Source organism: Oncorhynchus kisutch, linkage group LG17, assembly GCF_002021735.2.
Source record: "Oncorhynchus kisutch isolate 150728-3 linkage group LG17, Okis_V2, whole genome shotgun sequence".
NCBI classification, from domain to species: Eukaryota; Metazoa; Chordata; class Actinopteri; order Salmoniformes; family Salmonidae; genus Oncorhynchus; species Oncorhynchus kisutch.
Window position 1 is genome coordinate 78,543,997 of NC_034190.2, and position 288,358 is coordinate 78,832,354.

Here is a 288,358-nt window from a genome sequence, read left to right on the forward strand (position 1 = left end):
TGGTATCAGTTAATAGTTTGAACAGTCTAATTCTAGATCTCGGTTGGTTCTGGTATCAGTTAATAGTTTGAACAGTCTAATTCTAGATCTCGGTTGGTTCTGGTATCAGTTAATAGTTTGAACAGTCTAATTCTAGATCTCGGTTGGTTCTGGTATCAGTTAATAGTTTGAACAGTCTAATTCTAGATCTCGGTTGGTTCTGGTATCAGTTAATAGTTTGAACAGTCTAATTCTAGATCTCGGTTGGTTCTGGTATCAGTTAATAGTTTGAACAGTCTAATTCTAGATCTCGGTTGGTTCTGGTATCAGTTAATAGTTTGAACAGTCTAATTCTAGATCTCGGTTGGTTCTGGTATCAGTTAATAGTTTGAACAGTCTAATTCTAGATCTCGGTTGGTTCTGGTATCAGTTAATAGTTTGAACAGTCTAATTCTAGATCTCGGTTGGTTCTGGTATCAGTTAATAGTTTGAACAGTCTAATTCTAGATCTCGGTTGGTTCTGGTATCAGTTAATAGTTTGAACAGTCTAATTCTAGATCTCGGTTGGTTCTGGTATCAGTTAATAGTTTGAACAGTCTAATTCTAGATCTCGGTTGGTTCTGGTATCAGTTAATAGTTTGAACAGTCTAATTCTAGATCTCGGTTGGTTCTGGTATCAGTTAATAGTTTGAACAGTCTAATTCTAGATCTCGGTTGGTTGTGGTATCAGTTAATAGTTTGAACAGTCTAATTCTAGATCTCGGTTGGTTCTGGTATCAGTTAATAGTTTGAACAGTCTAATTCTAGATCTCGGTTGGTTCTGGTATCAGTTAATAGTTTGAACAGTCTAATTCTAGATCTCGGTTGGTTCTGGTATCAGTTAATAGTTTGAACAGTCTAATTCTAGATCTCGGTTGGTTCTGGTATCAGTTAATAGTTTGAACAGTCTAATTCTAGATCTCGGTTGGTTCTGGTATCAGTTAATAGTTTGAACAGTCTAATTCTAGATCTCGGTTGGTTCTGGTATCAGTTAATAGTTTGAACAGTCTAATTCTAGATCTCGGTTGGTTCTGGTATCAGTTAATAGTTTGAACAGTCTAATTCTAGATCTCGGTTGGTTCTGGTATCAGTTAATAGTTTGAACAGTCTTTTAAACTGAAGTTTCAAGGTTTTACTTTGTTTTTTGTTTCTTTTTCATTTCATTTTGTTTTAGTTGAAATGTTAGTCAACCTTTATGGTTCAAAGGTAGAGGGATAGATGGCAATGTTAAAGTTATAGCTCTTTTACACTGTAGTTAGTGTCAGGAATAGAGGGATAGATGACACTTAAAGTTAGAACAATGCTGTGGTAATCAGTAAATAGCTGTATACCCATCAAACCTTATCAAATTAACACATGTCACAACTTGTTATTCAGTACATAAGCTACAATACTCTCACAGAACTCTGAAATATACAGTACAGAGATGTGCAAACTTCCTACCTGACCTCTGACCACATCCTCATTATGACAAATGGTCAGTTCTGTCAGCTCCTCCTGAAGCACAGAGATCTCTTGGTCTTTCTTCACCTCTTCAAACTGACAGATGAGTGATTTCCTCACCTAACATCACTATGTTCTGCTCCTGTAAAGAGAGGGATTACAATACTACAACTACAGTCAACCTCCAATATGGTGCACACCCCACTGAGCCAAACATTGTGCTAACAACCGAGAACAATCAGAAGTGTCCATGTGCCAGAGCATCAGCAGATCATCCCAAAGTCATCCCTAAATCTGCCCCCTTCCTCCAGTGTAAGGTGACAGGCCTTCTCATGTCGCTAGCTTACTGAATGTATGATAATGAATGTAACCCTTCCAATTGCCATTAATAAAGCATATCCCCATAGGTAATAACATGTCAAAACAAAACATTGAAATAAACATTTGTTTAGTGCCGGAGAAGTAAAACAAACAATTTGGTTAAAAAATAAATAATATGTGAATAAAGTGAAAGGTATTGAATTTTTCTTGCATGTAACTGAAGCCTGCAGGTGAATGGCTACACAAAAGGAAATGGCAGGTTTAGCCAGGATCAGCTAGAGAGGGACATCAGAACAAGTCTAACTTCACCAGTACCACCATGGCTGAGGACACGGGGGAAGGTACCATGGTACATGACCCTACTACATGAGAAGGTTCATCATGTTATACAGATTGGTATGGGCCAGTCTGAAAACCTCCCTGTAGACACTTTAAATGGCCCCTAGTAGATCTAGAAGGATCTGCTCAACTAAAGGCAGGTGGATCTTCTCTCTCTGACCGTTGACTGGATTCCTTGTTATTTCGGACTGTAAAACAAAGCAATATTTATTATCAACTAAGAGTGATTAAATGTGAATAAAAAATGTAAGTCACAAATTAAAAACATGATTCAAAGTGGGGTTCCCACCAGACAAGAAAGGTTGAGTTTGACAGTCTGTGATGCTGCTACAGACCGTTTCAACATTCTAGAACATCTCTGGTAAGTCTGGGTACCTGGTTTTCCTGGGAGTGTGGAGGGGTCCAGCAAGTCCTTCACAGGAGCAGACTTACATAATATTACATAAACCACCAGAGGAAATGTTTACTAAGCGTATTTTTGGAATGTCAAGAAAGTACAGTAGCATAGTATTGTAGAAAGCAGTGATAGGCGACTTCTATCTTAACAATAATTTAGATATTAGAAGACCAGTACTGATGTTTACATTTTACCAAGATCAAATGAGAGAAAAAAAGTTCAGTTTTTTTATTTTCATAATATAGTTTACAATATCTCTGGTTATTATATAGAAGGTTTTAACATTCCATCTCAAAGAATATAGTTTTTCTATGAGACTGCCATCATAGAGATAAAACACGTTCTCTCTCTATGGCTGCTACATACAGTTGAAGTCGGAAGTTTACATACACTTAGGTTGGAGTCATTAAAACTCGTTTTTCAACCACTCCACAAATTTCTTGTTAACAAACTATAGTATTGGAAAGTCGGTCAGGACATCTACTTTGTGCATGACACAAGTAATTTTTCCAACAATTGTTTACAGACAGACTATTTAATTTATAATTTACTGTATCACAATTCCAGTGGGTCAGAAGTTTACATACTCTAAGTTGACTGTGCCTTTAAACAGCTTGGAAAATTCCAGAAAATGATGTCATGGCTTTAGAAACTTCTGATAGGTCAATTGACATAATTTGAGTCAATTGGAGGTGTACCTGTGGATGTATTTCAAGGACTACATTCAAACTCAGTGCATCTTTGCTTGACATCATGGGAAAATCAAAAGAAATCAGCCAAGACCTCAGAAAAAATGTAGACCTCCACAAGTCTGGTTCATCCTTGGGAGCAATTTCCAAACACTTGAAGGGACCATGTTCATCTGTACAAACAATAGTAAGCAAGTATAAACACCATGGGACCACGCAGCCGTCATACCGCTCAGGAAGGAGATGCATCCTGTCTCCTAGAGATGAACGTACTTTTGTGTGAAAAGTGCAACTCAATCCCAGAATAACAGCAAAGGACCTTGTGAAGATGCTGGAGGAAACAGGTACAAAAGTATATATATCCACAGTAAAACGAGTCCTATATCAACATAACCTGAAAGGCCGCTCAACAAGGAAGAAGCCACAGCTCCAAAACCGCCACAAAAAAAGCCAGACTACTGTTTGCAACTGCACATGGGGACAAAGATCGTACTTTTTGGAGAAATGTCCTCTGGTCTGATGAAACAAAAATAGAACTGTTTGGCCATAATGACTGAAGAACACCATCCCAACCGTGAAGCACGGGGGTGGCAGCATCATGTTGTGGGGGTGCTTTGCTGCAGGAGGGACTGGTGCACTTCACAAAATAGATGTCATCATGAGGATGGAAAATTATGTGGATATATTGAAGCAACATCTCAAAACATCATTCAGGAAGTTAAAGCTTGGTCGCAAATGGGTCTTCCACATGGACAATGACCCATAGTATACTTTCAAAGTTGTGTCAAAATGGCTTAAGGATGACAAAGTCAAGGTATTGGAGTGAACATCACAAAGCCCTGACCTCAATCCTATAGAAAATTTGTGGGCAGAACTGAAAAAACGTGTGTGAGCAAGGAGTAAAATACATTTCCCCCCATGATTTAACTTGTGGTCCGCCTGTAAAAATCTGGACATCGTGTATGAACGCATCATAGCTAGGCTATAGAATTGAAAGAAATGCATTTTTTTTGTCCATTAAAATAACATGAAATTGATTAGAAATACAATGTAGACATTGTTAATGTTGTAAATGACCATTTTTGTCACGCTGGTATAAAGGATTTGGAGACAGGCGCAGGGACACATAATAGTGGTTTTTAATACACCCAAAACAAACACGTATACAAAAACACTGGGCTGTACCCAAACAAGAGAGCGAGTGTAAACCTTGTTGAACCACACGGGACGATACCCGTAATACACAATATATAAAGCACGCAGCATAACAGCTGCACCAACACATAGGTACTCACACCACCAACGGTCATGGGAACAATAACCGACAAAGACAGAGGGGACAGAGGCTACATATATCAAATCAAATCAAATGTTATTTGTCACATGTGCCGAATACAACAAGTGTAGACTTTACCGTGAAATGCTTACTTACAAGCCCTTAACCAACAGTGCAGTTCAAGAAGAAGAAAATATTTACCAAGTAGACTAAAATAAAAAGTTATAATAAAAGTAACACAATAAGAATAACAATAATGAGGCAATATACAGGGGGCACCAGAACCGAGTCAGTGTGCAGGGGAACAAGCTAGTTGAGTTAATCTGTACATGTAGGTGGGGGCAAAGTGTTGGAGATTTTCCATCATCTGATGATTCTCAGTACCTATACAGTTCTCTTTGAAGTAGAAAGAAGAATCGATATAAGTTTAAATATTAGACATGTGTAAGCAGAGTGAAGGCTGAAGCCCATGTGAGTGTACAAAGCTGGACCAACATCATTGGACATTGAAAAAACAGAACGTAAGCAGAATATTTTTTATTTTATTTATTTTTTATTTATTTCACCTTTATTTAACCAGGTAGGCTAGTTGAGAACAAGTTCTCATTTGCAACTGCGACCTGGCCAAGATAAAGAATAGCAGTGTGAGCAGACAACACAGAGTTACACATGGAGTAAACAATTAACAAGTCAATAACACAGTAGAAAAAAAGACAGTCTATATACATTGTGTGCAAAAGGCATGAGGAGGTAGGCGAATAATACAATTTTTGCAGATTAACACTGGAGTGATAAATGATCAGATGGTCATGTACAGGTGGAGATATTGGTGTGCAAAAGAGCAGAAAAGTAAATAAATAAAAACAGTATGGGGATGAGGTAGGTAAAAATGGGTGGGCTATTTACCGATAGACTATGTACAGCTGCAGCGATCGGTTAGCTGCTCAAATAGGAGATGTTTGAAGTTGGTGAGGGAGATAAAAGTTTCCAACTTCAGCGATTTTTGCAATTCGTTCCAGTCGCAGGCAGCAGAGAGCTGGAACGAAAGGCGGCCAAATGAGGTGTTGGCTTTAGGGATGATCAGTGAGATACACCTGCTGGAGCGAGTGCTACGGGTGGGTGTTGCCATCATGACCAGTGAACTGAGCTTTACCTAGCATGGACTTGTAGATGACCTGGAGCCAGTGGGTCTGGCGACGAATATGTAGCGAGGGTCAGCCGACTAGAGCATACAGGTCGCAGTGGTGGGTGGTATAAGGTGCTTTAGTGACAAAACGGATGGCACTGTGATAAACTGTATCCAGTTTGCTGAGTAGAGTGTTGGAAGCAATTTTGTAGATGACATCGCCGAAGTCGAGGATCGGTAGGATAGTCAGTTTTACTAGGGTAAGTTTGGCGGGGTGAGTGAAGGAGGCTTTGTTGCGGAATAGAAAGCCGACTCTAGATTTGATTTTCGATTGGAGATGTTTGATATGAGTCTGGAAGGAGAGTTTACAGTCTAGCCAGGCACCTAGGTACTTATAGATGTCCACATATTCAAGGTCGGAACCATCCAGGGTGGTGATGCTGGTCAGGCGTGCGGGTGCAGGCAGCGAACGGTTGAAAAGCATGCATTTGGTTTTACTAGCGTTTAAGAGCAGTTGGAGGCCACGGAAGGAGTGTTGTATGGCATTGAAGCTCGTTTGGAGGTTAGATAGCACAGTGTCCAAGGACGGGCCGGAAGTATATAGAATGGTGTCGTCTGCGTAGAGGTGGATCAGGGAATCGCCCGCAGCAAGAGCAACATCATTGATATATACAGAGAAAAGAGTCGGCCCGAGGATTGAACCCTGTGGCACCCCCATAGAGACTGCCAGAGGACCGGACAGCATGCCCTCCGATTTCACACACTGAACTCTGTCTGCAAAGTAGTTGGTGAACCAGGCAAGGCAGTCATCAGAAAAACCGAGGCTACTGAGTCTGCCGATAAGAATACGGCGATTGACAGAGTCGAAAGCCTTGGCAAGGTCGATGAAGATGGCTGCACAGTACTGTCTTTTATCGATGGCGGTTATGATATCGTTTAGTACCTTGAGTGTGGCTGAGGTGCACCCGTGACCGGCTCGGAAACCAGATTGCACAGCGGAGAAGGTACGGTGGGATTCGAGATGGTCAGTGACCTGTTTGTTGACTTGGCTTTCGAAGACCTTAGATAGGCAGGGCAGGATGGATATAGGATTGTAACAGTTTGGGTCCAGGGTGTCTCCCCCTTTGAAGAAGGGGATGACTGCGGCAGCTTTCCAATCCTTGGGGATCTCAGACGATATGAAAGAGAGGTTGAACAGGCTGGTAATAGGGGTTGCGACAATGGATGCGGATAGATTCAGAAATAGAGGGTCCAGATTGTCAAGCCCAGCTGATTTGTACGGGTCCAGGTTTTGCAGCTCTTTCAGAACATCTGCTATCTGGATTTGGGTAAAGGAGAACCTGTAGAGGCTTGAGCGAGTAGCTGTGGGGGGGGCGGAGCTGTTGGCCGAGGTTGGAGTAGCCAGGCGGAAGGCATGGCCAGCCGTTGAGAAATGCTTGTGAAGTTTTCGATAATCATGGATTTATCGGCGGTGACCGTGTTACCTAGCCTCAGTGCAGTGGGCAGCTGGGAGGAGGTGCTCTTGTTCTCCATGGACTTCACAGTGTCCCAGAACTTTTTGGAGTTGGAGCTACAGGATGCAAATTTCTGCCTGAAGAAGCTGGCCTTAGCTTTCCTGACTGACTGCGTGTATTGGTTACTTTTAAAGAATGACCAGGCATCCTCAACTGACGGGATGAGGTCAATGTCCTTCCAGGATACCCGGGCCAGGTCGATTAGAAAGGCCTGCTCACAGAAGTGTTTTAGGGAGCGTTTGACAGTGATGAGGGGTGGTCGTTTGACTGCGGCTCCGTAGCGGATACAGGCAATGAGGCAGTGATCGCTGAGATCCTGGTTGAAGACAGCGGAGGTGTATTTGGAGGGCCAGTTGGTCAGGATGACGTCTATGAGGGTGCCCTTGTTAACAGATTTATGGTTGTACCTGGTGGGTTCCTTGATGATTTGTGTGAGATTGAGGAGATCTAGTTTAGATTGTAGGACTGCCGGGGTGTTAAGCATATCCCAGTTTAGGTCACCTAACAGAACAAACTCTGAAGCTAGATGGGGGGCGATCAATCCACAAATGGTGTCCAGGGCACAGCTGGGAGCTGAGGGGGTCGGTAGCAGGCGGCAACAGTGAGAGACTTATTTCTGGAGAGAGTCATTTAAAAAATTAGTAGTTCGAACTGTTTGGGTATGGACCTGGAAAGTATGACATTACTTTGCAGGCTATCTCTGCAGTAGATTGCAACTCCTCCCCCTTTGGCAGTTCTATCTTGACGGAAAATGTTATAGTTGGGTATGGAAATCTCAGAATTTTTGGTGGCCTTCCTGAGCCAGGATTCAGACACGGCAAGGACATCAGGGTTAGCAGAGTGTGCTAAAGCAGTGAGTAAAACAAACTTACGGAGGAGGCTTCTGATGTTGACATGAATGAAACCAAGGCTTTTTCGATCACAGAAGTCAACAAATGAGGGTGCCTGGGGACATGCAGGGCCTGGGTTTACCTCCACATCACCCGCGGAACAGAGGAGGAGTAGTATGAGGGTGCGGCTAAAGGCTATCAAAACTGGTCGCCTAGAGCGTTGGGGACAGAGAATAAAAGGAGCAGATTTCTGGGCATGGTAGAATATATTCAGGGCATAATGCGCAGACAGGGGTATGGCGGGTACAGCGGAGGTAAGCCCAGGCACTGGGTGATGATGAGAGAGGTTGTATCTCTGGACATGCTGGTTGTAATGGGTGAGGTCACCGCATGTGTGGGAGGTGGGACAAAGGAGGTATCAGGGGTATGAAGAGTGGAACTAGGGGCTCCATTGTAAACTAAAACAATGATAACTAACCTGAACAACAGTATACAAGGCATATTGACATTTGAGAGAGACATACAGCGAGGCATACAGTAATCACAGGTGTTGAATTGTGAGAGCTAGCTAAAACAGTAGGTGAGACAACAACAGCTAATCAGCTAGCACAACAACAGCAGGTAAAATGGCGTTGACTAGGCAGGGAGGGTCGGATTAACTACACACAGAGCCTGAGTGCGGCTGGGGCCGACAGATAAAACATAAACAAGCAGAATGGAGTACTGTGATTAATGGACAGTCCAGCATGCATCAGCCATTTAGCCAAGTGATCAGTGTCCAGGGGGCAGCGGTGGATGGGGCAGGGAAGCTAGACTGACGAGTATTATCCAGGTAAAAAAAAACTGGCTGGCTGTGCAGAAGGTAAAAGCCGCTAGCAGTGGCTAACAATGACTAAATAGCTTGTAGCTAGTTAGCTGGTTAGCTTCTGGAGGTTCTTGAATGAGTTCTAAAAAATTAAATATAATAGCGATTCCGTATCACATTGGGTGAGGCAGGTTACCGGAAGGTATAATCGAATTAAAATTCGAAAAGAGAATGAAAGTAAATAAGGGTCCAGTGAGTGTTTGGGACGTGGCGATTCAGACAGTTAGCAGGCCTGTGCTAACAAGCTAACAGTTAGTACTTCTAACCTGTGCTTCTACACCTGCATTGCTTGCTGTTTGGGGTTTTAGGCTTGGGTTCTGTACAGCACTTTGAGATATCAGCTGATGTACGAAGGCTATATAAATAAATTTGATTAGTAGGCCGGGGCTAAACAAGGTAGCAGTTAGCGGACCGGGGCTAAACAAGCTAGCTGTTAGCAGGCCGAATTAGCAAGCAAGCAGATAGCAAGGGCTAGAAAGTTAGCCTTTGGGGGACGTCGCGATGGAGTCTGTTTATGCCTCTTCATGCGGTGACATCGATAGACCGGTTTTGGGTCCGGATATTGTAGCCCAGGAGTATGCTTCGGTGGTAGCACAGGAGCTCTGGCCGGGCTAGCTTCAAGCTAAGTGGATGGAAACGCTAGCCAGGAGTAATCATCCGGGGTTGCGGTTAGCTAGTTAGCTAGTTGTGAAGATCCAGCTGAAAATGTTCCGTTTGCGGTGCGAATCCGGTGGGAATCCGGGGATAAAAAATAATAGGTCCATTATGCTCTGGTTAGAGTCGCGTTGTTCGAACTGGCGAGAGCTTTTCCAAGCTAAAGGTTAGCTGATGACCGGTTAGCCGCTAGCAATGGTTTGCTGACTGAATAGCTGGTAGTTAGCTGGCTAGCTTCAGTTGAGGGATTCCGGATCCGAAGTAAATATAAATACTTGAGAAAAAAAGCGCTACATTGGGTGAGGCGGGTTGCAGGAGAGTATTTAGAAGTTGAGGTTCAGCAAAATGTTTTAAAAGATATGCGAAGAACACGACACGACAAGACGTCTGACTGCTACGCCATCTTGGATCTGTGTAGATGAGGCAAGGTAGACGATCAAGATGTGTCTGGTGTTAATGATGGTGTTGGAGTCGTGTTTGGCCACGCAGTCGTAGGTGAACAGGGAATACAGGAGGGGTCTAAGTACACACCCCTGTGGGGCCCCAGTCTTAAGGATCAGCGTGGCAGACGTTTTGTTGCCTACTCTTACCACCTGGGGGTGACCCGCCAGGTACTCCAGGATCCAGTTGCAGAGGGAGGTGTTTAGTCCCAGAGTCCTTAGCTTAGTGATGAGCTTTGTGGGCACTATGGTGTTGAACGCTGAGCTGTAGTCAATGAACAGCATTCTCACATAGGGCGAGAGCTCAGAATAACCTAATATCCAACGTTTCGACAGACAAGCTGTCTTCATAAGGGTAACACTGCAAGTTGATTTTTCTTTTTACCTTTATTTGACTTGGCAAGTCAGTTAATTTAGAACAAATGCTTATTTTCATTGACTGCCTAGGAACAGTGAGTTAACTGTCTGTTCAGAGGCAGAACCTTGTAAGCGCGGGGATTTGAACTTGCAACCTTTCGGTTATTAGTCCAACGTTCTTAACACTAGGCTACCCTGCCACCCCAATGAATTTCTATAGAGTCAAAGGACACACACAGGTGTCTGTGATCATGGCCGGGTGAGGCCTGATATCATTAGTTAATTAAAATATCATACAAAAAACACATAAGGATAGCATACGATCATAGATACAATTTGGCTACATCGGCCTAAAAACATTTACAATAGCAAAATCACAAGAATCACAAGAATCAGAACAAAGTCTACCTTGAGACAGAAGGGAGCAAGGGTCATTAAATTAAATATCTCACGAATTAAACCACACAAAAAATGCACAAAACGCACAAAATCTGCTGAAAAACATTATGTACATATGGACGAATTTATTATGAGGTTGGGATGGAATTTAAGGCGTGTCACAGGTTGAGAATTTGGTGAAACTTTATTTTATAGTGTTTTAAGTCTATTCATAGGTACTGAAAATAATCATATCAAAATTAATGATTTGAGTAAACATTAGATTATTCAAATCGTATTACTTAAAATAAAATCAGGATTATCAGGGTGCGGCAGGTATCCCCCGAGCTGACAAGGTACATTTCTGTCGTTCTGCCCCTGAACAAGGCAGTCAACCCACTGTTCCTAGGCCATCATTGAAAATAACTATTTGTTCTTAACTGACTTGCCTAATTAAAAAAATAAAATTAAAAAAATGATGCTGAGACATTTAACTCAAAGTGAGCGCAGGGGTTGCCTTGTAATGTTCGTCATAACAGATATTGCACCATTAATCTTCCTCAGAATTATATTTCCCCTCTTGACTCAGAAAGCCGTAGGGGAGAATGGAGCGAATAAAGCAAATGTAAGGTGTGGCACAGGTTGAGAATTTAGTGAAACTTTATTTCATACTGTTATAAATCTCTTAATATGTCAAGTAAATAATACAACAAATGAACACATGATGATTTGATTATTGAAATCGTATTACTTAAAATAATCTGGATGATGCTGAGACATTTAACTCAAGAGGGAGCGTTTATCTTCCACAGAATCCTATTCCACCTTTTTAATCAGGATGCCGTGTGGGCGAATGGAGCGCTCCACTATCCTCTTCTCTTCCTCCTTCGAGGTTTTTTCTGGAACACGAACTAGCCAGTTATTCATTCCGGTTACATTTCTCTCTGTTCTTTGGATTGATCCTGTTCTGCATTACCACTCTGTAGCTTTTCTCATTCGTCTTTGATTTAAAAATAGTAGAACATTTACTGGCAATACTTAAAACTGGGGTTGAGTAGATTCCTCTCCCAAACAGCATCCTTTCTCCCGCTTCGTAGTGAAAGCTGATGATGCCTTTGGCTCCATCTTTACTGGTTCCATGGAAGGAGACAGGCCACTCACCCGGTGCAGACTCACTTCTCCATCCACTTGGGCCCAGCCAATTCTTATCCGGGTATTTATCCAGAACCTTCACAGCCATTCGATACCATCCCAATGGACATTGGTATGGCTCATCTCCCCTCATGCACCCGGGCGATGTAGTCATATTGGTGAAGTCGTAGTCAAACCGATGGTCAAAGAACTCTTCTACATCTATGAAGAACTCTTCTTCGACATCAGAATAATGATGTGCTAAGAAGAATCTGAGGTGAAAGTCGAGAAGAGACATATTTGGATTGATTCCATGCTTTATACACTTCCCTGAGAGTGCAGATAGAGCTTCACAAACTAACTCCTTGTCCAGCATAATTGCAGAGCAGGTGTCCGTAGCAAAGAAGTGAGTAGGAGCTTATAGAAATTCGATCAGTCTCTTGATTTAAAATGAGCAGTGATGCTAGGTCTAGCTATAATGTATAGCCCAATGACATCTGAAACCCCGCCCACAGGGAGTTGATCTTCAAACCACATTTGTTTCTGAGTGTACTTCCCATAGACTTGGAGCATCATTTGGAGCATCATTTTTCCAGGAATTGGGTAAACACTTTTTGTTTCTCTACGAGGTTATGGGGAAATACTTTCTGTTCCTATGTGAGGTTTTAGAACACCATTCAACTGTACTGTACACCCTGTATATTTGGTTTAGAGAACAAAGGCAGTGAATTCAAACAACAGGAGGGGATGTCGAGACATTCTGTCTACAACCTGGGGTGGGGGGCCCCGGGCTCTGCTTAGAGATATCAATGTTTAACCCCGGGCGGTCGGCAGATATCAGATATATTGGTTTCAAACGATTCTCTACAGATAGAATGGGGCTACATGCTTGGGCCCCTGTTGAACACACACCGTTTTGTTTTTGAAACGCACACACACTCCTGCTGCTCCGTCACACACACACTCACACACGCACCCTGATTTTCCTTGTCTTTTTTGTTGTTGTTGTTCGCGACAGACCGGGGTTATGGATGGAAAGGACATTTTCCTATCTTAAAGGGTGAGATATTGTATTCTATAATAATTTCAGGTCCATAAATATTTGAACTAATAGTGTATGTCATGGGTAACTCCCGTTATCATGGTTAATTGATAGGTGTTCCATTCTGTGGACTGATCTAGACTATGTTGAAATAATCTAAATGAATGCAGCGACCACTTCATTAAAAACTATATAGATGCATTTGACCGTAGACCATTTTGTTTTATAATGGTTACATGTTCAGTACACACCCCTGCATTCTATATTATAAAGTAGGCTGTTGGTCTTTGAGGTCCGTTATGTCAATTTGCCTTTATACATCTCATTGACCTACTGTTGTAAACATCTACAATAATCATTAGACGTACGTGTCAGAGTTATCATACCCCGTGTCGGGGTTTGTACAGAGTTGGGTAAATCCGCTCTTTGCTCCCCACTTACATGGGTAATAATCTCCAAGCTGCTCTAAACGTTGATGTTTTGGTGTCTCTAGGTTCATCTCTAGACTGTTGAATGAGGCCTGTTACAACTTTCTTACAAAACCTTTATAGGGGGTTTGTGAAACCATTCAGTCGTGGATGTATGTAAAACATATTTAACACGTATTGCAGGTTACAGAAGACTCCTGTTGTACTATGAATCCCCTCTCATCCCTGTTAGATCTTGATGTGTTGGTTCTCTATGTATGTACATGTTTATAATCCACATAGTGTGAATATTGTTTTCCATAAAGTTAATAACCCCCCTAAACCCCCTCTTCCCCTATCGTTAAATTGTGAGATACATTTTTAAAACCAGTGATTTAATTCTAAATATTTAGTACCTACATTTTAACACGTTATAATTCAACATGTGTACTATTTCTTACAGATAAAGGGGCCGGTTAGCCCTGACCATTATCCGTTTCCAATTCACCATCGCAAAGACGCTTGCCCGCTCCATCAAATCTCCGTAAGTTTTCCCTCCATGTGTAGATCAACCGTCCTGCATGTAAATCCTGGGTATGCCCACATCTTAATTAATAAGATGTGTAGAAAACTGTTTAGCCATAAGTAAAGGCCTTTCATAAAGAGGCTGTCATGATAAACCTGAATCTGAAATGACCTTTAGGATCTTTTCTTTGGGGTTCTAATCTCCCCAGGTGTACATGCACTGAAAATCCTTAGGCTGGAGCCATCTGGAAGCTCTGTGCCTGTACATATAAAGAGAACTAAATAGGAAACTAGGCTGAGAAACATTATTTAGATGGCTGTTTAATTGTTGTTGAAAGCTTGAAATGGACACAATGCCAAGGGACCTTGTTTCTAACACACACACACACACACATTCCTGCTTCATAGATAGCAACCATAAGGACAATAAAACTGGGGGTGGGGGGCCATACTCTTTCAAAAGTTCAAACACAGAAACCCCCCAGTTCAACCAGGTCCCTAGACATCTTCAAAGGATGCAATATAGATATAAAATAACACACTCTCTACCACGTGACCACAGGAACAGGATGGCCTGGCCGGAGGCCCATATTTGGACATGTACACGTCATCATGGACACAGGGTCATGAATAAAAATTTTGACCCGTGCCGTCTACTTTATTCTCTCTCTAGAGCGTTGGACTAGTAGCTGGAAGGTTGCAAGTTCAAACCCCCGAGCTGAGAAGGTACAAATCTGTCTTTATGCTCCTGAACAGGCAGTTATACACTGTTCCTTGGCCGTCATTGAAAATAAGAATTTGTTCTCAACTGACTTGTCTGGTTAAATAAAGGTAAAATAAAATAAATAACTAAATAGGATGTGGAAAGCATAGTGCAACCTAGGAGTTTGGTTTCTAGTTTTGAGTCGGTTGATCCACTTCCATCTCTGACACGTGGGAAAGGGAGGGGGTGCACTCCACACATATGCGGGTAGGCCGGAGGGGTCCGGGCGCGGCCGGCCAAAGTTGTGGGCCCCATGGTTGCCCACTTGTAGATTGACCCATTGGTTGGGTTAAAGAGTCGTCTGTCCGTAGGGTGGGGGTTAGGGTTAGGTCCAGTTGGAGTTAGGGTTAGGTATAGTTAGTAGAATGGTTAAGGTTAGGGTTAAGGTTAGGGTAAGGTATAGTCGCGTATATGGTTGTTGCAAAGGCTTGTGTGCCTACTGGTTAAAGTTGTGGCTTTTCGAACGAATTGAACCACACAAAAATGGACAAAAACGCACGAAATCTGCTGAAATACATTTTGTACATATATGCGCAAATTGGATGTGAGGCTGGGCTGGTTTATCATTTCAAATGTATGGAGGAATAATTGTTTTTTTTAATATCCTTTGTTCCAGTTTCAGTTTTCTGTGTCTTTTTCTGTGACTTCATTTATTTTCAAGTCATCTACAGAGATGCTGCCTTTGCTGTCTGGCGAAATCATTACTTTAGTAGTTAATCAACGTAAACAAGGAATTATTTTATGACTGCTGAATACAAACTATCAATCACTTAAATAATGTATTATTCACCCAACCTCCCATTCAATTTGGGAATATACACTACTGTTCAAAAGTTTGGGGTCACTTAGAAATGTCCTTTCTTGAAAGAAATTCTATTTTTTTGTCCATTAAAATAACATGAAATTGATGAGAAATACATTGTTAATGTTGTAACTGACCATTTTTGTCACGCTGGTATAAAGGATTTGGAGACAGGCGCAGGAATACATAATAGTGGTTTTTAATACACCCAAAACAAACACGTACACAAAAACACTGGGCTGTACCCAAACAAAAGAGCGAGTGTAAACCTTGTTGAACCACACGGGACGATACCCGTAATACACAATATATAAAGCAAGCAGCATAACAGCTGCACCAACACATAGGTACTCACACCACCAACGGTCATGGGAACAATAACCGACAAAGACAGAGGGGACAGAGGCTACATATATCAAATCAAATCAAATTTGATTTGTCACATGTGCCGAATACAACAAGTGTAGACTTTACCGTGAAATGCTTACTTACAAGCCCTTAACCAACAGTACAGTTCAAGAAGAAGAAAATATTTACCAAGTAGACTAAAAGAAAAAGTTTTTATTACGTTTGCAATTGCAACAAATAATCTGCTTAGACCCCAACCAAGGAACATCAAAAGTCGTGCTATAAATTCACAGACAACACAAAGATTCCTTGATGCCCTTCCAGACTCCCTCTGCCTACCCAAGGACGCCAGAGGACAAAAATCAGTTAACCACCTAACTGAGGATCTCAATCTAACCTTGCGCAATACCCTAGATGCAGTTGCACCCCTAAAAACTAAAAAAATGTCTCATAAGAAACTAGCTCCCTGGTACACAGAAAATACCCGAGCTCTGAAGCAAGCTTCCAGAAAATTGGAACGGAAATGGCGCCACACCAAACTGGAAGTCTTCCGACTAGCTTGGAAGGACGGTACCGTGCAGTACCGTAGAGCCCTTACTGCTGCTCGATCATCCTATTTTTCTAACTTAATTGAGGAAAATCCGAAATTCCTTTTTAATACTGTCGCAAAGCTAACTAAAAAGCAGCATTCCCCAAGAGAGGATGACTTTCACTTTAGCAGTGATAAATTCATGAACTTCTTTGAGGAAAAGATTATGATTATTAGAAAGCAAATTACGGACTCCTCTTTAAACCTGCGTATTCCTCCAAACCTCAGTTGTCCTGAGTCTGCACAACTCTGCCAGGACCTAGGATCAAGAGAGACGCTCAAGTGTTTTAGTACTATATCTCTTGACACAATGATGAAAATAATCATGGCCTCTAAACCTTCAAGCTGCATACTGGACCCTATTCCAACTAAACTACTGAAAGAGCTGCTTCCTGTGCTTGGCCCTCCTATGTTGAACATAATAAACGGCTCTCTATCCACTGGATGTGTACCAAACTCACTAAAAGTGGCAGTAATAAAGCCTCTCTTGAAAAAGCCAAACCTTGACCCAGAAAATATAAAAAACTATCGGCCTATATCGAATCTTCCATTCCTCTCAAAAATGTTAGAGAAGGCTGTTGCGCAGCAACTCACTGCCTTCCTGAAGACAAACAATGTATACGAAATGCTTCAGTCTGGTTTTAGACCCCATCATAGCACTGAGACGGCACTTGTGAAGGTGGTAAATGACATTTTAATGGCATCGGACCGAGGCTCTGCATCTGTCCTCGTGCTCCTAGACCTTAGTGCTGCTTTTGATACCATCGATCACCACATTCTTTTGGAGAGATTGGAAACCCAAATTGGTCTACACGGACATATTCTGGCCTGGTTTAGATCTTATCTGTCGGAAAGATATCAGTTTGTCTCTGTGAATGGTTTGTCCTCTGACAAATCAACTGTAAATTTCGGTGTTCCTCAAGGTTCTGTTTTAGGACCACTATTGTTTTCACTATATATTTTACCTCTTGGGGATGTTATTCGAAAACATAATGTAAACTTTCACTGCTATGCGGATGACACACAGCTGTACATTTCAATGAAACATGGTGAAGCCCCAAAATTGCCCTCGCTAGAAGCATGTGTTTCAGACATCAGGAAGTGGATGGCTGCAAACTTTCTACTATTAAACTCGGACAAAACAGAGATGCTTGTTCTAGGTCCCAAGAAACAAAGAGATCTTCTGTTGAATCTGACAATTAATCTTAATGGTTGTACAGTCGTCTCAAATAAAACTGTGAAGGACCTCGGCGTTACTCTGGACCCTGATCTCTCTTTTGAAGAACATATCAAGACCATTTCGAGGACAGCTTTTTTCCATCTACGTAACATTGCAAAAATCAGAAACTTTCTGTCCAAAAATGATGCAGAAAAATTAATCCATGCTTTTGTCACTTCTAGGTTAGACTACTGCAATGCTCTATTTTCTGGCTACCCGGATAAAGCACTAAATAAACTTCAGTTAGTGCTAAATACGGCTGCTAGAATCCTGACTAGAACCAAAAAATTTGATCATATTACTCCAGTGCTAGCCTCTCTACACTGGCTTCCTGTCAAAGCAAGGGCTGATTTCAAGGTTTTACTGCTAACCTACAAAGCATTACATGGGCTTGCTCCTACCTATCTCTCTGATTTGGTCCTGCCGTACATACCTACACGTATGCTACGGTCACAAGACGCAGGCCTCCTAATTGTCCCTAGAATTTCTAAGCAAACAGCTGGAGGCAGGGCTTTCTCCTATAGAGCTCCATTTTTATGGAACGGTCTGCCTACCCATGTCAGAGACGCAAACTCGGTCTCAACCTTTAAGTCTTTACTGAAGACTCATCTCTTCAGTGGGTCATATGATTGAGTGTAGTCTGGCCCAGGAGTGGGAAGGTGAACGGAAAGGCTCTGGAGCAACGAACTGCCCTTGCTGTCTCTGCCTGGCCGGTTCCCCTCTTTCCACTGGGATTCTCTGCCTCTAACCCTATTACAGGGGCTGAGTCACTGGCTTGCTGGGGCTCTCTCATGCCGTCCCTGGAGGGGGTGCGTCACCTGAGTGGGTTGATTCACTGTTGTGGTCATCCTGTCTGGGTTGGCGCCCCCCCCCTTGGGTTGTGCCGTGGCGGAGATCTTTGTGGGCTATACTCAGCCTTGTCTCAGGATGGTAAGTTGGTGGTTGAAGATATCCCTCTAGTGGTGTGGGGGCTGTGCTTTGGCAAAGTGGGTGGGGTTATATCCTTCCTGTTTGGCCCTGTCCGGGGGTGTCCTCGGATGGGGCCACAGTGTCTCCTGACCCCTCCTGTCTCAGCCTCCAGTATTTATGCTGCAGTAGTTTATGTGTCGGGGGGCTGGGGTCAGTTTGTTATATCTGGAGTACTTCTCCTGTCCTATTCGGTGTCCTGTGTGAATCTAAGTGTGCGTTCTCTAATTCTCTCCTTCTCTCTTTCTTTCTCTCTCTCGGAGGACCTGAGCCCTAGGACCATGCCCCAGGACTACCTGACATGATGACTCCTTGCTGTCCCCAGTCCACCTGGCCATGCTGCTGCTCCAGTTTCAACTTCCACCTGACTGTGCTGCTGCTCTAGTTTCAACTGTTCTGCCTTATTATTATTCGACCATGCTGGTCATTTATGAACATTTGAACATCTTGGCCATGTTCTGTTATAATCTCCACCCGGCACAGCCAGAAGAGGACTGGCCACCCCACATAGCCTGGTTCCTCTCTAGGTTTCTTCCTAGGTATTGGCCTTTCTAGGGAGTTTTTCCTAGCCACCGTGCTTCTACACCTGCATTGCTTGCTGTTTGGGGTTTTAGGCTGGGTTTCTGTACAGCACTTTGAGATATCAGCTGATGTACGAAGGGCTATATAAATACATTTGATTTGATTTGATTTGATAATAAAAGTAACACAATAAGAATAACAATAATGAGACTGTATACAGGGGACACCAGTACCGAGTCAGTGTGCAGGGGTACAGGCTAGTTGAGTTAATCTGTACATGTAGTTGGGGGCGAAGTGTTGGAGATTTTCCAGTCATCTGATGATTCTCAGTACCTATACTGTTCTCTTTGAAGTAGAAAGAAGAATCGATATAAGTTTAAATATTAGACATGTGTAAGCAGAGTGAAGGCTGAAGCCCATGTGAGTGTACAAAGCTGGACCAACATCGAATTGACCATTGGACATGTAAAAAACAGAACGTAAGCAGAATCTGTGTAGATGAGGCAAGGTAGACAATCAAGATGTGTCTGGGCTGGGCCATATATGGTCTGGTCTGGTCCATATCTGATCCTGATCTGATCTTGATGTGTAAACCAAGGAACATGAAACTCTCGATCGACTCCACTACAGACCTGTTGATGTTAATGGGGGCCTGTTTGGCCCGCCTTTTCCTGTAGTCCACGATCAGCTAAGGAGCTGATCTCACATTGAGGGAGAGCTTGTTGTCCTGGCACAACACTGCCAGTTCTCTGACCCCCTCCCTATAGACCGTCTCATCGTTGTCGGTGATCACGTCTACCACTGTTGTGTCAACAGCAAACTTAATGATGGTGTTGGGGTCGTTTTTGGCCACGCAGTTGTGGGTGAACAGGGAATACAGAAGGGGTCTAAGTACACACCACTGAGGGCCCCCAGTCTTAAGGATCAGCGTGGCAGACGTGTTGTTGCCTACTCTTACCACCTGGGGGTGGCCCATCAGGTACTCCAGGATCCAGTTGCAGAGGGAGGTGTTTAGTCCCAGAGTCCTTAGCTTAATGATGAGCATCGTGGGCACTATGGTGTTGAACGCTGAGCTGCAGTCAATGAACAGCATTCTCACATAGGGTGTTCCATTTGTCCAGGTGAGAAAGGGCAGTGTGGAGTGCGATTGAGATTGCGGCATTTGTGGGTCTGTTGGGGTGGTATGCGAATTGGTGTGGGTCTAGGGTGTCCGGGAGGATGCTGTTGATGTGAGCCATGACCAGCCTTTCAAAGCATTTCATGGCTACCGACGTGAGTGGCACGGGGCGATAGTCATTTTGGCAGGTTACCTTCGCTTCCTTGGACACAGGGACTATGGTGGTCTGCTTGAAATATATAGGTATTACAGACTCGGTCAGGGAGAGGTTGAAAATGTCAGTGAAGACACTTGACAGTTGGTCCGCGCATGCTTTGAGTACACGTCCTGGTAATCTGTCTGGCCAGGCGGCTTTGTGAATGTTGACCTGTTTAAAGGTTTTGTTCACATCGGTTACTGAAAGCATCATCACACGGTCATCCAGAACAGCTGGTGCTCTCGTGCATGCTTCAGTGTTGCTGGCCTCGAAGCGAGCATTAAGGCATTTAGCTCATCTGGTAGGCTCGCATCACTGGGCAGCTCGCGTCTGGGTTTCCCTTTGCAGTCCGTAATACTTTTCAAGCCCTGCCACATCCGACGAGCGTCAGAGCCGGTGTAGTAGGATTCAATCTTAATCCTGTGTTGACGCTTTGCTTGTTTGATGGTTCGTCTGATGACATAACGGGATTTCTTATTGGCGTCCGGATTAGTCTCCTGCTCCTTGAAAGCGGCAGCTCTAGCCTTCAGCTTGATGCGGATGTTGCCTGCAAAACATGGCTTCTGGTTGGGATATGTACGTACAGTCACTGTGGATGAATCCCGGAACATATTCCAGTCTGTGCTAGCAAAACAGTTCTGTAGTGTAGCATTCGCGTCATCTAGCCACTTCCGTATTGAGCGAGTCACTGGTACTTCCTGTTAGTTTTTGCTTGTAAGGAGGAATCAGGAGGATAGAATTATGATCGGATTTGCCAAATGGAGGGCGAGGGAGAGCTTTGTATGCATATCTGTGTGTGGAGTAAAAGTAGTCTAGGATTTTCTTTTCCCTGGTTGCACATGTGACATGCTGGTAAAAATGTGGTAAAAGTGATTTAAGTTTGCCTGCATTAAAGTCCCGGGCCACGAGGAGCAACTCTTCTGTGTGTGCATTTTCTTCTTTGCTTATATCTTTATAGTGTTGGTTGAGAGTGGTCTTGGTGCCAGCTTTGTTTTGTGGTGGTAAATAGACTGCTACGAATAATACAGATGAGAACTCTCTTGGTAGGTAGTGCGGTCAACATCTTATTACAAGGTACTCTACCTCAGGGAGCAATACCTTGAGACTTCTTTAATATTAGACATTGCGCACCAGCTCTTATTGAAAAAAAGACACACATCCCCACCCCTCGTCTTACTAGACGTAGCGTCTCTGTTCTGCGGTGCATGGAAAATTCCGCTGGCTCTATGTTGTCCGTATCTTCGTTCAGCCACATCTCGGTGAAACATAAGATGTTATTAATGTCCGTTTTTAATGGATAATCTTACCCATTTTATTGTCCAATGATTGCAAGTTAGCGAGAAGAATGGAAGGCAGTGCGAGTTTACTCGCTCGCCTCCGGATTTTCAGAAGGATAGACGATCTGCGACCCCTTTTCCGGCATCTTTTCTTCACGCAAAAGGCGTGGATCTAGGCCTGTTCTAGTGAAAGCAGAATATCCTTCTCCTCAGACTCGTTAAAGGAAAAAGTTTCTTCCAGTCCGAGGTGAGTAATAGCTTTCTGATGTCCAGAAGTTATTTTCGGTCATAGGAGACGGTAGCAGTAACATTATCTACACAATAAGTAAAAAACTAAGTTACACAAAACGCTTAAAAAAAATATATATAGCACAATTGGTTGGGAGAATGTAAAACGTCAGCCATGTTCTTCGGCGCAATCTTGGTTCTGTAACATACTAATCAGAGGAAATGGGAACCAGGTGTGTGTAATCAGACAAGACAGTCTGGGGTTGATGATAATGAATCCCGTTCAGTGAAGCCTAGAAAGCTGGTGACGTAGACCTCCGGAACTGGTGAACAGAATGAGCAGCAGTACCGGGGGGATCCGTGACAGTTGTAGCTGGAAACGGCTGATTTTTTTATTGAATATCTACATAGGTGTACAGAGAGCCATTATCAGCAGCAATCACCCCTGTGTTCCAATGGCACACTGTGTTAGCTAATCCAAGGTTATAATTTTAAAAGGTTAATTGATCATTAGAAAACCCTTTTGCAATTATGTTAACACTGATGAAAACTTTTGTGATGATTAAAGAAGCAATAAAATTGGCCTTCTTTAGACTAGTTGAGTATTGTCATGGAAATATTTGTTCAATAATATCATTCAGATACCGGAGCCTGTAAATTCAAATAGACTTTATTACAAAGTAACAAACCGAGCTAGTCCATGGATCAACTGCCGGACTCAGTCTCAGTCCACTCCTTTTATACAGTTTCATGCTTATTCAAGTTTCATAGTCCCTCCACTTTATGCTAATAACCATATCCCCTCGGCTTTACTCCACCATTGTTTCCAAATCTAAGTTCTTTCCTCTAGGCGTGATTTCCCTCCCCTCTAGTTCCTTGGATCAATTATATTGGTGGTGCGCCTGTACATTATGTCACACCCTGACCTTAGAGATCCTTTTTATGTCTCTATTTTGGTTTGGTCAGGGCGTGAGTTGGGGTGGGCATTCTAGATTTTGTGTTCTGTGTTTTCTATTTCTTTGTTTGGCTGGGTATGGTTCTCAATCTGGGGCAGCTGTCTATCGTTGTCTCTGATTGGGAACCATACTTAGGTACCCTTTTTTCCCCACCTGTGTTTGTGGGAAGTTTACTTTGTTTAGGGCACATAGCCTTTGAGCTTCACGGTTTGGTTTTGTAGTGTTTATTGTTTTGTTTGGCGGCATTTTGATTTATTCAAGAAAATGTACGCTCACCACACTGCACCTTGGTCCTCTCCTTCCAACAGCCGTGACACATTATTTCCAAAAAATAATGAATACAGATTACTATAGGCAATTATAAGATTGCTACATGCCATTATTGGTCTATAATATTACTGTGGGCCATTATAGGATTAAGCACAGATAACTATAGGCAATTATAAGATTATACCAATAAATACACTCAATCCCAGGATTACACATGGTGCCTTTGCTTACTCTCTTTTGTGCTTTTTCAGCCTTAAACAATAAACACATTCTCTTAACAGAAAACACCCATATATTCCCCTCTTTGGGACTTACTAAGTCCCAACCCTTAAATTTGATCCAGTACAAGTGAGAAGGAAAAGCACCTTCTGGATGTATCGCTATGGAGGCAATCTGCCTCCCTTTCTCCGTATCAACAATTGCTCCTCTTCCTCATCCATACTGGGGAATCAGGACCAAACATCTCCTTTCACATTTACTCCTGAGGTGCTGACCTGTTGCACCCTCGACAACCACTGTGATTATTATTATTTGACCCTGCTGGTCATCTATGAACATTTGAAAATCTTGGCCATGTTCTGTTATAATCTCCACCCGGCACAGCCAGAGGAGGACTGGCCACACCTAATAGCCTGGTTCCTCTCTAGGTTTCTTCCTAGGTCCTAGCCTTTCTAGGGAGTTTTTTCTAGCCATCGTCCTTCTACACCTGCATTGCTTGCTGTTTGGGGGTTTCTGTACAGCACTTTGTGGCATCAGTTGATGTAAGAAGGGCTTTATGAATAAATTTGATTGAAATAAATTTGACATATTGCTAGAAAGAAGTAAAAGATCCCTTCTCCAGCCAATTGTCCTTTAACAAACTGTGTATAAGCATGTGCATGCATTGCTTTACCTTGCCCGAGGTTTTCTCAGTTATGTAGAATACAATAAAAACAAACTCAACCTCTCAAATCCTTATAACATCCTTCTCAATATGACACCTAAACATGTGGCCCTCCCTCACGGACACCTCTCCAACAACCATTTTAGCATAAGAGTTAAACCTGTCAGAGGATTAAGGGCATGGTCCGTGGACTCTTGTAAGCGGAAAAACCTTATATTACATACATGTTTAGACAAAACAAATACTCAGCAGGCCTAACATCATTTATAATATCATTCAACAATTAATATACTGAATATATGTATATTCACTAAACACACTCTTCATCACAACACAATGGGCAATCATCCCTTGGACACATTGCACAATCCAATGGTTCAATATGATGATATAATGTCCATCTCTTTCTTTCCATCCCTTTGAGCACCACTTACAATATCCTCTTTTAGGGCACTGTTGGTGCCAATGTGCTCCTACATTCGGTGGAAACCTGTGATCAGGATCCTCATTATCCTTGACAGTCCGGAACTGGATATATGTCAGGAAGTTCACCATCTATTTCAGTCTCGAACAATTGTTGTTGTTCTTTATAGGTACGACAAGCCTCTGTTTTACTGTGGTTTGTTTCAGGAGAGATTTCAGTAAAGGTGAAACATGACAGAATACCACTTCCATCATCACTATTGCTACACCTATCATGATTGCCATTTTTGCAAACTCACCATACTCACTAAAAGTGGCAGTAATAAAGCCTCTCTTGAAAAAGCCAAACCTTGACCCAGAAAATATAAAAAACTATCGGCCTATATCAAATCTTCCATTCCTCTCAAAGATTTTAGAAAAGGCTGTTGCGCAGCAACTCACTGCCTTCCTGAAGACAAACAATGCATACGAAATGCTTCAGTCTGGTTTTAGACCCCATCATAGCACTGAGACTGCACTAGTGAAGGTGGTAAATTACCTTTTAATGGCATCAGACCGAGGCTCTGCATCTGTCCTCGTGCTCCTAGACCTTAATGCTGCTTTTGATACCATCGATCACCACATTATTTTGGAGAGATTGGAAACCCAAATTGGTCTACATGGACAAGTTCTGGCCTGGTTTAGATCTTATCTGTCGGAAAGATATCAGTTTGTCTCTGTGAATGGTTTGTCCTCTGACAAATCAACTGTACATTTCGGTGTTCCTCAAGGTTCCGTTTTAGGACCACTATTGTTTTCACTATATATTTTACCTCTTGGGGGATGTCATTCAAAAACATAATGTTAAGTTTCACTGCTATGCGGATGACACACAGCTGCACATTTCAATGAAACATGGTGAAGCCCCAAAATTGCCCTCGCTAGAAGCCTGTGTTTCAGACATAAGGAAGTGGATGGCTACAAACTTTCGACAAAACAGAGACGCTTGTTCTAGGTCCCAAGAAACAAAGAGATCTTCTGTTGAATCTGACAATTAATCTTAATGGTTGTACAGTCGTCTCAAATAAAACTGTGAAGGACCTCGGCATTACTCTGGACCCTGATCTCTCTTTTGACGAACATATCAAGACTGTTTCAAGGACAGCTTTTCTCCATCTACGTAACATTGCAAAAATCTGAAACTTTCTGTCCAAAAATGATGCAGGAAAATTAATCCATGCTTTTGTTACTTCTAGGTTAGACTATTGCAATGCTCTACTTTCCGGCTACCCGGATAAAGCACTAAATAAACTTCAGTTAGTGCTAAACACGGCTGCTAGAATCTTGACTAGATCTAAAAAATGTGATCATATTACTCCAGTGCTAGCCTCCCTACACTGGCTTCCTGTTAAGGCAAGGGTCGTTCGCGTTACCTTGCGGTTGGAGGGTGAGCAATTGCCTTACCAGGCAGTGATGCAGCCAGTCAGGATGCTCTTGATGGTGCAGCTGTAGAACCTTTTGAGGATCTGAGGACCCATGCCAAATCTGTTCAGTCTCCTGAGGGGGAATAGATTTTGTCGTGCCCTCTTCATGACTGTCTTGGTGTGCTTGGACCATTATAGTTTGTTGGTGATGGGGACACCAAGGAACTTGAAGCTCTCAACCTGCTCCACTACAGCCCTGTCGATGAGAATCGGGGCGTGCTCGGTCCTCTTTTTCCTGTAGTCCACAATCATCTCCTTTGACTTGATCATGTTGAGGGATATGTTGTTATCCTGGCACCACACGGCCAGGTCTCTGACCTCCTCCCTATAGGCTGTCTCGTCATTGTCGGTGATCAGGCCTACCACTGTTGTGTCATCAGCAAAATTAAATGATGGTGTTGGAGTCGTGCCTGGCTATGCAGTCGTGAGTGAACAGGGAGTACGGGAGTGGGCTGAGCACGTACCCCTGAGGGGCCCCTGTGTTGAGGATCAACGTGGCGGATCCTACACTCACAACCTCAGGGACGGCACGTCAGGAAGTCCAGGATCCAGTTGCAGAGGGAGCTATTTAGTCCCAGGGAGCTTAGCTTATTTATGAGCTTTGAGGGCACTATGGTGTTGAAAGCTGAGCTGTAGTCAATGAATAGCATTCTCACATAGGTGTTCCTTTTGTCCAGGTGTGAAAGGGCAATGTGGAGGGAAATAGAGATTACATCGTCTGTGAATCTGTTGGGGCGGTATGCAAATAGGAGTGGGTCTAGGGTTTCTGGGATGAAGCTGTTAATGTGAGCCATGACCAACCTTTCAAAGCACTTCATTGCTACAGACGTGAGTGCCATGGGTTGGGAGTCATTTAGGTAGGTTACCTTAGTGTTCTTGGGCACAGGCACAATGATGGTCTGCTTAAAACATGTTGGTATTACAGACTCGGACAGGGAGAGGTTGAAAATGTCAGTGAAGACACTTGCCAGTTGGTCAGCTCATGCTCGCAGTACACGTCCTGGTAATCCGTCTGGACCATGTGTCATTGAGAATGTTGACCTGTTTTATAGGTCTTACTCACATTGGCTGCGGAGAGCGTGATCACACAGTCGTCCAGAACAGCTGGTGGTCTCATGCATGTTTCAGTGTTATTTGCCCCGAAACCATCATATAACTGGTTTAGCTCATTTGGTAGGCTTGTGTCACTGGGCAGTTCTCGGCTTTGCTACCCTTTGTAGTCTGTAATGGTTTGCAAGCCCTGCCACATCCGACGAGCATCAGAGCTGGTGTAGTACAATTTGATCTTAGTCCTGTATTGACGCTTTGCCTTTTTATGTGGTTCGTTGGTTGGAGTAGAACGATTCCTTATGAGCTTCCGGGTTAGAGTCCCGCTCCTTGAAAGCGGCAGCTCTAGCCATTAGCTCAGTGTGGACGCTGCCTGTAATCAATGGCTTCTGGTTGGGGTATGTACGGTCACTGTGGGGACGACGTCATCGATGCATTTAACTGATGTGGTGTACTCCTCAATGTCAATTGAGGAATAACGGAAAACGTATTCCAGTCTGTACTAGCAAAACATTCCTGTAGCTTAGCATCTGCTTCATCTGACCACTTTTTTATTGATCTGGTCCCTGGTGCTGCCTGCTTTAATCTTTGCTTGTAAGCAGGAATCAGGAGGATAGAATTATGGTCAGATTTGCCAAATGGAGAGTGAGTGAGAGCTATGTGTGGAGTATAGGTGGTCCAGCGTTTTCTTTTCCTCTGGTTGCACATTTATCAGGCTAATAGAAATTAGGTAAAACGGATTTAAGTTTCCATGCATTAATGTTCCCGGCTACTAGGAGCACAGCCTCTGGATGAGAGTTTTCTTGTTTGCTTATGGCCTCCTGTAGGTCTCCCCAGCCTGGTGGGTTCTGTGGCAGTCCCACGCACCAGGCTGTCTCTCCGTCTCCTCTCGCCAGGTTCACCCGTCTGTCCGGAGCTGCCAGAGCCACCTGTCTGTCAGGAGCTGCCCGTCTGTCAAGAGCTGCCAGAGCCGCCCATCTGTCAGGAGCTGCCAGAGCCGCCCGTCTGTCAGGAGCTGCCAGAGCCACCCGTCAGACAGGAGCTGCCAGAGCCGCCCGTCAGACAGTCCCACGCACCAGGCTGTCTCTCCGTCTCCTCTCGCCAGGTTCGCCCGTCTGTCCGGAGCTGCCAGAGCCACCCGTCTGTCAGGAGCTGCCCGTCTGTCAAGAGCTGCCAGAGCCGCCCGTCTGTCAGGAGCTGCCAGAGCCGCCCGTCTGTCAGGAGCTGCCAGAGCCACCCGTCAGACAGGAGCTGCTAGAGACGCCCGTCAGACAGGAGCTGCCAGAGCCGCCCGTCAGACAGGAGCTGCCAGAGCCACCCGTCAGTCAGGAGCTGCCCGTCAGTCAGGAGCTGCCAGAGCCGCCCGTCAGTCAGGAGCTGCCAGAGCCGACCTTCACTCTGGCGCTGCCGGAGGCTCCCGCCTGTCCGGCGCTGCCGGAGTCTACTGTCTATTCGGGGCCCGCTGCAAGGGTCCCCAGTCCGAGGTCGGCGGCGAGGGTCACCGCTCCAAAGGCACCACTTAAGTGGGCCAAGACTATGGTGGAGTGGGGTCCACGTCCCGCGCCAGAGCCGCCAACGTGGACAGATGCTATGTATTTTTGCAAGATGCTCACCCAGACCCTCCCCTATGGGTTTAGGTTTTGCGGCCGGAGTCCGCACCTTTGGGGGCGGGTACTGTCACGTCCTGACCTTAGTTCCTTTTTTATGTCTCTGTTTTAGTTTGGTCAGGTTGTGGGTTGGGGTGGGCATTCTATCTTGTGTATTCTAGGTTTTATATTTCTATGTGTTTAGCCTGGTATGGTTCCCAATCAGAGGCAGCTGGCAATCGTTGTCTCTGATTGAGAACCATACTTAGGCAGCCTGTTTTCCCACTAGTTATTTTCTGGTTAGTGTTTGTTGCACCTGTTATAACTGTTCGTTTATCGTTTTGTTGTTTTTGTCCGTGTATTCATTCTGGATTAAAAGTATTATGGAAACGTATCACGCTGCACTTTGGTCCTCCTCTCCGTCTCCCGATAACGACATTCGTTACACTACCTGTATTTGACATTGTGTTGTTACTTCGCTGAACACGAGATGGTTTAATTTTATTTTTGGCAGTGAAACGAGGTTACACGGGCGAGAAAAAAACCTCTCCCAAATGCATATTAATGTACTGTTTGAAAATGTGAACTTAAAAAATGACAGCATTGCGCATACGTACCCCTGGGGGTATGCGTACCTCAGTTTGGGAATACCTGCTCTAGAAGGTATCCCATAGGCTATAGAAATATTGAGTTAGACTGGTACTTTATAAATCAACTGGTTTTACTCAAAAAGGGTTTAACAGTTTTTATTTTGTAAAAAAAATGACTTCAACATCACCAATAAATCTGTCTACAGAAAAAAGACAACGGAAATTTGAGACTATTGTAAATCTCTGTGTTACATAGTAAAGGAATGTAATGGGTGTACATCTTGTGAGTGAAGAACTGGATAAAACAAAGCACAGTTGCTGTGTTTATTATTTGAAATGCATGGAGGATGCCTGCTTCAAAAATATTCATTTTTTAGAAATATATCCTTACCTCTGCCTAAACAATATAATGTAGAGTACTTCGCTTTATAACAGGTGACAGTTTTAATACTCATCTATTTACAATGTCTTAGTGAACCTATAAAATGGGACATTGGTACTTTCTCGCTTGGACATTAAACTATTTATCTTAGTTGGAAGTGTACCTTACCTATCATACTTCATGAAGGTGAAAATATGAAGAGGAGGTGTAGAGTATAAACAAAGTTATTAGATGATGATGATCACGAGTTCCATTCTCCTCCTCCAGCATTCTCACCAATCCCTCACACCTTCACACCCTCACACCTGTACCTTCAGAGTACAGTATTGATTGGGAAAACATACAATAAGAGTTTCAGCTTTAATTGACAGGATTGTTCACTCCTATCCAAAACGTTCAGATCTCAGGGGGTGAGGGCTAAGGGTTGATTTGGGATTTGAGGCTCATCCTCCCACAGTTTAGGTTCTAAAGCTGCGTTTGATACTGTATCTCCATGCGTACACACCAGAAGATTCATGATGCTTCCTAGCACCATGCAAGATTAGATTAGTTTTAGGTCAAATTTCAGAAAATAACATTACATGCAGCCAATATATCGATTTAAAATGTTAACAAATTATTAACTCCTTTCTCTGACCAAGTTAACTAAGGGTTAACCTCATTCTGTATGGCTTGGTGTCTGTCTCAGATTGAGTTGCTATCTGTCCAACAGGGCTAGGAACCCTCCATGTTCAGGACCCCTCCCAGAGCTGGCATCTCAGCCTGTGGATATTCTCTTCTATCCTGGCTGTATGCTGGCTCTTCTCCTGCACCTCCTTCTCCACCTACCTCTGATTCCTGACCTCCTCTGATAGACACACTATCAACTCCACCTTTAATACCAAGAAACACACAGAAAAGTATGTGAGATGAAGGTTACTTCAGTGCCGCATTTTCACTATTTTTTATACACATTTCTCTTTTCATTAGTTTGATTTTAGTTTGACAGGTTTTATATTTAATTATAGATGTGTGTTATGCTCTGTTGGTTCTGGTATCAGTTTTAGTTTCAACAGTCTGATTCTAGATCTCTGTTGGTTCTGGTATCAGTTTTAGTTTCAACAGTCTGATTCTAGATCTCTGTTGGTTCTGGTATCAGTTTTAGTTTCAACAGTCTGATTCTAGATCTCTGTTGGTTCTGGTATCAGTTTTAGTTTCAACAGTCTGATTCTAGATCTCTGTTGGTTCTGGTATCAGTTTTAGTTTCAACAGTCTGATTCTAGATCTCTGTTGGTTCTGGTATCAGTTTTAGTTTCAACAGTCTGATTCTAGATCTCTGTTGGTTCTGGTATTAGTTTTAGTTTCAACAGTCTGATTCTAGATCTCTGTTGGTTCTGGTATCAGTTTTAGTTTCAACAGTCTGATTCTAGATCTCTGTTGGTTCTGGTATCAGTTTTAGTTTCAACAGTCTGATTCTAGATCTCTGTTGGTTCTGGTATCAGTTTTAGTTTCAACAGTCTGATTCTAGATCTCTGTTGGTTCTGGTATCAGTTTTAGTTTCAACAGTCTGATTCTAGATCTCTGTTGGTTCTGGTATCAGTTTTAGTTTCAACAGTCTGATTCTAGATCTCTGTTGGTTCTGGTATTAGTTTTAGTTTCAACAGTCTGATTCTAGATCTCTGTTGGTTCTGGTATCAGTTTTAGTTTCAACAGTCTGATTCTAGATCTCTGTTGGTTCTGGTATCAGTTTTAGTTTCAACAGTCTGATTCTAGATCTCTGTTGGTTCTGGTATCAGTTTTAGTTTCAACAGTCTGATTCTAGATCTCTGTTGGTTCTGGTATCAGTTTTAGTTTCAACAGTCTGATTCTAGATCTCTGTTGGTTCTGGTATCAATCTTGTAACCTGAAGTTTCAAGGTTTTACCTTCTTTTTTGTTTCTTTTTCATTTTAGTTGAAATGTTAGTCAACCTTTTATGGTTGAAAGGCAGAGGGATAGATGGCACTGTTATAGATCACTTTTATACTGTAGTTAGTGTCATGGATAAAAGGATAGATGACACTGTTAAAGTTATAGCACTGTTGTGGTAATCAGTATATGTCTTTATACCCATTAAACCAAAGGTTGCACGTTGTTGTTCACTACATAAGCTACGATACTCTCACAGAGCTCTGAAATATACAGTACAGAGAAGTCCCTACTTCCTACCTGACCTCTGACCACATCCTCATTATGAGAGATTGTCAGTTCTGTCAAATCAAATCAAATCAAATTTATTTATATAGCCCTTCGTACATCAGCTGATATCTCAAAGTGCTGTACAGAAACCCAGCCTAAAACCCCAAACAGCAAGCAATGCAGGTGTAGAAGCACGGTGGCTAGGAAAAACTCCCTAGAAAGGCCAATACCTAGGAAGAAACCTAGAGAGGAACCAGGCTATGTGGGGTGGCCAGTCCTCTTCTGGCTGTGCCGGGTGGAGATTATAACAGAACATGGCCAAGATGTTCAAATGTTCATAAATGACCAGCATGGTCGAATAATAATAAGGCAGAACAGTTGAAACTAGAGCAGCAGCACAGTCAGGTGGAAGTTGAAACTGGAGCAGCAGCATGGCCAGGTGGACTGGGGACAGCAAGGAGTCATCATGTCAGGTAGTCCTGGGGCATGGTCCTAGGGCTCAGGTCCTCCGAGAGAGAGAAAGAAAGAGAGAAGGAGAGAATTAGAGAACGCACACTTAGATTCACACAGGACACCGAATAGGACAGGAGAAGTACTCCAGATATAACAAACTGACCCCAGCCCCCCAACACATAAACTACTGCAGCATAAATACTGGAGGCTGAGACAGGAGGGGTCAGGAGACACTGTGGCCCCATCCGAGGACACCCCCGGACAGGGCCAAACAGGAAGGATATAACCCCACCCACTTTGCCAAAGCACAGCCCCCACACCACTAGAGGGATATCTTTTGTCAGCTCCTCTTGAAGCACAGTGATCTCTTGGTCTTTCTTCACCTCTTCAAACTGACAGATGAGTGATTTCCTCACCTAACATCATTATGTTCTGCTCCTTTAAAAAGAGGGGTTACAATACTGCAACTACAGTCAGCCTCCAATATGATGCACACCCCACTGAGCCAACCATAGTGATAACAACCATCAGATCCTTCTAGATCTACTAGGGGCCATTTAAAGTGTCTACAGGGAGGTTTTCAGACCGGGCAACACCAATCTGTATAACATGATGAACCTTCTCATGTAGTAGGGTCATGTACCATGGTACCTGTCCTCAGCCCTGGTGGGAGTGGTGAAGTTAGACTTGTTCTGATGACCCTCTCTAGCTGATCCTGGCTAAACCTGCCATTTCCTTTTGTGGAGCCATTCACCTGCAGGCTTCAGTTACATGCAAGAAACATTCAATAACCTTCCCTTTATTCACATATAGTTTTCTTTTGACTGAAGTTGTTTGACCTTCTCTCTCTGACCGTTGACTGGATTCCTGGTCATTTCGGCCTGTAAAACAAAGCATTATTTATGATCAACTAAGAGTGATTAAATGTGAATTAAAAATGTAAGTCACAGTTTATGAACTGAATTCAAAGTGGGGTTCCCACCAGACAAGAAAGGTTGAGTTTGACAGTCTGTAATGCTGCTACAGACCGTTTCAACATTCTAGAACATCTCTGGTAAGTCTGGGTACCTGGTTTTCCTGGGAGTGTGGAGGGGTCCAGCAAGTCCTTCACAGGAGCAGACTTACATAATATTACATAAACCACCAGAGGAAATGTTTACTAAGTGTATTTTTGGATGTTAAGAAAGTTAATGTCGCATATTATTGTAGAAAGCAGTGATATTTAAACATGTATATCTCCTTTATTTAACCAGGTAGGCAAGTTGAGAACAAGTTCTCATTTACAACTGCGACCTGGCCAAGACCTGGCCAAAAAAAGCAAAGCAGTTAGACACATACAACGACACAGAGTTACACATGGAATAAACAAACATACAGTCAATAATACAGCACAAAAATAAGTCTATATACAATGTGAGCAAATGAGGTGAGATAAGGGAGGTAAAGGCAATAAATAGGCCATGGTGGCGAAGTAAATACAATATAGCAATTAAAACACTGGAATGGTAGATTTGACAGTAGATGAGTGTGCAAAGTAGAAATACAGGGGTGCAAAGGAGCAAAATAAATATCTATAAATAAATAAATCCAGTAGGGGAAGAGGTAGTTGTTTGGGCTAAATTATAGATGGGCTATGTACAGGTGCAGTGATCTGTGAGCTGCTCTGACAGCTGGTGCTTAAAGCTAGTGAGGGAGATAAGTGTTTCCAGTTTCAGAGATGTTTGTAGTTCGTTCCAGTCATTGGCAGCAGAGAACTGGAAGGAGAGGCGGCCAAAGGAGGAATTGGCTTTAGGGGTGACAAGTGAGATATACCTGGTGGAACGCGTGCTACGGTAATATAACTCGCCTATGTTAATAATAATTTAGATGTTAGATGACCCGTACTTATGTTTACATTTTACCAAGATCAAATGAGAGAAAGTCTATAGTGCAGTTATTTTTTTAATCATATAGTTTACAATATCTCTATGGTTATTCCATAGAAGGTTTAAACATTCCATCTCAAAGAAACACGTTCTATGGATGCTGATGTCATAGAGTGGTTTGAGTGGGCAATCAGAGTGAATGAGAATAAACATGCATTTCATCATTCTAAGATCAGTCCTAAACGTGTATGCCTTACTGCGACATTGCAGCATTATTGTTTGTATTTCCTGTTTTATTTTATTACAGTTATGTAACGGATGTGAAATAGCTAGCTAGTTAGCGGTGGTGTGCGCTAAATAGCGTTTCAATCGGTGACGGCGAGACATTGAAGTCGTGGTTCCCCTTGCGCTGCGGCTTTTGTGGAGCGATGGGTAACGATGATTCGTGGGTGACTGTTGATGTGTGCAGAGGGTCCCTGGTTCGCGCCCGGGTATGGGCGAGGGGACGGTCTAAAGTTATACTGTTACATTGATGATGTTGACCCGGATCACTGGTTGCTGCGGAAAAGGAGGAGGTCAAAAGGGGGGTAACACGGCTAGCTTAGTTAGCGGTGTTCGCGCTAAATAGCGTTTCAATCGGTGAGGTCACTTGCTCTGAGACCTTGAAGTAGTGGTTCCCCTTGCTCTGCAATGGCCGCGGCTTTTGTGGAGCGATTGGTAACGACCCTTCGTGGGTGACTGTTGTTGATGTGTGCAGAGGGGCGAGGGGACGGTCTAAAGTTACACTGTTACAAGTACATGAAAACAGTGGGGATTACAGAAACAATTACCAAATAAATTGCAGGCTAAATGTTCTTTAAAAACAAGAAAACATACATTTAATATGGATCACAATGGGGCTAATATCCACTCAGAATAAACATGATCCCTTTTGATTACATTTATGGGTATTTAAATCCAATATTAGTTTATAGTGTGTTCGGTTATCCTACAGACACGACACATTGTGACATGGTACTTGAAGAAATGGAGGTTATTCATTTATTACACTGTTTAGATTGAGCACATCTAAGCGAAGTCTATACTGAGTCATGACAATATAAACGGATGGATGTGTGGCCATATTATATATTGGCTGATTTGTCGATCTGGAGTGTAGGTCATTGTTTTGAAAGCGTTATGAAATGTGATAGTGTGAAATCCTGTATCTCCAGTGACAATAATTCTATAGCCTAGTTATGATGCGTTCATACACGATGTCCAGATTTTCACAGGCGGACCATTTACAAGTTAAATCATGAGGAGAAATGTATTTTACAAACTGATAAAACATAGGCTTTCACCAAATTGATTTGTATTTCTGAGGTGGATTATCCATTTAAACTGTATAGTGGATTGTCAGTAGGTTGCCTCCCACTTTTCGCAAACGTCATTTGGAAAGTCAGAGTGAAAGTAAAATAGTTCAACTGCGAACCAAAACGGGGTAAAATACAGATTGTGTGTAAATGTAGAAATAGCCTACTTAACATGTACCGTGCAGTAACTGAAAAAGAATGACAGATTTTAATCGTGATGAATGACTGTATTTGTAATTTTACGACAAGGCTGGTCTCTTCCTTTTGTTTTCAATGTCTGTTCTGCCTCTGGTGACTCAACTGCTTTTTAATTTGAAAGTGTGTTGCTGAACTCAATCGAATTTTCCCTGTTTAAAAAAAAAGAAAAGTATTGGCCTTATCATTTTTAAAGAAAAATTAAAATTTTGCTTGTTTGCAACAAAAAAAAAACGGACAAAATAATATAGTTTACGTCAGAAGCCCTGAATTGGCCTGGATGTACTGTACACTCTAAAAAAAATGAAGGGTTGCTGGAGAATCTTGTAAAGGCAGATTTCCTCCTCTTCGTCTGAAGAGGTGTAGCAGGGATCGGACCAAAACGCAGCGTGATAAGTGTCCATATCGTTTATTATAAATCATAAACTGAACACTAAGAACTACAAAACAATAAATGTGACCATGAACGAAAACCAAACCGAAACAGTCCCGTGTGGTGATAAACACAGGCAAGGAAACAAACACCCACAAGCCAACATTGAAACCCAGGCTACCTAAATATGGTTCTCAATCAGGGACAACTATAAACTATAAAGTTTTACTTGCTATATTGTATTTACTTTGCCACCATGGCCTTTTTTGCCTTTACCTCCCTTCTCACCTCATTTGCTCACATTGTATATAGACTTGTTTATACTGTATTATTGACTGTATGTTTGTTTTACTCCATGTGTAACTCTGTGTCGTTGTATCTGTCGAACTGCTTTGCTTTATCTTGGCCAGGTCGCAATTGTAAATGAGAACTTGTTCTCAACTTGCCTACCTGGTTAAATAAAGGTAAAATAAAATAAATAAAATAAAAAACAGCTGCCTCTGATTGAGAACCATATCAGGCCAAACATAGAAATGGACAAACATAGAAAAACACACATAGACTGCCCACTCCAACTCACACCTTGACCATACTAAATAAAGACAAAACAAAGGAAATAAAGGTCAGAACGTGACAGATCCTTTAGGGGTTCTTCAAATCGAAACTGTGGAGAACCTCTATAAATTCTTCGAAGAACCCCTTTTAATCGATCCTCGAATAACCTTTTGGGGTACATTCTTTAACTCGCCCTCCAATATTATTAATAATAATAATAATAACGCATAACAATAACAACAAGAACACAATATTTCAGTTGTCAGTGTTTATTATGATTTTAGTGGCAAAGCAGAATTTTTAAAATCGAAAAATAAGGAAAATTCCCAGCCGAGCCCCAAGTCCAATGGATTTATCCTCTATCGTGTTGATGTTCTCCTTATCCATAACCAGAATGCTGGTGATCGAACAGGTTTCCTGTTACATTCATCAGAGGTGTAGGGAGGGTGAAGTGTGTAAATCCCAATTATACAGATGATTAAAAAAACATGCATGGCAGTCTTCATACCTTGGTTTTTGTGGTAAATGTGTGTTGACAAAAAAAAAAAAGTTCACTTTTGATTATGTTTTTTATACAAATCCCCTGTCCATAATGTGGTGGCCTCTGGGGTTTTCATTGACGAGGTAAGGGAGGCTGCTGTGATTGAGTCCTATAAGGTTTTAGAGAATCCAAAATTAAACTGTAGATGATACATGTGATCTGCATAACATACCAATTGTACATACCTTTGTGTACCTCCTGGTCAGTACACCTGCAGACTCACACACACACAAGTGAGAGGTATAGTCATCTGCACCCAATGCAGCTATAGCCTTCAACATATTCTTACCTCTTTGTTGATTTGATATACAGAATTTTAAAAAGGGAGAAAGTGTCAAACAACACCGCCATTTCTACAAATATGAAAATATAGAGGGTATGATCATCAAACAATATCAATTTAGATCATACAAGGGAGAAACCTTACCTTATTTTTCAGTTAAGTGCCTGCACCTGCTGTCATCTCAAATTTAAATCCAAATGTTTCAGTTGGGCAGTTCCTGCAAGAACCCCCACAAACTAAGGAGGTTTCTGAGGAGGTCCCACCTCCTTTGGGGTTCTTGGAAGAGCATTTTGGAGGCATTTTTCATAGCCAAGAACCCTGAGGAACTTTTAGGATCTTAGAAGAACGCTTGTTGGAATGAAAAATGTTGGAGTGTAGGCATTCATCGTTATTTTGGCCTGCTGCCAGGTGTAAGACATTGCTCCATGCATGGGCAAATTGGACATCTGGCAAATGGCAGAAAGACCAAATCATTTTTTATTGGGGTGGGTTGTTAAAAAATAAAAATAAATTAAATCATGTTTTATTTCTACAAAAAACATGGCCGGTGGGTCATGGGCCTGTTTTCGATTACTTTTGTACAATATCTCTGTTGTCAAAATAATCTATATTGAGCACTTGGCTGATCAGTAAGCAAGACCGCCCCACCCTCCCAAAATGGTCCGGCCCGGTTTTCTGATTGGCTGAGCTGAAGTGGCACACATTCAAAGTCAAACGGGTAACAAAAAGAGTGATACATACAGTATGTGTCAAAAGTACACACCTACTCATTCCAGGGTTTTTCTTTATTTGTACTATTTTCTACATTGTAAATAACAGTGAAGATATCAAAGCTATGAAATAACACATATGGAATATATTTTACATTTATTTAACTAGGCAAGTCAGTTAAGAACAAATTCTTATTTTCAATGACAGCCTAGGAACAGTGGCTTAACTGCCTTCTGGTTACTAGTCCAACACTCTAACCACTAGGCTACCCTGCCACCCATGGATTCATGAAGTTACCAAAAAAGTGTTAAACAAATCTAAATATATTTCATAATTGAGGTTCTTCAAAGTTGCAACACATTGTCTTGATGACAGCTTTGCACACTCTTGGAAAAACAAATGATACTCCCACTAAGCGCACACCAGATGGGATGGCATATCGTTGCAGAATGCTGTGGTAACCATGCTGGTTAAGCATGCCTTGAAATCTAAATAAATCACTCACCGACAGTGTCACCAGCAAAGCACCATCACACCTACTCCATGCTTCACGGTGGGAACCAAACATTTAGAGATTTTCCATTCACCTACTCTGCATCTCACAAAGAGACAGCGGTTGGAACCAAAAATCATACATTTGGACTCATCAGACCAAAAGACAGATTTCCAACAGTCTAATGTCAATTGCTTGTGTTTCTTGGCCCAAACAAGTCTCTTCTTCTTATTGGTGTCCTTTAGTAGTGGTTTCTTTGTAGCAGTTTGACCATGAAGGCCTGATTCACACAGTCTTCTCTGAACAGTTGATGTTGAGATGTGTCTGTTACTTGAACTCTGAAACATTTATTTGGGATGCAATTTCTGAGGGTGGTAACTCTAATGAACTTATCCTCTGCAACAAAGGTAACTCTGGGTATTCCTTTCCTGTGGCGGTCCTCATGAAAGCCAGTTTCATCATAGTGCTTGATGGTTTTTGCGACTGCACTTGAAGAAACGTTCAAAGTTCTTGTCTTAAAGTAATGATGGACTGTCATTTCTCTTTGCTTATTTGTCTTACCATAATATGGACTTGGTATTTTACCAAATAGGGCTATATTCTGTATAACACCCATAACTTGTCACAACACAAGATCAACTCAAACGCATTAAGGAAAGAAATCCCACAAATTCTTTTAACAAGGCAAACCTGTTAATTGAAATGCATTCCAGGTGACTACCTCATGAATCTGATTGAGAGAATGCCAAGAGTGTGCAAAGCTGTCAGCAAGGCAAAGGGTGGCTACTTTGAAGAATATAAAATATAAAATAAACTTAGATTTGTTTAAAACTTTTTTGGTACTACATGATTCCATATGTGTTATTTCATAGTTTTGATGTCTTCACTATTGTTCTACAATGTAGAAAATAGTTTAAAAAATAAAGAAAAACCCTGGAATGAGTAGGTGTGTCCAAACTTTTGACTGGTACTGTATGTTGACACCTGTTTTGTTTTGTTATCTTCTCCTCTCCTCCAGGCCATTCTAAACAGTTGTCTTTCACATGCTACCTGGCTTGGTATATCCCACTGATTTCATTTGGGTTCACCTTTAGAGGACAATCATGTATTGTCATTAGTGCACATTGTAGGATATATATATATTTTTAATTCAGAAGGAAATTGGGTTTATACCATATACTGCTACATACTGCACAATTTAAACACTTGCCCCCAATCACCTTTTCCCCAAAACATGTGTAAATATTGTACTATAAATTGTGCCGTCCTGTATCATTCTAAAGCTAAAAGGTTTATTATATTCTAATGAGCCATTTACTTTATGTTCATATTCTTATATTGTATTATTTCTTATTGTTGTTGCATTGTCGAGAAGGAACCTGCAAATAAGCATTTAAATGGACGGTGTTTTCCATATCCATATCCACATCCTACATACGACTAATACAACTTAATAACCTCCACAACTTAAAAGAACCCACCAGAATAAATGTAAATCAAAAACCTCATGACATCATAATGTTAAAATGAATGAATGAGTGAATGTTGAGAGGAGACCAACCTGTGTGGCTGATGTATTGACCAGGTTTACAGCTGCTGTGTATTGACCAGGTTTACAGCTGCTGTGTAAACCTGGTCAATACATCAGCCACACAGGTTGGTCTCCTCTCAACATTCACTCATTCATTCATTTTAACATTATGAATAAATGGGTCTTATTTGGGTCTAGACAGTAGAACCCCTCCAGTGTCCCACAGACAGTGTCTGATGAAGGTGTACATGGCTGCTTTACCTTCAAACCCAAACCTAGAGAGAAAACATGGCATCTATTATCTGATGCAGATTACAACTGACATATCCTCATAGCATAACAACAGAGACTAACATATCAGTGTTTGTGTCTGGGTTTCAGTACAGACACACAGGACCACTCTTACCTGGATCACAGTTGGTACACACTTTGCATTTCATGAGACCATTGGGATCATCAAGGAATGTATAATCAACACAGGGCACACAGCTGGTACTGGTGAATTCAGTACAATGCTTATGTACATGATTTCCTGGTGAAGAGAGAACCACAACGTCATGTTTTTCTGTTAGTGTTGATGATGTATTAACGTCGGGTGAATCATATGATGATATTCTGTACTCCGCTCTACCACATGCAATACAGGATCCAATGCTTACAAACACCAATATAATAGGTACCTGGAAATAGATTTTTTTTCTAAAATGTTCTCTAACAAATCCAAACTGATGGTGTGTATTCATAAAACTTACAGAAGTAGTTAACATAATTCGAACCCAAATATTCACATTTCAAATATAATTATTGTAAATATGTGTGACCATTTTAAACAGGTTTCTGTGAGTGTGTTGGCGCCCCCTGGTGTTTTATTTTGTCTTTAAAGGTGTGGCACCAAACCCAAGATTATCTAGGTTATTTGCAAATTCAATCAATAAATGTGAAAATGTACATCTCTCCACCAGGTTTTTTCTAAATGGGTTCAGTAAAATGAACAGAACTTGTAGGCTAATAATAACTCTGATTTATATTTCAGAGAGGAATCACATTATTTACATAAATCCTTTGTTTTTGAAAAAACTGTTCTTAAAGCTTAGAGGTAGTTAGCAAAATTCTAACCAGTATTCACATTTTAAATATCTAATTAAGTAGGACTGTTTCAAACAGGCTTTTGTGAGTGTGGTGGCGCCCCCTGGTGTGAATGAATTGAGAGTACTGTGTAGTGTCAGGAATTTATGTTGCATGAAACATGCCAAGCCACAAAATGTGCAAATCAGAAATGTTTCACTTACAGTCCATATCAAGCGTTCTCACTGTGCCATGGTTCCTCAATCCTCACCAACTCACAGGATTTGTTCTTAGGAGTTTGAAAGTATTGAGATGAACTGGCCTGTAGACTTGATGTATTTTAGTACATGTACTGTATAGTAAGAATAGCTCAATTATATTCTGCTTAAATATTGCTTACACTGCCCAGTTAATGAATATAATATAGTAATGTATGTTGGCTGTCCACCCTTGATATACAGTGGGGAGAACAAGTATTTGATACACTGCTGATTTTGCAGGTTTTCCTACTTACAAAGCATGTAGAGGTCTGTAATTTTTATCATAGGTACACTTCAACTGTGAGAGACAGAATCTAAAACAAAAATCCAGAAAATCACATTGTATGATTTTTAAGTAATTAATTTGCATTTTATTGCATGACATAAGTATTTGATCACCTACCAACCAGTAAGAATTCCGTCTCTCACAGACCTGTTAGTTTTTCTTTAAGAATCCCTCCTGTTCTCCACTCATTACCTGTATTAACTGCACCTGTTTGAACTCGTTACCTGTATAAAAGACACCTGTCCACACACTCAATCAAACAGACTCCAACCTCTCCACAATAGCCAAGACCAGAGAGCTGTGTAAGGACATCAGGGATAAAATTGTAGACCTGCACAAGGCTGGGATGGGCTACAGGACAATAGTAGGCAAGCAGCTTGGTGAGAAGGCAACAACCGTTGGCGCAATTATTAGAAAATGGAAGAAGTTCAAGATGACGGTCAATCACCCTAGGTCTGGGGCTCCATGCAAGATCTCACCTCGTGGGGCATCAATGATCATGAGGAAGGTGAGGGATCAGCCCAGAACTACACAGCAGGACCTGGTCAATGACCTGAAGAGAGCTGGGACCAAAGTCTCAAAGAAAACCATTAGTAACACACTACGCCGTCATGGATTAAAATCCTGCAGCGCACGCAAGGTCCCCCTGCTCAAGCCAGCGCATGTCCAGGCCCGTCTGAAGTTTACCAATGACCATCTGATGAGACAAAAATAGAGCTGTTTGGTCTAAACTCCACTCTCCGTGTTTGGAGGAAGATGAAGGATGAGCACAACCCCAAGAACACCATCCCAACCGTGAAGCATGGAGGTGGAAAAATAATTCTTTGGGGATGCTTTTCTGCAAAGGGAACAGGATGACTGCACCGTATTGAGGGGAGGATGGATGGGGCCATGTATTGCTAGATCTTGGCCAACAACCTCCTTCCCTCAGTAAGAGCATTGAAGATTGGTCGTGGCTGGGGCTTCCAGCATGACAAAGACCCAAAACACACAGCCAGGGCAACTAAGGAGTGGCTCCGTAAGAAGCATCTCAAGGTCCTGGAGTGGCCTAGCCAGTCTCCAGACCTGAACCCAATAGAAAATTTTTGGAGGGAGCTGAAAGTCTGTATTGCCCAGCGACAGCCCCGTAACCTGAAGGATCTGGAGAAGGTCTGTATGGAGGAGTGGGCCAAAATCCCTGCTGCAGTGTGTGCAAACCTGGTCAAGAACTACAGCAAACATATGATCTCTGTAATTGCAAACAAATATTAAGTTCTGCATTTCTGATGTATCAAATACTTATGTCATGCAATAAAATGCAAATTAATTAATTAAAAATCATACAATGTGATTTTCTGGATTTTTGTTTTAGATTCCGTCTCTCACAGTTGAAGTGTACCTATAATAAAAATTACAGACCTCTACATGCTTTGTAAGTAGGAAAACCTGCAAAATCGGCTGTGTATCAAATACTTGTTCTCCCCACTGCGTGTGTGTGTGTGTTTGTGTGTGTGTGTGTGTGTATATATATGTCATGAGTATACAAAAAACATTAAGAACACCTGCTCTTTCCATGGTATAGACTGACCAGATGAATCCAGGTGAAAGCTATAATCTCATATTGATGTCACTTGTTAAATCCACTTCAGTGCATTTGAATTGGAGGAGACAAGTTAAAGAAGGATTTTTAAGCCTTGAGACAATTGAGACATTGATTGTATGTGTGCCATTCAGAAGGTGATTGGGAAAGATAAAATATTTAAGTACCTTTGAACAGGATGTGGTAGTAGATGCCAGGCACACCTGTTTGTGTCAAGAACTGCAATGCCGTTGGGTTTTTCATGCTCAACAGTTTCCTGTGTGTATCACGAATGGTCCCCCACCCAAAGGACATCCAGCTAACTTGACACAACCGTGTGAAGCATTGGAGTCAACATGGGCCAGCATCCCTGTGGAACGCTTTCGACACCTTGTAAATTCCATGACAAGACAAATATAGGCTTTTTTGAGGGCAAAGTGTATATGTATATATGTGTGTGTGCCCTCACCACCTCCCCGTAGGCTGTCTCGTCGTTGTTGGTAATCAAGTCTACCACTGTAGTGTCGTCTGCAAACTTGATGATTGAGTTGGAGGCGGGCATGGCCATGCATACATGAGTGAACAGGGAGTACAGGAGAGGGCTGAGAATGCACCCTTGTGGGGCCCCAGTTTTGAGGATCAGTGGGGTGGAGATGTTGTTTCCTACCCTCACCACCTGGGGGTGGCCCGTCAGGAAGTCCAGGATCCAGTTGCACAGGGCGGGGTCGAGACCCAGGGTCTCGAGCTTAATGACGAGTTTGGAGGGTACTATGGTGTTAAGTCCTGAGCTGTAGTCGATGAACAGCATTCTTACATAGGTATTCCTCTTGTCCAGATGGGTTAGGGCAGGGTGATTGTGATTGTGTTGTCTGTGGACCTATTGGGGAGGTAAGCAAATTGGAGTGGATCTAGGGTGTCAGGTATGGTGGAGGTGATATGATCCTTGACTAGTCTCTCAAAGCACTTCATGATGACGGAAGTGAGTGCTGCGGGGCGATAGTTCTTTCTCTCAGTTACCTTAGCTTTCTTGGGAACAGGAACAATGGTGGCCCTCTTGAAGCATGTTGGAACAGCAGACTGGGATAGGGATTGATTGAATACGTCCATAAACACACCAGCCAGCTGGTCTGCGCATGATCTGAGGACGCGGCTGGGGATGCCGTCTGGGCGGCAGCCTTGCGAGGATTAACACGTTTAAATGTTTTACTCACGTTGGCTGCTGTGAAGGAAAGTCAGCCGGTTTTGGTAGCAGGCCATGTCGGTGGCCCTGTGTTGTCCTCAAAGCGAGCGAAGAAGTTGTTTAGTTTGTCTGGGAGAAAGACATCAGGGTCTGCGACAGGGCTGGTTTTCTTTTTGTAGTCCGTGATTGACTGTAGATCCTGCCACATACCTCTCGTGTCTGAGCCGTTGAATTGCACTTTGTCTCTATACTGACGCTTAGCTTGCTTGATTGCCTTGCGGAGGGAATAGCTACACTGTTAGTATTCGGTCATGTTTCCGGTCACCTTGCCCTGATTAAAAGCAGTGGTTTGCGCTTTCAGTTTTGCGAGAATGCTGCCATCAATCCACAGTTTCTGGTTGGAGAATATTTTAATAGTCGCTGTTGGTACAACATCACCGATACACTTGGTTATAAACTCGCTCACCGAATCAGCATATACATCAATGTTGTTGTTCGACGCTATCCAGAACATATCCCAGTCCACGTGATCGAAGCAATCTTGAAGCGTGGAATCAGATTGGTCGGACCAGCGTGGAACAGACCTGAGCACGGGCGCTTCCTGTTTTAGTTTCTGTCTATAGGCTGGGAGCAACAAAATGGAGTCGTGGTCAGATTTGCCGCAGTCGGTCCCTCTCCTTGTTCGGTGACATCGATCGCTGAGCACTGCCCGATCTTCTAGCCATCACTGATCCATTTTTCATTTTCCATTGGTTTTGTCTTGTCTTGTCTTACTTCACACCTGGTTCCAATCCCATCAATTACATGTTGTGTATTTAACCCTCTTTTTCCCATCATGTCCTTGTCAAAGACTTTGTTGTGTGTTCGTGTATTATGTATTGGTGTGCGACGGGTTCTTGTACCCACTTTTATTTATTATGCAACTTTGGTTTTGGAGTTTTGTGAAGTCTATTACACTACTGCATTTATACCAAGTTTGATTATCCTGCGCCTGACTTCCCTGCCACCTACACACACGACATTACAGCGAGGGATCCAGAATTTTCCGAATTTTTCACGCATTCGATATGCTGATAAAATTTAGGGAGCCTTGTTTTGAGTTTAGCCTTGTTAAAATCCCCAGCTACAATAAATGCAGCCTCAGGATATGTGGTTTCCAGATTACATGATGTTATTTCAGAGCCGTCGGTGTCTGCTTGGAGGTGGAGACATGATGCCTGAGGGGGAGGTTGGGGTGGAGACATGTTAGCTGGGTGGGGTTGGGGGAATGGGATGAGAGGTTGGGGGTGGAGACATGTTGGCTGGTTGGGGTTGGGGGAATGGGATGGGATGGGAGGTTGGGGGTGGAGACATGTTGGCTGGTTGGGGTTGGGGGAATGGGATGGGATGGGAGGTTGGGGGTGGAGACATGTTGGCTGAGGGGGAGGTTGGGGGTGAAGACATGTTAGCTGGTTGGGGTTGGGGGAATGGGATGGGAGGTTGGGGTGGAGACATGTTAGCTGGGTGGGGTTGGAGGAATGGGATGGGAGGTTGGGGTGGAGACATGTGGGGTTGGAGGAATGGATGGGAGGTTGGGGTGGAGACATGTTAGCTGGGTGGGGTTGGAGGAATGGATGGGAGGTTGGGATGGAGACATGTTAGCTGGGTGGGGTTGGAGGAATGGGATGGGAGGTTGGGGTGGAGACATGTTAGCTGGGTGGGTTTGGAGGAATGGGATGGGAGGTTGGGGTGGAGACATGTTAGCTGGGTGGGGTTGGAGGAATGGGATGGGAGGTTGGGATGGAGACATGTTAGCTGGGTGGGGTTGGAGGAATGGATGGGAGGTTGGGATGGAGACATGTTAGCTGGGTGGGGTTGGAGGAATGGATGGGAGGTTGGGATGGAGACATGTTAGCTGGGTGGGGTTGGAGGAATGGATGGGAGGTTGGGATGGAGACATGTGGGGTTGGAGGAATGGATGGGAGGTTGGGATGGAGACATGTTAGCTGGGTGGCGTTGGAGGAATGGATGGGAGGTTGGGGTGGAGACATGTTAGCTGGGTGGGGTTGGAGGAATGGATAGGAGGTTGGGATGGAGACATGTGGGGTTGGGGGAATGGGATGGGAAGTTGGGGTTCTTTACTCTTCTTTTAGTTAGTTTTCTTCTGAGTGGCAGACCGTGGGTAAAATGTATGTATATACATTATGGAATATAATTTTATATGAATTTAAATATTGTACCTGTAACCTCCCCCTCCCCCAATGAAGAAAATGTAAAATAAATATACGGTTGGTAAGAAGAAAACAGTTGTCATGATATTAGCTGGAGCTGTTTTCTAATTAATAATAGTTAGAAAAAGAAAACTAGGAATTGTATATTTTTCTATTGCATCGGTAAATTATTGTTTAGTGAGTAAATTTTTATTTTTGTGTATGTGTTTGTGAGTCAGAGAGAGGAGCGTCAGAGAGATGAGCGTCAGGTAACCTAGCGGGATAAGAGTGTTAGGCCAGTAACCGAAAGGTCGCTGGTTCGAATCCTTAAACAGACAAAGTGGAAGGAAAAAAACATTCTGCCGATGTGCCCTTCAACAAGGCCATTAATCCTAAGAATATATGCTAAATGTAAAATCAAATGAATTGCCAGGGTTAGAGGTTTCCAGCCTGTTATATATATATGGGTGTTAGCATACCACAGAGATCCTCTAAAAGTATGTACATCTAAATAATGGCGTTTGAGGGGGCCAATCAGAATGAATGAACATGCTCTGCATCATGCTAAGAACAGTCCTTATGCCTTACTGCTTCACTGCAGCATTATTGTTTGTATTTGGGGGGTTTTATACAATAAAAGTAGAGGTACAAGTACATGAAAACAGTGGGGATTACAGAAACGAATTCATCAAATTAAATTGCAGGCTTAATGTTCTTTTAAGAAAACATACATTTAATATGGATTCACAATGGGGCTAATATCCACTCAGAATAAACATCCCTTTTGATGACCGTTGGTATTTAAATCAAATTGTAGCTTGAAGTCTGTTTGGTTATCCTACTGACACAGCGCATTGTGACATGGTACTTGAAGGAGAAATGGAGGTTAATAAATTAGTACACTGATTAGATTATAGCAGATGTGCTCCCTTTGTCATTTATAAATATAAATATAAATGAATATAAATACATGACAAAGGGAGCACATCTAAATGAATGCTATAATCTAATCAGTGTACTAATTTAGTAATGACTTGGCTAGTTAAATAAAGGTTACACATATATATATATACATGGGTCGGGTATACAGAGATGACCCGTTTACAGAAGAGTATAGAGTGCAGTGATGTGTCCAATAAGGAGCATTGGTGGCAAATCTGATGGCCGAATGGTAAAGAACATCTAGCCACTCGGGAGCACCCTTACCTGCCGATCTATAAATTATGTCTCCGTAATCTAGCATGGGTAGGATGGTCATCTGAATCAGGGTTAGTTCGGCAGCTGTGTTGAAAGAGGAGCTGGAGGAAACCAAGTCTAGATTTAACCTTAACCTGCAGTTTTGATGTGCTGAGAGGACAGTGTACGTCTAGCCATACTCCCAAGTACTTGTATGAGGTGACTACATGACGATAAACGAAGTATGGCCATAGCATCCATCTATTGGCTGGTTTGGCAATTTGAAGTGTAGGACCTTGTTTTAAAAGCGTTATGAAATGTGTTAGAGGATTACACACCATCTCAAGTGACAATAATTATATACTGTGGCTATGATGCGTTCCTACACGATTTCAGGATTTTCCTAGGCAGACCGCTTTGAAGTTAATTAATGGGGGGAAATGTATTTTACCCACTGATAAAATATAGGCATTTACCAAATTGATTTTTATTTCTGGGGAGGATTATCCATTTAAACGGTATAGTGGATTATCAGTAGGTTGCCTCCCACTTTTCGCAAACTTTATTTGGAAAGTCAGAGTGAAAGTAAAATAGTTCAACTGCGAACCAAGACGGGGTAAGATATAGATGATGTGTGTATATGTAGAAATAGCCTACTTAACTGAAAAAATGATGACATCTTAATCTTGATGAATGACTGTATTTGTAATTTTACAAGGCTGTTCTCTCCATTTTATTCCATGTCTGTTCTGCCTCTGGTGACCCAACTGCATTCTGATTAGGAAATGCGCTGCTGAACTCCATCGATTTTGTTCTTGAAAAATGGAAAACTTTGGCCAAGTCATTTTTTAAACAAAAATACTTAAAAGCTTGCTTGTTTGTAACAAGAAAACAGACAAAATACTATTGTGAATGTGAGCAGCCCTGACTTGGCTGTAGGCCTGGCTGAAGGCTTTCGTAGTTATTTTTTGCCTGCTCCCAGTGTAGGACATTGTTTCATGCTTCATGCATGGGCATTTGATTTTTATAGGTGGACCGCCTATTGTTAATGGGTGTTATAATACAGACCATAGGCAGCTGTTGAGTTTAAAGTTTGGAGAAGCTTACAATTTATTTACCGTTTCTATCTATCGATGCCAGTTATGATTATTTATAAATGCCCATTTTCATGGAACAATTTCATTTCAATAATAACGTTTTTGTTTCTCAAAATTATTGTCACTTGTTTAATCATACACATCTGAATTAAAATTAAATTAATGCAAGAGTACCAGCCTTTGCAATAGTCCATATTGCAAAGGCTGCATTAGTTTAATTTTGATACACTGTGATCCAATGGTACGTAGCTATAGAAATGAGCGCATGGAATTCAGAGATGCCAATGCAGCAGTAGACATATAACTTCCATCATCAACTAAGTAAAATACAAAGGCCTAAGGCCAAAATATCTTGATGAAAATTCTGTTTCTTTCAATTACATGAATCTCTTCTCCGCTTGTCTGCCTCCCTTTCTATCGGTCTTAACTTGAGCTATCTCTCGTGAAGTGCAACATTGTATCAACTCAGGAGGTTGCTCAGGTGCACGCGCTCCGTCAACTTTATCTGGACAGAGAAACCACACATGCTCATTGCTAACATGGAGCACTCTAAACAAAAGACAACGAAAACACTGACAAAACTCCTAAATTATGATTATGAAATTAACCAAAACGTGTTTCTCGCAAGAGTAGGAGGTTGTGAACTCAACAAACAACGTTTCCACTCCGAGAATGGAAACCAAATGATGTTAATGAACGGTACATTTACTAGCCTACTGGTTACATATGTAATGAAGAATTGATCAAAATAAACAATTAAAGGACAAACAATTCACACAATGACACAATGAATTTTCAGGAATTGTCAGGAGACAGCAGGGCACCTTCTGGAGAGCTGAGTGCATGCGTTCTGGAGAAAGATGCCCATATCTTCTCCACAAACCCCTCTGCTTCTTATTGTCTCAACATTTAAAAATATACTCAAGACACATTATCTTCACACATTAGATGCTTTTCAATGACAAATCAATAACAACTAGGTTTATTACCACATGCGCTCACCAAATTTTCAACTTTCAGGAAAAAGGAGGGGAGTGGGTCCTACTGTCGAGAGAAGGAGGGGAAACGGGAAACCATATAAATAATGACATGCCCTCCTAAAACGGTATAGAAAACCATTTATGTTTGTGATATTAAGAGTAACAACAACAGTGTGTATTATGGACTTGGTTAGGAAAAGTCAAGGACGGAGTGGGGCATGATTTAAAAAATGGCAGAGTAATAAAAAAATGTGTATTAAAAAATGGTAGTGTTACATTTTTTTAAATTCAGGAGTAGTCCAAATGACTGCTTTAGCAGATCTCTTGTGGGTTTTATAGTAACGACATGTAATTGAACAGTAAAAATGTATTAGCCTACCTTTTAACAAGTTAAATGTATTAATGCAATGATTCAATTTGTGCATTAAAAATTATTCATTATCCTATTACACATTCTAAATTCTGCAATTCAAATACAATCTCTGTTGGAACTGACATAGCTCCATAGTTACCAAAGGAACTCTCTAGTGTAGAATATCTAAGCCTTCACAAATAGGCTAAACTTCTTAAACGTGTGTCCTCCATTACCCTTCTTCGAGAAATTACTGATTTGATAGGATGGATAAAGCAGGACTCCCCTTCATGTAAACCCACTCATACTTTACATGGATATTCACATGCTATGTGCCACTATCATAGAGAAGAGAGAAGTAGCAGGCAGTACTGTGTTCAAGGATTAGAATAGAGGACAGTGACACCTGCTTTGTTCAGTCTCAAATTCAACTTCATATCGTTAGTGAAAAAAAAATATTTCTATGGTTATGTTTTCAATCAAGAAAAACTCCAACACACTGGAAATCTTGATGCTTCCAACGACTGACTGGATCAATACATCAATAACATTGTGATCCATTCAATTGTTGGAAGCATCAAGATTGCGAGTGTGCTGGAGTTCATATTAATTTTAAACTTGGAGATTTTTATTTGAGTTCCCTTTTTTCCATGAACCTGGTAGCACATGGTGAGTATTCTAGTTGTCCAGCTGTCCAGGTAATTATTAAATAAGGGTCTTTTATAAATCTGCCAGACACCAGTTTTAACTTGCAAACAGAGTTTATGATGAGGCACAATCTATTATTCTTGTTAACCAGTTGTATATCCACCTCACATGTCTATTTTACTAGAACTTTTTGACTATTTCTGTTAAGCACTCATAGATCCACTAATATTCCAATTAGTTTTGATGAAGTCTTCAGGTCAGTTCATCATACTCCGTAACTCTTAAGAATTTAACAAATCCGTTGTGTGTGTTTTCCAGTGACTTGGTGAGGATTGAGGAACCATGGAACAGTTTGAAAGCTTCATATGGACTGTAAGTTAAACATTTCTGATTTGCACATTTTGTGGCTTGGCATGTTTCACACAGCACACCTGGCACTACACAGTATGTTCAATTCTTACACACCATGGGGGGGTGCCACCTCACTGACGGAAGCTCCACCTGGTCCTACATAATTATATTATATTTGAAATTAGATTATATAGGTTAGAATTGTGCTAACTAGTTCTGTACATTTTATAAATACACATCAGTTTTGATTTTGGGAATTTGTTGAAATTTTTTTCTACTTCCAGAGAACTATTATATTGGTGCTTGGAAGCATTGGATCCTGTATTGCATGTGGTAGAGACGAGTACAGAATAGGGGAGGAATGTTGTCCCATGTGTTCACCAGGTGAGGAACCTGTCTTTACATCATCACCAGAGGTTCATAAATGATCAACACCAATAGAAAAACATGACATTGTGATTCTCTCTTCCCCAGGAAATCATGTACATAAGCATTGTACAAAATTCACCACTACCTCCTGTGTGTCCTGTGTTGCTTTTACATTCCTTGATGAGCCCAATGGTCTCATGAAATGTGCACCATGTTCCAGCTGTGATTCAGGTGAGTTCTACATTTATAACAGCCAGACATTAATACTGATGTCATGTGCTACAGGCTGTCAGATGTGATTTATGATTGACATTTGACTGGCTTAATATGCTTGCTTAGGATAATGAATTAAATGTGTTCTCCATAGATTTGGGTTTGAGGGTGAAACAGCCATGCACATCACAATCAGATGATTTTTGTGAGCCACAGGAGGGGTCCTTTTGTTGGTTCTCAAACAAAAATGGTTGTAAAATAGCCCAGAAACACAGAAGCTGTAAACCTGGTCAATACATACATCACACAGGTTGGTCTCCTTTCAAGTATTCAACATGATTTTGTCATGATTTCTAGTGTGCCAAGTTATTCTACTGAATTAAAAGTAGCTGGTTGTTTGATTGAAATCATTAGACAATTAAAATCCAGAGTTAAGATTAGTACATGGGGAAAGTTTAAGTACGATGGTCACAAGTTTGTTTTGGGAAGACAATTTTTATATAAACTTATATTTTAAACCTCCATTTATGCAGGAACAACATCTACAGATACTGTGTGTTCTGACTGTACTGGTGATACCTATTCAGATGGATCATTAGCAGCCTGCCAGTCACACACTGGGTAAGTGTGGCTTACACAAATAGTTTTTACCCTAAATACAAATTTACCGAACACAAATCTAAAACTGAAAGATGTATCACCAAGTTATAAATTAATCATTCATGGCCAGTATTGATCTGTTTATAGATGTGAATCGTTGGGACTTCAGGAAATTAAACCAGGATCTCCTTGGTCGGATTCAGAGTGTGGATCACTACTATCCCATTCCACAGCTAGAAGCAGAATTGGTGCCCTGGCAGTTGCCATTATATTAGCTGGAGGGGCTTTCTTTTTAATAATGGTCAGAAGAAGATCCAGAAGGAACCTTAACAGCTTCTGCTGTTAAGACTGCTGAACAATTAATGAAATGGCCACCTGGACTATTTACACCCCCCCCCCCCCCCCCCTTTGTTTTTACACTGCTGCTACTCTCTGTTTATTATCTATGCATAGTCACTTTACTCCTACCTACATGTACAAATGACCTCGAATAACCTGTACCCCCACACATCGACTCGGTACTTGTACCCCCTGTATATATTGGGGCGGCAGCGTAGCCTAGTGGTTAGAGCATTGGACTAGTAACCAAACGGTTGAAAGTTCAAGTCCCCGAGCTGACAAAGTACAAATCTGTGGTTCTGCCCCTGAACAAGGCTGATAGAAATTTTTCTATTTTCTAGTTCAATAAAGAAAATAATTATTGTTATTTTATTGTTACTTTTTATTTAAAAAATTATTTTCTTAACTATTTCTTGAACTGCATTGTTGGTTAGGTTGTATTCGGCGCATGTGTCCAATACAAAAGTGTGCATTATTTTTTGCTGTTTGACAAATAAAAATGTGTTGCTCAATTTAAAAAAAGTCCTAGGGTAGCCTAGTGGTTAGAGCGTTGGACTAGTAACCGGAAGGTTGTGAGTTCAAACCCCCGAGCTGACAAGGTACAAATCTGTCGTTCTGCCCCTGAACAGGCAGTTAACCCACTGTTCCCAGGCCGTCATTGAAAATAAGAATGTGTTCTTAACTGACTTGCCTGGTTAAATAAAGGTTAAATAAATAAAATAAATAAATAGTGAATTCATTCCAGCAGTAGCCTAAATTAATTGACATGTCATTCCATGAGATGGCGTGCAAGTTTAACAGTTACAGCCACACTCAAGGACTTTACTCTGTTCTAGGTTAACCCTGGAGGTGAGATTAAATAGGCAGGTCAGTCTGTTTGGTTGTAGCATTCTGATTGCCGATTACAACAGTATGTCCAATTGCCGTAAGTGTTTATTATTTGAAATGCATGGAGGATGCCCACTTCAAAAATATCCCTTCCAGTTTCAGCTGTCAGGAGTTCCTCCACTTGTGTGTGACATTAGATCTTCTTCTGTGGTGTTGGAGCTTCTGCTTATACTCCCCCACAGGCTCATATTTAGCTCCATGTACATCACTGAGAGTAACAGGGGGGATTCTCTTTCCTTTCTGCGGCAGTTCTTGTAGAACTTTGAACGGTCATCAATGATTTTCTAAAACAAACAAACATTCAGTATTTTATGCAATGTTCTAAAGCTTCCAAATGTTCATGGGTATATTTCATAGGTAAACTAGCATTACTATGGGAATGGCTGATACAGGGGTATCTGTTCTGGTTATCCCATGTTATTATTTGGAATCTGTCAGAATATAGGGCAAGTTGGGAGGTTATTATGACTCACTTCGCTTGACTCAACCACTTTCAGGTTCTCTTATTGAAGTTTAGTAGTGGAGCAGGATGAGAGCTTCACGTTCCTTGGTGTCCACATCACCAACAAACTAACATGGTCCAAGCACACCAAGACAGTCGTGAAGAGGCCAGGACAAAACCTATTCCCCCTCAGGAGACTGAAAAGACTTGGCATGGGTCCTCAGATCCTCAAAAGGTTTTACAGCTGCACCACCAAGAGCATCCTGACGGGTTGTATCACTGCCTGGTATGGCAACTACTCAGCCTCCAACCACAAGGCACTACAGAGGGTAGTGCGTACATCACTGGGGCCAAGCTTCCTGCCATCCAGGACCTCTATACCAGGCGGTGTCAAAGGAAGGCCCTAAAAATTGTCAAAGACTCCTACCACACTAGTCATAGACTGTTCTCACGGAAAGCGGTACCCGGAGCACCAAGTCTAGGTCCAAGAGGCTCCTTAACAGCTTCTACCCCAAGCCATAAGACTCCTGAACAGCTAATCTAATGGTTACCAAACTATTTGCATTGCCCCATATGGCAGAATACAAACAGATGAGCCATTCTCTCTGAAAGGCAATCAAACAGACAAAGCGTCAGTATCGAGACAAAGGGGAGTTGCAATTCAACGCCTCAGACATGATTCATATGTGGCAGGGTCTACAGACAATCATGGACTACAAAAGGAAAACCAGCCGCGTCGCGGACACCGATGTCTTGCTTCCAGACAAATGAAACACCTTCTTTGTCTTCTATGAGGACAATAGAGTGCCACTGACACGGGCCGCTACCAAAGCCTGTGGGCTCTCCTGATCCGTGACCGACGTGAGTAAGACATTTAAAATGTGTTAACCCTCGCAAGGCTGCCAGCCCAGACGGCATCCCTAGCAGCGTCCTCAGAGCATGCACAGACCTGCTGGCTGGAGTGTTTACGGATATATTCAATTTCTCCCTGTCCCAGTCTGCTGTCCCCACATGCTTCAAGATGACCACCATTGTTCCTGTACCCAAGAATGCAAATTTAACTGAACTCAATGACTATCGCCCGTAGCACTCACTTCTGTTATCATGAAGTGCTTTGAGAGACTAGTCAAGGATCATATCACCTCCACCTTACCTGTCACCCTAGACCCACTTTAATTTGCTTACCGCCCCTATAAGTCCACAGACGATATAATCACCATCACACTGCACTATCCCATCTGGACAAGAGGAATACCTACATTATTTAAGAATGCTCTTCATTGAATATAGCTCAGCATTTAACACCATAGTACCCTCCAAGCTCATCAATAATTTTGAGGCCCTGGGTCTGAACATCGCCCTGTACAATTGAGTCCTGGACTTCCTGACGGGCCGCCCCCAGGTGGGGAAGGTTTGAAACAACATCTCCACTTTGCTGATCCTCAACACTGGGGCCCGGTGTTGACGGAAGCGTCCCACCTGGCCAACATCCAGTGAAATTGCAGAGCGCGAAATTCAAACTACCGTATTATAAATATTTAACTTTCATAAAATCACAAGTGTATACATCAAAATAAAGCTTAACTTCTTGTTAATCCAGCCGCTGTGTCAGATTTCAAAAAGGCTTTACGGTGAAAGCAAACCACGCGATTATCTGAAGACAGCGCCGGCATACAAACACATGAAAAACATATTTCAACCAGGCAGGTGCGACACGAAAGTCAGAAATAGCGATATAAAAAATGCATTACCTTTGATCTTCTTCTGTTGGCTCTCCAAAAGGTCCCAGTTACATCACAAATGGTCCTTTTGTTCGATAATGTCCTTCTTTATATCCATAAAAACTCAGTTTAGCTGGCGCGCTTCAGTCAATAATCCACCCAGTTTCCCTCCATCAAAATTAATACAAAAATAATCCCAAACTTTAAACTTTTCCAAACAAGTCAAACAACGTTTATAATCAAACCTTATAGGTACCCTAATACGTAAATAAATGATAAAAATCGCTGTCTTTACCAGAGAAAAATACCAAAGAATGCGCTCTCTTCCCCGCTCTTGGAAACACTACAGCCAAAATGGGAGCCACCAAGAAAAACTACAATTTCTGGACAATTTTTCCTGAACCTCTTTCTAAAGACTGTTGACATCTAGTGGAAGCCCTAGGAACTGCAATATGGGAGGAATTGGCCTTATAATAAAAGTGATAGCCATTGAAAATAGTGGTAGGCTGAATTTTTGGGAGGGAGGATGGTTTGTCCTTGGTTTCGCCTGCCATATCAGTTCTGTTATACTCACAGACATAATTTGAACAGTTTTCGAACCTTTAGAGTGTTTTCTATACAAATCTACATATCCTAGCTTCTGGGCCTGAGTAACAAGCAGTTTACTTTGGACACGCTTTTCATCCGGACGTGAAAATACCCCCCTACCCAAGAGAGCACACATCCCTGGGTTGCTCCTCTTTTCAGTTCGATGCAGGTAGCGACTGGAACGAGCTGCAACAAACACTCAAACTGAACAGTTTTATCTCAATCACTTAATTCAAAGACTCAATCATGGACACTCTTACTGACAGTTGAGGCTGCTTTGCATGATGTATTGTTGTCTCTACCTTCTTGCCCTTTGTGCTGTTGTCTGTGTCCAATAATGTTTTTACCATGTCTTGTGCTGCTACCATGTTGTGTTGCTACCATGCTGTTTTGTCATGTGTTGCTGCCTTGCTATGTTGTTGTCTTAGGTCTCTTTATGTTGTGTTGTGTTTCTTGTTGTGATGTGTTTTTTGTCCTATATTTATCATGTATTTTTTGTTTTTTTTCAATCCCAGGCTCCCGTCCCCGCAGGAGGCCTTTTGCCTTTTGGTAGGCTGTCATAGTTAAGAACAAACTTGCCTAGTTGAATTAAGGTTAAATATTTATTTTTAAATGTGACCTATAAAATTTGATTTGAAGTTATCTGATGAAGTAACAGCATTATCATTAGTTCCTCACACTGTCACATGTAGGAGAACTGAAAATAAAGCCATGTTACTGAGAAGTCACATTCACAGTATATTTTAAAAGACTTTAGCTGTACTTGATCGAGGAACAATGGAAACAACTAAGTAGTCATAAAGCAAGTCAAATTTGTCCAAAGCCCTACACTACTGGGGTCAAGGCTGGGGTAAGATGAATATGACGTGTTTACGTAGAAATAACCTACTTTACATGTTTCCGCGCTGTAGTCTAACTTTAAGAATGACATACGTATTTTCATATTGATGAATGATTGTGTAATTTCACTACAACAAATAGGCAGGCCAACTGTACGCTCCGCTGTTCTCTCCCTTTTGTTTTCCATGTCTGTTCTGCCTCATTTATGAACCATGTGAAAAATAGACCCCAACACGTTTATGCATTCCATTTGCAGTTATTTTAATTTTGGTGAATGTAATAGGTGGAGTAGAAGTCCAACAACACACCGTATTATTTAGAAACCCATGAAATTACACCATTTATACAACAGGTGGGTCTAATGCTGATTGGTTAAAACCGCATTCCAGCTGGTGTCTAATTCAAAGTTACTACAGGCTAAATTTATTATGTTAAAATGCCTATTTACTCTGTTCCATCTGTCTCATACAAATCATCTAGACATTATCTCACATTTCTTTTAGACTAACATTAAGTTTTCAACAGCCGAGATTTTTATAAATCTTTCTGTCTCTACGACATTTGCAACATTGTTTCAATCTCCAGCTGTCCCATAGTAATGAACGTGTCGGGTGTGAAAGAAATGTCAATTGAAAAAAGGTCAAACTAAACGAAGTGCAGATAGTTTGCAGTCTTTCCAGCTTCAGTTTGAAGTGATTGTGTTAGCTGTGCTGTTGGCTAGCTCCTCTGAACAACAGTGTCCTGATGAGAGGGCACATAGTGACATTTATTTGGCACATTTTCTATGCCAGGGGAAATCGCGCCTCATTAGCTCATTGTTATGGATGTGTTCAAATAAACTGCTAAAACAAATGCAAATGCTGCTACTTTGGTGTTATTCTGGCTACACTTTATGATGTGACACTAAGTTAGCTGTAGTTGGCTAGCTTGCAAGCAAGGGATAAGAACGTTGCCAGCCAGTATGGTATGAAACATTTAGAACGAATGACTGGAACCAACCTGTCCTTCACTACCTTCCTGGACATGTAGCTGGTCCAATTGGTTCTTCAGCCTCTGTGTCAATTCATCCTGCTGGTCTTAAGCAGTGAACAGCTCTCCTTCCTTTATGGACAGAGTTCTACACAAGGAACTCACTGTACAAATACAGTATTGATTGGGATTACATACAATAAGAGTCATCTGTTCAAAGTGTTTGTTTACAGCTATCCAATCCTGTCAGATCTACACCAGTCATAAGGGGGTAGGGGAAAGGGACTAGGGGCAGATTTGGTATTGGGGGCTCATCCTCCCAAAGTTTTGGTTCTACAGCTGTGTTTGATACTGTATCTCCATGAGAACACACCAGAATAGATCACATGATTCTTCCTGTCCTCCTCTAACTCATCAGTTGTTCATTGTTTCTCTCTACTTCTCATCTGTTCAGCAAGCTAGCTAAATTGCCGTAAATGTTTCATGCTTTTCGACCTGTCCCCAAATTAATATAATTGGTTGAGAGTTTGTTTTGATATTTCAACCTGCATGTTGTGATCGCATTTGGTGTGGGAGGACAAAATCAACATGCGGGCGATGGTGCACTCAGAAGCACGCGTGTGGTCTGGTAAGTTAGCTTCTAGTAACCTCTTTCCTTCAGGCTGCTTCTTCTTTGAACTTTATATGGCGGTTGACGGTGCATTACCACAACCGACTGGAGTGTGGGCCTCAGTTCATCTTCTAAATCACCCAGGTGGGTATATGCTCCTAAAAACCATGAGGAGATGGGAGAGGCAGGACTTGCAGCGTGTTGAGCATCACAAATAGAATCAACTTCTATTTTATTTAACTAGGCAAGTCAGTTAAGAACAAATAATTATTTACAATGACTGCCAAACCCTAACCCTGGGTCAATTGTGTGCCAACCTATGGGACTCCTAATCACGGCCGGTTGTGATACAGCCTGAAATCGAACCAGGGTCTGTAGTGATGCCCCTAGCACTGAGATGCAGCGTCTTAGACCACTGCGCCACTCAGGAGTTACACAGACGGTCGTGAGCAGTGTGGGTGCAATGATTGAATAACATGTATGTGTACATATATTTTGCAGTGCTCATGCACGTGACTTGTCCTGTCTGGTCAGCATGTTTAAAGCATTGCATTGCATCGCTGCCTCTAGCACAGCGATGCAATGCTTTAAACATGCTGACCAGACAGGACAAGTCACGTGCATGAGCACTGCAAAATATATGTACACATACATGTTATTCAATCATTGCACCCACACTGCTCACGACCGTGCCAATATATCCTCCAAACACCGGCTTCTCTGGCATTATCACTTAAATACACATTCTACAGACCCTGAGTATTCCCTACAATTTTACTTCGGCACCTAGAATAGTTTTTGCTTTAAAAGCCAATATGTATTTCAAATAGTGATTTGCACTGGGGGCATTTATTTGACCTTGGAACATGTTTTAAAACCCATATTTGTTGCAAATGTCCCTTAAATATGAAAAAAATTGCAATTATTTTTCATATCATGAATAAAAGGTTGACACTTTTCTATTATTAGGTTCCCGAAATTACTTTGTTACACTGATCTTAAAGTGAACGTAAAACTAGTCCAGGGCCCTACACTACTGCGATCAAATTGATTTATAAATCCCTTTTTACATCAGCCGACGTCAAAGTGTTGTACAGAAGCCCAGCCTAAAACTTCAAACAGAAAGCAATGCAGATGTCTAAGCACGATGGCTAGGAAAAACTCCCTAGAAAGGCCATAACCTAGGAAGAAACAGAGAGGAACAATGCTGAGGGGTGGCCAGTCCTCTTTTGGCAGTGCCGGGTGGAGATTATAACAGAACATGGCCAAGATGTTCATAGATGACCTGCAGGGTCAGATAATAATCACAGTGGTTGTAGAGGGTGCAACAGTCGGCACCTCAGGAGTAAATGTTAGTTGGCTTTTCATGGCCGATCATTCAGAGTTAGAGACAGCAGGAGGGGGAGACAGAGTCGAAAACAGCAGGTCCGGGACAAGGTAGCACGTCCGGTGAACAGGTCAGGGTTCCATCGCCGCAGGACCTGTCTGAAAATACCCCCGAACAGGGCGAAACAGGATATAACCCCACCCACTTTGCCAAAGCACAGCCCCCACACCAGTAGGGGGATATCTTCAACCACCAACCTACTACCCTGAGACAAGGCTGAGTATAGCCCATGAAGATCTCCCCTACGGCACGAACCCGAGGGGGCATCCAACCCGGACTGGAAGATCACATCAGTGACTCAACCCACGCACCCCTCCTAGGGACGGCATGAATTTATCACTGCTGAAGTGAAAAGTCATTGTCTCTTGGAGAATGCTGCCTTTTAGTTAGCTTTGCGACAGTATTAGAAATACATTTGTGTTCTTATTCTCCTCAATTAAGTTGGAAAATAGGATGATCGAGCAGCAGTGAGGGCTCAGTCAGAAGACTTCCAGTTTGGTGTGGCGCCATTTCCGTTTCAATTTTCTGGAAGCCTGCTTCAGAGCTTGGGTATTTTCTGTATACCAGGGAGCTAGTTTCTTATGACAAATGATTTTAGGGTTGCGACTGCATCTAGGGTATTGCTCAAGGTTAAATTGAGTTCCCCAGTTAGGTGGTTAACCGATTTTTGTACTCTGACATCCTTGGGTAGGTGGAGAGGGTCTGGAAGGGCAACTAGGAATCTTTGGGTTGTCTGAGAATTTATAGCACGGCTTTTGATGATCCTTGGTTGGGGTCCGACAAATCTGTCGTTCTGCTCCTGAACAGGCAGTTAACCCACTGTTCCCAGGCCGTCATTGAAAATAAGGATGTGTTCTTAACTGACTTGCCTGGTTAAATAAAGGTTAAAAAAAAATATTTAAAAAAAAAAATATATATATATATAGCTGACTTGAAACATTGTTAAAAGTATCAGGGCCATGGGACTTTCTCATGATGGAAAAATACAGAGAAGCATGAAGACAGGAACTGTTCAATGAGTTGGGAGGGGGGCACATTCAGAGCGGGGTGTTGCGAGAACAAGCGGTCTTTTGTTAGATAACAGGAGCCAGGTGCGAGATAACGGTATGGAGCATGAGAGCCTGGATGTTATTCACAAGCAAGTTACATCTATCAAAGAAGCGCCTGCAATAGGCTGAGCAAGTTTAAACCACGCCCAGTCTCTACTGTGATAGGCCAACAGACGGGTTGGAACTGTCTATTATTATTATTATTTTTTTTTAACCTTTATTTAACCAGGCAAGTCAGTTAAGAACAAATTCTTATTTTCAATGACGGCCTAGGAACAGTGGGTTAACTGCCTGTTCAGGGGCAGAACGACAGATTTGTACCTTGTCAGCTCAGGGATTTGAATTTGCAACCTTCCGGTTACTAGTCCAACGCTCTAACCACTAGGCTACCCTGCCGCTATCACAGTATAAAGAATACTGTTTTACATACGTCTTGTCAGTTCTGTTCTGCCCTGCGTGGTATTACAGTGAGCCCGTATATACGAAAGTTGCATTTGCCATTTATTACTTAGCTAATAAAAAATACATAGTATAAAATCGGTGACTCATTGTTATATTTATCCTGATACCAGATTCGAATTTACGCAACTCTAACAATCACTCCCCCTAACAGATGGGGCCAGAGACAATTACGCGATGCCGACATCTTTCTAGACGATTTACACGCTGAAGCTATGTTGTGCTTGGTGATCTCTGACTGTTTCATCCTAACATCGTTGGTGCCGACGTGGATAACAATATCCCTATCCTCGCCAGTTTTAGCTTTAGCCAGCACCATCTTCAGATTAGCCTGGACGTCGGTAGCCCTGCCCCCTTGTAAACAATGTATGATCGCTGGATGATTATTTTAAAGTGACTAGGGTTTTCAATTTGTCAGAGCTAATGGCGGGAGGCTTTGGCATCTCAGACCCCGTAACGAGTGGAGGAGAGACCAGAGAAGACACGGACTAGTTGCTTAATGGGGAGAACCGGTTTAAAGTTTGTCGGCTGAATGAGCGACACCGGTTGAGCATTTCCTCCCAGAAGCCATGAGAAAATTGTCAGGCTGCGGGGACCGTGCGAGGGGATTTTTACCACTATCTGTACTTATTGGTGGCAGACACGGTTTAATCCTTTCCTACACGTAAATTACTCTTGCCTAACGATTGCATCTGAAGCTGGACATGCAGCACGGCTATCCCCGCCATAAGGTGATCGTTATCCTGTATATTAAGAGTACAGCGACTGCAATTAGAAGGCATAATGTTACTACATAGCTTCGGCTGGTGGAGGTCGTGTAGAACACATGTCCGGGGTGAAAAAAGTCGAGCGAGGGGGAAATATAAAACAGTCATTAAAAAGTAAAAACCGTGAAGTTGGCAGGCAACAAACCACACCGCACGTAAAGAAGTCTACAACTTGTGACCGGAAATGACGCTGATGTAGCTTACTCGTTACGAAGCCTGAGGAATCAACTTAAAAAAAATAAAAAATCATAACAGATCAACAACTTACAACTTTGCTACATCATACAAAACGCAGGTATTAACAAAAAAATACTGAAACATACAACAAATCAATGACATAATAAAATATAAATAATTCTAGTGCAATTGTAATCACTGAACAAATCTCATAATGATTCATAAATGTTATTCTTGTTATTCACTAGGGTTAATGTTTTAATAAGTTACATTCAATCAAATGTGTAATTTTGGAATTTGTGTATAGTATTTGGCAACAAGAATAAATAAAAAAAACAATAATTTCAATGGTCTTGTTATCATTGCAATAGTAACATTATTATATCCTTTACGTCAAAAACATGGGTAGTGTTCATAATGGTAAAGTGTTCTGCAAGGTTTTCCCAAAATTCTGACACAAATTTACATTCAAAGAACAAGTGAGACAGATTCTCACCTTTTTCACAGAAAATGCAGATATCATCCATCAATAGCCACATTTGGATAACACAAAATATATCCATGTATTCTATGTCAAATGAAAGTGCACTTCCTTAAATTTGTTTGGTATACACTATTTGTAAGGCCTTAACCATGGTTTTTTTTCTCCCATCCCAGACAATGTCAGGAATAAACATGTTCCAGAAATATTCCTCTCTGTGTAACTTGGTTTTGTGAATGGAGAATTTGTCTTATATATTTATTACAACAAGATCTCAAGTAAACCCACGCCAATCTGAGTTCTGGATAAACTGTGTGAGCATTACCAAAGCTAAGATGAGTTTTCATTAGTGTAGTTAGACCACTGGTAACGGCTTTGATCACAGAAATAATCTCTGAAAGGTATTGGAAACTGTTTCAATGTTATAAATTGTTCATATGTAAGAATATTACCCGTTGTCAAACATCAAGAACAAAGTCAATATTCCTCTCATGCCAGCTGGGGTAGAACAATGATTTATTCCTTACAGTTATGTCTGAATTATTTCACAAAAGAGCTTTGTGGGGAAAAATTGTGCAGGAAACATTTCAGGCCATTAAAGCTTGTTGGTGAAACCTAGCCAATTTGGCGGGTGATCTTTTAGGAATATAATTACGTTTCAGTAAAAATGTAAGACCTCCCAACTTATTAAACACATTTGGAATGAAATACCATATTGAATCAGTATTGATCAAACATCTCTTCAACCAGTTAATCTTGATAGTATTATGTCAAAATCCAACACTTCCAGACTGCCTTCAGCTCTTTTATTAGAGGACTGACGGTTTTTAGTTTGACTTATTTTTCCAGATGAAGTCAAGAAAGGTCTTTTTGATCTCTTTACAAGTAGAAGGATTTACACATAAAGACAATGAGGGGTACACAAAACGAGACAGCCCTTCTGCCTTGGACAGAAGTACTCTCCCAAGTATAGAAAGATCTCTTTGTAGCCAATTATGAAATATATTCTTAATTTTAGGAGAAATTCAAATGTCTGACTACGTGGTGTTTTGACAGATGTATTCCTAAATATTTAACACAGTCCTTTACAGGAATATTTTCTATTTCTTTATCAGAGTCAAATAAATTTAAGATTTCACATTTTAGAAACATTCAGTTTTAATCCTGATGCAATAGAAAATTATATTTTAGCATTAAGGGCATGGGCGACCTGGTCTTTGTCTCTTTAAAAAAAAGAGTAGTATCATCAGCCAGTTGGGAAATTTGGATTTCTTTGTTAAATGGTTAAGCCGTACAGATTTGCATTATTCAGAATATCTAGAGATAGAAGTTCAACAACCAAAATTACTATAAATGGCGAAATTGGGCATCCCTGTCGTACACTTCTGTTGATACTGAATCTTTTGGACGTATTAAGGTTTAACACAGAACTATTTTATATCTTTGTAAAACATGCGAATGACTTCGACATAATTTTCACAGAATCCAAAAAGTTTAAGTGACCTAAAGAGATTCATCTTCAATTGTGTCAAAGGCTTTACAGAAGTCCAGAAATAAGACAAATGCATCTGAGTCCATTGCATCTTAATAATCTGGCCCTTCATAAATCCTGTTTGAGTCTCATTTATAATGGTATCTATTCCTTTTAATATTTTTAAATAAACCAGAGCAATCAATTAGTAATCAGTATTTAATAAAGTAATTGGTCTCCAATTGTCAATGAGAGAAGGGTCTTTATCGGGCTTCGGAATCAGTGAAATAAAGGCCCTGTTTCATAGTGGAGACCATTTCACCATTTCTAATGCAATCTTGAAACATGTTAAAAATAGGGTCTTCTAGTAACTCAAACTGTCTACAGAATTCAACTGACAGGTCATCCAGGCCAGGTGATTTCCCTTTTTTCATTGACACAGGTGAATCGCAAACTGAGTGGAAATCATCCTCAATTACAGGGACATTAATTCTGAATGTGGCAGATGTAGCTTTCCCAACCATCTTCCTGAAATTGTGAGTTGAAGGTTTCACAAAAATAATTTACAAATGTTATTGTAATGGGATCTTTGCATAAAACATTAATTTAGAGTGCAGTTATAGATTTTTTTGTAGTTTCTCTTTTCAAGTGCAAAAAAATGTCACTAGTGTTTCTTTCCCACTCTTCAATCCATTTTGCTCTTGACTTTACAAAGGCACCCTTTGCCAGGTCCGTGTAAAGTTGTTCTAATTCTAGTTGTAAAAACTTAAATACAGACTCTTCAACTTGAGTTTTCTAAAGAAAGGTAATCTGTCAAGCTTGCTCATCAACTCCTTTTCTCTAAGGTTCTTTAAGTGCATCAGCTCTTTGGCACGTTTAATGGCTACAACTCTGACTTTATATTTGAAAAATTGCCAAATACTTCCATGACCCAAGACTTTACTTGCAAAACAATTTGATGTTTCCAATGAGAGTAGGATCTTTAAGTGTGTTTAATAGCTTGCAAATGTTTTAGTAGCTTGCAAATTCAGGGAAATCAAGTGATCAGAAAAGGGAGCCAACTGATGATCTACATCTATAACAAAATGGGAGAAATTAGGAATAATCTATTCTAGATTTACGTGACATAGTTTTGTTGGTCCAGGTATAACCCTTTGTATCCGGATTGAAATAATGCCAGGCATCATCAACAGAGATCCTTGCATAATGTAGTGATGATATTGCAATTTTGAAGGCTTTGACTTGTTCTAGGAGGAAAACGATCAACAGATGCATCAGGTGTTTAATTAAAATCCCTTGAAATAATTAGAATAATTAGAAAATAATGCGTAAATCCTGTACTTTTCTGGTAAATTGGGTAAAAAGGGTCTTATTAGGAACATGTGAGTTATGTCCATATACATTACAGATGATGAAAATAACATTGTCAAGTTTAACAGTTACTATGACCCATCTCCCATCCTGTGAAGATGTGGATTCTAGAATGTCACCTTTAAACTTGTGAATGTGTCAGTGTCAAAACACCAGACTGATTTGATCCATGACTGAAATAGACCATATCTCCCCATTGTGATTTCCAAAATTTCAAATCACTTTCACCCGAAATGAGTTTCCTGCGTTTACAGTATAAAAATAAGGCTTTCCTTTTTGTAAGATCTCTCAAACCCCTAGCATTCAGACTAAGGATATTGAGTGAGTTGAAAACTACCTCCTGCATTTAAAAAAATAAATACAAAAATAACAAATTAGATAACAGAAGTGGTAATATGAACAATAAAACAGTGAACCTTGAGAGGGATTACTCCGACGGAAAATTACGCTCAACTGAGGTAGCGGTGGTTAACAGGAAAAATATGTTAATTTCCTTTTCTTTTTTTGGCAAGTGTTCATAGGTTAACTTAGTTCAAGCGGTACATTTACTCATGGCAGTACATTAACTGTACTCACAGTTCCAGTTCGGTTAATGTCAACAGAGTTACCCAGTAATCATTCTTTTTTCGATAAATGCGTGTGGGCCCTTGAACCCAGCCTTCTTTTCCTCTTGTCGTGCCTTGCCTTTTGTATAAGCGGCCACACTTTCTCCCTGGCAGCCTGATCCTGCGGTATCAGAGCCTCTTTGATGCGGAGCTTCTTCTCGTCCAGAAACGTGTTCCCCTTGGTCATTTTCCAGATTATGTCTCTGTAATGGCGCATAGTTAAGCGCAAAATGATATTGCGAGGGGGTCCATCATACCTTCGTTTCCCAAGTCGATCACGTCTCTTAGCTTGTCTTTGATGCACGGAGTCACCTTTCCCAGGATATTAATGACTGCTTCCCTAATATTCCTCTACCTCTTTTACACCTTGTATTTTCAGATTCCACCTGCGAGAGTACCTTTGAAGTTTAGCTACATTCTCACAGCTCATTATTTGGGGGTTGCAAGTTTCTAAAACTCATTCTCTTAGGAACGTTATATTTTCCTCGTTTTCGCTCACAATTTTGTGAAACTGACTGACAGTTACTGACAAATGATCGATCTTCTTTGATGTTTCTTCGGTGGCCCGCTCTGATGGACTCACTGGAGAACGTGGCGTCTTGTTTAGTGGACAGGGACTGGATTGCAGAGAAAAGTTCAGACATGGAACTGTCTTACTTTTTTCACCGGTGGATTTTTAACTGGAGTCTGAGGTGAAAAGGTCGCAGGAATTTCATCCTGGTCTGTTTTGTTCTTTCTCTTGCTTGAGCTCGCAGCATCTTGTGTATCCAAGATGCTGTGTGTCTTCTGTGAGGCTTGGATATTCCGTTTATTATTGTCTTTCTGTCGTGTTCTTCCAACTCAACTTGACAAAAACGAAATCTAAACTTATCCTATGCCGCTAAAACAAGTTGTAGTTAGTTTCTTTCAACAGTGATAACCAATGAAAGACTGTTAACCACCTAACCCTCAATGTTGCTTTGACAAGCGAGAGAACACGCCCTCAGAGCGACGCCATCTTGGACATCCTGAGGAATCTACTTCCAGACTGCGGTAATATAAATATTACGTATTTACGTAGAAATAACCTACTTTACATGTTCCGCGTTGTAGCATAACTTTAAGAATAATGTATTTTCATATTGATTAATGATTGTGTCATTTTACTACAACGAATAGACAGGCCTACGCTATGCTGTTTTCTCGCTTTCGTTTTCAACATACTGTTTGTTCTACCTCTGAATCTCCCGTAACTCCCTTCTGATTTTAAAAGTGCGCTGCTAAACTCACTCGGATTGTCACGGTTCTTGAAATATTAAACGCTATGGCCTTGTCATTATTCATTAATGCTTTCTTGTTTGTTTGCAACTGAATAAACGGACAAAATAATATAAGGAACACAACATCACATAATTGCCAGTCAGCAGCCCAGAAGGACTTTGCTCTGTTGTGGTGGTAGAATGCTTGCGAAACACACCAAACAGACCTGGGGCCTCATTTATAAACCGTGTGTATGTAAAAACAACTGACCCCAAAACATGCACACTTTTACTGCGGCACATAGAATAGTGTTTGCTCTAAAAGCCAGTATGTATTCCATATACAGTGAGTTTATTTGTGGTGAATAATGGGTGGAGTTAAAGGCCATCAAGGGAGTCATGCTGAGACCATGGTCTTTTTAAAAATGGAACCTTTATTTAACTATGCAAGTCAGTTAAGAACAAATTCTTATTTTCAATGACGGCCTAGGAACAGTGGGTTAACTGCCTGTTCAGGGGAAGAACGACAGATTTGTACCTTGTCAGCTCGGGGGTTTGAACTTGCAACCTTCCAGTTACTAGTCCAACATTCTAACCACTAGGCTACCCTGCTGTCTCTTTTGCAGATGAGCCCTGCATGAACATCAATCAACAACAATTACACTAAACATATCTTGTCAGCTTGGGGGTTTGAACTTGCAACCTTCCGGTTACTAGTCCAAAGCTCTAACCACTAACCACCACCCTGCCGTCTCTTTTGCAGATGAGCCCTGCATGAACATCAATCAACAACAATTACACTAAACATATCTATATACACCAATTACACAATACATGAAAAGCAAACACAAAAATCTACCTGATGATGATTTCAGCAACCATATTGATTAACTGTCAAGTATTGACCCATCAGTGCAGATGAGAATAGATCCTCAAAACAACATTTTATAAATAATTGACTAGGAAATAGATGCCCATGTAATTATTTTAAAATGCAAAGATTAACTAAATAGATTCTCTCTTCTAACTAATGGCAAATGATTGCATTTTGTTATTAACCTTATTGTTATGAATAAACCTGTCCATCATTTCCCCCCCATTTGCACACAATACTGGTCTACTTGCCTATTTTCAATGCTATACTTCACCAACTAGAAACTTTGCATAGGCATGGTCTAAAGTTTGTGGGAAGGTGAGCACATTTTCATGTCAAGTTCAGATTTTATAAATTACAATTTTTGTTTTAAAACTGTCACACGCAGGTTTTATGGTCCATTTTGTACATATTAACGGTTTATAAATAGCGGTTTTGAAAAATTCCGCATTAGTTGGACATTTTCTCAATCTAAAAGGCACAACCTAGATTGGAGCCAATGCCTTAAGTAGTTGAACATGTTATTACTTCAACCTCGTGAAAGTGACAAATTCACACGTTTTCATTTTCGTCAAAAACAATTCTATATCGGTTGAGGGCCTTTGAGTTGATATTTTGCACATGCGCAGTGCATGAGTCTGGCAAGCCAAAGTAGCCATGACATCGCCTACAATTGTGATCGAGGATTTCTATTGGTGAATCAGTTTGTCTGTCTTCATACTGTGCTGTCTTTGGTAGAATGGACTTTACTCAATGTACAAGGCTACTTCACCACAAGATGGCAGCATTCTCTAATAATTTGCCAATTTCTGTTTCACACTTCTCAGATGAGCTTATTACAAACTTTTTTCTGTGATTTAATTCGGCAAGATCATCATTTACAAAAATAAAGGTTATTTTTTATTATGATTCAGTAAACTTTTAGTCACCACCATCAATGTGAATAACTCAGGGGTAGCCAGCCAACGTACATTTCTATATTATATTTATTAACGGTGCAGTGTATGCAATATTTAAGCAGAATATAAGAGCTATTCTTACTATACAGTGCATGTACTAAAATACATTAAGTCAACAGGTCTGTTCATCTCAATACTTCAAAACTCCTAAACACGTCACAAATCTGGTACCTGGGTCTTTCCAGTGAGTTGGGGGAAGAATGAGGAACCATGGCACAGTTTGAAAGCCTGATATGGACTGTAAGAGAAACATTTCTGACTTGCACATTTTGTGGCTTTGAGTCTTTTTACTAGCCTTGTACGCCGTGAAACAGAATGTAAACTCATGAGATCAGGATGGTTTGTACGAGGCTCTTTTCACGCAACAGAAATTCCTGGCACCAAACAGTGTGCTCAATTCACAGTACGACACCACATTTACAAAAGCCAGTTTTAAAAATAGTTCTATATAATTACATATTTGAATAGTGAATATTTTAGTTAGGAAAATGAACTAGTTCTGTAAGTTTTATGAATACACATCAGTTTCAATTTGAGTGAAGTGTATTTCTTTCTCTACTTCCAGATAACTATTATATTGGTGCTTGAAAGCATCGGATCCTGTATTGCATGTGGTAGAGCTGAGTACAGAATAAGGGATGAATGTTGTCCCATGTGTTCACCAGGTAAGGACCCTCTCTTTACATCATATGATTCACCAGATGTCAATACATCATCAACACTAACAGAAAAACGTGACATTGATTCTCTCTTCCCCAGGAAATCGTGTACATAGGCATTGTACTGAATTCACCAGTACCAGCTGTGTGCCCTGTGTTGATTCTACTTTCCTTGATGAGCCCAATGATCTCATAAAATGCAAAGTGTGTACCAACTGTGATCCAGGTAAGAGTGGTCCTGTGTGTCTGTACTGAAACCCAGACACAAACACTGATATGTTACTCTATGCTGTTATGCTATGAGGATATGTCAGTTGTAATCTGCATCAGATAATAGATGCCATGTTTTCTCTCTAGGTTTGGGTTTGAAGGTAAAGCAGCCATGTAGACCTTCATCAGACACTGTCTGTGGGACACTGGAGGGGTTCTACTGTCTAGACCCAACTAAGGATGGTTGTAGAGCAGCCCAGAGACACAGCAGCTGTGAACCTGGTCAATACATCAGCCACACAGGTTGGTCTTCTGTCTCACTCATTATACTAATTGTGTTGTAATAATTCAATTGAGTCAAGTTGTTATCTTCAGTGCGAACAATCATTACAGTTTGTGGAATTAAAAATAAAGGGGGGAACAAATGGGATTTTCATTAATATTTCAAGATGTATTTCTGCAGGAACAACATCTACAGATACTGTGTGTGCTGACTGCCCTGGTAAAACTTATTCAGATGGATCATTAACATCTTGTCAACCACATACAGAGTAAGTGTGAACATGATTAGTTAGTTCAAAAGGTTATTCCCCTGAAGATAGAAATACATTAATATACTCAAATAGAAACTTTAAAAAACATACCTCTGTTTGTCTTTAACATAGATGTGAATTCTTGGAAATTGAACCAGGAACTCCTTGGTCGGATTCAGAATGTGGAGTATCCTCACTTCCCACAGCTGGAATCATAGCTGGTGTTCTGATAGGTGTTCTATTTTTCCTGACCATAGCTGGTGTTTGTTTATTTATGAGAAGAAGAAAAAACTTAGGTAAGATGACTGGAATTGTATTTGTACCATTCATTGTTTTTTAACCTTTATTTAACTAGGCAAGTCTGTTAAGAACTGGTGTGGTGTGGTGTGGGGGCTGTGCTTTGGCAAAGTGGGTGGGGTTATATCCTTCCTGTTTGGCCCTGTCCGGGGGTGTCCTCGGATGGGGCCACAGTGTCTCCTGACCCCTCCTGTCTCAGCCTCCAGTATTTATGCTGCAGTAGTTTATGTGTCGGGGGGCTGGGGTCAGTTTGTTATATCTGGAGTACTTCTCCTGTCCTATTCGGTGTCCTGTGTGAATCTAAGTGTGCGTTCTCTAATTCTCTCCTTCTCTCTTTCTTTCTCTCTCTCGGAGGACCTGAGCCCTAGGACCATGCCCCAGGACTACCTGACATGATGACTCCTTGCTGTCCCCAGTCCACCTGGCCATGCTGCTGTTCCAGTTTCAACTGACCTGAGCCCTAGGACCATGCCCCAGGACTACCTGACATGATGACTCCTTGCTGTCCCCAGTCTACCTGGCCATGCTGCTGCTCCAGTTTCAACTTCCACCTGACTGTGCTGCTGCTCTAGTTTCAACTGTTCTGCCTTATTATTATTCGACCATGCTGGTCATTTATGAACATTGAACATCTTGACCATGTTCTGTTATAATCTCCACCCGGCACAGCCAGAAGAGGACTGGCCACCCCACATAGCCTGGTTCCTCTCTAGGTTTCTTCCTAGGTATTGGCCTTTCTAGGGAGTTTTTCCTAGCCACCGTGCTTCTCCACCTGCATTGCTTGCTGTTTGGGGTTTTAGGCTGGGTTTCTGTACAGCACTTTGAGATATCAGCTGATGTACGAAGGGCTATATAAATAAATTTGATTTGATTTGAAGAACAAATTCTTATTTTCAATGACTGCCTAAGAACAGTGAGTTAACTGCCTGTTCAGGGGCAGAACGACAGATTTGTACCTGGTCAGCTCAGGGGTTTGAACTTGCAACCTTCCGGTTACTAGTCCAACTCTCTAACCACTAGGCTACCCTGCCGCTATCACAGTATAAAGAATACTGTTTTACATACGTCTTGTCAGTTCTGTTCTGCCCTGCGTGGTATTACAGTGAGCCCGTATATACGAAAGTTGCATTTGCCATTTATTACTTAGCTAATAAAAAATACATAGTATAAAATCGGTGACTCATTGTTATATTTATCCTGATACCAGATTCGAATTTACGCAACTCTAACAATCACTCCCCCTAACAGATGGGGCCAGAGACAATTACGCGATGCCGACATCTTTCTAGACGATTTACACGCTGAAGCTATGTTGTGCTTGGTGATCTCTGACTGTTTCATCCTAACATCGTTGGTGCCGACGTGGATAACAATATCCCTATCCTCGCCAGTTTTAGCTTTAGCCAGCACCATCTTCAGATTAGCCTGGACGTCGGTAGCCCTGCCCCCTTGTAAACAATGTATGATCGCTGGATGATTATTTTAAAGTGACTAGGGTTTTCAATTTGTCAGAGCTAATGGCGGGAGGCTTTGGCATCTCAGACCCCGTAACGAGTGGAGGAGAGACCAGAGAAGACACGGACTAGTTGCTTAATGGGGAGAACCGGTTTAAAGTTTGTCGGCTGAATGAGCGACACCGGTTGAGCATTTCCTCCCAGAAGCCATGAGAAAATTGTCAGGCTGCGGGGACCGTGCGAGGGGATTTTTACCACTATCTGTACTTATTGGTGGCAGACACGGTTTAATCCTTTCCTACACGTAAATTACTCTTGCCTAACGATTGCATCTGAAGCTGGACATGCAGCACGGCTATCCCCGCCATAAGGTGATCGTTATCCTGTATATTAAGAGTACAGCGACTGCAATTAGAAGGCATAATGTTACTACATAGCTTCGGCTGGTGGAGGTCGTGTAGAACACATGTCCGGGGTGAAAAAAGTCGAGCGAGGGGGAAATATAAAACAGTCATTAAAAAGTAAAAACCGTGAAGTTGGCAGGCAACAAACCACACCGCACGTAAAGAAGTCTACAAGTTGTGACCGGAAATGACGCTGATGTAGCTTACTCGTTACGAAGCCTGAGGAATCAACTTAAAAAAAATAAAAAATCATAACAGATCAACAACTTACATTGATTGCTACATCATACAAAACGCAGGTATTAACAAAAAAATACTGAAACATACAACAAATCAATGACATAATAAAATATAAATAATTCTAGTGCAATTGTAATCACTGAACAAATCTCATAATGATTCATAAATGTTATTCTTGTTATTCACTAGGGTTAATGTTTTAATAAGTTACATTCAATCAAATGTGTAATTTTGGAATTTGTGTATAGTATTTGGCAACAAGAATAAATAAAAAAAACAATAATTTCAATGGTCTTGTTATCATTGCAATAGTAACATTATTCTATCCTTTACGTCAAAAACATGGGTAGTGTTCATAATGGTAAAGTGTTCTGCAAGGTTTTCCCAAAATTCTGACACAAATTTACATTCAAAGAACAAGTGAGACAGATTCTCACCTTTTTCACAGAAAACGCAGATATCATCCATCAATAGCCACATTTGGATAACACAAAATATATCCATGTATTCTATGTAAAATGAAAGTGCACTTCCTTAAATTTGTTTGGTATACACTATTTGTAAGGCCTTAACCATGGTTTTTTTCCCCATCCCAGACAATGTCAGGAATAAACATGTTCCAGAAATATTCCTCTCTGTGTAACTTGGTTTTGTGAATGGAGAATTTGTCTTATATATTTATTACAACAAGATCTCAAGTAAACCCACGCCAATCTGAGTTCTGGATAAACTGTGTGAGCATTACCAAAGCTAAGATGAGTTTTCATTAGTGTAGTTAGACCACTGGTAACGGCTTTGATCACAGAAATAATCTCTGAAAGGTATTGGAAACTGTTTCAATGTTATAAATTGTTCATATGTAAGAATATTACCCGTTGTCAAACATCAAGAACAAAGTCAATATTCCTCTCATGCCAGCTGGGGTAGAACAATGATTTATTCCTTACAGTTATGTCTGAATTATTTCACAAAAGAGCTTTGTGGGGAAAAATTGTGCAGGAAACATTTCAGGCCATTAAAGCTTGTTGGTGAAACCTAGCCAATTTGGCGGGTGATCTTTTAGGAATATAATTACGTTTCAGTAAAAATGTAAGACCTCACAACTTATTAAACACATTTGGAATGAAATACCATATTGAATCAGTATTGATCAAACATCTCTTCAACCAGTTAATCTTGATAGTATTATGTCAAAATCCAACACTTCCAGACTGCCTTCAGCTCTTTTATTAGAGGACTGACGGTTTTTAGTTTGACTTATTTTTCCAGATGAAGTCAAGAAAGGTCTTTTTGATCTCTTTACAAGTAGAAGGATTTACACAAAGACAATGAGGGGTACACAAAACGAGACAGCCCTTCTGCCTTGGACAGAAGTACTCTCCCAAGTATAGAAAGTTCTCTTTGTAGCCAATTATGAAATATATTCTTAATTTTAGGAGAAATTCAAATGTCTGACTACGTGGTGTTTTGACAGATGTATTCCTAAATATTTAACACAGTCCTTTACAGGAATATTTTCTATTTCTTTATCAGAGTCAAATAAATTTAAGATTTCACATTTTAGAAACATTCAGTTTTAATCCTGATGCAATAGAAAATTATATTTTAGCATTAAGGGCATGGGCGACCTGGTCTTTGTCTCTTTAAAAAAAAGAGTAGTATCATCAGCCAGTTGGGAAATTTGGATTTCTTTGTTAAATGGTTAAGCCGTACAGATTTGCATTATTCAGAATATCTAGAGATAGAAGTTCAACAACCAAAATTACTATAAATGGCGAAATTGGGCATCCCTGTCGTACACTTCTGTTGATACTGAATCTTTTGGACGTATTAAGGTTTAACACAGAACTATTTTATATCTTTGTAAAACATGCGAATGACTTCGACATAATTTTCACAGAATCCAAAAAGTTTAAGTGACCTAAAGAGATTCATCTTCAATTGTGTCAAAGGCTTTACAGAAGTCCAGAAATAAGACAAATGCATCTGAGTCCATTGCATCTTAATAATCTGGCCCTTCATAAATCCTGTTTGAGTCTCATTTATAATGGTATCTATTCCTTTTAATATTTTTAAATAAACCAGAGCAATCAATTAGTAATCAGTATTTAATAAAGTAATTGGTCTCCAATTGTCAATGAGAGAAGGGTCTTTATCGGGCTTCGGAATCAGTGAAATAAAGGCCCTGTTTCATAGTGGAGACCATTTCACCATTTCTAATGCAATCTTGAAACATGTTAAAAATAGGGTCTTCTAGTAACTCAAACTGTCTACAGAATTCAACTGACAGGTCATCCAGGCCAGGTGATTTCCCTTTTTTCATTGACACAGGTGAATCGCAAACTGAGTGGAAATCATCCTCAATTACAGGGACATTAATTCTGAATGTGGCAGATGTAGCTTTCCCAACCATCTTCCTGAAATTGTGAGTTGAAGGTTTCACAAAAATAATTTACAAATGTTATTGTAATGGGATCTTTGCATAAAACATTAATTTAGAGTGCAGTTATAGATTTTTTTGTAGTTTCTCTTTTCAAGTGCAAAAAAATGTCACTAGTGTTTCTTTCCCACTCTTCAATCCATTTTGCTCTTGACTTTACAAAGGCACCCTTTGCCAGGTCCGTGTAAAGTTGTTCTAATTCTAGTTGTAAAAACTTAAATACAGACTCTTCAACTTGAGTTTTCTAAAGAAAGGTAATCTGTCAAGCTTGCTCATCAACTCCTTTTCTCTAAGGTTCTTTAAGTGCATCAGCTCTTTGGCACGTTTAATGGCTACAACTCTGACTTTATATTTGAAAAATTGCCAAATACTTCCATGACCCAAGACTTTACTTGAAAAAAAATTTGATGTTTCCAATGAGAGTAGGATCTTTAAGTGTGTTTAATAGCTTGCAAATGTTTTAGTAGCTTGCAAATTCAGGGAAATCAAGTGATCAGAAAAGGGAGCCAACTGATGATCTACATCTATAACAAAATGGGAGAAATTAGGAATAATCTATTCTAGATTTACGTGACATAGTTTTGTTGGTCCAGGTATAACCCTTTGTATCCGGATTGAAATAATGCCAGGCATCATCAACAGAGATCCTTGCATAATGTAGTGATGATATTGCAATTTTGAAGGCTTTGACTTGTTCTAGGAGGAAAACGATCAACAGATGCATCAGGTGTTTAATTAAAATCCCTTGAAATAATTAGAATAATTAGAAAATAATGCGTAAATCCTGTACTTTTCTGGTAAATTGGGTAAAAAGGGTCTTATTAGGAGCATGTGAGTTATGTCCATATACATTACAGATGATGAAAATAGCATTGTCAAGTTTAACAGTTACTATGACCCATCTCCCATCCTGTAAAGATGTGGATTCTAGAATGTCACCTTTAAACTTGTGAATGTGTCAGTGTCAAAACACCAGAATGATTTGATCCATGACTGAAATAGACCATATCTCCCCATTGTGATTTCCAAAATTTCAAATCACTTTCACCCGAAATGAGTTTCCTGCGTTTACAGTATAAAAATAAGGCTTTCCTTTTTGTAAGATCTCTCAAACCCCTAGCATTCAGACTAAGGATATTGAGTGAGTTGAAAACTACCTCCTGCATTTAAAAAAATAAATACAAAAATAACAAATTAGATAACAGAAGTGGTAATATGAACAATAAAACAGTGAACCTTGAGAGGGATTACTCCGACGGAAAATTACGCTCAACTGAGGTAGCGGTGGTTAACAGGAAAAATATGTTAATTTCCTTTTCTTTTTTTGGCAAGTGTTCATAGGTTAACTTAGTTCAAGCGGTACATTTACTCATGGCAGTACATTAACTGTACTCACAGTTCCAGTTCGGTTAATGTCAACAGAGTTACCCAGTAATCATTCTTTTTTCGATAAATGCGTGTGGGCCCTTGAACCCAGCCTTCTTTTCCTCTTGTCGTGCCTTGCCTTTTGTATAAGCGGCCACACTTTCTCCCTGGCAGCCTGATCCTGCGGTATCAGAGCCTCTTTGATGCGGAGCTTCTTCTCGTCCAGAAACGTGTTCCCCTTGGTCATTTTCCAGATTATGTCTCTGTAATGGCGCATAGTTAAGCGCAAAATGATATTGCGAGGGGGTCCATCATACCTTCGTTTCCCAAGTCGATCACGTCTCTTAGCTTGTCTTTGATGCACGGAGTCACCTTTCCCAGGATATTAATGACTGCTTCCCTAATATTCCTCTACCTCTTTTACACCTTGTATTTTCAGATTCCACCTGCGAGAGTACCTTTGAAGTTTAGCTACATTCTCACAGCTCATTATTTGGGGGTTGCAAGTTTCTAAAACTCATTCTCTTAGGAACGTTATATTTTCCTCGTTTTCGCTCACAATTTTGTGAAACTGACTGACAGTTACTGACAAATGATCGATCTTCTTTGATGTTTCTTCGGTGGCCCGCTCTGATGGACTCACTGGAGAACGTGGCGTCTTGTTTAGTGGACAGGGACTGGATTGCAGAGAAAAGTTCAGACATGGAACTGTCTTACTTTTTTCACCGGTGGATTTTTAACTGGAGTCTGAGGTGAAAAGGTCGCAGGAATTTCATCCTGGTCTGTTTTGTTCTTTCTCTTGCTTGAGCTCGCAGCATCTTGTGTATCCATGCTGCTTTGGTTCTCGTCGTGGCCAGCTAGCATGTTTGCCGTCTTCTGTGAGGCTTGGATATTCCGTTTATTATTGTCTTTCTGTCGTGTTCTTCCAACTCAACTTGACAAAAACGAAATCTAAACTTATCCTATGCCGCTAAAACAAGTTGTAGTTAGTTTCTTTCAACAGTGATAACCAATGAAAGACTGTTAACCACCTAACCCTCAATGTTGCTTTGACAAGCGAGAGAACACGCCCTCAGAGCGACGCCATCTTGGACATCCTGAGGAATCTACTTCCAGACTGCGGTAATATAAATATGAAGTATTTACGTAGAAATAACCTACTTTACATGTTCCGCGTTGTAGCATAACTTTAAGAATAATGTATTTTCATATTGATTAATGATTGTGTCATTTTACTACAACGAATAGACAGGCCTACGCTATGCTGTTTTCTCGCTTTCAACATACTGTTTGTTCTACCTCTGAATCTCCCGTAACTCCCTTCTGATTTTAAAAGTGCGCTGCTAAACTCACTCGGATTGTCACCGTTCTTGAAATATTAAACGCTATGGCCTTGTCATTATTCATTAATGCTTTCTTGTTTGTTTGCAACTGAATAAACGGACAAAATAATATAAGGAACACAACATCACATGATTGCCAGTCAGCAGCCCAGACAGACTTTGCTCTGCTGTGGTGGTAGAATGCTTGCGAAACACACCAAACAGACCTGGGGCCTCATTTATAAACCGTGTGTATGTAAAAACAACTGACCCCAAAACATGCACACTTTTACTGCGGCACATAGAATAGTGTTTGCCAGTATGTATTCCATATACAGTGAGTTTATTTGTGGTGAATAATGGGTCTTTTTTTAAATTGAACCTTTATTTAACTAGGCAAGTCAGTTAAGAACAAATTCTTATTTTCAATGACGGCCTAGGAACAATGGGTTAACTGCCTGTTCAGGGGAAGAACGACAGATTTGTACCTTGTCAGCTCGGGGTTTGAACTTGCAACCTTCCGGTTACTAGTCCAACGCTCTAACCACTAACCACCACCCTGCCGTCTCTTTTGCAGATGAGCCCTGCATGAACATCAATCAACAACAATTACACTAAACATATCTATATACACCAATTACACAATACATGAAAAGCAAACACAAAAATCTACCTGATGATGATTTCAGCAACCATATTGATTAACTGTCAAGTATTGACCCATCAGTGCAGATGAGAATAGATCCTCAAAACAACATTTTATAAATAATTGACTAGGAAATAGATGCCCATGTAATTATTTTAAAATGCAAAGATTAACTAAATAGATTCTCTCTTCTAACTAATGGCAAATGATTGCATTTTGTTATTAACCTTATTGTTATGAATAAACCTGTCCATCATTTCCCCCCCATTTGCACACAATACTGGTCTACTTGCCTATTTTCAATGCTATACTTCACCAACTAGAAACTTTGCATAGGCATGGTCTAAAGTTTGTGGGAAGGTGAGCACATTTTCATGTCAAGTTCAGATTTTATAAATTACAATTTTTATTTTAAAACTGTCACACGCAGGTTTTATGGTCCATTTTGTACATATTAACGGTTTATAAATAGCGGTTTTGAAAGATTCCGCATTAGTTGGACATTTTCTCAATCTAAAAGGCACAACCTAGATTGGAGCCAATGCCTTAAGTAGTTGAACATGTTATTACTTCAACCTCGTGACAGTGACATTCACACGTTTTCATTTTCGTCAAAAACAATTCTATATCGAAGGAGGGCCTTAGTTGATATTTTGCACATGCGCAGTGCATGAGTCTGGCAAGCCAAAGTAGCCATGACATCGCCTACAATTGTGATCGAGGATTTCTATTGGTGAATCAGTTTGTCTGTCTTCATACTGTGCTGTCTTTGGTAGAATGGACTTTACTCAATGTACAAGGCTACTTCACCACAAGATGGCAGCATTCTCTAATAATTTGCCAATTTCTGTTTCACACTTCTCAGATGAGCTTATTACAAACTTTTTTCTGTGATTTAATTCGGCAAGATCATCATTTACAAAAATAAAGGTTATTTTTTATTATGATTCAGTAAACTTTTAGTCACCACCATCAATGTGAATAACTCAGGGGTAGCCAGCCAACGTACATTTCTATATTATATTTATTAACGGTGCAGTGTATGCAATATTTAAGCAGAATATAAGAGCTATTCTTACTATACAGTGCATGTACTAAAATACATTAAGTCAACAGGTCTGTTCATCTCAATACTTCAAAACTCCTAAACACGTCACAAATCTGGTACCTGGGTCTTTCCAGTGAGTTGGGGGAAGAATGAGGAACCATGGCACAGTTTGAAAGCCTGATATGGACTGTAAGAGAAACATTTCTGACTTGCACATTTTGTGGCTTTGAGTCTTTTTACTAGCCTTGTACGCCGTGAAACAGAATGTAAACTCATGAGATCAGGATGGTTTGTACGAGGCTCTTTTCACGCAACAGAAATTCCTGGCACCAAACAGTGTGCTCAATTCACAGTACGACACCACATTTACAAAAGCCAGTTTTAAAAATAGTTCTATATAATTACATATTTGAATAGTGAATATTTTAGTTAGGAAAATGAACTAGTTCTGTAAGTTTTATGAATACACATCAGTTTCAATTTGAGTGAAGTGTATTTCTTTCTCTACTTCCAGATAACTATTATATTGGTGCTTGAAAGCATCGGATCCTGTATTGCATGTGGTAGAGCTGAGTACAGAATAAGGGATGAATGTTGTCCCATGTGTTCACCAGGTAAGGACCCTCTCTTTACATCATATGATTCACCAGACGTCAATACATCATCAACACTAACAGAAAAACGTGACATTGATTCTCTCTTCCCCAGGAAATCGTGTACATAGGCATTGTACTGAATTCACCAGTACCAGCTGTGTGCCCTGTGTTGATTCTACTTTCCTTGATGAGCCCAATGGTCTCATAAAATGCAAAGTGTGTACCAACTGTGATCCAGGTAAGAGTGGTCCTGTGTGTCTGTACTGAAACCCAGACACAAACACTGATATGTTACTCTATGCTGTTATGCTATGAGGATATGTCAGTTGTAATCTGCATCAGATAATAGATGCCATGTTTTCTCTCTAGGTTTGGGTTTGAAGGTAAAGCAGCCATGTAGACCTTCATCAGACACTGTCTGTGGGACACTGGAGGGGTTCTACTGTCTAGACCCAACTAAGGATGGTTGTAGAGCAGCCCAGAGACACAGCAGCTGTGAACCTGGTCAATACATCAGCCACACAGGTTGGTCTTCTGTCTCACTCATTATACTAATTGTGTTGTAATAATTCAATTGAGTCAAGTTGTTATCTTCAGTGCGAACAATCATTACAGTTTGTGGAATTAAAAATAAAGGGGGGAACAAATGGGATTTTCATTAATATTTCAAGATGTATTTCTGCAGGAACAACATCTACAGATACTGTGTGTGCTGACTGCCCTGGTAAAACTTATTCAGATGGATCATTAACATCTTGTCAACCACATACAGAGTAAGTGTGAACATGATTAGTTAGTTCAAAAGGTTATTCCCCTGAAGATAGAAATACATTAATATACTCAAATAGAAACTTTAAAAAACATACCTCTGTTTGTCTTTAACATAGATGTGAATTCTTGGAAATTGAACCAGGAACTCCTTGGTCGGATTCAGAATGTGGAGTATCCTCACTTCCCACAGCTGGAATCATAGCTGGTGTTCTGATAGGTGTTCTATTTTTCCTGACCATAGCTGGTGTTTGTTTATTTATGAGAAGAAGAAAAAACTTAGGTAAGATGACTGGAATTGTATTTGTACCATTCATTGTTTTAACCTTTATTTAACTAGGCAAGTCTGTTAAGAACAAATTCTTATTTTCAATGACGGCCTAAGAACAGTGGGTTAACTGCCTTTTCAGGGGCAGAATGACAGATTTGTACCTGGTCAGCTCAGGGGTTTGAACTTGCAACCTTCCGGTTACTAGTCCAACTCTCTAACCACTAGGCTACCCTGCTTTCATTGCCTGTGATATTCAGTTTACTCTGAATGCTACATGTTCTCATATAGTATATATTACTACTGTCTGTTATCGTCATGGTTACATGGTATGTTTATTACAATATTGAACATCTGTCTTTTTATAGGCCCTCAAATACCTACACAGGTATGTTTGGAAATCTATGAAAATCTTTCATCACATTGTACTACTTTGTGCTTTCTTCTGTGAAACTTGAATTTATTGGGCCAGTTTCCCAGTCAGAGATTACACCTAGTTTTGGAATAAAAAGCACTTTAAAATGGAAAATCTTCATTGAATGTGCTTCTTTGTCCAGGACTGAGAGTAATCTCTGACCGGGAAACTGTCCCAATGTGTTTTACTAATTACTGTTTCTATCTGATAGGCATCCCCAGATCAGGAAATACCAATGCTGTCTGGGGGAATTGGAAATGGAAACGGTAAGGCACACCTAAATATGTGTACAGAATAGTTTGAGTTAAAAGAATTTCAAACATATTCATAAGTAAATGTATATGGTATATAACTTCATCAATGCTAAGACCAATGATATGATACAAGAATATAGGACAAGCTATTGTACTACAAAACATTGTCCAGAATGTAAATTACAAATGACTTCTCTCCCCAGATTCAAGCCCCCATCACAGCCAGTGACTCTGCATTCTGTAATCTGTGTTCCACTGGCTGGCTGGTCCAGCCATCTATAGTGTATCTTAACACTACATGTTAAATGTGGTATTGTAGAATCTGGTTGATATAAAAAACAGGATTCTACAGCACATTCAATTGTAGTGTAAAGAAATGAAACACAACCTCCAGTAATTAGAATGACTTCTAGATACTTGTTGGTATAAGGACCACTGTGTCTTTGTATCATATGGGGATGTTTGAAACTTAGTCATCCGCCTGAACTGTCCCCACTTGGGTCACCGAATAGCTAGCTTTTCATGTGGGCACCACTGGTAAGATGCTTCGGAAGGGTGGTCACATATCAGCTTCTGCCTACAGCCTGTTCTAAAATGGAAAGGAGCGTGTGATGAGTATTAATTAGCTTCACCTTGCTAGGTAACAGCTTCAGTAGCTGAGAACCCTCTGCTCTTCCCAGGGGAAAGTCAAATGTGTGTATATCTTCAGGACCACAACATCTATGTCAGCCCAGACTATGGAACTCCAAATGGGACTTGATAATATCTTGAGACAGATTACTGGATACTGGTGCAGGATGCAGCTTTCACTTGGGGAAGGTTCCCCAGAAATTAAAGAACATTTTCAAACATGGTTAAATGGATAACTTTACACTACAAGAAAATCAAGATCAGGCTCATAGAAGCAGACGAGGACATCAACAAACAGATACAACTTCACTATAGACTGTATGGATCACAGAAGGGTGAAAAGACAATATTTCAGGAACTATCCTGAATGGCTTCCACTCCATCTCACATTAAAATTCAGAATAAGTATTGTAGAAGAGTGCAGGTCCACTCAGTCACCTGTGGTGTCCCCCACCCTGTTCATCCTCTGCCTACTTCCACTTGGTCATATAGTCAGATGACTTGGTCCTCTTCCACAGTTTTGCGGATGACATGCATGTCTACATTAAAATGGCCCCAAATCCCTCAAAGTACATGCTTGGTTAATTAAAGCTCAACATTCAAAAACATGTAAACAAGCTGTCCCTCAGGGGGCAGTCTGGGGGTGTTTGGCTCCAGGAAAAGAGGACACAGCCTGGATGATCTTCAATCTCAGCCTCTTATGCTGGAAGACATGACATAAACTCTATGAATCCTTCATTAAGTATGCCTTACTATTAATGCCTTGCATGATTGTTATAGAAATGTTTGTGGTCACACGCACATCTTTTAAAACTTACAGTACCAGTCAAAAGTTGACACCTACTCATTCATGTTTTTTTCGTTATTTTTACTATTTTCTACATTGTAGAATAATAGTGAAGACATCGAAACTATGAAATGACACATATGGAATCATGTGTTAACCAAATTTAATTGTATTTTAGATTCTTCAAAGTAGCGACCCTTTGCCAGCTTTGTAAACTCTTGGCATTCTCTCAACCAGCTTCACCTGGAATGTGTTTCCAACAGTCTGATGCAGCACTTCATCACTCTCCTTGGTCGAATAGCCCTTACACAGCTTGGAGGTGTGTTGGATTATTGTCCTGTAGAAAAACAAATGATAGTCCCACTAAGCGTATTGCTGTGGTAGCCATACTGGTTAAGCGTACCTTGAATTCTAAATAAACCACACATGTGGGAACCACACATGCAGAGATCATCCGCTCACCTACTCCGTGTCTCACAAAGACACGGAGGTTGGAACAAAACATTTCAGATTTGGTCTCATCCGACCAAAGGACTGATTTCCACCGGTCTAATGTCCGTTGCTCATGTTTCTTGGCCCAAAGAAGTCTCTTCTTCTTATTGGTGTCCTTTAGTAGTGTTTTTTTTTTTTTTGCAGTAATTTGACCATGAAGGCCTCATTCACGTAGTCTCCTCTGAACAGTTGATATGAAGATGTGTCTGTTTAACTATGTGAAGCATTTATTTGGGCTGCAATTTCTGAGGCTGGTAACTCTAATGCACTTATCCTCTGCAGCAGAGGTAACTCTGGGTCTTCCTTTCCTGTGTCGGTCCTCATGAGAGCTAGTTTCATCATAGCGCTGAAAGTTTCTTCTAGTGCAGTCGAGAAAACCATTCTAAATGTTCCGTATGGACTTGTTTCTCTTTGCTTATTTGAGCTGTTTTTACCTTGCCATTCTTTACCAAATAGGGCTATCTTCTGTATACCACCCATACCTTGTCACATCACAACTGATTGGCTCAAACGCATTAAGAAGGAAATAAATTCCACAAATGACCTTTTAACAAGGCACACTCCAGGTGACTGGTTGAGCTGGTTGAGATAATGCCAAGAGTGTGCAAAGCTGTCATCAAGGCAAAGGGTGCCTACTTTGAAGAATCTCAAATATAAACTATATTTGGATTTGTTTAACACTTTTTTTTGGTTACTACGTGATTCCATATGTGTTATTTCATAGTGAAGACATCCAATGTAGAAAATAGTAAATATAAAGAAAAACCCATGAATGAGTAGGTGTGTCCAAACTTTGGAGTGGTACTGTAGGTGCTGGCCTAATAAAGTCTAGATAAAAAAGGGTTGAACTGTTGTTATTAAAGGTGGTATTAATTAAGGAGCATATACAGTGTCCAGTCCTTTCTGTTCTTTTTATAACTACTTCATTGGTGACCACATCATTGGTTACTACATCATTGCTTACGGTGACGGCATGATAAGGATGACTATGAATAAGGAGTGAGGTCAGTCATACCCTGGTCTGTACTCCAGATTACTATGAATGAGGAGAGAGGTCAGTCATGTCCTGGTCTGTAATTACTCCAGGACCACTAGGCTGTTGTTGCTCTGCAGGTTCAGAGAGTCAATGGTCTCCTGGCAGACATGGGCCTCTCTCCTCTGGGCTTCTCTCTCCACTTTCAGTGCCCAGGTGAGCTGCTTTGTTTGACCTTTAACCTCAGCTGCTTCCTGTTTGCTCTGGGACACTTCCTCCAGCAGCTGGGGCCTGTTGCACAAAAGTAGAATTAAGACATCCGGGATAAATGACTCAGCTGAGCTCAATGAAGCCAAAACATGTGCGTCCAGGCTTAATTGGTTGCACAAAGACCAAGCCAGGATGAGCAGACACGGATTCATTAAGCCAGGTGAAACCAATCCTGGATAGGTGCGCGCTCACGGCTCACTCAAATAGACCCCGCCACAGATCACAGATTAACTGATTTACCATGGCAACTAGAGCCGCGTACTTTTCCCCGTCGGAAGCACAAATCCTCATGGAGGCATACGAGGAGGTAAAAGATATAATTAAGAAGAAAGGCAACACCGCCACAGTGATAAAGCAAAGAGAAAAAGCGTGGCAAAGTATTGCAGACCGCCTGAATGCGTAAGTAGTGCACAATTACACACTCACCGCTCCGCTGAAACATCACAATTACAATTCAAATATTTAATTCACATCTCCAAAAATGCAGTTGTACTGTAATTATGAAACGGTAAATTTTTTTATTGAAATGCACTGCAGATATGAGTGAAATTGTGTAAAGTAACTCCATCACACTGTATAAAGTTATGATATTTTTACTGAAAACAAGACAAAAATACCAAGTAATTTTTTGCAGTGTGACTCCATTAAGTGTGTGTGTGTGTGTGTGTGTGTGTGTGTGTGTGTATAGATTAAACATGAACGGGCCAAAACGGACATGGCAGCAGGTCAAAATCAAATACAAGAACATTCTACAGAATGGTATGGTCCCTGACTAATATTTAACAAAGCACAAGCATATATTGTACCCAGAAGGTGCCTGCTCACACATTGTCTGTACTGTTTTAGCAGTGAAAAAGAATACCCACAGACAAGGCACGGGTGGTGGGTCACCAAAGGCTGACCTTACCCCAGCAGAGGACATGGCCTTGGAGCTAAATAAAGGCAGGCCCGTCTTAGAGGGGATCCCTGGGGGGAAAGAGACGAGCATAGGTTCCTCCCAAGATGCCACCCGCTTCATTCAAGGTATGTCCTTCCATCTCTACATGGGATACAACCACATTCATATTGAATCAATTTGGACTGTCTGACTTTGGTTTACCTATTGTCTTGCAGTGTCTGGCAGCACTGTGTTCCTGTTAGAGCCACCAGCACAAGCACCAGACGATGCTGATCCAGTGAGTACTCCATCAAAGGCATACTGTAGGCCTGGCATGTCTTGTCTACTAGCTTCAATATGAATCCGATTAAATGTGATAGGGTGAAGGCCCCAGTGCAGCAGCAACAGCACATGATTGAGACGATGATGAGGAGGAGACCATCTCTCTGGATTCCAGAAGGCATGAGGTATCATGTTAAGACTGTGAAAGTACTATTTACTCTACAATGGTGAGGAGTCCTCATCAAAATCAAAAAATCGAATTTCTTTTACAGGACCCAGATGCTATACAGTGGGAAAACCAGCCTGGCAACATAGTGCGTATTAATAAAAGGACACCACATCCTGCCAAATTCCAGCTGCGCTAATTGTATTGTGTTCACAGAGCTCACAAGCTATCAGAAAGTTGTATGGCAACCACCTCCGGCGCCAAATAGAACTGGCAGACATTGACATTCAGTACAAGAAGAAAAAGATGGAAAATCTTGCACTGGAGTTCGAAATAAAAAAGAGGACAATTAGGAAACTGGACCTTGAAATAAAAGAAACTTGAGAGGGAGGTGAGATATGCCTTCAATGTACACTGTATGCTAACTGTAACACAAATGTATTAATCATTATTTTTCTTTCCTCCCCCAGCTCCAAGAAGATGACACAGCTCAAAATAAAAATTAGGTATATTCTCGTAAAGTCAAGAGAGCCATGACATATGAGCTCTTATTGTGAGCACACAGGACGGTGGCATCTTTCTAAGGTTTTTTTTATTTTCCCAGCAATCAGTACAACCAAGTCATCGTTATAAGGCATCGCCCTCTTTTGCCCACCCCCCCAGCACCAGGTGTGGCCACTAGCCTATATGAAGGCCCAAAATTGTGTGTTCCTTTCTGCTCTGACAATGGCATGCCCATTTGTGTGAGATGTGCTGGATGAAGAAGCACTTGTGCTGAGGAGAGCCTTCAGGCGAGAAAGGGTCTTCAGGGACCGGTTGGACCCACTGGCCTTCCCTGATGACCATCTATATGAAAGATACAGGTTTTCTGCAGATGGCATCAGGTATCTATGCAGACTACTGGGTCCCAGGATTAAGCACCGCACTGCACGGAGCCATGCACTGAGTGTGGAGCAAATGGTTTGTGTGGCCTTGTGCTTTTTTGCTAGTGGAGCCTTCCTGTACTCAGTGGGGGATGCAGAACAGCTGAACAAGGCCACAATTTGCCGCACAATAAGGAGTGTGTGTCTGGCTATCAAAGCATTAGCAGATGTCTTCATCTCCTTCCCTGGCCACAGAAGACTCTGTGACATCAAAGAGGAGTTCTATAGGATTGCAGGTAAGAGGATCTACAAATTACAGGACAACTGTTAACACATAGTAGGATACTCATTACTTTGTGTGACAGGTTTCCCCAATGTCATTGGTGCAGTGGACTGCACACACATAAGGATAAAAGCCCCCTCAGGTGCCCATGAGGCCGATTTTGTGAATAGGAAATCCTTTCACAGCATTAATGTTCAGGTGAACATAACTTTTTGATATTGTCCATTGACGAACACTCTGCATTGCCAGTGATGTGCATTGATTGGTGTAATATTCCTCATCTTATGATTTCAGATGGTCTGCAATGCTGACTGTGTGATCAGCAATGTTGTGGCAAAATGGCCTGGCTCAGTCCATGACTCCAGAATCTTTCGGGCCTCTGAAATCTATCAGTGCCTATCACAAGGTAAGCCACACAACCCCTATTTATAACCATCATGGCTGTGTCAAGAATATCACTGTGTTTATGAGGTAGTAATGATGAGATTTTGTGTTGACAGGTGAATTCTCTGGTGTGTTGCTGGGAGGTATGGCTGCCAGCCTTTTCTCCTGACACCTTTCACAGACCCCCAGGAAGCACAGCAGGCCTACAACCATGCCCATGCCAGGACCAGGGCCAGAGTTGAAATGACCTTTGGCCTCCTGAAGGCACGCTTTCACTGCCTTCACAAATTAAGGGTCAGCCCTGTTAGGGCATGTGATATTACTGTGGCTTGTGCTGTCCTCCACAATGTGGCCTGCCTGAGGAAGGAGAGGGCCCCCAGAGTGCCACCAGCCATGGACTGGGACAATCCGGCAATCTTCCCTGATGACGACAGTGGTCGGCTGCTGAGGGACCAATATGTGTTGAATTATTTTAGTTAGTATGTGTGCTTTCAATTTTGGTTAAATATGTCCTGCGGTGGCAGAGGAATTTGGTTTTTTTTGGGTTCGTTTTTTGACGAATTTGGCCTCTTATGATGTTTGTGCGGTATACTGTGTGTAATACAAGGCTGCAGGGAGGCTACTGCATCCATTCATTTGTCTGTTCAGTTGATGTGTATGGATTTGTCCTGCATTTATTTTAGTGTGCAGACATGCAGGGTGTGTTATATACAGACCTTTGAATGTGTATGTATCATTTTGTATAATATGCTTGGATTCTGTGCTTTCCATCTTGTAGAGTCACTGTGACTTCAGTTTCGAAAGGAGCTGATGGTTTACCTGCTTTGTTTTGTCCTTATTCAATAAAGGAACATAATGTTACACATTGTGTTTTTATATTCATATGGAATGTGTATTTGTTTATATGACAGAGTACTAGGGCCACACTGAAGAAAAAGGATAAAGTCATAAATTTATGAGGCTGGTTCTTTCTGCAGAAAAGCTACATATTGTTTTTACAGTTTTGATACTTATGACAATGTGATACTTAATATTCTGGCACATCAGCATGTCTTTGTTTATGAAACCATACTGAAGTACAATTTCACAAAATGCCCCACATCTGTCATTTTAACAACTGTCCTCCTTTAAAACAACTGGTTACAATATTATGACTTGTGTTTTTTTTCACCTCTGTGGCCCTAATATTTTATATATAGTCTATGGGAAACTGTAAATTATCTAATGATAGCAACATCATCTAAAAATCATTTTTTATCCAAAATCATTGAAATTAATGATCACAAACGTTTAAATAATAACAGTGGGTCTCGTTATATGTGATAACAATGTATAGTGAGCAGTGAAATAACTATTGGTTTCCATTTGTGGTGACTGCTGACTGACATTAGGGATGAGATTAAATAGATCCTGGAATTTAGCCTGGTCTGGAGCAGGCTAGCTCCACAGAAATCTCCATGGTAATTTATACCATAACATATCCTCCTGCCCCCTATCCATCTTTAGTGCAACCGGATTACGGATCAATTGAGCCAGGATCACCAAGATATCCTGGCTTAATCCCTTATCCTAGTTTTGTGCAACAGGCCCCTGGACTACAACCTGGAGGATCACAGAATCAGTGGATCAATGACAAATACCTTGTATTGACATTAGATTTAGTTCATGTCTGTTAATGCTACTGCCACTAGAGGGCAGTACAACCTATCCTGTGACCAGATGTACGCCCTGTGTTGCTGGAGATACATTATCTAAACCCTTTCTTTTACATTGAACTCAGCTGCTTCCTGTTTAGTCTTAGTTAATACATGTTAATGCTACTGACACTAGAGGGCAGTACAACCTATCCTGTGACCGGATGTAAGCCCTGTGTTGCTGGAGATACATTATCTAATCCCTTTCTTTTACATTACCTGCCAGTCTTTGAGGTTTCTCATTGAAGCATTGCTTGACATAATCAATGCACTTGCCCTAGTCTATTTTCTTAGACATCTATGAGCAAAAATTACATCACACTATAATGTATTTTGGTATCATTAAGTGTTTTGCAAGGCTTTTCACAAAGAACCACAAAGAACCAGACTTAAGCAGAAAGAGGTGTAGCCATGTTTCCGACTGGAGAGGCAGGGGTTGGAACACTTCTGTTCTGTGGTTAGAAAGAGGATGTTTTGACTCTTATTGTAAAAGTCACAAACACAGCAAGTTTCCAACAGCACACATGGTAGTTATGCTGTATTCTATTCTAGTGTGCATTACACAGACACACAAGTATTCAGGTTTTCTACCATTGTCTATTTAAGAGGAAGTGTAGAGTATAAACAAAGTTATCTGATGAAGTAACTGGAAAGGTGTGACGCAACCTGCATCAGGGTGTCATTCTCCTCCTCCATTACCATGAGTTAGTTCCTCATACCGTCATTTAAAACAGGTGAACTGAAAATAAAGTGTTGTGCTATATTTAGACACAATGGAAACAACTGAATAGTCCCAAAATTGCCAACTACCTGCCAGTTAAAACCTGTTGACGGGTTAGGGTTCCCTTTTGGGAACGACACCTCCCATGTTCAGTAGTCGGCCCTATCTTTAACAGGATAAGATAAATCATGAGCAGCTGTAGTATTTTAAGATAAAGGACCTAGGTCTGATCCACACATATAGCCTCATCTACAAATCTACCCCCTCAATGCATGATCCTACTGTTCATACTGTACCTTCCTGGATATGGTCTGTAGCTGGACCAACCTGTTCTTCACTATCTTCCTGGACATGGCCTGTAGCTGAACCAACCTGTCCTTTACTATCTTCCTGGACATGGTCTGTACCTTGACAAACCTGTCTTTAGCTGTTGTCTCAACTCATCCTGCTGGCCTTTAGCAGTGATCAGCTCTCCTTCCTTTATGGACAGAGTTCTACACAAGGAACTCACTGTACCTGCAGAGTACAGTATTGATTGGGAAAACATACAATAAGTGTAATCTTTTATTGACAGGATTGTTCATACCTTTCAGATCTCAGGGGGTGAGAGCTAAGGGTTGATTTAGGATTGGGGGCTCATCCTCCCCCAGTTTAAACTCTAAAGCTGTGTTTGATACTGTATCTCCATGCGTACACAAATCACATGATTTTTCCTGGCCTCCTCTAACTCCCTCATCAGTGGTTGGTTGGTTCTCTCCACTTCTCTCATCTGTTCAGTAAGTGACACTCGTCCTCATAACTGTTCACAGCATTCTCTGTAACTCTGAAGAGCTGTGTTCGTGGCCATGTTCCAAGACTCAGACAAGGACCCCATGCAAGATTAGATCAGTTTTAGGTCTTATACCAGACGATAACATTACATGCAGCCTATATAATTCAAATGTTAACAAATAATGAATTCCTAACTCTGACGAGTTTACTAAGGGCTAACCTCATTCTGTATGGCTTGGTGTCTGTGTCAAGAGAATTTTCAATCCCAATGATAATTACTAATTACTAACAATCAATAGCTTTGACTAATCCCCGAGGTTTGTAAGACCATGGGTATAATAATAATTAGTCAAAGACTCAGCTTATGCAAAAGGCTAGTACATTTTATTCAGAGGACGTTCTAAAGTCAAGAATACAAAAACATAAATTTTATAGCTGCGCACATACTTCCACACACAAACAGTATGTATCCTAGGCACATACTGTATCACTACCCAGCCGACAAAGATTAGGGAGACCTTGAGACCTTGAGAAGTACTCCCTGTCCTCTCCCAAATCTCTAGTCAGGTCGGCACCGAATTTTGCTCTGACAGTCTGTGTTTAAGATACTATAAAGACATATTGTACAGTTATTAAATGTTTTCAGGGTGGAATATTCTAATCATTAATTTAAACATATAAATTCCATATTCAATCTGTCTCAGATTGAGTTGCTTCTCTGTCCAACAGGGCTGGGAACCCTCCATGTTCAGGACCCCTCCCAGGGCTGGCATCTCTCAGCCTGTGGAGCTCCACTTCTATCCAATCTATCTCCTGGCTCTTCTCCTGCACCTCCTTCTCCACCTCCCTCTGATTCCTGACCTCCTCTGATAGACACACTATCAACTCCACCTTTAATACCAAGAAACACACAGAAAAGTTGTGAGGTGACCAAGGTTACTTCAGCTCCTCATTTGAACAATTTGATTTCTATACCAATGTGGATTTTCATTGGTTTTATTTTAGTGTGACAGGTTTTATATTTAATAATAGATATGTGTTGTGCTCTGTATGATCTGATGTCAGTTTTAGTTTGAAGAGTCTTGTAACCTGAAGCATCAAGGTTTTACTTTCATTTTTGTTTCTTTTTAATTTTGTTTAAGTTTAAATGTTGGTCCACCTTTATGGTTCAAAGGCAGAGGGATAGATGACACTATTATAGTTAGATCACTTTTATACTGTAGTTAGTGTCAGGGATAGAGGGATAGATGACACTATTATAGTTAGATCACTTTTATACTGTAGTTAGTGTCAGGGATAGAGGGATAGATTACACTATTATAGTTAGATCACTTTTATACTGTAGTTAGTGTCAGGGATAGAGGGATATACACTATTATAGTTAGATCACTTTTATACTGTAGTTAGTGTCAGGGATAGAGGGATATACACTATTATAGTTAGATCACTTTTATTCTGTAGTTAGTGTCAGGGATAGAGGGATAGATGACACTATTATATTTAGATCACTTTTATACTGTAGTTAGTGTCAGGGATAGAGGGATAGATGACACTGTTATAGTTAGATCACTTTTATACTGTAGTTAGTGTCAGGGATAGAGGGATATACACTATTATAGTTAGATCACTTTTATACGGTAGTTAGTGTCAGGGATAGAGGGATATACACTATTATAGTTAGATCACTTTTATACGGTAGTTAGGGTCAGATATAGAGGGATAGATGACACTGTTATAGTTACAGTACTTTTATACTGTAGTTAGTGTCAGGGATAGAGGGATAGATGACACTATTATAGTTAGATCACTTTTATACTGTAGTTAGTGTCAGGGATAGAGGGATATACACTATTATAGTTAGATCACTTTTATACTGTAGTTAGTGTCAGGGATAGAGGGATATACACTATTATAGTTAGATCACTTTTATACTGTAGTTAGTGTCAGGGATAGAGGGATAGATGACACTGTTATAGTTAGATCACTTTTATACTGTAGTTAGTGTCAGGGATAGAGGGATAGATGACACTATTATAGTTAGATCACTTTTATACGGTAGTTAGTGTCAGGGATAGAGGGATATACACTATTATAGTTAGATCACTTTTATACGGTAGTTAGGGTCAGATATAGAGGGATAGATGACACTGTTATAGTTACAGTACTTTTATACTGTAGTTAGTGTCAGGGATAGAGGGATAGATGACACTGTTATAGTTACAGTACTTTTATACTGTAGTTAGTGTCAGGGATATAGGGATAGATGACACTGTTATAGTTACAGTACTTTTATACTGTAGTTAGGGTCAGATATAGAGGGATAGATGACACTGTTATAGTTACAGTACTTTTATACTGTAGTTAGTGTCAGGGATAGAGGGATAGATGACACTGTTATAGTTACAGTACTTTTATATGGTAGTTAGGGTAAGATATAGAGGGATAGATGACACTATTAAAGTTATAGCACTGCTGTGGTAAAAGCAATGGCTTTCCTCTGGCCACTCTTCAGTAAAGCCCAGCTCTGTGGAGTGTACGGCTTAAAGTGGTACTATGGATAGATACTCCAATCTCCGCTGTGGAGCTTTGCAGCTCCTTCAAGGTTATCTTTGGTCTCTTTGTTTCCTCTTTGATTAATGCCCTCCTTGCCTGGTTGGTGCGTTTTGGTGGCGGCCCTTTCTTGGCAGGTTTGTTGTGGTACCAAATTCTTTCCATTTTTTAATAATGGATTTAATGGTGCTCCGTGAGATATTCAAAGTTTTGGATATTTTTTTATAACCCTACCCTGATCTGTACTTTCTTCAGAACTTTGTCCCTGACCTGTTTGGAGAGCTCCTTGGTCTTCATGGTGCCGCTTGCTTAGTGGTGTTGCAGACTCTGGGGCCTTTCAGAACAGGTGCATATGTACTGAAATCATGTGACACTTAGATTGCACACAGGTGGACTTTATTTAACAAATTATGTGGTAATTGGTTGCACCAGATCTTATTTAGGGGCTTCATAGCAAAGGGGGTGAATACATATACACGCACCACTTTTCACTTTTTGATTTTGATTTTATTTTTTGAAGCAAGTTATTTCTTTCATTTCACTTCACCAATTTGGAATATTTTGTGTATGTCTATTCCATTTAAATTACAGGTTGTAATGCAACAACATTGGAAAAACACCAAGGGAGTTGAATACTTTTGCAAGGCACTGTATGTACATATAAATATATGGATGAGCGATGGCTGAACAGCATAGGCAAGATCAGTAGATGGTATAGAATACAGTATATACATATGAGATGAGTAATGTAGGATATGTAAACATTATTAAAGTGGTGTTATTTAAAGTGACTAGTGATACCTGTATTAAATCCATTTATTAAAGTGGGCAGAGATTTGAGTCTGTATGTTGGCAGCAACCTCACTATGTCAGTGGTGGCTGTTTAACAGGATGATGGCGGTGAGATAGAAGCTGTTTTTTCAGTTTCTCGGTCCCAGCTTCAATGCACCTGTACTGACCTTGCCTTCTGGATGATAGCGGGGTGAACAGGCAGTGGCTCAGGTGGTTGTTGTCCTTGATGATCTTTTTGGCCTTCCTGTGACATCGGGTGGTGTAGCTGTCCTGGAATTTGCCTCCAGCGATGCGTTGTGCGGTGCAGTTGCGGTACCAGGCGGTGATACAGCCCGACAGGATGCTCTTGATTATACATCTGTAAAAGTTTGTGAGTGTTTTAGGTGACAAGCCAAATTTCTTCAGCCTCCTGAGGTTGAAGAGGCGATGTTGCGCCTTCTTCACCACGCTGTCTGTGGGTGGACCATTTCAGTTTGTCCGTGATGTGTACGCCGAGGAACTTAAAACTTCCCACATTCTCCACTTCTGTTCTGTCGATGTGGATGGGGGGGTGCTCCCTCTGCTGTTTCCTGACCCTGGCCCTCACCTCCTCCCTGTAGGCTGTCTCATTGTTGTTGGTAATCAAGCCTACCACTGTAGCGTCGTCTGCAAACTTGATGGTTGAGTTGGAGTTGTGCATGGCCACGCAGTCGTGTGAACAGGGAGTACAGGAGAGGGCTGAGATCGCACCTTTGCAGGGCCCCAGTGTTGAGGATCAGCAGGGTGGAGATGTTGTTTCCTACCTTCACCATCTGGGGGCGGCCCGTCAGAAAGTCCAGGATCCAGTTGCACAGAGTGGGGTCGAGACCCAGGGTCTCAAGCTTAATGACGAGTTTTGAGGGTACTATGATGTTAAATGCTGAGCTGTAGTCAATGAACAGTATTCTTGTATAGGTATTCCTCTTGTCCAGATGGGACAGGGCAGTGTGCAGTGTGCCGTGTGATGGCGATTGCATCGTCTGTGGACCTATTGGGGCGGTAAGCAAATTGTTGTGGGTCTAGGGTATCAGATAGGGAGGTGGTGATATGATCCTTGACTAGTCTCTCAAAGCACTTCATGATGACAGAAGTGAGTGCAATGGGGCGAAAGTCATTTAGTTCAGTTACCTTAGCTTTCTTGGGAACAGGAACAATGGTGGTCATCTTGAAGCATGTGGGGACAGCAGGCTGGGACAGGGATAGATTGAATTTGTCCGTAAACACACCAGCCAGCTGGTCTGCGCATGCTCTGAGGACGCGGCTAGGGATGCCGTCTGGGCCAGCAGCTTTGCGAGGGTTAACGCGTTTAAATGTTTTACTCACGTTGGCCATGGAGAAGCAGAGCCCACAGGCTTTGGTAGAGGGCCGTGTCAGTGGCACTGTATTGTCCTCAAAGGAAGCAAGACGTCGATGTCCGCGACAGGGTTGTATTGTAATCCGTGATTGTCTGTAGACCCTGCTACATACGTCTCGTGTTTGAGCCGTTGAATTGCGACTCTACTTTGTCTCTAAACTGACGCTTTGCTTGTTTGATTGCCTTGCAGAGGGAATAACTACACTGTTTGTGTTCGGTTTCGTCGCCTTTCCATGATTAAAAGCGGTGGTTCGCCCTTTGCTGTCATCAATCCACGATTTCTGGTTAGGGAAGGTTTTAATAGCCACAGTGGGTACAACGGCTCCAATGCACTTGCAAATAAACTCGCTGACCGAGTCAGCGTATACGCCAATGTTATTGTCTGAGGCTGCCCCGGAACATATCCCAGTCCACGTGATCAAAGCAATCTTGAGGCATGGAATCCGATTGGTCAGACCAGCATTGGATAATCCTGAGCATGAGCGCTTCCTGTTTTAGTTCCTGCCTATAGGATGGGAGCAACAAAATGGAGTCATGGTCAGATTTGCCGAAGGGGGGCGGGGGAGGGCTTTGTATGCATCGCAGAATTAAGAGTAGCAATTGTCCAGAATGCTACCAGCTTGTGTAGCGGCATTCGATATGCTGATAGAAATTAGGAAGCCTTGATCTCTGATTAGCTTTGTTAAAATCCCCAGCTACAATAAATTCAGCCTCAGGATATATGGTTTCCAGTTTACATAGAGTCCAGTGAAGTTCTTTCAGGGCCGTCGAGGTATCTGCTTGGGGGGGATATACACGGCTGGGACTATAATCAAAGACAATTCTCTTGGGAGATAATGTGGTCGGCATTTGATTGTAAGGAATTCTAGGTCAGTTGAACAAAATGACTTGAGTTCCTGTATGTTGTTATGAGTCGTTAATCATAAGGCATACACCCCCGCCCTTCTTCTTACCAGAGAGATGTTAAAATCTCTGATGTCTCTCTGGAAGGCAACTCGTACCCTAATTTCGTCCATCTTGTTGTCTAGAGATTGGACATTGGCGAGTAATATGCTCAGAAGTGGTGGATGGTGTGCTCGCCTTCTAAGTCTGACCTGTAGGCCGCTCTGTCTGCCTCTCCTGCGGCGACCATGTTGTTTTGGGTCGGCCTCTGTGATTAGATCCTATGACCAGGGTGGAGGTACGAACAAAGGATCCACTTCGGGAAAGTCGTATTCCTGGTCGTAATGTTGGTAAATTGACATCATAGAGATGCCATCATAGAGATGACACACGTTCTCCATGGCTGCTAATGTCATAGAGTGGTTGTTACATAGAATAGAATGAATTGCCAGGGTTAGAGGTTCCAAGCCCATTATTTTCATTCTATGTATATGGTTGTTAGCCTAACACAGAGATCCTACATAACCACAGAGATTAGGTTCCCCCCCCCCACAAAACCTTTTCTCTCTGTTAAAGTGGAACTCTTATGGAGAGATATTTGGAGTGCTGTGACTAGTCAGTACTACAACTTGCTGCATAGTTTGGAGGAAGAAGGCAACCTTGACCTGTAGAATTCTATCCTCCTCTTCTGTGTTGGATATGTGTTCCTACCTCGTCTACGGACAGATCTGAAGAATTTCAGAGATTTGGAATAATCACCCTTTAAGTACTGAGGCGAACCTGACACCTCATCAGCTGTGGCATATTGGAAGGCTCCAAACACCTGTGTCTGAGCCGGACTATGCGGAGGTATGAGTCTGTGATGTGAATAGCTTGAAAGATCTTCCTTTACACTTATCGTCACTAATACAGATTCGTTTATTTTGAGCATTTCAGATTCAGGTGGAGGACCTGCTTCATCAGGATAATCTGGAAACACTGACAATGGGGTCATTGTTCCAGACATCCCATGCCCCCTGTCTACTGAGAATCTTGCTGTGCTGCAACATCAAGTGAACCCTACCACTGACTCATCTTTTGGTCAGGACATATACATGCATGCTCTTCGATTAGTTATGAGTCTCCAGCCTTTTTAGGTACAGTCCTCCCACACTATGTAGGATATTGTTTTAGCCCCAGTGCCACTCTTGATAACGGAAAAAATGTGTATGTTTTTGCTAGAAAAGAAAACAGCACCTCTTAACTGGTATGATGTAAACAAACTGTTTCATTCGTTGAAAAGAGCTTTTATGAAAAGTAATTTATTTCCTTTCTTTTCTTCTTTATCTTCATCATTTCTGAGCTCCAGAGGTGAAGTTGGAGACCACTGAATAAGCAGTGACTCGTTTGGTTACAGGATACAGTACTACAAATGAACAACAAAGTCAGACCAAGCACCTTTGCTTGTGAATAATGCTAGCTTTAAGCCCGGAGATAAATTGGTCTATTACATTGCGTTTGGATAAAGTTTATATACTTGTATTCTATACCACTTGGTGAACACTATACTAAAATGGAGTCTTTGGCCCCCATCGGTCTACTGTATACAGAACAGCTTCAAGGCTCTTGGTAAACAAAATAAAGAATAGAAACAGAAAGAATCACATATTAAAGGGGAGAGAACCGATGATACCCTAAAGTAGTTACAGTACATCTGGAACACTATGTTGGCCAGAAAACTAGTAAATTGTATGTCATTTCATTTACATAATTCCCATGGACTACGATGATGCAAAAACACATGTTGTTGATACAGTGTAACACTCTTTACTAGCAATGGAGCCACCTAAGGATTTGGTGTTTGAAGGTATAGTCTAAGACCAGTGTATAAAACATAATGCAAAAACTTTACAAAAGCCAAAATACTACATCAGTCCCTCTGACTATTTCCAATAGTCCATTCATCCAGCCATCCAACGTTTAGACCTCTGAGCTATCGCTGCAGTCTACCATCCTTCTATGAATGCTGAGAAGTAAGAGGTTAATAAAAAACATGTTCTAAATCACAGTTGTCATGGGCGTACATTTAAGCATTAACCCCAAAATAAAGCAAGAAAGATTTGACTGCTTCTTTACACAGGAACATAATGTACTGTATGTGGTTTATCAGTCAGTTAAATTGAGTAGTCTTTCAGCTAAACTCTATCAAACCTTGCACTGTATTTGATTGCTGTTTCAATGTTTGAATTAAATGCATCGTAATCTCTCAGATGGGCTGTGGGAAATGTTATCGTTTTGGTGTATGCACTAACAGGGTAACAAAGTGTAGTTAGGCATGCGTTGTAGACATGAGTGGTCAAAAATGACGACCATCTTTAACTTTTCTCTCTCTGAGACAAGCAGGTGTGTGTGGCTGCCCTGTCAGCCACTGCATAACACTGGGAACAGAAAGTGGTTCTCCACTGTCTTCTTCCCCTCCACTGTCTTCTTCCTCTCCACTGTCTTCTTCCTCTCCACTGTCTTCTTCCTCTCCACTGTCTTCTTCCTCTCCACTGTCTTCTTCCTCTCCACTGTCTTCTTCCTCTCCACTGTCTTCTTCCTCTCCACTGTCTTCTTCCTCTCCACTGTCTTCTTCCTCTCCACTGTCTTCTTCCTCTCCACTGTCTTCTTCCTCTCCACTGTCTTCTTCCCCTCCACTGTCTTCTTCCTCTCCACTGTCTTCTTCCTCTCCACTGTCTTCAGCCACAGGCAGGCTCACTTTCCCATCTGGTTTAGCATATTTATATGTTGTGTGGGGGGGACGACAAATGTATAGGGGGTCAGTGCAATATAAACTGAAAACAACATAACAGATTGAAGTGTTACATTGACATCATTACTATGGTGCAGCTCATTTGAGTTTCAAGAGAAAAACATGACATAATACAGTAACAAAATCAGAGAGTAAGGATGAGTACAAACATGCAAAAAATACATACCATCAAGTTCTTGGAGGAAATCTTGAGAGAAATCCAAGATTTCCATCTCCTTTTGTTTTAGAGAACCACTTTCACTCATCTCTGGGGCCAGGTTTGAGATTATGTAGTGTGCATCAACCTAGACATTGAATTCCAAGACGTTCATTACTTTCACTATATTTCTGATACACAGGTCACCTGACCAAAACCAGGACCCCATAAATAACAATCAGAATATTAAAAAGCCCAATTTGTTAATTACCATGTCATCACAAAGAGATTGAGACATTCCTTCGGGTTCTTCTGCAGGACCTCAATTAGGATGTAGAATTCAAGGCCTTCATGCAGCTGCTGAAGCATCGCGGTACGTTTTGTTGTTACGTGTAGCAAAATGTCTCTTTAGGAAAGGAAACAGATAGGATGGACATTCATTGAGATTTGCATATCTTACTGCAGAAACCTTGGTGCTCTTGTATGAATGGTCATGATAATGTAGTCTAAAAACTAATTTGTTTGAAACATATTAAATTAAATCAGTTGACACAAATTGTGGGTTGTTGAAATGTAAGAATGGAATTTAAAACGTAATTTCAACTCAGATCAAATGTATCAACCCATGAAGGCTAATGGGTGCTTTGGTAAATAAGAAAACATTTCACGTACCTTATTATGCTCCTTGTGATCCAAGTTGATGGGTCCTGTGTAGCCACAGTTGAGGATTCCTTCAGTGTAGGGTGCCAGGTCAAAGGCATCTTTGATCTGAAAGCATATTTTATTTTTCAAACACAACTAATTGCTGAAAGATTAATGAGAAGAATATGCTTTCAATTTCATCAACACACCGTTTTGATTCATGGGGACAAATCTGTGTCATGTACACTACCCTTTGTTAGGTTCTTCAGGGTCCCGGTCAACAGATAGTGGTAACATCACTCCTGCATGAATCATGGAGACGGTCCACCTTGTGCAAGGCTCACTGCAAATATTTCACCTCCCACTCTGGATATAAGAGAAGGTGAAATAAGAAAATGTTCCTTCACAGTATTTTTCTTTTTACATTTAGAAACGGATGTGTTTCACAGAATTGTACATACAGTACTGTACAAAAGTGTATGTACATACAGGTGACTATATATCCACTATGAAACTAATAGGACATGGCCTGCTTATGAGTTGGCATGAAAGAAAGTTTGATGAATTCAACTGAAAATGGCGAAAACAGGCGTTCCTAGCTAAATGCTTTTGGTTAGCTTGATAATAATAATTACATGATTTATCATTCTGCGGTATGTATGTAATATAGTATAATGTTATGAACCGACACTGAATCGTAGGAACTAACTACCAGGGATGCAAACTGCTGAGGGCCCAAAATGTGAACACTATTTGTTTCACTGAAACATTCAGGGGGGAATGGAGGTTTTAACTAATTAAACAACAAAGAATATGATCTATATGATCAGTGTGTGTAAATTAAAAAGTGGTTCATGTGAATCTAACTCACAGCTAAACATTTTTAAAGAAAGCAATCCAATGTTATTTGTTGCCTAGACTTTACTGCAAATGACCCTCAAGTCTTGAAAAAAAAACACAATACAATAATATTGCACTTGGGGAAAAAAACATAAAAAGTAGAAATATAACAAAACAAACAGGCATTCTATTTTTGCTCTATTATAGTGGCCACTATAGACATCGATCAAGTGCACAAGGCTACATGTGTGCAAAAATAATTTCACTGAGTAAATAAAGGAAAATCCCCCCCATCTCTCTCTCTCACACACACACACACACACACACACACACACGTTACTGTTAAATTCAACACAACAAAAACAATATCTTTGGGCTACACTGCACATTATTACATTGTACACTTTCTGCCTGTGGACATCTGTTCTACAGTGTTTCTCACAAAGTGAGAAAGAGGGAAAGTGTGTGGTGTTCCTTTCACCTCTATAGTGGCATCCAGTTTAAGCCAGGCCCAGCTCCTGCTACACTTGTTTAACAAGCAACAACTCATTTTCACCTAATTCTCTCATTCTGAAAATTAACCACATACTGTAGAGGGAAAACATTAGCTAACAGATAGTGGTTAGTTTGTTAGCTAGTTAACATTTCACACAGATTGCCAGGGTCCAGTAAGCAACTAACGCTTTATAAATTGAGGAATGGCATGGAGTCGTATAACAGTTAATACTATAGCTTATTGGTTAGGTTATTAATGTTAGCTCATCTGATGTTGTAAAGTTAGATAGCTAAAATTAGCTGTCTGACTTTATTAGCAAGCTCATTTTCACACCATAAACTCAATTATTTGATCAGATAAATTGTCTAATGTTGCTCAACATTTCTCTGGCTAGCTAACAGAGAATTCGACCCAGCTAGCAAGATACTTAACAATGCTAATATTTGTTCCACCACACTTTCTCCCTCAACTCAAACTTCCCAAATGCCAGTAGTTTTTTCGGTTACAGCTCATGAAGTACACTTCATCACCTTCTCACCCTCGTCTCCGTGACCGACGTAAAGACAGATAATGACACTTATTAATATCCAACTTGAAACTGTCGGTGTCTCCGGTGTCAGGCTTCTCTCCTAACGTTTCCTCTTCGTTATCGTTCAGGGGACGCGCTGCTGTAACTAGTAAATTGGTTCTCTTCCGTTGTCATGTGAACGACTGTCTGACCCCTGGACACAGCAGCCAGTATTGCTCCAAACGCGCATCACTCGTACGCTTACAGCCAGTTAGTTTGCATCACTGAACTACTAGCTATGTAGAGGTTGGACGGAAGACCGCCCAGTGCTGCTTACCTGAGACGCCATCACCACACAGTCCTTATTGATACTGTAGGTGTCTATGACTTCCTTTGTATCGGAAAGAAAGGCTGAACACTATTGGTTGTAGCCAAACTGACACTCAAAAAATGACTGGCCAATGAAGAAGCATCCTCCACACCTCCCACTAAAGCCCGCCCACAGCTGTGGGGTCAAAAGTGCAAACGAAGAACTGGTATTTCAATTAACAACAAAAACAAAGAACTGGAAGCAAAGGGTGCAGAGAGGCGTGGACTCGACTATAACACCAATGATTCGTGATTTAACTTGGATTTTAGCCTTTTGACTCGACGTGACTTGATCCCAAGCCCAGATACTAAAAATGACGCTATTAAAGAAGTGTGCAGCGCATCAACTCTTCATTTAAAAGATTCCAGTTTGAATCGGACTGCAGCCAATCAAATTGTGCCAGCTGAGACAAAGTTGTGCGTGGCAGTGACGAGCAAAGTCTGCGGGTGGATTCAGTTGGAGCCCTTGGAAAGATGATACCCCAAATTATTATTTTCGGATATACAGACTATGATTTATCAACAAAAAAAACGATTGCTACTTGCAAAACACGTGGGAAGGAAATTACAGACGGAGGCGCAACATCTTCCAACTTTGTTCGACATTTGAAGCTGCACTAAGAACGGTAAATTGTGGCTAATCTAGCCAACAGCTATATAATTTAATATCTTTGCTAGTATAGCATGTAGGCTAACGTAACGTTAAATCAATGAGCCTCCACACAGACAGTCAGTGCGGGTACGTGAACTTTGCACCCAAGATTGCGCTACAACTGGCTAGGCAGTTGGGCTTTGAAGCCTAAATCCTGCCGGAAGTTACTGCTGTTCCTAAAACCATTGACATATGTTAGCCTACTAACGAGAGAGAGGGAGTTGGTCGATTGATTTGTGCCCCATAGCGACTATTTCCATGGAAATATAACGTTTATTTGGAAAGTAAAACATGTATTTTTAAAAGCATTCATGATTTGTGTAAATGTAATATTCTAACTATTACTCTTGTTAAAAAATATGAAATGGTATTACATTTGGTGAAGAGCACATTATGACTTGTTTAGGATTCAAAACTCTAAGTTTAGGACTTGAGATTTGTCGGTCTTGACTTGAGTGCTAAGACTTGTAAAGCAATGACTTGGTCCCACCTCTGGTACTAACCATGGAAAGTCCCTGAAAAACAAAAATGAAAGCTTTGGAGTTGAGGTTAGGGAAGTCCCAAGGATTCCAGATTCCATGGTTATTGCTAAATCCCCCATAAACAAAAGTTAGTCTGAGTTCATACTGCAATTGGATTATATTATACCTGGGTTTATCTCTGTGAGAAGTGATGGGATAGATTGTTCGGGTGGTAGGTGTGCTACATTTATCAAAGAAGGTGTAGCACATAGAGTGATTAATGGTTCCAAAGAACATGAATGCGTGGCAGTGGGGATTTGTAGAAAAGGGGGTGAAATCACGTTGTTTAATTACTATAATCCTTGTCAACCCGATTCTGTTTCTGAAGTAGACATAGTTGTGAAATCCAGTTCAGGTTATAAAGAGAGAGTGTGGAGATTTCAATGCACATAACAGCTTGTGGGGCAGCAATAGCACAGGTTTAGTGGTTGAAGATTTTTTTGGAGCGGAGGGCACTAGTTTGTATAAATGATGATCGGGGGACAAAGGTAAATGTAACTAGAGGTACATTGTCATGTTCATATCTTATATTGGTGTCCTCCATTGCTGGTATATGTGAGTGGGATGTGATGAAATAATCCACAATAGACAGTGATCACTTCCCAGTCATGTGCAACATAAGTCTTAACATATGTTTTCAGAAAAGGGAACTGGTTTCAAATTGGTGCTTTGACAAAGCAAACTTGGACCTTTTTTACACTGTGTGAAAAGGAGTCATAAAATGTCATTTGAAGGTTCGGTAGAAGACTGTGCTGCATCTGTGAATTCAGTCATATTGGATGCTGGGGATGGGATGGTAGCTGTAAAATAGTTCCTTGGTGGACTGAAGCATGTACTAAGGCCATCAATAATCGTGATAATGCTTTTAAAACATGGAAGAATTACTTGACATATGATAGCATGTTAGTCTTTCAGAGAGAGAGCGATTTGGCTTGGAAAGTCATTAAGAATGGCAAAGAAAGGTGTATGGCGGGAATTCTGTTCTTCAATAGCTTTGATACTCAACTGGTGGTCCAGATCCAGAACAGGGTAAATACGGACCACAGGTTACTACTCCAATAAATTACATTACATCCAGCCGAACCTTTGCCTCCAAGGAAATGTTTGTGACCGGACCTTCTCAAATTGTACTTGAGTACCCCTGTTCTATAGTAAGGGAAACAACTGGGGGATGTGTGGAAAAGGTTCAAGTGGATGATGGGGAAAGGAAAGACAGAACAGATATCTGTGTTATGAGGAAGATGTTATGGCTGTTTCAATCAGAAAAAGCAGACAGTCTGGGAAGAGCTTTTTCAGCAGTGCATGAAGTGATGAATGTAAAAGATTTACGGAAGAATAGCTAAGAATGCATGAAGATGTATACCATAAGAAGTAGAGGTCAACCGATTAATCGGAATGGCCGATTTAATTAGGGCCGTTTTCATAACAATCGGAAATCGGTATTTTTGGGTGACGATTTTGCCGATATTTTATTTAAAATAAAATTATACCTTTTATTTAACTAGGAAATTCAGTTAACACATTCTTATTTTCAATGACGGCCTAGGAACGGTGGGTTAACTGCCTTGTTCAGGGGCAGAAAGACAGATTTTCACCTTGTCATCCAAGGTGAGGAACCAATCTTGCAACCTTATAGTTAACTAGTCCAACGCTCGTAACCACCTGATTTACATTGCACTCCACGAGGAGCCTATTATTTTGTGAGATGTATGATGTAGAAAGGGAGAGGTTGTGTGACAGGGTCAGAGGAGTTGGACAGGAATGGGGAGTGGGTGGTATTTTGGTGGGGGTGATGGGAGTAGTGCGGTTTGTAGAGAATTTAGTTTTATAAAAAATTCAGAGTAACTTAAGAGAATAGATTTGATTGATTTACGTTTGATTGAACATATTTCTAAAGCCTTTTACATCAGCTGATTTCACAAAGTGATGTACAGAAACCCAGCCTAAAACCCCAAACAGCAAGCAATGCAGATGTAGAAGCGCGGTGGCTCTGGAAAAACTCCCTAGAAAGGCAGGAACCTAGGAAGAAACCTAGAGGAACCAGGCTCTGAGGGGTCCGGTCCTCTTCTGGCTGTGCCAAGTGGAGATAGTACATGGCCAGATTGCTTCGCTTCCTTTAGTCCATACGCTGTCCAGCCGTTTGTGTAGCCAAGACAAATAGCGGTATAGATAGGTCTTGACTGGCCTCACACTGTAGGTGCTGGTGCATGCACCTGTTAGTTGCTTGTGATTTGCCAATTTCAATAACGAGAAGTCTGAGTTCTACAAGTAAGACTGCTCTGTTACGTGTGTTGGAAAATATTATTCAATATTGATTAAATATGTATAATATCGTATTTTGAAATATGATTTTCGTATTCGAAATGAACTGTTAGCTAAAGTGTTATTTTACGTTAGTTAGTGCTAGCCCTAAAGGACACGACGCTGTCCAGCCAAGACAATAAAAGACAAACGCCAAGAGGCTGGTCAGCGTTGTTTTAGCTAGACACAGGTTTTTTAAGTATACGCATCAAAACTCCCCAAGCGAAGTGACACGTCACTTTTAAATTGTTCGAGTTATTACTTAAAACCGATCAGAATTCCGAAGGTGCCATTTCGAAATTGGGTAGTGCGTCTTCAGTTTCTCTCTTGCATAACAATTTGTAACTTGTCAAATGTCCAGATCAACTAGCCATGTCAGCAAACATTTTAGCTAGGTTTTGTAGCCCATAGATTTTGTGGTAATGTTTGAGACACTCAAAGATGACATGAATACACATTAGATGTGGCTAAATGTATAGAATTGCAAGACAATGACCTTTTTAAAACAGCTAAATGTTCTCTGCACTCCTTGACAACATGTGTAGAATTGCAGGAAATGTTTTAAACCTGCTAAATTCTCTACAACAACGAGGGGTGTGAACAGTTTGTGTCATGAACAGTGCTTGTGCCCATAGAAATAGACATGGGCGCGGGATGTTCCCCAATGCTGGAAGGGGGACCTGAGTGAAACAGTTTGGGAACCCCTGGTGTAGAGAGTCATTGTACCATCTATACCACTGTGACATGCTCAACATGAAAAAGAATGTGTACAACTGCTCGTTGAACAACTTATTCCAAAATCATGGGCATTAATATGGAGTTGGTCCCCCCTTTGCTGCTATAACAGCATCCACTTGTCTGGGAAGGCTTTCCACTACATGTTGGAACATTGCTGAGGGGACTTGCTTCCCTTCAGCCACGAGGATTGGTGAGGTTTAGCGATTAGGCTTGGCTCGCAGTCAGTGTGTCCAATTCATCCCAAAGGTGTTTCGATGGGGTTGAGGTCAGGGCTCTGCAGGCCAGTCAAAATCTTCCACACAGAACTCGACAAAACACATCTGTACGGACCTCGCTTGGGGGCATTGTCATGCTGAAACAGGAATTGGCCTTCCCCAAACTGTTGCTACAAAGTTGGAAGCACAGAATCGTCTAGAATTTCATTGTATCCATATTAATACCCATGATTTTGGAATGAGATGTTCAACGAGCAGGTGTCCACATACTTTTGGTAATGTAGTATATGTAATAAGCCCAAAATATAACTGTTTGTACTTACAGGTAACCAGATTGTGACTCCAACTAACTCTTTGACCACACTGTGTCCTTATATTGGACAAGTGGGTAGAGCGTTGGACTAGTAACCGGAAGGTTGCAAGATCGAATCCCTGAGCTGACAAGGTAAAAATCTGTCATTCTACCCCTGAACAAGGCAGTTAACCCACGAGGCCGTCATTGAAAATACATTGAAAATGTACAACGGTGGTGTCATGCTGGACGATAAATGTATGCCCTTCTGTTAAAAAATAAGAATTTGTTCTTAACTGACTTGCCTAGTTAAATAAAATATTGGTGAGTGAAAAAAATCAACCCTTTTAACAGAAAGGCATACATTTATCGTCCAGTATGACACCACCGTTGTACTACAAATCACTGTGTAATACAAGGCATTTGGTTGCTTGGCAATGGGAGACAGCATTTTTAGGTTTTATTATGTTGGTTCACATAACACAGAAAAATGTAATTGCCATATACGATAAGACTCCATTGAACCAAAAATAATCCGTTCTAATTTAACGTTTGTTAAATAGTGTACGGAAAATATTTTAATATTGTATGATATTAAACTTTTCCAATTTTATTTGTGTGTGACTCAAGGTCTACATGAGGATTAACGACAACCAGGATGTTCTTAGTTCAAATCTAAGATTCCAGGGTGGTGGACCTTCTTCCACTGAGATGTTGAGGATTGGAGAACCATGGCTCAGTTTCAAAGCTTGATACGGATAGTAAGTTAAACGTTTGGGTTTTGTAAGCTTAGTAGCTTGGCATCATTTCACGCTACAGCAGTAAATGGAACCAGATATTATGCTCAGAGTACACCAATGATGTACAGTGCATTCAGAAAGTTTTCAGACCCCTTCAGTGCCATTTTTTTCCCCCCGTTACAGCCTTATTCTAAAATGGATTAAATCAATATTTTTTTCTCATCAATCTACACATAATACCCCATATTGACAAAGTGAAAAATATACCTTATTTACATAAGTATTCAGATCCTTTGCTATGAGACTAGAAATTGAGCTCAGGTGCATCCTGTTTCCATTGATCATCCTTGAAATGTTTTTATAACTTGATTGGAGTCCACCTGTGGTGAATTCAATTGATTGGACATGATTTGGAAAGGAACACACACCTGTGTATATAAGGTCCCACAGTTGACAGTGCATATCAGAGCAGAAACCAAGCTATGAGGTTGAGGGAATTGTCCATAGAGCTCTAAGACAGGATTGTGTCGGCACAGATCTGGGGAAGGGTACCAAAAAATGTCTGCAGCATTGAAGGTCCCCAAGAACACAGTGGCCTCCATCCTTCTTAAATGGAAGAAGTTTGGAACCACCAAGTCTCTTCCTAGAGCTGGCCGCCCGGCCAAAAGGAGCAATCGGGGGAGAAGGGCCTTGGTCAGGGAGGTGACCAAGAATCCGATGGTCACTCTGACAGAGCTCCAGAGTTCCTCTGTGGAGATGGGAAAACCTTCCAGAAGGAAAACCACCTCTGCAGCACTCCACCAATCAGGCCTTTATGGTAGAGTGGCCAGACGGAAGCCACTCTTCAGTAAAAGGCCCATGACAGCCCGCCTCGACTTTGCCAAAAGGCACCTAAAGGACTTTCGGACCATGAGAAACAAGATTCTCTGGTCTGATGAAACCAAGATTGAACTCTTTGGCCTGAATGCCAAGCGTCACGTCTGGAGGAAACCTGGCACCATCCCTAGGGTGAAGCACGGTGGTGGCAGCATCATGCTGTGGGGATGTTTTTCAGTGGCAGGGACTGGGAGACTAGTCAGGATCGATGGAAAGATGAACGGGGGAAATACAGAGATCCTTGATGAAAACCTGCTCAGGACCTCAAACTGGGGTGATGGTTCACCTTCCAACAGAACAACGACCTTTAGCTCACAGCCAAGACAATGCAGGAGTGACTTTGGGACAGGTCTCTAAATATCCTTATGTGGCCCAGCCAAGATCCCGATCAAACATCTCTGGAAAGACCTGAAAATAGCTGTGCAGCGGCACTCCCCATCCAACCTGACAGAGCTTAAGGGGATCTGCAGAGAAGAATGTGAGAAACTCCCCAAATGCAGGTGTGCCAAGCTTGTAACGTCATACCCAAGAAGATTTAAGGTCGCAATCACTACCAAATGTGCTTCAGCAAAGTACTAAGTAAAGGGTCTGAATACTTATGTGAATGTGATCAGTTTGTTATTTTTTTAAATTAAACTTAAACTTGAAAAACAATAATCCTGTGTTTGCTTTCTCGTTATGGGGTGTTGTGTGTAGATTGAGGGGAGGGGGGGGACAGGACAATTTAATACATTTTAGAATAAGGCTGTAACATAGCAAAATGTGGAAAAAGTCATGGGGTCTGAATACTCTCTGAATGCACTGTATATTGGAAGCAGTTCTCCATAGGAATGAAAATGTTCCATTCAAAATGTTTCAAGGATGAAATTACTTGTATTTGAGTATTTATTTGTTGAAGTGGGGACAGTAACATTACTACCAAAAAAAATAGTTTAATTAAAAACTTAACATAAAATAATGAATAAGTATGCATTTAGGCGTCTGTAATAGAATATAGGCTACTTATCAAAAATGAATGTAGACATTAATACATGCATTTCTAAATCTTTACCAAGATGGCTGCATGGAGCTCAATTCAGCGCCCTGTCAGTCATCCTGGGTTTATTCACATTTTCTGTGTCAAATTCTAGTTTTGAAAATTGTTTGCTCTTTGAACATTGGCTTTGCAAAAACAAATTATTATATTTACTCTTTGAAAAAAAAATCCATCTGAGTAAGTACATTTCACTGACATTTATTAATCAAAACATGGAAATGTTAACTATGCTTTCTCTCTATTTGGAACTGTCAATCTGAACTCTCCTCCTGTCACATCTCTTCCCTAACCACAAACTCTCTTCAACCCTGCGTTTGTCAATGTGACCCCCTCACACCCTATTTTTCAACCGTGGTAATGTGTTCATTTTCTCTATTTACAGATGAACCTAGCTATCATTTTGACACTTCTAAACATTCAGCGCTCTATTGCATGTGGTAGAGCAGAGTACAGAACAGGTATTGAATGCTGTCCTATGTGTTCACCAGGTAAGGACCAGCTCTGTATACTATATGGATTATTATGAAGAAAATACATTCCAATACCAATCAATCCATGACACTGACCTTCTATCCCACAGGAAACCGGGTACATAAACACTGTACAGAATTTACAAGTACTTCCTGTGTCCCCTGTACCGACTCCACTTTCCTTGATGAACCCAATGGTCTTACGGCATGCATACTGTGTACAAACTGTGACCCAGGCTTTGGTTTGAAGGTAAAGCAGCCATGTACACCTTCATCAGACACTGTCTGTGGGACACTGGAGGGGTTCTACTGTCTAGACCCAACTAAGGATGGTTGTAGAGCAGCCCAGAGACACAGCAGCTGTAAACCTGGTCAATACATCAACCACACAGGTATGTCTTCATGCAAATCTTCCATTGACATCAGTACATGATTTATGCAATCATGAGTTAAGCATATCTCAAGTCAGGATCCTTAATGAGTTTCACCCTGTGTTGGTGCAGGAACAATATCTACAGATACTTTGTGTTCTGACTGTACTGGTGACACCTATTCAGATGGATCATTTACATCCTGCCAGCCACACACACAGTAAGTGTGGCTCACGTATAATTATATTTTCCTTCAAATTATAAACTATGTACTGCAATATGCAAACAGTTTTCATCATGTAAAACTGAGAGTTGGATGACTAAATTGTTGATTTACCAGTGGTCTATTTATCTTATTATAGATGTGATACCTTGAAGCTTCAGCAAATTAAACCTGGAACTCATTGGTCCGACTCTGAATGTGGACCACAGGCCTCCCTTTCCATTGCTGAAATAATATCTGCTGCTGCTGCTGTGGTGGTGGTGGTGGTGGTACTAGCTGTGATGGCAGCAGTAGCTATTAGAAGAAAAATGAAAGGTCCTTTATCTGGTGAGATTATTTGGGGGAATTGTACAGTTTCATGTATTGTTTTAATTGCCCAGATGAACAAGTGAGAAACATCCAACACTGAATCAAATCACATTTTATTTGTCAAATACAACGGGTGTAGACTTTACCGCTTGCTTACGAGCCCTTCCAAACGATGCAGTTAAAAAATAAATACAAAATAGTAACGCGATGATTCAAATAAAATACACAAGAATGGAGCTACATACAGGACGTACCAGTGCAAGATTAATAAAATGAAATGCACAATAATGTTCTGAATATCATGACAACACCCCTGTCAAACAGTATGTTATCGAGTTCCAAATTAGTTTCTGTCTCAATGTTGATTCTTGTACTTTTCCAGAGAGGACTTTTCCAGAAACACAAAGCCCTACAGAGGTATGTTAATGAATAATCCCCCAATACCCACTTAATACAGCAGTATTCTCTATCATACTCAATGTGGTAAGGAGATGGCTGACAGGAATGTCTATTACCTCAAGGGTTGCACTTTTTAATGTTTTATTGAGTTGAGGTTTCATTTTACTAGGTATCAGACAGAGAGGGAACATCAATGCTGTTTGTGGGAACAAGAACAGGTAAGGTAGCCTATAACATCAGAATGGTACAGTATACTTGTTCATGAATTTCAGCCAGATTTGAGCTAAAATGTGTCTTATGAATATTATACAGATTCAAGCCTCCTGGACATTCAGCAGAACAATCCAGTCTAATGTGTGCTTCATTGGCTTGAAAACTAGACTAGGCAGTAGGGCACAATTTCTGTCCACTACATGGTGAATGTGATCTAGACTCTGTTTTTAAATACAAGTTGGAGGCTGGCACATTTGTTTTGTGGTGTAAAGATTAAAAAGGCCATGACCTTGATAGACAGCCTGTCTTCCAATACTGGGGATGAAGATGGACACCTTAGTAGGAGCCAGGTCTGTTCTGTTCTGGGAAAGGTCAGGTGTGTCCATGATTTCAAATGGTCAATCCAAGTCAGTTGACGGTAATTGGAATAAAACACAAATGCCATTTTGTAAGACACTCCACCTGGTCTTTGGATGCTGGTGCCAGATACATTGAGCAAATGCCCTTGAACTGAGGAAGTCTACAGATCACAACATCTCCATGGTCCTTATGGAACTTGTGATGTACTGTAGATTCTGTTGATACAAACTGTGTAAAGGACATGAGATGAGATTTCCTGGACACTGGTATGGGGGAAAAATGGACTCCACTTGTTGAGTTACCATGGATTTGTATAATCCCACAGACTAAACATCAAGAGGCAATGGTGCAGTGTAGGCTATGTTCAGTGTGACCCATTTATTTTGTTGAAGAAATTCTTATTTACAATGACAGCCTACACCGGACGACACTGGGCCAATTGTGCACCGCCCTATGGGACTCCCAATCACGGCCGGATGTGATACAGCCTGGATTAGAACCAGGGACTGTAGTGACTCCTTGCACTGAGATGCATTGCCTTAGACCTGCGCCACTGGGGAGCTCTGTAGCAAAGCAATGGGACAAATGTTTTGTTTACAGTTCTGTTCTTACGATCCTCCTAAAATATATATTTTATTGTCACACTGGGATACGTGCTGTGAAATGTGTTGTTTTACAGGGGCAGCCATAGTAGTACTCTGCCCCTGGAGCAAATTAGGGTTAAGTGCCTTGCTCAAGAACACATTGACAGATTTTCCACCTTGATTGTATAGTTATTTGTGCTGTACAGTTCCTTTGTATTTTGTAGGTATTGTTTTATATGATGCACATTCAATGCCATTATTAATTGTTTTGATGTTTTTGATTCCATGGGTTTAGTCTCTTCTATTGAATCAATATGTTTCTCTGTAAATCATGGGTTATGCTTATTTCACCAGCCGTCAGTGCTCAGTCTATTGTTGCTGTAAGTGTATTTCTGTTGACTGATCCAATGTCCCCTCTTGGGATTAAGAAATAGAGGATTTGCAATACAAGTGTCCCAATGACATTAACTACATTGTAAAAATGCTATTGAATAAAGCAAAATGTGAAAACTGCAAGGGTGTTAGTAGGTCTGTTTTAGTTCATCTGTATAATGAACCTCCTGATATTTCACATGTGTATTATTGACTAAATTCCAAAACGATTCTTAATATCTTTAGAGATTCCAAACGAGAAGGATTATATTGACCTTCCTTTAAAAAGTGCATCCTTCCTTGAAGACTCACTGATTGGACAGGTGAATTGGCTCCACATGAGTTTCACCTGTGGAAGGACCTCAAGGAAGGATGGAAGGCAGTGGCGGTCAGTGCCATTTAAGATTAGGGAGGATGGTTTATTTGAATGAGTATAGCCTTATTTATATTACAGCATATTGATGACTGTCATTCATATTCCATTCACCCAGCTCAATGTAACGGGCTAGGTTTAGGCTACTACATAACTCTCATTTCCCCTATACCCATCATGAGATTGCTACAACCTAGCCTACGAATGAAAGTTACAAAGTAGGTGCACAAGTTGAGAGAAATCAAGGTGACAGTGACTCATTCAATACCACCTTGCACACTCTGCCTGCATCTAGCTGATCTAGGGAGTAATCAATAGTCCAAACAACTGCAAACAAGTTTCTATTGGACAAATTCAAGAATGTTTATCCTCGTTTTGTTCCGTTAGCTGCTGTTTAAGAAATATTTTTCAACCGAATGACCAGGTTTAAGTGCCTTTGAACGGGGTATGGTAGTAGGTGTCAGGAGCACCGTTTTGTGTCAAGAACTGCAATGCTGCTGGGTTTTTTACACAATAGTTTCCCTGTATATCAAAAATGGTCCACCACCCAAAGGACATCCAGCCAACTTGACACAACTGTGGGAAGTATTGGAGTCAACATGGGCCAGCAACCCTGTGGAACGCTTTTGACACCTTGTAGAGTCCATGCCCTGATGAATTGAGGCTGTTCTGTACACTCAGTGTATATTTGAGTGCTATGAGTGTGTAAAATAATCATGCACTCATACGTGTACTGAACAACAAGTTGTGACCTTTGTTCAATTGATAAGGTTTAATGGGCATACAGCCATATACTGATTAACCCAGCAGTGCTCTAACTTTAACAGTGTCATCTATCCCTCTGCCTTAAAACACTCATGGTTGACTAAAATTGAATCTAAAACTAAACTTGAAAAGAAACAAAAAAGAAAGTAGAAACTTCAGGTTAGAAGACTGTTCAAAGTAAAACTGATACCAGAACCAACAGACCACATCTAGAACCATCAGACCACATCTAGAATTAAATATAAAAACCTGTGAAATGAAAGAAAAAAAATGAATGAAAAGCCAAAATTGTAAAGAAAATAAATATGTTAAAATGAGGAGCTGAAGTAACCTTGGTCATCTCAGTTTGCTGTGTGTTTCTTTGTATTGAAGGCTGAGTTGATAGTTCGTCTGGAGGTCAGGAATCTAAGGGAGGTGCAGGAGAAGAGCCAGGATAGAAGAGGAGATCCACAGGCTGAGAGAGGCCAGCTCTGGGTGGGGTTATGTTATCTTCTTGTGTAAGACCTAAAACGAATCTAATCTTGCATGGTGGCCTTGTCTGTGCCACAAATGCAAATCTTCCAGTGTGAATATGCCTCTGCTATCTGCTTCAGTCGTTTTTTTTTTGTCATTTGTGAAAATGAAAATAAGATGCAAAACATGTACTTAAAGGGAAGCATAGAAATGGTGATCATAATGTATAACAGATCTACCGCTTCTTAGACATGCTTTAAATGAGAATGACAGATCTATAACTAATTTCTATGCAAATTTGGTCTGGTCGCCCAAAAGGTACATACTGCAGCTTTAAGGGTTAGGGACGTCCCAAGGATCCCAGATAGCACCGATTAACTGAAGCGTAAACTAGTCCGAGTTAATCTAACAGGTAAAACTGCTCTGTTACATGTTTAGGAAAAGTGTATTCAATAATAATTAAATATGTGTAATATCGTATTTTGAAATAAGATGTTCGAAATGAACTGTTAGCTAAAGTTTTATGTTAGTTAGTGCTAGCCCTAAAGGACACGACGCTTCACGTCCTTTAAGTGCATGCGCTGTCCAGCGGTTTGTGTAGCCAAGACAAAATGTAGCTTATCTAAATTACATTGTTGTACCTTCATTATGCTAGCCCATCTACATACATGTTAAAAAACAAACACCAAGAGGAAAGTCAGCGTTGTTTTAGCTAGACACAGGCTTAAAGTGTAACATTAAGTAGCATAACCGTTACAACATCTAACATATGGATTTGCATTAGTATATGAATCAAAACTCCCAAAGCAAAGTGACACCGCGCTTTTAATTTTTTCGAGTTATTACTTAAAACCGATCAGAATTCCGAAGGTGCCATTTCGAAATTGGGTAGTTTTCCTGTCATCTCTACTTGCACATCATCATCTGCACATCTATCACTCCAGTGTTAATTTACAAAATTGTAAGTACTTCGCTACTATGGCCTATTTATTGCCTGACGTCCTCACACCATTTGCACACACTGTATATAGATTTTTTTTTTCTATTGTGTTATTGACTGTACGCTTGTTTATTCAATGTGTAACTTTGTGGTGTTTGTCGCACTGCTTTATTTTATCTTGGCCAGGTCGCAGTTGTAAATGAGAACTTGTTCCCGAACTAGCTTAAAACTGGTTAAATAAAGGTGAAATAAAAATAAAATAAAAGCCTGTTTTGGCTTTGTCATTATTGGGTATTGTGTGTTGATTGATGAGGGGATAAAATGATTTAATCCATTTTAGAATAAGGCTGTATCATAAAATGTGGAAAAGGGACGGGGTCTGAATACTTCCCGAATGTAACTTATAGCTGATGCTATGTATTGGCCAGAGTCTGAAGCCAATGGCCGCCATATTGGGTTAGTGGTTCGAGTGTTGGACTAGTAGCCAGAAGGTTGAAAGTTCAACCCCCCGAGCTGACAAGGTACAAATCTGTCGGTCTGTCCCTGAACAGGCAGTTAACCCACTGTTCCTAGGATGTCATTGAAAATAAGAATTTGTTCTTAACTGACTTGCCTAGTTAAATAAAGGTAAAATAAAAATTAAATAAATATTGGTGGTACTCCTCAGAAGCAGTCTTCCATAGGAATGAATGGAATTTTACATTCAAATGTTTCAAGAACTAAATTACTTGTATTTTAGTATTTCTTTGTTGAAGTGGGGTCAGTAATATTAGTACTAAAAAAAATATACTTTAAGAAATAGGTTATAATTTTTTTGTTTAGTTCACACAATATATTTTATAAGTATGCAATAAGGTGTCTGTAATAGAATATAGGCTACTTGTCAAAAATGTCTATAGCTTCCAAAATCTTTACCAAAATGGCTGTGTGGTGGCTCAATTCAGCACACCGTCAGTCATCCTGGGTTTATACACATCATTGGTGTGTATACCGTTTTTCAACCGTGGTAATGTGTTCATTTTGTGTTCACTTCTAACCATTCAGCGCTCTATTGCATGTGGTAGAGCAGAGTACAGAACAGGTATTGAATGCTGTCCTATGTGTTCACCAGGTAAGGACCAGCTCTGTATACTATATGGATTATTATGAAGAAAATACATTCCAATACCAATCAATCCATGACACTGACCTTCTATCCCACAGGAAACCGGGTACATAAACACTGTACAGAATTTACAAGTACTTCCTGTGTCCCCTGTACCGACTCCACAATTTCTGTCCACTACATGGTAAATGTGATCTAGACTACATTTATAAATGTTGGAGGCTGGCACATTTGTTTTGTGGTGTACAGATGAAAAAATAGGACCATGACCTTGATAGATGGCCTGAAACCCTAAAATGTAACAAACAGATGATCCCACAACATCTCCATTGCCCTTTTTTGAAAGGGTAGACCTGATGTTTGTGACCCTGACTTGTTTGATTTGCGAGCTATCGCCACATGATTGTCTCTCAAAAATCTGCTTTTTGGTATTTATTTAAGGTTAAGTATATGGTTAAGGTTAGGTTCAAAATCATTTTTCAAAAATAAATTGTAGAAATATGCTAGGTTTAGCAATAATTCAGCCTGGTCTCATACACTAGATGTAACATAGTAAACGTAAATCCAGGACACTCAGTCAGTATATGCTATGTTGCATATGGTTACATAAGATAGATGGTTACTTAAGACCAAAGGTTGCGAGTTCAAATCTCATCACGAACAACTTTAGTATTCTCAAGTACCTTTTAGCTATTTTCCAACTACTTAACTTAGTTAGCTAACCCTTCCCTAACCCTTTAACCTAACTCCTAAACTTAACCTTACCCTTAGCCACCTAGCTAGAATTCATAACATGTCAAACATTTAGCAAATTCTTAACACTACCACACACTACCAGTGGTGGTAGTGGAGAATTGGGTATACTCTAACTTTGCCCAACGTTTCCCAAACGGCCTGCCCAGCAAAGAAAAAGCATGCTGTTTGAAAAATCCTGTTTTCCCATATTTTTTAATAAAGTTTGCTTATATATTTTTCAGATTTTCACTTACATTCATTTTGTTTTCACTCAATCTGATTGGGTGGGCCTGACTCCCCAGTGGGTGGGCCTGTGTCCACCCAAGCACACTCATGCCTACGCTCCTGACGCAAACTGTGCATGATTACTCAAATGGCCATCATAAATAGCCTGGAGCGGCAGGTAGCCTCCTTCCTTGCTCCTGGCCTGCCTCTTCCACCAATCCATTTGTTTCTTATGGACGGAAAAGAGCAGAAGCTGTGAACTGTCCGATCATGTCCATTGTTTACTGAGGTCGCCTAGTGGTTAAAGCGTTGAGCCAGTAACCAACATTTTGCTGGATCAAATCTGACAAGCTGACAAGGTAAAAAGTCTGCCATTCTGCCCCTGGGCAAGGCAGTTAACTTAAATAAGAATGAGTTCTTAACTGACTTGCCAAGTTAAATAAAAATTAACTAACCAAGAAGTTGGACTAAACTTTTTCAATACCATTGTTGCTTGTGCTAGATATCACAAATTGAAACGTCTTTCCTACCCTACCGACTACGGATGACATTCTTCCGTTGAGCGGCTTCGTGCCAAAACCAGTTGAGAGCGGTGCGCTTTTGCTGCCTGCAGAGGATATCCAACTGAAACTACAACACTTATTAATTTAACGTGACACTTTTTTTATTTTATCTGTAACGTTTAATCTATCGTCAATGTAGAGAGCGTAGAATGTTGTTCTTCAGCAAGTGAAAATGGTACTAACGTTACGTAGACTTGAACAGTATTTCCTCCTTGGTAAGTTAACGAACTGTATCTAACTAAGTCCTGAACTACGTCCGAAGTCCTTAGCTACTGTCTTAATGAGAATCAAATAATGTTAGTCCAACTATCAAGATGGTGATTCTAGCTACCCTCAATATGTAAATCAGCTAACTTTAGCTATCTACTAGAGTAACGTTATTAGCAAAGTCAGCATGTGAAAATGTAATGCCTTCAATCTGAACAGTATTTCCTCCTTGGTAAATTAGCGAACTGTATCTAGCTAGCCGGGTATTTTAGCTAAAGTTACTGTCCTAATGAAAATCAAGTAATGTTAGTCCAACTATAAAATTGGTGATTCTAGCTACCCCCCCCAAAATGGGATCAGCAAACGTTAGCTAGCTACTACAGTATTAGTGAAGTCAGCAAGTGAAAATGGTATGCCTTCCGTCTGAACAGTATCCTCCTTTGTAAATTTGCTAGATACAGTTGGTTCTCAGCTAATGTCCTAATTAAAATCAAATAGTGTTAGTCCAAATATCAAATTGGTGATTCTAGCTACCCCCCAAATGGGATCAGCAAGCTACTGTACTACAGTATTAGCTACTAACTTCGCAACCATGTGCGTGCGTGCATGTTGAATGCAAAGATGATGCTTTCATCGGTGTTGAATCCTTACTTGCCTAGCAGCATCAAGTTAAACCCTAAAAATGGTCGGCATGTATAGCTACCACAATATTTTTTTACATTATCTAAACTAGATTGATTAGATTAAAATAAGGTTGGGGTGGAGACTTGGAAGTCGTGCGCACATTCAGAAGTTTCAAGCTGATAATGACAGAGCCATAAAATTACTACCAAAATCCCAAATGTTGATTAAATTGCATTTTTATAACAGCCTTGTATTCAGAGTTACTCGGAAATTAGTCTAGCGTACTCACCTGACGTGTCGGACCCGAAATAGATAACGGAGCTTCCAACTACACAAGTGACCGAGGTAAAGTCAGTTTCAGGTTGGATATTCGCCTGTAGTTTTCCTTATGTCCACCAACAGCAGTTAGGGACCGTCAACATAGTGACAAATCTAATTTGTCATATTTCAATTACTCCTAAAATGTTAACTGGTTCTAGCTAACCCAATGGTATAGACACACATTGCACACACCTTCTTTTTTTTGGTCGATTTACATCTCACACTATTTAAAATGATTGATTTAAATGTTAGAATTTCAATAGCTCTTTGGTCATGTGACCTACTGACTTCAAACAAGGTTCAGAATGTACACTCAGTGGCCCTACACATCACACACTCTTTAGTTTGCCAATTTTCATCTCACACATTTTTACATGAATTTTCAACGTTTCTAATTTCAATAGCTCCTTGGTCATGAACCTCAAACTAGGTTCAGAATGTCCTCTGACTACCCTTCTATATTGCACACCCTTAGTTTGTCAATTTTCATCTCACGCAATTTTACATTAATTTAATGTTTTTCAATGTTTCTAATTTCAGTAGCTCCTTGGTCATGTGACCTACTGACTTCAAACAAGGTTCTGAATGTACACTCAGTGGACCTACACATTACAAACTCTTTAGTTTGTCCATTTTCATCTCACACAATTTTACATTTAATTTGCCTTCTCTGCTCCCCTGAAGGACAGTCACTCACTCACCTATTCACTTGGGTTTTCTCCCTGGGGCCTTCCTGACCTCCAGGCAGGCCCCCATTGATCTGGTGACCTCTGACTCCTGGCCTCTAGGCCTATACTCCCTGCCCGCCTGCCTGCCCTCTCCCTGGGCCTGAGAGTGTATAGCTTACTCCCTGGAACTACAGACCTCCAGGCCTCCACACCTACTCTCCCTACCTAGTCAACACCCCTCTCCCTTAGAGTATAGCTTACACCCTGGAATTACTAAGACGTCTATAGTCCCGCTGTCAGGAGCCACGTGCTTGGACTCGGAGTGGCTCCCGCCTTGATGGAGGCCTCCTTGTGCACCTGGTAACCTGAAACAACCTCTGTGCACCTGGTGACCCACCTGCTTTTATCTGCTCAGAGACTAAGTCGTAAAACCCAACTTCCACAGCCTCAGTGCTGCCCCCAGCCACGCCCAGTGGTATCATCAGAGGATTTTCTGCTTTAAAAAGTGCACTTCAGTAGCCGCTACAAACTTTCTGCAGACTTTAACTGCTTTTTGAAACCCAATCGACATCAAGTGCCAGCGCAATACTTATAGGCTTGAGAACCAAATACCCCTTGCCGTATCTAGCGGCACCATCAACTGGGTGTGGGAAGAAGCAACAGAAAATAATCATCCCCTTTCAATCATTTGCTTGCCCAGTCAGTCCTCTGGGACAGAAGCATAGGAACCATGCTTTACCAGCGCTTCATCGATATTCCTCACTTTGACATGAGGGGTCACAGTCACCCAACAGGGTGACTTTAGTGCGACCGCAACAGGTGGGTACGCTCCTTTGAATTTCATCAAGTTGACATTCAGTGATCCGTGCCCAGTGGGAACCTAGGCTTCTCTCCGTTTTATGGTTCCGCAGCAAATCAATGGACGTGGATGGTACTATCCACATAAGATGTAGGACTCCCTCCCCAGGCAGCACGGGCGGCAGGGTAGCCTAGTGGTTAGAGCGTTGGACTAGTAACCAGAAGGTTTCAAGTTCAAACCCCTGAGCTGACAAGGTACAAATCTGGCGTTCTGTCCCTGAACAGGCAAGTTAACCCACTTAACCTAGGCCGTCATTGAAAATAGGAATTTGTTCTTAACTCACTTGCCTAGTTAAATAAAGGTAAAATACATTTTTTTTTTTAAGACAAGCTGGAGATGCCTCTCCCCACTTCGTAGGGCATGAGCCACCTCCATGCAATGCCCTATCACTGTGGGGCCAATGGGTTTAGTCTCCGCCTCAAGTCTAGTGAGCATAGAGGAGACCTCCCCACCTACAATGTGTGGGGCCGGCGAGCGCCGTAGCTGGTGAGATCCACGAGAAGGGCCTGGCGCACGTCCAGAGTTGCCGCCGCCAACCACCGGATTCAACCCCACACCGGTCCGCCTTCGGCCCACCAACGGACACCACCTCGACGAACCCCCGCACGCAGCCGCTTGTGAGACCACACACGAGACACCGCGAGATGGGCCGCACAACAAACTTACAATCGTGGTGAGAGGAGGGCGATGGAGCGACTACTCCCCTAGACGCGGCTCGAGCCCAGCCCCGCTTCGCACCCCAGCCCTTAGAGCCAATCCTTGTCCCGAAGTTACAGATCTTTTTTGCCAACTTCCCTTACCTACATTGTTATAACATGCCAGAGTCTGTTCACCTTGGAGACCGGCTGCGGATATGGGTACGGCCAGGCCTGAGATTTATAACCTCTCTCCCGGATTTTCAAGGGCCAGGGAGAGCTCACCAGACGCTGCCAAAACCACAACGCTTTCCAGGGCTTGGGCCCCTCTCGGTGCGAACCCATTCCAGGGCGCTCTGCCCTCCACTTAGAATAGAGAACTCTCCCCGGGGCTCCCACCAGCTTCTCCGGGATTGATCCTGTTACCACACTGGATGCCTCGCGGCACCCGTCTCCGCCAGTCCGTGTGCCACACCCTGATCTGGTTCACCTGTCCTTGTGATTGTCTCCACCCTCTTCAGGTGTCGCTTATTATCCCTGGTGTATATATCCCTGTGTTTCCTGTCTCTCTGTGCCAGTTTGTCTTGTTTGCCAAGTCAACCAGCATTTTTCCTTGCTCCTACTTTTCCCAGTCTCTGTTTGTTTCTAGTCCTCCTGGTTTCGACCCTTGCCTGTCCTAACTTCGAACCACTCTGCCTGTTCTGACTACCAGCCTGCCTATCCACTTGTACTGTTTTGGACTCAGATCTGGTTTCTGACCCCTTCCTGGCCTGCCTCGAGCCTGCCTATCGCCTGGTACTGTTTGGACTCTGACCTGGTTTATAAACTCTCGCCTGTCCTCGACCTGCCTTTGCCTACTCCCTTTGTAAAAATAAATATAGGACCTCAACCATCTGCCTCCTGTGGCTGCATTTGGGTCTTGCCTTGTGCCTTTATAATGTGGACATTCTGAAAGTAGCTTGAGGTCAGTAGGTCACACGACCAAGGAGCCACGACCAAGGAGAAAAAAATTATGTAAAATCGTGTGAGATGAAAATGGACAAACTAAAGGGTGTGCAATATAGAAGGGTAGTCAGTGGACATTTTGAACATTTCAGTAAGTCACATGACCAAGAAGCTATTGAAATTGTAATGTAAAAAAAGTTAGTACTTTGTTTATGCTCCCAAACTAATTCAACTCGGAATACAAAATGCTGCTCACATTTCCATATTTTTATTAGCTTTGGAAAGCGAATTAATGTCCAAATTGTGAAAATAAGACTTGTGCAATGTTGTGCACAATTTTTCCAACATCATGACACTTATTTGGAGTCTGTGGCTCAAGTGGTTTGAAAGCTATTGAGGTTGGAAAGTGTGAATATCCATCGAATATCCAACTTGAAACTGTCTTTACCTCGGTCACAAGTGTAGGTCGCTCTTTTCAGGTCAAACTTGGCAAGTGTAGATGCAGATTTTAATTTTAGTGTAAATACTCTCTTGATTCGACGTCTAGATCGATGTTGTCCAGTAGATTTCCACTTATTAGTTGGGTAAAGTTAGTTATAAATGGCGTTTTAATTATACCTTCCTGACGGTGTATGCTATTGTCAAGGGCGTGGCATGACTATGAATACGTTTAGGAACAGTGACTGTCCAAACACTAAGATACAAATGACTAATTCGGATGTTTGTTTAGAGTCAGATAGCTGTCATTTTTCGACATGGCTACGCTATTTATCATAGTAATGACAGGCGTGTGTGCGCCATAGAAATAAGAACGGATAGAAAGGGCGTTTCCATTCAAGTCAATGATGGAATAATGGGTGGAATGGCAGCCATTTTGCAAAGAAATAAATGCCATTGCATGAGTCACATCAGTTAGCATTATTTGAATTAACGATCTACATTACCATGGCAATCCAGCATCAGTTGATAAAACATTCCGCAATGTTATGAAAATTATTGCATCACAATACCAGGCAGCCATTGCAAGTGTACCCATGAGTTTACCAGTCAATTGCCAGGGTTAGAGCTTCAATATTCTGTTCTATTCATTCTTATTTCTATGCTGTGCGTAATGGTTTAGGCTGATTGGTGGTGGTGCTCCTGCTTCCCATCACTCAGAAGTTATGTAACAACCTAAGGTGATGACAACAATGTGTCTTCATGGAAGTTTCCCAGTTGCTTTGAATGTTCAAAATCATAGTGTAAAAACACTTTTAAAGCCTCAAAGGACAAAGATGATCCAACTTTCAAAATTGTCCTTTTTGGCCAAAACTAGCTAGGTACCTGTTGCACATTCACACTTTAAAAAAAAAAGCTTTATTTAACAAGGAAAGTCAATTAAGAACAAATTCTTATTTACAATGACAGCCTACACCAGCCAAACCCAGACAACGCTGGGCCAATTGTGCACCGCCCTATGGGACTCCCAATCACATCTGGTTGTGATACAACCTGGATTCGAACCAGGGTGTCTGTAGTGACACCTCTACCACTGAGATGCAGTGCCTTAGACCCCTGCGCCACTTGGGAGCCCAATTTTGAAGATAATTACCTACCACATGTTCTTGTCAAACTGTCAGAGTAGCTAGCAAGATATGCCAAAATTAGTCTAAAAACAACTTGAAATAAATCAGATTTGAACATTCAGACACAAGTCACAGATTTGTATCTGACTTGAAATGTGTCCTGAAATATCTGATACCATGTGCTTTTTGGCTGTGCTTTTTGACTGCAGGATGAAGGACAGATTATAATTGGATATGGCAAAAAATTGTATTTGTGTCACTTCAAACTGCCAATGTGACCATGGCTTTACAGACTGCCACTTAGCCTGTATATATTTTATGTCGTTTCAGGTTTTCATTTTGTGCTTGTATTTGGAAAGGATTGTGGTCCAGCAGAATACAAAACTAATGATGGTCAGTGCTGCCCTATGTGTAATAAAGGTAATGTAAATGAATGCTTCATCTTTAAAAACGATTTTGTCTACAATTGCACACAACGGGTAGGAGAAATACGTTAACAGTAACCAAGGGGGAGGTAGCCTACAATCTCACAGTATTTCAGTCTCATGCTGTAAATGAGAGGCATGTTTCATGGAACACAGGTCTCTGCATCTTTGTGTTTACATTTTTTATGACCCCCCCCCCCCTGTGACATCATAGGGTGTCGTTTTCTTAGGACTCCGTTCTTATATCTTTTTCACTACATACTGGTATGGTTGTGGAGATGGTGAATATAATGTTAAAAAGTGGAAAACTGACCTTTTTAAAGAAAATATGTAAACTCTCAATAAGTGAAGTTGTATTTTCTATGATTAGGCTTGGTGGTCCGGAGAGATTGTACAATAGAGTCCAGCACATCTTGTATGCCCTGTATCAGAGGGACCTTCATGAACGAGGCCAATGGTCTAACCAAGTGCTTTCCCTGCAGTCCCTGTGACCCAGGTACATTTACATTTCTTCTAAACCTTCCCATATTTCCTTTTAGCAGTACACATCATACCCTTTTCACTGCTGAGCTGAGTTGTGTGGCACTGGTTTGGTTCTGCATCCACCAACTGGAAAGTACAATGTAAAAAAGATGATATCTGAGTCGGTGTCTTACGTTTCAGGTCACCACATTAGTGTGAAAAGGGTATGAGGTGCCTTCTCATAAGTAGTCCTCTGACTAAAATGAATCTGATATTTTCCAGGACAGGGCCTGTTCACTCAGACCGAGTGCAAACCAACAAGTAACACAGTCTGCCACGTTCTAGATGGATACTACTGTAGAAGCTACTCATCCAACTCTGAGTGTAGCTTTGCAGTAGAACATACACACTGTTCACCGGGACAGAGTACTAAATCACCTGGTAAGTATGAGGTAGAGGCCAAATATCGTACAGGACATTATAATTCTGATAACTGAACATAACGTGGGCTCTAGATAGATGGTGGGGTTTTTTCCTCTGGTTTCTTTTTGAAGTGAAGTCATACCTCAGGTGATTTTGACTTCCCCAGCACCACAATCGTTAACTTTTGAACATGATAACATTGTTTATTCTCACCATATAGGTACAAAGACAACAGATACCATGTGTGAGGAGTGTCAGGATGGCTTTTACTCACAACATGGTGTGAACTGCACTGCTTGGACTGAGTAGGTCATCGTTTTTGTTCTAGAGTTTCTTAAATTGCTTTAGGTTTTCTTTTTTAAATTGGGACATTGATGATATTACATTTCAGAAAGCAGGATCAATGCTCTGATAGCAATCTATAAATTAAGTTCTGGCTACCAGATTTTGGTTGACAATATAATTACAGGCTGGTTTAATGGTAAATCCATTTGAATTCATTAACTTTTTGACAGCACCTCTTTTGAACAAAACCTTCCATACATATTTGCCCATTGTAGAATGTGCTCAGAAAGTGTTTGTTTTTTTACCCTCTTTGGTTCTCAAGGGCGCCAGGCTGCCCTTCATTATTCATTACGCACACCTGTCACCATCATTACGCGCAGCAGCGCTCATTGGACTCACCTGGACTCCTTCCCTTTGTTGATTTCCCCATCTTTAACTGTCTGCTTCCCCGTTTGTTCCCTGTGTCAGCATTAATGTCGTTATGTGTTCTTGTCCGTTGATAATTAAATGTTCTCTCCCTGTACCTGCTTCTCATCTCTACCAGCTTTGATCCTTACAACCATACCATGAGACATCCATGTCTTCATCACTGGAAAAGATAAATGGTTGAGATTAATATAATTTAAAAGCTTACTAACAGGTGTCTCAAACTATTTTATAATTTTTGGGGAAAAACGAGGCACAGTAGGTATCAAAACTTTCTTTTCAAGAAATGATTAAATAGTTGAACAACCCTGTTTTTAAGCTTTAAAATTATATCAAACACAAGCGTTTATCTTTTCCAGTGATGAAGACATGGATGTCTCATGTTATGGTGGGCTATGCAAAATGGGTCAAATTTGAGCACCTTCATCTCCTGAATGTTTTGTCATTCAGGTCCAAAAAGTAACTTTATAACCACTTCTTCTATAGGCAAATATGTATGGAAAGTTTTAATTAAATCAAATGGAATGCTGTCAAAAAGTGATTGAATTCAAATGGATTTACCATTAACCCATATAAAACCTGACGTTACAATATGCTGTAGTTGACCTGTCTAGTTAAATGCGTGTTTGTGTTGCTTACTCTGCAGTTGTGCAGCAATGGGACGCATGAAGACTGAAGATGGAAATTCTAGACAAGATGTTATTTGTAACAAAGTGCCACCAAGGATCCATACCACTCTAATAGTTCCATTATTATTATTAGGCCTAACAGTTGCTGCACTGTTTGGTTTCTACCTGGCAAGAGGTTAGTCCTTTGTTTATTTAACTTTATTTCTCTATTTAATGAGTCACTTCTTTAAAAGCATGTAATTGTCATGTAACTTGCTATTGTAATACATAAACATGCAACTCATGGTGAGTTGTCTTTACCCCAACTAATCTGATTATTCTTGTTGTGTTTTCAGCTAAACGTAAGAAAGGTCAGTCTCAATTTATTTACGTTAATACCTTCCTCACCATGTTAACTAGTTTGTTTTGCCTCTATTAACCTGACTATTTCTACTGAACTTTCAGAGCTGCATGAATTCTATTCTATTTCAACTTTTCTATTTGTTTAAAATATTTTGAAATCAAAATCCTAGTAATTCGAAGTTTTAATACAAACAAACCCTCTTATAACATTGTTATGAAATCAAATCCATTGTCAAAGTTAGTTTTTCCTGAAAAATTATTTGTAGTGAGTGAAAAATGCTGTTAATTTTATGGATAAAGAATCCAATGTTGTCATTTAGTCCGTTTTAGTTGCTATAGCGATCCTAACTTGTGTAATACCTCATAGGTTCCTGTGCAAGAAACGGGACATCTACAAGTATCTACCAGTAACTCCCTGTATGTCATCCAAATATTTCAATATTTCAGACTATCATAGTAATAACTGAGTAAACAGATTACTTTATACTAGGGCTGGGACGATACTAGTATTATGACAATGAAACAAAAGACCAAGCTGATTTAACTTCTTTAGGAAAACAGCCCTAATGTTGGAAAGAAACATCATTATGTTTCCATGCAGTCACATTTATATATTTTCCAAGCTTTAACAGACGTTATTTTACATACAGATGGTTTTTAAAGTACCAAAGAGATTGGCCTGCTTCGTGTGTTAATTTTTTCCCATTGGAAAAATACTGCAATACTGCTATCGTCCCGGCCCTACTTTATACTATTACTAACTAAATTATTGACTTGTTTGCTTCTTGTTTTCCAGAGTGGAAACAGCAGAGAATGTGCCTGGTAATGTTGTAACTGATTGACAGTCAGCATCCACTAAACTCAGATGAAGTGCCATGAATGCATGCAGATACCCAGAAGGCTGTAAAACATGAATCGAGTACTTGTGATATGCAATGCATTTGCTCCTGCATTTTGACTATTAAGTATACTTATCTGGAGTGGACTGTTGAATACAGTGAATGCCAAGAGTGTGCAAAGCTGTCATCAAGCAAAGGGTGGCTACTTTGAAGAATCTCAAATATTAAATGTATTTTGTACTTTTTTGGTTACTACATGATTCCATATGTGTTATTTCAAAGTTTTGATGTCTTCACTATTATTCTACAATGTAGAGAATAGGTAGGTGTGTCCAAACTTGACTATGTGTATAAAAAGTATACAGTAAAGTATTATAGAGATTATAACAGAACATGGCCAAGATGTTCAAATGTTCATAAATGACCAGCATGGTCCAATAATAATAAGGCAGAACAGTTGAAACTGGAGCAGCGGCACGGCCAGGTGGACCGGGGACAGCAAGGAGTCATCTTGTCAGGTAGTCCTCAGGCATGGTCCTAGGGCTCAGGTCCTCCGAGAGAGAGAAAGAAAGAGAGAATTAGAGTGAGCACACTTAAATTCACATAGGACACCGAATAGGACAGGAGAAGTACTCCAGATATATCAAACTGACCCTAGCCCCCTGACACATAAACTACTGCAGCATAAATACTGGAGGCTGAGACAGGAGGGGTCAGGAGACACTGTGGCCCCATCCGAGGACACCCCCGGACAGGGCCAAACAGGAAGGATATAACCCCACCCACTTTGTCAAAGCACAGCCCCCACACCACTAGAGGGATATCTTCAACCACCAACTTACCATCCTGAGACAAGGCTGAGTATAGCCCACAAAGATCTCCGCCACGGCAGAACCCAAGGGGGGGCGCCAACCCAGACAGGATGACCACATCAGTGACTCAACCTTTGTATGAGGACAATCAGAAGTGTCCATGAGCATATGCAGGGCATCTTTTTTTGTATTGATTGCTGCTTTCTTTTACATTGTAGTGGTTGTTGTATTGTTGTGATCAGGGTAACCTTGGAAATGAGACTCTGGTCTCAATGGGTTTTCCCTGAATAGATACAGAATAATATAAAAACATTGTCCCAGTTTCAGCTGTGTCACTAGCCCCTCCTCTGTGTGTGACAATAGATCTTCTTCTGTGGTGTTTGAGCTGCTGCGTTCTCTCATTAGATCTTCTTCTGTGGTGTTGGAGCTGCTGCTTTCTCTCATTAAATCTTCTTCTGTGGTGATGGAGCTGCTGCTTTCTCATTAGATCTTCTTCTGTGGTGTTTGAGCTGCTGCGTTCTCTCATTAGATCTTCTGTGGTGTTGGAGCTGCTACTTTCTCTGATTAGATCTTCTTCTGTGGTGTTGGACAGGGCACATTTTTTTTACCTGGACATATACACAGCTTGTTACACAGTGATTTGTCACAAACTGTACCCAGACCTAAACTCCCTAAAGGTACCTGCATAGTGGGGAGAAGACACTGATCACTGACTTCAGTCTGGGGGTGTTTGGCTCCAGGAGAAGAGAACACAGCCTGCATGATTTTCAATCTCAGCCTCTCTTGCTGGAAGACATGTAGTAAGGGATAAATGCCTACGCAGAGTTCAATTTTCCAAGATAATGTACAAAACAGAGGCATGTATTCTTCTTATACCACAGTTGCCAAAGAAAACAATATTAAAACACACATTTTCCGGGAGAAAAAATGTGTTGTTGATATTTTCACAAGATAATTCATACTTTCTCATCTTTAGGTTGCTAGAGGCGCTGTCGTTTGATCGATTAGTTCGATATTTATGGAAGCGACACGGTTGTTCATTAAATATTTTCTGTTGCCATGCTCAGTGACAACGTTCTTATACCTTGCTTGTTAGCTCGCCAAGTAGCTACGGCTAACACAGTCACCACCTCTGCAGCTAGAATAACAAAATAACCTCCCACACGTTTCTAATTTGACCAGCTGTTTTCAGCAATTGGTATTTTTAAATCCGGTTGTCATATTGGTAGGTTTGCTAGCAACAAACCATTTAGCTAGCTTCTAGCCTACTGTTTGATATGCAATGCAGTCTTCTCGTAATGAACAGTGTCGAGTGTCCTGATGAGAATGCACTATGCCAGGCAAAATCGTGCATCATCAGCTCATTGTTCTGGATGTATCCAAATACAAATGCAGCTCTTTGCTGTTATACTGGCTTCAGAGGTCGTGACTGTGTTAGCCATAGCTAGTTGTTTAGCTAGCAAGCAAGGGACAACAAAAACACTTTTAGACTTTTACTTTTTTTACTGGGTGACTTTCACATGAGTCATTTTCTATTAAGGTATCTTTTGCTTTTACTCAAGTATGACAATTGAGTACTTTCTCCACCAATGCCAGCGAGCATGGTAATGGAACATATAGAATGAACAACTGTGTCACGTCCATAAATATCGAACTAATCGAACGAACGACTGTGTCTCTTGCAACCTAAAGATGAGAAAGTATGAATTCTCTTATAAAAATGAAAAGAAAAACAAAATGTTTTATACCAGTAAATGTGTGCTTTAATATTGTTTTCTTTGGCAACTGTGGTATAAGAAACAGCTCCACCTCGTCCTTAATAAAGACAAATATAAATACTACCTTCCTGGACATGGTCTGTAGCTGGAACAACCTATCCTTCACTACCTTCCTGGACATGACCTGTAGCTGGGCCAACCTGTCCTCAGCTGCTGTCTCAACTCGTCCTGCTGGCCTTTAGCAGTGATCAGCTCCTTCCTTTATGGACAGAGTTATACACAAGGAACTCACTGTACCTGCAGAGTACAAATACAGTATTGATAGGGATAACATACAATATGAGTGTCTGTCCACTTTTAAACACACCTATCCAATCATTTTGGATCTCAGAGTACATAGTACTTACCCCCTAACACCTAAGGGTCAATTTGGGCTCATCCACCCACAGTTTAGGGTTCTAAAACCTTCTGATGCATACACACCAGAGGAGATCACATGATTCTTCCTGGCCTCTAACTCCTGGATCAGTGGTATGTTGGTTCTCTACACTTCTCTCATCTGTTCAGTAAGTGATACTCTGTTGTCTTCCTCCTCACTGTCCACAGCATTCTCTGTATCTCTGAAGAGCTGTTTTTGTGTCCAGGTTTCAAGACACAGACAAGGCCACCATGCACGATTAGATCAGTTTTAGGTCTTATACCAGAAGATAACATTTATCGCGCAACCTTTACATTACATACAGCCTGTTAAATGTATGTAGAAATGATTTTGTTCACTTTCATTTGAAGTTCATTCATGCCAGTTTCAGTATACATTTTACAGCAGGTTATCTTTCAATCAGATGTGTTCTATTTTAGTTGACACTTTAGGCAAAGTGAAAGAGAATTGGATGAGGATATCATTCAAGGCAAGATTATATGTAAAAGTAATTTAAGAAAGATAACTTTTATGCAACTTAAAATATACCATTAACCAAGTTATAGTGCTGCTGTGGTAATTATGGCTGTATAAAAATGAACTATAATTTTTTTTAAACACGTCAAAGGTTCAAACTTGTTGAGTATTTTGTAGCCTAAAACAATACAGTCATAGCACTCTGACAGCGGATTTCCCCTGTTTTGCCTGTGGTTGCTACATGCTGTAGGCTTGCTGCTGGAAAAAAACACCCACATATAGAGATCACGAATACAAACAAGTGCAGAGTGACGGTTTTGTTTTAGGCTACATTGTGTAGGGGTTTCTTTCCAGCAGCAAGCCCACAGCATGCTAGGTAACTAGGTAAGGAATGTATCAACCACCAATTCAGCATGGACTGGAAGATGTAGTAAACCTCTTGTGCTGGGATATCACAGGAAATTTGCAAATAGTTCAGCTTTCCCCAACTTCTTGCACACTCTGTTTGCTGAGCTTCTGGCGCCTAGTTCAGTTCAGGCAATATGAAAATAATTGCGGGAAATTTGCTTTAAAACAGCAAGATTTTCTCTCAGCTTCATGGAAAATGTGTTGAATAGTATGAGATTAGCTATACCTTGCTCAGACTGCACGTTAATCAAAAACACAGATATTGAAAGAAACAATTATAAAAATCTAACTGCATAGAGCATCCTGGGAAATACGATGAGTGTGGTTTTGCCAGAAAAATTCTTATTACTTGGGGTCAACCTCACTTGGGATTTGAACTCACAACCTTTCGGTCTCTGCAAGGCCTCCCCCACACGAGCTTTGGTGTCCAGTGAAAACACAACGAAGTCTGGTCTCCAGTGAAAACACAACACAGGCTGATCTTCAGACCATCTCTTAATGAAAAAACAGGCTTCTGGCAAACAGTTGTCGTAAACCTTTGCGTCAAGCTCGTATTTTCATATGCAAATTAGTTTTGGGCCAAACTGTTGTGGTAAATTTGCGGCAACTTGTGAACTTCTGGCAAACAATTCTAGGAAACTTGCCAACATTCTGTGTGCTAGAATGTACTATATGTATGAATATTCAAATTAGATCAGGTTTTTGGTGACTGTGTTTCAACAACAACTTCAAATGTTCAAACTTTTTTTTAAACTTCAAATGTTGTGTATACATACAGTACCAGTCAAATGTTTGGACACACCTACTCATTCAAGGGTTTTTCTTTACTACTACAATTTCTACATTGTATAATAATAGTGAAGCTATGAAATAAAACTATGAAATAACACATATGGAATCGTGTAGTAACCAAAAAAGTGTTAAACAAATCAAAATATATGTTATATTTGAGATTCTTCAAAGTAGCCACCCTTTGCCTTGATGACAGCTTTGCACATTCTTGGCATTCTCTCAACCAGCTTCATGAGATATCACCTGGAATGCATTTCAATTAACAGGTGTGCCTTGTTAAAAGTTCATTTGTGTAATTTCTTTCCTTAATCCATTTGAGCCAATCAGTTGTGTTGTGACAAGGTAAGGGTGGTATACAGAAGATAGCCCTATGTGGTAAAAGAACAAGTCCATATTATGTCAAGAACAGCTCAAATAAGCAAAGAGAAACGACAGTCCATCATTACTTTAAGACAGGAAGGTCAGTCAATCTGGAAAATTTCAAGAACTTTTAAAGTTTCTTCAAGTGTAGTCGCAAAAACCATCAAGCGCTATGATGAAACTGGCTCTCATGAGGACTGCCACAGGAATGGAAGACCCAGAGTTACTTCTGCTGCAGAGGATAAGTTCATTAGAGTTAAGTGCTCGCTACAGCTGAATCAGACAAACTAATACCACAATCAATCTGATCTGCAGCCAGGAGAAGCTCATCAATAAGCTAAGGACTGAACGAGCTGAATAGCGAAGAATTTAGCTGAACAGTTTGTTTGTGTGCTTAATTCTGTAAACACACTGGATGATTCAGAATCCATTGAAGAGCTTGAACGATTCATTGACGAGAGATACTTACGAACTCAAAGAAACATGTCGCTGGTTTCGGAGGATTCAAGCATTGTCAAGGACAACCAAACAAATCTACAAAACAAAACCAGGTTGGCCAATAGGTATCAACGATGGAACCAAACCATCCCCTAGTAAGAGGGCGCGTGTGGCGAGTGGGGAGAGGTTTACTGATATGGATGTTGACTTGTTAAAATCCATTAATGAAAGGCTTGCCAAACTTGATGTATTGGATATATTACGAGAGGACGTCAATGCATTATGTGCCAGTCTAGAATTCAGCCAATGTCAGATTGATCTAAGGAAGGAGAACACTGCGCTGAAAGGTACTGTAGACTCTATTCATAGCAAGGTGGAGGTGGTGCAAAGGGAGAACAAACAACTTAAAGAATCATTGCTTGATGTACAGTGATGTACAGTGTCGAACAACAAGTGCGGAACAATCTAATATTCTCTGGGATACCGGAGAATGCCAACAGAGAGTCCATAGAATAGGCAAGGCCTCTGGAAATACGCCCCGGGATATTATTGCATGTTTTGATCAATTTAAGCAAAAGGAAATGACGAAGAACATGGGGAGAGAACTCAGAAACACTGATTTTGGAATGAATGATCACTTCCCCACCGAGATCAATGAAAGGAGAAAAAAACTATATCCCATCATGAAGGAAAAGCGTTGCCTGAATCAACGAGTCTCCATGGTGATGGATAAACTTTAAATCAATGGGCAACTGTATCAGGACTCTAGAGTAACTCCCTGGTTATTTTTAATTTAATGTTTAAAACTGAGTTTGTGTGTTGTAGTGTATCATGACAACTTCAACTATAAGAAATACATGCTATATTGATCTTCACTTGATAAGGAAAGGGCTGCATATAGCTCAGGTTAATGTATGCAGCCTTCCTAACAAAATACATGAGGTTTTTAACTTGGTCAACATAAATAATATTCATATTTTGGCTTTGACCGAAACGCATTTAGATGCATCTGTAAATGATGGGCAAATGAACATTCAAGGATATAGTCTACTGAGAAGGGACAGGAACAGGAATGGTGGGGGTGTTGCACTGTATATTCAGAATCATATACCTTTTAAGAGGAGGGATGACCTTAATGTAGGCCAAATAGAGGCACTATGGGCTCAAGTACATCTACCTCATCAGGCACCCATATTGGTAGGATGTGTGTATAGACCTCCTAGCTCTAATGTGTCCTATCTGGATGACTTATGTACTGGGTTTGACCAGGCCATAGATACCAACAGAGATGTATTTATCTTGGGGGATTTTAATATAAATTGGAAGGATCACAATAATTTGAATAGAACAAAATTTATGAGATATGCTAAGAACTGTGGTTTGAAACAAATGGTTAATGATACTACTAGGTCTTCAATTAAGTTGGGTCATCGTTCAGACACATGCATTGATCTGATTCTCTGTAATATACCACTGCAATGCTTAAAAGCCAGATCAATGCCAGTGGGCTGGACAGACCATAATATTGTGACCATAACCTTGAACACCAAGGTTCCAAAGAAACCCCCTAGGATTGTGGTCAAAATTTTTTTTTAAACATTTAATCATGAGCTATTTCTAAATGATTTAGCTGCTGTACCCTGGGAGCTGATTTATCTAGAGGATGATTTAAATCACCCTACAGCATGTTTTATTGATGTTCTCACTGAGGTAATGGACCATCGTGCCCCTATAAGAAAGAGAACAGTTGGTGCCTGTCCATCTCCATGGATTGATGATGAACTGGGTGAAGCTTTTTCTCAAAGAAATATGGCATAAGTCTTAGCAGCCAAGTCAAAATGAGAAATTGATGAACAGAATTATAGAACATTACGTAATTATGCAGTTAAATTGAATCGAAGGGGAAAAAAAGTTATTTTACAACAATGCTTTTACTGATTGTAAAAATGATTCTAAAAAGGTATGGAACACAGTTAAGGGCTTACTTGGTACATCTATCTCATCATGCCCATCTAGTGTGGAGGTTGACGGGAGAATAATAACAAAACCAGTTGATATTGCCAATCATTTTGCAGATTTTTTTACACAGAAAATTAAATTACTAAGCAACAATGTAGACATAAATTCTTCCAAACAAGCTATTGTCCAATGGATTGATGATCATATTATGAGCAATAAGATCTGCTCTTTTAGTCTACAAACGGTGTCAGTGGAGGAGGTGTTAAACCTATTGAAGTCATTACCTGATGGTAAATCTATAGGTTATGGTCTTATGGACAATTTTTTGCTTCGCTGTGCTGCTCCCCAGATTGCAGTTCCACTGAGATACATATTTAATTGGTCACTGGAAAAGGGGTTGTTTGCAAATGTATGGAAGCATGCGAAACTGTGTCCTATTCCGAAAGACTGCAAAGAACCCATTACTCCTGCCAATAGTCGACCAATTAGTCTACTCCCTACACACAGTAAGATATTGGAGGGTATTGTGAGTAGACATGTGGGAGTATATGGAAAAGAATGATCTGATTACAGCCAATCAGCATGCTTATCGCAAAAACCATTCCACTACCACTGCTATGCTATCATCCATAGCATTGAGCCACTGGTCAGTCATGTCAACCAAACATGACTGACCAGTGGCTCAATGCTATGGATAATGGCAGGTTTGTAGGTGTACTATTTTTAGATTTCAGTGCAGCATTTGATTTAGTGGATCATGAAATTATTTTGACAAAATTAATGCATTATGGTTTTAAGGAGGTAGCATTGAATTGGGTACAGTCATATCTAACTGACAGGAAACAGTCCATCTATATCAATGGTTCATTTTCTTCCCCTAATGTGTTAAACTGTGGAATACCGCAGGGCAGCTGCCTTGGGCCACTTCTCTACTTAATATACACCAACGACCTTCCCTATGCCTTGGTTGAAACTCAAGCTACTATATTTGCAGATTATACTACAATTTATGCAGCAAGACAATCTGTTCAACAGGTCCAGCAAGCTTTGCAAGGAGATTTGGAGATTATCAGGAAATGGGTTTGCCAAAACAAACTTGCTTTAAACACCAAGAAAACCAAAGTTATGTTGGTCTGTTCAACTAGGAAAAGGCCAAAACAGCATGGGATACAATTAAGTATGGGAGGAGTACAAATTGAAGAAGTGGCAGAAACCAAACTACTGGGAGTGCAGCTAGACAACTGCTTATCATGGTCGTCTCAAATAACTAATCTATGTAAAAAAAACAAAAAAAACAGCATGCTTAATCAGAAGGATAGATAAATATTTACCAGGGAAAATCCTTCAGCAAATAACACAGGCATTGGTTGAGAGTCAAGTGAACTATTGTTCGGTGGTCTGGGGAAATGCATCATCTGGTGAAGTTAGGAGGCTGCAGAATGCACAGAATAAAGCAGCAAGTATTGTTTTAAGGCGGAGATATGGTTCTTCTGTTGCAGTCATGCGCAGTGTTCTTGGTTGGTCATCAATCGACAAGATAATTGAAAAAAACATTCTTATCTTATTTTATAATATACATCATTTAAAACGGCCAAGTTCTCTTCACAACGGTATTCAGTTGGTAAGAGACAGACATTCCGTAAATACTAGGAATAGATTGTCCACCATCTATGCGTTATCCAGACAGAAAAAAGAAATGGGCAAAAGAACATTTCGAATTTAGAGCAATAAAGAAATTGAATAAATTAACTGAGCAAACTAGAAACCTTTCAATATATAAGTTTAAACATGATTTAAAAACAATTTAAATATAGTATATAGAAATGTTGTGGGACTATAGTAGATGAAGAATCAATATTTTTTTAGATTGAGTATTTATTGGGTCATTATGCTAGTGTATTATGTATGTTTGTAATAGTGTGTTATATGTGAAAGTGTGTTTGTATTATAAATGGTATTTTAATGTTAAGGACTCTTGGAAGATTAGTCCAAATGGGGACTAAAAGAGATCCTAATAAAATCAAATCAAATCAAGTGCACTTCAGATTGCAGCCCAAATAAATGCTTCAGAGTTCAAGTAACAGACACATCTCAACATCAACTGTTCAGAGGAGACTGCGTGACTTCATGGTCGAATTGCTGCAAAAAAACAATACAAAAGGTCACTAATAATAAGAAGAGACTTGCTTGGGTCAAGAAACACGAGCAATGGACATTAGACCGGTGGAAATCTATCCTTTGGTCTGATGAGTCCAAATTCTGATATTTTTGGTTCCAACCGCTGTGTCTTTGTTAGACACAGAGTAGGTGAATGGATGATCTTCGCATGTGTGGTTCCCACTGTGAAGCATGGAGGAGGAGGTGTGATGGTGTGGGGGTGCTTTGCTGGTGACACAGTCAGTGATTTATTTAGAATTAAAGGCACACTTAACTAGCATGGCTACCACAGCATTCTGCAGCGATACGCCATCCCATTTGGTTTGCGCTTAGTGGGACTATCATTTGTTTTTCAACAGGACAATGACCCAACACACCTCCAGGCTGAGAAAGGGCTATTTGACCAAAAAGAGAGTGATGCGGGTGCTGCATCAGATGACCTGGCCTCCACAATCACCCGACCTGAACCCAAGTGAGATGGTTTGGGATGAGTTGGAACACAGAGTGAAGAAAAAGCAGCCAACAATTGCTCAGTATATGTGGGAACTCCTTCAAGATTGTTGGAAAAGCCTTCCATGTGAAGCTGGTTGAGAGAATGCCAAGATTGTGCAAAGCTGTCATCAGAGTAAAGGATGGCTACTTTGAAGAATCTCAAATATAAAATATATTTTGATTTGATTTGTTTAACACTTTTCTGGTTACTACATGATTCCATATGTGTTATTTCTTCACCTATTCTACAATGTAGAAAATAGTGAAAATAAAGAAAAACCCTTGAATGAGTAGGTGTGTCCAAACTTTTGACTGGTAATGTATACCAAATCACATAACTTTAAATGAACTTACTTCACAGACCCAAAAAATTAAACATACTAAATTTAGTAAATATACTGAACAACATGTATTCAACGTCTTTAACAGATCAAAATAAATCCAATACAATCATCAGCATAGCTCCTCCTCCAACCACCACCACCACCATCACCTGAGCTCCTCCAACCACCTGAGCTCCTCCAACTACCACCACCACCTCAGCTCCTTCAACCACCTGAGCTCCTCCAACCACCTGAGCTCCTCCAACTACCACCACCACCTCAGCTCCTCCAACCACCTCAGTTCCTCCGACTACCACCACCACCTCAGGTCCTCCAACCACCTGAGCTCCTCCAACCACCTCAGCTCCTCCAACTACCACCACCACCACCTCAGTTCCTCCAACTACCACCATCACCTCAGGTCCTCCAACCACCTGAGCTCCTCCAACCACCTCAGCTCCTCCAACTACCACCACCACCTCAGCTCCTCAACCACCTCAGTTCCTCCAACTACCACCACCACCTCAGGTCCTCCAACCACCTGAGCTCCTCCAACCACCTCAGCTCCTCCAACTACCACCACCACCATCTTGTAGGTTCACTCCAACCCTGTTCCTGGAGAGCTACTGTCTTGTAGGTTCACTCCAACCATGCTCCTGGAGAGCTACTGTCTTGTAGGTTCACTCCAACCCTGTTCCTGGAGAGCTACTGTCTTGTAGGTTCACTCCAACCATGCTCCTGGAGAGCTACTGTCTTGTAGGTTCACTCCAACCATGCTCCTGGAGAGCTACTGTCTTGTAGGTTCACTCCAACCCTGTTCCTGGAGAGCTACTGTCATGTAGGTTTCACTCCAACCCTAATCTAGTGCACCTGATTTTAGTCAGGTTAGTTACAAAATGTTAGTCAGGTTAGTTACAAATGGGGTTGGTTTGAAAACCTACAGTAGGGTAGCTCTCCAGGAACAGGGTTGGAGAGCCTTGGACTGATGGATCTAGTTCTTAGATCAATGCATTTGAAATTTGATAAGTCACTACAAAGGTGCAGTTCCCAGAAGTGGAGCTGTCACTTAATGCAATGAATGGGAAGATTGCATGTAGTTCTAATTAAATGATAATGGCTGAAGTTTAATTTGTTCTTAAAATGTAGGACATCAAATTAATCAGCTTTGGATGAGTTGGCTGCAATATGGCAGCAGTACTTGTCAACATCAGTCAATATCAATTATTAGTGAAGTGTCAGGAAAGTGTTTCTAAAAAACTAAACCATAAAACACCAAGACAAACAACAATATGGACTGTATAATTCATTTAGTATTACTTATCATTAAGTGAACATTAACAGCCAATACAGATATACAGTGCATTCGGAAAGTATTCTGACCCCTTTACGTTTTCCACATTTTGTTACGTTACAGCCTTATTCTAAAATTGATTAAATAAAAAATATATATATTGTCATTCCCAAGGAGACTCGATGCTGTAATCACTGCCAAAGGTGCTTCAAAGTACTGAGTAAATGGTCTGAATACTTATGTAAATGTTATATATATATATATATACATATATATATATATTTTTTTTTATACATTTGCAAAAATGGGCTACTGTGTGTAGATTAATGAGAGGATAAAAAAAAAAGAGTTTTATAATAAGGCTGTAACGTAATAAAATGTGGAAAAAGTCAAGGGGTCTGAATACTTTCCAAGTGCACTGTACTAACAATTTTCTATTTATCCGTTATTTTACTGAACACATTCTCATTTCCAGCAACAACCTGGGGAATAGTTACAGGGGAGAGGAGGGGGATGAATGAGCCAATTGTAAACTGGGGATTATTAGGTGACCGTGATGGTTTGAGGGCCAGATTGGAAAATTTAGCCAGGGACTGACCAGGATCAACCTTGCTTAGCTTCTGAAGCAAGCCAGCAGTGGTATGCAGGGTGGTATGCATAGACGGTAAGTAGCGTTAGGTTCTAGTAAGAACTCGACAGACACTATGAAAGCTTAAACCAAGTTTATTCATCCCAAAGGATCGAACAGCTGAACAGACCAAGACATGGTTTCACCTGTGGTAGTATACATACCCCACTTTGGGTGGAGTCTCCTCCTTATTGCTAAACATAGCATGTTATTGCTAGGCAGGAAGCCTAATCCTATAACTAATGATTAATCCTATAACCTGTTATGGCTGGGGGCAGTATTGAGTAGCTTGGATGAATAAGGTGCCCAGAGTAAACTGTCTCCTACTCAGGCCCAGTTGCTAATATATGCATATTATTAGTAGATCTGGGTAGAAAACACTCTGAAGTTTCTAAAACTGTTTGAATGATGTCTGTGAGTATAACAGAACTCATATGCCAGGAAAAAACCTGAGAAAAGCAGGAAGCCTAATCCTATAACTAATGATTAATCCTATAACTAATGATTAATCCTATAACTATTGATTAATCCTATAACTAATGATTAATCATATAACTAATGATTAATCCTATAACTAATGATTAATCCCAGTTAAAGCTCAGAAATCCAAACCTATCAGTAGATAAATGCTTAAAATGTTGATGTGCAGCTACATTTTTAAACACTCAATTGTTAGTGTAGTGCTACTGGATACAATTCTATACATTCGGTATCATAAAAATGTTTTTATGCAACATCGAAATGCGGGGAATTCACAATTACCGGAGGTCATGAATTCCCTAAAGGCATTGTAGGTGCTATGAAGAGGGAGCCTTAGTGTCACAGCACACGTTTGCCTCTGGGTACTTTTTCTTCTGCTGCTCAGCGAGACGCCCTCGCACTGTGTGGAGGAATTCGATTGTCGGGGTGACCTCAAACCCCAGGGGTGGCACCCCCGTTGCCCCAGTAGTAAACTCCACCACCATCATCACTGATAGAGGAGGACATTCTCCATCTGAGGAGTACACAGTAAAACATTTCAAATACACATTTATATCACAAAATGGAATAATATGCAGTTACAGATAAACTTGAACAATTGAACTACTATCTTACCTTGCACCTCAGCCAGCCAGTTGAACCAGTGGCAGATGGTGTCGTTCTCCAACCACCGCAGGTTGCCGCCAGGTATGGAATAGGTTACTTTAAACAGGTCCATCAGGTCCTTGGCAGTGAGAGGCTTTATGGGGTCAACAAAGAGTGCTCAGAAGCTGTCCGGGTCGTTCCCCAATGCCTACAGCAACCCAAGAGAGTTGAGACCATGTATGAACCTGTTATGGTATAGAGACCGTATGAATATTAAACAATGAAGTGTTAAGGACATTATAGTGATGTGTATTGATTTAGGAGGGTGGACCGATTCAAAATACTTATGGTAGAGGAGGTAATGACAAGTACTTCACAGATTTATGACAAAGTTTACTTACTGCTCCAAGGCCACCTGCATGCTCCCTCGGACAAATTGTTGAGCCACCAATTCAATCACACCATCCCTGTCCTCCATTGTCTTGACAACAATCCTTTTCAGCCCCAGTAGGCTCAGCCAGTCTACCGATTCCTCCAATTTGTTCTTCACCTCGGATAGGTCCTCTGCTTTTTTTATCTAGAATTTAAAAAAAATATGTATGACAGGCAATCGAGAATTTTAAAAACATCAAAAGAAACCATACATGTAAAAAATGATGATCTATTATTTCCTGTTGATGTTAGGGAGGATATAAAACTCACATTTTCCAATATGCTTTCAGAGTAGTGTGGCTCACCTCCTCCAGACTGAGTGGAGGAGCAGGCGTCCCACACACTGCTGCGAAGAGTCGCTCAGAGAAGAAGTGTGGCCCAACCCCTCCAAGGACCACACACACACTGATCATTTTCCCAATGGTTCCATACAGGCCCTCATGTGATGCTAAAAATATTATTTCAAATGTGTGCCAACTTGACTATCCCTATGATATATTGCCCTGGACAAAGCACTTGAAAAAGCCTCTTCACAAAATGTTTTGGCTAAAATTCTGTATTTGACAATGAAAATCAGACCTTAATACGGGTAAAAAGAAACGAGAAGGCTTACCATGGACATCAAGTGGCATACGTTTAGCTCCTTCCGGACCCTCAAAGATGGCCGATGTAATACTCCCTGGAGGGACACCATTGGTCAACTGCCCCCTCCACCTTGGACTCAGCGTCCACAAAGACAACGTCCATCTTAGCCCCATGCATTAAAGTTTTTCTTTGAAATGCATGCAGGCTACTGTTTAGGACGTTGCCCCTGTGGACATTTATCATGTTGGCAATGGGGCAGTTGTCCTGGTCCACTCAGCTCCAGAGCGTACGTAAAATGGGGAAAGGGGGGTACCTAGTCAGTTGTACAACTGAATGCCTTCAACTTAAATGTGTCTTCAGCATTTAACCCAACCCCTTAATCGACATCCATGTCTTCGGCCCCCGGGGAACAGTGGGTTAACTGCCTTGCTTAGGGGTAGAACGACAGATTTTTACCTTGTCAACTCGGTTATTCAATCCAGCAACCTTTCGGTTACTGGCCCAACACTTGTTTATTCCATGTGTAACTCTGTGTTGTTGTTTCTGTCGCACTAGGGTATCTGCTGCCCAAATGGCACTTAGGTATGTTCTAGAGGGGAGAAAGCTCATTCAAAATGAATAAGGATTGATCCTAAGGAAAAACACTCTGACATTGAGGTTTTAAATACATTTTGTTTATAAACAAATGCTCTTAAAAAAACTTAAGTCTCTGGATCCGATGATGGAGATGAGGGAGAAGAAGAAGGTGATAACAAGGTGAGGGGTGAAAAAAAGAAAATATTGAGGATGTTAAGGGTGAGGGGTGATAAGAAGGAAAGTTTGGTGATGAAGGAGGTGAGTGGAGAGGAAAGAAGGCCGGCGAGAGGTGAAGAGAGGGGACATGTGTGACTGGAACAAATTGCAAAAATTGTTGAAGTTGGAGACTTATATGTCCCTCATTAACTTTAAACATCAGCTATCTGAGCAGCTAACAGATCGCTGCAGCTGTACATAGCCCATCTGTAAATAGCCCATCTAATCTACCTACCTCATCCCCATATTGTTTTTATTTACTTTTCTGCTCTTTTGCACACCAGTATTTCTACTTGCACATCATCATCTGCCCATCTATCACTCCAGTGTTAATTTGCTAAATTGTAATTACTTCGCTACTATGGCCTATTTATTGCCTTACCTCCTCACGCCATTTGCACACACTGTATATAGACTATATATATATATATATATATATATATTATGTCAGCACGCTTGTTTATTCCATGTGTAACTCTGTGTTGTTGTTTCTGTCGCACTGCTTTGCTTTATCTTGGCCAGGTCGCAGTTGTAAATGAGAACATGTTCTCAACTGACCTACCTGGTTAAATAAAGGTGGAAAAAAAAAATATACAAAAATAAGTATATATATGTATGTGTGAAACTAGCGATCGCCTACATCCCAAACACTCATCCCACGCTCTTGCTTTTAGTCGTCTGTGGAATTGTTGTGGATGGAATTGTTGTGTGTGCGCCTTATAAGCGCTAGTCAATTATGATTGCTTTTCTTATTTTGGCTAGAAGACAACGCATCCGCCGACATCGAATGTTAGCCATCCCACTATATCAAGAAAATCGAAAAGTACAATGTATAAACGTGATGATGTCAGGAAAAGTAATGTGCGCAGGCTAACGTATTTTTCTAAGAAGACAGTGCATAATAGTAGCAGTAGCAGCAGGATTTCTGCCGATAAATGTGTGCTTTAGTATTGTTCTCTTTGGAAACGGTGGTATAAACGGGATAAACGCCTCCTTTCTGTGCATGACCTTCTCCCGCTGCGTTGTCCATTATTTCCAAGGTAATGTACAAAACGTCTGCGTTTATTCCTTACATAATACACAGATTGCATCAATCTGGTGAAATGCTTTGCCTTCCATCTGTTTTGTGTATGAACAAGTAAGTGTTTGTGATGTGTGATTTGAACAGATTTACTAAGCTATATTATATACGTACTTTCTCCTGGTCTGCAGACAGAGAGAGATGCTTCTACACATGCATTGCTTGCTGTTTGGGGTTTTAGGCTGGGTTTCTGTACAGCACTTTGAGATATCAGCTGATGTAAGAAGGGCTTTATAAATACATTTGATTGATTGAAATGTGATTGAAGCCTAAGACGCCGTAGAGACTGAAATCAATACAAATAATGTCAAATAACAATATGCAAACTATATGTAAATGTTGGCCAATCACAAATAAATCGCATGTGAAGCCAGCTATATGAAAAACAGCTCCTTTTATGGAACGCAGACAAAATCATTAGGGGAAAGACTAGGTCTGATGACGTCAGCGGATATGGCAACCCTGGTGGAAAGTTCCTAAAAATAAGGGAAAACTGTTCAGTCTTAGGCTCCATTCCAAACACTTGTTGATCTCACGGTTTTGCTTTTAGTCATCATGTAACTGTTGTTTTTGTGCGCGCTTAAGTGTGATGTCAGGAAAAGTTATGTGCATAGGCACGTTTCGAAAAGCTAACCAAACATGAACATCACTTTTATGATACGTGTTTGAGCCGTCATGTGCATTAGTAGCACAATTTCTAACTTATTTACATTTGTTTTTACTTACACTTGTATATTGACTTCTCCATATTAATGTTGGTTTTAAGATTTATATATTTTTTATATTATAAAAATACAATTTTATTTTTTTATTATAACATTTAAAATTCTAGTACAATACTGTAATGAAACAGCAGGGAGCAGGTCTCGAACCCTCGACCTTCGAGGCCGAGGTCCGGCACGCTATCGACTGTGCCGCAGATTCGATTTCCGCCCTTATAAACCCAGGGTCCTTACACTACTCCCTCCTTTCAAAGAACGCGTCCTCGCGCTAGCTTGCGACTCTACGTCTTACAGGAACACGCTCACCGGCTCACCAGTCGTGGATACAAGGTCCGATCCCACTTCTGACACCAGTGTAATGAAAAAAGCAGGGAGCAGGTCTCGTACCCTTGACCTTCTAGCCCGAAGTCCAGCGTGCTATCGACTGTGCCGCAAAAGCATGCTCATGGGTCGATTTCCGCGCTTATAAACCCAGGGTCATTACAATACAAACAGGACATCACTACATGTATATTTTTTTCTGAAGAAACATAAAATAGCATTGAAAGTTACAAAAAAATGTAATCACATTATTTGACTTTCAAAAGTTCCTAAAATAAATAAAAAAAGGCCAGGGTTAAAGTTGTGCAAACTTAATTGTAAGAATAGTTTGTTGTTGTTATTGACAAATTCTAGAGATTTATTAGATATTCGATTTCAAGTAAAAATAGATTGCATTTGGGGACAGATTTCAATGATTTGTTTTTGTATATGTAGGCCGTCATTGTAAATAAGAATTGGTTCTTAACTGACTTGCCTAGTTAAATAAAGGTTACGTTTAAAATATATATAACATTTACCAGAGAGAATGAATAAATTAATGACAAATTCAGTGGTTTTGTTTTCATTTTAATAACAACATATTACATCTTTCATTGTAAATACATGGGTCTTATTGATGAAATGAAAATGTAAATACTTTACTCAATCCAATATAAATTTCACAGAGTCACACTCATAAAAAGTGTATAATAGTTTCTCCTTCTTTATCACAGAATACATGAATTTAGACAACAAGTTATTGCAAGGGTATATTTTGTGCAAAATTTTAAAGTAAATTTATTTGACTTTATTTGATATACAAAATTTGTGAGGAAGCAATCCAGCTTTCGTCTATTAATTTCAATAATATATGCATTCATTCCAGAAGAATTTCTCTCTTGGAGAGATCTTGTTCTTGGAGTTGTTCTTGGAGTTAAAAAGTGACCTTATGAATGTATTATTACATTTCTTATCGAGCAGGGAGAAACCTTCTAACATATATTGTGCATCTATCTTGACTGTTCGCCAAAACACAAATTAGATTTCTTTAATTTAGTAAGTCCTGAAGGTATTGCTTTGCATATAGAATTAAATTCTTTATAATGTTTTGGGAAGTTATATGTTTCTGAGAACTTTCTATAAGAGAGTATATTCCCTTCTTTATCAAATAAATCAAGCACATTAATAAGAATGATGAAATAGGGCAACCCTGGAGTACACTACTACGGTGATTAATCATAATAGAACTATTCATATCTTTATAAAACATAATGATAACAGAGACAAAAGCTAGTCCCGAAACCAAAAGTGCACAACGAATGTATTCTGAATTTTGTCAAGGAATAAAATAATAGCCTTGGGAATCAACTGAGTCAGTGTAATCATTCAAGTCTAAAACTAACTGAATGTTACAGCTGATTTGCCAGCAGCATACCACCCTGCATCCCACTGTCAGCTGATTTGCCAGCAGCATACCACCCTGCATCCCACTGTCAGCGTGCTTTTGAAAGCTAAGCAGGGTTGTTCCTGGTCGGTTCCTGGATGGGAAACCACATGCTGCTGGAAGTGATGTTGGAGGGCCAGTAGGAGGCACCCTTTTCTCTGATCTAAAATAAATAAATAATGTAGGGCAGTGATTGGGGACATTGCCCTGTGTAGGGTGCCGTCTTTCGGATGGGACGTTAAAAGGGTGTCCTGACTCTGTGGTCACAAAAAAATCCGATGGTACTTATTGTAAGAGTAGGGGTGTTAACCCTGGTGTCCTGGCTAAATTCCCAATCTGTTCAGTCAACTTACCTGGTTAAATAAAAAAATGTGGAGACCTTTCATGAAACCATTGCAGTAATAAATGAATGATTGATTTACTTAAAGATATTGTCTGATTGCTGATTTCACCAATAAGCAAATGATTGACAAGGAACAAGGAACCTACCCAGACACTAGGCATTCTTGGAACATGTTGAATACTGGTCCCTCTAAATGTTCCCAAAAGTGTAAATAAAATTCCACAGAAAGACCAGGTGCTTTCCCCTTCTTCATAGATTTAAGAGCGTTTCTAATCGCTACAATAGAAAACTCCTCTTCACATATGGACTTGAACCATGGACATGTTTTATAAAATGTTCACATTCAATCCCATTAAAATTTGATTTATACACATTTTCATAGAAAGAATACACAATGTTGGGTATTTACATAAGGTAATGTCAATATTTAAGGCAGAAAGAACTGCTTATAGTTCCTTTTTCCCACAAAAATATCTTGTGTTTTTCTCACCCTCGTCGACCCATTTTGCTCTAGATGTAATAAAGGCCCCTTTAGCTAAATCAATTCACATTTGATCTCGTTCTATTCAAGATGTATTCAAATCTGTTTCTTCCTCTGTTGAAAGGGTACCCTTTTCTGAAAGAACATTACATGTATTCATAAACTTCTTTCATCTTCTTTCAAAAATGTTTGCTTCTTTAATTCCCTACTGTGTTGTAATGGCAATAGACCTTACCTTGAATTTAAATATTTCCCAGTTATTTCCATGCTTTGGTTTTAAATCATTTGAGTTAAACGAGTCTATGATCAAGTTCTTTATACTCTTGTTAAAGACTGGATCATTTAGGAGTGAATTATTAAGTTTCTGAAATAATGACGCCTGGGGAAGGAACCAAGGGGAGTGACATATATAGGGCAGGTAATAAAGGAGGTGATGGAGTCCAGGGTGTCATAGTGTCATAATGCGCTGTTGCACGTAACGATGGTGACAGGTGTGCGCCATAACGAGCAGCCTGGAGACCTAGAGGCCGGAGAGGGAGCACATGTGACAGTTTCCAATATCCTCTAATGCCACTAGATTTTTCAGAACATTCTAACTTCAAGAATATCATTTTATGATCAGTCAAAGGAGCATGTTTATGATTTACTTCTTGTACATTCTGTAAAAGTGGGGGGAGAAATGAGAAACAGATGCATTCTGGATCTGGCCGTCATTGACCTATAACTCCAGGTGTATTAGTTTGAGTTCACATTAAAAGAATCATATCGATCACTGTCAGTTTACTGCAAAATTAGGTGATGATGTCACTATTCTGAGACTTTTGAGCTATTATCCTAGGTGAAAATCTATCTAAAGAGTTATCAGGTGTTGCATTAAAGTCTCCAGCTATTATAAGCCATGCATTTGTATACTTGTTTTGCAGCACAGTAAGCTTATTAGCAAGATTCAAAAATAAAGTATTCTTTGAAGAGTAAGAGTTGTACCCAAATACATTGTATATAATAAAACAATCATTATGTAGTTCGGAGATCAATATAACCCATCTCTGGACATACAAGACTGAAATATCACCTTTAAACTTATGAAGCCATATCATAGTACCAGCTGAGTGGTTAGACCCGTGACTATAATAAACAGTATTTCCCCATTGTGATTTACAAAAACTAGAATCTGAATCACAGGAGTGAGTCTCCTGGGGCCTGTTGCACAAAAGTAGAATTAAGACATCCGGGATAAATGACTCAGCTGAGCTCAATGAAGCCAAAACATGTGCGTCCAGGCTTAATTGGTTGCACAAAGACCAAGCCAGGATGAGCAGACACGGATTCATTAAGCCAGGTGAAACCAATCCTGGATAGGTGCGCGCTCACGGCTCACTCAAATAGACCCCGCCACAGATCACAGATTAACTGATTTACCATGGCAACTAGAGCCGCGTACTTTTCCCGGTCGGAAGCACAAATCCTCATGGAGGCATACGAGGAGGTAAAAGATATAATTAAGAAGAAAGGCAACACCGCCACAGTGATAAAGCAAAGAGAAAAAGCGTGGCAAAGTATTGCAGACCGCCTGAATGCGTAAGTAGTGCACAATTACACACTCACCGCTCCGCTGAAACATCACAATTACAATTCAAATATTTAATTCACATCTCCAAAAATGCAGTTGTACTGTAATTATGAAACGGTTAATGTTTTTTATTGAAATGCACTGCAGATATGAGTGAAATTGTGTAAAGTAACTCCATCACACTGTATAAAGCTATGATACATTTTTTGATATTGTCCATTGACGAACACTCTGCATTGCCAGTGATGTGCATTGATTGGTGTAATATTCCTCATCTTATGATTTCAGATGGTCTGCAATGCTGACTGTGTGATCAGCAATGTTGTGGCAAAATGGCCTGGCTCAGTCCATGACTCCAGAATCTTTCGGGCCTCTGAAATCTATCAGTGCCTCTGAAATCTATCAGTGCCTATCACAAGGTAAGCCACACAACCCCTATTTATAACCATCATGGCTGTGTCAAGAATATCACTGTGTTTATGAGGTAGTAATGATGAGATTTTGTGTTGACAGGTGAATTCTCTGGTGTGTTGCTGGGAGACAGGGGGTATGGCTGCCAGCCTTTTCTCCTGACACCTTTCACAGACCCCCAGGAAGCACAGCAGGCCTACAACCATGCCCATGCCAGGACCAGGGCCAGAGTTGAAATGACCTTTGGCCTCCTGAAGGCACGCTTTCACTGCCTTCACAAATTAAGGGTCAGCCCTGTTAGGGCATGTGATATTACTGTGGCTTGTGCTGTCCTCCACAATGTGGCCTGCCTGAGGAAGGAGAGGGCCCCCAGAGTGCCACCAGCCATGGACTGGGACAATCCGGCAATCTTCCCTGATGACGACAGTGGTCGGCTGCTGAGGGACCAATATGTGTTGAATTATTTTAGTTAGTATGTGTGCTTTCAATTTTGGTTAAATATGTCCTGCGGTGGCAGAGGAATTTGGGTTTTTTTTGGGTTCGTTTTTTGACGAATTTGGCCTCTTATGATGTTTGTGCGGTATACTGTGTGTAATACAAGGCTGCAGGGAGGCTACTGCATCCATTCATTTGTCTGTTCAGTTGATGTGTATGGATTTGTCCTGCATTTATTTTAGTGTGCAGACATGCAGGGTGTGTTATATACAGACCTTTGAATGTGTATGTATCATTTTGTATAATATGCTTGGATTCTGTGCTTTCCATCTTGTAGAGTCACTGTGACTTCAGTTTCGAAAGGAGCTGATGGTTTACCTGCTTTGTTTTGTCCTTATTCAATAAAGGAACATAATGTTACACATTGTGTTTTTATATTCATATGGAATGTGTATTTGTTTATATGACAGAGTACTAGGGCCACACTGAAGAAAAAGGATAAAGTCATAAATTTATGAGGCTGGTTCTTTCTGCAGAAAAGCTACATATTGTTTTTACAGTTTTGATACTTATGACAATGTGATACTTAATATTCTGGCACATCAGCATGTCTTTGTTTATGAAACCATACTGAAGTACAATTTCACGAAATGCCCCACATCTGTCATTTTAACAACTGTCCTCCTTTAAAACAACTGGTTACAATATTATGACTTGTGTTTTTTTCCCCTCTGTGGCCCTAATATTCTATCATTTTATATATAGCCTTATAGTCTATGGGAAACTGTAAATTATCTAATGATAGCAACATCATCTAAAAATCATTTTTTATCCAAAATCATTGAAATTAATGATCAAACGTTTAAATAATAACAGTGGGTCTCGTTATGTGATAACAATGTATAGTGAGCAGTGAAATAACTATTGGTTTCCATTTGTGGTGACCGCTGACTGACATTAGGGATGAGATTAAATAGATCCTGGAATTTAGCCTGGTCTGGAGCAGGCTAGCTCCACAGAATAAATCTCCATGGTAATTTATACCATAACATATCCTCCTGCCCCCTATCCATCTTTAGTGCAACCGGATTACGGATCAATTGAGCCAGGATCACCAAGATATCCTGGCTTAATCCCTTATCCTAGTTTTGTGCAACAGGCCCCTGGAGTAGAATGAAATCTGCATTGAGAGTGTTTACAAAATAAAAAGTGATTTTCTTTTAGTTATGTTTCGTAAACCCCTGGCATTTAGAGATACAATATGTAGTGCATTGAATTCAAAACGTTGCATAAACTGTCAAAAATCAAATAAAAATAAGACAAATACAGTAGTGATATGAATAACTGGTTAACTAGTAATCTAGGGAGCTAATAAGGAAACCTGAGCTTAGAGAATTTTTTATTTTTTTTATTTCACCTTTATTTAACCAGGTAGGCTAGTTGAGAACAAGTTCTCATTTGCAACTGCGACCTGGCCAAGATAAAGCATAGCAGTGTGAACAGACAACACAGAGTTACACATGGAGTAAACAATTAACAAGTCAATAACACAGTAGAAAAAAGAAAAAAAAGAGAGTCTATATACATTGTGTGCAAAAGGCATGAGGAGGTAGGCGAATAATTACAATTTTGCAGATTAACACTGGAGTGATAAATGATCAGATGGTCATGTACAGGTAGAGATATTGGTGTGCAAAAGAGCAGAAAAGTAAATAAATAAAAACAGTATGGGGATGAGGTAGGTAAAAATGGGTGGGCTATTTACCGATAGACTATGTACAGCTGCAGCGATCGGTTAGCTGCTCAGATAGCAGATGTTTGAAGTTGGTGAGGGAGATAAAAGTCTCCAACTTCAGCAATTTTGTGTTGGCTTTAGGGATGATCAGTGAGATACACCTGCTGGAGTGCGTGCTACGGATGGGTGTTGCCATCGTGACCAGTGAACTGAAATAAGGCAGAGCTTTACCTAGCATGGACTTGTAGATGACCTGGAGCCAGTGGGTCTGGCGACGAATATGTAGCGAGGGCCAGCCGACTAGAGCATACAAGTCACAGTGGTGGGTGGTATAAGGTGCTTTAGTGACAAAACGGATGGCACTGTGATAAACTGCATCCAGTTTGCTGAGTAGAGTGTTGGAAGCAATTTTGTAGATGACATCGCCGAAGTCGAGGATCGGTAGGATAGTCAGTTTTACTAGGGTAAGTTTGGCGGCGTGAGTAAAGGAGGCTTTGTTGCGGAATAGAAAGCCGACTCTTGATTTGATTTTCGATTGGAGATGTTTGATATGAGTCTGGAAGGAGAACTGGACTACCCTAAACCGAGGTATTTACAGTGTGATCAATATGATGAACCCGTATTCACATTTACAAACCTGGTGATATAAAATGGGGTGAATGTAAAAATGACCAACTAAACGCAAGTAATTTAGCTAACTCTTAACGTTTTCATTTGACTTAGAAAGAAGATGACATAAATTTCAGGTTAATGTAGCTACTGTATATACTTGAGCACAGTGTTTTCAAAACATTCAGTACTCTCATGACATTCACTTGATGTCCTGGCAATCGAGCTTCTTTCCATCGATAAATGCAAAAGGGCCACTGAAAATGCTCTCTTCCCTTTTTCTCTAGCCTTTTTTACCACTGGCCAACGTTTTTCCCTTGCAGCAGCATCTTCTGGAGTGAGAGCCTCTTTGATGTGTAGTTTATTCTCTACACGTTTCAGGCCTCGGATTGAACATAATTGTACACTCGCAAACTCAATCAAAAAACGAGGGTTAAGGGGCTCCTGTTGCCAACTAAAGTATTATTTTAAGTTAGTAAATAGGGCAAGCTGTTTTGTAGCTTATCTACATTGTACCTTCATTATGCTAGCCTAGCTACTTTATTAGGCTATCTACATGTATGATGAAAGACAAACACCAAGAGGCTGGATGGACAGTGTTGTTTTACCTAGTACAGGCAGGGTTGCCAGGTCCAGCTAAATTTGTAGCACAATAACCACTCAATACCCGCCCACAAGGCCTAAAAACTAGCCCAAATATGTTTTCGCAGCAAGAGACGAGTTGCCACATTTCGCCGATAAACCCTTTTTCTATAACGCTATTGAGCGAATTAAGAAGGAATATCAACGTAAATTGTAACAACGTAAGAAGCTAAATTCAGTTTTCCATCAAAACAATCATTCTTACGAACTAATGTGTTTAAAAGGAATTTAAATATGTCACAATAGAAATACAAATTTGCCCTCATTAAACTCGCCAGATAATTTTCCATCAATGAATGTCGATTTAACTCGTTTGTAGTGATAGAAAAAGTACCCAATTGTTATACTTGAGTAAAAGTATAGATGCCTTAATAGAAAGTTACTCAAGTAAAAGTGAGTCAGACAGTAAAATACTACTTGAGTAAAAGTCAAAGTATTTGGTTTTAAATATACTTCAGTATCAAAAGTAAATGTAATTGCTAAAATATACTTAAGTATCAAAATTAAAAGTATATTAAGCAATGGAGACGGCACCATTACCTTGTTTTTAAAATGTATGGATAGCCAGGGGCACATTCCAACACTCAGACATTATTCACAAAATATGCATTTGTGTTTAGTGAGTCCGCCAGCCCAGAGGCAGTAGGGATGACCGAGTGTTATCTTGATAAGTGCGTGAATTTGACCATTTTCCTGTCCTGCTAAGCATTCAAAATGTTTTTTTTTTTTGATGTAGATTTGATTTTTAGGCCATATCGCCCAGCCCTGCAATGAACACAATAATTCTGTGAACGGTCTTGTGAAAGTTTTAAATGTACACAATACCTGTTAGCAAAGGTGTCAGCGAGAGATGACGTGCAGGAGCTTTCAGGGATTTGTAGTTTTGCATGATGTCTACTGTGATGCTAATTAGCATTTTCGAATCTGAGAGTAAATAGAGACTAAATATATTGATAAAAGTCACCTTATGACACCACTGTGGGGCTCTATGTGACCATGGTTGCGTTCTGACCCCAGGGAAGCTCAGTGTAAACCAGTTTAACAGTAGGGTTTGGGTGGAATCTTCTGGCAATATGACCAAAAACGTTTACACTGAACACAAAACATTAGGAACACCTGCCCTTTCCATGAGTCTGACCAGGTGAACGCTATGATCCCTTAATGATGTCATTTGCTAAATCCACTTCCATCAGTGTAGATGAAGGGGAGTCCTTTCATTTGGTGATTGGCATTCAGGTTGTGGCAACGAAAAGGCATCGTCCAATATAAGCTGATTGGAATTAGAGAACCATGGCTCCGTTTCAAAGCTTGATATTTATAGTAAGTTAAATGTTTGGGTTTTGTAATGCTTCGTAGCTTGGCATCATTTCATGGTACAGCAGAACTTGGCACCAGATAGTATGCTCAGAGTATACACACTGGCTGTGTCTGAAATCTGTCTTGCCTACTACTACTCACTAAAACTAGGCTACATACTGTGTCCTAATTTTACTCCATACTATTTACAGTGTAAAGTTTAGTACAAATGAATGCAGTAAGCAACATACTAGGCTCACCCATATTGAGAATGCGCCATATAATACACAATTGTGTTGATTCCTGCCATTTTGTTAATTTGGTTAAATCTCATCCCCTCGTCTCATTATCAACTGTTGTCAAACACGTAGGCCTGGAAAGACGATTCTCTAAATCTACTAGATGAAAAGCCGAAATTAGTATAACATCCTGGAATTGAAAGCAAGAAAATGTCACATACCATAAAACATATTTTCACTTACCTAAAATGCAAGTCTGGGTATTTGAACACGGCACTTTTTGTTGAATTCTTGTTTTGAAAATTGTTTAGAGTCTTTTAACAGTCAAATCTACTAGTAAGCGGCATGGCCTTTCAAAAACAAATGATCAATATAAAAATCTTTGAAAAGAATTGACCTGAGTAAATTCCTAATATCACTTACATTTACTTACTGAATGTATGATGAAAACATGGAAATATTAACTATGCTTTCTCTCTATTTACACTGTCAATCTGAACTCTCCTCTCCTCCAATCTCATCTCTACTTTAACCCCAAACTCTCTTCAACCCTGCTTTGTCAATGTGTGACCGTGGTAATGTGTTATTTTTCTCTATTTACAGATGAACCTAGCTATCATTTTGTGTTCACTTCTAACCATTCAGCGCTCTATTGCATGTGGTAGAGCAGAGTACAGAACAGGTGATGAATGCTGTCCTATGTGTTCACCAGGTAAGGACCAGCTCTGTATACTATATGGATTATTATGAAGAAAATGCATTCCAATACCAATCAATCCATGACACTGACCTTCTATCCCACAGGAAACCGGGTACATAAACACTGTACAGAATTTACAAGTACTTCCTGTGTCCCCTGTACCAACTCCACGTTCCTTGATGAACCCAATGGTCTTACAGCATGCATACTGTGTACAAACTGTGACCCTGGCTTTGGTTTGAAGGTAAGGCAGCCATGTAGACCTTCATCAGACACTGTCTGTGGGACACTGGAGGGGTTCTACTGTCTAGACCCAACTAAGGATGGTTGTAGAGCAGCCCAGAGACACAGCAGCTGTAAACCTGGTCAATACATCAACCACACAGGTATGTCTTCATGCAAATCTTCCATTGACATCAGTACATGATTTATGCAATCATGAGTTAAGCATATCTCAAGTCAGGATCCTTAATGAGTTTCACCCTGTGTTGGTGCAGGAACAATATCTACAGATACTGTGTGTTCTGACTGTACTGGTGACACCTATTCAGATGGATCATTTACATCCTGCCAGCCACACACACAGTAAGTGTGGCTCATGTATAATGGTTATTTCCTTCAAATACTGCAATATGCAAACAGTTTTCATCATGTAAAACTGAATGTTAGATGACTAAATTGTTGATTTACCAGTGGTTTATTTATCTTATTATAGATGTGATACCTTGAAGCTTCAGCAAATTAAACCTGGAACTCATTGGTATGACTCTGAATGTGGACCACAGACCTCCCCTCCCATAGCAATAATATCTGCTGCTGTGGTGGTGGTGGTGTTACTAGCTGTGATGGCAGCAGTAGCTATTAGAAGAAAAAGAAAATATCCTGTATCTGGTGAGATAATTTTGGGCAATTGTACAGTTTAATTTATTGTTTTAATTGCCCAGATGAACAAGTGAGAAACATCCATCACATTTTATTTGTCACATGTGCTGAGTACAACAGATGTAGACTTTAGCGTGAAATGCTTGCTTACAAGCCCTTCCAAATGATGCAGTTAAAAAATAAATAGAAAATAGTAACACGAAGATTCAAATAAAATACACAAGAATGCAGCTATATACAGAGAGTACCAGTACAGTTCCCGCGTGGGAACTGTTTGTAGAGCATGGAGCTAGCAACGCCAGGGCTGTGGGTCCAATTCCCATGGAGGAACATTATGGACAATGTATGCATTCACTACTGTAAGTAGTGATGGAAAAGGGTGTCTGCTAAATGTTTAAAATAAACAGGGTAGCCTAGTGGTTAGAGTGTTGGACTAGTAACCGGAAGGTTGCATGTTCAAATCCCCGAGCTGACAAGGTACAAATGTGTCATTCTGCCCCTGAACAGGCAGTTAACCCACTGTTCCTAGGCCGTCATTGAAAATAAGAATTTGTTCTTAACTGACTTGTCTGGTTAAATAAAGGCAAAATAAAATACTAAAGCACACAATAATGGAGCTCCATACAGGAAGTACCAGTACAAGATGAATAAAACAAAATACACAATGTTCTGAAAATCATGACAACACCCCTGTCAAACAGTATGTTATCAAGTTCCAAATTAGTTTCTGTCTCGATGTTGATTCTTGTACTTTTCCAGAGAGGATTTTTCCAGAGACACAAAGCCCTACAGAGGTATGTTAATGAATAATCCCCCAATACCCACTTTATACAGCAGTATTCTCTATCATACTCAATGTGGTAAGGAGATGGCTGACAGGAATGTCTATTACCTCAAGGGTTGCACTTTTTAATGTTTTATTGAGTTGAGGTTTCATTTTACTAGGTATCAGACAGAGGGAACATCAATGCTGTTTGTGGGAACAAGAACAGGTAAGGTAGCCTATAACATCAGAATGGTACAGTATACTTGTTCATGAATTTCAGCCAGATTTGAACTAAAACTTCTTATGAATATTATACAGATTCAAGCCTCCTGGACATTCAGCAGAACAATCCAGTCTAATGTGTGGCTCATTGGCTTGAAAACTAGACTAGGCAGTAGGGCCCAATTTCTGTCCACTACATGGTGAATGTGATCTAGACTCTGTTTTTAAATAAAAGTTGGAGGCTGGCACATTTGTTTTGATTAAAGATTAAAAAGGCCATGACCTTGATAGACAGCCTGTCTTCCAATACTGGGGATGAAGATGGACACCTTAGTAGGAGCCAGGTCTGTTCTGTTCTGGGAAAGGTCAGGTGTGTCCATGATTTCAAATGGTCAATCCAAGTCAGTTGACGGTAATTGGAATAAAACACAAATGCCATTTTGTAAGAGACTCCACCTGGTCTTTGGATGCTGGTGCCAGATACATTGAGCAAATGCCCTTGAACTGAGGAAGTCTACAGATCACAACATCTCCATGGACCTTATGGAACTTGTGATGTACTGTAGATTCTGTTGACACAAACTGTGTAAAGGACATACGGATGAGATTTCCTGGCCACTGGTATGGGGGAAAAATGGACTCCACTTGTTGAGTTACCATGGATTTGTATAATCCCACAGAGTAAACATCAAGAGGCAATGGTGCAGTGTAGGCTATGTTCAGTGTGACCCATTTATTTTGTAAAACTTTTATTTAACTAGGCAAGTCAGTTAATTAAGAACATATTCTTATTTACAATGACGGCCTACCCCGGACAATGCTGGGCCAATTGTGCACCGCCCTATGGGACTCCCAATCACGGCCGGATGTGATACAGCCTGGATTAGAACCAGGGACTGTAGTGACTCCTTGCACTGAGATGCATTGCCTTAGACCTGCGCCACTGGGGAGCTCTGTAGCAAAGCAATGGGACAAATGTTTTGTTTACAGTTCTGTTCTTACGACCCTCCTAAAATATATATTTTATTGTCACACTGGGATACGTGCTGTGAAATGTGTTGTTTTACAGGGTCAGCCATAGTAGTACTCTGCCCCTGGAGCAAATGAGGGTTAAGTGCCTTGCTCAAGGACACAGACAGATTTTCCACCTGGATTGTGAGTTATTTGTATTGTATCTTTGCTTTTTATGTGTATTCTGTAGGTATTGTATTATACGTTGCACATTATTCAATGCCATTTTTAATTGTATTGATCATCTATTGATGTTTTTGATTCCATGGGTTTACAGTCTATTCTATTGGATCCATTTGATTCTCCGTAAGTCATGAGTTATGCTTGTTTCACCAGCCATCAGTGCTCAGTCTAGCTGATGTATATTGTTCCTGTAAGTGTATTGCTGGTGACTAATGTCCCCCCTTGGGATTAATAAATAGAGGATCTGCAATGCAATTAATAGAATTAGGCCCAATGACATTATTACATTGTGCAAATGCAATTGAAGAAAGCAAAAAATGTGATATTTCAGACGTGTATTATTGACTAAATTCCAAAACAATTCTTAATATCTTTAGAGATTCCAAATGAGAAGGATTATATTGACCTTCCTTTAAAAAGTGCATCCTTCCTTGAAAACTCACTGAATGGACAGGTAATTGTCTCCACATGGGTTTCCTGGAAGGATGCACATTGAAAGAATTTCAACTGGGCCAACAGTTGACACTGACAGCGAAGGGGCATGGTGGAGAAATTAACATTGTTTACCACTGAACAAAATGGTTAGTTTGGGTCTGCTTAATCGGGTGGTTCTCCCTGAGACACCAATGCAATAGCAACTGGCTCTGGGCAGCTTAGATCATTAAAAAATACATTTTATCTTTATTTAACTAGGCAAGTGAGTTAAGAATAAATTGTTATTTTCAATGACAGCCTAGGAACTGCCTGTTCAGGAGCAGAACGACATATTTGTACCTTGTCAGCTTGGGGATTTGAACTTGCAACCTTCCGGTTACTAGTCCAATGCTCTAACCACTAGGCTACCCTGCTGCCTCTCTACATTGACTGTAATGTAAAGAGAAAATGAGGAAGTTTGGTGTCTCGCTTCCTCTTCTATCTCTGCTGATTGTAGACAACCGTTTGTGAATTTCAAATGCGCTTGAGATTCCCTAAAAACATGCCACTATGACACAGCTACGACTGGAAGCAGTTTAGAAGAATTCATGCAGCAGATTAAGATAATTAACGTAGCAGGTTAGGAGAATTAGGTTGACCCTTATGCCTGATGTAATGTGGAGCAACCAGATGCTGCACTTGACACATTTATGAAATCTCTTACTCCACTTACTCACCCATTTAAGAAAATGACTGTAAAAATGTTTACATCCCAGTGGATTGATGAGGAATTTAAAAAATGTATGGTTGAGAGGGATGAGGCAAAAGCAATGGCAAATAAGTCTGTCTCCACAACCAATTGGCAAACCGACTACATATTGAGAAATCATGTGACTAAACTGAACAAAAAGAAGAAGAAACTATACTATTAAACAAAGATACATTATATAAAGAATGACAGTAAAAAGCTTTGGAGGTAAACTCAGCTCCATCATTCATTAAATCATTTTTTCATTGGCAAGAGTAGCAAACTTAGGCATGACATGCCAGCAACAAACACGAGACCTACACATCAAAGTATAACTGATCAAATGATGAAAGACAAGCATTGTGACTGATTGATTCTGACTTAGACTATGTGGACAACTACAAATACCTAGGTGTCTGGTTAGACTGTAAACTCTCCTTCCAGACTCACATCAAACATCTCCATTCCAAAGTTAAATCTAGAATTGGCTTCCTATTTCGCAACAAAGCATCCTTCACTCATGCTGCCAAACATACCCTTGTAAAACTGACTATACTACCGATTTATTTATTTTGCTCCTTTGCACCCCATTATTTTTATTTCTACTTTGCATATTCTTCCACTGCAAATCTACCATTCCAGTGTTTTACTTGCTATATTGTATTTACTCCGCCACCATGGACTTTTTTTGCCTTTACCTCCCTTATCTCACCTTATTTGCTCACATCGTGTATATATAGACTTATTTTTCTACTGTATTATTGACTATGTTTGTTTTACTCCATGTGTAACTCTGTGTTGTTGTTTGTTGCCGAACTGCTTTGCTTTATTGTCATGCCCTGGCCATAGAGAGGTTTTTATTCTCTATTTTGGTTAGGCCAAGGTGTGACTAGGGTGGGCATTCTAGTTTCTTTATTTCTATGTTTTCTATTTCGTTGTGTTTGGTCGGGTGTGGTTCTCAATCAGAGGCAGCTGTCTATCATTGTCTCTGATTGAGAATCATACTTAGGCAACTTTTTCCCACCTGTTGTTTTGTGGGTAGTTGTTTTGTGTCTGCATCAGACAGAACTGTTTCATTTTGTTCCACGTTGTTATTTTGTTTCAGTGTTCAGGTTGAGTAAATAATCATGAACACGTACCACGGTGCGCTTTGGTCCTCTTCTTCAGACGAGCGTTACATTTATCTTGGCCAGGTCGCAATTGTAAATGAGAACTTGTTCTCAACTTGCCTACCTGGTTTTAAATAAAGGTGAAAAAAACAACATGTAATTTAGAAATCTGTAAAGTGAGTGTGGAAGAGGTGAAAAAACTGTTGTATATGAACAACTTGGATGGAAAATTACTGAGGATAATAGCGGACGATATTGCCACTCCTACTTTCCAACTCCTCAATCTAAGGTTACAAAAAAAGTGTGTGCCATCGGGCCTGGAGGGAAGCAAAAGTTACGTAGGAATAGTAAAGCACCCTTTGGGGGCTCAAATAGCCGACCAATCAGCCTGTCACCAACCTTAATAAACTTTTGTAAAACAGTTTTTTTGAGCAGATACAAAGGTATTTTACAGAAAATAAATTAAGACTTTAAGCACGCTTATAGAGAAGGGCGTTCAACATGCATGGCCCTTACACAAATGACTGATTTGATGAGAGAAATGGATAAAAGACTGTGTAAGATGTTTTGTTAGACTTCAGTGAGGCTTTTGACATTATCGATCATAGTGTACTGTTGGAAAAACCTACAGTACCAGTCAAAAGTTTGGACACACCTATCATTCAAGGGGTTTTAATTTTTTACTATTTTCTATATTGTAGAATAATAGTAAAGACATCAAAACTATGAAATCATGTAGTAACCAAAAAAGTGTTAAACAAATCTAAATATATTTTCAAGTAGCCACCCTTTGCCTTGTCTCACTCTTGGCATTCTCTCAACCAGCCTCATGAGGTAGTCACCTGGAATGCATTTCAATTAACAGATGTGCCTTGTTAAAGGTTGATTTGTGGAATGTCTTTCCTTAATGAGTTTAAGCCAAGCAGTTGTGTGGTGACATGGTAGGGGTGGTATACAGAAAATAGCCCTATTTAGTAAAAGACCAAGTCCATATTATAGTAAGAACAGCTCAAATAAGCAAAGAGAAATGACAGTCCATCATTACTTGAAGACATGAAGGTCAGTCAATCCAGAACATTTCAAGAACTTTAAAAGTTTCTTCAAGTGCAGTTGCAAAAACCATCAAGTGCTATGATGAAACTGGCTCTCATGAGGACCGCCACAGGAAAGGAAGACCCAGAGTTACCTCTGCTGCAGAGTATTAGTTCATTAGAGTTACCAGCCTCAGAAATTGCAGCCCAAATAAATGCTTCACAGAGTTCAAGTAACAGACACATCTAAACATCAACTGTTCAGAGGAGACTGCGTGAATCAGACATTCATGGTCGAATTGCTGTAAAGAAACCACTACTAAAGGACACCGATAATAAGAAGAGACTTACTTGGGCCAAAAAACATGAGGAACGGACATTAGACTGGTGGAAATCTGTCCTTTGGTCTGATGAGTCCAAATTTGTGATGTTTGGTTCCAACCGCCGTGTCTTTGTGAGATTCAATGTAGGTGAACGGATGACCTTTGCATGCGTGGTTCCCACCATTTAGCATGGAGGAGGAGGTGTGATGGTGTGGGGGTGCTTTGCTGCTGACAGTGATTTATTTAGAATTCAAGGCACACTTACCAGCATGGCTACCACAGCATTCTGCAGAAATACGCCATTTCATCTGGTTTGAGCTTAGTGGGACTATCATATGTTTTTCAACAGGACAATGACCCAAAACACACCTCCAGGCTGTGAAAGGGCTATTTGACCAAGAAGGATAGTGATGGAGTGCTGCATCAGACGACCTGGCCTCCACGATCACCTGACATCACCCTAATTGAGATGGTTTGGGATGAGTTGGACCGCAGAGTGAAGGAAAAGCAGCCAAAAAGTACTCAGCATATGTGGGAACTCCTTCAAGACTGTTGGAAAAGCATTCCAAGTGAAGCTGGATGAGAGAATGCCAAGAGTGTGCAAAGCTGTCATTGTCACACCCTGACCATAGAGAGCCCTTGTTTCTCTATGGTGTAGTAGTTCAGGGCGTGACTAAGGGGTATTCTAGTTTATAATTTCTATGTTGGTGCTTTGTATGATTCCCAATTAGAGGCAGCTGGTAATCGTTGTCTCTAATTGGGGATCACATTTAAGTAGCTATTTTTCCCACCTGTGTTTGTGGGATATTGTTTCTGTTAGTGTGTTTGGGCACTACGTTGTCACGGTCTTTGTAAATTTAGTTATTTTGTATCTAGTTTCAATTTGGTAATTAAAGATGTGGAACTCAATTCACGCTACACCTTGGTCCGCTTATTTCCAAGATCGTGACAGTCATCAAGGCAAAGGGTGGCTACTTTGAAGAATCTAAAATATATTTAGATTTGTTTAACACTTTTTTGGTTACTATATGATTCCATATGTGTTATTTCATAGTTTTGAGGTGTTCACTATTGTTGTACAATGTGGAAAATAGTACAAATGAATAAAAACCCTTGAATGAGTAGGTGTGTCCAAACCTTTGACTGGTACTGTATATGTTATGGCATTACACCTCCTGCTATACTGTGGATTGAGAGTTACCTGTCTAACAGAACACAGAGGGGGTTATTTAATGGTAGCATCTCCAACATAATCCAGGTAGAATCAGGCATTCCCCAGGGCAGCTGTCAAGGCCCCTTACTTTGGTCAATCTTTACTAATGACCTGCCACAGGCATGAGTAAAGCCTGTGTGTCTATGTATGCAGATGACTCAACATTATATACATTGTGGCTAAATCCGGCATGGAGCCTTCACCCTGCGCTGCCACTTTAAGGGCGTATCAGTAGTCAGGAAGGAGGAAATGAAGATAGCTCTTTTGGCTCTCGGTTGGCGCGGCAGTTTGACAGGGTGTGCAACTCTTGTTTATTTTTAGCTCCTGTCATTGTTTGACTGGAGTAGTAGCAACATTTTTTGCGAAGCTTTGAAAAACAAACCAACAAACCATCAGCTGTATCAGACGGACACACTGCAAGCCTGCAGTCAACAGCTCTCATTTTCCCTCTATCTCCAGTGCTTTTCACTGCAGCAGACGTTCTTTTTTCCCTATGCGCTCTTTTTGATGTTCAGTGTCGCTGGACTATTGGTCCCCTGCCAGTTCTATTTGGTGTGCCATTTTAGTTAAAGGGAGTTTGCGTGAGAGTTATTATTTATTGTTGTTTGAACTTATTGATTTTGTGTGGGACTATTTACATTTGGCCGAGAAGATTTTTGGACATTTTGAGGCCTTTGTATTGTCTATGAATTCCCCCCCACACACACTCAGACATACCCACCCACACCCATTCATACCCCCTGCACTCCTCCACTGGGAGGTAATACAGAATATTGCAAAAAATCCTTGTCAGTTGTTCAATTGCTCTGGCATTATTATTGTTTGAGGTATTATTGGTTGGGTTACCCCTGTGCTGTGACATGTGTTTGATATTGTGTGTCTTCTCTTTTCTCTCCACTGGATATCTGGCCAACACGCTACACTCCAGTCTCCACTGGCTATCTGGCCAACGGGCTATGCTCTAGTCTCCACTGGCTATCTGGCCAACAGGCTACCCTCTAGTCTCCACTGGCTCTGGCCAACAGGCTAGACTCTAGTCTCCTCTGGCCAATGTAGTGGCAAATCGGCTCGAATATGACGCACTCAAGAACTTTGTAAAAATCAATAGGCTTTTAATATCAAGGTATCTCAAGCCGGAGTGGTCCGCGGAACACACACCTTTCCAGAGCTCTCACTCTTCATTTTATACCCACACATACATTATCAGTTCATCCCCCAATGCAAATACAGTTACATCCCATCCTGTTTGTTCAGCCCAATAACTCCCACCTCTGCTTTCGGTCAGTTTTACAATGATGACCAGACCTTTGCTTTGACCTAAAGATAATATATGTCCCTCTTCCTGTATCCTGTGTTTTAGACCCTGTAATTAACTCCAAGTGTCCCTTTTGGTGTGTGTCTTTCATCTCTAGTTTTTATTGTGTTCAGCTGCCCTGGTCGCCTTCTCTTTATATGGTTATCTAAGATCAAATAGACTTGTGTATCCCCTGTGATGTGATTGTTGTCTATAAGCCATCAGTTGGTCCTTTGTCTGATCCCCTTCTTTTTCTATCCCTCTGATCTTTGTATATACAGCTGGTCCAGGAATGTTTCTCAGCTACCCCATACCCTCACGGCCTTTATCTGCTTCCTGCCATATACAATAGACAATGCATTTTACCAGAACAAGAAATTAACCCATATTTGTATCTTTCTCTTGTGTTACCAAATCATGTATATAATTTCACCCACACCAACAGGCTACATTCTAGTCTCCTCTGGCCAACAGGCTACGTTCTAGTCTCCTCTGGCCAACAGGCTACGTTCTAGTCTCCTCTGGCCAACAGGCTACGTTCTAGTCTCCTCTGGCCAACCGGCTAAGCTCTAGTCTCCACTGGCTCTGGCCAACAGGCTAAGCTCTAGTCTCCTCTGGCCAACAGGCTACGCTCTAGTCTCCACTGGCTATCTGGCCAACAGGCTACGCTCTAGTCTCCACTGGCTATCTGGCTAAAAGGCTACTCTCTAGTCTCCATTGGCTATCTGGCCAACAGGCTTTCACTCTAGTCTCCACTGGCTATCTGGCCAACAGGCTACACTCTAGTCTCCATTGGCTATCTGGCCAAAAGGCTACGCTCTAGTCTCCACTGGCTATCTGGCCAACAGGCTACGCTCTAGTCTCCACTGGCTCTGGCCAACAGGCTACGCTCTAGTCTCCTCTGGCCAACAGGCTACGCTCTAGTCTCCACTGGCTATCTGGCCAACAGGCTATGCTCTAGTCTCCACTGGCTATCTGGTCAACAGGCTACGCTCTAGTCTCCACTGACTATCTGGCCAAAAGGCTACTCTAGTCTCCACTGGCTATCTGGCCAACAGGCTTTCACTCTAGTCTCCACTGGCTATCTGGCCAACAGGCTACACTCTAGTCTCCACTGGCTATCTGGCCAAAAGGCTACGCTCTAGTCTCCACTGGCTATCTGGCCAACAGGCTACGCTCTAGTCAGTCTCTTCTACTGATGTGTGTTTCTGGTAGTGGTACTTTATCATACTCTTTTCCTTTCAGCAGGTTAATACCTGCCTTTTGCCACAGCATCTTTTGCCACAACAATTTACATTTTTTACCCCTCTAACAATACCGCTACAACGTCAGCTACAGTGGGGCAAAAAAGTATTTAGTCAGCCACCAATTGTGCAAGTTCTCCCACTTAAAAAGATGAGGCCTGTAATTTTCATCATAGGTACACTCCAACTATGACAGGCAGAAAAAAAATATCCAGAAATCCCATTGTAGGATTTTTTATGAATTTATTTGCAAATTATGGTGGAAAATAAGTATTTGGTCACCTACAAACCAGCAAGATTTCTGGCTCTCACAGACCTGTAACTTCTTCTTTAAGAGGCTCCTCTGTCCTCCGCTCGTTACCTGTATTAATGGCACCTGTTTGAACTTGTTATCAGTATAAAATACACCTGTCCACAACCTCAAACAGTCCCATTCCAAACTCCACTATGGCCAAGACCAAAGTGCTGTCAAAGGACACCAGAAACAAAATTGTAGACCTGCACCAGGCTGGGAAGACTGAATATGCAATAGGTAAGCAGCTTGGTTTGAAGAAATCAACTGTTGGAGCAATTATTAGGAAATGGAAGACATACAAGACCACTGATAATCTCCCTCGATCTGGGGCTCCACGCAAGATCTCACCCCGTGGGGTCAAAATGATCACAAGAACGGTGAGCAAAAATCCCAGAACCACACGGGGGGACCTAGTGAATGACCTGCAAAAACCTGGGACCAAAGTAACAAAGCCTACCATCAGTAACACACTACGCCGCCAGGGACTCAAATCCTACAGTGCCAGACGTGTCCCCCTGCTTAAGCCAGTACATGTTTGCTAGAGAGCATTTGGATGATCCAGAAGAAGATTGGGAGAATGACATATGGTCAGATGAAACCAAAATATAACTTTTTGGTAAAAACTCAAATCGTTGTGTTTGGAGGACAAAGAATGCTGAGTTGCATCCAAAGAACACCATACCTACCGCGCAGACGGTGAGTGGGAAAGCTGCCGTTACCGTCAATATTACTTGCCAACATGCAATCATTGGACAATAAATTAGACGAGGTACGATCACGAATATCCTACCAACGGGACATAAAAAACGGTTTATTTACTACCATAGACGGACGCTGGCACTAAGACCGCACTCAATCAGCTGTATAAGGAAATAAGCAAACAGGAAACCACTCACCTAGAGCGGTACCTCCTAATGGCCGGAGACTTTAATGCAGAGAAACTTAAATCAGTTTTACCTAATCTCTATCAACATGTTAAATGCGCAACCAGAGGGAAAAAAATTCTAGATAATCTGTACTCCACAAGCAGAGATGCGTACAAAGCTCTCCCTTGCTCTCCATTTGGTAAATCTACCACAATTCTATCCTCCTGAAAGCAGGAAGCACCTGTGACTCGGTCTATAAAAAAGTGGTCAGATGAAGCAGATGCTAAACTACAGGACTGTTTTGCTATCACAGACCAGAACATGTTCCGGGATTCTTCCGATTGCATTGAGGAGTACACCACATCAGTCACTGGCTTTATCAATAAGTGCATTGAGGACGTCGTCCCCACAGTGACTGTACGTAACCACAACCAGAAGCCATGGATTACAGGCAACATTCACACTGAGCTAAAGGGTAGAGCTGCCACTTTCAAGGTGCGGACTCTAACCCGCAAGCTTATAAGAAATCCTGCTATGCCCTCCGACGAACCATCAAACAGGCAAAGCGTCAATACAGGACTAAGATTGAATCATACTACACCGGCTCCGACGCTCGTCATATGTGGCAGGGCTTGCAAACTATTACAGACTAAAAAGGGAAGCACAGCCGCGAGCTGCCCAGTGACACGAGCCTATCAGATGAGCTAAACTACTTCTATGCTCGCTTCAAGGCAAATAACACTGAGGCATGCATGAGAGCATCAGCTGTTCCGTACGACTGTGTGATCATGCTCTCCGTAGCCGACGTGAGTAAGACCTTTAAACAGGTCAACATTCACAAGGCTGCGGGCCCAGACAGATTACCAGGACGTGTGCTCCTGGCATGTGCTGACCAACTGGCTTCACTGACATTTTCAAAATGTCCCTGATTGAGTCTGTAATACCAATATGTTTCAAGCAGACCGCCATAGTCCCTGTGCCCAAGAACACTAAAGCAACCTGCCTAAATGACTACAGACCCGTAGCACTCACGTCTGTAGCCATGGAGTGCTTTGAAAGGCTGGTAATGGCTCACATCTAGAAGCTGTTGATCTTGTGTTCTTTCTGCTACCGCACGGCAAGTGGTACCGGAGTGCCAAGTCTAGGTCCAAAAGACTTCTGAACAGCTTCTACCCCCAAGCCATAAGACTCCTGAACAGCTAACCTGTTAACTATACCTACATGTACATATTACCTCAATTAGCCCGACTAACCGGTGACCCCGCACATTGACTCTGTACAGCTACCCCTTGTATATAGCCTCGCTATTGTTATTTTACTGCAGCTGTTTAATTATTTGTTACTTTTATTTTCAATTTTTTACTCATCAGTTTTTTACTTAACATTTACTTTTCTTAAAACGACATTGTTGGTTAAGGGCTTGTCAGTAAGCATTTCATGGTAAGATGTGGTTGTTGAATTCGGTGTATGTGACAAATTCACTTTTATTTTATTTGACTCTACAGCGTGTCGAAAATGTTCCACAGGGATGCTGGCCCATGTTAACTCCAATGCTTCCCACAGTTGTGTCAAGTTGGCTGGATGTCCTTTGGGTGGTGAACCATTCTTGATACACATGTGAAACTGTTGACTATAAAAAAAAAAACAGCAGCGTTGCCTGGCATGTACTACCATACCCCGTTCAAAGGCACTTAAATAATTTGTCTTGCTCATTCACCCTCTGAATGCCACACATACACAATCGAAGTCTCAATTGTCTCAAGGCTTTGAAATTCTTCTTTAACCTTGTGGCGAAATCTGCTCGGAGCCTTCACCGTGCGCTGCCACTTTAAGAGTGCATGAGCAGTAAGGAAGGAGGAAATAAAGAGAGCTCATTCAGCTCTTTGGGGAGGAGCTCTTGGGTGGCGCGACAGTTTCATTGTGTGGGCTGTGCTGCAGAAGTTTTGTTTGTTTTCAGCGTGTGTAGTTTATAAAGTATTTAACTCAATCATCGGTGTAATCGCTCTAGGTCGTGGTTGTTTTCGTTTGGGACCGCGCCCGTTATGGATCGCATGGATTAGTAGCAACATTGTTGCTAAGCTTTAACATACAAACCAACAAACCATCGGACAGTCAGACAGTACACCGGCACGCCTGAAGACCACAGCTAAGATCTCTCTGGTTCTCTTTCTCTTTTTCTCTTCCCTCTATCGTTCCAGTGCTTTACCCTGCAACAGACTCTATTTTTCCAATGCACTTCCCATTGAAGTTCATTAGAGCTGGACTATTATTGCCTGCCAGAAGTATTTGGGTGGACATGTTCGTTAAAAGGGAGGTTGCTTGCAAGTTGTGAACTGTATTGAGGTGTACTAATGACATGTGGCCGAGAAGATTGTGGACATTTTTAAGGCCTTTGTTGTGTCTATGAACACCCCCCACATTCATTCCCTCTGCACTCCTCCACTGGACAATAGTACAGATTATTGCAAATCCTCTGATGACTGGGTTCGTTCTTGTATGAAGTTGCTGTTAAATTGCTCTGCCATTATTAGTATTATTATTGTATGAGGTATTCTTGTTGGGGTTACCCCTGTGCTGTGATGTGGGTTTTATATGGTGTGTGTTCTCTTTTCTCTCCACTGGCTATCTGGTAAACAGGCTACACTCTAGGCAGTCTCTTCTGCTGATGTGTGTGGGTCTGGTAGTGGTACTCTCTCTATTCTACTCTTTTCCTTTCGGCATGGTTAATACCTGCCTGGCGCCCGAACAAAATCATTCTTTACCCCGCTCTAATAAATACCGCTACAACCTGTCTCCTCCCCTTCATCTCCACTGAAGTGGATTTAACAAGTGACATCAATAAGGGATCATAACTTTCACCTGGTCAGTCTACTGTATCTCATGGAAAGAGCAGGGCCGAGATTCACAAAACCTTAAGGTTTTGTGAGTTTCTTCTTAGCTGCCATTTTGTGTAGTTCCTGTCCCTAGTAGTGAGGACGGAGATAACGGTAACATAATATTCTGTGCGGCGTAATTTGAATATAATGAAGTCTGTTTCTTGTGAGATTTTCTGTCAGATTTTGTCCTTAACTATAGACCTATGAAAGTTTTAGAACCAAGAACCTTTGAGGAATATAAACTTTGCTATTTCTTATGTTTCTCTTTAAGCAATACGTTTAAAAGAAATGTGTTTCTTAAAAATAAAGTTGTTGGATTTGTTCTTAATTTTAAGATAGCTAATCCCTTGTTTTAAACTCTGGGCAGTGAGAGAATATGCTCATGAAAGAAATTGAACTTGTTTAATTCACTTACAAACTTCATCTGAAAGTTTCAGTATTGATTATTTTAAACAATTAAAATCATTAAATCTTAAGAGTTTAAGTGAAATTCCTCAACAATATATCTAACTTTTTTCTTAAGAAGCTTATGTGAATCTGTCCACTGTATATGTACACTATACAATTTGTTTTACTAGTTATCAGTTTTGAGCTAATCGATTGATTTAAGTCATATTTGGTATGTATTTTAACATTTTAACAAGCTTCAATGCCATACAACACTCCTTCCGTGGCCTCCAACTGCTCTTAAACGCTAGTAAAACCAAATGCATGCTTTTCAACCGGTCGCTGCCTGCACCTGCATGCCCGACTAGCATCACCACCCTGGATGGTTCCGACCTAGAATATGTGGACGTCTATAAGTACCTAGGTGTCTGGCTAGACTGCAAACTCTCCTTCCAGACTCATATCAAACATCTCCAATCGAAAATCAAATCAAGAGTCGGCTTTCTATTCCGCAACAAAGCCTCCTTCACTCAAGCCGCCAAGCTTACCCTAGTAAAACTGACTATCCTACCGATCCTCGACTTCGGCGATGTCATCTACAAAATGGCTTCCAACACTCTACTCAGCAAACTGGATGCAGTCTATCACAGTGCCATCCGTTTTGTCACTAAAGCACCTTATACTACCCACCACTGCGACTTGTATGCTCTAGTCGGCTGGCCCTCGCTACATATTCGTCGCCAGACCCACTGGCTCCAGGTCATCTACAAGTCTATGCTAGGTAAAGCTCCGCCTTATCTCAGCTCACTGGTCACGATGGCAACACCCATCCGTAGCACGCGCTCCAGCAGGTGTATCTCACTGATCATCCCTAAAGCCAACACCTCATTTGGCCGCCTTTCGTTCCAGTACTCTGCTGCCTGTGACTGGAACGAATTGCAAAAATCGCTGAAGTTGGAGACTTTCATCTCCCTCACCAACTTCAAACATCAGCTATCTGAGCAGCTAACCGATCGCTGCAGCTGTACATAGTCTATTGGTAAATAGCCCACCCTTTTCACCTACCTCATCCCCGTACTGTTTTTATTTATTTACTTTTCTGCTCTTCTGCACACCAATATCTCTACCTGTACATGACCATCTGATCTTTTATCACTCCAGTGTTAATCTGCAAAATTGTAATTATTTGCCTACCTCCTCATGCCTTTTGCACACATTGTATATAGACCCCCCCTTCGTTTTCTACTGTGTTATTGACTTGTTAATTGTTTACTCCATGTGTAACTCTTTGTTGTATGCTCACACTGCTATGCTTTATCTTGGCCAGGTCGCAGTTGCAAATGAGAACTTGTTCTCAACTAGCCTACCTGGTTAAATAAAGGTGAAAAAAAAAAAAAAAAAATGACAAGGAAATCATATGAAACGTTATGTGAATAATGCATTGTGAAAAGCCAATACTAGGACGTAATATATGTCAATTGTATGATTTGGTGCAGTGAACAAGTGACGTTGAATATGTTTATTGTACTCAGTCAATTAAATGTTATTGTTTTGAAACATGTCCCATGTTGATCTGTTTTATGTGCTAATAGTTGTGAAAATGTACCACATACTTGTAACATATTGCACCAGTGATTGAAAAGGAAAAACGGTAATTAAACATCCCGGGAGACCAGGAGCATGCTTTTGTATGTTACTCAATCCCATTGATATCCTACTATAGTATAACTTGTCGCTCTGTTTGCCAAAATGAATACGTTTACAGTGTATGGTAACACTTTATTTTGATAGTCTACAGACTATCATTAACATTGCAACTAATTATCTACTAACCTTAACACTTATTCTAAACCTTAACCGTAACTGTAGCATGCAGTTGCTTTATAAACAGTCATACTATTAATAAACTCGGCGCATCTACAGATGGAAAATCCGGAGTATCCTAAAAACCTCTTCGAGGTTGAAGAGGCGCTATTGTGCCTTCACCACACTGTTTATGAGGGTGGATCATTTCAGATTGTCTGATGTGTACCCCGAGGAACTTCTCCACTGCAATCCCGTCAAAGTGGATGGGGGCGTGCTCCCTCTGTCTCCTAAAGTCCACGATCAGCCTTTCGTTTTGTTGACATTGAGGGAGAGGTTATTTTCCTGGCACAGCTGTATACTTCTCTTGGAATTCAAGAGTCAATGCAATTCACACTGCATTATAATGGTCTACTTGTCTACTAATACAGTCAAACTAAAACCTTAGGCAAAAACTCATCATGTACCAAAAGTAATTACAACCAACTCTGTGGTAATAAAGAGTCTTGCTGTGAACAGTTTAACAGACCAATCTAAAGACACTACACACAGATGAAATGGGAGACCACGACCAGAACATTCCTTTTGATCTTTCCCGTGAGCAGTGGCAGTCTTCCTTAATAAAGTAGAATCTGGGTCAGCCAATGCGTGAGACTTCTCTCTGCACAAAAACAAAACTGAAACTATAGAAGTGCAAACGAGCCGTCGTGTGGCAACGTGCCCACAAAAGCCGGGGACTTGGTTAGAGGCAGTACAGGGGTCGTTTTCAATAAGCACCAAACAGAATAAAAATGGACAAACGGTAAGGGAATACGCAACTTGTCCTATAAGAAACTAATGTTTTTAGTTTTCCATTGAAAATGGGATGTCTGCTACGGTCCGCAACAATAAATACGACCAGTACTTGCATAGGTTACAACAGATCTACCGAACTCTCTTCCTGGAGATCTACCATCCTGTGGGTATTCAGTCCGAACATATGAGTCAGCTAGTTGAGATTCATGTTCCAGGCCCTGACCAAATTGCAGATAATGCATTGCATCAACCAATAGTTGCATAGCACGTAATTAGAATGCCACGTCATCGACTGCGCAGTCCGGGCATTAGATTTCTATACTGCTCCGCTATATCATGTGGGTGGCATTCCTGCCTGACTACATTGCAGACACCTATCAGATCTCAAATCAAATGTTATTGGTCACATTCACATAGTTAGCAGATGTTATTGCTTCTAGTTCTGACAGTGCAGTAATATCTAACAAGTAATCTAACAAGAATATGTACATATAATATGTACATATAAATATATGGATGAGCAATGACCAAATTGAAACATATATGGAAATGTGAATGAAAACTTCTCAGCTAGCAGGCTCAAGCTAAAACCCACATGGCAGCAAAAACTAACAAGCAGACATTGTTAACAAGTTAGAAATGATTTAAACACACTTTGCTGTAGGCTACTATTTACTAGTTAACAAAAAATAATGTATGTCATAAAATATATTCACCCCACCCAGTATTATAATCAAAATTTACCAGAAAGCATGTAGTCCTTGGCTCAGACAGTGTAGTAGTGTGGGCTCAATAGCATCTCATTAGTGTGCAAGATCTTGAGAATCAGCTGCACATGTGATGGAAGAGTGCACTGTGCATGCAGAGAGTTGCAATTCCATTGAATTGGGGAAAGTTTAACCAAAATATGACCTCGAATTGCCTTATGAGTATCCCACAAAAAAGGTTCACAGTTATAAGTTAACTTTTTTGATGAATTTAAGCAAAATTCCCCAAATTCCCGGGCTTAACTACCCATTTATTTATTTATTTTACCTTTATTTAACCAGGTAGGCAAGTTGAGAACAAGTTCTCATTTACAATTGCGACCTGGCCAAGATAAAGCAAAGCAGTTCGACAGATACAACGACACAGAGTTACACATGGAGTAAAACAAACATACAGTCAATAATACAGTATAAACAAGTCTATATACAATGTGAGCAAATGAGGTGAGAAGGGAGGTAAAGGCAAAAAAGGCCATGGTGGCAAAGTAAATACAATATAGCAAGTAAAACAAATTCCGGAAGTTTACCGGAAAGTTTCCGACCCTTTGCAACCCTAGTGGCCAATGATTTCAAGTCTGTGTAGGCAGCAGCCTCTCTGTGTTAGTGATGGCTGTTTAACAGTCTGATGGCCTTGAGAGAGAAGCTATTTTTCAGTCTCGGCCTCAGCTTTGATGCACTTGTACTGACCTCCCCTTCTGGAGTAGCAGGGTGAATAGGCAGTGGCTCGGGTGGTTGTGATCTTTTTGGCCTTCAAGTGACATCGGGTGCTGTAGGTGTCCTGGAGGGCAAGTAGTTTGCCCCCGATGATGCGTTGTGCAGACCTCACAACCCTCTGGAGAGCCCTGCGGTTGTGGGTGGTGCAGTTGCCGTACCAGGCGGATACAGCCCGACAGGATGCTCTTAATTGTGCAAGCTTGGATAGGTGTTTAACATATCAGCTAACCACCCAATATGATATAGGAATGTAATGACTGACAGTCAATAATGTGACGCACAACCATTGGTTGATGCAATGCAACGTCTTCAACGTAATCAGGCAGGAACACCACCAGTATGTGGCTAGGTGATTTGTTCAACACTTGCCTCCAGCCCATCTGTAAATAGCCCATCCAACTACCTCATCCCCATATTGTTTTTTGCTCCTTTGCACACCGCATCTCTCTTTGCACATTCATCTTCTGCACATCTATCACTCCAGTGTTTAATTGCTAAATTGTAACTATTTCACCACTACGGCCTAGTTATTGTCCTTACCGCCCTAATCTTACCTCATTTGCACACACTGTATATAGACCATTTCTATTGTGTTATTGACTGTACGTTTGTTTATTCCATGTGTAACTCTGTTGTTGTCGCCCTGCTTTGATTTATCTTGGCCAGGTTGCAGTTGTAAATGAGAACTTGTTCTCAACTGGCCTACGTGGTGAAATAAAATCTTGATGTATTTATCACTGTAAAAAACAGTCTCCAAATGCATTTGTAGGTAGCTAGCTAACAGCCATGGAGGAGGGTGAAAGGATAGCAGCCCTAACTGTCAAAGTGAGAGAGTAGGCTATTCTGGATAGGGTAGGTACTTTTGTGTAGTTCCTGTCCCTAGTAGTGAGGACGGAGATAATAGTAACATAATATTCTGTGCGGTGTAATTAGAATATAATGAAGTCTGTTTCTTGTGAGGTTTTCTGTCCTCAGATAAAGAGAGCTATGAAAGCCAGTCTACATATAAAGAGGTCCCAATGAAGAGCAGTGGTTCTTAGTCCTGGGGAATTAAAGGGTGCACGTGTTTGTTTTTGCCTTAACACTGCACAGCTGATTCAAATGATCAACTCATCATCAAGCTTCAAGTGGTATTTATGTATTCATTTGTGATTCTATCCTTGATATGATACTGTTATTGTCACATGCTAAACATGCACACGTGTGCCCATTCATCTATCAATAAAATGTTATCATGATTTGTTATCAGGGATATTATACTTTAGTAATCCACATGACCTGGTGATGTAAAAGTCTAATAATTACATTGTCTTCCAAATTCCTACAGATACCTTCTAACGGGAGATTCCTTCAAATCGATTGCCTACAGATAACGTGTAGGGCACTGCAAGGTTGGGTGACCAGGGCCATCTGGGACTGCCTCCTGGAGGAACTCAGGTGTGTCAGTGCTACCTTTGTCCTGCATAACTTCATGAGGATGGACACGAGGACCAGGAGGGGATCTGCAGCTCGCCGCCGCGTGCCAGAGGAGAAGTCTGCTGCTCTGCAGGATGTTTCAAGGATGGGGTCCAACAACGCAGCAAGAGAGGCAATCCGTGTGCGGGAGATCTTCACCTCCTACTTCTTTCGAAGAGGGTGCTGTTCCCTGGCAACACCATAGACTACACTATGCACAAAGGCTCTTTTAAGAGCCATTCACATTGCAACAAGAGTATTCTTCCTTTTACTTAGCTATGTCAACTACAGTTACTCAATTCCCAGTTTGTCTAGATAGCTAGCTACACATCCATAGGCATACAGGTATTGTTATCCTCCACTGCCCAATAAACAAGAACATATGTTATTTCATCTATCTGCATTGCATGGCAAATATCAGCAAGGCAAGCTTACAAAATTGTACATTCAATTTGCAGTAAATACTTTAGCTGGCTAGATTATTTACATCCACTGTTTCACAGGAGGACAGCCTGGATTGCTGGTTGTTTCAGGAGTCCCTAAAACATTCAACATGAGTTACAATGTAATACTCATGTCACAACACCCATCAAGCTAGCCAGCTAGCTTGCTAAATCCTGATTTTTGTAAATTAACTTTGTGATTAAAAAAAAATATGCATACCCATGTCTCTACAGAAACTAACATATTCCTGTCAGCTGTACATTTTTTTGCATGATTATTTATGACATCACTTTTGCTTTCCATCCTAGTATTTTTGTCAGCCATCTTTGCTGAAAAAAAGTCTCCAGCTTTGGGTGGCATAGCATCAAATTCGTCATGGGAACCACTCGATATGATTGGCGATCGCCGCTGGTGATTTGCATGAACTTTGGAAAAGTTTATATTTATCACCGCCTCCCACGCCAACTTCGCACCGCCCAAAGGTCTCCCGCTTGCCATTCATTTCGATGGTGGCGGTTTCCTGTGCTAGTGTATCATGCCAGTCAGTCAAGCTGAGCCACGAATTGCCGGAGCTCGTTCAGAGGTTACCTTTAAAACTACGTTTGAAATGTTTTATTAATTTTGAAGCTGCAAATGCAATGCTCACTTGTTATTTATTAATTACCATTTTTCTTCCTATGGCGGGCAAGGGAGTTCTGGTTGTCGGACATGCTGGAAATGTGATCTCGCGTTATTGTGTCATTCTCAATAAACTACCAAGATATGATAAGACACCAAGATATGAAACGTTGATTTGAACCTTCTGACCAACTAGTGGGTCAGGCGGCACCCCACTCTGATTCATATCGCTTGATTTCTGATGATAGTTGCTCTGATTCATATCGCTTGATTTCTGATGATAGTTGACGACTGATTGCAATGGTATGAGGTGATCTGACAACGCTCTGAATTGCACCCTCGTAAACGTTTTGTCTCTAGGGTGTGACTCGTGACTGGTCTGATGAATGTGGGCGGAAGGAGATTGAAATAGTAGCCATGCGGTTTGCCTGAGCAGTGAACACCTTGTTTTATAGATTTGACAAGATACAAGTCTAAACGTGACAGGCAAATATTCTGTCGTTATATAAATGTATATTTATTTTAAAAAGTTCAAACATAAGCAAACAATCTATGCGTTCATTAAAATGTTTGCTATTAGGCATACACGAAAGGCACATAATACACGTAGCTATCTAATGTTAGCTTGTAGCTAGTCAGTACGTGATAGTTTCAGACTTTTGTTAATTAGTTATAAAGTGTCTTAACGGCTCGCTATTGCAAGAGAGCGACAACTAGTCCGATTACGCGAACAATGTCAATATCACGTGTATGGCTTTTGTACTGTGCTGTACTGGTTCAACTCGGTAAGTGAAAGTAATAGCATCTAGACTGGATACGCCTTGCTAGGCTGTATCTGAAAACTCCAATCACATCACATGATTTCGATATACAACTACGAATAACCAATATTTGCACCTTAGAGTTGGCTTGTCTCGTCCAGCTACCAGATGACCGGTTGAGGTTACTACAGGTTAGCTGTCATGCAGAGCTACACCCTATGATGCATCGTAAAAAATAAGGTCCGAAGATGTCACACAGTTTCTCCAAACGCCACGCAGTGCACCCGTTACAAAGTGAAACCACTGAAAAGAGCTCGCTGTAGATATTACATGTATTCAACGGAATATTTGTTTAAACCACTTTACACATTGCTGTTTTCCCATCAAGATAAATGTTCTGTAGCCTATTATCTATTTGATTTGTTCTACTATATGTTTGCCATGTTATGTATTCTAAATGTTTTCCCCTGCTATTTTGTATACAATGTTTGATTATACAAATTCTGCTGTTGCTATTCTGTCTGTTGGGGGCATTGGCTTAGGGAAGGAGGAGAATGGAGGGGTCGGAGATTGACATCATTTGACAGGGTGACAATGAAGAGGTAGAGAGCAGGGTGAAAGATTCAGATTAAGAGCGAAAGGCCTGAGGCTACAGAGACCAAATGACAGACCAGGCCACCACTTACACACCTACAATTTAGGAAAGATCTACTGTAGGCCTGTATTCACAAAGTGTCTCAGAGTAGCATTGCTGGTGTAACAGTATAACTTTAGACCGTCCCCTCGCGAACCAGGGACCCTCTGCACACATCAACAACAGTCACCCACGAATCATCGTTACCCATCGCTCCACAAAAGCCGCGGCCCTTGCAGAGCAAGGGGAACTACTACTTCAAGGTCTCAGAGCAAGTGACGTCACCGATTGAAACGCTATTTAGCGCGGACACCGCTAACCATTTCACATCCGTTACACTGGATTTAGGATTACTGATCAGGTACCCCTTGTCCATGTAATTAGCAGATGCAGCTGCTATTTCAGCACTGAGGACCAGTCCCCTGATTGAGATATTATTATAGGAAAAGGGCCATATGGTAAATTATTGCAGAGATTATTTATCTTTATATTAAATTGCTGTGTCCATTAAATGTTATTATTGGGAACAGCGTGGAATAATAAGGAAGTATACAGTGCCTTCAAAGTATTCAGACCCCTTGACATTTTCCACATTTTGTTACATTACTGCCATATTCTAAAATTGATTAAATAAAACAATTTCCTCAGCAATCTACACACAATAGCCATCATGACAAAAATGAAAACAGGTTTTTAGACATTTTTGCAAATGTATTAAAAACATAAATACCTTATTTACATAAGTATTCAGACCCTTTGTTATGCGACTTGAAATTGAGCTCCGGTGCATCCTGTTTCTATTGATTGTCCTTGAGATGTTTCTACAACTTCATTGGAGTCCACCTGTGGTAAATTCAATTGATTGGACATGATTTGGAAAGGCACACACCCGTCTATATAAGGTTTCACAGTTGACAGGGCATGTCATAGAAAAACCAAGCCATGAGTTCGAAGGAATTGTCAGTAGAGCTCCGAGACAGGATTTTGTCGATGCACAGACCTAAGGAAGGGTACCAAAACATTTGTGCAACATTGAAGTTCCCTAAGAAGACAGTGTCCTCCATTCTTAAATGGAAGCAGTTTGGAACCACCAAAACTCTTCCTAGAGCTGGCCGCCCGGCCAAACTGAGCAATCGGGGAGAAGGGCCTTGGTCATCTGTATGCAGATGGTACAGTGATATGTGCATGCAAAGAGCAAACAACAAGCTGCACAAGAACTCACTACTGTAATGGCCCAGGTTACAAAGTGGCTCAGTGACTCATGTTTGCATCTCAATGTGAAAAAAAACTGTCTGCATGTTCTTCACAAAGAGGGCAACAGATGCTACTGAGCCAGATGTCGATATGTCAGGGGAGAAGCTCCAGGTGGTATCTGATTTTAAGTACCTTGGCATCATACTTGATTCCAACCTCTTTTAAAATGCAAGTGAAAAAGGTCATTCAAATAACCAAATTCAGCCTAGCTCATTTCCGATTTATACGAAATTGTTTGACTACAGAGGTAGCAAAGCTGTACTTCAAATCTATGATACTCCCCCACTTAACATACTGCTTGACTAGTTGGGCCCAAGCTTGCTGTTCAACATTTAAACCCATTGTCTATCTACAAACAGGCTCTCAAAGTGCTTGATAGGAAGCCCAATAGCCATCATCACTGTTATATCCTCAGAAAGCATGCGCTCCTGAGTTGGAAAAATCTTGTGCAATACACCGAAGCATGTCTTGTATTCAAGATCCTAAATGGCCTGGCTCCCCCTCCACTCAGTACTTTTGTTAAACAGAAAACCCAAACATGGCAGCAGATCCACAAGGTCTGCCATGAGAGGTGACTATATAGTTCCCTTAAGGAAAATCACCTTTAGTCAATCTGCTTTCTCTGTGAGAGCTTCCCATGTCTGGAATACAATGCCATCAGACACATACAGTTGAAGTCGGAAGTTTACATACACTTAGTTGAGTCATTAAAGCTAGTTTTTCAACCAATCCACACATTTATTTTAAACTATAGTTTTGGCAAGTCGGTTAGGACATCTACTTTGTGCATGACTCAAGTCATTTTTCCAACAATTGTTTACAGACAGATTATCAAATTAAATCAATTTTTATTTGTCACATACACATGGTTAGCAGATGTTAATGCGAGCGTAGCGAAATGCTTGTGCTTCTAGTTCCGACAATGCAGTAATAACCAACAAGTAATCTAGCTAACAATTCCAAAACTACTACCTTACAGACACAAGTGTAAGGGGATAAAGAATATGTACATAAAGATATATGAATGAGTGATGGTACAGAGCGGCATAGGCAAGATACAGTAGATGGTATTGAGTGCAGTATATACATATGAGATGAGTATGTAAACAAAGTGTCATAGTTAAAGTGGCTAGTGATACATGTATTACATAAAGATGCAGTAGATGATATAGAGTACAGTATATACATATACATATGAGATGAATAATGTAGGATATGTAAACATATTAGGTAGCATTGTTTAAAGTGGCTAGTGACATATTTTACATCATTTCCCATCAATTCCCATTATTAAAGTGGCTGGAGTTGAGACAGTGTGTTGGCAGCAGCCACTCAATGTTAGTGGTGGCTGTTTAACAGTCTGATGGCCTTGAGATAGAAGCTGTTTTTCAGTCTCTCGGTCCCAGCTTTGATGCACCTGTACTGACCTCGCCTTCTGGATGATAGCGGGGTGAACAGGCAGTGGCTCGGGTGGTTGTTGTCTTTGATGATCTTTATGGCCTTCCTGTGACATCGGGTGGTGTAGGTGTCCTGGAGGGCAGGTAGTTTGCCCCCGGTGATGCGTTGTGCAGACCTCACTACCCTCTGGAGAGCCTTACGGTTGTGGGCGGAGCAGTTGCCGTACCAGGCGGTGATACAGCCCGACAGGATGCTCTCGATTGTGCATCTGTAGAAGTTTGTGAGTGCTTTTGGTGACAAGCCGAATTTCTTCAGCCTCCTGAGGTTGAAGAGGCGCTGCTGCGCCTTCTTCACGATGCTGTCTGTGTGGGTGGACCAATTCAGTTTGTCTGTGATGTGTACGCAGAGGAACTTAAAACTTACTACCCTCTCCACTACTGTTCCATCAATGTGGATAGGGGGGTGTTCCCTCTGCTGTTTCCTGAAGTCCACAATCATCTCCTTAGTTTTGTTGACGTTGAGTGTGAGGTTATTTTCCTGACACCACACTCCGAGGGCCCTCACCTCCTCCCTGTAGGCCGTCTCGTCGTTGTTGGTAATCAAGCCTACCACTGTAGTGTCGTCCGCAAACTTGATGATTGAAAACTTGATTATTTCACTTGATTATTTCACTTATTCACTGTATCACTGTATCACAATTCCAGTGGGTCAGAAGTTTACATACACTAAATTGACTGTGCCTTTAAACAGCTTGGGAAATTCCAGAAAATGATGTAATGGCTTTAGAAGCTTCTGATAGGCTAATTGACATCATTTGAGTCAATTGAAGGTGTACCTGTGGATGTATTTCAAGGCCTACCTTCAAACTCAGTACCTCTTTGCTTGACATCATGGGGAAATCAAAAGAAATCAGCCAAGACCTCAGAAGAACAATTGTAGACCTACACAAGTCTGGTTCATCCTTGGGAGCAATTTCCAAGGTACCACGTTCATCTGTACAAACAATACTATGCAAGTATAAACATTATGGGATCACGCAGGCGTCATACCGCTCAGGAAGGAGACGCGATCTGTCTCCTAGTGATGAACATACCCTGGTGCTAAAAGTGCAAATCAATCCCAGAACAACAGCAAAGGACCTTGGGAAGATGCTGGAGGAAACGGGTACAAAAGTATCTATATCCACAGTAAAACTAGTCCTATGTCGACATAACCTGAAAGGCCGCTCAGCAAGGAAGAAGTCACTGTTTCAAAACCGCCATAAAAAAAGCCAGACTACGGTTTGCAACTGCACATGGGGACAAAGATGGTACTTTTTGGAGAAATATCGTCTGGTCTGATACAAAAATAGAACTATTTGGCCATAATGACCATCGTTATGTTTGGAGGAAAAGGAGGATGCACTTTTTGGAGAAATATCGTCTGGTCTGATACAAAAATAGAACTATTTGGCCATAATGACCATCGTTATGTTTGGAGGAAAAGGAGGATGCTTGCAAGCCAAAGAACAACATCCCAACCGTGAAGCACGGGGGTGGCAGCATCATGTTGTGGGGGTGCTTTGCTGCAGGAGGGACTGGTGCACTTCACAAAATAGATGGCATCATGAGGAAAGAAAATGATGTGGATATATTGAAGCAACATCTCAAGACCTCAGTCAGGAAGTTAAAGCTTGGTTGCAAATGGGGTCTTCCAAATGGACAATAACCCCAAGCATACTTCCAAAGTTGTGACAAAATGGCTTAAGTCCAAAGTCAAGGAATTGGAGTGGCCATCAGAAAGCCCTGACCTCAATCCCATGGAAAATTTGTGTGCCGAACTGAAAAAGTGTGTGCGAGCAAGGAGGCCTACAAACCTGACTCAGTTACACCAGCTTTGTCAGGAGGAATGGGCCAAAATTCACCCAACTTATTGTGGGAAGCTTGTGGAAGGCTACCTGAAATGTTTGACCCAAGTTAAACAATAATTCTCTCTCCTGTTATTCTGACATTTCGCATTCTTAAAATAAAGTGGTGATCCTAACTGACCTAATTTGTACTAGGATTAAATGTCAGGAATTGTGAAAACTGAGATTAAATTTATTTGGCTAAGGTGTATGTAAACCTCCGACTTCAACTGTAACTGCACCACCTATCACACTTCCAAAAAAACATGAAGATATGGCTAAAGGTTAATCAGATTTGTGAACATAATCCCTAGCTGTGTATTGCTGCAAACACTGTTGCTTTTATGGATTTTTGTCTTGTTGCTTTTTGTGCTATGTTGCTCTGTCTGCATGCTACGTCTGGCTTGTCCTATGTTGCTCTGCGTGTGCTCACTGCTCAATGACTGTCTGTATTGTAATTGTTTTTAATAACCTGCCCAGGGACTGCTGCTGAATATTAGCCGGCTGGCTAAAAACTGCACTTTTACTGAAACATTGATTAATGTGCACTGTCCCTGTAAAAATAAACTCAAATCCTCCATGTCATCTTCACGCTCTGTCTCAAACTGACCAGGTCTGTCGTCCTAGTCTGCGCACATAGATGTTGACTCGCCTCCACAGTCATATTGGTTAGGCAGCACAAAAAGGTTTGCATGAGCAGGGCAGGCCAGGCCAGGGCCCATGATTGGGAACTCCTATCCATTGCCATGTGTAATGCAGTGTAGCCTAGTTTTATATACACCATCCCAACAGAGCAAAAACTCAGGAAGAAAGTACATTTTCTTCGAAATATCACTTTGCCCTGTGCTTCACCGTGCAAGCTCTTTCTATAGCCTATACTATAGGCTATGGAACATTTGATTGAGACCACACTAGGCACACTTGATATTGCCCAGCAGAGAATCAGGGATGAGGGGCATCATGAGGCACACATGAGACAATAATAATCAACTAATCCTCAAACCCTGAGCAATATGACATTTCATCGATTTACAAATTACATGACCCTCCCCAATTTTTTTTACAAATAAATACTAAATATATGGTAGTAATGGTAGATAATTGCTTTTCTTTAATTTCTCTATTTTCTAACCCAGACATGATCATACCTGCATCTGGAAGCAAGTGTGGCCCTGCAGAGTACAAATCTAACACTGGTCAGTGCTGTCCAATGTGTGGAAAGGGTAAGGGCATCAAGGACTTGTTTACACTACTGTACATAATATACATTTATTTTAGTTCTATTGTAATGCAAAATTAAACTTCACACAATTATATTACATTGTTAAGGAATGAAACATAGATTGATATCAAACTATATAAACAATACACTACATTGTAAATGCATGTACAATGTAATGGCATGTTTTGTTTTGTTAGGTTTGGTTGTCCGCAAGGACTGTACATTGGTGTCCAGCACGTCCTGCATACCCTGTACAGGACAGACCTACATGAATACAGCTAACGGCTTGGACAAGTGCTTTCCCTGCAGTCCTTGTGATCCAGGTATTATGAGGGACCCTAATATTTTGGGGGGCCATAATATTTCAGGTATTTTGGGGGCCCTAAGTGACATTTGGTTGCCATGAAATTCTATTTATTTTGCCATGGGACAAAAATGGCAGTTTAAAGCTAATTTGCTACAATTCTACACATTTTGCCATGGCCTGTGTCATATCATTATGATATGAAGAAAATGTATTTTGGAAGAACAGAATATTAGTGGGCCTATTGTACAGTGCAATGGGAAAGTATCCAGACCCCTTGACTCTTTCCACATTTTGTTACGTTACAACCTTATTCTAAAATGGATTCAATCGTCCCCCCCACCCCCCTCATCAATCTACACACAATACCCCATTATGACAAAGCAAAAACAGGTTTTTAGAATTACAGCCTTGAGTCTTCGATTACAGCCTTGAGTCTTCTTGGGTATGACGCTACAGGCTTAGCACACCTGTATTTGGGGAGTTTCTCCCATTCTTCTTTGTAGATCCTCTCAATCTCTGTCAGGTTGGATGGGGAGTGTCGCTGCACAGCTATTTTCAGCCATTCCTGTGTTGTTTTGGCTGTCTGCTTAGGGTCGTTGTCCTAATGGAAGGTGAACCTTCGCCCCAGTCTGAGGTCATGAGAACACTGGAGCAGGTTTTCATCAAGGATCTCTCTGTACTTTGCTCCGTTCATCTTTCCCTCGATCCGGACTAGTCTCCCAGTCCCTGCCGCTGAAAAGCATCCCCACAGCATGATGCTGCGACCACCATGCTTCAACGTAGGGATTGTGCCAGGTTTCTTCCAGATGTGACGCTTGGCATTCTGGCCAAATAATTCAATCTTGGTTTCATCAAACCATAGAATCCTGTTTCTCATGGTCTGAGAGTCCTTTAGGTGCCTTTTGGCAATCTCCAAGCAGGCTGTCATGTACCGTTTACTGAGGAATGGCTTCCGTCTGGCCACTCTACCATAAAGTCCTGATTGGTGGAGTGCTGCAGAGATGGTTGTCCTTCTGGATGGTTCTCCCATCTCCACAGAGGAACTCTGGATCTCTGTCAGTGACCATTGGATTCTTGGTCACCTCTCTGACAAAGGCCCTTCTCCCCTGATTGCTCAGTTTGGCCGGGCGGCCAGCTCTAGGAAGAGTCTTGGTGGTTCCAAAGTTCTTCCATTTAAGACTGATGGAGGCCACTGTGTTCTTGGGACCTTCAATGGTGCAGAAATGTTTTGGTACACTTCCCCAGATCTGTGCCTCAACACAATCCTGTCTCGGAGCTCTACGAACAATTCCTTTGACCTCATGGCTTGGTTTTTGCTCTGACATGCACTGCCAACTGTGGGACCTTATATACATAGGTGTGTGCCTTTCCTAATCCTGTACAATCAATTGAATTTACCACAGGTGGACTCCAATCAAGTTGTAGAAACATCTCAAGGGTGTCTAAAAACCTGCTATTGCTTTGTTATTATGGGGTTTTGCGTGTAGATTGAGGATTTTTTATTTATTTAATCCATTTTAGAATAAGGCTGTAATGTAACATAATGTGGAAAAATGGAAGGGGTCTGAATACTTTCCGAAGGCACTGGATGTTATCTGGCTGGCTATGCTCCATATACCATAGGCTTTAGGCTTGTTCATTTAGCTGACAAGATATGCTTATACGTCCCGTGCCATTGTTTTAGATTAGATTATTTTATACCAAGAAGAATATAATTGAACTTAGCTGAATAAAATGGAATGAATCATTTTCCCATTCCGGAGAGAGTGCGCAGATGAAGTGGCTATGTTGAGCATAAAAGTGATCATTTGAAACCGATTAGTTGTGATATGTAATGGCCCATTATCAAATGGGAAGGAACAGGGGCAGTAGAAAACTTTTGCACTTTCCCGCTGGTCTGTTTTTCAATGATGCCTGGTAGGCTTTACTTTGGTTTTATAGCTGTGTTTAATATGAGCAGCTGAGAAATACATAGAAGAACATTGACTTCACTCCACACATCAACCACTGTGTGAGGAGCATGCAGCCTCTCGCTGTGCAACAGGTGATATACTGCCCAAATATACTGCCCAAATATACTGCCCACAACAGGTGATATACTGCCCAAACTCTGTATTCCAGGGGCACTCCAACCCTGTTCCTGCTGCTACCCAGTGTTTAATTTGGGAAACCAAGTGACATCTTTTCAGGAACATCGATAGTAACATGTTTTTGCAACAAAACATATTTCACTAAAACTGTTGACAGCCCCTCTTCACGCTGGAGAAAACAAATGAAGGATAGGAGATGGAAACGCTCAAGATATTCAGGAGCTAAAGCTAATGTGTCAGCCTATTAATTATACTGAACAAAAATATAAAATGAAACCTGTAACAATTTAAATGATTATAGGGGGACAATATATATTTTTTTAAACCTTTATTTAACTAGGCAAGTCGGTTAAGAACAAATTCTTATTTTACAATGACGGCCTACCCAGACCAGACCAAACCCCCCCCTAACCCGGGCCAAGCTGGGCCAATTATGCACCACCCTATGGGACTCCCAATCACCGCCGGTTGTGATACAGCCCAGGATCGAACCAGGGTCATTAGGACCTGATGGTCGTTAACAAATTGGATACTAACAAAGCATGTCCAGAGTGCATAACGGGAGATTACCATGACTCAATGATCATGTGGAATTTGACTGCAGTCGTGACCCCTGACTGCCGATGTGGCGGTAATACGGTCACCGCAACAGCCCTAACTTCAGTCTGTTACACTACACAGTACTGCAGTCTGTTATACTACACAGTACTGCAGTCTGTTATACTACACAGTACTTCAGTCTGTTACACTACACAGTACTGCAGTCTGTTATACTACACAGTACTGCAGTCTGTTATACTACACAGTACTGCAGTCTGTTATACTACACAGTACTGCAGTCTGTTATACTACACAGTACTGCAGTCTGTTATACTACACAGTACTGCAGTCTGTTACACTACACAGTACTGCAGTCTGTTATACTACACAGTACTGCAGTTGGTTACACTACACAGTACTGCAGTCTGTTACACTACACAGTACTGCAGTCTGTTATACTACACAGTACTGCAGTCTGTTATACTACACAGTACTGCAGTCTGTTATACTACACAGTACTGCAGTCTGTTATACTACACAGTACTGCAGTCTGTTATATTTTGTCATTTTCTTTTGTGGGTTGGGGGCCCCCTAGCGGCTTAGGGCCCTTAGTGACCGCTTATGTCACTTATGCCTCGAGCCGGCCCTGTGTCCAAGCCTCTTTGTGACAATTCTTTAGACTAAAAAAATTTAATGTCACCAGTGAACTTGCATGTAATTTTCTCTTCAATGCTAAACAACCAGAATGACCAATGCAAAACCATGACCAAACCAAATCTCAGGATATTAGGCACAAGGAGGCATTAAAGAGCTGAAATAGGAATAATGTGTCATGCAACCATTTTTTGTGAGGGTAATTAATTAAATCCAATTTGAATTAATTTGGTATAAAAAAATGGATGAGCATGACTCCTCTGCTCTCAACATCTTTGATTGTCATCATGCAAGAGTTTTGGCTGATCTCATTAACCACATTTCCATCCACAGTTTTTATGCAAGTAAAATCATACAGAATAAAATAAATAAATCACGAAAGCCGTGATGGAAACAGGAAGTTTTGGTACAATTTTATAAATAATGACAGATAATTTGTTTGTTCCACATGGGATCTTTTTGTCTGTAAAATTCATTATAAAAACCATCATATTGAAGTAAACTTGAAGTCACGTGATGACATGGTGTGTGGTCCTCCCACTCCGACTTGGGAAAGCATGCAGTTTATACAGATTAAATAAGTTATGATGAACCTCACAGGGTGGTGAAAGTTGATGGTGATCTTGATGCTGCTTTCCAATAAATATCGAGTCTGATTCTGGTGACATGATGATCGACGCTTGACTGCTGTTTGGCAAATACAAATATTCTCGCTCTTATTCATAATAATCTCATTATGTAGACTAGACTACCCGCACAGCCTTCCTGCACTGTATCTGCGAGCTGTAGCTAGAGCGCAAGTGTGAAGACCAGAGAAGGCACATTTGCTATTTAAAGCAACAGTTTGTGTGACTAAACTATTGGTAGAGTTGAAAATGCGATGGAAACCCATTCAACTTTATATTTTTATTCAGTACATAAAAAGAAAATAAACATTTTGTGTGCACTACATCATCAAGCACTGATTTATCTGCAACAAGTCCGTTTTTTGGTGGGAACACCACTGGGGGAGAAATGGGCATATTTGCTTTATTGCAGATTTTATGATATTCACATGAAAATCTGTCTCCAATTCAATGGAAACCTAGCTAATGAGGCTTGTACACAATATCTGCATGTTTTCTTTGTTTATTCATTAGGATCTTCTTCAGGCTAGTTTCCCAAGACTCCTTTCAGTTCATGCACCACATTAAGGCAAATCCTTGCGATTAAAAAGAGTCCCCTGTAATCTTCCTTACTTTTATGTTTTCCAGGACAAGGTCTGTACATTTTGATGACGTGTACTACTACAAGTAACTCTATTTGTCATGTTATGAATGGATATTATTGTACCAGCTCCTCAGCTGGCAACGAGTGCACCTTTGCGCTAAGACATACACTTTGCTCACCTGGACAGAGAGTTAAAGTACCGGGTATGTGTGTGTATATATAGTATGAAGTAAAGTTAATAAAATACCATTCTTTTTCATTTTCATAACTGTTATTGTCAATAGGAATTACTCACAGCATATTACATGTTATTCCTGTGCAGGAACAAAGACAACAGATACCATGTGTGAGGAGTGTCAGCATGGTTCTTACTCACAACATGGTGTGAACTGCACTGCTTGGACTGAGTATGTTTTGGCTGGTTTCATTCCTATTTGTTAGAGACATTAACAATGGCTGGTTTGATCTGGATGACTACGCAAAAATATGGGATTTTAAGCCTTCTTCACACTGCAGGCCTTAATGCTTAAATCAGTTTTGTTTTGGAATACTGACTGTCCAAACTGTAAGTTACAAGTGACCAAATCGGATGTGTGTGTGTGTGTTCAGACAGCAGTCATTTGCTGACATGGCTAGCTAGTCGCCATTGTAATGAGGGGTGTGTGCACACTGCGCAGTGGTGTGGTCTGATTGGTGGTGGTGCTTGTGCTTCCCATCACTCAGAAGTTATGTAACAACCTAAGGTGATGACAACAATGTGTCGTCATGGAAGTTTCCCAGTTGCTTTGAATGTTCAAAATCATAGTGTAAAAACACTTTTAAAGCCTCAAAGGACAAAAGATGATCCAACTTTCAAAACAAATCCTTTTTGGTTATCCACAGCAGTTAACTAGCTAGCTAGGTAGCTGTTTAACCTCCTAGCACATTTGTTTGTAAACAATTAACAAACTATTTAGCTACCATATTCATATCAAACTGTCAACAGAGTAGCTAAGCAACAACATATGCCCAAATATGTCTAAAAACCACTTGAGGGCATTATAACTCAGATATGACTATTCAGACATGTCGCATGGCCTGGGAATCAGATTTGAATCTGACTCCAAACCACCTACAATCAAGCCAATTGTGGCTTAAAATATATAATTTCATGTGCCTTTTTGGTTGTTCAGACTGCAACAAAAAACGGATTCGGATATGCAAAAAAATAGGATTTGAGTCACTTCAAACTGCCAATGTGAACAACGCTTTATAATCAATAACAATAATTGATTTACTTCAAGAATACATTAGATTGACTTGTCAATACTGGTTCATGTGGCTCAGTTGGTAAAGCATGGTGCTTGCAATGCCAGGGTTGTGGGTTCGATTCCCAAGGGGGACCAGTATGGGGGAAAACAATTATGAAAATGTATGCAGTCACTACTAAGTCTCTCTGGATAAGAGCGTCTGTATAATGTACTGTACTAGGGGAAACACTGCATTCAACAATTATTATGAGGATGATCAATAATGTCATTGTTACCTAATCAGAGTTTTATATGCCCAAGGAATAGTGACAACATTTTTATTTGAGAAACATTTGTAATATATTGAAATGAAATGCCTCTACACTCACCGATATTATCATTTGGCCTTCATAGATTTGTCTGTAAAATATATATATATATGTATATACATTTGAAACAATGTTTGATGATCGCTAATATGATAATGGTTCAACTGCCTTCAACAACTTTTATTTGTTCATCTTTTAGTTGTAAAGCCATTGGACAATACAAGATTGAAGATGGAAGTCAAACAAGAGATGTTGTTTGCGGAAAATCTGCGGAATCACTAAGGAATAGAGTCATTGTCTTAGTTCCATCTTCAGTTTTCCTTTTTGTAGCTTTTATTTTTGTCTTGTTTGTAACTAAAGGTTAGTCTTTTTCGTTCGTTATTGTTCGGTTCCTTCTGCATGTCTGTGTTCTACATAATTAAGTTAATGAGTGGGTTTTGCTTCGCTCCTAACAATCGGATAACTTTTGATTTGCTTTCAGGTAAAGAAACTAAAGGTTAGTTTAACATGTTTTACCCTTCTCCCTACATACTGTACATTACTGGCCCTCTCACACTTTTCTAACAATGTATTACTTATAGATCTAGGCTATTAACTTTGCATCACTTTGTTAACCCAATTCATTTTGCTATGTTTTCAGAAAATCAAGAAATTCAAGAAAAGGTACATTTCTATATTGTTGAGTTCCTTTCAAATGTAGGCTATTCTTAATCTAAGATTTGACTTATGTACAGCATTTGATCCACGTACAGCATTGTAGCAAATGTAGGTTTCTTAGATGGAATATCATTTAATTGTAGTAGTACTGTAGTAGTTTTCCATATTATGCACATTGCAGTAACTATACATATAGGACAGTAGATCTCCAGGAAGAGGGTTGGGCAGCCTTGGACTAAATCTTTAATTGGCATAGTGCAGCGATTCTCAACTGGTGGGTCGTGACCCAATAGGTTTTGAATGTGTTGCGTGTGTAAAAAAAATCTAGAGAAAAAAATACATACATACACACACACACACACACACACACACACACACACACACACACACACACACACACACACACACTGCATTTGGAAAGTATTCAGACCCCTTGACTTTTTCCACATTTTGTAATGTTACAGCCTTATTCTAAAATTGAAGAGAGAAATAATAATTGAATCAATCTACACAATACCCCATAATGACAAAGATTTTTTTGCAAAACTTAAATACCTTATTTACATAAGTATTCAGACCCTTTACTATGAGACTCGAAATTGAGCTCAGTCGAGCTCCGAGACAGGATTGTGTCGAGGCACAGATCTGGGGAACGGTACCAACACATTTCTGTAGCATTGAAGGTCCACAAGAACATAGTGGACTCCATCATTCTTAAATAGAAGAAGTTTGGAACCATCAAGACTCTTCCAATAGCTGGCCGCCCAGCCAAACGGAGCAATCAGGGGAGAAGGGCCTTGGTCAGGGAGGTGACCAAGAATCCAATGGTCACTCAATGGTCAATCTGACAGAGCTATCTAAAAATGAATCTCTCCAGAAATAAGTCTCTCAGTGTTGCCGCCTGTTATAGACCGACCCCCCCCCCCCCGCCCTCAGCTCCCAGCTGTGCCCTGGACACCATATGTGAATTGATTGCCCCTCATCTATCTTCAGAGCTCGTACTGTTAGGTGACCTAAACTGGGATATGCTTAACACCCCGGCAGTCCTACAATCTAAGCTAGATGCCCTCAATCTCACACAAATTATCAAGGAAGCCACCAGGTACAAACCTAAATCCGTAATCATGGGCACCCTCATAGATATTATCCTGACCAACTTGCCCTCCAAATACACCTCTGCTGTTTTCAATCAGGATCTCAGCGATCATGCCTCATTGCCTGCATCCGCTATGGGTCCGCGGTCAAACGACCACCCCTCATCACTGTCAAATGCTCCCTAAAACACTTCTGCGAGCAGGCCTTTCTAATCGACCTGGCCCAGGTATCCTGGAAGGATATTGACCTCATCCCGTCAGTCGAGGATGCCTGGTCATTCTTTAAAAGTAATTTCCTCACCACCTTAAATAAGCATGCCCCTTTCAAAAAATGTAGAACTAAGAACAGATATAGCCCTTGGTTCACTCCAGACCTGACTGCCCTTGACCAGCACAAAAACATCCTGAGGCGGACTGCAATAGCATCGAATAGTCCCCGTGATATGCAAATGTTCAGGGATGTCAGGAACCAATACACGCAGTCAGTCAGGAAAGCAAAGGCCAGCTTTTTCAAACAGAAATGTGCATCCTGTAGCTTTAACTCCAAAAAGTTTTGGGACACTGTAAAGTCCATGGAGAACAAGAGCACCACCTCCCAGCTGCACTAAGGTTAGGTAACACGGTCACAACCGATAAATCAATGATAATTGAGAATTTCAATAAGCTTTCCTCATGGCTACCCCAACCCCCGCCAACAGCTCCACACCCCCCGCAGCTACTTGCCCAAGCCTCCCCAGCTTCTCCTTCACCCAAATCCAGATAGCAGATGTTCTGAAAGAGCTGCAAAACCTGGACCCGTAAATATCAGCTGGACTAGACAATCTGGACCCTCTCTTTCTAAGACTATCCGCCGCCATTGTTGCAACCCCTATTACCAGTCTGTTCAGCCTCTTTTTCATATCGTCCGAGATCCCTAAAGATAGAAAAGCTACTGCGGTCATCCCCTCTTCAAAGGGGGAGACACTCTAGACCCAAACTGTTACAGACCTATATCCATCCTGCCCTGCCTTTCTAAAGTCTTTGAAAGCCAAGTTAATAAACAGATCACTGACCATTTTGAATTCCACCGTACCTTCTCCGCTGTGCAATCCGGCTTCCGAGCTGGTCACGGGTGCACCTCAGCCACGCTCAAGGTCCTAAATGATATCCTAATCCCCATCGATAAAAGACAGTACTGTGCAGCCGTCTTTATCGACCTGGCCAAGGCTTTCGACTGTCAATCACCGTATTCTTATTGGCAGACTCAATAGCCTTCGTTTCTCAAATGACTGCCTCGCCTGGTTCACCAACTACTTCTCAGACAGAGTTCAGTGTGTCAAATCATAGGGCCTGTTGTCCAGACCTCTGGCAGTCTCTATGGGGGTACCACAGGGTTCAATTCTCGGGCAGACTATTTTCTCTGATTCCCTGATCCACCTCTACACAGACGACACCATTCTGGATACATCTGTCCCTTCTTTGGACACTGTGTTAACTAACCTCCAAACAAGCTTTAATGCCATACAACACTCCTTCCGTGGCCTCCAACTGCTCTTAAACGCTAGTAAAAACCAAATGCATGCTTTTCAACCGTTCGCTGCCCACACCCGCCCGCCCGACTAGCATCACTACTCTGGACGGTTCTGACTTAGAATATGTGGACAACTACAAATACCTAGGTGTCTGACTAGACTGTAAACTCTCCTTCCAGACAGATATTAAACATCTCCAATCCAAAATGAAATCTAGAATCAGTTTCCTATTTTGCAACAAAGCCTCCTTCACTTACGCCGCCAAACATACCCTAGTAAAACTGACTATCCTACTGATCCTCGACTTCGGCGATGTCATCTACAAAATAGCTTCCAACACTCTACTCAGCAAACTGGATGCAGTCTATCACAGTGCCATCCATTTGTTACCAAAGCCCCTTATACCAACCACCACTGTGACCTGTATGCTCTAGTCGGCTGGCCCTCGCTTCATATTCGTTGCCAGACCCACTGGCTCCAGGTCATCTATAAGTGTATGCTAGGTAAAGTTCCACCTTATCTCAGCTCATTGGTCACGATAACACCCACCTGTAGCATGCGCTCCAGCAGGTATATCTCACTGGTCATCCCCAAAGCCAACACCTCTTTGGCTGCCTTTCCTTACAGTTCTCTGCTGCCAGTGACTGGAACTAATTGCAAAAATCGCTGAAGCTGGAGTCTTATCTCCCTCACTCACTTTAAACATCAGCTATCTGAGTAGCTAACCGATCACTGCAGATATACATTTCGTGGTATCCAATTGGTAGTAGTTACTGTCGTCTCATCGCTGCAACCCCCGTACGGACTCGGGAGAGGCGAAGGTCGAGAGCCATGCGTCCTCCGAAACACAACCCAACCAAGCCGCCCTGCTTCTTGACACACGCACATCCAACCCGGAAGCCAGACGCACCAATGTGTCGGAGGAAACACCATACACCTAGGGACCTGGTCAGCGTGCACTGCGCCCGGCCCGCCACAGGAGTCACTAGTGCGCGAGGAGACAAGGATATCCTTGCCGGGCAAACCCTGCCTACCCCGGACCTAGCTGGGACAATTGTGCGCTGCCCCATTGGCCTCCCGGTCACGGCCGGCTGCGGCAGAACCTGGGCTCGAACCGAGAAAAGACCATTGCACCACCCGGGACCATCTAATCTACCAACCTCACCCCCATATTGTTTTTATGTACTTTTCTGCTCTTTTGCACACCAGTATTTCTACTTGTACATCATCATCTGCTCATCTATCACACCAGTGTTAATTTGCTAAATTGTAATTACCTTGCTACTATGGCCTATTTATTGCCTTACCTCCTCACTTACCTCCTCACGCCGTTTGCACACACATTTGCACACTATTGTGTTATTGACAGGACGCTTGTTTATTCCATGTGTAACTCTGTGTTGTTGTTTGTGTCACACTGCTTTGCTTTATCTTGGCCAGGTCGCAGTTGTAAATGAGAACTTGTTCTCAACTAGTCTACCTGGTTAAATAAATGTGGAAATAAATAAAAATAAATTTGCTCAATTTCGAGTCTCATAGAAAAGGGTCTGAATACTTACAGTTGAAGTCGGAAGTTTACATACACTTAGGTTGGAGTCATTAACTCGTTTTTCAACCACCCCACACATTTCTTGTTAACAAACTATAGTTTTGGCAAGTCGGTTAGGACATCTACTTTGTGCATGACACAAGTAATTTTTCCAACAATTGTTTACAGACAGATTATTTCACTTATAATTCCCTGTATCAAATTCCAGTGGGTCAGAAATGTACATACACTAAGTTGACTGTGCCTTTAAACAACTTGGAAAATTCCAGAAAAGTATGTAATGGCTTTAGAAGCTTCTGACAGGCTAATTGACATCATTTGAGTCAATTGGAGGTTTACCTGTCAGTGTATTTCAAGGCCTGCCTTCAAACCCAGTGCATCTTTACTTGACATCATGGGAAAATGAAACAAAATCAGAAAAGACCTCAGAAAAAAAATTGTAGACCTCCACAAGTCTGGTTCATCCTTGGGAGCTATTTCCAAACGCCTGAAGGTACCACGTTCATCTGTACAAACAATAGTACGCAAGTATTAACACCTAGGGACCAAGCAGCCGTCATACCGCTCAGGAAGGAGACGCGTTCTGTCTCCTAGAGATGAACGTACTTTGGTGTGAAAAGTGCAAATCAATCCCAGAACAACAGCAAAGGATCTTGTGAAGATGCTGGAGGAAACGGGTACAAAAGTACCAATATCCACAGTAAAACGAGTCCTATATCGACATAACCTTAAAGGCACCTGTCACGCCCTGGTCTTAGTATTTTGTGTTTATATATTTATTTGGTCAGGCCAGGATGTGACATGGGGTTATTTTGTGTTGTGTTGTGGTATTGGGATTGTGGCTGAGTAGGGGTGTCTAGCATAGTCTATGGCTGCCTGAGGTTCTCAATCAGAGTCAGGTGATTCTCATCGTCTCTGATTGGGAACCATATTTAGGTAGCCTGGGTTTCACTGTGTGTTTGTGGGTGATTGTTCCTGTCTCAGTGTGTATGTATTCACCAGATAGGCTGTATAGGTTTTCACGTTCCGTTTCTTGTTTGTCGTGTTTATTTCATTCATTAAACATCGAACTAACCACGCTGCATTTTGGTCCGACTCTCCTTCGATGGAAGAAAGCCGTAACAGCACCTCAGAAAGGAAGAAGCCACTGCTCCAAAACCGCCATAAAAAAGCCAGACTACGGTTTGCAACTGCACATGAGGACAAAGATCGTACTTTTTGGAGAAATGGCCTCTAGTCTGATGAAACAAAAATCGAACTGTTTGGCCATGATGAACATTGTTATGTTTGGAGGAAAAAGGGGATGCTTGCAAGCCGAAGAAGACCTTTCCAAACGTGAAGCATGGAGGTGGCAGCATCATGTTGGGGGGGAGGGGTGCTTTGCTGCAGGAGGGACTGGTGCACTTCACAAAATAGATGGCATCATGAGGAGGGAAAATTACGTGGATATATTGAAGCAACATCTCAAGACCTCAGTCAGGAAGTTAAAGCTTGGTCGCAAATGGGGTTTTCCAAATGGATAATGGCCCCAAGCATACTTCCAAAGTTGTGGCAAAATGGCTTAAGGACAACAAAATCAAGGTATTGGAGTGGCCATCACGAAGCACTGACCTCAATCCTATAGACAATTTGTGGGCAGAACTGAAAAAGCGTGTGCGAGCAAGGAGGCCGACAAACCGGACTCCGTTTACACCAGCTCTGTCAGGAGGAATGGGCCAAAATTCACCCAACTTATTTTGGAAGGCTACCCGAAACGTTTCACCCAAGTTAAACAATTTAAAGGTAATGCTACCAAATACTAATTGAGTGTATGTAAACTTCTGACCCACTGGGAATGTGATGAAAGAAATAAAAGCTGAAATAAATAATTCTCTCTACTATTATTCTGACATTTCACATTCTTAAAATAACGTGGTGATCCTAACTGACCTAAGACCGGGAATTTTTACTCAGATTAAATGTCAGGAATTGTGAAAAACAGAGTTTAAATGTATTTGGCTAAGGTGTATGTAAACTTCCGACTTCAACTGTGTGTGTACACACACACACACACACACACACACACACACACACACACACACACACACAGTCTGATTTTACACAACTTAAACAAGGTAGAAAATGTGTAAAAAATCAAGGAGTTTTTTAAAATTATAAATGTAATCTCTGACATGTGTATTGAAACACAGTATTTTCAATTTAGAGCTATTAGCAGCGCTATGTTGGTTGATTTTTTTTTTTTTGTCTCAAACCAGTGAGTTTAATAAGAGTTCTTCATCAAGAATATGGCCAAAATGAAATGATTGAAAGAGGTGAGAATATTGTTCCCCAGTAATGTAATTTCTACATTTACTATCAATGTAGTATCACAAATAGTTTTCCGATGCGAATATTGGGTTGTGTCTAACCCAACCTGGTTCAATATGGGTCCCGAGGCAAAACCAGTTGAAAATCACTGCCATAGTGCAACTTGTACGAAATGTATTTTATAGCAATAGGTTCATGAATTATATTTATATTGTAGCTTCCTGTAGAGGAAACGGGTTTTCACGAACGTTCACTGTAAGTTAAACATTTGCCTTTCTTCTTCCAAATGATTATGTTAATGCTCACGTAGTATGCATAAAAAGTAACAAATCATTAATATTTTGAAATTAACAGAGTGGCGGTCGAAGAGCTTCACAGTGAAACTATACCTCGACTGTGACAACTGGCCAAGGACGACAGAGCAAGGACTGACAAGGAATATTTCCCACATTTTGTTACATTACAGCCTCATTTCTAAAATGGATTCAGATGTTAGACATTTTTGCAAATGTATAAAATAAAAACCTGGAAATTTTCACAAGTATTCAGACCCTTTTACTCAGTACTTTGTTGAAGCACATTTGGCAGCTATTGCAGCCTTGAGTCTTCTTGGGTATGACACTACAATCTGTAGTGTCACTTAAAAATCATACAATGTGATTTTCTGGATTTTGTTTTAGATTCCGTCTCTCACGGTTGAAGTGTACCTATGGTTAAAAAAAAATTACAGACCTCTACATGCTTTGTAAGTAGGAAAACCTGCAAAATCGGCAGTGTATCAAATACTTGTTCTCCCCACTGTATATTTAATACATTTGCAAACATTTCATTTGCCATTATGGGGTATTGTGTGAAGATGAGGATAAAACAATTCTATACATTTTCAAATAAGGCTATAATGTAACAAAATGTGGGAAAATATTTTCAGAAGGCACTGCATGTTTCCATTAACTTGTCCAGTGATAATTTTTTGGGGTTGACATTTAGAAAGTAGATGTGACAATTGCTTGCTACAGTGTGTTTCCATTGAACTGTCATGTCGATAAAAACAGCTGGACGTAATGACATCACATCTTTCGCTAAAACCTCGAATGACTAATAAAAAACAGTGGTTCCATTATCCATTTAAGCAAATTGTGCATTAATACGACAGCCTGTATGCCATCCCACTTAGGTAGCCTGTGTTGTGTTCAGTAATATGGTATGATAGCTCAGTTAAGTATTGAATACTGTTGCTTTAATAATGTATCAGGCACGTTGTGCGTGCACTGAGGTGTGAGGATTGGATGAGTGACTTTTCTACGAGTTGTTTATCTGAAGTAAAGACGTTCAGTTTAATTGCGCAACAAGCCGCCGTGCATTTGTAACAGCCTGCAAAAGCCAGCATGAATATAATGCAATAATTGAATAATATTTTCCATATTCTAATAATGGGCCGACATAACGCCATGGTGAAATCTGAAATAATTGGATGTGGGAACTTGCATTCCGCCAACCAGTAAAGCAGGGACAAAACATTTTATAGTTGAAAAAGTGGATTTTTATATTTTTTATTTTACCTTTATTTAACCAGGTAGGCAAGTTGAGAACAAGTTCTCATTTACAATTGCGACCTGGCCAAGATAAAGCAAAGCAGTTCGACACATACAACGACACAGAGTTACACATGGAGTAAAACAAACATACAGTCAATAATACAGTATAAACAAGTCTATATACGATGTGAGCAAATGAGGTAAGATAAGGGAGGTAAAGGCAAAAAAAGGCCATGGTGGCAAAGTAAATACAATATAGCAAGTAAAACACTGGAATGGTAGATTTGCAATGGAAGAATGTGCAAAGTAGAAATAAAAAATAATGGGGTGCAAAGGAGCAAAATAAATAAATAAATTAAATACAGTAGGGAAAGAGGTAGTTGTTTGGGCTAAATTATAGGTGGGCTATGTACAGGTGCAGTAATCTGTGAGCTGCTCTGACAGTTGGTGCTTAAAGCTAGTGAGGGAGATAAGTGTTTCCAGTTTCAGAGATTTTTGTAGTTCGTTCCAGTCATTGGCAGCAGAGAACTGGAAGGAGAGGCGGCCAAAGAAAGAATTGGTTTTGGGGGTGACTAGAGAGATATACCTGCTGGAGCGTGTGCTACAGGTGGGAGATGCTATGGTGACCAGCGAGCTGAGATAAGGGGGGACTTTACCTAGCAGGGTCTTGTAGATGACATGGAGCCAGTGGGTTTGGCGACGAGTATGAAGCGAGGGCCAGCCAACGAGAGCGTACAGGTCGCAATGGTGGGTAGTTTAAGGGGCTTTGGTGACAAAACGGATTGCACTGTGATAGACTGCATCCAATTTGTTGAGTAGGGTAATGGAGGCTATTTTGTAAATGACATCGCCAAAGTCGAGGTTTGGTAGGATGATTTAGCAAGTGTAAGGCGTGGATATAAAGATGAGCCGAATAACTTATCTCTTAGATAATTCATATTTAATATCCAGGTGCTAGCTTCACATAGAACAAGTGTTCAACTGACGAGGTATCCTCTTTCCATTCCCAAAAACCTTTTCCCAGGTCAAGTATTGCGTAGAGGGATTATGCCCTCTCCTGGTAAGGAGACATTAACAGTACATTCAACATACCATCCCTGCAAAAAAATAAAATAATACATTTTATAGTTACTTATAAATGTATAAGTAAAATAATTGTGAAGCATGTTACCTTCATACAGTTCGTTGTTTGGGGATAAAACATGTCAGTAATCCATTGTTATTTGTAAAAAAGGCCGCCCTGCTCCTCTCGTCTCCACCGAACTTCCCCTCAGAGTTCCTCCAGTTTCCCTTAAATCCTGTTAGTTTGGCTGCTCTGCCCACCTAAAAAAAATCCTCACCCATCATTGCCCTGCCATTTCCAACCAATCAGAGCGCTTGGAAATGTGCACCCGCCCACTCAGGTCAGAGTGTTATCGTCGTCCGAAGGGAAAAGACGCATGTTTCTGAGGACTTTTTATTGTCGACAGTAACACGAATGTCTGAATGTTGTGCGTGCATCGAAATGTAAGTTGCAGGGTGGTTTATTGGGCTCCTGAGTGGCGCAGCGGTCTAAGGCACTGCATCTCAATGCTTGAGGCGTCACAACAGACACCCTGGTTCGAATCCAGGCTGTATCACAACCGGCTGTGATTTTGAGTCCCATAGGGCGGCACACAATTGGCCCAGCACCGGCTGGTGTAGGCCGTCATTATAAATAAGAATTTGTTCTTAACTGACTTGCCTAGTTAAATAAAGGTTAAATAAACTGGTAATTACCACTAATGACTTAGTTACTTTGATAACTTCCAGACATATGGCTGTTTCTCTTCTTTAATGTTAGAGTTGCCAATATTACTTTGCTTCATGTTTATCGTATGTAGTATTATTCCTACTGCCATGAGTGTTATTGCATTGTTTGCCCAAGTACTTTACTTTTTTTGTTGTTGTATTGGTAAACAGTCTTTTACATGCACACGCTACTACAGCGTTTTCCAAAGTAGCCTTTATGAAGGAGTTTTGTTCGCCTTGCCATGGGTGACCCAGACAGTTCTGGGAGCTTGCTCATGCACAGAGTAATTTACCACCCCTCAGCCTGGAGGATTCTCACACAAAGCTGGATAGAGAGAGCGTGCCATAAATCTTGACCGTTTGTCAATCCAAGTAATTGGTTTCTCTTTCTCTCTCTCTCTCTCTCCACAAGGTGAATGTTTAAGTTTGTTTATATTGATGCTATGTTTATAGCCCTTTATAGACATGTTGTAAGTGTAATGCCATTTATTCATGTACATATGTATATTGAATAGTTATAACCATTAACTAATACTGTTTACATGTCTTTGTCTTATACAACAATACGATTCCAAGTAATTCAGATGACCAAAATCATATAAACATCTTCAAAGGAAACAGCTGTGTCTGTGTTTGTTGTGGTGACTGTCAAGAGTACAGTGGTGTTTTAACTGTACAGCCCTATAGAGGGCAGAACCAAACCAATCAGTTATAAGTATATAGCGGTGAGGGCATTCACAGCCAACTGCTCAGACGGGTGAGGGCATTCACAGCCAACTGCTCAGACGGGTGAGGGCATTCACAGCCAACTGCTCAGACGGGTGAGGGCATTCACAGCCAACTGCTCAGACGGGTGAGGGCATTCACAGCCAACTGCTCAGACGGGTGAGGGCATTCACAGCCAACTGCTCAGACGGGTGAGGGCATTCACAGCCACCTGCTCAGACGGGTGAGGGCATTCACAGCCACCTGCTCAGACGGGTGAGGGCATTCACAGCCACCAGCTCAGACGGGTGAGGGCATTCACAGCCACCAGCTCAGACGGGTGAGGGCATTCACAGCCACCTGCTCAGACGGGTGAGGGCATTCACAGCCAACTGCTCAGACGGGTGAGGGCATTCACAGCCAACTGCTCAGACGGGTGAGGGCATTCACAGCCAACTGCTCAGACGGGTGAGGGCATTCACAGCCAACTGCTCAGACGGGTGAGGGCATTCACAGCCAACTGCTCAGACGGGTGAGGGCATTCACAGCCAACTGCTCAGATGGGTGAGGGCATTCACAGCCAACTGCTCAGACGGGTGTGGGCATTCACAGCCAACTGCTCAGACGGGTGAGGGCATTCACAGCCAACTGCTCAGACGGGTGTGGGCATTCACAGCCAACTGCTCAGACGGGTGAGGGCATACCAGCCAACTGTTTTTACGTGGTCCTTCCAGCTGGATTTAGTGTTCAACAATTTTACAAGGTCCGTCATTTCTCCGGATTTAGCGACCAATAGTTTTTACAGTTACTAGACAGTGAATAGAATATGCAAACACAGAACACTTTGAGATAAACAGATGAGATTCTCTTTCTCACATGCATACTATATATAAAAAAGTATGTGGACCCCCTTCAAATTAGTGGATGTTTTGGTCAAATGTTCCCGGCCTATCTCCACCGTAACCTCAAGAAAGGACAAATCAGAACAACAGTTCAGTTCATAAGGCAAATTATTACTACTATCAATATTTTTAATGCACCATTATTTTTTATCACATTCTGCTGAAACTATGTTTCAAATTAGTTTAAAATCCCTTATCACACTGTAAACCTCATCCCAGTCATAGGATCAGTCACAGAGTTATGCTGATCATCCAGCAGACCCAATCTGAGGAGATTTATCAAACCAAAACAGAACAAACAACGCAACAATACACTCCTTCATACATCACTCAATACATCCCTACGTATCACTCAAGGTGTGTAAATTTCCATCCAAAAAAACTCAAACAGGTAATTCCCCCATCTTGACACATAATTCACCAGTGACTGTGTAAAAACAACAATACAAATTAAAATTACTACCCTTAATAACTCCATAAAACGTGTACCCATAACTTCATAGTAAACATAGACTAGAGACAGGTCTATCCTTCTCGTGGTGCTATTAATTATAAAACTTCTCCGTAATTATCAGCATTACAAATGACCTTCAAATCAGTATTAAATATGACCTTTAAATCATCATCCAATGTCTCTCGGCATTCCAATGAGGGCGATCAAACCACACTAGAAAGTCAGGATAGAAGGTCATTCAAAACCCTTCAAATAATTGGTCTGATAGAGAAAATAACACTTATCTAAATAACAGTCAAACATGTCATACATTTCGTATCCCAGATTTACAGTACGTTTCTTCAGTACATTTTTATCAAAATAATTCTCATCAATTCACATTTCATCAATATACACTATACTACAGCTTAATCAGCAACTCAAAGTTTTAACTACAAACAAAACATGCTAATAATAATAAGTCCATTGTACTCCCTCAAATCATTAATCATTTGTTTTAATGTACCCCAACGTCTATGTGCGCTTAATTTAGCATGGGCTACCCTTAGACACAATTCACTCCCATAACCATGTACAATCATCCTGGTATCGTTACTAGACCAGTGTAGGCTACCTGCCGCTCCCATGGGACTCTCAATCACGGCCGGATGTGATACAGCCTGGATTTGAACAAGGGACTACGGTGACACCTCTTGCACTGAGATGCTTTAGACCGCTGCGCAACTCGGGAGCCCCAATGCAATGTTTCATTATGTGGAATCGACCCCGTTTTAAAATAAACTATCCCAGAACGCCTTTCCGGTAATCCTATCAGTTTAACCTGTTGCATTAGTTTAGCAAAATAGAAAACTGTCGTTTAACAAATAAACAACCATCAAAAAGTTGGTGCTGTCTTATCAGCTTGATAGTCAATACTTATTTCATTATTTTATTACTGGACACGGTTACACGTAATGGAAACAGATTTTGCAATGCATTAACTTCCTGCTCAAATTCACTGGTGTTACCTAACTATAAAACCAAGCAACAATAATCAGATTCTGTCAAAGAATGTTTCTCATACCTCTACTTCAAATATCCCACTGCCTGCTCACTTTCAACCACAGCCAATCATTTTACAATCTCAAGGCTCAATCTCTCTACTCATCATTTAACCTTGTATTGAAACCTCCGTTTTTCAAATGACTAAATATCGCATCATTAGAGTGCTATAGAAAAACCACTAATAACATATTACCATTCACATACTGCCAACACTCATTAAGTTTACATCAATCCTCCTTATCAATATTACTCTATATGTTTAATACCAACCTCTGCTTCACACTCATTAAACATCTGTTATTTTAAGATGAACTTGTAATGCCCAAATGTAGAAAATACATCAGCCAATTCTTAATCCATTCAAATCCAAAATCCTTACTTTCCAATTGACTTACTTTCCTTTGTCACCTTCACTAGTCTACATCTCTTCATTTAAACACAGAAAGCCCTCTAGAATCTTTACTGTACCTCTGTCTGTCTTTCCATCTAATGTTTATGTTACCAGGTCATTTTTTAAACGTCATTAAAGTCAAAACGAACAACTTCTACTTTTCACAGGGTGCCCACTTTAATTACTCTGTTATCTCTTCCTTCCTTTAGTCAATCTATTTTAGAATAAAATAAAATCTCACGAGTTTAAAACTACTATGGTTTTCCTGAGTCGCATTGTTATCGAAACCCCCAAATATGTCATATTTTTTCGCCGGTTGTACTTTACCATTTAATGCCTTGTGACCCGGATCTACGACATAGTTTACTAATGTGGCGATGTTTGGCATTCGAACTTCTTTGTCTTTTTAAGACAATAACAAATACACTATCTTTCATATTGTATCAAGACAGAACCCCCAACTCGACAAGCTTGAGCGATTGTTTAAATGAGGCGTGAAACAACTATTTGTAAACAACTCGTGCTACTGCCCATATATACTGCCAATTTTAATATGGTACGTAGTATCCACTATCCTTGATTCTCACAAGGATTACTCAACCCCAACCTCTGCTAAGGAGCAGGGTTGATCCAATCTCTGACCTCATAAAATATACTTTAATATTTTTCTTGCCTCACACCCAAGCTAGTGGGCTAGCTTGCTACCTAATGTTACTTCCAGACACAAACAAGAGTATACATCTTCACTCTCCATTCTACTCACCTAGCAGAGCAGGTCAGGCTTTTCCATGTTTCTTCAAAACATTGGTGACTAACTGTGCTGTTGACAATAATTCAAATTACGTTATTTCCCTAATGTTTACTGACACTGGCCATATTCAACCGGCGTTGAGCATTCGTGAATTCATCAGTTATTCTGCGCTCTGGTACATACAAACCAGTGCTCTGAAATCCGAACAAAATAGCCTGAGCAAATGTACCAAATACCCTGTTTAACAATGTCCATTGAGAACACATTTAGCTAAACTAAGAATGACGTGAATAGTCAAGTCAACAAACGCTGGGTAGTTGAATAGCATATAGTTAATATACTAGCTGGATAAAATGATATACTATGCAGTTCATAAAGATAGCGCAAGCAACACATTTGTAATACTTACTTAAAACAAATCATGTATATCTTAACACCAATAAGCATACTACATACTCAAATTACTTCACAAATAGTACGGTTAGTGCGACTACGCTGATAGACCGCTAACATTAATACGCTGGTGCGTTGCGCTAATGATTCTTGTTTTATATCATTGTGCCAAGTCACAATGGCATCCCAGAATTTTCCTGTCAGCAGGGAAATGCTACCGAATTTTATCCATGATTAGATTTTTTTTCTTCTCTTCCACATTCGAGCCGAATTGGTATAATGTGCGTGCTCTTCTATTTGTATCTTTATGGCTTAGCTTTAGTGTACATCTCCTATGATGTTTATTCCTGCTCCTCTCTCCTCGCGGTTTTATAAAAAACCCAAAATTACGCTTTGTACTACGTTATATAAGTTACGTCGAAATTCCACCTTTATTTTGCTCCAACTTCATGGGAAAAAAATATTTATTCAATAAATATAGCAACTCATCTCTTACCGCGAAAAAAAACACATTTTCAGGCCTGAGGGGCAGTTTTCTCTAAATGTATTACCCTGACGGAAAAAAATCACATAAGCATTCAGACAGTCATATAATGCTTTTAACCTTATCTCTATCAAATGATCCATAAGGACCCTACGTATGTCTACGTATGAGTTGTTTAAGTTGCACCTTATTACTTTCCCAGTATTTACTTGATCAAAATTTGAGTAATCGATTATACACACATACAATTTATCATTCTTTTTTTTTCATGTCTTCACAGAATCAATAATCAACATATAACGTAGGTACTCACATGAATGAATCACTCCGTTTCCAACGATCCTTCATCCATACACTCCCAGCAGAACCCTAACACGTTAGTTTCTCGGAGGCTGCCCTATAGGAATAATTCTCAACGGTTCTCTAGTCTTCCAGAAATGATAGAATAACATCTAGCACTTAATAATACCACCCCGTGATATTCTATGATGGGCATTGTTGAACGTTCCGTTCAACAACGCACCATATCTCATTATCCAAATGTAAGATTAACACTTATTTCTGCCCTCACACACACTCTCATTCACACAGTACTGTTCCCCAAACATACTTCCCTCACACTCTCTCGTGTCACATTCACAGAAAACAAACAAAAACACAGAGGGGAATGAGGCAGACAAGGAAAACCGGTTAGCGCTGTTTTTAGATTTCAAAACGCTGTCCATATGAACTAGGAAACCCATACCATTATCAAAATATTGCCCAATTAGTGGTCCCACAACGGCGTGTTGTATCCACACTGGGATATCGCCTACTGTGAGTACTATGGTATAGATTATTTTATGTCTATACAAATGTGCAAAACTACCAACAGAGTACCCGTGTCTTCAATCTAAGCCTTGGCCATCTTCATTGACCTGGCCAAGGCTTTTGTCTCGGTCAATCACCACATTCTTATCGGCAGACTCAACAGCCTTGGTTTCTCAAATGACTGCCTCGCCTGATTCACCAACTACTTCTCAGATAGAGTTCAGTGTGTCAAATCGGAGGGTCTGTTGTCCAGACCTCCGGCAGTCTCTATTGGGGTGTCACAGGGTTCAATTCTTGGTCCGACTCTTTTCTCTGTATACATCAATGATGTCGCTCTTGCTGCTGGTGATTCTTTGATACACCTCTACGCAGACGACACCATTCTGTATACTTCTGGCCCTTCTTTGGACACTGTGTTAACTAACCTCCAGACGAGCTTCAATGCCATACAACACTCCTTCCGTGGCCTCCAACTGCTTTTAAATGCATGTACAACTAAATGCATGATCTTCAACCGATCGCTGCCTGCACCCGCCCGCCCGTCTAGCATCACTACTCTGGACGGTTCTGACTTAGAATATGTGGACAACTACAAATACCTAGGTGTCTGGTTAGACTGTAAACTCTCCTTCCAGACTCACATTAAGCATCTCCAATCTAAAATTAGATCTAGAATCGGCTTCCTATTCCACAACAAAGCATCCTTCACTCATGCTGACCAACATATCCTCGTAAAACTGACTATCCGACCGATCCTTGACTTTGGCGATGTCATTTACAAAATAGCCTCCAACACTACTCAGCAAATTGGATGTAGTCTATCACAGTGCCATTCGTTTTGTCACCAAAGCCCCATATACTACCCACTACTGCGACCTGTATGCTCTCGTTGGCTGGCCCTCGCTTCATATTCGTTGTCAAACCCACTGGCACCAGGTCATCTATAAGTCTTTGCTAGGTAAAGCCCCGCCTTATCTCAGCTCACTGGTCACCATAGCAGCACCCACCCGTAGCACGTGCTCCAGCAGGTATATTTCACTGGTGATCCCCAAAGCCAACACCTCCTTTGGCCGCCGTTCCTTCCAGTTCTCTGCTGCCAATGACTGGAACAAATTGCAAAAATCACTGAAGCTGGAGTCTTATATCTCCCTCACTAACTTTAAGCATCAGCTACCAGAGCAGCTTACTGACCATTGCACCTGTACACAGCCCATCTGTAAATAGCCCACCCAACTACCTCATCCCCATATTGTTATTTATTTTTTGCTCCTTTGCACCCCAGTATCTCTACTTGCACATTCATCTTCTGCACTATCACTCCAGTGTTTAATTGCTAAATTGTAATTATTTCGCCACTATGACCTATATATTGCCTTAACTCTCTAATCTTACTACATTTGCACACACTGTATATAGATTTTTGTATTGTGTTATTGACTGTATGTTTGTTTATCCCATGTGTAACTCTTGTGTTGTTTGTGTCGCACTGCTTTGCTTTATCTTGGCCAGGTCGCAGTTATTAATGAGAACTTGTTCTCAACTGGCCTACCTGGTTAAATTAAATAAAAGGTGAGGGGAAAAATTTAATAATAATAAGTATCAGGAATAAGAAAACACTTACAATAACACCTAACAATCGTAACCCAGGGAATACCTTTTTACCTCATTGATCAAAACACATAACACATTATAATTAGCCTTCGCCAGGACCAGTGTCCTTTCAGGTGTCACCGGGCGCAGGTCCCTCGTTCCCACAAACCTCGACATCCTACTGTGATCAAGTCAGTACCACGGATTGGACTTTTGTTTGCCCGCAACAGGCTAATTAACAATCATGCCCAAGGATACCTCACTTAAGAGCACTCTTATCAACTCAACTCCAGTCCTGCTAGTTACCTCAGCTGTGGCCCTCTTAAGGAAGACCTCGCTCCGAGCGTACCCTCAACAGGGGCTATTATTTTTTCCTTTTTTAAATAGATTTTTTCCTTATAATTTCATCACTTATTGATAGATTGTCCAAGCCTACCTCTCTCACTACTCTGTCCGAGATCTGGTATCCACCTTTGCCCGCTACATATCAGATCCTAGGCGGGTCCAGCTGCTCAATAATGAGCGTGGTTCACACTGAGATCACAATTTCTGATCCCCTGTGCACAGTTTACTCAGATCTTCAGGAGAGGACAACAGGTAAAGTTGCAGGTTACCTCCTCATCGCCAAAGATGTCATGGAAATTCAGTACTGAGAGAGACTTGGTCTTGGTCATTTCTTCAAACCATCATCTTTATTTAATATTGATTAGTTATTGCAATAATGAGACCGTCAGCCCACCAGTCTTGACTAAATGTTAGGCTGAGAGTCTAGCCTTTACAGACGATGCAGTTTTTATACAGCTGATACCAAGATTGCTTAGTCAGTAATTTATATTCCCATAAGCAACCTTGGTAATCTACACATGATGGTCTTTTACTTAGTTTCCCAGATGCCAGGAAGATGAGAATGAGGCATTGTTCTCAACTCTTCCAGGCTCTCTCTATCTCGAGTCACACACACCACATCTTGTCTATAGAACGCCAGCTTTTAGGTTTTTATCACCAACATCAATCAATTGTCAGCTTCAAGCTACAGTTGAAGTCGGAAGTTTAGCTAAGCTACAGTTGAAGTCGGAAGTTTAGCTAAGCTACAGTTGAAGTCGGAAGTTTAGCTAAGCTACAGTTGAAGTCGGGAGTCATTAAAACTCATTTTTCAACCACTCCACAAATTTCTCGTTAACAAACTATATTTTTGGCAAGTCGGTTAGGACATCTACTTTGTGCATGACACAAGTCATTTTTCCAACAATTGTTTACAGACAGATTATTTCACTTATTCACTGTATCACAGTTTCAAACTCAAACAATGCCCGCAGTTAAAGTGCACACTGTCAGCTTTAATTTGAGGGTCTTTTCATCCATATCGGTTAACCGTTTAGAAATTACAGCACTTTTTGTACTTGGTATTGAGACATCAACGTTTTGGACACCTACTCAGTCCAGAGTTTTTCTTTATTTTTACTATTTTCTACATTGTAGAATAATGGGCAACACCACCATACACACACACACATTGTGAGCTAAATATTTTAGTGGCCCCCTTGACAGTGGAGAGACATTTGTTCAGTTTTATGGCGGAGAGAAAATGTTGCAGTTTCAAAGCAAGTTTGCTGTAATTCTACACATTTTGACATGGGACCAAGGGAAATGTTTGCATTTGTTTTTTATTAGATTAAAAAAATAAATACAATTTTTTACCCCCTTTTTTTCATGTTATCCAATTGGTAGTTAGTCTTGTGTCATCGCTGCAACTCCCGTACGGACTCAAGAGTAGCGAAGGTCGAGAGCCGAGCGCCCTCCGAAACAAATCCCAGCCAAGCCAAGCCGCTTCTTGACACAATGCTCTCTTAACCCGGAAGCCGGCCGCACCAATGTATCAGAGGAAACACCATACACCTGGCGAAACATGTCAGCGTGCATGCGCCCGGCCCGCCACAGCGCGATGGGACAAACCCTCCCCTAACACGGACGATGTTGGGCCAATTGTGCGCCGCCCCATGGGTCTCCCGGTCATGGCCGGCTGCGACAGAGCCTGGACTCAAACCAGGATCTCTAGTGGCACAGCTAGCAACTGCGATGCAGTACCTTAGACCACCGCGCCACTCGGGAGGCCAGGTTTGCAGTTTTTAATATGATATCGGAGTGAGACTGACTAACAAATTCAATGAGGGCCCCTTGGCCGTTAATTTGACCATGATTAGTTTAGATAGCTGGCCGCTAAACCAACTTAGGTATCTGAAAATGTTTTGCTGACATGGGATAATTGACTGACTATCAGTAACTTACATAAGAGAAACTGCTGATGCTAAATGAAATTTCAAAATTGCATCTTGTAAGTTAGAATAGTAGAATATACAACAGTAAGTTGAGACCCTGACTGAGTTTCAAAATGTTTTATACAAATTGATCTGAGGGCCTTCAAAAGCATGCGGGTCACCAGTTGCCCATCCCTGACCTAGATGAACAGTGAGAAATATCCAGTTTTTGTCAATTCTGACAGTCCCACTGCCTACTGGTCATATGACGATATGAATTATTTTGTCTCAACGCTAATGTTTATTTCTACAGAGACACAAAGGCCTACAGATGTACACAAAGGCCTGCAGATGTACACAATGGCCTGCAGATGTACACAAAGGCCTACAGATGTACACAATGGCCTACAGATGTACACAATGGCCTACAGATGTACACAAAGGCCTACAGATGTACACAAAGGCCTACAGATGTACACAAAGGCCTACAGATGTACACAAAGGCCTACAGATGTACACAAAGGCCTACAGATGTACACAAAGGCCTACAGATGTACACAAAGGCCTACAGATGTACACAAAGGCCTACAGATGTACACAAAGGCCTACAAACACCTATAGAGGTATGTTCATGTGCACCTCCACTGCATTTTATATCATACTCACTGTGGCAAGGAGATTTCTGTCATCTGTTATCTCTATTGACTTGGGGGTTATACTTTTGATGTTTTATTGAGTTGAGGTTTCATTTGAAGGAATCAGACACTGAGGGAACAACGCTGTTTGTGAGAACAAGAACAGGTAAAGGTTTTGTATAGAATGGTATGCATGAGTTCCTGTGAACTTCAGCCAGAATATGTATGATTTAGTACTTTATCTTTTTCATGTAAACTTGACATGTTGTTAAAATTAATAGATTCATGCCCCTAGGACATTCTTTACAACAATCCAGTCTGAGGTTCATTGGCCTGAGATGTAGTGGACAGAAATTGGGCCCTACTACATGGTAAATGTGATCTAGACTCCATTTTTTTTTTAAAGTTTGGTGCTGACACATTTGTTTTGTGGTTTACATATTAACCCAACTACGACCTTGATACGTTGCCTGAAGCTCTAAAACACAATTCCAAGGAAAAAACATTTTTTGTACAATCTTCCAATACTGGGGACGAAGATGTCAACCCTAGAAGGAGCCAGGTCTGTTCTGTCCAGGGTAAGGTCAGGTGGCCTTCATTTTAATCGTCAGTCCAAGTCATTCGAGCACAACTGGAACTAAAGGACTTTTGTATGACACTGTACCTGGTCTTTGGATGATGGTGCAGGATACAATTGCATTTTTGGGAGCAATTATCCTTAAACTGCGGAAACCTACAGATGATCCCTCAACATCCCCATGGAACTAGTGCTTCTGATAATGGTGTACTGTAGATTCTGTTGATACAAGCTGTGCAAATGACCTTTGAATAACATGGCCTGGACACTGATTTGGAAAAAAATGGACTTGTTGTGCGACCATGGATTTGTATAATCCCCGTTCCCCACAAAGGTAATGGTGCAAAGTGAAGGCTATGTCCCGTGTGTGACCCTGATGCATCCCAATAGGACTCCAATTAATAATACACAATTCATTACTTTTCTTACAGTCCTCTATGATTGTATAGTTCCTTTGCTTTTGATGCATATTTTGTACATATTGTATTATATAGTGTTTAGCAGATTATTCAACTGATATAGATTTTGCATTGGTCAGGGTTTGTGCTTGTTTTACCAGCCATCAGTGATCAGTCTCTTTGCAAAATGTGAACTGCAAGGGTGTGAGTGGGCCAGTTAAGTTTATTTGTATAATGTACCTCCTAATATTTCAGACCTATTATAGTCCAAACGCAATGGTTTTCAGTTATACTTCAGAAGAATTTGGCCCCGTTCAAAATAAATTCAACCCGACTAATATGTCATATCCGGCGTCATATGTCAACGCACCCTGCTTGCTAAACTAGCAAAACAAGAGGCACAAATAATTAACTAATAATAGTGCTTTTAAAGCGTATGTGACGTATAATAGTTGGCTCGTAGCAGTATTAATGTATCTTCACAATGTTGTGATGTCTTTATCAAGTGAAAATGATATACCTTTCGTCTGCACAGTATTTCCTCATTGGTAAGTTAGCTGGTTTAGCTACATTTAGGTTTGACAAAATTGTGATATAAATTGGCGTCCTGCTAAATCAAATAGTCCAACTATCACATTGAATCAGCAAACTTGAGTTAACGATGCTTGCAACTGACCACACCAGTAATATAATATAGTTATGTTTAAACAAACGCAAATGCTTTCATCTGAGTTTTTACCCCACCTTTATTTAACCAGGTAGGCCAGTTGAACAAGTTAAGCAGTTCAGTTCGACAAAAACAGCAGAGTTACACATGGGATAAACAAACGTACAGTCAATAACACAATAGAAGAATGTATACAATTAATCCTTCCTTGCCTAACAGTTGCACCACAGAACAATTCATATTTGGTAGCACAATCCCTTAAAATAGTCGGCATGTATAGTTAGCAACAGCAATCTATTTTACGACATTAACCTGACAATATGAGAAGAAAAACATTTAAAACAAGGTTGGGGGAGCAGCGGAAGTCATGCGCACATTCAGAAGTTTCAATCTGATGGACATAAAATCCCCAATGGTTAAATTAACGTTATGACGGATTTAGATAAATATTCAGACTTACTTTGTGATTAGTCTAGCGTACTCATCGGATGTTGTTACAGTATTTCGGAGCCGAAATTAATTGCATAACCTTCTACATTTCAGGTGTGGGCAAGGTTTGCACAGATTGGTTTTTATATATATATATATATATTTTTTTTTTAAACACTCGCCTGACTCGAAGTCGATAGAGGGGTGTTGTCTTAAGTCAGTCGTTGGCGTCCGGCCACCATCATGTAGGTTTCCACTTATTAGGGGGAGGGAAACATGAAGTTATAATTTGTTTTAATTACAAGTTCCAGTCTGTTATTTTCAACTCCAATGTCATTGTTAAGAGCATGGCGTGGCAATTAAGGAGTTGTCAAGAGAGAACAAACAGACTGGCCCTTAGCCTATGCATCTTTTTTGTCTGTTTCAGGTTTTAATTTTCTGCATGTATTTGGAAGTGATTGTGGTCCAGCCGAATACAAAAAGTTTGATGGGCAGTGCTGCCCAATGTGTGGTAAAGGTAATGTTAATTTATGTATGAGCTTTTTCAATGTTGTTGAATTGCATGTTACCAGTAAACAAGGGTAAGGCACATTTCTACAGGTAGCCTACAATATCTCACACACCATAGTATTTCAGGAGGACTTATGCAGTAAATGGGAGGCATTGGCTTTGTCCGAAGATCCTTACTAGCGTACTACATGCTTAAACTGCATACTATGTACTCAACGTCATATACTATTTAGCTCGTACCGTTTAGTAAAAAGTATGCCACAATACAGTAGCGGCTCATGACTGCGTTCCAGTTCCATTCATTTCTCGAAACAATTAGTTATAGGCCTACTCAGGCTGGTTATAGGCAGACTATCACACTCAACCTATACCGTAGCCAATAAAGTCCATCTATCCTATTTAAAGAGGACCGAAACAGATAATTTGGTTCCATGTCAACATATTTATTAGTGAAATTAAAGTGCTGTTATATATATTAATGAAATCAAATAGCCTAGTACACACATCAAAACCTTTCACATGTTCAAATCAAAAGGTATTGCACAGAAAAACGTGGACAGTCGAGTGCATCCCAAATTCAGAACCGCTGGACAGCAACATAATAAACTAAAGCACTGAGCTTTGGGAACGAGATCAGAATGACCGCTATGGCTTGATCCATAATTTATATCATTCAGAAGGTAGCCTAGATTACAAAACTAAAACAATCCGTTCCAATCAAAAGGCCTGATTTAACATGACATCAATAACGCAGCCACACCCAGAGTCCCCGGTGCAGAGTCCCCGGTGCAGAGTCCCCGGTGCAGAGTCCCCGGTGCAGAGTCCCCGGTGCAGAGTCCCCGGTGCAGAGTCCCCGGTGCAGAGTCCCCGGTGCAGAGTCCCCGGTGCAGAGTCCCCGGTGCAGAGTCCCCGGTGCAGAGTCCCCGGTGCAGAGTCCCCGGTGCAGAGTCCCCGGTGCAGAGTCCCCGGTGCAGAGTCCCCGGTGCAGAGTCCCCGGTGCAGAGTCCCCGGTGCAGAGTCCCCGGTGCAGCCACATTCAGAAATCAGAAGTTGGTTTAGTATTTAGTTTAAAAGCGCTGACAAAGGCCAAGAGAACAAGAAACATTTTTCAATGAGAGAACAGAAATCCACTTTGGTTAAAAAAAATTTAAGACCACGATAAAATACTCATGTTAATTTTAAGGAGAACAAAAACTACTTAGCCTACATTTAAACACAACGGCAGAAGCTTCGCTATTCGCATCTTCCCAATTAAAGGGTCACTTTTCCACATTTTAACATTTATATTTACTATCTCCAGAACCATACCAGTATGTAGTGAAAAAGAAAGACCAGGTCCTAAGAAAACAACCCCCTTGGATGTCACCGGGGCCCCCCCCCCCCAAAAAAAAACGTAATATTGCAGAGAGCTGTGTTCCATGAACACTGGTTCTGTCCGAATACCAATACTTGTGTCCTAAAAAGTCACCTGTCTGAGTATGTGAAAAAGTAACATTTTATAGTATGTGATATTTTTTTAAAATCTAGTATACTTTAAATGCACAGATGTCAAAGCCGAAATGAGTGACATCTGATCAATTAAATATGGGGATACCCTACCGAAATCAACGAATAGTGGGAAACATGTAAAAACATGTTTTTTTTTTATAGCAGATACATTTTCAAAAATCGAGTATGATTTAACTGCCATACTCGATGTTCGATGCACACTTTTCCATAATGCATTGGAAGAGTTGGGCTGTGAGTGATAGGCCATAGTTTTCTTCAAGTAGCCAAACAACAAAACTAGGCTACTTAAAGAAAATATGTAACGTCTCAATAAGTTAAGTTGTATTTTCTATGATTAGGCTTGGTGGTCCGGAGAGATTGTACAATAGAGTCCAGCACATCTTGTATACCCTGTATCAGAGGGACCTTCATGAACGAGGCCAATGGTCTAACCAAGTGCTTTCCCTGCAGTTCCTGTGACCCAGGTACATTTACATTTCTTCTAAACCTTCCCATATTTCCTTTTAGCAGTACACATCATACCCTTTTCACTGCTGAGCTGAGTTGTGTGGCACTGGTTTGGTTCTGCATCCACCAACTGGAAAGTACAATGTAAAAAAAAAAGATATCTGAGTCGGTGTCTTACGTTTCAGGTCACCACAATAGTGTGAAAAGGGTATGAGGGGCCTTCTCATAAGTAGTCCTCTGACTGAAATGAATCTGATATTTTCCAGGACAGGGCGTGTTCACTCAGACCGAGTGCAAACCAACAAGTAACACAGTCTGCCACGTTCTAGATGGATACTACTGTAGAAGCTACTCATCCAACTCTGAGTGTAGCTTTGCAGTAGAACATACACACTGTTCACCGGGACAGAGTACTAAATCACCTGGTAAGTATGAAGTAGAGGCTAAATATCGTACAGGACATTATAATTCTGATAACTGAACATAACGTGGGCTCTAGATAGATGGTGGGGTTTTTTCCTCTGGTTTCTTTTTGAAGTGAAGTCATACCTCACGTGATTTTGACTTCTCCAGCACCACAATCGTTAACTTTTGAACATGATAACATTGTTTATTCTCACCATATAGGTACAAAGACAACAGATACCATGTGTGAGGAGTGTCAGCATGGCTTTTACTCACAATATGGTGTGAACTGCACTGCTTGGACTGAGTAGGTCATCGTTTGTGTACTAGAGTTTCTTAAATTGCTTTAGATTTATTTTTTCTTTAAAAGTAATTGGGATATTGATGATATTATATTTCACTAAGCAGTATCAATGCTCTGATAGCAATCTATAAATTAAGTTCTGGCAACCAGATTTTGGTTGACAATATAATTACAGGCTGGCTTAATGGTAAAAACATTTGAATTCATTCACTTTTTGACAGCACCCCTTTTGATTTAAATTAAACCTTCCATACATATTCACACATTGTAGAAGTGCTCAGAAAGTGACTTTTTCAAATCAAATTTATTTATATCCCTTCGTACATCAGCTGATATCAAAGTGCTGTACAGAAACCCAGCCTAAAACCCCAAACAGCAAGCAATGCAGGTGTAGAAGCATGGTGGCTAGGAAAAACTCCCTAGAAAGGCCAAAACCTAGGAAGAAACCTAGAGAGGAACCAGGCTGTGGGGTGGCCAGTTCTCTTCTGGCTGTGCCGGGTGGAGATTATAACAGAACATGGCCAAGATGTTCAAATGTTCATAAATGACCAGCATGGTCCAATAATATTTTTTTTAAATTTATTTTTATTTTTATTTTATTTCACCTTTATTTAACCAGGTAGGCTAGTTGAGTTCTCATTTGCAACTGCGACCTGGCCAAGATAAAGCATAGCAGTGTGAGCAGACAACACAGAGTTACACATGGAATAAACAATTAACAAGTCAATAACACAGTAGAAAACAAAGGGGGGAGTCTATATACAATGTGTGCAAAAGGCATAAGGAGGTAGGCGAATAATTAAAATTTTGCAGATTAACACTGGAGTGATAAATGATCAGATGGTCATGTACAGGTAGAGATATTGGTGTGCAAAAGAGCAGAAAAGTAAATAAATAAAAACAGTATGGGGATGAGGTAGGTCAAAATGGGTGGGCTATTTACCAATAGACTATGTACAGCTGCAGCGATCGGTTAGCTGCTCAGATAGCTGATGTTTGAAGTTGGTGAGGGAGATAAAAGTCTCCAACAATAAGGCAAAAGAGTTGAAACTGGAGCAGCAGCACGGCCAGGTAGACTGGGGACAGCAAGGAGTCATCATGTCAGGTAGTCCTGAGGCATGGTCCTAGGGCTCAGGTCCTCCGAAAGAGAGAATTAGAGAGAGCACACTTAAATTCACACAGGACACCGAATAGGACAGGAGAAGTACTCCAGATATAACAAACTGACTCTAGCCACCCGACACAAACTACTGCAGCATAAATACTGGAGGCTGAGACAGGAGGGGTCAGGAGACACTGTGGCCCCATCCGAGGACACCCCCGGACAGGGCCAAACAGGAAGGATATAACCCCACCCACTTTGCCAAAGCACAGCCTCCACACCACTAGAGGGATATCTTCAACCACCAACGTACCATCCTGAGACAAGGCTGAGTATAGCCCACAAAGATCTCCGCCACGGCACAACCCAAGGGGGGGGGGTGCCAACCCAGACAGGATGATCACATCAGTGACTCAACCCACTCAGGTGACGCACCCCTCCCAGGGATGGTATGAGAGAGCCCCAGTAAGGCAGTGACTCAGCCCCTCCCACTCCTGGGCCAGACTACACTCAATCATATGACCCACTGAAGAGATGAGTCTTCAGTAAAGACTTAAAGGTTGAGACCGAGTTTGTGTCTCTGACATGGGTAGGCAGACCGTTCCATAAAAATGGAGCTCTATAGGAGAAAGCCCTGCCTCCAGCTGTTTGTTTAGAAATTCTAGGGACAATTAGGAGGCCTGCGTCTTGTGACCGTAGCGTACGTGTAGGTATGTACGGCAGGACCAAATCAGAGAGATAGGTAGTAGCAAGCCCATGTAATGCTTTGTAGGTTAGCAGTAAAACCTTGAAATCAGCCCTTGCTTTGACAGGAAGCCAGTGTAGGGAGGCTAGCACTGGAGTAATGATCAAATTTTTTGGTTCTAGTCAGGATTCTAGCAGCCGTATTTAGCACTAACTGAAGTTTATTTAGTGCTTTATCCGGGTAGCCGGAAAGTAGAGCATTGCAGTAGTCTAACCTAGAAGTGACAAAAGCATGGATGAATTTTTCTGCATCATTTTTGGACAGAAAGTTTCTGATTTTTGCAATGTTACGTAGATGGAAAAAAGCTGTCCTTAAAATGGTCTTGATATGTTCTTAAAAAGTGAGATCAGGGTCCAGAGTAACGCCGAGGTCCTTCAGTTTTATTTGAGACGACGGTACAACCATTAAGATTAATTGTCAGATTCAACAGAAGATCTCTTTGTTTCTTGGGACCTAGAACAAGCATCAGTGTTTTGTCCGAGTTTAAAAGTAGAAAGTTTGCAGCCATCCACTTCCTTATGTCTGAAACGCATGCTTCTAGCGAGGGCAATTTTGGGGCTTCACCATGTTTCATTGAAATGTACAGCTGTGTGTCATCCGCATAGCAGTGAAAGTTAACATTATGTTTTTGAATGACATCCAAGAGGTAAAATATATAGTGAAAACAATAGTGGTCCTAAAACGGAACCTTGAGGAACACCAACATTTACAGTTGATTTGTCAAAGGACAGACCATTCACAGAGACAAACTGATATCTTTCTAACAGATAAGATTTAAACTAGGCCAGAACTTGTCCGTGTAGACCAATTTGGTTTTCCAATCTCCAAAAGAATGTGGTGATCGATGGTATCAAAAGAAGCACTAAGGTCTAGGAGGACAGATGCAGAGCCTCGGTCTGATGCCATTAAAAGATAATTTACCACCTTCACAAGTGCAGTCTCAGTGCTATGATGGGGTCTAAAACCAGACTGAAGCATTTCGTATACATTGTTTGTCTTCAGGAAGGCAGTGAGTTTCAGCGCAACAGCCTTTTCTAAAATTTGAGAGGAATGGAAGATTCGATATAGGCCGATAGTTTTTTATATTTTCTAGGTCAAGGTTTGGCTTTTTCAAGAGAGGCTTTATTACTGCCACTTTTAGTGAGTTTGGTACACATCTGGTGGATAAGAGAGCCGTTTATTATGTTCAACATAGGAGGGCCAAGCACAGGTAGCAGCTCTTTCAGTAGTTTAGTTGGAATAGGGTCCAGTATGCAGCTTGAAGTTTTAGAGGCCATGATTATTTTCATCATTGGGTCAAGAGATATAGTACTAAAACACTTGAGCGTCTCTTGATCCTAGGTCCTGGCAGAGTTGTGCAGACTCAGGACAACTGAGCTTTGAAGGAATACGTAGATTTAAAGAGGAGTCTGTAATTTGCTTTCTAATAATCATTATCTTTTCCTCAAAGAAGTTCATGAATTTATCACTGCTAAAGTGAAAGCCATCCGCTCTTGGGGAATGCTGCTTTTTAGTTAGCTTTGCGACAGTATCAAAAAGGAATTTTGGATTGTTCTTATTTTCCTCAATTAAGTTAGAAAAATAGGATGATTGAGCAGCAGTAAGGGCTCTTCGGTACTGTCTTTCCAAGCTAGTCGGAAGACTTCCAGTTTGGTGTGGCGCCATTTCCGTTCCAATTTTCTGGAAGCTTGCTTCAGAGCTCGGGTATTTTCTGTGTACCAGGGAGCTAGTTTCTTATGAGAAATGTTTTTAGTTTTTAGGGGTGCAACTGCATCTAGGGTATTGCGCAAGGTTAAATTGAGTTCCTCAGTTAGGTGGTTAACTGATTTTTGTCCTCTGGCGTCCATGGGTAGACAGAGGGAATCTGGAAGGACATCAAGGAATCTTTGTGTTGTCTGTGAATTTATAGCACGACTTTTGATGTTCCTTGGTTGGGGTCTGAGCAGATTATTTGTTGCAATTGCAAACGTAATAAAATGGTGCTAGTCCAGGATTATGAGGAAAAATTAAGATCCACAACATTTATTCCATGGGACAAAAGTCGATGATGGCTCCGAAAGCCTTTTGGAGTGGATCTGTGGACTTTTCCATGTGAATATTAAAGTCACCAAAGATTAAAATATTATCTGCTATGACTACAAGGTCCGATAGGAATTCAGGGAACTCAATGAGGAACGCTGTGTATGGCCCAGGAGGCCTGTAAACAGTAGCTATAAAAAGTGATTGAGTAGGCTGCATAGATTTCATGACTAGACGCTCAAAAGACGAAAACGTATTTTTTTGTTGTAAATTGACATTTGCTATCGTAAATGTTAGCAACACCTTCGCCTTTGCGGGAATGCTAAAACATTCAGGAAATAAAAGGTGACGTCCATGTCTTCATCACTGGAAAAGATGAATGGTTGAGATTTAAAAGCTTACAAACATGGGTTTTCAAACTATTTTATAATTTATTGAAAAAATAATTATAATAATTATAATAAATCTTATTTTAGGTCATGAGGTTTTTGTGTTGTGCCCACCATCGGTTGAGACACAACATGCTCTTGAATACAGGGTGAGTAATGTTTTTGCTAATAAATGTACTGAAATAGGAATACAATTGAAACGTCAACTTTCAAATGGTACCACAAAGATGGTTGGAGGTCCACACATCAGTGAATGTTGATTTGAATGGGAATATCTGTTTTTAAATTACACTGTCAATTCTCCATAGGAAATAGAAATATAGATGATGGAATAAACATGGCCATTTTAAGTTGACATTTAACTGGGTGAACTGGCCGTCTTTGTGGTAGTAATTAGTACTCATCACTGCATTCTCTATCAGAAAGTTGGTTGGCCCTCTTTGATGTCACGTAGGTTGATATCTTTTCCCAGTGATGAAGACATGGATGTCTCATGGTATGGTTTGCAAAATGGCAACAACAAAAAAATGAGCACCTTTTATCTCCTGAATGTTTTGTCATTCAGGTCCTAAAAATTACTTACTTTGTGACCACTTCTTCCATTGGCAAACAGTACGGAAAGTTTTGTTTAAATCCAAAAGGATGCTGTCAAAAAGTGATTGAATTGAAATTGATTTCCCATTAACCCATATAAAACCTGACGTTACAATATGCTGTAGTTGACCTGTCTAGTTAAATGCGTGTTTGTGTTGCTTACTCTGCAGTTGTGCAGCAATGGGACGCGTGAAGACTGAAGATGGAAATTCTAGACAAGATGTTATTTGTAACAAAGTGCCACCAAGGATCCATACCACTCTAATAGCTCCATTATTATTAATATTATTATTAGGCCTAACAGTTGCTGCACTGTTTGGTTTCTACCTGGCAAGAGGTTAGTCCTTTGTTTATTTAACTTTATTTCTCGATTTAATGAGTCACTTCTTTAAAGGCATGCCATGTCATGGACTGGGATATGTTTCGTATTGCGTCAGACAACAACATTGACGAATACGCTGATTCGGTGTGCGAGTTCATTAGAACGTGCGTTGAAGATGTCTTTCCCATGGCAATGATTAAAACATTCCCAAACCAGAAACTGTGGATTGATGGCAGCATTCGCGTGAAACTGAAAGCGCGAACCACTGCTTTTAATCAGGGCAAGGTGACCGAATACAAACAGTATAGCTATTCCCTCCGCAAGGCAATCAAACAAGCTAAGCGTCAGTATAGAGACAAAGTAGAATTGCAATTCAACGGCTCAGACACGAGGTATGTGGCAGGGTCTACAGTCAATCACGGATTACAAAAAGAAAACCAGCACCGTCACGGACCAGGATGTCTTGCTCCCAGGCAGACTAAATAACTTTTTTTGCCTGCTTTGAGGACAATACAGTGCCACTGACACGGCCCGCAACCAAAACATGCGGACTCTCCTTCACTGCAGACGAGGTGAGTAAAACATTTAAACGTGTTAACCCTCGCAAGGCTGCAGTCCCAGACGGCATCCCCAGCCGCGCCCTCAGAGCATGCGCAGACCAGCTGGCTGGTGTGTTTACGGACATTTTCAATCGATCCCTATCCCAGTCTGCTGTTCCCACATGCTTCAAGAGGGCCACCATTGTTCCTGTTCCCAAGAAAGCTAAGGTAACTGAGCTAAACGACTACCGCCCTGTAGCACTCACCTCCGTCATCATGAAGTGCTTTGAGAGACTAGTCAAGGACCATATCACCTCCACCCTACCTGACACCCTAGACCCACTCCAATTTGCTTACCGCCCAAATAGGTCCACAGACGATGCAATCTCAACCACACTGCACACTGCCCTAACCCATCTGGACAAGAGGAATACCTATGTGAGAATGCTGTTCATCGACTACAGCTCAGCATTCAACACCATAGTACCCTCCAAACTCGTCATCAAGCTCGAGACCCTGGGTCTCGACCCCGCCCTGTGCAACTGGGTACTGGACTTCCTGACGGGCCGCCTCCAGGTGGTGAGGGTAGGTAACAACATCTCCACCCCGCTGATCCTCAACACTGGGGCCCCACAAGGGTGCGTTCTGAGCTCTCTCCTGGACTCCCTGTTCACCCACGACTGCGTGGCCACGCACGCCTCCAACTCAATCATCAAGTTTGCGGACGACACAACAGTGGTAGGCTTGATTACCAACAACGACGAGACTGCCTACAGGGAGGAGGTGAGGGCCCTCGGAGTGTGGTGTCAGGAAAATAACCTCACATTCAACGTCAACAAAACTAAGGAGATGATTGTGGACTTCAGGAAACAGCAGAGGGAACACCCCCCTATCCACATCGATGGAACAGTAGTGGAGAGGGTAGTACGTTTTAAGTTCCTCGGCGTACACATCACAGACAAACTGAATTGGTCCACCCACACAGACAGCATCGTGAAGAAGGTGCAGCAGCGCCTCTTCAACCTCAGGAGGCTGAAGAAATTCGGCTTGTCACCAAAAGCACTCACAAACTTCTACAGATGCACAATCGAGAGCATCCTGTCAGGCTGTATCACCGCCTGGTACGGCAACTGCTCCACCCACAACCGTAAGGTTGATGGAAATTGATGTAAATTATATCACTAGCCACTTTAAACAATGCTACTTAATATAATGTTTACATACCCTACATTATTTATCTCATATGTATATGTATATACTGTACTCTATCATCTACTGCATCTTTATGTAATACATGTATCACTAGCCACTTTAAACTATGCCACTTTGTTTACATACTCATCTCATATGTATATACTGTACTCGATACCATCTACTGCATCTTGCCTATGCCGCTCTGTACCATCACTCATTCATATCTTTATGTACATATTCTTTATCCCTTTACACTTGTGTGTATAAGGTAGTAGTTTTGGAATTGTTAGCTAGATTACTCGTTGGTTTTTACAGCATTGTCGGAACTAGAAGCACAAGCATTTCGCTACACTCGCATTAACATCTGCTAACCATGTGTATGTGACAAATAAAATTTGATTTGATTCATTGTCATGTAACTTGCTATTGTAATACATAAACATCCAACTCATGGTGAGTTGTCTTTACCCCAACTAATCTGATTATTCTTGTTGTGTTTTCAGCTAAACGTAAGAAAGGTCAGTCTCAATTTATTTACGTTAATACCTTCCTCACCATGTTAACTAGTTTGTTTTGCCTCTATTAATCTGACTATTTCTACTGAACTTTCAGAGTTCCATGAATTCTATGAGGTAAGTCATTCTATTTCAACTTTTCTGTTAATTTGAATGTTTTAATATAAACCCTCTTATAACATTGTTATGCAAGCAAATCCATTGTCAAAGTTCGTTTTTCCTGAAAAAATGTTTCTAGTGAGTGAAATTCTGTTGATGGGTAAAGAATCCAATGTTATTGTAATTTAGTCCGTTTTCGTTGCTATAGCGATCCTAACTTGTGTAATACCTCATAGGTTCCTGTGCAAGAAACGGGACATCTACAAGTATCTACCAGTAACTCCCTGTATGTCATCCATTTGGATTCAATATTTCAGACTATCATAGTAATAACTGAGTAAACAGATTACTTTATACTAGGGCTGGGACGATACTAGTATTATGACAATGAAACAAAAGACCAAGCTGATTTAACTTCTTTAGGAAAACAGCCCTAATGTTGGAAACAAACACCATTATGTCATGCAGTCACATGTATTTATATTCCAAGCTTTAACAGACATTATTCTACATATAGAAGGTTTTTAAAGTACCAAAGAGTTTGGCCTGCTTCGTGGTTTAATTTTTGCCATGGACAGAATATTTAAATACTCGTATCGTGCCGGCCCTACTTTATACTATTACTAACTAAATTATTGACTTGTTTGCTTCTTGTTTTCCAGAGAGGAAACAGCAGAAAATGTGCCTGGTAATGTTGTTGCTGATGTTCCACTAAACTGAGGAAGTGCCATGAATGCATGCAGATACCCAGAAGGCACCTGCATTTTGACTAATAAGTGCACTTATCTGGAGTAGACTGTTTAATACAGGGACAGAAATTGGTTAACTTTATCCACCTGTTCTTATATCTACCAAAACGCTTTTTACTTACATGTTTTATATTAACAGTACCTGTGCATTTAACATAAATATTAAATTGTCACTGTTTGAAACACCTGAACTGTTTTGATGATTGTTTGAATAACAATTCAATTGTATTCCCATGTTTTAAATAGCCACCCTTTGCCTTGACAGCTTCGCACACTCTTGGCATTCTGTCAACTAGCTTCATGAGGTAGTTACCTGGAATGTATTTCAATTAACAGGTGTGCCTTCTTAAAAGATAAGGTCAGTCAATACGGAACATTTCAAGAACTTTGAAAGTTTCAAGTGCAGTCGCAAAACCCATCAAGCGCTATGATGAAACTGGCTCTCGTGAGGACTGCCACAGGAAGAGAAGACCCAGAGTTACTTCTGATGCAGAGGATAAGTTCATTAAACAAAAAATGTTAACTAGGCAAGTCATTTAAGAACAAATTCTTATTTACAATGACATCCTAGGAACAGTGGGTTAACTGCCTTGTTCAGGGGCAATAGTTTGGGCTTAGTCCCGCTATCGTTTGTTTTTCAACAGAACAATGACCCAACACACCTCCAGGTGGTGTAAGGGCTATATTACCTAGAAGGACAGTGATTGAGTGCTGCATTAGTTGACATGGCCTCCACAATCCCCCAACCTCAACCCAATTGAGATGATTTGGGATGAGTCATACCGCAGAGTGAAGGAAAAGCAGCCAACAAGTGCTCAGCACATGTGGGAACTCCTTCAAGACTATTGGAAAAGCATTCCAGGTAAAGCTGATTGAGAGAATGGCAAGAGTGTGCAAAGCTGCCATGGCAACGGGTAGCTATTTGAAGAATCTTAAATCAAATATATTTTGATTGAACATGTTTTTTGGTTACTACATGATTCCATATGTGTTATTTCATAGTTTTGATGTCTTCACTATTTTTCTGCAATGTAGAAAATAGTAAAAATAAAAACACTTGAATGAGTAGGTGTTCTAACACTTGACCGGTAGTGTGTGTGATATAGATATAACCTAAGACTGGGAATTTTTAAGGATTAAATGTCAGGAATTGTGAAAAACAGAGTTTAAATGTATTTGGCTAAGGTGTATTTAAACTTCCTACTTCAAGTGTGTGTGTGTGTGTATGTGTATATATATACACTGCTCAAAAAAATAAAGGGAACACTAAAATAACACATCCTAGATCTGAATGAATGAAATATTCTTATTAAATACTTTTTTCTTTACATAATTGAATGTGCTGACAACAAAATCACACAAATGATCAATGGAAATCAAATTTATCAACCCATTGAGGTCTGGATTTGGAGTCCCACTCAAAATAAAAAGTGGAAAACCACACTACAGGCTGATCCAACTTTGATGTAATGTCCCTAAAACAAGTCAAAATGAGGCTCAGTAGTGTGTGTGGCCTCCCTACAACGCCTGGGCATGCTCCTGATGAGGTGGCGGATGGTCTCCTGAGGGATCTCCCGAATATGGACTAAATCAGAGCGAGACATGATGTTCCAGATGTGCTCAATTGGATTCAGGTCTGGGGAACGGGCAGGCCAGTCCAAAGCATCAATGCCTTCCTCTTGCAGGAACTGCTGACACACTCCAGCCACATGAGGTCTAGCATTGTCTTGCATTAGGAGGAACCCAGGGCCAACCGCACCAGCATATGGTCTCACAAGGGGTCTGAGGATCTCATCTCGGTACCTAATGGCAGTCTGGCGAGCACATGGAGGGTTATGCGGCCCCCCAAAGAAATGCCACCCCACATCATGACTGACCCACAGCCAAACCGGTCATGCTGGAGGATGTTGCAGGCAGCAGAACGTTCTCCACGGCGTCTCCAGACTGTCACGTCTGTCACATGTGCTCAGTGTGAACCTGCTTTCATCTGTGAAGAGCACAGGGCGCCAGTGGCGAATTTGCCAATCTTGGTGTTCTCTGGCAAATGCCAAACGTCCTGCACGGTGTTGGGCTGTAAGCACAACCCCCACCTGTGGACGTCGGGCCCTCATACCACCCTCATGGAGTCTGTTTCTGACCGTTTGAGCAGACACATGCACATTTGTTGCCTGCTGGAGGTCATTTTGCAGTGCTCTGGCAGTGCTCCTCCTGCTCCTCTTTGCACAAAGGCAGAGGTAGCGGTCCTGCTGCTGGGTTGTTGCCCTACTACAGCCTCCTCCACGTCTCCTGATGTATTGGCCTGTCTCCTGGTAGCGCTTCCATGCTCTGGACACTACGCTGACAGACACAGCAAACCTTCTTGCCAAAGCTCGCATTGATGTGTCATCCTGGATGAGCTGCACTACCTGAGCCACTTGTGTGGGTTGTAGACTCCGTCTCATGCTACCACTAGAGTGAATGCACCGCCAGCATTCAAAAGTGACCAAAACATCAGCCAGGAAGCATAGAAACTGAGAAGTGGTCTGTGGTCACCACCTGCAGAACCACTCCTTTATTGGGGGTGTCTTGCTAAATGCCTATAATTTCCACCTGTTGTCTATTCCATTTGCACAACAGCATGTGAAATTTATTGTCAATCAGTGTTGCTTCCTAAGTGGACAGTTTGATTTCACAGAAGTGTGATTGACTTGGAGTTACATTGTGTTGTTTAAGTGTACCCTTTATTTTTTTTGAGCAGAGTATATACACACAGTGGTGCCTAATTTGTTGCTACGATCAATTTCTTAAATACAATTTGTTAGTAATACATGTCACTATATGCATGAACACAAGTTAACTGTTTCCAGTAGTAGCCTAATGGTTTGGTTCTCATAAATTAATTTACACTGTCAATCCAGGAGATGGCGCACAAGTGTAACAGTTACAGCAACGTTCAAGAACTTCTCTGTTCTCGTTCTCAGTCACAGAACCCTGGAGCCGAGAGAGAACGGTCTAATCAGAACCGAATAGCCCAGTGATCAGAATAGGTGCAGGTCGGTCTCGGTTTGGTTGTAACATTCTGATTAACGATTACAAACATACATCTATAAAAAAAGCCCACATTTAATATTCTCTTCAAATTTAGGCTAATTAGGAAAAGGTTATTACTAAAAATGTCTCAGAGGAAAACTCAAGTGCTTTGATTAAATGTGTTAATTTCATTAATTTGTAGCAGTAATTTCATAAGGCCGATCATGGCCCTTCAAATGTAAATGGTTGCCATATTTTCCTTAGTAATTGTCCTAAATGGTGTAAAGTACTTAAGTAAAAATACTATCTTACAGAGTAGCTATAACTAACTAGGCAGCTAGCTTGGTAGCCATGGATTGTGCACCTTCCATTGTTTAGCCAAGTAGCTATCTGGTTAATGTTTTCCTTTTGTTAACAGAGCAGATGAAAGCAACATTCCACTCCACAAATGCTGTTTAAATCGATATCCATACTGAATGAAGCTGTTAAGGGACCTTATGGGCATCCTTAACTTTTTCACTTAATTTAAGGGGGAAATTCACCTTAAAATGATTTGTGCAACTGACTTAAAGTGAAGGAAACTTTCAGGCAAAAGATAAGGGGGAAGTAACTTACGGTGTTTTATGCAACTGGGCCATGTACTGTACTATTTATAATTCTGCCACATTTTACTTCACTACATTCCTAAAGAAAATAATGTACTTTTATACTCCATACATTTTCCCTGACACCCAAAAGTACATTTTGACAGGAAAATGGTCCAATTCACGCACTTATCAAGAGAACAACCCTGGTCATCCCTACTGCCTCTGGAGGACTCACTAAACACTCATGCTTGATTTGTAAATTATGTCTGAGTGTTGGTGTGCCCTGGCTATCCGTAAATTATTATACTTTTTTAAATTGGGCTGTTCTGGTTTGCTTAATTATAGGAACTTTAAATTATTTATACTTTTACTTAAGTATATTTAAAACCTTTTTTTTTCAAAGAGGGTCAACCAACTTTTTATTTATTTTACTGGGTGACTTTCACTTTTACTTGAGTCATTTTCTATTAAAGGTATTGTTACTTTTACCCAACACTGTCAACGGGTGTTTTGGGCCATTGCCAGCCAGCCCTGGCAGTGCGTTTCTCCGCCCTCTACGGGTCGGTAACCATAGCGAGCCCCATATCAGCGGAGACGCTCGTGTCCAGAATTACGAATATAAAACGTTGCGTAGGAATTCCATGCAAGGCAGGTAGTAGGATATTTAATGTTTGACACATCGCATAACATTATAGTTTCTATCGAGTAGTCAAGCCCAAATGTTCCATGGAAAACTTTTTCTTCAAGTGAGGCCTGTTGATACAGGTTTGTTTAGTTGTCTGGTAGTTCCCATCCTGGATTACAATGCCTTCTAGATACGGATCTCTGGTGGACCTGGGCTCGGAGTACGTGACAATTAAAGTGCACTACAGCGGGTAGTATTTAACAAGTCGGTTATGAGGCTTCGCGCTTCACTCAATGGTTACTTTGTATCAGTTTTTAAATCGGATTGCATTTGCAACATTCGACTCCTAAGAAAGTAACTAGTATGGAGGTTGGCAGTCTTCAAGATAACAAAGTATGAGAAACTGCGTCTTTTGTTGATTTTAATTTTTTCAATTTAATCTTTATTTAACTGGGCAAGTCAGTTAGGAACAAATTCTAATTTACAATGACGGCCTACCGACGACTACTTTTAAACCAACTCTGTATTGGTTAGAGTTCAAATTCCCCATTGACAACCGTTTAAGTACTACAGTATGGCTAGCAGAACACTTTCTAGTTAAAAAAAACAAGCAGTCGTTCAATCTTCTCGATGTAACAGTTGGGATAGAGGGATTTAAAGAGCATGACATCTGATGCTTTGTCAAAAGTGACAACCTACAGCGTGATATTTGCACTGATTTCTGAAGCATCTATTTAGCCTAATACAGGGTTTATAATGGCTTCATAAAGCCTTAAAAGTTATAGGTTCTTAAATATTGGACTGGCGGGATGGGACCAAGTGCCATTATATAATACATGGCAATGGGCATGGGGATATGGGACAGTGACAAGGGTGTGTGTGCACATACATGTACATAGTTGGACAACCCTGTTTGACCTCTTCACATATTGGCATATTGGAGTGATCCTCGCTATATGAGCCACATTACAATTCCCGCCAAGTGGGTTAACCCAATTGGCGCAATGGGTAGAGTGTTTGCCTTTAATGCCAGCGACCTGGGAAGTACAGGGACGTGCCTTCCTGTTCGGTGGTGGCAGTGTAGCAATCTTTACTAAATGAGCCACGTTAATCCTATTGGTGCATTGGGTGTTTGACTTTCACACCAGCTGGTTTCACTTCCCTGCCTCGCCGTTCACTACAATATTATCAAAATGTCATGGACATACCATGTTTGATAGGCTGATAAGACATGTCTTATTCACCTCAGGCCTAATCATTACAAAACATTCAGGTACTTAGACCACCATGTGTATTCAACTACATTGCATAATTCAGGTTCATAAGTTGCTTCCTTGAATCAGTGTCATCGGAGAATCATCGTCACATTCCAGGATTGCAAAATTGCTGTGATATCGGTGCTTTTATTGTAGGTGGCTGATGCTATTATTTAACCGATGTGTGTGTCAAGTGTTGCTGGGACAGGCAGTCAAACAAATCTGGACCTGGCTGTTGACATAACAGTAAGAGGGAGCTAAGGTGATGTGCACACTAGTTTGCTTCATGCTAAAGGAGGCTTGTCTACAGGCAAAAGGTTCTTGTAGGTAGATTTAAGGCTTGGTGGTTTCGAGGTTGAGCGCTGCAGTGGTCATAATAGTGGTGAATGACGATGCCACTGAACAACTTGGCAATAATTCCTGTCAGAATAGGATGCGGTCTCATATGGCCAAACTCCAGTGTTCCGTATTCACAAAGCGTCTCAGACTAGGAGTGCTGATCTAGTGTCAGTTTACAATGCCTTTACAATAATAATGAACAAGAGCTGATTCATTGATCCGAGACCAGTACTCCTATGAGATGTAATGTGAATAGGGATCCATATTCTCTTCTGCGTTCTGTAGATAAACCCCGGAGGCTATATTCTTAACATGTTTTTGGTTGCTGAAACAAACAAATGATGCCCTTAATTGTCTTAGGGTAAAAATATGCACATTTTCAGTCTAGAGGTTGTCCGATTTGAATGAATGCGACGCAAATGTTATTGACGGGCTGCAACCTTGTGATAAGGACGCTCCTTCAATTGAAAGTCCTATAGTCACACTACAGTTGATGGGAGTCGAGCCAAGCACAGGATATACTTGGATGTTTGATAAGCCGTTTTTGAATATGCAAAATGTCAGCCTCCTTGATTTGCGGAGGCTCTGAAGATCCCATCCTAAACAAATCATTGTGCCAAAAAGAGAGGCAGAGAAGATGACATCATCCCTGTCTGGTTACGACTATTTCAGCCACACCCGTTGCTGACAAGTGTATAAAATTGAGCATGATTTTTTGAAGCATGATTTTGGAGTGAGATGTTTGACGAGCAGGTATCCACATACTTTTGGTCATGTAGTGTATTACTCTATTGATGACTGAATGCTTTGAGTATTGTTATACACACAGCCCTCTCTTTTTCCCATTGTATTTACTTTGTGTATCACATCGACCTTACAAACCCGCAAATTAACATGAATAATGAAGTGTGCATGCACAGGTAGGAAGTGCTTTTCAAGGTTTTAAGATTATAGCTCGACAGTGCCTAGTTATGCAATGGATATGATGAAGTCTGTACTAATGTGGGGGAGTTGACTTAGGTAGAATTTGAATATTCAGAATTGCATCAGCCCTCTTCCTGAGCTCTATGGATTCATTGGTAATTCCCCAATTCTAAACATATTTAAAGGGGTTGGGGGAGGTAATATTGTGTGGCCTTGGTCGGCTGAGTGTCCGTTTGCTGACAGCCTAATTCTTTCAGTTGCCTAGCAACCCATTATGAGCAGCCATATTAGTTCTCCTTAAAGGGATAATTCACACTGGAGTCAAAATTAAAAGGGAAGATGGGGCCCATATAATCTATTTACATGGTGACTATCTTTAATTCCAGTTTTGTAGCCTGTAGATGTCTCCTAATGCATATAGGAACTACAACCACAGATTGTGTGGTATATGGGTTCAGCTTGACTCTAGACCACCTTTTAAGGTATTTAAAAAGTATTTGATTTCAGGTGAACTGTCCCTTTAACTCAGTGGGCTCTCGTGTGCAGAAGAGCTGTCTGAGACGTTGTCTAAGTAGTGAGACGTTGTCTAAGTAGTGAGACATACAGTAAGTCTACCTGCACTTAGAGATTCCCATGGGCTTTGATTTGTCATAGTGAATAATTTCCTACCTCGCTCACTGCCAAACTTTTGGGAATCTTTTCAGGCCTAGGATAATGCTTTAACTTTCCTGACATTTGACTCTAACCTAAGCATTTTTCTAAGATATGATGCACACTATACATTGAGTGTACAAAACATTAAGAATACCTGCTCTTTTCATGACATAGACTGACCAGGTGAAGGCTATGATCCCTTACTGATGTCACTTGTTAAATCCACTTCAATCAGTGTATGAATGGGATGAGACCGGTTAAAGAAGGATTTTTCAGCCTTGAGACAATTGAGACATGACTTGTGTGTGTGCTATTCAGAGGGTGAAGTGACAAGACAAAAGATTGAAGTGCCTTTGAACCAGTGGATGCTGGTGTTCCTAATGTTTGTTATGCTCAAATACATGTTCACGTAGTTACATCGAAGTGCCTATGAAGTCATGCTAAAGAGTGGTCCCAAAGTAAGTGTTTACATGGGACATGTGTATGACATTAAAGTCCTGTGTGGTTCAATTTGTAGAGCCTGGTGTTTGCAATGCTAGGGTTGTGGGTTCGATTCCCATGGGGGACCAGAATGAAAAAAGTGTGAATATCTATGCACTCCCTACTGTAAGTTGCTGTGGATAAGAGTGTCTGCTAAATGACTGTAAATTTAAGTATGTCACTTCATACCTGCTGTATCCTGTGCACGTACCAAATATACTCTCAATTCAATTTTAAAATGATGGGTCTATAAGGTACTGGATACATATAGAAGTATCCACAACCCTATTCATTAAGATCTTACAAGGCATTAGGCTCTGAATTCGCTACAGATTGTAACACCAGATAATGTGATTTAACCAAACATTGGCATGCTGCTTCGAAGTACACTGCTTAGTGATTTCGACACATGCCTCAGAGCTCCGGTATGAGCTCTTGGTATGATTCCAAAATGACTGCTGTGTTTTGTGCTACTTTGCATAAGGACGAAAAGGACCGTTTTCCAGAAAAACAAGCAGTCGTTCAGTCTTCTCGATGTAACGGTTGGGATAATGGAACAATTCGGAGTACTGCGAGTTCCTCATCTCTGGATTGAGGTTCCTTTTTCCAAGCCATATCTCATGCTGGCTCTGCAGTTTCTTAATGTACACAGGAAGCCTGTCAGACTCTAGTGCAGCTGTAAGAAACCAGGTCTGCTCTGCTGGCTAGTGCATATTGTAGAAGTTCCAGAGAGCTGCTTCCTACCTGCACATGCCCTTAGTAACACTAGCTGCCACACCCAACCTAAAACATACCTCTACAATGGTCGTGGCAACAACCATGATGCTCATAAAGGAAATACTGGAACTAACAGTAACTAAACGGATGTTGGACAACTTTTGGGTGTTGTTGTACTTGTGTTCAAACAAAGATTGGCATTTTAACAAGGCTGCCCAGTCATGTGAAATCCATAGATTAGGGCCTAATGAATTTATTTCAATTGACTGATTTCCTTATATGAATTGTAACTCAGTAACATCGTTGAAATTGTCGCATGTTTAGTTTTATACATATTTTTTCAGTGTGTATAAATATATATATTTTTCCCCCTCGCATCTGAAGCTGCTTGATACAGCTAGCCAGTTAATAGTAAAGTAGGATGGATGATACAGCTAGCCAGTTAATAGTAAAGTAGGATGGATGATACAGCTAGCCAGTTAATAGTAAAGTAGCATGGATGATACAGCTAGCCAGTTAATAGTAAAGTAGGATGGATGATACAGCTAGCCAGTTAATAGTAAAGTAGGATGGATGATACAGCTAGCCAGTTAATAGTAAAGTAGGATGGATGATACAGCTAGCCAGTTAATAGTAAAGTAGGATGGATGATACAGCTAGCCAGTTAATAGTAAAGTAGGATGGATGATACAGCTAGCCAGTTAATAGTAAAGTAGCATGGATGATACAGCTAGCCAGTTAATAGTAAAGTAGGATGGATGATACAGCTAGCCAGTTAATAGTAAAGTAGGATGGATGATACAGCTAGCCAGTTAATAGTAAAGTAGGATGGATGATACAGCTAGCCAGTTAATAGTAAAGTAGAATGGATGATACAGCTAGCCAGTTAATAGTAAAGTAGGATGGATGATACAGCGAGCCAGTTAATAGTAAAGTAGGATGGATGATACAGCTAGCCAGTTAATAGTAAAGTAGGATGATGATACAGCGAGCCAGTTAATAGTAAAGTAGGATGGATGATACAGCTAGCCAGTTAATAGTAAAGTAGGATGGATGATACAGCGAGCCAGTGAATAGTAAAGTAGGATGGATGATACAGCGAGCCAGTTAATAGTAAAGTAGGATGGATGATACAGCTAGCCAGTTAATAGTAAAGTAGGATGGATGATACAGCTAGCCAGTTAATAGTAAAGTAGGATGGATGATACATCTAGCCAGTTAATAGTAAAGTAGGATGGATGATACAGCTAGCCAGTTAATAGTAAAGTAGGATGGATGATATAGCTAGCCAGTTAATAGTAAAGTAGGATGGATGATACAGCGAGCCAGTTAATAGTAAAGTAGGATGGATGATACAGCTAGCCAGTTAATAGTAAAGTAGGATGGATGACACAGCTAGCCAGTTAATAGTAAAGTAGGATGGATGATACAGCTAGCCAGTTAATAGTAAAGTAGGATGGATGATACAGCGAGCCAGTTAATAGTAAAGTAGAATGGATGATACAGCTAGACAGTTAATAGTAAAGTAGGATGGATGATACAGCTAGCCAGTTAATAGTAAAGTAGGATGGATGATACAGCTAGCCAGTTAATAGTAAAGTAGGATGGATGATACAGCTAGCCAGTTAATAGTAAAGTAGAATGGATGATACAGCTAGCCAGTTAATAGTAAAGTAGGATGGATGATACAGCTAGCCAGTTAATAGTAAAGTAGGATGGATGATACAGCTAGCCAGTTAATAGTAAAGTAGGATGGATGATACAGCTAGCCAGTTAATAGTAAAGTAGGATGGATGATACAGCTAGCCAGTTAATAGTAAAGTAGGATGGATGATACAGCTAGCCAGTTAATAGTAAAGTAGGATGGATGATACAGCTAGCCAGTTATTTTTATTTTTTATTATTTTTATTTTACCTTTATTTAACCAGGTAGTCTAGTTGAGAACAAGTTCTCATTTGCAACTGCGACCTGGCCAAGATAAAGCATAGCAGTGTGAGCAGACAACAAAGAGTTACACATGGAGTAAACAATTAACAAGTCAATAACACAGTAGAAAACAAAGGGGGAGTCTATATACAATGTGTGCAAAAGGCATGAGGAGGTAGGCAAATAATAACAATTTTGCAGATTAACACTGGAGTGATGAATGATCAGATGGTCATGTACAGGTAGAGATATTGGTGTGCAAAAGAGCAGAAAAGTAAATAAATAAAAACAGTATGGGGATGAGGTAGGTGAAAAAGGGTGGGCTATTTACCAATAGACTATGTACAGCTGCAGCGATCGGTTAGCTGCTCAGATAGCTGATGTTTGAAGTTGGTGAGGGAGATAAAAGTCTCCAACTTCAGCGATTTTTGCAATTCGTTCCAGTCACAGGCAGCAGAGTACTGGAATGAAAGGCGGCCAAATGAGGTGTTGGCTTTAGGGATGATCAGTGAGATACACCTGCTGGAGCGCGTGCTACGGATGGGTGTTGCCATCGTGACCAGTGAGCTGAGATAAGGCGGAGCTTTACCTAGCATGGACTTGTAGATGACCTGGAGCCAGTGGGTCTGGCGACGAATATGTTTTTTTTTATTTTTTTTTATTTCACCTTTATTTAACCAGGTAGGCTAGTTGAGAACAAGTTCTCATTTGCAACTGCGACCTGGCCAAGATAAAGCATAGCAGTGTGAGCATACAACAAAGAGTTACACATGGAGTGAACAATTAACAAGTCAATAACACAGTAGAAAACGAAGGGGGGGTCTATATACAATGTGTGCAAAAGGCATGAGGAGGTAGGCAAATAATTACAATTTTGCAGATTAACACTGGAGTGATAAAAGATCAGATGGTCATGTACAGGTAGAGATATTGGTGTGCAGAAGAGCAGAAAAGTAAATAAATAGAAACAGTACGGGGATGAGGTAGGTGAAAAGGGTGGGCTATTTACCAATAGACTATGTACAGCTGCAGCGATCGGTTAGCTGCTCAGATAGCTGATGTTTGAAGTTGGTGAGGGAGATAAAAGTCTCCAACTTCAGCGATTTTTGCAATTCGTTCCAGTCACAGGCAGCAGAGTACTGGAACGAAAGGCGGCCAAATGAGGTGTTGGCTTTAGGGATGATCAGTGAGATACACCTGCTGGAGCGCGTGCTACGGATGGGTGTTGCCATCGTGACCAGTGAGCTGAGATAAGGCGGAGCTTTACCTAGCATAGACTTGTAGATGACCTGGAGCCAGTGGGTCTGGCGACGAATATGTAGCGAGGGCCAGCCGACTAGAGCATACAAGTCGCAGTGGTGGGTAGTATAAGGTGCTTTAGTGACAAAACGGATGGCACTGTGATAGACTGCATCCAGTTTGCTGAGTAGAGTGTTGGAAGCCATTTTGTAGATGACATCGCCGAAGTCGAGGATCGGTAGGATAGTCAGTTTTACTAGGGTAAGCTTGGCGGCTTGAGTGAAGGAGGCTTTGTTGCGGAATAGAAAGCCGACTCTTGATTTGATTTTCGATTGGAGATGTTTGATATGAGTCTGGAAGGAGAGTTTGCAGTCTAGCCAGACACCTAGGTACTTATAGACGTCCACATATTCTAGGTCGGAACCATCCAGGGTGGTGATGCTAGTCGGGCATGCAGGTGCAGGCAGCGACCGGTTGAAAAGCATGCATTTGGTCTTACTAGCGTTTAAGAGCAGTTGGAGGCCACGGAAGGAGTGTTGTATGGCATTGAAGCTTGTTTGGAGGTTAGATAGCACAGTGTCCAAAGACGGGCCGAAAGTATATAGAATGGTGTCGTCTGCGTAGAGGTGGATCAGGGAATCGCCCGCAGCAAGAGCAACATCATTGATATACACAGAGAAAAGAGTCGGCCCGAGAATTGAACCCTGTGGCACCCCCATAGAGACTGCCAGAGGACCGGACAGCATGCCCTCCGATTTGACACACTGAACTCTGTCTGCAAAGTAATTGGTGAACCAGGCAAGGCAGTCATCCGAAAAACCGAGGCTACTGAGTCTGCCGATAAGAATATGGTGATTGACAGAGTCGAAAGCCTTGGCGAGGTCGATGAAGACGGCTGCACAGTACTGTCTTTTATCGATGGCGGTTATGATATCGTTTAGTACCTTGAGTGTGGCTGAGGTGCACCCATGACCGGCTCGGAAACCAGATTGCACAGCGGAGAAGGTACGGTGGGATTCGAGATGGTCAGTGACCTCCATTGTGAACTAAAACAATGATAACTAACCTGAACAACAGTATACAAGGCATATTGACATTTGAGAGAGACATACAGCGGGGCATACAGTAATCACAGGTGTTGAATTGGGAAAGCTTGCTAAAACAGTAGGTGAGACAACAGCTAATCAGCTAGCACAACAACAGCAGGTAAAATGGCGTAGACTAGGCAACGGGGCCAACAGATAAAACAAACAAGCAGAATGGAGTACCGTGATTAATGGACAGTCCAGCGTGCATCAGCTATGTAGCCAAGAGATCAGTGTCCAGGGGGCAGAGGTGGATGGGGCAGGGAAGCTGGACTGGCGAGTGTTATCCAGGTAAAAAAAAAATAACAATGACTTGTAGCTTGTAGCTCGCTTGTAGCTAGTTAGTTGGTTAGCTTCTGGAGGTTCTTGAGTGTGTTCTAAAAATATAAAATATAATAGCGATTCCGTATCACATTGGGTGAGGCAGGTTTCCGGAAGGTATAAACAAATTAAAAGTCAAAAGAGATAGAAAGTAAATATGGGTCCAGTGGGCGTTTGGGACGCGGCGATACAGGCGGTTAGCAGGCCTGTGCTAACAAGCTAACAGTTTGTAGGCCCGGGCTAGACAAGGTAGCAGTTAGCAGACCGGAGCTGGACAAGCTAGCAGTTAGCAGGCCGAATTAGCAAGCAGGGAGATAGCGAGGGCTAGAGAGTTAGCCTTTGGGGGACGTCGCGATGGGGTGAGTCTGTTTATTCCTCTTCATGCGGTGACATCGATCGACCGGTCGTGGGCCCGGGTATTGTAGCTCAGGAGTATGCTACGGTGGTAGCACAGGTGCGCAGGCCGGGCTAGCTTCAAGCTAAGTGGGTGGAAACGCTAGCCAGGAGTAATCATCCGGGGTTGCGGTTTAGCTAGATCGCTAGTTGTGAAGATCCAGCTGAAAAATCAAGCTGAAAAATTTTCCGTTTGCGGTGGGAATCCGGGGATGAATCCGGGGATGAAAAATAAATAGGTCCGTTATGCTCTGGTTAGAGTCGCGTTGTTCGAACTGGCGAGAGCTTTCCAAACTAAAGGTTAGCTGATGACCGGTTAGCTGAAGACCGCTAGCATAGCTGGTGGTTAGCTGGCTAGCTTCAGTTGAGGGGTTCCGAAGTAAATATAAATACTTTAGGGAAAAAAGCTACATTGGGTGAGGCGGGTTGCAGGAGAGTATTTGGAAGCTTAGGTTTAGCTAAATGTTTTTAAAGAGATATGCGGAGAAAAATATGTAAAAAACGAAAAAGAAACGATATATACAGGGACACGACACGACAGGACGACTTACTGCTACGCCATCTTGATAGAAAGTTAATAGTAAAGTAGGATGGATGATACAGCGAGCCAGTTAATAGTAAAGTAGGATGGATGATACAGCTAGCCAGTTAATAGTAAAGTAGGATGGGATGATACAGCTAGCTGCAATGGCAATGGTCTGAAATGTAGACTTACCAATGAACAACAGTGTGCACTTCGTCCACTGCCAGTCCTGTCAACCTCTTGCTGAACACGGTGGTTTGAAGAACTCAATTATCTCAAGGCTTAAAAATCCTTCATTAAGGCTAAGATTCTAAATAGTTGTGTTGATGTAACAGTATAACTTTAGACCGTCCCCTCGCCCATACCCGGGCGCAAACCAGGGACCCTCTGCACACATCAACAACAGTCACACTTGAAGCATCGTTACCCATCGCTCCACAAAACCCGCGGCCCTTGCAGAGCAAGGGGAACTACTACTTCAAGGTCTCAGAGCAAGTGACGTCACCGATTGAAACGCTATTTAGCGCGCACCACCGCTAACTAAGCTAGCTGTTTCACATCCGTTACATTGAAAACATGGACACTGCTAAGATTCTAAATAGTTGTGTTGAAAACATGGTCACTGCTAAGATTCTAAATAGTTGTGTTGAAAACATGGTCACTGCTAAGATTCTAAATAGTTGTGTTGAAAACATCAGCACTCTTCCATGTGTACTGCTTCGTACATGTATCCACACGGATCATACACAGCAGAGAAATTACCTGAAGGCAGGGGTCCGGCCGACACTTTGCTTCCTTCCTTCACACAACGGAAATCCCAATTATTAATGTCGTTCCCCCCAGAAGTTAAACGGGAAGTGACAACTTTCGCGAGAATATAAATTCTGGGTAACCGAGATCAGTCGATTACTAACCATATCACCACTGGCTGCCCTAAAATGATCCTCCGGAAATATAAATACTGAATTATGTCTGGCTTAAGTGATCCTGAACATATCTGCCTATTTGTCACATTGGTCAATGCCCATATTCTGAATTGGGTTTGTGTGTTGTCAACAGTAGCATATTCAGACAGGAAGGGTTATGTTGGCCTATATTGAGGTGTGATGTTGAAAATGAACACACTACAGTTTACAAGGTCCATATCAAAGGTGCCCACAAGGTCACCTATACATTGATATAGAAGTATAATAGCATTTTTCTGAATTTTAGATTTGAATATGAAAAGAAACCAACATTTTCAGTGATGGATGTAGGCCTATGGATTTGGAATGGATTACAAATGCAGTTAATCCGTTGATGCTATTGTGTGTTGATGATGATATTAACCTATCCATCAAAATATAGCCTGCCACCGGCCTGGAGATGCAGGGTAGGTAGCCATTTTGTGCCAACAAAGAGCCACTCTGAATCCGGCAGATGGCCGCAGTACCAACCATGATGTAGTCAACAGCTGAGACCTGACATGGTTTGAGACACAAACAAGGAGCAATCATGGGTGTCCATGTCCTCATCAATAGTAACCGAGAAACAGAAGTGAAACCTGCGTTATAATGAATGGTTTTCTCACCACATGCCAATGAATGTGAGTTGGATTTGCAATTCACTCCCAATTAGGCTAGCCGTCTCATCAGTGCAGACAGCCTTTTATGTATATGCTGTGCCAATGATATTTCATGGAAATATCCTACCACTAGATAGCTTGGTGGGACCAGCCTGATCACGTTTAACTTCTAAACAGAATAGGGAACGCAGCTATCAGGTTGGTTTCATCAGGCTAACTACAACACACCGGTTGCCTATTTTGCATAATTATTTGTAGCTGTTAGCTATTTGCTTTAGTTGATTTTTGCATCTAGCCTTTTATATTTCACTTAAAATGCTCACAAATAGTGAGACACACTTGTTTAACTGCGTGGGGGAACTGAATTATTCAAGGCTGACGTTTCTTTTAGTCAATGAATAAGAATGACTTGCCCAAGTTTGCCTCCATTTTTATCTCTCTCTGACAGAGTAGCTGTCTAGCTGGTGTTTTGTAGCATGCAGATGTGAGAAGTGTAGTCTTGTGTCTCTTGCCTCTGGCCTGTATGAGCCACTGTCTGTCATTGGACTCAAACGGGTCTCTGTATAGGAAACCATACATGTAGAACAAGTCAAAATAACCCATACATAGTAGTTGCCATGGCTACCCCTATAACACCTGCTACACATAGCAGAGAACCATATGCCTTTTCTAGTGTCATTGAACCAACCGAAGGAGAGTATTTATTCAGGGATGAGTTGGGATGGGCAACACAGGGATGGGCATTTTACATTTTTGGTCTGTTCAAGTACACACAGTGTTTTTTTTCAAGTACTCTGAATGACAAAAAAAAAAATTTAACGCAAAAAAATATGCTCATTTACACTGGAGTCAACATGTAGGCCTATGGAACGCTAGAGTCAACATGTAGGCCTATGGAACACTAGAGTCAACATGTAGGCCTATGGAACACTAGAGTCAACATGTAGGCCTATGGAACACTAGAGTCAACATGTAGGCCTATAGGCCTATGGAACACTAGAGTCAACATGTAGGCCTATGGAACACTAGAGTCAACATGTAGGCCTATAGGCTTATGGAACACTAGAGTCAACATGTAGGCCTATGGAACACTAGAGTCAACATGTAGGCCTATGGAACGCTAGAGTCAACATGTAGGCCTATGGAACACTAGAGTCAACATGTAGGCCTATGGAACACTAGAGTCAACATGTAGGACTATGGAACACTAGAGTCAACATGTAGGCCTATGGAACACTAGAGTCAACATGTAGGCCTATAGGCTTATGGAACACTAGAGTCAACATGTAGGCCTATGGAACACTAGAGTCAACATGTAGGCCTATAGGCTTATGGAACGCTAGAGTCAACATGTAGGCCTATGGAACACTAGAGTCAACATGTAGGCCTATGGAACACTAGAGTCAACATGTAGGCCTATAGGCTTATGGAACACTAGAGTCAACATGTAGGCCTATGGAACACTAGAGTCAACATGTAGGCCTATAGGCTTATGGAACACTAGAGTCAACATGTAGGCCTATGGAACACTAGAGTCAACATGTAGGCCTATGGAACGCTAGAGTCAACATGTAGGCCTATGGAACACTAGAGTCAACATGTAGGCCTATGGAACACTAGAGTCAACATGTAGGACTATGGAACACTAGAGTCAACATGTAGGCCTATGGAACACTAGAGTCAACATGTAGGCCTATAGGCTTATGGAACGCTAGAGTCAACATGTAGGCCTATGGAACACTAGAGTCAACATGTAGGCCTATGGAACACTAGAGTCAACATGTAGGCCTATAGGCTTATGGAACACTAGAGTCAACATGTAGGCCTATGGAACACTAGAGTCAACATGTAGGCCTATAGGCTTATGGAACACTAGAGTCAACATGTAGGCCTATGGAACACTAGAGTCAACATGTAGGCCTATAGGCTTATGGAACACTAGAGTCAACATGTAGGCCTATGGAACACTAGAGTCAACATGTAGGCCTATAGGCTTATGGAACACTAGAGTCAACATGTAGGCCTATGGAACACTAGAGTCAACATGTAGGCCTATAGGCTTATGGAACACTAGAGTCAACATGTAGGCCTATGGAACACTAGAGTCAACATGTAGGCCTATAGGCTTATGGAACACTAGAGTCAACATGTAGGCCTATGGAACACTAGAGTCAACATGTAGGCCTATAGGCTTATGGAACACTAGAGTCAACATGTAGGCCTATGGAACACTAGAGTCAACATGTAGGCCTATAGGCTTATGGAACACTAGAGTCAACATGTAGGCCTATAGGTTTATGGAACACTAGAGTCAACATGTAGGCCTATGGAACACCAGAGTCAACATGTAGGACTATGTAACACTAGAGTCAACATGTAGGACTATGTAACACTAGAGTCAACATGTAGGACTATGGAACACTAGAGTCAACATGTAGGACTATGGAACACTAGAGTCAACATGTAGAACACTAGAGTCAACATGTAGAACACAAGAGTCAACATGTAGGACTATGGAACACTAGAGTCAACATGTAGGACTATGGAACACTAGAGTCAACATGTAGAACACTAGAGTCAACATGTAGAACACTAGAGTCAACATGTAGAACACTAGAGTCAACATGTAGGACTATGGAACACTAGAGTCAACATGTAGAACACTAGAGTCAACATGTAGAACACTAGAGTCAACATGTAGAACACTAGAGTCAACATGTAGGACTATTTTTATTTATTTTTGAATTTTACCTTTATTTAACTAGGCAAGTCAGTTAAGAACATATTCTTATTTTCAATGACGGCCTGGGAACAGTGGTTTAACTGCCTGTTCAGGGGCAGAACGACAGATTTGTACCTTGTCAGTTCGGGGGTTTGAACTCACAACCTTCCGGTTACTAGCCCAATGCTCTAACCACTAGGCTACGCTGCCGCCCCGACTATGGAACACTAGAGTCAACATGTAGGACTATGGAACACTAGAGTCAACATGTAGGACTATGGAACACTAGAGTCAACATGTAGAACACTAGAGTCAACATGCAGGACTATGGAACACTAGAGTCAACATGTAGGACTATGGAACACTAGAGTCAACATGTAGAACACTAGAGTCAACATGTAGAACACTAGAGTCAACATGTAGGACTATGGAACACTAGAGTCAACATGTAGAACACTAGAGTCAACATGTAGGACTATGGAACACTAGAGTCAACATGTAGGACTATGGAACACTAGAGTCAACATGTAGAACACTAGAGTCAACATGTAGAACACTAGAGTCAACATGTAGGACTATGGAACACTAGAGTCAACATGTAGAACACTAGAGTCAACATGTAGGCCTATAGGCTTATGGAACACAAGAGTCAACATGTAGGCCTATGGAACACTAGAGTCAACATGTAGGCCTATAGGCTTATGGAACACTAGAGTCAACATGTAGGCCTATAGAACACTAGAGTCAACATGTAGGCCTATGGAACACTAGAGTCAACATGTAGGACTATGGAACACTAGAGTCAACATGTAGAACACTAGAGTCAACATGTAGAACACTAGAGTCAACATGTAGGACTATGGAACACTAGAGTCAACATGTAGGACTATGGAACACTAGAGTCAACATGTAGGCCTATGGAACACTAGAGTCAACATGTAGACCTATGGAACACTAGAGTCAACATGTAGGCCTATGGAACACTAGAGTCAACATGTAGGACTATGGAACACTAGAGTCAACATGTAGACCTATGGAAAACTAGAGTCAACATGTAGGCCTATGGAACACTAGAGTCAACATGTAGGACTATGGAACACTAGAGTCAACATGTAGGCCTATGGAACACTAGAGTCAACATGTAGGACTATGGAACACTAGAGTCAACATGTAGAACACTAGAGTCAACATGTAGGACTATGGAACACTAGAGTCAACATGTAGGACTATGGAACACTAGAGTCAAAATGTAGAACACTAGAGTCAACATGTAGGACTATGGAACACTAGAGTCAACATGTAGAACACTAGAGTCAACATGTAGAACACTAGAGTCAACATGTAGAACACAAGAGTCAACATGTAGGACTATGGAACACTAGAGTCAACATGTAGGCCTATGGAACACTAGAGTCAACATGTAGGCCTATGGAACACTGGAGCAACATGTAGGCCTATGTATGGAACACTAGAGTCAACATGTAGGCCTATGGAACACTAGAGTCAACATGTAGGACTATGGAACACTAGAGTCAACATGTAGGACTATGGAACACTAGAGTCAACATGTAGGCCTATGGAACACTAGAGTCAACATGTAGGACTATGGAACACTAGAGTCAACATGTAGGCCTATGGAACACTAGAGTCAACATGTAGGCCTATGGAACACTAGAGTCAACATGTAGAACACTAGAGTCAACATGTAGGACTATGGAACACTAGAGTCAACATGTAGGCCTATGGAACACTAGAGTCAACATGTAGGACTATGGAACACTAGAGTCAACATGTAGGCCTATGGAACACTAGAGTCAACATGTAGAACACTAGAGTCAACATGTAGGACTATGGAACACTAGAGTCAACATGTAGGCCTATGGAACACTGGAGTCAACATGTAGGCCTATGGAACACTAGAGTCAACATGTAGGCCTACGGAACACTGGAGTCAAAGCAAATTAACATTGTCTGCAACATTAGATTTGTTTTCGGTGGGACAAACCACAAAGCACATTCCACCAAATAGTTTTACGGTATTTTACTTGCATTATCTCTGGTTAAAGATTGAGTTTTGACGTCCGTTGGAGTACTGTAGTACTCATGCCCATCCCTGGAGCAGTGATGAAAGACTAGAGTGATATCTGAATGACTAATGCTTGCCTGGAGTGGCATCTCACACAACCTGGCATCCTGTAGGGCAGGCCCTAGTTTCAGGATTCAGACGGACACACACAGTGTGCAGCAGCTTGTATGTAGCATGCTGTTGGCCACCAGGCCATCACTTCCATGGATCATTCCGCTTCCTCCCGCTAAAGGAAGTCCAAATGTTCATCTGCACAGTTCAACCTGTAGCCGTGCACAGTTCAATCTGTTGCCCAAAGCCAACACCTCGTTTGGGCGCCTTTCCTTCCAGTTCTCTGCTGCCAGTGACTGGAACGAATTGCAAAAATCACTGAAGCTGGAGATTTACATTTCCCTCACTAACTTTAAACATCAGCTATCTGAGCAGCTAACCGATGGCTGCAGCTGTACATAGTCCATCTGTAAATAGCCCACCCAATCTACCTACCTCATCCCCATACTGTTTTTATTTACTTTTCTGGTCTTTTGCACACCAGTATCACTACTTACACACCATGATCTGCTCATCTATCACTCCAGTGTTTATCTGCTAAATTGTAAGTACTTCGCTACTATGGCCTATTTATTGCCTTACCACCTCATGCCATTTGCACTGTATATAGACTTTATTTTTTTTCTATTGTGTTATTGACCGTACGCTTGTTTATTCCATGTGTAACTCTGTGTTGTTGTTTGTGTCGAACTGCTTCGCTTTATATTGACCAGGTCGCAGTTGTAAAAGAGAACTTGTTCTCAACTAGCCTACCTGGTTAAATAAAGGTGTTCTCAACTAGCCTACCTGGTTAAATAAAGGTGTTCTCAACTAGCCTACCTGGTTAAATAAAGGTGTTCTCAACTAGCCTACCTGGTTAAATAAAGGTGAAATAAACAATTAAAATAAATATAAAAAAGTAGCCGTGCACGGTTCAACCTGTAGCCGTGCACGGTTCAACCTGTAGCCGTGCACGGTTCAACCTGTAGCCGTGCACGGTTCAACCTGTAGCCGTGCACGGTTCAACCTGTAGCCGTGCACGGTTCAACCTGTAGCCGTGCACGGTTCAACCTGTAGCCGTGCACGGTTCAACCTGTAGCCGTGCACGGTTCAACCTGTAGCCGTGCACGGTTCAACCTGTAGCCGTGCACGGTTCAACCTGTAGCTGTGCTCAGTTGATAAAATCATATTGTGTAGTAATTCATCCTTCCTAGGTCTGTTTATCACATTCAAATGACTGTCACGTGATGGATGGATGTCTGTAGTGGGTTGTTGTTATTCCATTTTTACAAGATATTTAGTCCACACACGTCTAACGCTGAACAGGTACCTCCAGCGTTGTCTTAAGGAAATACTCTCTGACTGTAGTCAATGCATGTCTGGCTTGGGCTGCATTTTAATTTATGTTCAAGCTTCTCGACTGAATCCAATTGGGTGTATTTCTATCTGCACTAACCCTGATGTGTTGCAAAGTGAAAGTCTGTGATTTGAATAATATTAATCAATGTCAATGAGTCCTTGTGATTTGAATAATAGATCTGCTATTCTACCAGGTAAGTTGACTGAGAACACATTCTCCTTTACAGTAACAACCTGTGGAATAGTTACAGGGATGAATGAGCCAATTGTAAACTGGGGATGATAAAGTGACCAGATTGGGAATTTAGCCAGGACACTAGGGTTAACACCCCTACTCTTACGATAAGGGCCATGGGATCTTTAATGACATCAGACAGTCAGGAAACCTGTTTAACATCCCATCCGAAAGACAGCACCCTACACAGGGCAGTGTCAATTACTGCCCTGGGGCATTTCTTTAGACCAGAGGAAAGAGTGCCTCCTACTGGCCCCCCAACACCACTTCCAGCAGCATCTGGTCTCCCATCCAGGAACAACCCTGCTTAGCTTCAGAAGCAAGCTAGCAGTGGTATGCAGGGTGGTTTGCTGCTGGCATGTTAGCATCTCCTGGGTGTGTAGGGACATGCTGATATCAGACCTGGCTACCACGGTAACCTACATTGAACTGTGTGAGAAGGTGTGGGTGATGTGCAGCCTGGACCGGCATCAGCCAATCATGCTCAAGTGGATCGACGATGAGGGTAATTGGGCCTCGCACCTGCGGGTGGAAGATGACTCAGTTGTAATCAGGGTAGACAAGATCCTAAGCTAGCTACAACCTGCGTATCTCCACTACCTGTGTGAAATAAATTAATAATCTGTTTGTGACCCATGTACCATCTCTTCTCAGATGGAACTAGAGGAGGCCTTCCGGATCTACAGCCGCAACAGGAACTCTGGACTCCTGCTGCACGGTCAGTATAGTGTAGGAGTACTAACTTACTAACTGTAAATAACCTAGTAGTTAACTGTAGGATGAAACATTACACTTATTTACAAGTTAAATAAGTACCTTTCCTTCAGTCTTTGCTACTGCTCGCAATATCAATCGCACGCCACACTGCCCTTTCCCACCTGGACAAAAGGAACACCTATGTGAGAATGCTGTTCATTGACTACAGCTCAGCGTTCAACACCATAGTTCCCACAAGGATCATCACTAAGCTAAGGATCCTGGGATTTAACACCTCCCTCTGCAACTGGATCCTGGACTTCCTGACAGGCCGCCCCCAGGTGGTAAGGGTAGACACCACACTGCCAGGTCTCTGACCTCTTCCTAATAGGCTGTCTCATCGTTGTCGGTGTTCAGGTCTACCACTGTAGTGTCGTCAGCAAACGTAATGATGATGTTGGAGTAGTACTTGGCCACGCAGTCGTGGGTAAACAGGGAGTACAGGAGGGGACTAAGCACGCACCCCAGAGGGGCCCCTGTGTTGGCAGAGGTCAGAGACCTGGCAGTGTGGTGTCAGGACAACAAGCGCTCCCTCAACGTCAGCAAGACAAAGGAGCAGATCGTGGACTATAGGAAATGGATCGACAGGGCTGTAGTGGAGCGGTTCGAGAGTTTCAAGTTCCTTGGGGTCCACATCACCAACAAACTATTCGAGTCTGAGGTCATGAGCACTCTGGAGCAGGTTTTCATCAAAGATCTCTGTACTTTGCTCAGTTTTTTGTTGTTGTTATACTTAAAGGACATGGAAGTTGTTTAAAAGTTGCTTCAATATCAATAAAATATAAGTATTGTAACGATAAAGAATACTATTTTCTTAAACCTTTTAATTGATTTTTTAATAAAAAAACAAACAAAGCAACATATAATGTAGATATGTTCCTCGTGTGCATGCTCACAACAAAAGACCTGCTGAACGTTACCTGGACGTTTCTTGAATGTTTACTGGAGCAGCCAAGTAATGTTAAGCACATCTTAGTTCTGGAGCGTTCCCTCCAATAAGTGGTCAGCTGTTTACCACTCGTCCCTTTCACAGGGTGGCGACAGCAGCAGGATGTATTCAGCTCACTGCTGACACCTTCACTAATCCCCTTCCTTTCTCTCCTTCCCTCTCTTTTCTCTCTCTCTGTTCCCTCTGACACTAGCTATGGTTTCTCTCCCTCTATTTCCTCTCTCCATTCCCTCAGACACTAGCTATGGTTTCTCTCTCTCTCTCCATTCCCTCAGACACTAGCTATGGTTTCTCTCTCTCTCTCCGTTCCCTCAGACACTAGCTATGGTTTCTCTCCCTCTATTTCCTCTCTCCATTCCCTCAGACACTAGCTATGGTTTCTCTCTCTCTCTCCATTCCCTCAGACACTAGCTATGGTTTCTCTCTCTCTCTCCGTTCCCTCAGACACTAGCTATGGTTTCTCTCTCTCTGTTCCCTCTGACACTAGCTATGGTTTCTCTCCCTCTATTTCCTCTCTCCGTTCCCTCAGACACTAGCTATGGTTTCTCTCCCTCTATTTCCTCTCTCCGTTCCCTCAGACACTAGCTATGGTTTCTCTCCCTCTATTCCCTCAGACACTAGCTATGGTTTCTCTCTCTCTATTCCCTCAGACACTAGCTATGGTTTCTCTCCCTCTATTTCCTCTCTCCGTTCCCTCAGACACTAGCTATGGTTTCTCTCCCTCTATTTCCTCTCTCCGTTCCCTCAGACACTAGCTATGGTTTCTCTCCCTCTATTCCCTCAGACACTAGCTATGGTTTCTCTCTCTCTATTCCCTCAGACACTAGCTATGGTTTCTCTCCCTCTATTCCCTCAGACACTAGCTATGGTTTCTCTCCCTCTATTCCCTCAGACACTAGCTATGGTTTCTCTCTCTCTATTCCCTCAGACACTAGCTATGGTTTCTCTCCCTCTATTCCCTCTCTCTATTCCCTCAGACACTAGCTATGGTTTCTCTCTCTCTATTCCTTCAGACACTAGCTATGGTTTCTCTCTCTCTATTCCCTCAGCCACTAGCTATGGTTTCTCTCTCTCTATTCCCTCAGACACTAGCTATGGTTTCTCTCCCTCTATTCCCTCTCTCTATTCCCTCAGACACTAGCTATGGTTTCTCTCTCTCTATTCCTTCAGACACTAGCTATGGTTTCTCTCTCTCTATTCCCTCAGGCACTAGCTATGGTTTCTCTCTCTCTATTCCCTCAGACACTAGCTATGGTTTCTCTCCCTCTATTCCCTCTCTATATTCCCTCAGACACTAGCTATGGTTTCTCTCTCTCTATTCCATCTCTCTATTCCCGCAGACACTAGCTATGGTTTCTCTCCCTCTATTCCCTCTCTCTATTCCCTCAGACACTAGCTATGGTTTCTCTCCCTCTATTCCCTCAGACACTAGCTATGGTTTCTCTCTCTCTATTCCTTCAGACACTAGCTATGGTTTCTCTCTCTCTATTCCCTCAGCCACTAGCTATGGTTTCTCTCTCTCTATTCCCTCAGACACTAGCTATGGTTTCTCTCCCTCTATTCCCTCTCTCTATTCCCTCAGACACTAGCTATGGTTTCTCTCTCTCTATTCCTTCAGACACTAGCTATGGTTTCTCTCTCTCTATTCCCTCAGCCACTAGCTATGGTTTCTCTCTCTCTATTCCCTCAGACACTAGCTATGGTTTCTCTCCCTCTATTCCCTCTCTATATTCCCTCAGACACTAGCTATGGTTTCTCTCTCTCTATTCCATCTCTCTATTCCCGCAGACACTAGCTATGGTTTCTCTCCCTCTATTCCCTCTCTCTATTCCCTCAGACACTAGCTATGGTTTCTCTCCCTCTATTCCCTCAGACACTAGCTATGGTTTCTCTCTCTCTATTCCCTCAGACACTAGCTATGGTTTCTCTCCCTCTATTCCCTCAGACACTAGCTATGGTTTCTCTCCCTCTATTCCCTCAGACACTAGCTATGGTTTCTCTCCCTCTATTCCCTCAGACACTAGCTATGGTTTCTCTCTCTCTATTCCCTCAGACACTAGCTATGGTTTCTCTCCCTCTATTCCCTCAGACACTAGCTATGGTTTCTCTCCCTCTATTCCCTCAGACACTAGCTATGGTTTCTCTCCCTCTATTCCCACAGACACTAGCTATGGTTTCTCTCCCTCTATTCCCTCAGACACTAGCTATGGTTTCTCTCCCTCTATTCCCTCAGACACTAGCTATGGTTTCTCTCCCTCTATTCCCTCAGACACTAGCTATGGTTTCTCTCCCTCTATTCCCTCAGACACTAGCTATGGGTTCTCTCCCTCTATTCCCTCTTTTTTCTCTCTCTCCATTACATTCCCTGGCTGTGAGGCTGATTTTGAGACACAGTACTCCCACGTTGTCTGACTGAGATATTCCTTGTTGATGGGTTCTCTGGTGTTGGGTTGTCTAATATCAGCATCACGGAGAGGTGTGCATGTTAACCTTTATGCTAATGTCGGAAATTACAATCACTTATTGGTTAAGAATGGTTAACTTTGAAGATAAACATGACAAATGTCTTAAACTGTAAGTCAGAAAGGAAAACGCCGCACACTGCTGCTCATGCGCTCAGGTGATTATATTTACAACAACGTCTCGACCATTAGAACTTCAGGCATCCAAATGAGTCATCTTGTGCTCTGTTGTTGGTCTTCGATGCGATGTGTGGTGTATCGTGGCATCTCTCTCTCTCTCTCTCTCTCTCTCTCTCTCTCTCTCTCTCTCTCTCTCTCTCTCTCTCTCTCTCTCTCTCTCTCTCTCTCTCTCTCTCTCTCTCTCTCTCTCTCTCTCTCTCTCTCTCTCTCTCTCTCTCTCTCTCTCTCTCTCTCTCTCTCTCTCTCTCTCTCTCTCTCTCTCTCTCTCTCTCTCTCTCTCTCTCTCTCTCTCTCTCTAGCCCTCTCTCTCTCTCTAGCCCTCTCTCTCTCTCTAGCCCTCTCTCTCTCTCTAGCCCTCTCTCTCTCTCTAGCCCTCTCTCTCTCTCTAGCCCTCTCTCTCTCTCGCTTTCCCTCTAAATAGCTCTATCTCTATCTCTCTCACATAGTATCGGGTTGCCTATAGCACACTCTTGTACATTTGCTGTGCCAGCATGTTTTGCTGGGTGGTGCACCAGTGTGGGTTATAGGCTGTGTGTGTGATGGTAAGTGTGTGTGTGATGTAAGGGATGCCTGTGCTCTGTCCAGAGTATACTGTATTCTGTACATGGGTAATAGTAGAGCATGCGATGTATTCTGTAGCTTGCTTTCCATACACCTGCTGTTTTTGTAAGGAAACATGTTTTGTGTTTGTGTTCTGTATGCCACAGAGAGTTTTCTTAGGTTAGTTAGTTAGTTTATCTATAGTAGTGTTTCAGTGTTTCAGGATGAGAGGGTTGGCCCAATGCTGCTGATCATGAGCTGTGGCCATTCTTGTGGAGGAGGAGGAGGAAGGAGTGAGGGAGGAGCAAGGAGTGAGGGAGGAATGGGAGGGGGATGAAGGAGTGAGGGAAGAATGGGAGGAGGAAGATGGAGGATGAGGTAGGAATGGGAGGAGAAGGAGATAGGAGTGAGGGAGGAATGGAAGGAGGAGGAGATAGGAGTGAGGGAGGAATGGGAGGAGGAGGAGATAGGAGTGAGGGAGGACTGGGAGGAGGATGAAGGAGTGAGGGAGGACTGGGAGGAGGATGAAGGAGTATGGGAGGAATGGGAGGAGGACATAGAAGTGAGGGAGGAATGGGAGGAGGAGGAGATAGGAGTGAGGGAGAAATGGGAGGAGGAATAAAACAGGAAATTGTCCTGGAGATAGCATTCCTATTGTCTTGGGGGAGGAGTCTATGCAGCTGCAGTATCACAGTGTTTCTGTGTGAGAGACAGAGAGGCTGTGTCCACCTTGTTGTCATCATCTGAGGCCTCCCGAGTGGCACAGCGGTCTAAGGCACTGCATCTCAGTGCTAGAGGTTTCACTGCAGTCCATGGTTCGACTCCAGGCTGAATCTCATCCGGCTGTGATTGGGAGTCGCATAGGGCGACGCACAAATGGCCCAGCGGACTTTCCTAGTTAAAAAATTTGTATAAATATAAAAATTTAAGTCCACCTGGGTGTCACAGTGTCTGAGGGCGTGTCCACCTGGGTGTCACAGTGTCTGAGGGCGTGTCCACCTGGGTGTCACAGTGTCTGAGGGCGTGTCCACCTGGGTGTCATAGTGTCTGAGGGCGTGTCCACCTGGGTGTCACAGTGTCTGAGGGCGTGTCCACCTGGGTGTCACAGTGTCTGAGGGCGTGTCCACCTGGGTGTCACAGTGTCTGAGGACGTGTCCACCTGGGTGTCCACCTTGGTGAGGACGTGTCCACCTCAGCCACTGTGGGTGCAGAGGCTGTGTTCTAATTGTCTTCTCCTTCTTTCCTTGGAGAAGGTTAGCTGAAGTGTACCGTTCAGGCTACGGTAGCTCTTTGTCCTTGGAGAAGGTTAGCTGAAGTGTACCGTTCAGGCTACGCTAGCTCTTTGTCCTTGGAGAAGGTTAGCTGAAGTGTACTGTTCAGGCTACGCTAGCTTTTTGTCCTTGGAGAAGGTTAGCTGAAGTGTAAGGTTCAGGCTAAGCTAGCTCTTTGTCCTTGGAGAAGGTTAGCTGAAGTGTACCGTTCAGGCTACGCTAGCTCTTTGTCCTTGGAGAAGGTTAGCTGAAGTGTACCGTTCAGGCTATGCTAGCTTTTTGTCCTTGGAGAAGATTAGCTGAAGTGTACCGTTCAGGCTACGCTAGCTCTTTGTCCTTGGAGAAGGTTAGCTGAAGTGTACCGCTCAGGCTACGCTAGCTCTTTGTCCTTGGAGAAGATTAGCTGAAGTGTAACGTTCAGGCTACGCTAGCTCTTTGTCCTTGGAGAAGGTTAGCTGAAGTGTACCGCTCAGGCTACGCTAGCTCTTTGTCCTTGGAGAAGGTTAGCTGAAGTGTACCGCTCAGGCTACGCTAGCTCTTTGTCCTTGGAGAAGATTAGCTGAAGTGTAACGTTCAGGCTACGCTAGCTCTTTGTCCTTGGAGAAGGTTAGCTGAAGTGTACCGCTCAGGCTACGCTAGCTCTTTGTCCTTGGAGAAGATTAGCTGAAGTGTAACGTTCAGGCTACGCGAGTTCTTTAAGGTCTTCTGTCTTCTTCTGAGTCTGTTTAGTGCATGAGCACTTGTGTCCCAATTTGTCTGGATTACAGGTGCAGTGTACTTTAGGGAATACTTCCTGGCAGTTACCAGTTCTGGCCGTTAAAGGCAAAGGTCCAGGCTCTGTGGTCGGGCTGCTGGAGATGGAGGTTCTCCTCGCTTCTATGGGTCCAGAGTTAATATGTCCGACAGGATAAGAGGTTAAGAGTGTAAGGTGGAGACAGCACCTTTTGTAGTCCTGTGAGGTCACATGGTATCACACCCATAGAAATAGGAATGAATAGAAAGGGCATCTCCATTCAAATCATTGATGGCATAATGGGTGGACTGGCAGCCATTTTGAGTGTACCCATGCCAGGAAGTAAAATCAGGAAGTGTACCCTTCAATTTGTGCTGTGAGTTGCTGAGTCAACACAACTGACATTTCAATTGCATGAGCCACATCAGTTAGCATCATCTGAATGAAAATGATACATTACCATGGCAAATTGGGAAAAATAAACATTCTTTCCCATTGACCCCCAGTGTAAAAGAGCCAACTTTGTTGTTTATTTTTTTGTTATATACAGAAGAAGAAGAAAAACCATGCCAAAAAGCTGCTGTGTTGTTCAATGCACATGTAACCAGGTGAAAAATCCCAACCTGTGGTTGCCAATGCTCCCACGTAGGGAAGTAGAGCCTGCGGGAAGAGTCCTGTGGCTTCAGGCTATTGAACGTGGGAGGGTGGGAAATGTGGGAAATGTAGGGTACATGTAACTATGTGTGTGGAAACATTTCATCACAGGTATGCCATTTAACTTGTTTAGAATAGTCCATTTGTAACCCCACTCACTTACTTGGAGCTGTTTAGTACGTTTGTTTGTGTTGTTGGTCTTGGCTAGCTTAATGTTCCGGTCAGTAGCTAGCACTCACTCACGTGGCTGCTAGCATCGTGGCTGCTAGCATCGTCATGGAAAGCGGCATGAGGGAAGGCCTACAACAGTATGTTTTTCTAAGTAGTGAGAACACTCAGGAGCAAGCAATGTTGTACTTTACTTAAATGTAGTAAATTGACTAAAACAAGCAGACAAAAATAAAATCGTGTTTGGGAAAAAAGGCCAGGTATTTGCTGTGAGCCAGTGGGGTAACCTAGGTAACGACAGGTTATTTTCCCCATAGTCGGGCAGGGCCACAACTTTCTGTCTAAAACCGATTGGGTCTGTCAGTTGATAGAACATTCCAAAATACCAAGGGAATTATTGCATCACATTATCAGGCAGCCTTTGCGAGTGTACCCATGAGTTTACCAGTCAATTGCCAGGGTTAAAGCTTCCAAGTCCGTTCTCTTCATGCTGATTTCTGGGACCACACCTAGGTGTGAAGGGCCACTTTTATGACCCTTTGTCTTGGAGAAAAAGAGAGTGCTTGGAGGAAATCAGTAGTCCATAACAGTTTAGCATTATAAACAGACAGAAAAAGGATGTTCAACATGTGACGTTAAAACGACACGTCACTACAATAGAGAATAGACATACCCAGACTTGTGAAATCAAGATCACTGTTTGTTCTATAAGGTACTGTTCTATTTTTAACATTTCACCTTGACAAACATGCCATGCAGCTGAAGTGTATGGGACTAGTTGCCCTGGTGATGATGTCAGATAAAAGACCAGCAGTGTGAAAAATATGCAGCATCTCTTGGAAGACAATGGAGGTTAACTACATAATAGAATAAGACTTCAAACCAACAGGAATAGAACGGTGAGGAGGAGGAGGAGGAGGAAGTGTCTACCATGTCCGGAGGAGACTTCATCGTTCATGTTGTTTTGAGCTTTGTCCTCCTATTGAGTGTAAGGCAGGGTGTCTGTCATATACAGGGTGTCTGTCATATACAGCGTGTCTGTCATATATCTGTTGCTGTATGGAGATGTCTCAATGACTAGTAGGAAGAGGAGTGAGCTAAAGGGTAGAGCTGCCCCTTTCAAGGTGCGGGACTCTAACCCGGAATGTTACAAGAAATCCCGCTATGCCCTGCGACGAACCATCAAACAGGCAAAGCGTCAATACAGGGCTAAGATTGAATCATACTACACCGGCTCCGACGCTCGTCGGATGTGGCAGGGCTTGCAAAAAATTACAGACTACAAAGGGAAGCACAGCCGCGAGCTGCCCAGTGACACGAGCCTACCAGATGAGCTAAATCACTTCAATGCTCGCTTCGAGGCAAGCAACACTGAGGCATGCATGAGAGCATCAGCTGTTCCGGACGACTGTGTGATCACACTCTCCGTAGCCGACGTGAGTAAGACCTTTAAACAGGTCAACATACACAAGGCTGCGGGGCCAGACGGATTACCAAGACGTGTGTTCCGAGCATGTGCTCACCAACTGGCAGGTGTCTTCACTGACATTTTCAACATGTCCCTGATTGAGTCTGTAATACCAACATGCTTCAAGCAGACCACCATAGTCCCTGTGCCCAAGAACACAAAGGCAACCTGCCTAAATGACTACAGACCCGTAGCACTCACGTCCGTAGCCATGAAGTGCTTTGAAAGGCTGGTAATGGCTCACATCAACACCATTATCCCAGAAACCCTAGACCCACTCCAATTTGCATACTGCCCAAACAGATCCACAAATGATGCAATCTCTATTGCACTCCACACTGCCCTTTCCCACCTGGACAAAAGGAACACCTATGTGAGAATGCTGTTCATTGACTACAGCTCAGCGTTCAACACCATAGTACCCTCAAAGCTCATCACCATGCTAAGGATCCTGGCACTAAATACCTCCTTCTGCAACTGGATCCTGGACTTCCTGACAGGCCGCCCCCAGGTGGTGAGGGTAGATAGCAACACATCTGCCACGCTGATCCTTAACACTGGAGTTCCCCAGGGGTGCATGCTCAGTCCCCTCCTGTACTCCCTGTTCACCCACGACTGCATGGCCAGGCACGACTCCAACACCATCATTAAGTTTGCTGACGACAACAGTGGTAGGTCTGATCACCAACAACGACGAGACAGCCTATAGGGAGGAGGTCAGAGACCTGGCCGGGTGGTGCAAGAATAACAACCTATCCAAGGCTAAGGAGATGATTGTGGACTACAGGAAAAGGAGCACAGAGCACGTCTCCATTCTCTCGACGGGGCTGTAGTGGAGCAGGTTGAGAGCTTCAAATTCCTTGGTGTCCACATCAACAACAAACTAGATTGGTCCAAACACACCAAGACAGTCGTGAAGAGGGTACGACAAAGCCTATTCCCCCTCAGGAAACTAAAATGATTTGGCATGGGTCCTGAGATCCTCAAAAGGTTCTACAGCTGCAACTTCCACCCCAGTCACAGACTGTTCTCTCTACTACCGCATGGCAAGCGTTACCGGAGTGCCAGGTCTAGGACAAAAAGGCTTCTCAACAGTTTTTACCCCCAAGCCATAAGACTCCTGAACAGGTAACCAAATGGTTACCCGGACTATTTGCATTGTGTGCCACCCCCCAACCCCTCTTTTACGCTGCTTCTACTCTGTTTATCTTATATGCATAGTCACTTTAACTATACATTCAGTATAATGTGCTCCCGCACATTGGCTAACCGGGCGATCTGCATTGTGTCCCACCACCCGCCAACCCCTCTTTTTACGCTTCTGCTACCCTCTGTTCATCATATATGCATAGTCACTTTAACCATATCTACATGTACATACTACCTCAATAAGCCTGACTAACCGGTGTCTGCATATAGCCTTGCTAATGTTATTTTAAATGTCTTTTTACTGTTGTTTTATTTCTTTACTTACCTACACACACACACTTTTGTTTCTTCTTTCTTTCGCACCATTGGTTAGAGCCTGTAAGTAAGCATTTCACTTTAAGGTACCTGTTGTATTCGGCGCACGTGACAAATAAACGTAGATTTGGAAGTGAGGTCATCAGGAATGTATGTTTAATGAATTCAATTAAGTGCCTTGTCTGGGTGGGGTTTTCCACAATTGGGAATTTGTTCCAAAATACTAGAGCTCTTCATTACGGAATCCCAAGACTGTTTGCCTGGACTTTTTTCTACGACAGTTTATTTTTGAAACTGCAAATTCAAACCAGACTCTGTTTGTCATACATCTTGGTTCATCTCTTTAAATATGTGAGCATGGCCACTGTCTTTCAGAATTCGGATGCTTCTGGTTCTTCAAAGACTGATATGAATATGCATTAAGGTGGATGTTGTTTATTAACGAATGTGACAAACAATTTTGTTTCTAGGTTAGGAAACCAAGATAGATGTGTATCTCTTCCCCTGTCATGTTGTGGACGACCTCACACACTGACTGTAGCGTATTATCATGTATTTACTGTATAAGCCTTTTACTGCTGTGCTCCTACGGCACAATACAAACATAATGTAGGTGTACTCGCTGTGCTCCTACGGCACAATACAAACATAATGTAGGTGTACTCGCTGTGCTCCTATAGAACAATACAAACATAATATAGGTGTACTCGCTGTGCTCCTACGGCACAATACAAACATAATATAGGTGTACTCGCTGTGCTCCTACGGCACAATACAAACATCATGTAGGTGTACTCGCTGTGCTCCTACGGCACAATACAAACATAATGTAGGTGTACTCGCTGTGCTCCTACGGCACAATACAAACATAATATAGGTGTACTCGCTGTGCTCCTACGGCACAATACAAACATAATATAGGTGTACTCGCTGTGCTCCGATAGCACAATACAAACATAATATAGGTGTACTCGCTGTGCTCCGATAGCACAATACAAACATAATGTAGGTGTACTCACTGTGCTCCTATGGCACAATACAAACATAATGTAGGTGTACTCGCTGTGCTCCTACGGCACAATACAAACATAATATAGGTGTACTCGCTGTGCTCCTACGGCACAATACAAACATCATGTAGGTGTACTCGCTGTGCTCCTACGGCACAATACAAACATAATGTAGGTGTACTCGCTGTGCTCCTACGGCACAATACAAACATAATATAGGTGTACTCGCTGTGCTCCTACGGCACAATACAAACATAATATAGGTGTACTCGCTGTGCTCCGATAGCACAATACAAACATAATGTAGGTGTACTCGCTGTGCTCCAAAAGCACTATACACACATAATGTAGGTGTACTCGCTGTGCTCCAAAAGCACAATACAAACATAATGTTGGTGTACTCGCTGTGCTCCAAAAGCACAATACAAACATAATGTAGATGTACTTGCTGTGTTAGACATGTATTTCACATGTATTTCACACACATGTATTTCACACCATTGATGGATGTACTCACTAGACAGGATGGTACAGAATTAGAACTCACCTAACTGGCAAAGCATTGTGCTCATTGGAGGCTATTGATTGGCAGATGGCAGCTTCAGATGATTTATAAACTAGAACAATTCTAAGTATAAAAAGGTAAAGTTAGAAAGTTAGAGAGATTAGTTCGCTACATAGGCCTGCGTTCGCCGGCTTTTGATATAGCAGTTCTCCCTGTACTGACCTTACTGTTCTGCACAGTACAGGCTATGCTAACTTGTCTCCTCACAGACCTCATCAAAACACAGAGCTCACAACAACAGACAATGCTTAATCTCCCTCGCTAGCTGGCTTACTGATCCGGCCTTGTCAGGCTCATTGTGTGAGCTGTTAGTTGAGGACTCTGCTCGGCCCTGAGAGTGTGAACAGACCCCCCTCTGTGTGGGAGGAGGAGGAGGGAGGAGGGGGTTGAAAGCCCGGATGCACTCAGGCGGAGGCTGCACCGGGCTCTTCAGCGGTCCCCGCACCTCTTCCTCCTCCTCTTCCTCTTCCACCGCTCAGCATCGATCCCTGTCGTGTTTTCCCAGCACCCTCCGCTGTGTACCACTGCCTCTCCTGGGCCGAACGCGGTTACCGCTAGTGCCAGCGCTGTTACCCCCATGCCTGGCGACATCAGGAGGAGATGTCGTAGACAGAGAGAATGATAGAGAGACAGGGATAGAGGTGGAAAGAGAGATCACTATACCGTAAAATATTGGTTCTTTATGTTCACAGCATCAGAGAGATAGATACAGAGGAGAGGCATCAGAGAGAGAGAGAGAGAGAGAGAGAGAGAGAAACAGAGGAGTAGAGCCATCAGAGAGAGAGAGAAACAGAGGAGAGGCATCAGTGAGAGAGAGAGAGAGAGAGAGAGAGAGAGAGAGAGAGAGAAAGGAGAGGCATCAGAGAGAGAAATAGAGGAGAGGAATCAGAGAGAGAAACAGAGGAGAGGTGATAGAGAGGAGGAGAGGCATCAGAGAGAGAAACAGAGGAGAGGAATCAGAGAGAGAGAGAGGAGGAGAGGCATCAGAGAGAGAAACAGAGGAGAGGCATCAGAGAGAGAGAGAGATGAGAGGCAGCAGAGAGAGGAGGAGAGGCATCAGAGAGAGAAACAGAGGAGAGGAATCAGAGAGAGAGAGAGGAGGAGAGGCATCAGAGAGAGAAACAGAGGAGAGGCATCAGAGAGAGAGAGAGAGATGAGAGGCAGCAGAGAGAGGAGGAGAGGCATCAGAGAGAGAAACAGAGGAGAGGAATCAGAGAGAGAGAGAGGAGGAGAGGCATCAGTTAGAGAAACAGAGAGGAGGAGAGGCATCAGAGAGAGAAACAGGAGAGGAGTCAGAGAGAGAGAGAGAGAGAGAGAGAGGAGGAGAGGCATCAGAGAGAGAAACAGGAGAGGAATCAGAGAGAGAGAGGAGGAGAGGCATCAGAGAGAGAAACAGAGGAGAGGCATCAGAGAGAGAGAGAGATGAGAGGCAGCAGAGAGAGAAACAGAGGAGAGGCATCAGATTTAGAAACAGAGGAGAGGCAACAGAGAGAGAGAGAAATGGGGGGAATTAAATAGCCACAAAAAAAGAGCGAGGGCAACACTGACAGCTGTAGCAACTGTGCTACAGGGAGGAGGAGAGAAGGAGAGAGAGAGAGGGAGGGAGGAGGGAGGCAGTCAGAGAGACAGAGAGAGAGAGGGAGGGAGGAGGGGGGGGCAGTCAGAGAGACAGAGAGAGAGAGGGAGGGAGGAGGGGAGGCAGTCAGAGAGACAGAGAGAGAGAGGGAGAAAATAATGAAATAAATCGCCGGGAGAAGAAGAGAGGCATCGGGGAGAGAGAGGAGGGGATGTAGCTACGTTTCCTTCCCGACCCAACGTACACACCAGCCAGGATAATGTGCTGAAGGAGCCAGAAAGAAAAGGAGGAAGGACACCGGTGAGCAATATCCATCCCTCCCTCATCCATCTATCCATCCCTCCCTCATCCATCTATCCATCCATCTATCCACCACGGACAATAGATTTAACGGCAGTATCCTTCTCTGGATTTTAGCCTGGATGTAATCTCTGTCTGTCTGTGTGTGTGTGTGTGTGCTCTGCCTCCATAACTGCTGTGTTTATAGCTACTAGCTAGCTCATCCTCTCATGTGTTGCAGGCAGGCAGTGTCTATACACTGTGGATGCATGCTTCCCGCTAGCCTTGGTTGCTATCTGATAGTGGCTTTTTCTGGCTTGTGTCCTGCAATTACGTTACAGTCTGGGCTCTGGCCTGGTGTCTTGTTGGCAGTCCCCTTGAAGGGTCTGGACCCTGTTAGGGAGTGCGGCACTGTGTGTGCGTGTGAGAGACGGTGTGTTTGTGTGTGTGCGGTGACGGGGTGTGTGTATGCGCCGCCAGTGTGTGTGTGTATGCCTACCTGGCTGTGGTAGTCAGTGCTGCTGGGGAGAGGCGAGAGCACTCTCATCACCACACCGTCCGCCAGCCGAGGCACAAAGGAACCACAACATCCAGATTAGGGCTCTTTGTAACCCAGCCGACAGCTCTTTAAAGGAGGACAAAATGCATCCTGTAAAAGATGACGGTATGTGAGAAATGTTACCGTTTGATGAGAAACAAGCAGCCCTATTCAGATTGGTTGTTGTTGTGTGGTGTTTTTGTGTTTTGTGAAGCAACCTGTTTGTCATGCCTGTTCTGACCGCACTCAATGTCTCAGGCTACCTAATGTGATTCTGTCATCTCTGGAGGAACAGAGATGTGTTGTTATGACTGGTACTCTTGTGGGAGTGATTTGTCATTGCGTATTGTTCTGTGTAAAGGGGGAGGGGGGTGAATATATTCCCTATCTGTAATTCACCTTCACCTCCCCTCGTCCTCCTCTTCCTCCCTTAACAAGATAATTAGCCCAGGCACTAATAACGATTCTCATCGGCTGGTTAAGTGCATCCAGCACCCAAATAACAGGGCTTTGGGCAAAAGGGGGGTTGGGTGTGGGTTAGTGTTGGCATAATGTTAGTTTTTTTCTCCAGGGGGAATGGTGGTGTGTTTTTGCTCTGGGGGGGTGTGGTGTGTTTTTGCTCCAGGGGGAGTGGAGGGGTGTTTTTGCTCCGGGGGGAGTGGAGGGGTGTTTTTGCTCCGGGGGGAGTGGAGGGGTGTTTTTGCTCCCGGGGGGGGGGGGGGGGGAGTGGAGGGGTGTTTTTGCTCCAGGGGGGAGTGGAGGGATGTTTTTGCTCCAGGGGGAGTGGAGGGGTGTATTTGCTCCAGGGGGGAGTGGAGGGGTGTTTTTGCTCCAGGGGGAGTGGAGGGGTGTATTTGCTCCAGGGGGGAGTGGAGGCGTGTTTTTGCTCCAGGGGGGAGTGGAGGGGTGTTTTTGCTCCAGGGGGAGTGGAGGGGTGTTTTTGCTCCAGGGGGAGTGGAGGGGTGTATTTGCTCCAGGGGGGAGTGGAGGGGTGTTTTTGCTCCAGGGGGAGTGGAGGGGTGTATTTGCTCCAGGGGGGAGTGGAGGGGTGTTTTTTGCTCCAGGGGGGAGTGGAGGGGTGTTTTTGCTCCGGGGGGGGGGGGAGTGGAGGGGTGTTTTTGCTCCAGGGGGGAGTGGAGGGATGTTTTTGCTCCAGGGGGAGTGGAGGGGTGTATTTGCTCCAGGGGGGAGTGGAGGGGTGTTTTTGCTCCAGGGGGAGTGGAGGGGTGTATTTGCTCCAGGGGGGAGTGGAGGGGTGTTTTTGCTCCAGGGGGGAGTGGAGGGGTGTTTTTCCTCCAGGGGGGAGTGGAGGGGTGTTTTTGCTCCAGGGGGGAGTGGAGGGGTGTTTTTGCTCCAGGGGGGAGTGGAGGGGTGTTTTTGCTCCAGGGGGGAGTGGAGGGGTGTTTTTGCTCCAGGGGGGAGTGGAGGGGTGTTTTTGCTTCAGGGGGGAGTGGAGGGGTGTATTTGCTCCAGGGGGGAGTGGAGGGGTGTTTTTGCTCCAGGGGGAGTGGAGGGGTGTATTTGCTCCAGGGGGGAGTGGAGGGGTGTTTTGCTCCAGGGGGGAGTGGAGGGGTGTTTTTGCTCCGGGGGGGGGGGGGAGTGGAGGGGTGTTTTTGCTCCAGGGGGGAGTGGAGGGATGTTTTTGCTCCAGGGGGAGTGGAGGGGTGTATTTGCTCCAGGGGGGAGTGGAGGGGTGTTTTTGCTCCAGGGGGAGTGGAGGGGTGTTTTTGCTCCAGGGGGAGTGGAGGGGTGTATTTGCTCCAGGGGGGAGTGGAGGGGTGTTTTTGCTCCAGGGGGAGTGGAGGGGTGTATTTGCTCCAGGGGGAGTGGAGGGGTGTTTTTGCTCCAGGGGGAGTGGAGGGGTGTTTTTGCTCCAGGGGGGAGTGGAGGGGTGTTTTTGCTCCAGGGGGGAGTGGAGGGGTGTTTTTGCTCCAGGGGGGAGTGGAGGGGTGTTTTTGCTCCAGGGGGGAGTGGAGGGGTGTTTTTGCTCCAGGGGGGAGTGGAGGGGTGTTTTTGCTCCAGGGGGGAGTGGAGGGGTGTATTTGCTCCAGGGGGGAGTGGAGGGGTGTATTTGCTCCAGGGGGGAGTGGAGGGGTGTTTTTGCTCCAGGGGGGAGTGGAGGGGTGTTTTTGCTCCAGGGGGGAGTGGAGGGGTGTTTTTTGCTCCAGGGGGGAGTGGAGGGGTGTTTTTGCTCCAGGGGGGAGTGGAGGGGTGTATTTGCTCCAGGGGGGAGTGGAGGGGTGTTTTTGCTCCGGGGGGGAGTGGAGGGGTGTTTTTGCTCCGGGGGGGAGTGGAGGGGTGTTTTTGCTCCGGGGGGGAGTGGAGGGGTGTTTTTGCTCCAGGGGGAGTGTGGTGTGTATGTAATTTAGCAGATGTAGCTAACAACAAGGCTCTCCTTTCTCTCCGCTGTTTATTATGTTGCTCAAAACAAAAGGAGGATTGTTGTGGATTGTCAGGAAGAAAAATTATACTTTTACAGTGTGTGTTTGTGTTTCTCTGAGTTGAAATGGTCTCTCTCTCACTCGCTAATGGTTAGTACCTATATATTATGGTCTGTATATGTACAGTATGTATATCTGTATAGAATATATATAGGTACGTAAGATAGATGTATATCTGTATAGAATACATATAGGTAGGTAAGATAGATGTATATCTGTATAGAATACATAGGTACGTAACATAGATGTATATCTGTATAGAATACATATAGGTAGGTAAGATAGATGTATATCTGTATAGAATACATATAGGTAGGTAAGATAGATGTATATCTGTATAGAATACATATAGGTAGGTAAGATAGATGTATATCTGTATAGAATACATATAGGTAGGTAAGATAGATGTATATCTGTATAGAATACATATAGGTAGGTAAACTAGATTTAGAAGAGGACATAGGGTCGTATATAGGTGTTGGACAGGATACAGGGTTGGTATATATGTTTGGAACAGGATATGAGTGAAGAGGCATTTTGGTCCAACTCTTCTTTGACATGCTTATGACTGTGCTGGGGATAGAATATCGAGGTAAAGCCGGCCAATCGTGTCAGTTTTTACACACAGTATCCATGTTCTAGTGCCTCCTGAGTCCATCTACTGTATAGATCTTTGAGATATCTTAGTATTTATGTGTCAGCGCACATTGTTTATTGTTCTATCTTATGAGGTTACGTTAGCCTCTCCATATAGCTTACCGTAATGCACTGTAGCTTACAGTAGTTCCCTGTAGCTTACAGTAGTTCCCTGTAGCTTACAGTAGTTCCCTGTAGCTTACAGTAGTGCACTGTCTTTGTAAGTCTTTTTATGTATGACACAGACCTTATACAGTACTTTATCTGCTGATGTGCTACTTTATACACACAAAGTACACAAAGTGCACACAAAGTACACATAGGCGTAATGGATCCACATTAGCTACCACGCATGTTGAGGACAGGTGTCACGTTTACTGTATGACTTTACAAGGCCTGTCCGTCAAAGTCTGGTTGCGCATGGCAACCAACCGTGGATACTCTTCACCCACATCTAGTTACATAAGTGAGTAAATCCTCAATTGTAATATTGTGTTTAACATTTTTACAGCCTCCGTCAGTCTCAGACCACCATTTTCTGTAATGAAAGGGTTTTGGTGCACTGCTACTGAGTGATATTTAAGGGTCTTTGCCAAGGAGATTACCGTCAATAATGTCCATAGCCATTTTCAGGACAATATGATATCAATACGGTATAATGTGCTTCTTCAAACGTCCCGCTTCCAGTCTATTTTTGGCAAAGAGCTGTTTGCTAGTTTGTCTATCAGTTTTAGGCTAATATTAGTGCATTTTGTTAATGTGTTCATGTTCGGATCATATTTGTGTTTTGTATTTGTCAAAGCCTTATGGAAGTCTCAGATGGTGTATAATGACTATATTGGTCTGAGTACATTGTTTTGTTTTAGTTTCACTTCGCTATCCAATTATTTGTTCTAGGCCTATATTGAAACACTGTATAGGCTGCTAGACTGTAGGAAATATGTTTATATGCATTTCGCTATATCATTGACATTGATGTTATAGGAGTTAGGAGTATGTAGCATTATTACATATGCTTCTGAACTGTTTTAGCGGACATTATTTCCAAAATGACTCCCAGTCAACAGTTTACCGCATTTAATATGGAGCGGAAGCCATATGTAAAGGAAGTTTGACAAGGACATTGTTAACAGACCTTTAAAAAGAGAAAATGGGAGCTGTGTGTTAGTCAGTGGAGGAATGAATGGCTCCCCACACTGGCATCGTGCTCTCTTCACCTCTCCCATAGTGGCCCTGTGCTCTCTTCACCTCTCCCACACTGGCCCTGTGCTCTCTTCACCTCTCCCACACTGGCCCTGTGCTCTCTTCACCTCTCCCACACTGGCCCTGTGCTCTCTTCACCTCTCCCACACTGGCCCTGTGCTCTCTTCACCTCTCCCACACTGGCCCTGTGCTCTCTTCACCTCTCCCACACTGGCCCTGTGCTCTCTTCACCTCTCCCACACTGGCCCTGTGCTCTCTTCACCTCTCCCACACGGGCCCTGTGCTCTCTTCACCTCTCCCACACGGGCCCTGTGCTCTCTTCACCTCTCCCACACTGGCCCTGTGCTCTCTTCACCTCTCCCACACTGGCCCTGTGCTCTCTTCACCTCTCCCACACTGGCCCTGTGCTCTCTTCACCTCTCCCACACTGGCCCTGTGCTCTCTTCACCTCTCCCACACGGGCCCTGTGCTCTCTTCACCTCTCCCACACGGGCCCTGTGCTCTCTTCACCTCTCCCACACGGGCCCTGTGCTCTCTTCACCTCTCCCACACGGGCCATGTGCTCTCTTCACCTCTCCCACACGGGCCCTGTGCTCTCTTCACGTCTCCCACACTGGCCCTGTGCTCTCTTCACGTCTCCCACACTGGCCCTGTGCTCTCTTCACGTCTCCCACACTGGCCCTGTGCTCTCTTCACCTCTCTCTCTCCGACACCCATATGCTACTAGACTAAGAACATAAGGACAGTATACTACTATATTATACTATTATACAAAGGACATAAGGACAGTATACTACTATATTATACTACTATACAAAGGACATAAGGACAGTATACACCTATATTATACTATTATACAAAGGACATAAGGACAGTATACTACTATATTATACTACTATACAAAGGACATAAGGACAGTATACCACTACATTATACTACTATACTAAAGACATAAGGACAGTATACCACTACATTATACTAAAGACATAAGGACAGTATACTATAACATTATACTACTATACTAAAGACATAAGGACAGTATACTATAACATTATACTACTATACTAAAGACATAAGGACAGTATAGTACAACATTATACTAAAGACATAAGGACAGTATACTACTACATTATACTAAAGACATAAGGACAGTATACTACTACATTATACTACTATACTAAAGACATAAGGACAGTATAGTACAACATTATACTAAAGACATAAGGACAGTATACTACTACATTATACTAAAGACATAAGGACAGTATACTACTACTATACCAAAGACATAAGGACAGTATACTATAACATTATACTACTATACTAAAGACATAAGGGCAGTATACTACTACATTATACTAAAGACATAAGGACAGTATACTACTACATTATACTAAAGACATAAGGACAGTATACTACTACATTATACTAAAGACATAAGGACAGTATACTACTACATTATACTACTATACTAAAGACATAAGGACAGTATACTACTACATTATACTAAAGACATTAGGACAGTATACTACTACATTATACTAAAGACATAAGGACAGTATACTACTACATTATACTACTATACTAAAGACCTAAGGACAGTATACTACAACAGTATACTACTATACTAAAGACATAAGGACAGTATACTACTACATTATACTAAAGACATAAGGACAGTATACTACTACATTATACTACTATACTAAAGACATAAGGACAGTATACTACTACTATACTAAAGACATAAGGACCGTATACTACTGCATTATACTACTATACTAAAGACATAAGGACAGTATCCTACTACATTATACTAAAGACATAAGGACAGTATACTACTACATTATACTAAAGACATAATGACAGTATACTACTACATTGTACTTAATACATAAGGGCAGTATACTACTACATTATACTACAGACATAAGGACAGTATACTACTGCATTATACTACTATACTAAAGACATAAGGACAGTATACTACTACAGTATACTAAAGACACAAGGACAGTATACTACTACATTATACTACTATACTAAAGACATAAGGACATTAAACTACTACATTATACTAAAGACATAAGGACAGTATACTACTACATTGTACTTAAGACATAAGGGCAGTATACTACTACATTATACTAAAGACATAAGGACAGTATACTACTGCATTATACTACTATACTAAAGACATAAGGACAGTATACTACTACATTATACTAAAGACATAAGGACAGTATACTAAAGACATAAGGACAGTATACTACTACATTATATTAAAGACATAAGGACAGTATACTACTACATTATACTAAAGACATAAGGACAGTATACTACTACATTATACTACTATACTAAAGACATAAGGACAGTATACTACTACATTATACTACTATACTAAAGACAGAAGGACAGTATACTACTACATTATACTACTATACAAAGGACATAAGGACAGTATACTACTACATTATACTACTATACTAAAGACATAAGGACAGTATACTACTACATTATACTACTATACTAAAGACATAAGGACAGTATACTACTACATTACACTAAAGACATAAGGACAGTATACTATAACATTATACTACTATACTAAAGACATAAGGACAGTATACAACTACATTATACTAAAGACATAAGGACAGTATACTACTACATTATACTACTATACTAAAGACATAAGGACAGCATACTACTACATTATACTACTATACTAAAGACACAAGGACAGTATACTACTACATTATACTAAAGACATAAGGACAGTATACTACTACATTATACTAAAGACATAAGGACAGTATACTACTACATTATACTACTATACTAAAGACACAAGGACAGTATACTACTACATTATACTAAAGACATAAGGACAGTATACTACAACATTATACTACTATACTAAAGACACAAGGACAGTATACTACTACATTATACTAAAGACATAAGGACAGTATACTACTACATTACACTAAAGACATAAGGACAGTATACTACTACATTATACTAAAGACATAAGGGCAGTATACTACTACATTATACTACTATACTAAAGACATAAGGGCAGTATACTACTACATTATACTACTATACTAAAGACATAAGGACAGTATACTACTACATTATACTACTATACTAAAGACATAAGGGCAGTATACTACTACATTATACTACTATACTAAAGACATAAGGACAGTATACTACTACATTATACTACTATACTAAAGACATAAGGACAGTATACTACTACATTATACTACTATACTAAAGACATAAGGACAGTATACTACTACATTATACTACTATACTAAAGACATAAGGACAGTATACTACTACATTATACTAAAGGCATAAGGGCAGTATACTACTACATTATACTAAAGGCATAAGGACAGTATACTACTACATTATACTACTATACTAAAGACATAAGGACAGTATACTACTACATTATACTACTATACTAAAGACATAAGGACAGTATACTACTACATTATACTACTATACTAAAGACATAAGGACAGTATACTACTACATTATACTAAAGGCATAAGGGCAGTATACTACTACATTATACTAAAGGCATAAGGACAGTATACTACTACATTATACTACTATACTAAAGACATAAGGACAGTATACTACTACATTATACTAAAGACATAAGGACAGTATACTACTACATTATACTACTATACTAAAGACATAAGGACAGTATACTACTACATTATACTAAAGGCATAAGGGCAGTATACTACTACATTATACTAAAGACATAAGGACAGTATACTACTACATTATACTACTATACTAAAGACATAAGGACAGTATACTACTACATTATACTAAAGACATAAGGACAGTATACTACTACATTATACTAAAGACATAAGGACAGTATACTACTACATTATACTACTATACTAAAGACAGAAGGACAGTATACTACTACATTATACTACTATACAAAGGACATAAGGACAGTATACTACTACATTATACTACTATACTAAAGACATAAGGACAGTATACTACTACATTACACTAAAGACATAAGGACAGTATACAACTACATTATACTACTATACTAAAGACATAAGGACAGCATACTACTACATTATACTAAAGACATAAGGACAGTATACTACTACATTATACTAAAGACATAAGGACAGTATACTACTACATTATACTACTATACTAAAGACATAAGGACAGCATACTACTACATTATACTACTATACTAAAGACACAAGGACAGTATACTACTACATTATACTACTATACTAAAGACATAAGGACAGTATACTACTACATTATACTAAAGACATAAGGACAGTATACTACTACATTATACTAAAGACATAAGGACAGTATACTACTACATTATACTAAAGACATAAGGACAGTATACTACTACATTATACTACTATACTAAAGACATAAGGACAGTATACTACTACATTATACTACTATACTAAAGGCATAAGGACAGTATACTGCTACATTATACTACTATACTAAAGGCATAAGGACAGTATACTGCTACATTATACTACTATACTAAAGACATAAGGACAGTATACTACTACATTATACTACTATACTAAAGACATAAGGACATTATACTGCTACATCATACTACTAAATCAAATCAAATCAAATTTATTTATACTACTATACTAAAGACATAAGGACAGCATACTACTACATTATACTAAAGACATAAGGACAGTATACTACTACATTATACTAAAGACATAAGGACAGTATACTACTACATTATACTACTATACTAAAGACATAAGGACAGCATACTACTACATTATACTACTATACTAAAGACACAAGGACAGTATACTACTACATTATACTACTATACTAAAGACATAAGGACAGTATACTACTACATTATACTAAAGACATAAGGACAGTATACTACTACATTATACTAAAGACATAAGGACAGTATACTACTACATTATACTAAAGACATAAGGACAGTATACTACTACATTATACTACTATACTAAAGACATAAGGACAGTATACTACTACATTATACTACTATACTAAAGGCATAAGGACAGTATACTGCTACATTATACTACTATACTAAAGGCATAAGGACAGTATACTGCTACATTATACTACTATACTAAAGACATAAGGACAGTATACTACTACATTATACTACTATACTAAAGACATAAGGACATTATACTGCTACATCATACTACTAAATCAAATCAAATCAAATTTATTTGTCACATACACATGGTTAGCAGATGTTAATGCTAGTGTAGCGAAATGCTTGTGCTTCTAGTTCGACAATGCAGTAATAACCAACAAGTAATCTAACTAACAATTCCAAAACACTACTGTCTTATACACAGTGTAAGGGGATAAAGAATATGTACATAAAGATATATGAATGATGGTACAGAGCAGCATAGGCAAGATACAGTAGATGGTATCGAGTACAGTATATACATGAGATGAGTATGTAAACAAAGTGGCATAGTTAAAGTGGCTAGTGATACATGTATTACATAAGGATGCAGTAGATGATATAGAGTACAGTATATACGTATACATATGAGATGAATAATGTAGGGTATGTAAACATTATTTTAGGTAGCATTGTTTAAAGTGGCTAGTGATATATTTTACATCATTTCCCATCAATTCCCATTATTAAAGTGGCTGGAGTTGAGTCAGTGTGTTGGCAGCAGCCACTCAATGTTAGTGGTGGCTGTTTAACAGTCTGATGGCCTCGAGATAGAAGCTGTTTTTCAGTCTCTCGGTCCCATCTTTAATGCACCTGTACTGACCTCGCCTTCTGGAAGATAGCGGGGTGAACAGGCAGTGGCTCGGGTGGTTGTTGTCCTTGATGATCTTTATGGCCTTCCTGTAACATCGGGTGGTGTAGGTGTCCTGGAGGGCAGGTAGTTTGCCCCCGGTGATGCGTTGTGCAGACCTCACTACCCTCTGGAGAGCCTTACGGTTGTGGGCGGAGCAGTTGCCATACCAGGCGGTGATACAGCCCGCCAGGATGCTCTCGATTGTGCATCTGTAGAAGTTTGTGAGTGCTTTTGGTGACAAGCCGAATTTCTTCAGCCTCCTGAGGTTGAGGAGGCGCTGCTGCGCCTTCTTCACGATGCTGTCTGTGTGAGTGGACCAATTCAGTTTGTCTGTGATGTGTATGCCGAGGAACATAAAACTTACTACCCTCTCCACTACTGTTCCATCAATGTGGATAGGGGGGTGTTCCCTCTGCTGTTTCCTGAAGTCCACAATCATCTCCTTAGTTTTGTTGACGTTGAGTGTGAGGTTATTTTCCTGACACCACACTCCGAGGGCACTCACCTCCTCCCTGTAGGCCGTCTCGTCGTTGTTGGTAATCAAGCCTACCACTGTTGTGTCGTCCGCAAACTTGATGATTGAGTTGGAGGCGTGCGTGGCCACGCAGTCGTGGTGAACAGGGAGTACAGGAGAGGGCTCAGAACGCACCCTTGTGGTGCCCCAGTGTTGAGGATCAGCGGGGTGGAGATGTTGTTGCCTACCCTCACCACCTGGGGGCGGCCCGTCAGGAAGTCCAGTACCCAGTTGCACAGGGCGGGGTCGAGACCCAGGGTCTCGAGCTTGATGACGAGCTTGGAGGGTACTATGGTGTTGAATGCCGAGCTGTAGTCGATGAACAGCATTCTCACATAGGTATTCCTCTTGTCCAGATGGGTTAGGGCAGTGTGCAGTGTGGTTGAGATTGCATCGTCTGTGGACCTATTTGGGCGGTAAGCAAATTGGAGTGGGTCTAGGGTGTCAGGTAGGGTGGAGGTGATATGGTCCTTGACTAGTCTCTCAAAGCACTTCATGATGATAGAAGTGAGTGCTACGGGACGGTAGTCGTTTAGCTCAGTTACCTTAGCTTTCTTGGGAACAGGAACAATGGTGGCCCTCTTGAAGCATGTGGGAAAAGCAGACTGGTATGGGGATTGATTGAATATGTCCGTAAACACACCGGCCAGCTGGTCTGCGCATGCTCTGAGGGCGCGGCTGGGGATGCCGTCCGGGCCTGCAGCCTTGCGAGGGTTAACACGTTTAAATGTTTTACTCACCTCGGCTGCAGTGAAGGAGAGTCCGCATGTTTTCGTTGCAGGCCGTGTCAGTGGCACTGTATTGTCCTCAAAGCAGGCAAAAAAGTTATTTAGTCTGCCTGGGAGCAAGACATCCTGGTCCGTGACTGGGCTGGTTTTCTTCTTGTAGTCCGTGATTGACTGTAGACCCTGCCACATACCTCGTGTCTGAGCCGTTGAATTGAGATTCTACTTTGTCTCTATACTGACGCTTAGCTTGTTTGATAGCCTGGCGGAGGGAATAGCTGCACTGTTTGTATTCGGTCATGTTACCAGTCACCTTGCCCTGATTAAAAGCAGTGGTTCGCGCTTTCAGTTTCACGCGAATGCTGCCATCAATCCACGGTTTCTGGTTAGGGAATGTTTTAATCGTTGCTATGGGAACGCACGTTCTAATGAACTCGCACACCGAATCACCGTATTCGTCAATGTTGTTATCTGACGCAATACGAAACATATCCCAGTCCACGTGATGGAAGCAGTCTTGGAGTGTGGAATCAGCTTGGTCGGACCAGCGTTGGACAGACCTCAGCGTGGGAGCTTCTTGTTTTAGTTTCTGTCTGTAGGCAGGGATCAGCAAAATGGAGTCGTGGTCAGCTATACTAAAGACATAAGGACAGTATACTACTACTACATTATACTACATTATACTACTATACTAAAGACTATACTAAAGACATAAGGACAGTATCCTACTACATTATACTAAAGACATAAGGACAGTATACTGCTACATTATACTACTATACTAAAGACATAAGGACAGTATACTACTACATTATACTACTATACTAAAGACATAAGGACAGTATACTACTACATTATACTACTATACTAAAGACATAAGGACATTATCCTACTACATTATACTAAAGACATAAGGACAGTATACTACTACATTATACTAAAGACATAAGGACAGTATACTACTACATTATACTACTATACTAAAGACATAAGGGCAGTATACTACTACATTATACTAAAGACATAAGGACAGTATACTACTACATTATACTAAAGACATAAGGACAGTATACTGCTACATTATACTACTATACTAAAGACATAAGGACAGTATACTACTACATTATACTAAAGACATAAGGACAGTATACTACTACATTATACTAAAGACATAAGGACAGTATACTACTACATTATACTAAAGACATAAGGACATTATCCTACTACATTATACTAAAGACATAAGGACAGTATACTACTACATTATACTAAAGACATAAGGACATTATCCTACTACATTATACTAAAGACATAAGGACAGTATACTGCTACATTATACTACTATACTAAAGACATAAGGACAGTATACTACTACATTATACTACTATACTAAAGACATAAGGACAGTATACTACCTTATATGGATTTGGAATTGGAATTTGTTAACTTCCTGACTTGACTGAATTGGAAAGGAATTGCCTCCAACCCTGGTACATGCATCCGTATTAGCAAGGTGATTGTAAAGTGCTTGCAGAAGCTGTACTACTGCTGATAACCAGTCTGGCCAATTACCACGCTAATAACATCATAATCATCATCTCCATCAGTTCTCCTCAACGAGCACATTGTTTCATACGATTCCCCCTTTAAAGATGCACTATGCAGAAATCGCTTCTCCATTTCCTCTATAGTGTGCCTAATTTCAGTTTACGTGACAAAACAAGCAAGTATAGTATAACAAGCAAGTATAGCGTAGAGAATCATTGTACCATCTAAACTGCTGTGAAATATATTTTCCATAATCCAAAATATTGTATTTTCAGCTGTTTGAAGATGGTGTACAAAATCGAAAGTAAAAGACGTGTAAAATTACACTTAAAAACAAGAAGAATAGAAATAGCACAGACTTTCTTTCAATAAGAATGACAGATCTATAACTCGTATTTCTTCGTGAATTTTGTCAGGTCGCCCCCAAAAAAGTTGCTGTATTGCAGCTTAAAAAAAAAAAGACTAGGTAATTGACTCCATTTCTCTGTGGATATCAGCCCCCTCGCTGCCCTTCTCCTCCCTCCTCCCTTGATTATTACAGCGCAAGAACAGAGTAGAGGAGAAACCACACACACACACACACACACACACACACACACACACACACACACACACACACACACACACACACACACACACACACACACACACACACACACACACACACACACACACACACACTCTATTCTCCCCAAATGGGGGGTCTAGAGGGGCAGCTGCATGAGAGGCTTGACTAGGGCCTTTCTCTCTCACAGTGGGGGAGGGGTGGGTACCGCAAAGCCTTGCTTTCATCCAATCTAATTACCACTACCGCTACCATTCATTCACATGAACTCATTTAGCAAATGCATGCACCTACAGCCAGAGCCCTTTACATGTTAAACCACCTACAGCCAGAGCCCTTTACATGTTAAACCACCTACAGCCCAGGCCCTTTACATGTTAAACCACCTACAGCCCAGGCCCTTTACATGTTAAACCACCTACAGCCCAGGCCCTTTACATGTTAAACCACCTACAGCCCAGGCCCTTTACATGTTAAACCACCTACAGCCCAGGTCCTTTACATGTTAAACCACCTACAGCCCAGGCCCTTTACATGTTAAACCACCTACAGCCCAGGCCCTTTACATGTTAAACCACCTACAGCCAAAGCCCTTTACATGTTAAACCACCTACAGCCAGAGCCCTGTACATGTTAAACCACCTACAGCCCAGGCCCTTTACATGTTAAACCACCTACAGCCCAGGCCCTTTACATGTTAAACCACCTACAGCCCAAGTCCTTTACATGTTAAACCACCTACAGCCCAGGCCCTTTACATGCTAAACCACCTACAGCCAGAGCCCTTTACATGTTAAACCACCTACAGCCCAAGTCCTTTACATGTTAAACCACCTACAGCCCAGGCCCTTTACATGTTAAACCACCTACAGCCCAGACCCTTTACATGTTAAACCACCTACAGCCCAGGCCCTTTACATGCTAAACCACCTACAGCCAGAGCCCTTTACATGTTAAACCACCTACAGCCCAAGTCCTTTACATGTTAAACCACCTACAGCCCAGGCCCTTTACATGTTAAACCACCTACAGCCCAGGCCCTTTACATGTTAAACCACCTACAGCCCAGGCCCTTTACATGCTAAACCACCTACAGCCCAGGCCCTTTACATGTTAAACCACCTACAGCCCAGGCCCTTTACATGCTAAACCACCTACAGCCCAGGCCCTTTACATGTTAAACCACCTACAGCCCAGGCCCTCTACATGTTAAACCACCTACAGCCCAGGCCCTCTACATGTTAAACCACCTACAGCCCAGGCCCTTTACATGCTAAACCACCTACAGCCCAGGCCCTTTACATGTTAAACCACCTACAGCCCAGGCCCTTTACATGTTAAACCACCTACAGCCAGAGCCCTTTACATGTTAAACCACCTACAGCCCAGGCCCTTTACATGTTAAACCATGGTCCATTAAGTGGGTCTAATTGTAGGAAATAAAGAAACAGTGTACATAGTGGTGTACATAGTGGTGTACATAGTGGTGTACATAGTGGTGTACATAGTGGTGTACATAGTGAGTCACACGTTTTGAAGGGGTCAGCGGTACGAAGGACTTTGCCGTTCATCATATTACATTGAACTCCTACATAGTACCCGCTTCTCAAGTTTGGCTTGATTAAATGGAATTGGCCCTTGACTGAATACGGATGCCATGGATAACATGTCACTGCAAGGCCACCTGCCGTTGAAGTCGGAAGTTTACATAGACTTAGGTTGGAGTCATTAAAACTCATTTTTCAACCACTCCATAAATTTCTTGTGAACAAAGTATAGTTTTGGCAAGTCAGTTAGGACATCTACTTTGTGCATGACAAAAGTCATTTTTCCAACAATTGTTTACAGACAGATTATTTCACTGATAATTCACTGCATCACAATTCCAGTGGGTCAGAAGTTTACATACACTAAATTGACTGTGCCTTTAAACAGCTTGGAAAATCCCAGAAAATTATGTAATGGCTTTAGAAGCTTCTGATAGGCCAAGTGACATAATTTGAGTAAATTGGAGGTGTACCTGTGAATGTATTTCAAGGCCTACCTTTAAACTCAGTGCCTCTGCTTGACATCATGGGAAAATCAAAAGAAATCAGCCAAGACCTCAAAAAAATGTTTTTTAGACCTCAACAAGTCTGGTTCATCCTTGGGTGCAATTTCCAAATGCCTGAAGGTACCACGTTCATCTGTACAAACAATAATAGGCAAGTATGAACACCATGGGACCATGCAGACGTCATACCGCTCAGGAAGGGGATGCGTTCTGTCTCCTAGAGATGAACGCACTTTGGTGAGAAAAGTGCAAATCAATCCCAGAACAACAGCAAAGGACCTTGTAAAGATGCTGGAGGAAACGGGTACAAAAGTATCTATATCCACAGTAAAACAAGTCCTATATCGACATAACCAGAAAGGCCGCTCAGCAAGAAACAGGCCACTGTTCCAAAACCGCCATAAAAAAGTCCGACAATGGTTTGCAACTGCACATGGGGACAAAGATTGTACTTTTTGGAGAAATGTCCTCTGGTCTGATGAAACAAAAATCAAACTGTTTGGCCATAATGACCATCATTATGTTTGTAGGAAAAAAGGGGCAGAAGAACACCATCCCAACCGTGAATGGGACAAAATTCTCCCAATTTATTGTGGGAAGTTTGTGGAAGGCTACACAAAACGTTTGACCCAAGTTAAACAATTTAAAGGCAATGCTACCAAATACTAATTGAGTGTATGTAAACTTCTGACCCACTGGGAATGTGATGAAAGAAATAAAAGCTGAAATACATCACTCTCTCTACAATTATTCACATTCTTAAAATAAAGTGGTGGTCCTAACTGACCTAAAACAGGGAATTTTTTACTCAGATTAAATGTCAGGAATTGTGAAAAACTGAGTTGAATGTATTTGGCTAAGGTGTATGTAAACTTCAGACTTCAACTGTATTTCGCTCTGCTCTCAACTCTCTTCATGATGGTTCCTATCAAGAACAGAGAGGGATCTTTTGATACTAATAACATAACTTTTGATCTTCATGTTATTTCAGCCTCAACACAATCCTCCAATCTGCTATATCGTCGAGAACGGTCTGAAACAGGCTTATAATCAGCCTACCATGCTCCTCACTGTCACTCCACACTCCATAGGCATGCCTGTCTGCCTATCTGCCTGCCTGTCAATGTTTTCTCTCTGGTGATTACCTTTTGATCATTGCCTTTGCTTCACAGGGCAGATTGTTCCACCCTCTTGAGTTACAGACATGCGTTGTCATGCTATCAAGAGGATATAGTTATAGTTGTCATGCTATCAAGAGGATATAGTTATAGTTGTCATGCTACCAAGAGGATATAGTTATAGTTGTCATGATATCAAGAGGATATAGTTATAGTTGTCATGCTACCAAGAGGATATAGTTATAGTTGTCATGCTACCAAGAGGATATAGTTATAGTTGTCATGATATCAAGAGGATATAGTTATAGTTGTCATGCTATCAAGAGGATATAGTTATACTGTAGTTGTCATGCTATCAAGAGGATATAGTTATAGTTGTCATGCTATCAAGAGGATATAGTTATAGTTGTCATGCTATCAAGAGGATATAGTTATAGTTGTCATGCTATCAAGAGGATATAGTTATAGTTGTCATGCTATCAAGAGGATATAGTTATAGTTGTCATGATATCAAGAGGATATAGTTATAGTTTTCATGCTATCAAGAGGATATAGTTATAGTTGTCATGCTACCAAGAGGATATAGTTATACTGTAGTTGTCATGCTATCAAGAGGATATAGTTATAGTTGTCATGCTATCAAGAGGATATAGTTATAGTTGTCATGCTATCAAGAGGATATAGTTATAGTTGTCATGATATCAAGAGGATATAGTTATAGTTGTCATGCTATCAAGAGGATATAGTTATACTGTAGTTGTCATGCTATCAAGAGGATAGAGTTATAGTTGTCATGCTATCAAGAGGATATAGTTATACTGTAGTTGTCATGCTATTAAGAGGATATAGTTATACTGTAGTTGTCATGCTATCAAGAGGATATAGTTATAGTTGTCATGCTATCAAGAGGATATAGTTATAGTTGTCATGCTATCAAGAGGATATAGTTATACTGTAGTTGTCATGCTATCAAGAGGATATAGTTATACTGTAGTTGTCATGCTATCAAGAGGATATAGTTATACTGTAGTTGTCATGCTATCAAGAGGATATAGTTATAGTTGTAAAGGTGAGGCGGACCAACTTTATTTTTATTTCTGGAGAGAAGCATCACCAAGAACAAGAACCAATCAACACCTACATGATTTTGTGTTTGCAGACAGGCTGGCAAGCACACACTTTCCACACGCCCTAGTCAGAGAGCCGACTGTGCTAGCTATGCTAACTGTTTCACAGAAATAAATCATATTGTCACACACTCCACACGCCCTAGTCAGAGAGCCGACTGTGCTAGCTATGCTAACTGTTTCACAGAAATAAATCATATTGTCACACACTCCACACGCCCTAGTCAGAGAGCCGACTGTGCTAGCTATGCTAACTGTTTCACAGAAATAAATCATATTGTCACACACTCCACACACCCTAGTCATAAAGAGCACACTTCTCAGCTTTCCATACCCCTTAGCTTCACAGAAACAGATAACATTGGCGGATTGACTGTCTGCTACGACTTGTGTATAGCTGGCCTTTAGCTCGCTTCGACTCTCCTGATGACATGAGATTAGGCTGATGATGAAGCCTTATGACAACATGAGGGCCAGCTCAGATTAGGCTGATGATGAACCCTCATAACAACATGAGGGCCAGCTCAGACTAGGCTGATGATGAACCCTCATAACAACGGGAGGGCCAGCTCAGATTAGGCTGATGATGAACCCTCATAACAACATGAGGGCCAGCTCAGAGTGGTCTAATTTATGCCTCTGACCTGCTGACTTTCTAACTACAGTACAAAATGCACTTTTACACTAGCTTCTAACGCTGACCCATACCCAAAGTTGACCACTAACTTTGTCCCCATTCTCAGGCCTGGGATAAGAACAAATAGGCTAGCTCATGCACTTGCTAAAAACTTCTGACTACATTTCCGCTCTGGTCCTCTCTAACATGGCTGTTTAACGATGACCTTGATAGCTCTCTCCATTTTGAATTTGTCACTGTGGTGACATGTCGTATGTGTGGATGGCAATAAGGGCCTAGGAATCTGCCAACCCTTTAGGATGAGGGCCCTGGATGTAGGTTTATGACTTAGGAATTTATATGGGGACTGTTTGCAATGTCATTATACTTGGGTAATAGACCTGGGAAATGAGTTCCTCTGGGGGTCTCCTATATCAGCACCTTCCTTCAACAATGAGTTCCTCTGGAGGTCTCCTATATCAGCACCTTCCTTCAACAGTGAGTTCCTCTGGAGGTCTCCTATATCAGCACCTTCCTTCAACAGTGAGTTCCTCTGGAGGTCTCCTATATCAGCACCTTCCTTCAACAGTGAGTTGCTCTGGAGGTCTCCTATATCAGCACCTTCCTTCAACAATGAGTTGCTCTGGAGGTCTCCTATATCAGCACCTTCCTTCAACAATGAGGTTCTCTGGAGATCCTCTATGTCAGCACCTTCCTTCAACAATGAGTTCCTCTGGAGGTCTCCTATATCAGCACCTTCCTTCAACAATGAGTTCCTCTGGAGGTCTCCTATATCAGCACCTTCCTTCAACAGTGAGTTGCTCTGGAGGTCTCCTATATCAGCACCTTCCTTCAACAATGAGTTGCTCTGGAGGTCTCCTATATCAGCACCTTCCTTCAACAATGAGGTTCTCTGGAGATCCTCTATGTCAGCACCTTCCTTCAACAATGAGTTCCTCTGGAGGTCTCCTATATCAGCACCTTCCTTCAACAGTGAGTTCTTCTGGAGGTTTCACATGGAGAGAAGGGAAAAATACCCAACATGCTTCTGGTGTATTTCAGCACTGTGTGTCTTCTGATGACTTCAAATGGCTGCAGTGTTGCTTCATTGAACTCTGGAGCCGTGTGTGTGTGTGTGTGTGTGTGTGTGTGTGTGTGTGTGTGTGTGTGTGTGTGTGTGTGTGCGTGCGCGGGTGGGCTATGTACTGGCTATTTATGGCATATACAGTACCGTGAACTTTTTGGTCTCCCATCCAAGCAATAACCAGACCCAGCCCTGCATAGCTTCAGTGGCGTGTCAATGTGTTTCGCTCATAGGTTGCAGTGTAGTTTGGGTGGGAATTCAGGTTAATGGGAGACACAGTGGCACTGGCTGGCTGGTGTGACCTAGCTGTCACTGCTGTCAGCATGTGAGAAAGTGGGGTCAAAGCAGGTCAGAACAGGGAGGAGTAGAATGAGGGGGAGGGGCTATAGGCTACATCTCCAGTGGGGTCAAAGCAGGTCAGAGCAGGGAGGAGTAGAATTAGAGGGAGGGGCTATAGGCTACATCTACAGTGTGTTTTTCTATCCATGTGGGACTGAGATTTATCACACCTCCTGTGATACATTTATTCCACTAAGAAATAATAGCTTTTTAATAGGTTGTCTCTTGTCTGATAAAAATGATTGTTTCATTATTGTCTTGATAAGTTGGCTTATTAATTTACACAGTGATAGCTCTGAGGATGTAGCTAGCTGATGTGGGCCTACCGTCTGTTACGATTGGAGCATGCTGTGACATTTCACTCCTAAATTGGTCCTTCCGCTGTCTGTCTGAAGGCAGGGGATATGTGGGAGGGGCTGAGGGCTGTGGAGGTGTCTCACTCATTGGTCCACTCTTAAGCCTCAGAGAGAGAGAGCGAGAGCGAGAGCGAGAGCGAGAGCGAGAGCGAGAGCGAGAGCGAGAGCGAGAGCGAGAGCGAGAGCGAGAGAGAGAGAGAGAGAGAGAGAGAGCGAGAGAGAGAGAGGGAGAGGGACAGAGACAGAGAGAGAGAGACAGAGAGAGACAGAGAGAGAGAGAGAGAGACAGAGAGAGACCTTCATGCATGAGAGCCCAGGGTTGCTGTCAAAGCCTGGAAGCCAGTGTACCGATGATGACTTAGTTCCACTGAGCGAGACACACAGGGCGAGACCAATATGACAAGAGCGAGAAAGAGATAAATAAATTGATTGAAAGGAGGAAGGGAATCAAGAAAGTCAGAGAGCGAGAGAGAGAGAGAGAGAGAGAAAGAAGGAAATCAGTCAGTGTCCCTTTAGAAAGGGGTGGCAGCAGGTTAATGGGAGACACAGTGGCACTGGCTGGTGGTTAGAGCGTTGGACTAGTAACCGGAAGGTTGCAAGTTCAAACCCCCGAGCTGACAAGGTACAAAATCTGTTGTTCTGCCCCTGAACAGGCAGTTAACCCACTGTTCCTAGGCCGTCATTGAAAATAAGAATTTGTTCTTAACTGACTTGCCTAGTTAAATAAAGGTAAAAAATTAAAAAATTCCAAAAATTTAAATAAGATGAGGCACTGCACTGAGGGCATTAGCATGCTATTAGCATTGCAATCACATGCTATCAGAAAGCTATAAGGGCCCTGCATGTACTGGTGAGCGAATGGGTGTGCTATGTGCAGGCCAGGCCACACAGCGTTAGCTAGGATTATGTCGTAGAGAGAGAGCACGTCAGCTCGAGCCACAGTATTTAGAATAGATGTGATTTGGGCTCGCAGTGACACAGTGAGCTAATCAGTTGCTGTGGCTTGTGATTCTATGTTTTTTCTTCTAAGTATTATTTTTTTATGACAACTTACATGATATGAAAGATTTAATTTTAGCAACACAACATTACAACAACATGGTAGCAACACAACATGACAACAGCATGGTAGCAACACAACATTACAACAGCATGGTAGCAACACAACATGACAACAGCATGGTAGCAACACAACATTACAACAGCATGGTAGCAACACAACATTACAACAGCATGGTAGCAACACAACATTACAACAGCATGGTAGCAACACAACATTACAACAGCATGGTAGCAACACAACATTACAACAACATGGTAGCAACACAACATGACAACAGCATGGTAGCAACACAACATTACAACAGCATGGTAGCAACACAACATTACAACAGCATGGTAGCAACACAACATTACAACAGCATGGTAGCAACACAACATGACAACAACATGGTAGCAACACAACATGACAACAGCATGGTAGCAACACAACATTACAACAGCATGGTAGCAACACAACAACAACATGGTAGCAACACAACATGACAACAGCATGGTAGCAACACAACATTACAACAGCATGGTAGCAACACAACGTTACAACAGCATGGTAGCAACACAACATGACAACAACATGGTAGCAACACAACATTACAACAGCATGGTAGCAACACAACATTACAACAACATGGTAGCAACACAACATGACAACAGCATGGTAGCATCACAACATTACAACAGCATGGTAGCATCACAACATTACAACAGCATGGTAGCAACACAACATTACAACAACATGGTAGCAACACAACATGACAACAGCATGGTAGCAACACAACATTACAACAACATGGTAGCATCACAACATTACAACACAGCATGGTAGCAACACAACATTACAACACAGCATGGTAGCAACACAACATGACAACACAGCATGGTAGCAACACAACATTACAACAACATGGTAGCAACACAACAACACAGCATGGTAGCACCACAACATTACAACAACATGGTAGCAACACAACATTACAACAACATGGTAGCAACACAACATTACAACAACATGGTAGCAACACAACATTACAACAACATGGTAGCAACACAACATGACAACAACATGGTAGCAACACAACATGACAACAACATGGTAGCAACACAACATTACAACAACATGGTAGCAGCACAACATTGGGCAAACTCAACAGCACAAAGGTCAAGAAGGTAGAGACAACAATACATCATACAAAGCAGCCACAACTATCAGTAACAGTGTCCATGATTGAGTCTTTGAATGAAGAGATTGAGATAAACTGTCCAGTTTAAGTGTTTGTTGCAGCTCATTCTAGTCGCTAGCTGCAGCGAACTGAAAAGAGGAGCGACCCAGGGATGTGTGTGCTTTGGGAACCTTGAACAGAATGTGACTGGCAGAACGGGTGTTGTATGTGGAGGATGCGGGCTTCAGTAGATATCTCAGATAGGGGGGAGTGAGGCCTAAGAGGGTTTTACAAATAAGCATCAATCATACCCGTCTTGCGACAAATATACAGCGATGACCAGTTTACCTTGAGTATTGAGTGCATAGATGTGTCCTATAAGGAGCATTGGTGGCAAATCTGAATGGTAAAGAACATCTAGCCTCTCAAGAGCACCTTTACCTGCCGATCTATAAATTACGTCTCCGTAATCTAGCATGGGTAGGATGTTCATCTGAATCAGGGTTAGTTTGGCAGCTTGGGCGAAAGAGGAGTGATTTCAATAGAGGAAACCAAGTCTAGATTTAACTTTAGCCTGCAGCTTTGATATGTGCTGAGAGAAGGACAGTCTAGCCATACTCCCAAGTACTTGTGTGCGGTAGTCAAGCTCTAAACCCTTAGAGGTAGTAATCACACCTGTGGGAAGAGGGGCATTTTTCTTACCAAACCACATTACCTTTGTTTTGAAGGTGTTCAGAACAAGGTTAAGGGTAGAGAAAGCTTGTTGGACACTAAGAAAGCTTTGTTGTAGAGCATTTAACACAACATCCGGGGAGGGGCCAGCTGGATGAGAGAGCTTCCTACTGCCTGAGCAATGCTGTTGATGTAAATTGAGAAGAGTGTGGGGCCTAGGATTGAGCCTTGGGGTACTCCCTTGGTGAAAGGCCGTCGCTGAGACAGCAGATTTTCTGACTTTATACACTGCACTCTTTGAGAGAGGTAGTTAGCAAACCAGGCCAAAGACCCCTCAGAGACAAGATGACCTGGGTATCATAGTGAGGTTATCTGCACAGTTTAGGTATGGCCAATTCCCTTGTGATGACTCTCCACCAGTTAGACAACAACGTAGCAGGTGTAAAAGAAACGCTGAGATCCTCCACATACAGGTCTGGTACGAGAATAAAAACCTGTCAGGGGATGTTCTCTTCTGCACTGTTCAACCAATCCAGTAAATGTGGGAGGAGGAGTGTCACGCCCTGGTCAAAGTATATGGTGTTTGTCTTTATTTATTTGGTCAGGCCGGGGTGTGACATGGGTTTATTGTGGTGTGTTTTGTCTTGGGGTTTTGTTAGTTATTGGGAGTGTGGCTTAGTGGAGGTATCTAGCATAGTCTATGGCTGTCTGGAGTGGTTCTCAATCAGAGGCAGGTGTTTATCGTTGTCTCTGATTGGGAACCATATTTAGGCAGCCATATTCTTTGAGTGTTTTGTGGGTGATTGTTCCTGTCTTTGTGTTTGCACCAGATAGGGCTGTTGTGGTTTTCCACGGTTGTTGTAGTGGTCGTGTCTTTCCTTTTTGTTATTAAACATGAATCAGTATAATCTACACGCCGCATTTTGGTCCGCCTCTCCTTCACCACAAGAAAGCCGTTACAAGGAGTTAAGATGTGTTAAGAGTGTCGCCTTGTTAACGTCTGAAAGCGGAAGTCACGTCACAGGCTCTCTTTTCCCTTTCCCCTGGAAAAACCGGAACATGCTGTTGATGACAACCCCACCGAGTAACAATGTTACTAAAGGGTAGAGGCTCATTTAAGAATTTCAGCACAGTGTTGCACAGTAGTATGTGTACTCTATATTAAATCTAGCCTGTTAGCAACATTGGATTAATGTGTGCTTGGTTTAAGGTTAGTGTTGCAGTATATAAATATGTTATACAGCACATCTATTTCCTCATCTATTGCTTTATGCACACATATTGTCTTGGATCCCGAGTGGAGCAGCGTTCTAAGGGACTGCATCTCAGTGCTAGAGACGTCACTACAGACCCTGGTTCGATCCCGGGCTGAATCACAACAGGATGTGATCGCGAGTCCCATAAGGCGGCGCACATTTGGCCCAGCATCGTCTGTCTTAGGGGAGGGTTTGGCCGGGGTAGGCAGTCATTGTAAATAAGAATTTGTTCTTAATTAACTGACTTGCCTAGTTAAATAAAGGTTAAATAAAAATGACAAAATGTAGTATCAGACACAAGTCATATGCAAGTTGCAATCCATTCAGAGGGACTCACATCATCCCTTATTTGATTGCTTTACAATGATTCCCTCAGAGCTTCCCTCAATGCTTCTCTCAGAGCGCAGTTACAGGCTCCCCAAATGTAAAACCAGGTCTAAATTAGCCCTCAGCTGCTATCAGCTGTAGTAGTATTGTGTGCTGTCTACATATTGCTGTACATACGGTTTTGGTGTTTATTCATTGTCATGTATTTAGTGTGTTTTTCTACGTGCTGCATAATGAATTTCCCCTCTGGGATAATAAAGACTCTACTCTTCTGCTCTTAGTCTTTGTTTCGCAACAAAACAAAATGAAATAAAAATGCCCCTTGAGAAAGGCATTTAAATGCCCTCATATAAAGTTAGTTAAGCCTTTTCTTCAGGCGTTTAAGAAACAGAGGAACTATTGAGGACCCCCTGAGACAGGGGGAGAGGAGGGGAGGGGAGGGGAGGAGGAGAGTGGGAAGGAAGGAGAGAGTAGAGGAGGGGAGGAGGGCAGAGGAGGAGAGGAGAGGACGGAAGGAGAGAGGAGAGGAGAGGAGAGGACGGGAGGGGAGGTGAGGGGGTAGGAGAGGAGGGGAGGGCAGAGGAGGAGAGGAGAGGACGGAAGCTTTCTGGCTTTCTGCAGATTACCTTGCAGTCTCTATATTAATTTGCCAGGATGCTCTTTTCCAGACTACCCATTTCACAAAGAGCAACATTGACAATTTCTCTCCTGTGGTGTGTGCATGCTTGTATGTGTGTGTGAGCGTGCATGCTTGTGTGTGTGAGCGTGCATGCTTGTGTGTGTGAGCGTGCATGCTTGTGTGTGTGAGCGTGCATGCTTGTGTGTGTGAGCGTGCATGCTTGTGTGTGTGAGCCTGCATGTTTGTGCTTATGCATTTTGAGCAAGGAAATTGTTCTGCAATGTAACATGTCTTTCCATGATCTCTCCCAATGTATGCTGTCTTAAAGGGATACGTCAGGATTTTGGAAATGAAGCCCTTTGTCTACTTCTCCAGTGTCAGATGAACTTGTGGATACAATTTGTCTCTACGTGCAGTTTAAAGGAAGTTGCTAACTAGCGTTAGCACAATTGCTAACTAGCGTTAGCGCAATGACTTGAAGTCTATGGTAACTGCTAGCATTTGCTCGAGAAACTACCTCTAACCTTCTTTATACTAGATGAAGAGACATAAAAATTGTATATATGAGTTCATCTGACTCTGGGGAAGCAGATAAAGGGCTTAATTGCCAGAGGTGGAAAAAGTACTCAATGTCATACTGTAGTAAAAGTAAAGATACCTTAATAGAATACGACTCAAGTGAAAGTCACCCGGTAAAATACTACTTGAGTAAAAGTCTAAAAGTATCTGATTTTAAATGTACAGTGGTGGAAAATTACTCAAAATGTCATACTTGAGTAAAAATTAAAAGTAAATGATATACATCAAAATCCTGATATTACTCAAACCAGATGGCACGACTTTCTTTTTAATTTATTTGTATTTTTACGGATAGCCAGGGGCACTCTCCAACACTCAGACATCATTTACAAATGCAGTATTTGTGTTTCGTGAGTCCGCCAGATCAGAGGCTGTAGGGATGACAACGTGTTGACAGGTGTGTGAATTTGACCATATTGCTGTCATGCCTGAGCATGCGAAATGTAACGGCTACTTTTGGTTGTCAGGAAATATGTATGTGAGAAAAAAAAGTACATATTTTCCTAAGGAGTAAAAGTAAAAGTTGTCAAAAAAAAATATAAATCGTAAAGTACAAATACCCCAAAAATGACTGAAGTAGTACTTCAATGTATTTTTTTACTTAGTTACTTTACACCACTGTTCCAAAGTGTCCCTTTAATCTAACATACAGTAGCATGTCATAACAGACGTCATAAACAGTTAGGACCAACTGCTGCCAGCTGCAGGTGCCAGACAGACGAAGACAGACAGACTTTGCCATCTTTCCCCTTAGTCTCATTAGCTCTGTGTCAGCTAGGAGCCTTTCTGCATCTAGCGATGGCCCTATCGTCCCCTGCAGTTCCTCCCACACCTATAAAGATAGTCATACAGTCAGATGTTCTTTCTGAGAGATGTGCTCAGATAAC

General features: G+C 41.5%; 10 protein-coding genes across 30 annotated transcripts in view; 9 read left to right on the forward strand and 1 right to left on the reverse strand.

The window, feature by feature from the left end:
• The first annotated feature begins 49,374 nt into the window (after nucleotides 1-49,374).
• LOC116352710 (tumor necrosis factor receptor superfamily member 14) lies at nucleotides 49,375-53,093 on the forward strand. 2 transcript variants are annotated; one of them, XM_031794705.1, is made up of 7 exons: nucleotides 49,375-49,805; nucleotides 50,999-51,052; nucleotides 51,316-51,415; nucleotides 51,506-51,631; nucleotides 51,768-51,923; nucleotides 52,147-52,234; nucleotides 52,361-53,093. In XM_031794705.1, exons 2-7 carry the CDS (start codon nucleotides 51,023-51,025, stop codon nucleotides 52,557-52,559), a joined length of 699 nt encoding a protein of 232 aa, XP_031650565.1. In that variant the 5' UTR covers nucleotides 49,375-49,805; nucleotides 50,999-51,022; the 3' UTR covers nucleotides 52,560-53,093. The 2 variants fall into 2 exon arrangements, with proteins under 2 accessions (XP_031650565.1, XP_020324085.1); XM_020468496.2 differs by lacking the exon at nucleotides 49,375-49,805 and having other exon boundaries at nucleotides 49,819-51,052.
• An 8,931-nt stretch (nucleotides 53,094-62,024) lies between these two features.
• Nucleotides 62,025-71,552, forward strand: LOC116352924 (tumor necrosis factor receptor superfamily member 14-like). Its single transcript, XM_031794708.1, has 8 exons — nucleotides 62,025-67,409; nucleotides 69,568-69,688; nucleotides 70,014-70,113; nucleotides 70,208-70,333; nucleotides 70,465-70,620; nucleotides 70,781-70,868; nucleotides 70,983-71,146; nucleotides 71,502-71,552. Exons 2-8 carry the CDS (start codon nucleotides 69,659-69,661, stop codon nucleotides 71,513-71,515), a joined length of 678 nt encoding a protein of 225 aa, XP_031650568.1. The 5' UTR covers nucleotides 62,025-67,409; nucleotides 69,568-69,658; the 3' UTR covers nucleotides 71,516-71,552.
• A 2,602-nt stretch (nucleotides 71,553-74,154) lies between these two features.
• On the forward strand, nucleotides 74,155-85,161 carry LOC109876018 (tumor necrosis factor receptor superfamily member 14). 2 transcript variants are annotated; one of them, XM_031794706.1, is made up of 10 exons: nucleotides 74,155-78,172; nucleotides 80,135-80,255; nucleotides 80,581-80,680; nucleotides 80,775-80,900; nucleotides 81,032-81,187; nucleotides 81,348-81,435; nucleotides 81,550-81,713; nucleotides 82,067-82,086; nucleotides 82,325-82,379; nucleotides 82,571-85,161. In XM_031794706.1, the coding sequence occupies exons 2-10, from the start codon at nucleotides 80,226-80,228 to the stop codon at nucleotides 82,594-82,596; spliced, it is 765 nt and encodes a 254-aa protein (XP_031650566.1). In that variant the 5' UTR covers nucleotides 74,155-78,172; nucleotides 80,135-80,225; the 3' UTR covers nucleotides 82,597-85,161. The 2 variants fall into 2 exon arrangements, with proteins under 2 accessions (XP_031650566.1, XP_031650567.1); XM_031794707.1 differs by lacking the exon at nucleotides 80,135-80,255.
• A 13,280-nt stretch (nucleotides 85,162-98,441) lies between these two features.
• Nucleotides 98,442-119,989, reverse strand: LOC109876013 (acidic leucine-rich nuclear phosphoprotein 32 family member E-like). Of its 8 annotated transcripts, none has more exons than XM_031794722.1 (6): nucleotides 119,890-119,989; nucleotides 100,935-101,091; nucleotides 100,756-100,851; nucleotides 100,355-100,489; nucleotides 100,114-100,231; nucleotides 98,442-99,901 (listed from the first exon to the last, which is right to left on the reverse strand). In XM_031794722.1, exons 4-6 carry the CDS (start codon nucleotides 100,379-100,381, stop codon nucleotides 99,492-99,494), a joined length of 555 nt encoding a protein of 184 aa, XP_031650582.1. In that variant the 5' UTR covers nucleotides 100,382-100,489; nucleotides 100,756-100,851; nucleotides 100,935-101,091; nucleotides 119,890-119,989; the 3' UTR covers nucleotides 98,442-99,491. The 8 variants fall into 8 exon arrangements, with proteins under 8 accessions (XP_031650582.1, XP_031650578.1, XP_031650579.1 ...); XM_031794718.1 differs by having other exon boundaries at nucleotides 100,976-101,091; nucleotides 119,890-119,978; XM_031794719.1 differs by lacking the exon at nucleotides 119,890-119,989 and adding an exon at nucleotides 102,907-103,012 and having other exon boundaries at nucleotides 100,976-101,091.
• Nucleotides 103,098-113,751, forward strand: LOC109876008 (tumor necrosis factor receptor superfamily member 14). Of its 4 annotated transcripts, XM_020468475.2 has the most exons (10): nucleotides 103,100-103,564; nucleotides 107,691-107,810; nucleotides 108,288-108,418; nucleotides 110,692-110,797; nucleotides 110,890-111,171; nucleotides 111,283-111,370; nucleotides 111,513-111,700; nucleotides 112,065-112,099; nucleotides 112,251-112,299; nucleotides 112,394-113,751. In XM_020468475.2, the coding sequence occupies exons 3-10, from the start codon at nucleotides 108,389-108,391 to the stop codon at nucleotides 112,432-112,434; spliced, it is 819 nt and encodes a 272-aa protein (XP_020324064.1). In that variant the 5' UTR covers nucleotides 103,100-103,564; nucleotides 107,691-107,810; nucleotides 108,288-108,388; the 3' UTR covers nucleotides 112,435-113,751. The 4 variants fall into 4 exon arrangements, with proteins under 4 accessions (XP_020324062.1, XP_020324063.1, XP_020324064.1 ...); XM_020468473.2 differs by having other exon boundaries at nucleotides 103,098-103,564; nucleotides 112,251-113,751; XM_031794712.1 differs by lacking the exon at nucleotides 107,691-107,810.
• LOC109876009 (tumor necrosis factor receptor superfamily member 14) lies at nucleotides 118,231-129,559 on the forward strand. 4 transcript variants are annotated; one of them, XM_020468478.2, is made up of 9 exons: nucleotides 118,237-118,984; nucleotides 124,924-125,013; nucleotides 125,389-125,514; nucleotides 125,763-125,921; nucleotides 126,124-126,208; nucleotides 127,261-127,418; nucleotides 127,579-127,593; nucleotides 127,953-128,002; nucleotides 128,382-129,559. In XM_020468478.2, exons 1-8 carry the CDS (start codon nucleotides 118,942-118,944, stop codon nucleotides 127,994-127,996), a joined length of 720 nt encoding a protein of 239 aa, XP_020324067.1. In that variant the 5' UTR covers nucleotides 118,237-118,941; the 3' UTR covers nucleotides 127,997-128,002; nucleotides 128,382-129,559. The 4 variants fall into 4 exon arrangements, with proteins under 4 accessions (XP_020324068.1, XP_020324067.1, XP_031650574.1 ...); XM_031794714.1 differs by having other exon boundaries at nucleotides 118,248-118,565; XM_031794713.1 differs by having other exon boundaries at nucleotides 118,647-118,984; nucleotides 124,924-124,986.
• Nucleotides 129,560-144,219: 14,660 nt separating this feature from the next.
• On the forward strand, nucleotides 144,220-158,665 carry LOC109887796 (tumor necrosis factor receptor superfamily member 14-like). Of its 2 annotated transcripts, none has more exons than XM_031794711.1 (8): nucleotides 144,220-144,611; nucleotides 155,483-155,591; nucleotides 155,684-155,965; nucleotides 156,077-156,164; nucleotides 156,295-156,470; nucleotides 157,221-157,255; nucleotides 157,407-157,453; nucleotides 157,546-157,697. In XM_031794711.1, exons 2-8 carry the CDS (start codon nucleotides 155,483-155,485, stop codon nucleotides 157,604-157,606), a joined length of 798 nt encoding a protein of 265 aa, XP_031650571.1. In that variant the 5' UTR covers nucleotides 144,220-144,611; the 3' UTR covers nucleotides 157,607-157,697. The 2 variants fall into 2 exon arrangements, with proteins under 2 accessions (XP_031650571.1, XP_031650569.1); XM_031794709.1 differs by lacking the exon at nucleotides 144,220-144,611 and adding an exon at nucleotides 154,339-154,664 and having other exon boundaries at nucleotides 157,546-158,665.
• Nucleotides 158,666-171,797: 13,132 nt separating this feature from the next.
• LOC109876011 (tumor necrosis factor receptor superfamily member 14) lies at nucleotides 171,798-201,592 on the forward strand. Of its 4 annotated transcripts, XR_002252900.2 has the most exons (11): nucleotides 177,613-177,824; nucleotides 184,108-184,194; nucleotides 184,391-184,516; nucleotides 189,038-189,196; nucleotides 189,316-189,400; nucleotides 190,751-190,911; nucleotides 191,033-191,047; nucleotides 191,192-191,214; nucleotides 197,618-197,674; nucleotides 197,887-197,924; nucleotides 198,024-198,798. XR_002252900.2 is itself a non-coding variant. In XM_020468481.2 (10 exons), the coding sequence occupies exons 1-10, from the start codon at nucleotides 177,773-177,775 to the stop codon at nucleotides 198,067-198,069; spliced, it is 792 nt and encodes a 263-aa protein (XP_020324070.1). In that variant the 5' UTR covers nucleotides 177,613-177,772; the 3' UTR covers nucleotides 198,070-201,592. The 4 variants fall into 4 exon arrangements, 2 of the variants coding, with proteins under 2 accessions (XP_020324074.1, XP_020324070.1); XM_020468481.2 differs by lacking the exon at nucleotides 197,618-197,674 and having other exon boundaries at nucleotides 198,024-201,592; XR_004203737.1 differs by lacking the exons at nucleotides 177,613-177,824; nucleotides 197,618-197,674 and adding exons at nucleotides 171,798-175,652; nucleotides 175,850-177,004 and having other exon boundaries at nucleotides 190,751-191,214.
• An 11,109-nt stretch (nucleotides 201,593-212,701) lies between these two features.
• Nucleotides 212,702-225,092, forward strand: LOC109876012 (tumor necrosis factor receptor superfamily member 14). Of its 2 annotated transcripts, XM_031794724.1 has the most exons (10): nucleotides 212,702-212,911; nucleotides 213,887-213,976; nucleotides 215,817-215,942; nucleotides 216,192-216,350; nucleotides 216,553-216,637; nucleotides 221,654-221,820; nucleotides 224,042-224,056; nucleotides 224,151-224,170; nucleotides 224,389-224,438; nucleotides 224,815-225,092. In XM_031794724.1, exons 1-10 carry the CDS (start codon nucleotides 212,875-212,877, stop codon nucleotides 224,870-224,872), a joined length of 807 nt encoding a protein of 268 aa, XP_031650584.1. In that variant the 5' UTR covers nucleotides 212,702-212,874; the 3' UTR covers nucleotides 224,873-225,092. The 2 variants fall into 2 exon arrangements, with proteins under 2 accessions (XP_031650584.1, XP_031650585.1); XM_031794725.1 differs by lacking the exon at nucleotides 224,151-224,170.
• A 35,803-nt stretch (nucleotides 225,093-260,895) lies between these two features.
• LOC109878875 (protein kinase C zeta type-like) overlaps nucleotides 260,896-288,358 on the forward strand; it is a 153,409-nt gene continuing 125,946 nt past the window's right edge. Inside the window, exon 1 of the mRNA XM_031794727.1 lies at nucleotides 260,896-261,072. The gene's annotated coding sequence lies outside the window, so the exon portion shown is untranslated. The remainder of the gene's footprint in view (nucleotides 261,073-288,358) is intronic.

Bases quoted from the DNA above. Each gene is read 5' to 3' on its own strand.
- LOC116352710 (XM_031794705.1), top strand. From the start codon at position 51,023: ATGGAACAGTTTGAAAGCTTCATATGGACT. The intron at 51,053-51,315 runs GTAAGTTAAACA...TTCTACTTCCAG, and splicing joins TTGAAAGCTTCATATGGACT to AGAACTATTATATTGGTGCT. The intron at 51,924-52,146 runs GTTGGTCTCCTT...CCATTTATGCAG, and splicing joins TCAATACATACATCACACAG to GAACAACATCTACAGATACT.
- LOC109876018 (XM_031794706.1), top strand. From the start codon at position 80,226: ATGGCACAGTTTGAAAGCCTGATATGGACT. The intron at 81,714-82,066 runs GTAAGATGACTG...GTCTTTTTATAG, and splicing joins GAGAAGAAGAAAAAACTTAG to GCCCTCAAATACCTACACAG. The intron at 82,087-82,324 runs GTATGTTTGGAA...TCTATCTGATAG, and splicing joins GCCCTCAAATACCTACACAG to GCATCCCCAGATCAGGAAAT.
- LOC109876013 (XM_031794722.1), bottom strand. From the start codon at position 100,381: ATGTCTCAATCTCTTTGTGATGACATG. The intron at 100,232-100,354 runs GTAATTAACAAA...TTCAATGTCTAG, and splicing joins AATCTCTTTGTGATGACATG to GTTGATGCACACTACATAAT. The intron at 99,902-100,113 runs GTATGTATTTTT...ATGCTAAACCAG, and splicing joins TTTCCTCCAAGAACTTGATG to ATGGGAAAGTGAGCCTGCCT.
- LOC109876009 (XM_020468478.2), top strand. From the start codon at position 118,942: ATGGTACTAACGTTACGTAGACTTGAACAGTATTTCCTCCTTG. The intron at 118,985-124,923 runs GTAAGTTAACGA...ATGTCGTTTCAG, and splicing joins TGAACAGTATTTCCTCCTTG to GTTTTCATTTTGTGCTTGTA. The intron at 126,209-127,260 runs GTAGGTCATCGT...CTTACTCTGCAG, and splicing joins AACTGCACTGCTTGGACTGA to TTGTGCAGCAATGGGACGCA.
- LOC116352924 (XM_031794708.1), top strand. From the start codon at position 69,659: ATGGCACAGTTTGAAAGCCTGATATGGACT. The intron at 70,114-70,207 runs GTAAGGACCCTC...TCTCTTCCCCAG, and splicing joins TTGTCCCATGTGTTCACCAG to GAAATCGTGTACATAGGCAT. The intron at 70,869-70,982 runs GTAAGTGTGAAC...TCTTTAACATAG, and splicing joins TCTTGTCAACCACATACAGA to ATGTGAATTCTTGGAAATTG.
- LOC109876011 (XM_020468481.2), top strand. From the start codon at position 177,773: ATGTCAATATCACGTGTATGGCTTTTGTACTGTGCTGTACTGGTTCAA. The intron at 184,195-184,390 runs GTAAGGGCATCA...TTGTTTTGTTAG, and splicing joins CTGTCCAATGTGTGGAAAGG to GTTTGGTTGTCCGCAAGGAC. The intron at 189,197-189,315 runs GTATGTGTGTGT...ATTCCTGTGCAG, and splicing joins ACAGAGAGTTAAAGTACCGG to GAACAAAGACAACAGATACC.
- LOC109876008 (XM_020468473.2), top strand. From the start codon at position 108,389: ATGGCTCAGTTTCAAAGCTTGATACGGATA. The intron at 111,172-111,282 runs GTATGTCTTCAT...GTGTTGGTGCAG, and splicing joins TCAATACATCAACCACACAG to GAACAATATCTACAGATACT. The intron at 112,100-112,250 runs GTATGTTAATGA...TCATTTTACTAG, and splicing joins AAACACAAAGCCCTACAGAG to GTATCAGACAGAGAGGGAAC.
- LOC109887796 (XM_031794709.1), top strand. From the start codon at position 154,635: ATGGCTCCGTTTCAAAGCTTGATATTTATA. The intron at 154,665-155,482 runs GTAAGTTAAATG...CTCTATTTACAG, and splicing joins TTCAAAGCTTGATATTTATA to ATGAACCTAGCTATCATTTT. The intron at 155,966-156,076 runs GTATGTCTTCAT...GTGTTGGTGCAG, and splicing joins TCAATACATCAACCACACAG to GAACAATATCTACAGATACT.
- LOC109876012 (XM_031794724.1), top strand. From the start codon at position 212,875: ATGATATACCTTTCGTCTGCACAGTATTTCCTCATTG. The intron at 212,912-213,886 runs GTAAGTTAGCTG...TGTCTGTTTCAG, and splicing joins TGCACAGTATTTCCTCATTG to GTTTTAATTTTCTGCATGTA. The intron at 216,351-216,552 runs GTAAGTATGAAG...CTCACCATATAG, and splicing joins ACAGAGTACTAAATCACCTG to GTACAAAGACAACAGATACC.